Source organism: Chiloscyllium plagiosum, unplaced genomic scaffold, assembly GCF_037043375.1.
Source record: "Chiloscyllium plagiosum isolate Xiang-an unplaced genomic scaffold, Cpla_swu_hap1 HiC_scaffold_19, whole genome shotgun sequence".
In the NCBI taxonomy this organism is placed as follows: Eukaryota; Metazoa; Chordata; class Chondrichthyes; order Orectolobiformes; family Hemiscylliidae; genus Chiloscyllium; species Chiloscyllium plagiosum.
The window spans coordinates 36269642-36546084 of record NW_028270157.1 but is presented as its reverse complement, the minus strand read 5'-3'; the positions used below and the strand labels follow the sequence as shown (position 1 = coordinate 36546084).

Below are 276443 nucleotides of genomic sequence, written 5' to 3'. Positions count from 1 at the left end.
GCTCGAATTGAATAACTGTACTAAGTGCCTGTGCAGGCACCTCACCCAAAGGGAGGGATTGATTTCAGGTGGAACTTAAATATCCCATGGAAGGAGATTAAATTAAGCTATAGGACTGGGAGGAACAATCATATTCCCTATGGACATGAGGGAGCATGTCTAGAATCAGAGACTAGTACACATAGAACAGAGACATTTGGCCTGTTTTGAAGATAAATCACTTCCCATAACTCTGCAATTTCTGCTCCTTTAAGCATTTATCCAATTCCACTTTGAAAACTAATATTAAATTTACATCCTCCATCAGGCAGTACGTTCCCAAGCTTAATCATTTACCTTAACAAGCCTACCTTCCAACAATTGGTTCTTCACATCTCCAACCTTTCAACAGATACAGCCTACTTCTTTGGGCCAAAAAGATGCAATAGATTTTAATCTGCAAAATTTCCCAAAATTTGTAGATTTAGATCAAATTTCTATGCCTTTTAATAGTTATCCACCCATTCAATCACTCTGTCCTCTTTATATCAAGTTCTCTTGGTATGGTAATATAGCAAATCCATTAACTGTGCTTTAAATTCAGACTTTGCAGACAGTATGGTTTTAGTGGTGTTGTTGTAGGAATAACTATTGGACCCAGGGGTAAACGCAATATTCTTCTTCAAATATTACATGAAGGCTTTTACTATCCACCCGAGAGGACAGACTCAATTTGATTAATATACTTTGTACTCTATTTACGCTCTTACAGGTTAATATTTAACAGCATTGTTTCTAAAATCTGTGTTTAATTCTTTAGTTTATTGCCTGAGATTATGAATGAGTATAAAAAGGGATTGGAACCTACAATTTACAATACCAAAGACAGAAACACATATTGCCAATTACATCATTTTACTTCAGTCCTTTGCTTGATGTATTTCTAGACTAACAATGTTACAACTAAGAAACATTCTTAAATGTACTCCAGTCTAGACTCAACAATTAAGTATAAGGTATGGAATAAAAATGCACTTCTGAGTTCTGCTGTATTGTAGAGAAAAGAAGCCTTTGTGTTGCAAGATTCAAGATAGCTGTCCAGCTGAACCAGAAAATGGAGAATAGTTATTTGCATAATACAAAACATTTAACATATCTTGTACTCGTGTCAGCATCAGAGCTGAAGCTGAATGGCTGTTATGATCATAATGTTTGTGTAATGACATGTCTAAATGTTATATTCCCAGTGAAAGTCAATGTAAAATCAATTTGGATTATTGGGCTTGTATCTAATTGTATAGCAGATAGTGAAAAATTATTGTTATCTAAGACTACAAAGGGATCTTGATCAATTGGGCAATGGACAGAGGAGTGGCAGATTGAGATTAATTTAGATAAATGTGAGGTGTAGCATTTTGTTAAGACAAACAAGGGCAGGACTTACACAGAGAGACCGCAGGGTTCAGATACATACTTTCTTGAAAGTTGCTTCCCATAAAGACAGGGTGATAAAGAAGGCGTTTGACACTCTTGCCTTCATTACTCAGATCATTGAATATAAGAGCTGGGATGTCACGTTGTGGTTATACAGGATGTTGGAGAGGCCACTTTGGAGTACTGTGTACAGGTTTGGTTGCCCTGCACTAGGAAGAATATTATTAAATTGGAGAGGGTGCAGAAAAGATGTACAAGGATGTTACTGGGACAGGAGGGTTTGAGTTATAAGGAGAGGCTGGATAGGCTAAGACTTCCTTCACTGGAGCATAGGAGGTTGAGGGGTGACTTTATTGAGGTCTATTAAATCATAGGAGGCATAGATAAGGTGAATAGCAAAGGTCTTTTCCCTAGGGTAGGGGAGTTCAGAACTAGAGGGCATAATTTTACAGTGACGGGAGAAAGATGTAAAAGGGACAAGGGGGCAACTTTTTCACACAGTGGGTGGTTCATATATGGAATGAACTGCCAGAGGAATTGGTAGATGCACGTACAGTTACAACATTTAAAAGAGATTTTGGCAGATACATGAATAGGAAAGGTTCAGAGGGCTATGGGCCAAATGCAGGCAAATATGACTAGTTTAAAAAAAGCTTGGCCAGCATGGACGAGTTGGACTGAAGGGTCTGTTTCCATGCTGTATGACTCTATGACTCGATAACAAACTGGAGTGTTATTCTTTAATCAGACACTGTTTATTCATAATCTACTGTCTGATCCTGAATAATTTTGTTCCTCCACTTTCTGTAGGTTTTAATGTAATATATTTTAGTATTGCTGAACAAAAAGCACAAATGCTTGGTAAGCAGCAAAACATTGTTGCATTGTTTTCGCCTTAATTCTGGAAGATGGTGTTCAAGTAAAACAAGCCTAATTTTATTTAGAATTAAGAAGTCAGAAAAAAATAGCTGAAGAAAATGTTGACCCTTCCAAACCATGACCCATACAATACTAATGACACTAAACTGTGCATGGTTTTCTTACCTAGGCTATATAATCCACTGAGGAAAATAAAACTCCAAGGAAGCAGAGCTCTATGAAATTTCTCCATAGTACATGAATGTAATCAATGTTCCAAGCTACAGTACTAAAATAATCAGTCTGAGAGCTCACATTTAAAACTTTGACCAATTATGATGTGCAAATGGCTTGGATGGCAGTAACAGTACATTAACCATTGTGCCTGAAGTACATTTATGGGTAATTTTGACCGTGACTGTGTAAAAATGTATTAGCAGTCTATTTTACAGCTCTGTTGATTTATATGTTCATGAAGTAAAATTTCAATTTTCATATCCATTGAAGTCAATGGAAATATAAATTAAGAGAGAGATGTAAAATGGACTAGTAATTTATTTATCATCCACTTTATATGATTACTTAAAGTTAAATACACATCCTATATCTTTTTCTAGTGGATTCTGAATCTTTCTGACCGAAATATTTTACCTTTTTGAAGGAATTAATTGGCTCACTGTTATTTACTTTTGCTCGAATTACATACCCCCAATGTCCTTTAGCAAAGGAAATCTGCTGTCCTTACTGGTGAGGCCTACATTTGACTTCAGACTTACAGCAGTATAGTTAATTCTTTATTACTCTCTGAAATGGTCAAGCAATCCACTCAATTGTATCAAATCACTACAAAGGCTAAAGGAAGGAACACAATTGAATGACATCAGATATGTCCATGCAAAATCCAGTCCTGCAAAGTCCTCCTTACATGCATTTGGGAACAAGTGCCAAAATTGAGAAAGCTATTCCACAGACTAGTTAAGCACTGGCCTGAGTTAGTTACATTGAAAAAATCATTGCTTCCAGTGTCGCAGATATCAACATCACCATCCCTGGGCATGTCCTGCCCCACCAGCAGAATAAACCCATCAGAGAAGGCAGCACAGTAGTATATGGTCAGGAAGCACTTGTCCTGGGAGTCTTCATTGTTGATCCTGAACTCCATGAAGTCTTGCAGCATCGGATGTCATGATAGTAGTAAAATGTGGACTATCAACTTCCATCACCTGATTTTAATACCTGCAACATGATGGTTTAAAATGTTGTTAAAAGAGAAGAAACAGGGAGATAAAACAATCATCTGACCACGGATTGAGGCAAATTCAGGAAATCAATGTGGAATCAATTAAGTATCTGAATTGAGTTACCATTTTTTCTAAAACCACGGACATTAGCCAACTGAGCAAAACATCCAGAAGGTAACACTGAATTTTCTCAAGACCAAATGAGTTTCTCCAGCAATTTCTGATTTTGTTTAATCAGCTAAAACAGCCATGGTCTCAGGTTCAACTATAACAACTCAAGGTCTCTAAGAACCTTTCAAACTGCATATCCTTTATAAAAGCAAATTACTGCGGATGCTGGAATCTGAAACCAAAAGAGAAAATGCTGGAAAATCTCAGCAGGTCTGGCAGCATCTGTAATGAGAGAAAAGATCTGACGTTTCGAATCTAACTGACCCTTTGTCAAAGCTAGCTTAGTTAGACTCAAAACGTTAGCTCTTTTCTCTCCTTACAGATGCTGCCAGACCTGCTGAGATTCTCTTTTGGTTGCATATCCTTTAACTTTGTATTGTACTAGACACTTACCCTTTTTAAACTTTATACCGATGTTTGTGCACGTGTTTGATATCTTATTTTATTTTTTGAAGCTGACTTTGCTGTAATTTCTTCCAGTGTTTTAATAATATTGTTTAGTGCTATCAAGAGGCCATATATTTGAATCAACACAAAGAGACTCCGCTTCAGTAATCAGGCCATTCAAGTCATTTCTACGCCAAAGATACGCCAAAGGTACTGTTACTACTTGCTGAATGGCTTCAGACAGTTTTTGATAACACAGTCCATTAGTTAGCCTATTACACATTATTTTGCTCTCATTGAAATTATAGTTACTCCAATTACAATACTTGTGGTACCAGACATGTGCTTTTCCATCTCATGGAATGAGAACCTGAAGGACAGTCATGGTGATTATTTTTGTACTAACATCACAGTTTCAACTCTTGAGGCGCAATGTTTTGAAGAAAACAGATTGCGTTTTCAGCGCACAATATCTCCCAATCCAGCATGAGTTAAATTTTGTCCATATGGAAACAATATACTGTAAGAAACAATAATGACTTCTACAGTTATATATATTTAAATTATATATTTTCAGATCCAAGACAGCAGCAGAGTAGGACTCCTCAGCTGGAGTTCATACACTCCATCTGTTTCTTTTCTTTCTTTCCCCTTTTAGTTTTTCTTCTTCCTTTCTTCTTGGCGATGTCATGAACCCCCAACCAAAGCATGGAACTCAGACTCTTGGCCTCACTGCGGACTTGGCATAGCAATCTCTTGGTCTGGCGTGATTGCGTCTCAGTGGCCCAGTGTGGTAGGCTCTCAATGGCCTGGTGTGGTGGTCTCTCGTCAGCCCAGTGTGGTAGCGTATCAGTGGCCTGGCATGGTGGTCTCCCAGTGGCCTGGCGTGGTGGTCTTTCAGTGGCCCAGTGTGGTGGTCTCTTGACTCAGTGCAGTCTCTCGGCGGCTCAGTGTGGCAGCCTCTCTGCGGCCCGGTGTGTTGGTCTCTCAGCCAGTCAGAGTGACAGTCTCTCAGCTTGGCATGGCCTTCCAGCTTTGAGATGATTCCACAGCAGTTTCCTGGTATGGTCTGGAATCAAAGCTTGGGTGGACTAGAGGCAAGGTGCAAGTGTGGACTGGGTTGGAAAGACTATTATTCTGAACATGTTACTTCTTTATTTTCTAAGTTATTCCTGTGATCTGTAATGCTGTATCTTTTATTTCTTTATTTTTCTGCCTTTTTCCCCTTAGAATTTGTATTTAAGTATCTGCAACAATAATAGAATTTTCTGGAAAAGGTTAACGGGTCTGATGTTGCCAGACCTGCTGAGCTATTCCATCTTTATACCTATGGTGGCATCATAAGTGTCAATTTATAAACTTTTAGATTAGATTAGATTACATTACATTACAGTGTGGAAACAGGCCCTTCGGCCCAACAAGTCCACACCGACCCGCCGAAGCGAAACCCACCCATACCCCTACATTTACCCCTTACCTAATACTACTGGCAATTTAGCATGGCCAATTCACCTGACCCTGCACATCTTTTGGACTGTGGGAGGAAACCGGAGCACCCGGAGGAAACCCACGCAGACACGGGGAGAATGTGCAAACTCCACACAGTCAGTCGCCTGAGGCGGGAATTGAACCCGGGTCTCAGGCGCTGTGAGGCAGCAGTGCTAACTGTGCCACCGTGCCGCCCACAAATTCACTGTACTCTTTTCAGATATGTAACAGTAAAGCTAATTCTAATTCATATTGCATTATAAAAGAAAGGCACATATTCAAATTATGATTTAAACTTTAAATATTAGAACTACAATGTAGGTATGATACATGCTTTTAAAAAAAAGAGTTAAATTCATTTGAATCAGCTCCTCATATAAAAATATCAGCAAAGCAAATCCATAAGAAATGAAGTGATCATTACTCATTCACTTGTGTGCAGTATGCAGCCCAGTATGCAGAAAAGTAAAAAATGACTCCATTGGGTATAAGTATAATGCAATTTATGTTAAATAGTTTTCTTTTTAAACCTTTAATACTTCATTTTGATAAATGGCATGTGTTCTTAATTGGCAGGAAGCTACATAGTATGCTAAAACCTATGACTTAACCACATAAGCAAAAACAAAGCATTCTGCATAATTGTGTTTGACTAAGCATTGACTGTTAATGGAGCCATTAGTGTTGAATCATACAACTCGATTAGGTGTAAAAGGAGCAGAGCAAGTGAAGCACATCTCTCAGAGAACAGAATGTTGATTAGATTGATAAATAATATGGGGAACCATGAGGTACATGAAAGTCTAGGCAGGTCTTTCTTGAGTTTATGTTCACGAAATATATTTCACAAAGCCATTGAATTTTTTGACATGTAGTGCTTGGAGCAGAATATTTGTTGTCATAGGCATGTTTGCACAAGGAAACCATACAGAAAACTGGAATTAGCTATATTTGAATTCTATCCCATCAATGCCTCCCAGTTCCCCTGCTGTCCTACCATATAACTGACCAGCAAGAACATGCTCATGGTTCCTGGCAGTCGTCTTCTGCCACTGAAGCCCTGACTGCTATTCACTGACCAGATGGGTGTTTGTCTGAAAGAAAATTAGTGGCCCTCTGCTGATTCTGGGGCTCACTTGCACCATAACCTCTGTAAAGATAGGGGTTAATAAATGCCTAATAAATAAGCTGTGATTTAACTGTGACCTCAGTAGTCATGCAATCGGACCTCAAGTACAGGTTGGTAATGAACGTTGTTTCAAAGTAACTTAGAAGTTGGCCTGAGTTTGACTGTAGAACTGAAGAACACATAGTAAACACACTTTTAATATGGGGAGGAACACTTAGTATAAATACAATTCTTGCATTCCAACTGCATACACACAATATGGAAAATTCTGCTATGAACTCTATGCTTGCCCTGCAAAATATGCAGATAGACCCATTGTATTTTTTTTTTTACTATAGTCCATGAGTGCTCAAGTAAACTATCAGTCATAAAAGCTGCTAGTTATTGCATTGATATAAAAATATCATTCAAACGCATGTGTTTTCTTTGTCTACAATTTAAAATCTGTTCATCTATTTCCAGTAAATAGGTTTTCCATCTCAAAGAACAATGTCTGAGCTTCTGTTTTATATTTTCAGTTTGCTTACTGCCCTGTGTAAAAATGATTTAATCAAAGCTGCCATTGTGCATTAGAATTACTCAGAGCACACAACTGATGCCCTACTTTTCACAGGCTTAGTGGTTATTTTAAATGCACACAGCATCAAACAACAAGATTACTTACAAAAGTTAATAAATTGTTTGATTTGGTAAAAATGGATTGCTAAACAGCTGTGCAACAAATGCATTTAAGTATAATGGGCAAACAATGTAAAACAGCATTCACACTGCACATGTTTAAATCTCTATAGAGTCTCATCAATTCTCACTGTTTGGAATTATGCTTACTGATTGATCTCTATTTTAATCTGAGTCTTAGTAACTAGCTGGATAAACCAAGTCAGGGCCATGTGTTTCCTCTTATTAATGCCTCACATGTCACCCCTCTTTAAGATAGTGTTAAATTGATGCTTCGAATCACAATTCTACAGCCACACATTCGATGATGCAGTAAACTGCAGCACTGTATAACATCCTGAACTGCAGGAATAACCAACAGTGAATGGCAAGGTCAAAGCACAACTGAGTCACCATTGTCAAGTTTAATCTATCTTCACCTTCAAAGAAGTTTGATTTACATGCTGTCTCTTCACAATTCAGCAGTTTCAGATTAGGGTGTGAGGAGAGTTGGGCAAGTAAAACATCAGGAAGGAAAAGGGTGCCAAAAATAAAATGATTAACTTCCATTTATAGGGAATCATTCACTCCTCAGGACAGAATGTCTTGGAATAAAGCAATTCACTGTGAATGAATGATGTCATATTGATCACTGGGTACCAACCACTGTCTGCTTGGTGCTGTGGTTGGCTCTCTGTCACCAATTCTCCTTTGTATGCAGACTCTAAGGGCCTGTTTATTTATCAGTGGCAGAAGACAAACCACTCAAAAGTCCTAACAAGAAGGGATACTTGACATACGTCACAAGGTATAGTTTTATTTCATGACAGCGGTATTTACAATTAGCATTAATTAAGCATAATTACAAGTATCAGGAATCAGAGTGCCAGTTTTCATTGGGGCATTGTATTAGATTGTTCGATTCATCATGTATCCACTGTGACATTAGTAGTTTGGGTGGAGCTTAATGGGAACTTCAATGTTACTCAGTCAGAATCATTAGAATCATTATTATGCAACAGGTTATTGCTGAAATGTAGTCAAATCTATCGGCAGTCCCTGGCTTCTGCTCTGGAGTCCATTTACAAGTTGATTTATATGCAAGTCGGAACACAATGCAGGACAAGATAAAGCAGCACTTGTAAGTACAGGAAATGTTCATGTATCGGGTCTTTAAAACTGCACCCTTTTATGGGATCGTGTTCATGAGCACAAGCGTCCATAAGTCATGTTCATAAATCAGGGACTCCTGTACAGTCAGTTCTACTATAACACAACAGTTCTGTTCTTGTGCATCTCTGCGTTGTAGAAGAATCATGCTTTAGAAACAGCACCTGAAGTGTTGGCACTGTAATCGCGTTACAGCCAACACGCGTTTTAAAAGTTCGTGATTTAGAAAAAACATTCCCAATTCATTAATTGCATTACAATGAATTTGTGTTGATGCAAAGTGCGTTATAACAGAACAATCTGTACTAATGTTCAGAAAGCAATATCCTACAAACTGCAATGAAATGAATAAGCAGTTAATCTGATTTAGTTGTTTTGGTTGATGGATAATTGATTGTCAGCATGTTGAGAGAATTTTTGAGTTCTCTTAAAAATAATGCCAAGGGATCTTTTACTTCTACTTAAACAGGTGGACAGGACCTTACTTTAACATTTCATCCATGGGTGGCCCCTGTGAATGTGCAACACTCCAACAGTAGCCCCAGTGAAGGTCCTGCCAAGGTTACGTGTTCCACTCCTGTTCCTAGGACTTGAACCTACAACTCTGACTCAGAGCAAAGAATGCAACCAATGAACCAAGCTGACAAGAATAGAATCTAGGCATGTAGTGGACAGAAGAAGAGTATGTGCAATGAATTATGGGATGGGATGGAAAGTGTCATTTTGTATTAAGCAATGTGTTCCACATTAAACCTGGTGAAAGGAAGGAAAGTGAGGAGCATCCTAATATGAAACATAGAAACATGGAATATAAGAGCAGTATTCAGTCCTTTGTGCTTGTTCTGCTGCTTAATATGATCATGACTGCTCATGCTACTCAATATCTTGTTCCTGCTTTGTCACCATATCCTTTGATTGCTTTAATACTAGGAACTACATCTACAGCTTTCTTGAAATTTTTCAATGTCTTAACTTCAACAGTTTCCTTGGAGAGAGAATTCCTTCAGTTCACCATTCTCCAGAAGAAGAAATTCCTCCTCATCTCTGTCCTCAAAGGCTTATTCCTGTAAGGAAAAGAATTGTACACGTTGTTCTTTCTGCAAAAATCACAAGGCTCAGTGTGGGCTATCGGGGGAGGTGGGTGTTGGTTGAGTAAGATATGCCTGTACAAACAGTTACAAGCATCTGTTTCCCGGTTCTGCAAAAACAAACAAAAAGGACCACCATTAAAAGGTCATAAAGCTCGGTGTGAAAGAAACGATAGAAGGAAAGGTTGTTTTGGTAAGCATGGAAACAGATGGCAGTGAAGAAGGATAAATAACAATAAGACCACAGAGGGAGGTGGTGAAGCGGCCTTGTGAGGCCAGAGATAAACATTTTGTCACGGACAGGGCCGGATGTGTTCAAAGATGAACAGCCAGGTTTAGATTAGAAACAGATGTAAACAGGGGAGGACCAATTGGAGGAGGAAAGAGGAACGAAATACATAAATATTGTGTACTCGTTGAATTCAGTGTGTGTGTGTGCCTGCCTGCCTAGTGGACAGTAGACATAATACCTCTCTTGCAAGAGCATTATAAAAGATACTACTGATTCAGATCTTGTCTCGGACTGAAATTATTGAAGTGAGTGAACTTCGTTTCTCACAACTGGGGGGCTCGTCCGGGATATTCTTCCATTGCTGGGGGGAGTGGCTGGCCGTGGATACTGGGAAGACGCATCCCGTTCTCGACTGAAGAGCAGTCCCGTGTCCCGGATTGGTCCGCTCCCTTGGGAAACTGGTATGAATCCTACAAGAGAGACATTTGAATCAGACAGTTAAAAGAGGTCGGTAGAAAATACGGAAAAAGGGGCCAGGTAACTCTGTGCACAGACCAAGGTAAGAACATTGACTTTTAAGTACTACCTTGGTGGCCAGGATTGGTGTGTAGGAAGCTCACCATGGGAGGCTCAAACAGTAAAGGTGGATGTAACGTGGATAAGGGGAAAATTGAGGAATCCCCTGGGGACATCCCTCCAGAAAGACCGTTGGGAAGGATGTTGACAAGGTGGAAACATAATCCAGGTACTAAGGGAAAGGATAAAAAGAAAATGATCAAGTATTGCTGTTTTGTATGGGCTAAGGAGACAATCCTGCGTCCCTCCATCTTCTGGCCAAAGTACGGATCGGCCGAGGATTGGATCTGTCAATATTTAAATTTATATGTGAACAGGAGGAGTCTAATTATGCATCATGTGGGAGGGTAGTTCCGCAATGATGGCAGTGAAAACACCAGTACCGGAGACTCCTTTGGCCCCACCTCGGCCTTGGGATCCTCTCCAGAACCGCTCTCCCCCTTACCAACAAATAAAGGGAAATGAGGAAGAGGATCAACCTCCCCTGGCAGACCAGGCACAACCAGAATGAGTAGTTGAAGATGCGGGAGAAAGCAGGGGATCAGCGGGGTGGGGTTGGCGGGGGGGGGGAGGAGTGGCGGTATCTGAACAATGGGAGTCCACTGATAAACGAACAGAAAAGGAACCCAAGGGAACACAAGGGGGGGTCTAAGGTTACAACAAGGGGGGAAAGAAAGAAACAGACAGAAGTTGAGCAATACCCATTAAGAGAGGTTCAATAGGAGACAAAGAAATAGGGTTTGTTAGTGCCCCCTTAACCTCGGGGGAGGTGTGCACTTTCAAAAAAGAAATGAAAGTTTTGATTGAGGACCCCGTGGGACTCTCTGAACAGGTAGACCAGTTTTTAGGGCCAAGCCTGTATACATGGATGAAGTTGATGTCCATCCTTAATATCCTATTCAAGGGGGAAGAAAGAGGACTCATAAGGGGTATTGCAATAAAAATTTGGGACAGGGAGCATCCGGCTGGACATCCAGGAGCAGGTAGAGGAGAGGCGAAGTTTCCTTTGAGGGACCCTCGTTGGGATAATCAGAATGCAGATCATAGGGAGGAGAGGAAAGACTTAAAGGATATGATTATGAAAGGTATTCGAGAAGCAGCCTCCAAATCACAGAATTTGGCGAAAACATTTGAAATAAGACAGGAGAAGAATTAGACGCCCTCGGCTTTTTTGCAAAGGTTAAGGAACTCTATGTGTAAATATTCGGGTATGAATCCTGAGGACCCTGTAGCACAGGGATTCTTGAAAGTACATTTTGTAACGAAAGCTTGGCCAGACATACAGAAAAAGATACAAAAGATCGAAGGGTGGAGTGAAAAACCATTAGGTGAATTATTGAGGGAAGCCCAGAAAGTGTTTGTGAAAAGAGAGGACGAGAGACAGAAGCAGAAGGCAAAAATGATGGTAGCCACGGTTGATGACGTCATGAAGAAAAGGGTACAACCTATAGTAAACAACTGGAGGGGGGGATGGCAGCATGTAGGGCAGAGAGGTAGAGGAAGAGGGCAAAGTGGGATGCGCTTAAGAGGTCAAGGAAGACAAGAAACACAAAAATGGAGGACTCCCCAGGCAGGATGTTATTATTGTGGAAAAACGGAGCATTTTAAGAGGGAATGCCCAGATCTGAAAAGGGAAGAGCGGGCAATTCCACTCATGAATTTTGACAAAGAATAGGGGTGTCAGGGGTTCCTGCCCTCGGGGACCCACCAGGAACCCTTGATAAATTTAAAGGTGGGACCCTGTAGAGAAGAGGTAGTCTTTTTGGTAGATACGGGGGCATCAAGGTCATTGCTAAATTTTAAACCCAAGAAGGTGACTACATCAGGGAAGGCTGTTACGGTTTCTGGAGTAAAAGGGGAAAGATTTACAGTTCTAGTATTTGAATCCTGATGATAGAGGGACCTAAGGAAACAGTTACTGGGGAGGCTGCTATATATTCCGGATATAGGGAGCAATTTATTAGGAAGGGATCTGATTATTCTGCTCAGATTGGAGATAGGAGTGCAGGAAGAAGAGATAAAGGTACAGATGGCCCTTTTGATGGAAGAGGCAGAAAAGGAAATAAACCTAATGGTATGGGCAAGGGAGGGGAATCGAGGAGGACTACAGATTCCTCCCCTTGAAATAAGCTTGAAAAAGAAAGGAGAGGTGGTATGTGAGCGACAGTACCCCATATCCGTAGAAGGGAAGCGGGGACTACAACCGGTAATCAAGGGACTGATATGGAATAGGCTGTTAGAACCCTGAATGTCCCCGTACAACACTCCGATCCTGCCAGTAAGAAAATCAGATGGAACGTATAGGTTGGTACAGGACTTACGGATGTTGAACAGGATAGTACAAGTTAGACATCTGGTGGTCCCCAATCCCTATACATTGTTAAGTAAAATCCCAAACGATCATAAATGGTTTAGTGTAATTGATTTAAAGGCTTGCCCCCTGGCGGAAGAGAGTAGGAATTTATTTGCCTTTGAATGGGAAGATCCCAGGACGGGGCGGAAACAGCAATACCGCTGGACAGTACAACCTCAGCGATTCACGGAATCCCCCAATCTGTTTGGACAGATGTTGGAAAGAATATTAGAAGACTTTAATAGCCCCAAGGGGACCACCCTCTTACAATATGTAGATTATTTACTAGTAATGGGGAAAAAGAAAGAAAAGACTACTGAAGCGACGAATAAATTACTGAACTTCCTGGGGAGGCAGGGACTAAGGGTATCTAAAAGCAAACTCCAGTACGTAGAGAGGGAAGTAAAATATTTGGGGCACATAGTCAGTGAAGGAAAAAGAAAAATAAGTCTTGAAAGGATCAAAGGGATAGTAGGCATGCCCCTGCCCGGTACCAAGAGGGAGTTGAGGAAGTTCCTGGGCCTAACAGGATACTGCACGTTGTGGATAGATTCTTATGCACAGAAGACAAAAAAATTGTATCTTAAGTTACTAGAGGGGGAACCAAAGAACTTAGTATGGATTGATGAGGAAAAGGAATTAATAAAGGAACTTAAGAAAAACTTAATACATGCTCCTGTCCTGGCTCTCCCGTCCTTAGACAAGCCCTTCCATTTGTTTGCAACAGTAGATAAGGGTGCGACTTTGGGAGTACTGACCCAGAAGTGGGGAGGAATGAAACAATCTGCGGCATATCTTTTCAAACTATTGGACCCTGTGTCGAGAGGATGGCTGGAATGTGTGCAGGCAGTAGCAGCTATGGCAATACTGGTAAAAGAAAGTAGGAAACTCACATTCGGGGGAGCTCTGATAGTGAGCACCCCACATCAGGTCAGGATGATACTCAATCAGAAAGTGGGGAGATGGTTAACTGACTCCAGGATATCGAAGTACGAGGCCATATTGACAGAGAAAGATGATTTAGTCTTGGTCACTGACAGTTGCCTGACCCTGCCACTTTTTTGTGGAAGGCAGAAGGAGAACCTCCCCAAAATCCAGAACATGACTGTTTAGATATTATAGAACACCAGACCAAAGTCTGGATGGACTTGAGAGATATTCCCCTTCGTGAAGGAGCCCGACTTTTTATTGATGGATCATCCCGAGTGATTGAGGGCAGGAGGCATAATGAATATGCGGTAATTGAAGGGATGGAAGGAATCATACTAGAGGCCGGGAGGCTGCCTAACGGATGGTCAGCGCCGACGTGTGAGCTATATGCACTAGAAAGGGCTTTAAGGGTATTAGAGGATAAAGAAGGGACAGTGTATACAGGCTCTAAGTATGCATTTGGAGTTGTACATACCTTTGGAAAGATATGGCAAGAGAGAGGGCTGATAAACAGCAGGGGAAAGGAGTTAGCCCATGATGAATTGATAAAGCGAGTTTTGGAGCCTTTGTTATTACCTCGAGAGATAGGGGTTGTCCATGTGAATGGGCATCAGAAGGGGAATGGGCTAGAAGAAAAAGGAAATAGATTGGCTGATGAAGTGGCTAAGGAAGCAGCTTTGGGGCCTGAAAAGGCTGAGATATTTTCATTAATTCCTGTCTTGTCAAAACCCCGAGAAATCCCAATATTTACCGAGAAAGAAAAAAAGAGAGCTGAAAGAGTTAGGGGCTACGGAGACAGCAGAGGGACATTGGATGTTGCTGGATGGTAGAGAAATGTTAAACAAAATGGTGATGCAAGAAATTATGGCAGTATTACACCAGAGTAGCCACTGGGGAATACAAGCGATGTGTGATCTGGTCTTAAGGATATACAGATGTAAGGGGATTTATATGGTAGCCAAACAGATTTGTGAGAGATGTATAATCTACAGGAAAGTGAACAAGAAGGTGACTAGGAAACAGACTCCAGGAGGAAGGGAGCCAGGGTTAAGATCTTTCCAAAGCATACAGGTAGATTATACTGAACTACCCCGGGTGGGAAGATTGAAGTATATGCTAGTGATAGTGGACCATCTCTCGGATGGGTCGAGGCATATCCTTTAGCTACGGCCACTGCAGGTGGTGTATCTAAGATGATATTGGAATATATCATACCCCAGTATGGATTGGTGGACCGTATTGATTCGGACCAGGGAACCCATTCTACCTCCAAGATCCTATAGGAAATAATGAAGGGATTAGGGATATCTTGGGAGTTTCATACCCCATGGTACCCTCCGTCATCAGGAAGGGTGGAAAGGATGAATCAGACACTGAAGAAACAATTATCTAAGTCAATTGTTGAAACCAGGCTCCCTTGGACCAAATGCTTGCCAATCGCTCTTCTACGAGTACGAACAGCTCCCCGCAAAGATTTGGGGCTGTCCCCTTATGAGATATTATTCGGACTACCATATTTGGGGACAAACGGAGTGTTCTGGTACCAGAAACTAATGATTTGTTCTTAAAGAAGTATATACTGGGCTTGTCCTCCTCTGTCTTTCCTCAGGAAACAGGGTTTATTGGCTCAGACTCTGCCCTTTGAATTCGCTGTTCATTCGATAGTAAAATCACGGACAGAGACTAAATTGCAACCGAGCTGGGAAGGGCCGTACCAGGCTCTCTTGACCACTGAAACAGCGATAGGAACGACAGAAAAAGGTTGGACTCACTACACCAGGAATAAGGGACCGGTAGAATCCCCGGTTGATAAAGAAAAGTCTGGACAGTCGAATCAACAGAAAAAACATCGAAACTTAAACTCAAAAGACTTTAAGTAATTGATTTTTATGCAGACGCGGGATAAATCTTTTATTTTGATATATATGGTATTGCAAGTTAAATCTGTCGGTCTTTCAATGTTATTGTAGAATGTTGGGGATGCTTAGGGTTATGGTACTAGTTCTCTTAGTATTGGGGTTTTGTCAAATATTGTCTTCATATGTGTTATTAACGATTCCTGAGTCTGATAATCCGCAGGTAATAGATGTCGATACATGCAGCTTAGTAAATTGTGGGGATGTAGATAATCAGAGACAGTACAGCAGCTCAGAGATACATCTTAAGTCCTACAGGGATGGCCTTGGGGATGGTACTTGGTATAATCGTCTCATCACAGTACACCGGGCCCCCTTTCAACCAGCTCTCGATTGTCCCGATAAAAAGTGTAACCCGATATACCTAACGATAAAGAAAACCACATGGCACGAAGCAACTCGGGGGAGGGCATCTATGAGCTACAATTAAATGAAACATTTGGGATAGAAATGAAAGCAAACGGGAAGGATTTCTTGGGCTGTTGTTTTCGAATTAACGTAGGAAAGAGAAAACAGACAGAACTACTGGATAATAAGATACAACCTTTCACCCCTCCCGATGATCCTAAAGTAATAAAAGTTATAGAGGTAAAGGACTTGAAACAGACCATCGAAATAGAAACTGTGCACGGGGATGCAAATACCTGGGTTGAATGGGTAAAGTATACTGTAAAAAGTCTGAACAAAAGCAATTGCGATGCATGCGCCTCCGGTAGGCCAGTGGCCCAGGTGGTTCCCTTTCCGCTCGTTTGGAAGCGAGACAGGAAGGGTATGAAATGTATGATAGCCCTGTACCAGGATGAGACTGCATGGAATGATAGGAACTGTACCTCCCTATCTCTAATGCTCCCCCCCTTGGAGAAGAAAGATTCAAAAGCCCCCCCCTACGTTTTCAGCCGCAGTTGGAAATCACACATCGTGTGCGCGTAGACGAGGTACAAATCGGTCCAGAGACTTGGGGGAGCTGAAATTATGTACAGAAATTAAAAATGTCACCGACACAGACAAGGGAGGGAACTACTCAGCACTAAATATTCCCCGAGCAGATCTATGGTGGTACTGTGGAGGCAAAATATTGAGACCCACCCTCCCTCCAGATTGGAGAGGGCAAAGTGCAATTGGCAATTCTATTTGACCTGGCATTTGAGAAAAAAAAGATAGTAGAGAAAAAGGGAAGAAGTAAAAGATCATTATTAGACACCTCTTTTGATGACAGGATTTATCTAGACTCTATAGGAATTCCAAGAGGGGTACCGGATGAGTTCAAGGCTCGCAACCAGATTGCAGCAGGCTTTGAGTCAGCTCTCTTCTGGTGGGTAACGATTAAATAAAATGTAGATTGGATAAATTACATTTTCTATAATCAACAGCGCTTTATAAATTATACAAGAGATGCAGTTAAAGGAATAGTAGAACAGCTTGATGCGACAAGTAGGATGGCATGGGAAAACAGAATGGCCCTCAATATGATTTTAGTGGAAAAAGGGTGTGTGTGTTGTTAGGAGGAAGCTGTTGTACCTTTATTCCTAATAACACTGCACCTGATGGTTCAATTACTCGGGCCTTAAGGGGATTGACTACCTTAGCAGAGGAACTGGCTGAAAATTCAGAAGCAGACACATCTCTCACGTGATGGCTTGAATCACAGTTTGGAAAATGGAAGGGGATGGTGGTTTCCATCCTTACTTCCCTGATAGTAGTAGCCGGGGTATTGGTAGCCATTGCCTGTTGCATCATACCCTGTATACAAGGGCTCACCCAGCGACTGATTGAGACAGCCTTAATGAAAGAGATGCCCCTGAAAGGGAATCAGGCAGAGGAACTTTATCTATTAAATAATGAGGGGATGAGTGAGACCAAGATGGATGAAGTCTTAGGAATGATGCTTGCGAAGTTTGGGGGTGATACTTAAAGGAAAAATTGCAGAAACAACAAGAGAAAGTATAAACAAAAAGGGGGAATTATAAGGAAAAGAATTGTACACGGTGTTCTTTCTGCAAAAATCACAAGGCTCAGTGTGGGCTATCGGGGGAGGTGGGTGTCGGTTGAGTAAGATATGCCTGTACAAACAGTTACAAGCATCTGTGTCCCGGTTCTGCAAAAACAAACAAAAAGGACCACCATTAAAAGGTCATAAAGCTCGGTGTGAAAGAAACGATAGAAGGAAAGGTTGTTTTGGTAAGCATGGAAACAGATGGCAGTGAAGAAGGATAAATAACAATAAGACCACAGAGGGAGGTGGTTAAACGGCCTTGTGAGGCCAGAGATAAACATTTTGTCACGGACAGGGCCGGATGTGTTCAAAGATGAACAGTCGGGTTTAGATTAGAAACAGATGTAAACAGGGAAGGACCAATGGGAGGAGGGAAGAAGAACGAAATACATAAATATTGTGTACTCGTTGAATTTAGTGTGTGTGTGTGTGCCTGCCTGCCTAGTGGACAGTGGACATAACACCCCTCTTGCAAGAGCATAATAAAAGATGCTACTAATTCAGATCTTGTCTCGGACTGAAATTACAGAAGTGAGTGAGCTTCGTTTCTCATATTCCTTATTCTACAACTGTGAATCCAGGCTCTGGACTTCCTGGTCATCGAGAAAATCCTTCCTGGATTTACCCTGCCTAATCCTATTAAAATTTGATGGTATCTATGAGATCCCCCTTATTCTTCTAAACACCCATGATTATATCTCTAAGTGATCCAAACTCTCTCCATATATCAGTCTTGCCATCCCAGGAATCAGTCTGGAAAACCATCTTTGTACTTCCTCAATTGCCAGAGCAGCCTCTCTCAGATAAGGAGATCAAAATTGCACACAATACTTCAGGAGTGGTCTTATCAATACCCTGTACACTTGTAGCAAGTGCTACTTGCTACTGTATTTGAATCCTCCTACTACAAAGGCCAACGTACCATTTGCTTTCTTCATTGTCTGCTTCACCCACATGCTTACTGTCAGCATCCAGTATACGAGGACACCCAGATCTGGTTGCAACTCCCCCTTTCCCAAACAATCATCATTCAAGTTATAATCTGTCTGCCTGGTTTCGCTACCAAAGTGGATAGTCTCACATCTATCCATATTACACTGTATCTGCCATGTATTTGCCCATTTACTTAACTTAACTTGGAAAAGCACAGCTGGTCGGGCAACATCTAGGAGCAGGGGAGTCGACGTTCGATCATAAGCTCTTCATCAGGAATGTTTACTTACATTTACTTAACTTGCCCAGATTACATTGAAGCTTCTCTGTATCCTCCTCACAGCTCACCCTGTTCCGGCTTTGTGTCATTAGCAAACTTGGAAATATGATACTTAGTTCTCCTTTTATAAATCATTAATATCTTTATATATATATATATATATTGTGAATAGCGAGGGTGGCAGAACAAAAAGAACTAGGCCAATGAGAAGAAAAGCAAAGCTAACATCAACTGTTGAGAGGGAGGCTGAAGAATAGTGCTAAGGTAAATGAGAGGAGATTAACAGAGGAGAGATGCCATTGGTCAAACCATGTAGTTTTAAACAAAACAGAATTTATTTACAAGATTACCGGATGAAACACAAACAAAAGAGAACAGAATACAGAATGACTTAACCTATCCAAAAACCCAACAGATTATCTCAACTTAATGATGTCATTCTCAATACTTGCAACAATTCCCATAAACACCCCTTGGCACAAAAGGTCAAATCAAACACAGGGTCTTACAGGAGAGATATCAGAGAGAAAGAGTATCAGCCTCGAACTGTTTCTTTGGGATTCAACAGCTTTTCCAACACTACTGCAAAAAACCAAACCAAACCAGAGAAAGGCTGAGCTGTGAGAACTGGCCACTCCCTTTTCATTGCACAAGTGTTTTTTTCCAGAAGCTTGAAAGCCTGCTGCCTGAGGCAGTATCTGTTTTCTATTATCAAACTGGCCCTCAAACCCTTCAACTTAGACTTTTTGGAGCCTGTGTCTTTTATCAACCTCTCTGAAAAATAAACCAAGCACACCATAACCTTGTCACACTTCGTCAAGCTTCGTCACACTCCTGACATCTGCCAATCTGTGAATGGCTTGATTAATATCCTCCTTCCTTATGGTAAATGAAGATGATGAACAGGAATCTTTTTTTCTAACTCACTAAGAACTTATATTTAAGAAAATGGACCTAGGAGCTTTATCAGAGAGTACAAGGAAACAGACAGAAAGCCCAGCGAATAGAAATGAAGGGGTCATAATGAAAAGTCTGGGCAAGGAAACGTATTTAATGAACAAAAGGAGACGTGGTGAGATTTGGTGAGGAGGTTTGGAAGGAGGACTGATATATCTGAAGGAAACTAAAGCCAACATGAGGTGAAGAGAATGAGGGATTCGCCTTATGTTGCAGTGAGAAGAATGAAGTGCTTGGGACCGTTAGGGAAAAAAATCAACTAGGAGAAAGTGAGGACTGCAGATGCTGGAGATCAGAACTGAAAAATGTGTTGGTGAAAAAGTGCAGCAGGTTAGGCAGCATCAAAGGAGCAGGAGAATTGACGTTTCGGGCATTTTGGGATTCCTGAAGAAGGGCTCATGCCCGAAACATCGATTATCCTGCTCCTTTGATGCTGCCTGACCTGCTGCACTTTTCCAGCATCACATTTTTCAGCACTGTTAGGGAAACACAGTCTGGCCAAGGCAATGAGAGATTTAAAGAACAGTTTCAAAAAGTTTGATTAGACCTATTAACAGATACAAGGTTCAAGATCCATGATTACTCCACAGCCGGTCAAGATGAGCAGGCACCAAGCAAACTTTGAGGTTGCTGCTCATTGGAGATTGTGGCATACAGTCCAGCATGAAGCATGCCTCTGACTGACAACACACTCAGCAGACAACTCTGGACGTACATGGCTAACATATACGCAGTCAACATTTCTTAAAGGCACTCTGCAGTATTTAAAGTAGATGTGCACCTAAGCTACAGCAGCTGGAACTATGTCTGCAAGTCTCTGATGGAAGGAAGGAGACTGCAGATGGAGCAAACAAGGATTTTGCTTGGCTGCTGGAAAAAGATCAATAAACCCACATCTTTAAATAATAACTTCTACTCATCATATTATCACCTCTCATATTGCTCAATGCACCACACGTCCATTAGCAACCAGGGCTCAAGCCTAATATTAGATTAGATTCCCTACAGTGTGGAAACAGGCCCTTCAGCCCAACAAGTCCACACCAACCTTCTGAAGAGTCCCTCTGACTAATGTACCTAACACTATGGTCAATTTAGTATGGCTAATTCACCTGACCTGCACATCTTTGGACTGTGGGAGGAAAGCCATGCAGACACGGGGAGAATGTGCAAACACAACACAGACAGTTCCCTGAGGCTGGAATCGAACCTGGGACCCTGGTGCTGTGAGACAGCAGTGCTAACCAGTGAGCCACCGTGCCCCTCCACCTCACTGTCTCACGTTGCACAATGCCCCGAGCCTCATATCCAGCTCTCACAGCTTTCACACATCTTCGGCTATGCCGCTGTAGCTGAACCATCACCAAAACTCATTGTAACACACTCATGGCTGTTTGTTCTGCTCTTTTTCAGTGCAAGGTTGGATAGAATACAGAGAGCAGCAGAGAGCAGCAGAGAGCTGTTGGGGGGATAAGCATAAATGCACCTTCTGAGCCCTTTAGATGAAAAGCACCATGATTCAGCAGTCGCTGAGATTGTTACATCCAGCGACATTGTGAATTATAGTACGTTCCTGCCCCATGTACGTTTTCAACTCCCACCTCACCCTTATGCAGCTACCTAGTAAGAAGTACCAACTACAGATGGTGTGTCATGGATCACTCACATCCTTGCCTACTTCCTTAACACCAATTCTCCCTTCTGTGATTTTGCTTTCAGATATCTAAAACCTGTCATCTAGGTAACTACTGCAGATATAGCATGAAGGCTATGGCACACCCCAGCTACTCCTGCTAGTCAAAGGGTTGATTGCACTTGACAACCACCCAGCTTTCATTTCATGCAGACAATATAAAACTTTACCTGTCTCAAAACCAGCTGCAGCCAAAAGTGAACTTACCTCAGATGTTTCAATAGGAATTTAGATGTGTTGTAGTTTGCTTTATTTGCTTTAATTTTCCATGCAATGACATCAGAGTAGAGATAAGAGGTTGATGCTAATAGATTTGATGCATAAAATATACAAGTTTAGATGCTTCACTTCATTAAAAATGGTGTTGAACATCACCGAGCTAATCATTCAGCCATCGTCCAATACGGATCAATCAATATTTGATGCAGTTCCGTAAAAGTGACTTGAGAGAAATTGGCAGTGGCATTACATTGATTCTGAATCTTCTGAAGAATAATGTCATTGTGAAGACACATCTATATTGCAGGGCTTGTTTTGTGGAGCAAACGTTCCAGGAAATTAGAACGTAACAGACTGCAGCGACAGTCTGCTTTCAGAGCACTCAAAATATTCTAAATTTGGATCCAGTGCAAGGAGTTCACGACTCTCAAATGTTTGACAAAATGTGAAGATAAAAATATGTAAATGGAATCCATAGTTTGTGCCAGAATCACAAGCTATATCAAACATTAAAAACCCACCTCACTGTAATCAGCTTAATTCAGCAGGCATTGTGGTTATTAGCATTCAATTAATGACATTTCAATTAGATTGGATTCACTACAGTATGGAAACAGGCCATTTGGTCCAACAGGTCCACACTGACACTCCAAGAGTAATGCACCCAAACCCATTATGCTACCCTATATTTAACTAACACACTGTGGGCAATTTAGCATGGTTAATTCATCTAACCTGCACATCTTTAGACTGTGGGAAGAAACCCATGCAGGCACGGGGAGAATATGCAAACTCCACACAGACAGTCGCCCAAGATGGGAATCGAGTCCATGTCCCTGGCACTGTGAGCCGCCATGCTGCCCTATTTAGACAGTCATAGAGTCAAAGAGTCACAGAGCATGGACTCAGACCCTTTGGTCCAACTTGTCCATTCCCAAACTAAAACTTGTCTCATTTGCCTGCATTTGGCTCATATCCCTCAAAACATTTCCTATTTATTACCTGTCCAAGTGTCTTTTAAATGTTGGAACTATAGCTGTCTCTACCACTTCCTCTAGCAGTTCATTCCATATAAGAACCATCCTATGTGTGAAAAAGTTCTCCCTCAGGCCCCTTTTAAAAACTTCCACTCTCACCTTAAACTCAAGCATTTATTTCTCCACCCCAGAGGCTCTTAGCCTTATTCCTGATGAATGGTTCCTGCCCGAAACATCAACTTTCCTGCTCCTCAGATGCTGCCTGACCTGCTGTGCTTTTGTAGCCTCACTCTAATCTTGACACTTAAACCCATGCCCTTCTAGATTTGAACTTCCCAACTCTTGGGAAAAGACCTTTGTCATTCATATTGTCTATGCCCCTCATGATTTTATAAACCTCTGTGAGGTCACTCCTCAACCTTTTACGTTGCAGGGAAAAGGAAGTCATAGAGTCATAGTCATAGAGTCATAGTCTTCGAGTTATAGAGTCCTAGAGATGTACGGCATGGAAATGGACCATTCGGTCCATGCTGACCAGATATCCTAACCTGATCTAGTCCCATTTGCCAGCACTTGGCCTATATCCCTCTAAACCCTTCGTATTCCTATATCCATCCAGATGCCTTTTAAATGTCATAATTGTACCGGCCTCCACCACTTCCTCTGGTAGCTCATTTCATACATGCAATGCCCCCTATGTGAAAGAGTTGCCTCTTAGATTCCTTTTATATCTTTTCCCTCTCACCCTAAACCTATGCCCTCTAGTTGTGGACTCCCCCACCCCAGGGAAAAAGTCCTTATCTATTTATTTTATCCATGCTCCTCATGATTTTACACATCTATATAAGATCACCCCCTCAGCCTCCGCGCTCCAGGGAAAACAGCCCCACTCTATTCAGTCTCTCCCTTTAGCTCAAATACTCCAATCCTGGCAACATCCTTATAAATCTCTTCTGAACCCTTTCAAGTTTCACAACACCCTGAAAGGAAGAATTGCACCCAATATTCCAAAAGTGGCCTAAGCAATGGGTAAAAGCAAATTACTGCAAATGCTGGAATCTGAAACCAAAAGAGAAAATGCTGGAAAATCTCAGCAGGTCTGGCAGCATCTGTAAGGAGAGAAAAGAGCTGACATTTTGAGTCTAACTGACCCTTTGTCAAAGCTTTGACAAAGGGTCAGTTAGACTCGAAACGTCAGCTCTTTTCTCTCCTTACAGATGCTGCCAGACCTGCTGAGATTTTCCAGCATTTTCTCTTTTGGTGGCCTAAGCAATGTCCTGTACAGCCACAAATTGACCTCCCAACTCTTATACTCATTGCCCTGACTAATAAAAGGAAAGTATACCAAACGCCTCTTTCTTCACTATCCTATCAACCTGTGACTATAATGTTAAGGAACTATGAACCTGTGCTCCAAGGTCTCTTTGTTCAGCAACACTCCCCAGGACCTTACCGTTAATTGTATGAGTCCTGCTCTGATTTGCTTTTACAAAATACAGCATTTCACATTTATCTAAATTAAACTCCATCTGTCATTCCTCAACCCATTGGCTCATCTGATCAAGATCTCATTGTAATCTGGGGTAACCTTCTTCGCTGTCCACTACATCTCCAATTTTGGTGTCATCGACAAACTTACTAACTATACCTCCTATGTTCACATCCAAATCATTTATATAAATGACAAAAAGCATTGGACCCAGTACTAATCCTTGTGGCACACCACTGGTCACAGGCCTTTCGTCTGAAAAGCAACCATCCACCACTACCCCCTGTTTTCTACCTTTGAGTCAATTCTGTATTCAAATGGCTAGTTCTATATTCCTTGAGATCAAACCTTGCTAACCAATCTCACATGAGGAACCTTGTTGAATGTCTTACTGAAGTCCATATAGATCACATCTACCGCTCTGCCCTTTTCAATCCTCTTTGTTGCTTCTTCAAAAAACTCAATCAAGTTTGTGAGACATGATTTCCCACACACAAAGCCATGTTGACTATCCCTAATCAGTCCTTCCTTTTGAAATACATGTAAATCCTTCCCTCAGGATTCCCTCCAACAACTTGCCCACCACCGATGTCAAGTTCACTGGTCTATAGTCCCTGGCTTTTCCTGACCAGTGACTCCATGTTAGCCAATCTCCAGTCTTTTGGCACTTCACGTGTGACTATCAATGATACAAATATCTCAGCAAGGGGCCCAGCAATCACTTCCCTAACTTCCCACAGAGTTCTCAGCTACACATGATCAGGTCCTGGGGATTTATCCACTTTTATGCATTTCAAGACATCCAGCACCCCCACCTCTGTAATATGGACATTTTTCAGGATGTCAACATCTATTTCCCCACATTCTATATCTTCCATGTCCTTTTCTACAATAAGCACTGGTGCAAAATACTCATTTTGTATCATGCCCGTCTCCTGCAGCTCCACACGATGGCTGCCTTGCTGATCTTTGAGGGGCTCTATTCTCTCCCTAGTTACCCTTTTGTCCTTAATGTAATCCCTTTGGATTCTCCTTAACCCTATTTGTCAAAGCTATCTCATGTCCCTGACATATGCTTCCATCTTTTTCTCAACCAAAACCTCAATTTTCTAGTCATCCAGCTTTCCCTACACCTACCAGCCTCTCCTCTCACCCTAACAGGAATATTCTTTCTCAGGACTCTGATTATCTCATTATTGGAGGCTTCCCATTTTCCAGCTGTCCCTTTACCTGTGAACATCTGCACCCAATCAGCTTTTCAAAGTTCTTGACGAATACCATCAAAATTAGCCTTCCTCCAATTTAGAACTTAAACTTTTAGATCTGGTCTATCCTTTTCCATCACTATTTTAAATCTAATAGAATTATGGTCGCTGGCCCCAAAGTGCTCCTCCACTGAAACCTCAATCACCTTCTCTGCCTCATTACTCAAGAGTAGGTCAGCTTTTGCACCTCCTCTAGTAGGTACACCTACATATCAAATCAGAATTTTTTCTGGTACACTGTTAACAAAGTTCTCTCCATCTAAACCCTTCACACTATGGCAGACCCAGTCTATGTTTGGAAAGTTAAAATCCTCTATCATAACCACCCTACTATTCTTACAGATAACTGAAATCTCCTTACAAATGTGTTTCTCACTTTCCCATTGACTATTGGAGTTCTATAATGCAGTCCCAATAAGGCAATCATCCCTTTCTTATTTCTCAGTTCCACCCAAATAACTTCCCTGGATGTATTTCCAGGAATATCCTTGCTAAGTACAGCAATAATGCAATCCCTTATCAAAAATGCCATCCCCCCTCCTTTCTATGGCATTTGTATTTTGGAACATTAAGCTGCGAGTCCTGTCCATCCCTGAGCCATGTTTCTGTAATTGCTATGATATCCCAGTCCCATGTTCCTAACCATGTCCTGAGTTCATCTGCTTTTCCTGTTAGGCCTCTTGAATTGAAATAAATTCTGTTTAATTTATCAATCTTACCTTGTTCTCTGCTTTGTTCTTGTCTGCCCTGACTGTTTGACTCGTTCCTTTTCCCAACAGTACCAGTCTCAGATTGATCTATTTCCTCATGATTTCCCTGGGTCCCACCTCCCACCTTACTTATTTAAATCCTCCCAAGCAGCTCTAGCAAATCTTCCTTCCAGTACATTAGTCTCCTTCCAATTCATTTGCAATCCGTCCTTCTTGTACAGGTCATTTCCACCCCATAAGAGATTCCAATGATCCAAAAATGTGAATCCTTCTCCCCTGCACCACCTCCTCAGCCATGCATTTGACTGCTCTATCCTCCTATTCCTACCCCCACTAGTAATCCAGACATGATTACCTTTGAGGACCTCCTTTTTAAATTCCTGCCTAACTTTCTATATTCTCCCTTCAGAATCTCAAGCTTTTCCCTTTCTATGTTGTTAGTTCCAATGTGTACAATGACCCTCTCCCTATTGAGAAAATTCTGCACCTTTTCCAAGATATCCTTGATCCTGGCACCAGGGAGGCAACACACCATTCTGGTTTTTTGCTGCTGGCTGCAGAAACATCTGGCTGTGCCTCTGACTAGAGAGACCCCTGTCACAATCGATCGCTTGGAACCTGATGTACCCCTCATTACATTTGAGCCAGTCTCAATACCAGAAACTTGGTTGTCCGTGCAATATTCCCAAAAGCTCATCACCCCCTGCATTTTCCAAAACAGCATACTTATTAGAAATGGGCTTAGCCAGAGAAGACTCCTGTGCTACTTGTCTCCCCTCCTACCTTTCCTGGAGCTAACCTATCCACCTGACTGTATCTGCAAGTTTTCTCACTTCCTATACCTGCCATCCATCACATTCCCTAGCTCTTGTAAATTCCTTATTGCCTCTAACTGCTGCTCCAATCGTTCCATGCAATTGATAGGATTCACAACCAAAGACACTAGCTGCAGAAGTAATCAACAGTAACATAGAAACTCTCCCTAAACTCCCACACCCGAAAGGAAGAGCACATCACTCTACTAAAGGCCATCTTTTCTCCTTCACAATCTACAGACCCAGAAAATATCACCACCCTTTTGTTTTAAAACACAGTGCCCCAAGCTAACTTCGTACTTATGGTTTATATTTAAAAAATTTAATCAAGAGGCAGATCTCAATAAAACATAATCAAGCAAGAACCTACTCTACTCACTACTGCAGACTTACAGCAAGGTTACACTTAAAAACTATGCATTTATCTGTTCCTGTGCTGTGTGCTCTCCCACACAGGTTCCTCCAAGGTCAGCTGTGAATTTCGCACTTTGTTAAGGTTTTCTAGATGTAATCCGATGTCCAGAGATGCATGAATTCAAATAGCAAAGGCAGTAACTGCACAGGTTCACTGCTGTGCCAGTTAGTAGTGTAAGTTTCTTTATCTCTCTCTCCCTCACTGACCACGTTGTCACTGCTTACTGTCTGTCTTCCTCCTTTTAAAGTGCCATTATTTTGATCTTGTTTCCCCAAAGTTCCAAAACAATGAATAGCATATAAAACAGTAATTACTGCTCCTGGAATTCAAGGAAATCAGCTCCAACATCTAAAATATCTCAAAAAAGGAGCAGCTCTTACAGCCAGAAATTTTATCCATCCTCCATCTTGGACATCCAAGTCTATCTAACCTCTTCTTATAACTCAAATGATCTAGTTCTAGTAACATCCTTAGAAATCTTTTCTGAACCCTTTCAAAACTCAGATATTTGCATAAACAGGTCTAAGAGGCTCTAGTGTGTGCAGTGGTGATGTCCTTACCTCTGGACCAGGAGATCTGGGTTTGAGACCCACCTTCTCCAGAAATGTGTAGTAACACTTCTGTATAAGTTCATTATCAATCTCAGAAACTAGGCCTGGATGTGGGAAGCTATTCTGTAGTGTTAAATTGATCAAGTTGAGAAATTGCTACTAGATCCAATTAAAATCAGGATTGATTAATCGGATTCAATCTGGGCAATCACAAGGAAAGGTCAACTGTGACATTAGATATACCAGACACGACACTAATAGTTGCGAGAGTGTGATGCTGGAAAAGCACAGCAGGTCAGGCAACGTCCGAAGAGCAGGAGAACCAACATTTCGGGCATAAGCCCTTCATCAGGAATGAGGCTTGTGGGTCGGGGCTGAGAGATAAATGGGAGGGGATGGGGTTTGGGGGAGGTAGCTGAGAAAGTGATAGGTGGATGAAGGTGAGGGAGAAGGTGATAGGTCGGGGCAAGAGTGATGGACAGGTCCAGACAGCAGTGCCCAGTTGGAGGCTTGGGAGTGAGATAATGTGGGGGAAGGGGAAATGAGGAAGCTGTTGAAATCCACATTTATCCCATGTGGTTCAGAGTCCCAAGGCGGAATATGAGGCGTTCCTCCTCCAGGCGTCGGGTGGTAACGGTTTGGCAGTGGAGGAGGCCCAGGACGTTCATGTCCTTGACGGAGTGGGAGGGGTCATTATCCCAGACCCATGCGTCCAACTTGGCACTGCCCTCTGGACCTGTCCATCACTCTCCCGCGACCTATCACCTTCTCCCTCACCTTCATCCACCTATCACTTTCTCAGCTACCTTCCCCCAAACCTCAAACACCTCCCATTTATCTGTCAGCCCCGACCCACAAGCATTATTCCTGATGAAGGGCTTGTGCCCAAAGCGTTGATTCTCCTGCTCCTCAGATGCTGCCTGACCTGCAGTGCTTTTCCAGCATTACACTCTCGACTCTGAACTCCAGCATCTGTAGTCCTCACTTTCTCCTCTACACTGAATAGCTCAAGGATGAGGACTAGCTGAAGTTATTTGCGCAAACTGTCAGTGACACTGAAGGATTAGCCAGGAAGAGAACTCACATTGCCAGTGATCCCAATCATCATTCAATTGTGGACAAATTGGAGTATCTAACTCATGACTCATGAGACAGCGCAGATGTACAATAATGAACTAAATAAAAGAGCTCCTGGCTAATGGCTCAACAGGTTTTAGAGGCTGTGTGGAGTCCAAAAGTTCAATTTTGCTCGCGAGATCAGGTCAGCAGGTGGGGTTGCAGCTTATGCCTACCCTCAGAAATAAAGTTAAAAATCACACAGCTCCAGGTTATAGTCTAACAGGTTTAATTGAAAGCACACTAGCTTTCGGAGCGACGCTCCAATCACCTGATGAAGGAGCGTCGCTCCGAAAGCTAATGTGCTTCCAATTAAACCTGTTGGACTATAACCTGGTGTCATGTGATTTTTAACTTTGCACACCCCAGTCCAACACCAGCATCTCCAAATCATGACTACTATCAGAAATAAAAGCCTAATTTGAGCCAGTGTAGAATGCAGATGGGGGATTACTGTTTTAGAAGGTGATGTCTGATACCACCTTGGCATCCAAGACTGACACCACTAAGACTGAAATGAGTTAAGGAATGCAGTAACCAACTGATATTCCTGGTAGCTTTAAATAACACATGAACTCAGGAACTAACTTGCCTGTATGTTGGGAAGATCTGGAAACAATGATGCTTTCAACATGTGAAGAAGTGCTCCCTACCAGTGTTGTATATGAGCAATTGAAAAGCATGGATGTTGAGGGAGATATTTAAGATAGCCTTTTATAGTTTGTAAGCCTTTTGTATTCAGTGTTAAGTGGCACATGAGGTCAAAGGAAATACAGGAGAAAACTGTTCAGATACACTGCCACCCTGCACCCCACCCCTTTGAGGTCGTGAGTACAAGTGATGGAACCAATAAGGTCCTCAAACTGGCAAAAACACCAGCTCGTGTAAAATCTAGTCTATGGTCTGAAATATCATTGTGAATTTCAAGAATGTTAAGAGCAGACAATGTCTGACAAGAAATGGTTTCTCTAGCAATTCTGTCCCTGACTCTCTGATACTTTTCACTTTGAACGATATGGGTTACTTTGTCAACACAGCCTGGAAGTCATTGACTCCTGAATGAATTGAAATTGGTATGTATAGTAGTGTACATACATTTTTGAAAATACTGTTGGATTTTAAAAAAGAATGTAAGTTGTAAGAGAATTTTAAATATGTTATACTTGAAAAACTGTAATAATTTACAAGCTTAAACAAAATTCACTTCTTTATTTTGCTGCAGCACAGGATCATCTACCTGCACTTCAGCTTGAACGTGGTCTCGCTTTTTTGGACCTCACCATCTGCATTTTAACAGATTTGTACTCTATGTCATAACTTACAGCATGGCATTTTTTTTTTACTTCTGTCTCAATTTCCTTTCCCGTGTTAATAAAAACAAAACTATTGTATTAAAATCAATTGCAATGGCATATTTGTATGATTTCTGTCACTTGGACTGTAGCAGTAAAGAAAAGTGGGGGACAGGCCATTCAGCCCAACAAGTCCACACCAACCCTCCAAAGAGCATCCCCACCCAGACCCATCATCCTACCCTATTCCTGTAACCCTGCATTTCCTGTGGCTAATGCAGCTAACCTACACATCCTTGTACACTATGGACAATTTAGCATTCAGCCCATCCACCTAACTTACACACCTTTAGATTGTGGAAGGAAACTGGTGTACCCAGCAATGGCCACAGACATGAAAAGTGCAGTTACAAATAAATTGGAAGGTATTTTTTACCAGGGATGTATAAGGAAGAAAATAGGTTTGGGATGTGTGTGGAGTCAGTGTGGAGGGGAGTTAGTGTGGTGAGGGTGAGTGGAAAGCATTATGAAAGTGATCTGAATTGGATTAATCTATGAATGAAATTATGAAGTTGAACAAAATGTCACTTAAATTGATATTATAAGATATGAGAACCAACTAATGTAAACCACTCTGCATGTGTAAGGTCAAGCTTATTCACCATTTCCAAACTGGGATGAGTAGGCAGAGAGCAGAGAGATACAGATGCTTATGAAATGGACGATAGACTTAGACAGTGGATTTGCATTGGCTCAGGCTTGGAGGGCCAAAGGGCTTGTTTCTGGGCTGTAAATTTTCTTTGTTCTTTTTTGATAAGAAGAAAGGAAAGAAATAAATTGTAAACATTCTTTTATGGACGATGTATTACATAATAAAATGGACAAAGCTTTAATTGTATATTGAAATCATAAATTTATGGATGCAAACAAGTAGCAAAGAAAACAAAACAAAAGGAGCATTTTTGAATGTGTTAAAAACCAGTAAATTAGGATTAAAAATAAATACTTCAATCCTCAGCCAAACAAATGTTCAAAATTACTTATACAGAACAAAAAAGCTTTTCAAATAGATAAGATTTTTAAAAGTTTGCCGGGTTTTTGAAATCTGTAAATAAACTGAATAGCTTTAAAGAAGAACTTATTATTTATTCCCTTTTGCAGTGGAATATTTTATTAAAGAAAAAATTGCCAAAATAATTCCTAACTTTTTGAAAATGTCAACCTTTAGCACGATTTATAAAGTCATAGAAATATACAGCACAAAAACAGACCCTTCGGTCCAACTTGTCCATGCCAACCAGATATCTGATATAAATCTAGTCCCATTTGCCAGCATTTGGCACATATCCCTTTAAACTCTTCTTATTCATATATCCATCATCCTAAGCCCTATTCTATGACTGACAAAATTATTTTTGTTTACTTATGTTGAATAATCAAGCTAACGAAAAATTTGCACAGGCTTTAAGTACACCAGTTTCCTTTTATTTATTCATAAGGACAGTGTTATTGCCCATAACCCAAGTGCCCAGAGGGTAGTTACAATTCAATCACATTGCTGTGGGTCTGAAGTCACACGTAGGCCAGACCAGATAAGGATGCCAGTTTCTTTCCCTGAAGGATGTTATGAACCAGACAGGCTTTCCAGACAATTGACAATGATTTCATGATCATCATTAGGCTATTAATTCAAAGGTTTTATTGAATTCAACTTTACCATCTGCTATGGCAGGACTCAAACCCAGATCCTCAGAACATTACATGGATCTCTGGATTAATAGTCTAGCAATAACATACAAAGCCATCACCTCCTCAAATTAATTGGTTGATTTGTTTCAATACTACATTTTAGTTTTGTTGAAAAAGATATAATTTTTTCACTTGTGCATTGTCCTTTCCAAAAAAATAATCAAGTTCCAAGACTAAAATGAGGATGTATCCTTAGAATCAGCAGAGGGAGCCACTTCACTGTGGCACATCAGCACATTTCACTGAAATCAAATACAGTAGAACAAGTTGCTGTTAGACCTGCCGAGTTTCTCCAACACTTCATACTTTTAGTGAGTTTTGGGAAGATTTGTAGCTCAGGTTGAGGTTCTGGATGTAAGTTTGTTCACATTGCTGGAAGTTTCATTTTCAGATGTTTCGTCACCATACTAGGTCACATTATCAGTGAGACCCCAATGAAGCATTGGTGGTATGGCCCGCTTTCTATTTATGTGTTTAGGTTTCCTTGGGCTGGTGATGTCATTTCCTGTGGTGACATCATTTCCGGCGGTGTTGTCATTTCCTGTTCTTTTTCACATGGTGTATTAAATGGGATCCAAGTCAATGTGTTTGCTGATAGAGTTCCAGTTAGAATGCCATGCTTCTATGAATTCTTGTGCATGTCTCTGTTTGGCTTGTCCTAGGATGGATGTGTTGTCCCAGTCGAAGTGGTGTTGTTCCTCATAGAATATATAAATAGAAAAGTACAGAACAGACAGGCCCTTTGGCCCACAATGTTGTGCCAAGGATTAATGCTAATGTAAAACAAAATAACTTAACCTACGCATCCTTCAACTCACTGCTATCAACGTGCATGTCCAGCAGTCGCTTAAATGTCCCTAATGACTCTGCTTCCAGCACCACTGCTGGCAACGCATTCCATACATTCACAACTTTCTGTGTAAAGAACCTTCCTCTGATGTCCCCTCTATGCCTTTCTCCTAATATCTTAAAACTATGACCCCTCGTCCCAGTCAATCCTGCCCTGGGGAAAAGTCTCTGGCTAGTGACTCGATCCATGCCTCTCACTACCTTGTGTACCTCGATCAGTTCACCTCTCTTCCTCCTTCTCTCCAGTAAGAAAGGTCTGAGCTTAGTCAGCCTCTCTTCATAAGACAAGCCCTCCAGTCCAGACAGCATCCTGGCAAACCTTCTTTGCACCCTCTCCAAAGCCTCTGTACCTTTCCTATAGTAGGGCAATGAGAACTGGACACAATATTCCAAGTGTGGTCTCACCGGGGACTTGTAGAGCTGTAGCAAAACCTCGCGGCTCTTAAACTCGACCCTCCTGTTAATGAAAGCCAAAACACCATATGCTTTCTTAACAACCCTATCCACTTGGGTGGCAACTTTGAGGGATCTATGTACTTGAACACCAAGATCCCTCTGTTCTCCACGCTGCCAAGAATCCTGTCTTTAATTCTATATTCAGCATTCAAGTTTGACCTTCCAAAATGCATCACATCGCATTTATCCAGGATGAACTCCATCTGCCATTTCTCAGCCCAGCTCTGCATCCTGTCTATATTGTGCTGCAGCCTGCAATAGCCCTCGATACTATCAACAGCACCTCCAACCTTCGTGTCATCTTCAAATTTACTAACCCACCCTTCAACCTTCTCATCCAAGTCATTTATAAAAACTGAAAAGAGCAGAGGCCCAAGAACAGAGTCCTGCAGGACACCACTCAACACCGACCTCCAGGCAGAATACTTTCCATCTACAACCACTCTCTGCCTTCTGTCAGCCAACTAATTCTGAATCCAGATAGCCAAATCTCCCTGTATCCCATACCTCCTGACTTTATGAATGAGCCTACCATGGGGAATCTTATCAAATACCTTGCTGAAGTCCATATACACTACATCCACCTTTGTCAACCTGTCTTGTCACCTCCTCAAAGAACTCAATAAAATTTGGGAGGCATGACCTGCCCCTCACAAAGCCATGATGACTGCCTTTAATCACGTTATGCTTTTCCAAATAGTCATAAATCCTATCCCTCAGACTTCTTTCCAAAACCTTGCTGACCACAGACGTAAGACTGACTGGTCTGTAATTGCCAGGGATTTCCCTATTCCCCTTCTTGAAAAGAGGAACAACATTCGCCTCCTTCCAATCCTCTGGTACGATTCCTGTGGAGAGTGAGGAAGCAAATATCTAGGCCAGCGGCTTAGCAACCTTCTTTCTCACTTCCCGGAGCAGCCTAGGATAAATCTGGTCTGACGCTGGGGACTTATCAATCTTAATGCTTGCCAAATTTTCCAGCACATCAACTTCATCAATCTTGATCTGTTCAAGCCTTTATCCCAGCTCCACAAAGTTCTCATTCACAACAAGGTCCCTTTCCACAGTGAAAACCGAAGCAAAAAACCCATTTCGGGCTTCCCCTATCTGCTCAGACTCCACGCACAAGTTCCCTACACGATGCCTGATCAGCCCTACCTTCTTCCCGATCATTCTCTTATTCCTCACATATGAGTAAAATGCTTTTGGGTTCTCCCTAATCCTTCCTGCCAAGCCCTATTCATGCCCCCTCCTGGTTCTCATCAGGCCAGTTCTGAGCTCCTTTATAGCAAGTCTGTAATCCTCTAAAGCTGTGCTAGATCCTTGCTTCCTCCACCTGTATGTAAGGATACTTGTGAGAGTGGGTCATGTCTTTTTGTGGCTAGTTGATGTTCATATATCCTGGTGGCTAGTTTTCTGCCTGTTTGTCCAATGTAGTGTTTGTTACTGTTCTTGCAAGGGATTTTGTAAATGACATTAGTTTTGCTTGTTGTCTGTATAGGGTCTTTCAAGTTCATTAGCTGCTGTTTTAGTGTGTTGGTGAGTTTGGGGGCTACTATGATACCAAGGGGTCTGAGTAGTTTGGCACTCATTTCTGAGATGTCTTTGATATAGAGGAGAGTGGCTACGATTTCTGAACATGTTTTGTCTGCTTGTTTGGGTTTTTGGTGAGAAATCAGTGGATTGTATTCTTTGGTACCCTTTTTTTAACACACTGTATAGAGACACACATGAGAATTCCTTGAAGCATGGCATTCCAACCAGAACTCTATGAAAAAACACATTGACTTGGATCCCATTTACCACCCCTGAAGAAAAAGAACAGGAAATGACATCACCACAGGAAATAATGTCATCAATCCAAGGCAACCTAAACACATAAATGGAAAGCAGGCCATACCGCCAGTGCTTCATTTGGAGGCTCACTGATGATGTTATCTAGTATGGTGACGAAACATCTGAAAAAAACCTTCCAGCTCAGTAAGTAAACCTACATCCAGAACTTCATGTATTTGTTGCAGGATAACAAGGTGCACTTATTCAACCATCCACAAAGTTAAAACACCATAAGTTAATGTTTTCATCTTTACTATTAGGATGTAGTCCTTAAGTCTTTTATCTGACAACCTAAGTCCAATCTCTCTAAATTTGGATAAGGAGAAAGGAGGGCCCATGATTAGAAATTATGCAGACAACCAATTCATTTTTGTTAAAAAAAATCACAAGATTGTGCAAGTATTTCACTTTCTAACATCAGAATGAGTGCTTCACCAGTGAATATAATGTTGCATTATTGTGATGTCATATGGAAAACCCAGTATGCTGAGTTTTTGATTTGAGGATAGGCAGCAGGAGCAGGGACTTGCTGCGTGAGAAAGCTTCTCCTCAGGTCACCATTAATTCTTTTGAACCTATCCCTGGTAGAGGAACAGTCACTGGTTGGAATTGTGACTGGGGCACTCCAGTAATTAACACCAAGAGAGATTCTCTGTCCAATTAAGACTGGCAGGTGGATTCTCAAAAATGGAAGTCAAAAAGTGTGGTGCTGGAAAAGTGCAGAAGAGATCAGGCAGCATCCAAGGAGCAGGAGAATCGACATTTCAGAGCTTATGTCTGACTTTTTGACTTTGATCTCCAGCATCTGCAGTCCTCAATTTCTCCTTCTCGAAACTGAAAAGTCAATCACCGGCTTTCAGGCTGCAATGAGTAGTTAGAGACCAAGAAGATGTTTCAACAGGAATATGCCATTAGAACAACTGCTGGGGAGTCTATGCCCTGGTAGCTGAACTATTCTCCATCAAACTGGGAAATTCGAGCTTGACTGGCAAATCCTGGTCAGCCTCCATATCCTCCCCTTTTTGTTCTAACTGGCAGCATTTCTCCTTGGAGCAGGCATTCCTGCCAGCCCTGGACCCAAAATGGTCAGTGCTGACAATAGGTTTTGGAACAAATGCTAATCTCTTCAAGCTCCATTTGTCACATTTCAGGCAGAAAGAACACACTTGAAATCACAGGAATCAGAATGTAGGTTAACTGCCAGACCATGCTTTGCAAATACTTCAACAAATACAAACATTTATTTCTCTACAGTTGTAGACTTTATTATCACATACTCAAAATAATGAATTTATAGTTAATCACTAGTATGGACTCTCTTCATGGAAGTGAGCCTAGTGACTACATCATCCCATGAGGCAACTGTTTTCTGGTTGTAGTGAAATGGGTGTACTAAAAAATTGACTTCTATGACATGTTCTAACAAAATGCTCCACTGAGAACACACTTGCCAATTTTGCATAGTTTATCTGATACCATAATGTGTACCATGAATGTATAATTCTCTCAATTTCTAGTTTTAGTTCTCTGTCTGCAGTCATCTATTTTTGGATGGTTGTCTGAATCTATTTCAATTTACTAATTGCCAATGCTCTTGGTGTAACAAGTATTCAATAAGGCAGTTGGCCTGAAAGGATTATTACTGAACTCTCAGCTGACTGATAGGATCTAGTCAATTGCAGGTCTAATAGCTTTCAGACCACAGTCACTTCTGCAATCATGAATGGGTTTAGACCTCATCTTGCATCTTTAAGGCAATAATAACGACTCGATGTAGATAACCAATTTTAAGCTAATGTAAACTGTTTTCTTACTATTAAATGATAAATGACTTCATTTCTGCGAAAGATCTATTAGTGGTTAATTCTAAACCATAATATCAGAGAGACCTATGGATTAATATTTCAGGATGGGTTGATGGCAGATAATCTACCCAAAGAGGAGCCTAGCAGAACCATGTGTTGGTTGTGAACATCCTTACAACATGATATAAACAGTGCGGACTGCTTTCTATAGTGAAGAAAACACCAGTAGTGCAAAGAATCCACAGCATTTGAAAGCGAGGAAAGAAGAACAAAAAAAGGTGAATTGAGTTCCTCTTTAAGAATCCAACAGCTTTTCTAGTCACCTCTTGAAGCAATAGCAGCTAATACCCGCAGTCAGCAGGTCAGAGCTGGAGAAGCTTTAACCAGGACCAAGAAAAATCACAAGAACCAGAAAGTCTCACTAAAGTTGCAAGGAGAAAAAACTGAGTCGCAATACAGGGAAACAAAACATTGATATTGGGCTCCAGAAATGGGTTCAGCCTATTAGAGGAAGGGTGAAAATGCTTATTTTTATGGTTATATTCTGGGCTAGGAAACTGAAAGAAGGCTTAAATCATTATATTTATTAAACAAGCATTCGTTACTATAAATTAGAGAAAATAAACTTCAAAAACAAGGTCAATCTTGAAAACATTCTTTCAGCCAGAGATATAATTCATTTATTGCAAAGTAAAACCTCAAGATAGTAGAAAGTTTTGTTAAAAAATTGTTTTAGTACAGAAATTAATTTTTGTTATACAACGAAAAATATGTGAAGGCAAGAAAATGAAGCGATGTTTTTCGGTTAGCAAGGATGCAAATAACATGTGGAAGATATAGAACTCTGTGAATGATCCATGTTGTTAAAAAGGGTGTTAGATTCACAAAGACGAGGGGTAATACAGTGTCAAACCTCCTACTTAATGTTTTATATTGAATTATTAAATTGATGATAAGATTGTGATTTAATGAGGTTCTTTTACAGTTTTCAACTGATCCACAATTAATTTTAAAAGTCTATTAAAAATCTCTCCACTGCACTGACTAGAAAAATACCATTTAAAACACTAACAAAACAATCAAGAGTAGATAATTGAAAAAAAGAAGCTTTATTATACACATAACAACAAACAATTAAAATTTGAAGCTCATTAGAATATATTATTCAAATTCAACATTCATCACAAATCAATTACAATTTTGAAAACATTTCTTAAAGCTGGAAATTCTCCAACAAGCTTTATAGCAATTGAACTGAAACCACAATTCAAATGTAAAAGAGAAAAGCTGAAGTTATAGCAGAATCAAATAATGTTAAAACAAACATTTAAAAAGCTTTCAAAATTTAAATTAAGCAATTTGATTTGAACAAAGAAATGGGGAAGATTATTATACCTCCAGGCACATTTAAGGTTACAGATATATCAGACAAAATTAAATAGCTAAACAATGAAGAAATTGTGGGACACAGAATTGCTTCAAATCTAAACATCAAATCACAAGCAGAACAAGTTCAAACACTGCATTATTCTGTGGGATCATTAGCAGACCATGTTATTATCAGACAAAAAGTTAAAGAATAAACTAATGATTTTGATGATGTCTCAAACACAGTTGACAACTATTTTGCCTTATGAACTAACTGTATTAAGGAAAGATTAAGATTCAATAAAAGTATACAGTTTTCAGGAAAACATGTTGACAACAAGTCATAGAGACATAGAGATGTACAGCATAGAAACAGACCCTTCGGTCCAACTCGTCCATGCTGACCAGATATCCCAACCCAAACTAGTTGCACCTGCCAGTACTTGGCCCATATCCCTCCAAACCCTTCTTATTCATATACCCATCCAGATGCCTTTTAATTGTTGTAATTGTACCAGCCTCCACCACTTCCTCTAGCAAATCATTCCGTACACATACCACCCTCTGAGTGAAAAGGTTGCCCCTTAGGTCTTTTTTATATCTTTCCCCTCACACCCTAAACCTATGCCGTCTAGTTCTGGACTCCCCCACCGCAGGGTAAAGATATTGTCTATTTACCTTATCCATGCCCCTCATGATTTTATAAATCTCTATGAGGTCACTCCTCAGCCTCTGACGCTCCAGGGAAAACAGCCCTAGCCTATTCAATATTTACCTATAGCTCAAATCATTCAACCCTGGCAATATCCTGGTAAATCTTTTCTGAATCCTTTCAAGTTTCACAACATCTTTCCGTTAGTAAGGATACCAGAATTGCACAGAACATTCCAAACGTGGCCTAACCAATGTCTTATACAGCTGCAACATGACCTCCTAACTCCTGTACCAATAAAGGAAAGCATACCAATTGCTTTCTTCACTATCCTGTCTACCTGTGAATCTACTTTCCAGGAGCTATAAACCTGAACTCCAAGGTCTCTTTGTTCAGCAACACTCCCCAGGACCTTACCATTAAGTGTGTAAATCCTGCTAAGATTTGCTTTCCCAAAATGCAGCATCTCGTGTTTATCTAAATTAAACTCTATCTGCCACTCCTCAGCCCATTGGCCCATCTGATCAAGATCCCATTGTAATTCAAGGTAACCTTCTTCGCTTTCCACTACACCTCTAATTTTGGTATCATCTGCAAACTTACTAACTATACCTCTATGTTCACATCCCAATCATTTAGATAAATGACGAAAAGATGTGGACCCAACACCAATCCTTGTGGCACACCATTGGTGACAGGCCTCCAGTCTGAAAAGCAACCCTCCACCACCGCCCTCTGTCTTCTACCTTTGAGCCAGTTCTGTATCCAAATAGCTAGTTCTTCCTGTATTCCATGAGATCTAACCTTGCTAACCAGTCTCCCATGAGGAACCTTGTCGAATGCCTTCCTGAAGTCCAGGTAGACCACGATTACCACCCTGCCTCATCAATCCACTTTGTTATTTCTTCAAAAAAACTCAATCAAGTTTGTGAGACATGATTTCCCATGCACAAAGCTATGTTGACTATCCCTAATCAGTCCTTGCCTTTCCAAAAACATATAAATCCTGTCCCTCAGGATTCCCTCCAACAACTTGCCCACCACTGATGTCAGGCTCACCGGTCTATAGTTCCCTGGCTTGTCCTTACCACCTTTCTTAAATAGTGGCACCATGTTAGCCAACCTTCAGCCTTTTTTCATCTCCCTGTGACTATGGATGATACAAATATCTCAGTAAGAGGCCCAGCAATCACTTCCCTCGCTTCCCACAGAGTTTGAGGGTACACCTGCTCAGTTCCTGGGGTTTTAGCCACTTTTATGTGTTTCAAGACATCCAGCACCACCTCCTGTGTAATATGGACATTTTTCAAGATGGCACCATCTATTTCCCTACATTCTAAATCTTCCGTGTCCTTTTCCATAGTAAACACTAATGCAAAATATCCATTTAGTATCTCCCCAGCTCTGGCATCTCCATACAAAGGCTGCCTTGCTGATCTTTGAGGGGTTGAAACTTTATTGCTGGAACAGCACAGCAGGTCAGGCAGCATCCAGGGAACAGGAGATTCGACGTTTCGGGCACAGGCCCTTCTTCAGGAATGAGCAGAGAGTGTTCAGCAGGAGAAGATAAAAGGTAGGGAGGAGGGACTTGGAGGAGGGGCGTTGGAAATGTGATAGGTGGAAAGAGGTCAAGGTGAAGGTGATAGGTCGGAGTAGGATGGAGGTGGAGAGGTCAAGAAGAAGACTGCAGGTCAGGAAGGCGGTGCCGGGCTGGAGGGATTCGGCTGAGACAAGGTGGGGGGAGGGGGGATGAAGAAACTGGTGAAGTCCAAGTTCATCCTCTGTGGTTGGAGGGTTCCCAGTCGGAAGATAAGACGCTCCTCCTCCGACCGTCGCGTTGTTGTGGTTTGGCGGTGGATGAGTCCAATGACCTGCATATCCTCGGTCGAGTGGGAGGGGGAGTTGAAATGCTGTGCTACAGGGTGGTTGGGTTGGTTCGTCCGGGTGGCCCAGAGGTGCTCTCTGAATCGCTCCGCAAGTAGGCGGCCTGTCTCCCCAATATAGAGGAGGCCACACCGGCTGCAGCGGATGCAGTAGATGATGTGGGTGGAGGTGCAGGTGAATCTGTGGCGGATATGGAAGTTTCCTTTGGGGCCTTGGAGAGAAGTGAGGGGGGAGGTGTGGGCGCAAGTGTTGCACCTCCTGCGGTTGCAAGGGAAGGTGCCGGGAGTGGAGGTTGGGTCGGTGGGGGGTGTGGATCTGACAAGGGTGTCGCGGAGGGAGTGGTCTCTACGGAAAGCTGATAGGGGAGGGGAGGGAAATATATCCTTGGTGCTGGGGTCTGTTTGGAGGTGGCGGAAGTGACGGCGGATGATGCGCTGTACATGGAGATTGGTGGGGTGGTAGGTGAGGACCAGTGGGGTTCTGTCCTGGTGGCGGTTGGAGGGGCGGGGCTCAAGGGCGGAGGAGCGGGAAGTGGAGGAGATGCGGTGGAGGGCACCGTCGACCACGTCGGGGGGGAAATTGCGGTCCTTGAAGAAGGAGGCCATCTGTGTTGTACGTATTTTGAACTGGTCCTCCTGGGAGCAGATGCGGCGGAGATGAAGGAATTGGGAGAATGGGATGGCATTTTTACAGGGGGCAGGATGGGAGGAGGTGTAGTTCAGGTAGCTGTGGGAGTCGGTTGGTTTGTAGTAGATGTCCGTGTTGATTCGGTCGCCTGAGATAGAAACAGAAAGGTCTAGGAAGGGGAGGGAGGAGTCCGAGACTGTCCAGGTGAATTTGAGGTCGGGGTGGAAGGTGTTAGTGTAGTGGATGAACTGTTCAACCTCCTCGTGGGAGCACGAGGTAGCGCCGATACAGTCATCAATGTAGCGAAGGAAAAGATGGGGGGTGGGGCCAGTGTAGTTGCGGAAGATGGATTGTTCCACATACCCTACGAAGAGGCAGGCATAGCTGGGGCCCATGCGGGTGCCCATGGCTACTCCTTTTGTTTGGGGAAAGTGGGAGGATTGGAAAGAAAAGTTGTTCAGGGTGAGGACCAGTTCGGTCAGTCGAAGGAGGGTGTCGGTGGAAGGGTACTGGGTGGTACGGCGGGAAAGGAAGAAGCGGAGTGCTTTGAGTCCTTCGTGATGGGGGATGGAGGTGTACAGGGACTGGATGTCCATGGTGAAGATGAGGCGTTGGGGACCGGGGAAGCGGAAATCCTGGAGGAGGTGGAGGGCGTGGGTGGTGTCACGAACGTAGGTGGGGAGTTCTTGGACTAATGGGGACAGGACCGTGTCGAGGTATGCCGAGATGAGTTCGGTTGGGCAGGAGCAGGCTGAGACGATGGGTCGTCCGGGACAGTCAGGTTTGTGGATTTTGGGCAGGAGGTAGAAACGGGCGGTGCGGGGTTGTGGGACTATGAGGTTGGAGGCGGTGGATGGGAGGTCCCCTGAGGTGATGAGGTTATGGATGGTCTGGGAGATGATGGTTTGGTGGTGGGGGGTGGGGTCATGGTCAAGGGGACGGTAGGAGGAGGTATCTGCGAGCTGGCGTTTGGCCTCAGCGGTGTAAAGGTCAGTGCGCCAAACTACTACTGCGCCTCCCTTGTCAGCTGGTTTGATGGTGAGGTTGGGGTTGGAACGGAGGGAGTGGAGGGCTGCGCGTTCCGAGGGTGAGAGGTTGGAGTGGGTGGGAGGGGTGTGGGAGTTCAGGTAGCGGTTAATATCGCGGCGGCAGTTTGCTATGAAGAGGTCGAGGGCAGGTAGGAGGCCAGCACGGGGTGTCCAGGTGGACGGGGTGTGTTGGAGGTGGGAGAAGGGGTCGTCAGAGGGTGGGCGAGAGTCTTGATTGAAGAAGAAGGCACGGAGGCGAATGCGGCGGAAGAATTGTTCGATGTCACTCCGTGTATTGAATTCATTGACCCGAGAACGTGTGGGAACGAAGGTGAGACCTCTGCTGAGGACTGATCTTTCATCCTCAGAGAGGGGCAAGTCTGGAGGGATGGTGAACACACGGCAGGGCGGGGAGCTAGGACCTGGTGTGGGACTGGAGCTGGATGTGGGGGCGGGGTTAGGCCTGGGGGCGGGGACAGAGGTTGGCGTGGGGGCGGAGTTGGACATGGTGATGGAGACCGGCGGGGGGGCGGGGTTAGGCGCGGTGACGGAACTCGGCCTGGGGGCGGAGTTAGGCGTGGTGGCGGAACGCGGCGGGGGGGCGGGGTTAGGCGTGGTGACGGAACGCGGCGGGGGGGCGGAGACACATGCGGCGATGTGGTCCAAATGTAGGTTGCTGACGTCACTGGGGGCGGAAGTAGCTGCGGCGACCACGGAGACAGAGTTCTTCCCCATAGCCGCGGAGGTCGCCAATCTGTTGGCGATTGTCTTCATGACGATCGCAGAGCAGGTTGTCTGTGCGGCGATCCCAGAGGCGGTTGTTTGGGCCGCGATCATGAAGGTTGCGAGGTCGGTGGGGGCGGAAGTGACGTCATCGTCTGCGGCGTCTGCAGCTATTGCCGCGGGCGCTGTAGCGGCCGCGTGTGTAATGGCGCCGGACTGGTTTCGGAGACCGATGGAAGTTTCTGGAACGGTTGAGGAATCCGGAGGCCGATGGAAGTTTCTGGAACGGTTGAGGAATCCGGAGGCCGATGGAAGTTTCTGGAACGGTTGAGGAATCCGGAGGCCGATGGAAGTTTCTGGAACGGTTGAGGAATCCGGAGGCCGATGGAAGTTTCTGGAACAGATGATCTTTGAGGGGCCCTATTCTCTCCCTAGTTACCATTTTGACCTTAATGTATTTGTAAAAACAAATTACAAATTACAAGGATTCTCCTTAACTCTATTTGTCAAAGCTAGCTCATGTCCCTTTTTGGCCTTCTGATTTCCCTCTTAAGTATATTCCTTCATCAATGATCTCTCTACATTGTCTGAATCTAGTGAATGTGAACATTTCAAGCAGTACTAATTAAAGACAGAATTGTCATTAAAATTTATGATTTATTTTTTTCAGATCTTTTACAATCAAAGGAAGACCTCACATGAGAAAAGTCTACGTAAACCGATTGCTTTAGAATCTAAGATTCATAAAACATCAGAAAATTCTGAGCAACAAGTGATAAGGCTGAAGGGAGGGAAGGAGAGAGAGAGAGAGAGAGATGGATGTTTCCCCTTCACAGATTTTTCTGCAAGTAGTCCACACTCAAAGCTGTATCCATTTGTACAGGAACCAGTCAAGTGGCTGTTGCTACACTGATTCCCTCCTGGGCCCACAACAACTGGTATCATTTGAAAGACTGTCTCTAAGATAATCACTCTGAACACAAATAGATCGTGCTATTCAATTTAGAATTTTCCTTCACAGCTTGAATAAGGCAGCATTGTAACTACAACCCCTAATATGTTCCAGTAAAATTTTTAAAACTGAAAACATTTTCTTTCGCAGTTCTCTTTACCTAAAGCAATATCTTCTCCCATTTTTAGTCAACAAATTAAAAAATAAAAATGGTCTTTCCAGTCTGATGTTGCCATTTGGTTTGAATATGACCATAACAGGTCTGACCTATTCACTCTATAATATCTTGGTCAATCAGTTCCTTAATCTTCACTTCAAGTTTCCCTTTCAAATAGAATTGTCATCAGAATTCATGATATCTTTTTCAGATCTTTTACAATCAAAGGAAGACTTCATACTGGAAAGGCTATGTATGCAGGTTGTGTTAGAATCTAAGATTCATCAAAATAAACAGAAAAATCTGGGGAACAAATGATAAAATTTCTCTATAAAACCATCAGACCCTATCACCCTCAAAAGGTACAAGCAATCTCAACAATCGTGTGACAGACCAACATAAAAAGTGTCCGAATCTTTTGATGTCAGGAGTCACTGCCTAAGATATGGACTGAATAAAACACATAAAGAAAAGCAATGACATCATTATAATGGACAAAACCCAGAAATAATCCTTAAATGATAGCAAACTGCTTGTTATATCAACAAATAAATATTTTATGCTCACCACAATTAGAAAAATATCCTGACTACTAAGATATACTTCCATTAGATATAATTATCCTTAGATAATGACATTGCTTCCTTTGAAGAAATACCAACAGCCCTTCCTGAGGGAAATAGGTGACAAATCTGAATCACATAAGACAGAGAACATCTATGTCAATGGACAGCCAATTGATTTGAGTCAATACGGGAGGAAGCATCATTGTTATATTTGACAAAACTTATTGGTTGAAAAAGATAACGTTACAACCAAGTATTTTGCTGCTGTTTTATTTCTGCCGCCTCCAGCAAGATGCTACCACCAAACATATCTTCCCCTCCCTTCCACTGTTAGCATTCCACAGGCATTGTTCCCTCTGTGACATCCTGGTCCATTCCTCCATCACTCCAAACCCTTCTTAATTTCCTCATGTAACACTTCTACATTCACCTCCTCCTTCCTCACTGGTATTCTCTTCCCAAACATATCTTCCAGGTGATGCAAAGTTTTTACTTGCATTTTTCTCAATCTGGTCTACTGTATTTACTGTTCACAATGTGGTCTCCTCCCCATTGGGAAGACTAGATGCAGACTGGGTGACTAGTTTGGGGATCACCTCCATTCTATTCGGACGAGTAGCCCTGACATTCCAGTGTCTTGCCATTTTAATAAAATACCTCACTCTTGTGTTAATATTTCTGTTCTAAGGTTGCTGCAAAACTTGAATAAAACATAATGCAAACTTAAGGAACAACATCTCATTTTCTGCTGAAACGCTTTACAGCCTTTAGGACTCAGTATTAAATTGCACTCTTCAGAACTTGACTGCATGTTCCTTTTTCCTGACATCCCCACCCCCACTCATCCCACACCTTGCCTTGTTTATGTCTTATTCACTTTGCTCTAAGTAGAGAGACCTATCATCTCTCTTTCAAACCAAATTTACATCCATTTCAAATCTCTTTTTCTCTTTCACCACCATTAACAACTGCCTTGGTTTTACTCGGGCCCGCTACATCATCTGCTCCCTTAATCCCTCCTCCAACTCTGTCCAAAGTATAAAAATAATTCCAACCCTTTTCAGTTCTGAAGATGAGTCATACTGAACTTGAAAACATTAGCATTGTTTCTTCCTCCACAGAGCTGCCAGATGTGTTAAGTTTCTCCAGCATTCTCTGTATTTATTTTCAGGTTTCCAGCAGCAAAAGAATTTTGCTTTTATTTGAATATTCAGAGTTTGCTAATTCCATGCAACCAATGCCACTGACAATGCCACCAAAACAAAGTATGACAATCCTAAGAGAATAATGGTCATCACAGAAGATTTTTTCTTGAATCTACCATATGATAAAAGTCAAAAGAAGATCATTCATCACCTCCATTGCGTGCTTTGAGGAAATTAAAGATTCTGTAGACAGGATGACAGCCCAGGAGCAAATTAACTCCAATACAAGTTTTCAGTGGAAGAACATTCAATGAATAAAAGACCTGCCAATGGCACAGAATGACAATGAGCAACCACTGATCATCCCTAAGCAAGTGAATACCTTAAAATGAAGAAGAATTTGTAAAATTAGGAATTTGGGGAGTGGGGTGTTAAGAAAGAAAATTGGTGGATTTGATGCTGTGACGAAGGTCATAATTTGCTCATTTTAATTAAGAACTTGGGTTCTAAAGTGGAGGAGAAATTAATTTTAGTTTTCAGTTCTATAAATGGCTGATTTTTTAAAGTAGAAAAAAATTAATTTAGAAAAGTTCAAAACAGTAAGTAGACTACTATAAATAGAGATATGATTTTAGTTAAATGAATATCGAGCCACATAGGGAGATAAAGGCTAAGTTTGATGATTTGAGTTTTTGAGCTATGAGCAAATGAGAAGATGCCAAAAACAGTTACATCCATGGGAAGAGGCCTTTTTGGAGAGGGGTTGTATTGGCAGTTTCTAAGTAATCAGGACCCCAGCACCCATCACCCAGCTCCCATCCTCCAGCTCCCAGATCCCAGCTCCCAGCTCCCAGCCCCCAGCCCCCAGCCTCCAACCCCCAGCTCCAAGCCCCCAGCAACCATTCCCCAGCTCCCAGCTCCCAGCCCCCAGCCCCCAGCTCCCAGCTCCCAGCTCTCAACCCCCAGCTCCCAGTTCCCAGCTCCCAGCCCCCAGCCCCCATTCCCCAGCTCCCAGCTCCCAACCCCCAGCTCCAAGCTCCCAATCCCCACTCTGACACTATCCACTTCCTTCCCCAACCTTGGCAAGGCCTGAAATTGTCCTTCCCTGTGTCACATGGAAACCTACATGTGAGTTAACTGATAGTAAGTCACACAGATCAATTCTATGATACTGACACATGATAGAAAGGTTCAGGGCAGCCCACAACAGTTTTGGTGAATCAGCTACATTATTTGAATATTCAAGTAGGTAGTATTTAATTTATTTAACTTTGAATAGGCATTAATCATTCAAGATTGCAACATTAAACAGGAATATGTATATTGACATAAGAAAGTGATTTTGTCACCCACAGAAAGTTAAAGATATTCACCACCTGAAACTAGTGCAGATAGGAAATGTTTGTTATTAGATAAATGTTATGGAAGGCAGTTTTCAAAAATAAGACAAAACAACAATTTGTTCCTTAATATATCAAATAATGTGTATTTATTTATTACATCAATAATGCTTTGATCCAGTGTTTCAAATTGTTGCACAAAAGAGAAACTTCCATTTTAAAAAGTAGTGTCATGTTTTTGTTTTGCCTCCCTTTCAAAGCAAGGATAGCATCCTTTATCTTGTGCTATGCATTCACAATAAGGGAAGGGGACTCCAAAAGCCATAGACCACAATTAGCTTTAGTCTAATATGTGAGAGATGCTGCAACAGGCTGAATATTATGAAAGTCCATCCTGATAGCATTTGCCTAGGTCCCACAGTTGTTATGATCCAAAAACATTTAACATGAAAGATTCTCTGTTAGGCTTTCAACTTTTAACCTATTACTTAGCAACAACGTTGTAACATACAGTATATAGTAAAATGCAGATTATGGCATGTCAGTATGTGAGAGGTGAATACTTTCATTCTAATATCTAGAATAGTGTAAACTGTCACCATAATAGATTGATAACATCACACAAAGCAGCACAAGCAGCATCAGTATGATCGTATAGTAAGGGTTTCAGAATTGTAGTTTTTATCTCAGTCAGCATATGCTATCTTTAATGCTGAGGTTTGGACCCTGCTTAACAAAAGGTTTCACAAATAGTTGTTGGTAAGACATAACTTGAGTATTGCTGAAAAACAAATATTTTGTAGAAGCTTTGCGCTTGCACTCATCAGGACAATTCACAAGTAAGCTAATGTAAAGGGAAAACAACATTTATATTGTATGAGAATATAGTACTGATTGGTTGACAGGTGGACTCTGATTGGGAGAGGTGTTGCCATGGAGAATATATAATTATGACTGATAATTAACAAGCCAAACTTCATATCAATTTTAAACCAAGCATTTTGACTCTGATTGATCAAGGAATTGCCCTGAGAAACAGAACACAACAGAGTTGTTTCTTATTTTGATGAGTTGAAATTGGAGAATTGTGTTTCCATTTCTACCTGCCAACTTGTTGGCATTCACCTCTCATACACTATGAATATTGTCTCTCCCTTTCATTGTTACTTTTGGTAATTGTCCCAGTGAGTTCAAAACTCAAGGGCATAGGCTTAAGGTGATAGGGCAAAGATTTAAAAGAGACCTAAGGGGCAACCTTTTCATGCAGAGAGTGCTGTGTATATGCAACAAGCTGCCAGAGGAGGTGGTGGAAGTGGGTACAATTACTATCACAATGAGTATATAAATAGAAAGGTTTAAGAGTGATATAGATGAAATGCTAGAAAATGGGACTAGATCAGTTTAGGATATCTAGTTGGTGCAGACAAATTGGACTGAAGGGCCTGTTTCTGCGCTGCATAACTCTATGACTCTATGAATGTAACATAGAAATTTTAAATATAGTGGGGTTTTTTTCAGCAATACAGAAGTTTGTTTTTTCAGGAAGTGGAATTCCTGATGGTATAAGCTTAGTAAGAATATAATCAAAAGAACATAGTAATTAGGAGCAAGCATAGGCCAGTTAGCCCCCAAAGCCTGCTCCACTATTCACAAAGATCGTGGTTGTTCTGACTGTGAACTTAACCATATTTTCCTGGCTTTTACTCCTTTATTAATCAAGAAACAAAAGGATCATTTTTCAACACACATAATCTTACAATCTGTTTGTGGATTGGCTAACTCTGAATTAGGGTAATACTTTTATTTATAGTCCTTTCAAATTGCTCCTTTTGCAGAGTGACACATTTCTTTCCGACAATTGCTTGTAATTCTTAGACAGCACATGAATGCTTCAGTGTGGTTGCCTGATTATCGTGTTTGCTGACCTCATCTGGAGATACCATGGACTTGGCTTCAGATTGAGGGAAAATAGGAAATTCATACCATAGAAATCACTAGACTTTTGAGGATCATTATGAGCAGTGTTACTTTGCACTGAGTACAAAGTCCAATCTGGTGTTTCTTTCTCTACTTTGGATGAATCAATTGGAGCTTTATCTCTCTAAATGATTAAGATTTGCCTCCAACAAAGACATATGGGAAATCAAAATAATCAACATTGAGATTTTTTATTAAATTGAAACTAATTTTTACAGAAGTTCATAATTAACATAAAGGATAGCCTCTCCTATGTTAAACAGAGTGGGAGCCTAGGTTGATTTCCTATCTTTGTCTTTACCTCAGTGTAATTCAGGGCAATTGAAAATAATACTATCAGGCTAATTTCAGTTAACTCAACATTTTCAGTGGTTAGCACTACTACCTCACATTTTCCAACTCATTCGCAGAACAATTGTAAGATCTCTTCTGGGTATCAAAAAGAAAAAGAAAAATAAGCAGAAACTAAATTTGCTTGTTCATGATTTATTTCTAAAGAAATCACAACGAAATCTTGCAAATGAGATAATTCTATTTTTCCATCAGTTATCAAGGTAAATTGTTCCAAAATAGTGAGTCTTATTATCCAGATAAGCAGACTACCTGCAATACATTAAAATGTTGAATTTAGGGCGGCATGGCAGCTCAGTGGTTAGCACTACTACTTCACAGCATCAGGAACCTGGGTTTGATTCCCATGTTGGGGACTGTCTGTGTGGAGTTTGCACATTCTTCCCAAGTCTGCATGGGTTTCCTCCACAATCCAAAGATGTGCAGGTCACCTGAATTAGCCATGCCAAATTGTCCATAATGTTAGGTGGTAAATGCAGGGGAATGTGTCTGGGTGGGTTACTCTTCGGAGAGTTGGTGTGGACTTGTTGGGCCAAAGGGCCTGTTTCCATACTGTAGGGAATCTAATCAAGGATGTTTGTATCTTTTCTGCTCATCAGGGAAAACATGAGATCACATTTACTGCAAGAAAACCTCCTTAAACACTACGGAGTGATAGAACAAGGTGACTCCAAACTGTCAGGTAATTAGTTAATTTGGTATAGTTCAGCAATCCTAAAAGGCTTTACTGATCGTAACAAGTATTCCCAATGCCAAAGATGCTCCTGTATCTGTGCATGTGCAGATGACCCTGTTGTGTTAGCTGCAACAATATACCAGTTGCCAGTGTAGATGAAAGTAGCACCCATACTACTCTGATAGGCCAACTTTGACTTACATGTACACATGCAAATGAACACCCAGTGCATAAGCACAATAATGTCATCCGAAATTTACCATCTGTCTTTATTTCCAACTACAAGAAGCATTTATTCCCATCAAACGGTACAGAACTGATCTTATAAATACTCAAGTCCAGTTTTGAAGGATACAAACATTATTTTAACTGAAACATTGATAAGACTTACTAACTCTTACCTAGAGACAGAAAGTCATAGAGGTATACAGCACAGAAACAGACCATTCAGCCCAACTTGTTCATGCTGACCAGATATCCTCAATTAATCTAGTCCCGTTTGCCAGCATTTGGCACATATCCCTCTAAAGCCTTCCTATTCATAGACTCATAGAGGTGTACAGCACAGAAACAGACCCTTTGGTCAAACTCATCCATGCCGACCAGATTTCCCAACCTAATCTAGTCCCATTTGCAAGTGCTTGGCCTACATCCCTCTAAAACCTTCTTATTCATATAGCCATTCAGATGCCTTTTAAATGTTGCAATTGTGCCAGCCTCCACCACTTCCTCTGGCAGCTTATTCCATACACGCACCACCCTCTGCATGAAAAAGTTGCCCCTCAGATCTCTTTTGCCCCTCTCACCCTAAACCTGTGCCCTCTAGTTCTGGACTCCCCCACCCCAGGGAAAAGACCTTGTCAATTTATCCTATCCATGCCTCTCATGATTTTAAAAACCTCTTTGAGATCACCCCTCAGCCTCCGACGCTCCAGGGAAAACAGCACCAGCCTGTTCAGCCTCTCCCTTTAGCTCAAATCCTCCAACCTTGGCCACATCCTTTTAAATCTTTTCTGAATCCTTTCAAGTTTCACAACATCCTTCCGATAGGAAGGAGACCAGAATTGCATGCAATGTTCCAAAAGTGGCCGAACCAATGTCCTGTACAGCCACAACATGACTTTCCAACTTCTTTACTCAATGCTCTGACCAAATAAAGGAAAGCATACCAAACACCTTCTTCACTATCCTATCTATCTGTGACTCTACTTTCAAGGAGCTATGAACCTGCAGTCCAAGGTCTCTTTGTTCAGCAACACTCCCTAGGACCTTACCCTTAAGTGTATAAGCCCTGCTGTGACTTGCTTTTCCAAAATACAGCACCTCGCATTTATCTAAATTAAACTCCATCTGCCACTCCTCAGCCTATTGGCCCATCTGATCAAGATCCCATTGTAATCTGAGGTAACCTTCTTTGCTGTCCACTACACCTTCAGTTTTGGTGTCATCTGCAAACTTACTAACTATACCTCCTATGTTCACATCCAAATCATTTAAATAAATGATGAAAAGTAGTGGACCAAGCACCAATCCTTGTGGCACTCCACTGGTCACAGACCTCCAGTCCGAAAAGCAACCCTCTACTACCACCCTCCATCTTCTACCTTTGAGCCAATTCTGTATCCAAATGGCTAGTTCTCCCAATATTCCATGAGATCTAACCTTGCTAGCCAGTCTCCCACGAGGAACCTTGTTGAACGCCTTATTGAAGTCCATATAGATCACATCTACCACTCTGCCCTCATCAATCCATTTTGTCAATTCTTCAAAAGACTCAATCAAGTTTGTGAGACATGATTTCCCACGTACAAAGCCATGCTGACTATCCCTAATCGGTCCTTGCCTTTCTAAATACATGCACATCCTGTCCCTCAGGATTCTCTCCAACAACTTGTCTACCACTGATATCAGGCTCACTGATCTATAATTCCCTGGCTTTTCCTTACCATCTTTCTTAAATAGTGGCTCCACTATAGCCAACTTCCAGTCTTCTGGCACCTCACCTGTGACTATCGATGATACAAATATCTCATTAAGGGGTCTAGTAATCACTTCCCTAGCTTCCCACAGAGTTCTACAATACACCTGATCAGGAATTTATCCACTTTTATGCGTTTCAAAGCATCCACCTCCTCTGTACTATGGACATTTTTCAAGATGTCAATATCTATTTCCCTACAGTCTATATCTTCCATGTCCTTCTCCAAAGTAAACACTGATGCAAAATATTCATTTAATATCTTTCCCATCTCTGGCAGCTCCACACAAAGGCTGCCTTGCTGATCTTTGAGGGGCTCTATTCTCTCCCTAGTTACCCTTTTGTCTTTAATGTATTTGTAAAATCCCTTTGCATTCTCCTTAACCCGATTTGCCAAATCTATCTCATGCCTCCTTTTTGCCCTTCTGATTTCCCTCTTAAGTGTACTGCTACCGCCTTTATGCTCTTCTAAGGATTCACTCGATCTCTCTTGTCTACACTTGACATATGCTTCTTTCTTTTTCTTAATCAAACTTTCAACTTCTCTAGTCATCCAACATTCGCCACACCTACCAGCCTCTCTTCCTACTCTAACAGGGATATATTGTCTCTGAACTCTCGTTATCTCATTTCTAAAGGCTTCCCATTTTCCAACCATCCATTTACCTGCGAACATCTGCACCCAATTAGCTTTTGAAAGTTCTTGACGAATACCATCAAAATTAGCCTCCCTCCAATTTAGAACTTAAACTTTTAGATCTGGTCTATCCTTTTCCATCACTATTTTAAATCTAATAGAATTATGGTCGCTGGCCCCAAAGTGCTCCTCCACTGAAACCTCAATCACCTTCTCTGCCTCATTACCCAAGAGTAGGTCAGCTTTTGCACCTCCTTTAGTAGGTACACCTACATATCAAATCAGAATTTTTTTCTGGTACACTCTTAACAAATTTCTCTCCATCTAAACCCTTAACACTATGGCAGTCCCAGTCTGTGTTTGGAAAGTTAAAATCCCCTACCATAACCACCCTATTATTCTTACAGATAGCTGAGATCTCCTTACAAACCTGGTTCTCAATTTCCCTCTGACTATTAGGGGATCTATAATACAATCCCAATAAGGTGATCATCCCTTTCTTATTTCTCAGTTCCACCCAAATAACTTTTGTGGATGTATTTCAGGAATATCCTTTCCAAGTACAGCTATAACGCTATCCCTTATCAAAAACGCCACTCCCTTTCCTCTCTTGCCTCCCTTTCTATCCTTTCTAGAGCATTTGTATCCTGGAACATTCAGCTGCGAGTCCTGTCCATCCCTGAGCCACGTTTCTGTAATTGCTATGATATCCCAGCCCAATGCTCCTAACCATGCCCTGAGGTTGTCTGCCTTCCCTGTTAGGCCTCTTGCATTGAAATAAATGCAGATTAATTTATCAGTCTTACCTTGTTCTCTGCTTTGTTCTTGCCTGCCCTGAATGTTTGACTTCCTCCTTTTCCCAACTGTACCAGTCTCAGATTGATTTCTTTCCTCAGTATCCCCTGGATCCCACCACTGACAACCCCACCCTCCACCTTACTAGTTTAAATCCTCCTGAGCAGCTCTAGCAAATCTCCTTGCCAGCTTTTTGTCCCCTTCCAATTCACGTGCAAAGCATCCTTCTTGTACAGATCACTTTTACTCTAGAAGAGATTCCAATGATCCAAAAATGTGAATCCTTCCCCCTGCACCACCTCTTCAGCCATGCATTCATCTGCTCTATCCTCTTATTCCTACCCTCACTAGCTCATAGCATCAGGAGTTATCCAGATATTACTACCCTTGAGGACCTCCTTTTTAAATTCCTGTCTAACTTTCTATATTTTCCCTTCAGAATCTCATCCTTTTACCTTCCTATGTCATTGGTACCAATGTGTACAATGACCTCCTGCTGGTCCGTCTCCGCTTTCAGAACATTTTACACCCTCTCTGAGACACCCTGGATCCTGGCACCAGGGAGGCAACACACCATGTACCCATCCAAATGCCTTTTAAATGTTGCAATTGTACCAACCTCCACTACTTTCTCTGGCAGCTTATTGCATACCCGCACCACCCAATGTGTGAAAAAGTTGTCCCTTAGGTCCCTTTTAAATCTTTCCCCCTCACCCTAAACCTATGCCTTTGAGTTTTGGTCTTCCCCACCCCAGGGAGGAAATCTTGCTTATTGACTCTATCCGTGTCCCTCATGATTTTATAAACCTCAATAAGGTCACCCCTCAGCCTCTGATGCTCCAGGGAAAACAGCCCCAACCTATTCAGCCTCTCCCTATAGTTCAAACCCTCCAACCCTGGCAATATCCTCATAATTTTTTTCTGAATCCTTTCAACTTTCACAATATCCTTCCTATAGGAAGGAGACCAGAATTGTACGCAATATTCCTAAAATGGCATAACCAACGTCCTGTACAACTGCAACATGACCTCGCAACTCATATACTCAATACTCTGACCAATAAAAGAAAGCATACCAAACACCTTCTGCACTATCTTGTCTACAATCGACTCCACTTTCAAGGAACTATGAAACTGTACTCCAAGGTCTCTTCATTCAGCAACACTTCTGAGGACCTTACTATTACGTGTATGAGTCCTGCCCTGATTTGCATTTCCAAAATGCAGCACCTCACACTTATCTAAATTAATCTCGATCTGCCTTTCCTGTGCTTACTGGCCTATCTGATCAAGATCTTTTCATACTCTGAGGTTACCTTCTTTGCTGTCCACTACATCTCTAGTTTTAGAGTCATCTGCAAACTTACTAACTATACCTCCTATGTTCACATCCAAATCATTTATATAAATAATAAAAAGCATTGGATACAGCACCAGTCTTTGCGACACACCACTGGTCACAGTTTGAAAAACAACCCTATTGTCTGAAAAGTAACCTTCCCACCACCCTGTTTCTTCTATCTTCAAGCCAGTTCTGTGTCCAAATGGCTACTGCTCCCTGTATTCTATGTGATCTAACCTTGCTAACCAGTCTACCGTGAGGAACCTTGTTGACCACCTTACTGACGCCTCTATAGAACACATCCATCAATCTACCTGGTGAAATTTATGGGAGACAATGCGAGATTGAAAACAATAGCAATTCTTCTCAATGCATTTGAAAGAAAAACATTTAATTTTATCAGGCATCAAAAATAACCAATTTCTTTATTTTCATTGCACATTACTCTACAGCTACATTCTTGGCATTGGGTAGATCTCTGGCTTTAATCTCTGCCTTCTAACAAGGAGCTGAAGCTCATGTATTTCTCTCTGTTGTATTCTGTGAACACATGGATAGCTCCATCTTCCTGACAAGAAACTAGCATTTCATTCCTTTGCAATCATCCAGCATTGGGAGAAAGTGAGGACTGCAGATGCTGGAGGTCAGAGCTGAAAATGTGTTGCTGGAAAAGCGCAGCAGGTCAGGCAGCATCCTAGGAGCACGAGAATCGACGATTCGGGCATTCCTGAAGAAGGGCTCATACCTGAAACATCGATTCTCCTGCTCCTTGGATGCTGCCTGACCTGCTGCGCTTTTCCAGCAACACATTTTCAGCAGCAATCATCCAGTATTGCAACCCTGTATCTCTGTGTGTATACAGTCATTGCAGTGGTGATGTTACCAATAATGAATAATTAGCTGAATTTGCTAATTCAGCTCCTGAGATAATAAGAGTTGACAAATGTCTTGGTATTTATAAATATTGACACAGACAAGGACGTCCACAAATATTCCCATCTGCAACGATGGTGGAGCCCTGCATGTGAGGAAAAGAAATGCTGATGTGTTTGAAACTATCTTTTTTAGCCAGAATATTTAATGGATGAATCATCATGGCTTCATTGAGTTCTCCAATGTCACAATTACCAGTCTTCAGACAGTTTCTCCGATTCACTCCATCTATTGTCAAGTGAATGTACTAGACACAAGGACAGCTTATGTCCCATCCCCAGGATATCATGGCAAGCATTCCTTACAGCAGTGTCTTCAGCCCAACTGTCTTCAGTCGCTTCATCCTAACCTCTCTAGATCCCAAGATCAGAAAATACAATGTTCACTGACAATTGCACAGTGTTCAATTCCATTTGCAATGCTTCAGATAATAAGCAATCCGTGTCTACATGTATTAAGACCTGGACAGTTTTCCAGGTTGGTCTGAGAAATGTCACATTCCCTGTAGAGACATCCTGAGGATGAGGCTATTGATCTCCAACAACCAACAAACATTTTCCTTTGTGCTGAAATGACCGCACCTTGTCAGGTAGATGCCAGTGTTGTAATTATGCTGGAACAGCTTCAACAGAACACAGTTAATTTTAGGGCACAAGTCATGAATAGTAAAGGCAAAATGTTATTGAGAGCCATAGTCTTCGCTGTCCCAATCCCCCTCCAAAACCGCCACCACAATAACCACCATTCCCCAGCCAACATTTATCATGGCATCCATCAATGAATCCCCAGTCATCAGCTCCCTGGGGATCTTCATCAAACAGAAACATTTCTGGACTATCCATTATGCACAGGTCAGGAGTGTGATAAACATGCTTGGATGAATGCAACTCAAACAACATTCAATAAGCTCAACATCATCCAGGATAACGCAACCCACTTGATTGATCATCAATAACACACATCTGCCAGATGTACTGCAGCAACTTGGCAAGACTGCACCATCCAAACTTGTGATCTCAACAGTCAAAAGCAGCTGGCATAGGGAAGCTCCACCACCTGCCAGATTCACCTCCGGGTCACACACATATTAATAATATCAGTGTTCAGTCATGATTGCAGGGTCAAAATCCCGGAAGTAACTCTCTAACAGTACTACTGAGAGTATACACACCGCATGAACATTAACAGTCCAAGAAAGATGACCATTCCCACATTTACATAGTTAATGGTTGCTGAACGTGCCAGCGGCACTCCAATAACGTGAAATGAAGTTTTTTAAGGGGTTATATAAATCCAAGTTGTTGGCATGTTAGCAATGGAAGATCTAGTTCAAGGACAATGTTGACAATCCTTTTGTAAATTTGCTCATAATTTTGTTATTCCTTATTTTTGGAAGCTATCAGCAATAAGTCAAAAACAATCAGTAGCCAATAACTTTTCTCCAACTTCTGAAAATCAGAATTAACTTTTCCTGGAATCCTTTTCTTCAATAGTAGTTGAAATCTTCATCTTGAGAATGATAACAAGTGTAACTAGAATGGTTTTCTATTTGATTAAAGTTGATTCATAGTATACTTGTTCACTAATTTCAATCACTGGTTATTGCAGAATTTTGAATGAATTAACTTTAGTGAATGAAACGCTTGCAAATCAAGCTCTCTCACATATTTTTGAAGACATTTCATCCATTTCTTTGTCTAAGGGCCTACATCAGCAATACCAAGTGCAGGAAAATCTATACCAACTACATACAGTGCTGTGGAATCAATAACAGGACTACACTTCTGAGCTGAATCAATATCATATCAGCAATGCACATTGCACCAGAAGCAAAAGCAGAGATTTATATTAGCTAAAGTAAAAATTACACAGGACATGTGGTATTTACCTAGATAAATCAAGTTGAGCCCAAGCCATTTTTGCAGTTGGCTTAATTTGAACTAAACCGCTGAATTTCCACTCCATTAAGAAAGTTTGCTGACTGACAAAGTAGAAAGTTTGGCAGGGCAACTGTTACTTTTTTTTTACAGGATGTGGGCACCAATAGTTGGACCAGCATATATTGCTCATTTGTAGCTGCCCTTGAGAAAGTGATGGTGAGCTGCCTTCTTGAACCATTGCAGTCCAAATGCAGTAGGTAGACCCACAATGTCATTTGGGAGGGAATTTCAGAATGTTGACCAAGCTACATTGAAGCAATGATGATATAGTTCCAAGTCAAGAATGTAAGTGCCTTGGACGGAACTATGCAGGTGGTGGTGTTCCTATGTATCTGCTGCCCTTCTTCTTCTAGATAGTAATGGTTGTGGGTTTGGATGGTCCTAGTTACTTGGTAAATTTCTGTATTGCATCTTGTAGGTCGTACACACTTCGACTACAGAATGTTTGTGGATGTGTAGTAATCAAGTGGGCTGCTTAATCCTGGATGGTGCCAAGCTTTTTGCGTGTTGGTGGAGCCTCATCTATCCAGGAAAGTCGGGAGTATCCTATCACACCTGACAGGCCTCGTGGACAAGCTTTGGGAAGTCAGAAGGTGAGTTACTTAATGCATGATTCCTAGCCTCTGACCTGTTCTTGTAGCCGCAGAATTTTTTCGGTAATCCAGTTCAGAATCTAGTCAATGGTAACGTCAAGGATGTTGATTGTAATAGATTCAGTTATGGTGATACCATTAGTGTCAAGGTTATGTTGTCTCTTTTCGGAGATGCAATTGCCCAGCATTTGTATGATCAAGAACACCACCTTGAGGAATGTCTGCAGAGATGATCTGAAGCTGAGATGACTGACCTCCAACTACTGGAATCATCATGTCGGTGTCAGGCATGAATCCATCAGCAGACTTTGCCCTGGCTTCGCATTGATTCCAGCTTTGCTGAAGTTCCTTGAGGCAATGCTCAGTCAAATACAGTTTTGAGATGAAGGCCAGTCACTCTGCCTTCACTTCTGCATCACCAGACCTGAAATATTAACACTGTGTTTTCACTCCACAGATGCTGTCAGACCTGCTGAGTTGCTGCAGTAATTTCTATTTCTGTTTAATTCTGTTGTGCTGTCTGCGCTGTGGGGAATGATAACACTCACGGCACATTGTTGGAATTGCAAGATTAATGCTGGTTGTCAGAACTGAGAGGATTATTAATGCTGCACAATGTTTGAGCTGTGGTTAGTGTTAGTATTGTGCATTGTCTGAACCTTGGAGATTATTAGCCCTGTGTGTTGTTTGAGATGAAGGGAATGCTAGTATTGTGCACTGTTAATTATCCCCACAGTTCAGACATTGCACATTGTCCAAACAGTTAGGAGTGTGTTTGGTGGAAGTTGAATGCTGTACTTTCTCTGAGCTTTAGCCTGAATGTTCAGTGACTGGAACATACTTCACATTCCAGGTACCATGCTGGGTGCAGGGACCAAACTACACTTTCCAATTCTCTACTGTCTACATACTTGGACATCTTCCACATGCTCAAGGTTCTAGGGTAGTAGATAATCCAGTGTTTTTGTTTTATTTCCTAACAGAAATAATTACTGAAGAAATCCAGAAGGCCCCTGAAAAAGGTGGTCATCCTCCTTACTGTAATACTCTTAACTTCAATTTGTATCGAATTAGTAGTTAAAATTTGATATTCAAATTCACTGCAGTAACACTATTGAGAATATTCCACAATAATCATCTTCTTATATAGTTATGAAAGCAAATTCAAGCAAGTGTAAGGACTGTTTCTTTTTAATTTGCTTTTTCTTAACAGTGACCTGAAATGAGAAAAGACTGCTTTAAAGCCAATGGTGAAAGGGTCGCTGTATGTTTTGAAAGCAAGAAAGCTGACACTTATGTCAAACATCATGGAAACTACTGCTTGAATTAGCAACAATTGAAGTTTGAGTTGAAGATAATTTGGAACTGAGAGGGTATGTCAATTGTTAGTAACAAGAAATTGATTTCCAGCACTTGGTCCATAAGCTTGAATGCTATGACATTTCAGTTGCTCATCCATGTACATTTTAAAGGTTGTGAGATCCACCACCTCTCCCATCCTCCCAGGCGGTGCATTCCCGATTCCCACCACCCTCGGTGAAAACACTTTCTGCAAATCCTCTCTGGACCTGGTAGCTGCAGTGCATATGGATTTCTAGAAGGCATTTAATAAAGTGCCACATAAAATATTTTCAAACAAGAGAAGAGCTCACAGAACTGACATAATTATCAGCATGTATTGAGGATTGTTTAATATATAGTAGGCAGTATACATAGGAGAAAGTGAGGTCTGCAGATGCTGGAGATCAAAGTTGAAACTTTATTGCTGGAACAGCACAGCAGGTCAGGCAGCATCCAGGGAACAGGAGATTCGACGTTTCGGGCACAGGCCCTTCTTCAGGAATGAGCAGAGAGTGTTCAGCAGGAGAAGATAAAAGGTAGGGAGGAGGGACTTGGAGGAGGGGCGTTGGAAATGTGATAGGTGGAAAGAGGTCAAGGTGAGGGTGATAGGTCGGAGTAGGATGGAGGCGGAGAGGTCAAGAAGAAGACTGCAGGTCAGGAAGGTGGTGCCGGGCTGGAGGGATTCGGCTGAGACAAGGTGGGGGGAGGGGGGATGAAGACCAATGGAGTGACGCGCTGAATCTGATGGGTTCAATTATTAACATTAATGAATCACAGGAGGAGGCAGAGTGTAAGGTTACTGAATTTGTTGATGATTCAAAAATAGAAGGGAAGATGTGACAAGTACATAAGAAATCTGCAGGAGGATATGGATAGATTGAAGTGAGTGGGCAAAGAGAAAATGGTAGATGGAGTTTATTTCAGGAAAAATGCAAAGTGCACAACAAAAGGTGCTCTTGTGCATGAAACAGAAAAAAATAGCAGGCAGTTGAAGTAATTAAGGAAGCAATTGGAAATTCATCCTTAGAAGGTAAGAACTAGGAGCATGAGGAAGCAATTCAGCCCCTTGAACCTGCTCCACCATTCAATACGATCATTGCTGATCATATGGTGGTCTTAGCTCCACTTTCCTGTCTGCTCCCCAAAATCTTCAATGCATTAATAATTAAAAATCTGGCTGTCTCCTCCCTAAATTTACTTAATGTCCCAGTATCCATCACACTTTGGGGAAGCGAATTTCACAGACACTCAACCCTTTGAGAGAAGTAATTTCTCCTCAGCTGCTTTAAATCGACTACCCTAACCCTCAAAGTATAACTTATCATTCTAGATTGACACACGAGGAAACATCCTCTCTACGTCTACTTTGTCAATCCTCTTTAGTATCTTATATACCTTAATTAGATCTTCTAAACTCAAGGGAATACAGGTCTAAACTATTCAATCTCCCTTCATAAGCAAACCTCTCATGTCTGCAATCAACACTGTCATTGCGAGGGGTTGACATAACCCTCTATTTTTAAACAGGGCATCATTGAAGCTGTACCTAGAATAGTATATAATATTTGTCCCCATATTTAAGAAAGGATATATTAGCACTGGAGGCAGTTCAAAAATGACTCACAAAGGAATAGAGTTGCACTCTCATCTACATCTCCACAAAAATAATGATATCCCCATGTTATAATCAATACTCTCAACTGCTTTACTAGCAAAACTCCTTGCATTAAAATAAATGGCATCCAGCCTTGCCAAGCTCCTTGAGCCCTGACTATATAGGGCCTGCCTTTCAGAGTGACTTGATTTTTCCTTTTATGTTTGTGCATCACCTACTTTACCTCTACTCAGGAACATATCCCCCTCCCAAATTAGTTTAAACACCCACCCCCCACAAGGATGTGGTCCCATTCCAATTTGATTGCAACCCACCAGACTAACAAGGCAGGGCAAGTAACTGAGGTGTCAGTGGGGGAGCACTTTGGGGCCAGTGACCATAATTCTATTAGCTTTAAAATAGTGATGGAAAAGGATAGACCGGATGTAAAAGTTTATGTTCTAAATTGGAGGAAGGCCATTTTGACGGTATTAGGCAAGAAGTTTCAAAAGCTGATTGGGGGCAGATTTTCGCTGGTACAGGGACGGCTGGAAAATGGCAAGCCTTCAAAAATGAGATAACAAGAGCCATTATATTCCTATTAGAGTGAAAGGAAAGGCTGGTAGGGGTAGGGAATGCTAGATGACTAGAAAATTTGAGATTTTGGTTAAGAAAAAGAAGGAAGCATATGTCAGGTAGAGACAACAGAGATCGAGTGAATCCTTATAAGAATATAAAGGCAAGAGAGAAATCAGGAAGGCAGAAAGGACATGAGATATCTTTGGCAAATAGGGTAAAGGAGAATCCAAAGGAATTTTATAAATACGTTAAGGACAAAAGGGTAATTAGGGACAGAACAGTGCCTCTCATAGATCAATAAGGCCGCCTATGTATGGAACCACAGGAGATGAGGGAGATACCAAATATGTATTTTGCATCAGTGTTTACTGTGGCGAATGCCTTGGAAGATCTATAATATATGGGGAAATAAATGATGACATCTTGAAAAATGTCCATATTACACAGGTGGTGGTCCTGGATGTCTTGAAACGCAGAAAAGTGGATAAATCCCCAGGACCTGATCATGTGTAACCTAGAACTCTGTGGGAAGCTAGGGAAGTGATTGCTGGGCCGCTTGCTGAGATATTTGTATCATCGATAATCATAGGTGAGGTGCCAGTAGACTGGAGGCTGGCTAACGTGGAGCCACTATTTAAGAAAGGTGGTAAGGAAAAGCCAGGGAATTATAGACCGATGAGCCATAATCAGTGGTAGACAAGTTGTTGGAGGGAATCTGGAGAGTCAGGATTTACATGTATTTGGAAAGACAAGGACTGATTAGGGATAGCCAACATGATAGAAATCATGTTTCACAAACATGATTGAGTTTTTTTGAAGCAGCAAAAAACAGGGTTGATGAGGGCAGAGCGGTGGTCAATATGAACTTCAGTAAAGCTTTTGACAAGGTTACACATGATACACTGGCTAGCAAGGTTGGATCTCATGGAACATAGGGAGAACTAGCCATTTGGAGACAGAGTTGGCTCAAAAGGTAAAGATAGAGAGTGGTAGTGGTGGAGGGTTGCTTTTCAGACTTGGAGGTCTGTGACCAGTGGTGTGCCACAAGGATTGGTGCTGGGTCCACTACTTTTCATCATTTATATAAATGATTTGGATGTGAACATAGGAGGTACAGTTAGTAAGTTTGCAGATGACACCAAAATTGGAGGTATAGTGGACAGCGAAGCAGCTTACCTCTGATTACAATGGGATCTTGATCAGATGGGCCAATAGGCTGAGGAATGGCAGATGGAGTTTAATTTAGATAGATGCAAAGTGCTGCATTTTGGAAAAGCAAATCACAGCAGGACTTATACACTTAATGGTAAGGTCCTACGGAGTGTTGCTGAACAAAGAGACCTTGGAGTACAGGTTCATAGCTCCTTGAAAGTATAGTTGCAGGTAGATAGGATAGTGAAGGCAGCGTTTGGTATGCTTTCCTTTATTGGTCAGAGTACTGAGTACAGGAGTTGGGAGGTTATGTTGCAGCTGTACAGGACATTGGTTCAGCTACTTTTGGAATATTGTGTGCAATTCTGGTCTCCTTCCTATTGGAAGAATGTTGTGAAACTTGAAAGGGTTCAGAAAAGATTTACAAGGATGTTGCCAGGGTTGGAGGATTTAAGCTGTAGGGAAAGTCTGAATAGGCTGGGGCTGTTTTCCCTGGAGCGGAGGCTGAGGGGTGACCTTTTTGAGGTTTACAAAATTATGAGGGGCATGGATAGGATAAATAGACAAGATATTTTCCCTGGGGTGGAGGAAAGGGACCTAAGGGGCAACTTTTTCACACAGAGGATGATGTGTGTATGGAATGAGCTGCCAGAGGGAGTGATGGAGGTTGGTATAATTACAGCATTTAAAAGGCATCTGGATGGGTATATGAAGAGGAAAGGTTTAGAGGTAATGAGCCAAGTGCTGGTAAATGGGACTAGATTAGGTCAGCATGGACAAGTTGGACTGAAGGGTCTGTTTCCATGCTGTATGACTTCTATTCCCCAGAAATGGATCCTCCCTTCTGCAGCAACTCCTTGGCCACACATTCATATGCTCTATCTGCATACTCCCAGACTCACTAGCACGTGGCATCGACAGCCTTAATTCTGATTCTGGGGAAGCAATACATCATCTTGGAGTCAGATCTTTTGTGGCTGAAGAAATAGCTGCCTGTACCCCTCACTACCGGTAAAGCTGTTCCACTTTCTCCTCTCCCCAACTTGTGCAGTTGGAGTCTCTGTAGAAGTCACTACTCTTACCGTTTTCCAACATCAAAATTGAGAACTGTACACTGGGACAACTTCCGTGCCTCTCTTTTTCTGACTGGGGATTAGCCATTCCTTCTCTGCAGATCCTTAAGCTTAAGCATGACCATGCCGAGAGGTGTGCTATCCATGTAACTTTCAGCCGTGTGGTTGTCCTGCAGTCCCTTCAGCTCCAAAACCTGATGACACTTCCTACAGATGCTGCCTGGACTGTCTAAAACTTTCCACATAAGCAAAACAGACTAAATTCTTCAGCCATATCTTTAGTTAAAATATGTTTATCCTAAATTTAAGCCAAAAAGAAAACTTTTATGTTTGTATTCTTATTTAAAAAATCTATAACTCTTAACTTTCCTTACTGCAGTTTTAAAGCAAAGAGCAACTTGCCTACCAATTTGTGAACTCTCTGACACCACCAACCCAAAGAAACCCAAACATATAAATAGAAAGCAGGAATCATCAGCAGTGCTTCGCCTGAGGCCCACTGAAAATGTTACCTAGTAGGGTGATGAAACATCTGAAAATGAACCTTGCAGCCCAGAACCACAAATCTTCTCAAAATTCTCTTCTTTGCATTGACCACTTTTGTGAGCATTTTCTAATTCTGGCCAGGTTAGCTGCTGCTTTCACTGCCTCACACTGGATTTCATCTGAGCTGTCCTTAAGATGCTCTGCTGCGACGGAGGTGTCTCTCTGCCTGCCTTGGCGTCCTCATTTCATTTGCTCCTCTCCAGCAGCCTAGCATGCCTCCTCTTTCATTTTTCACAACTAGTACAGCCATTCACTACTTTTGGATGCCTTTGATCATAGCCTAACACTATGCAATAAAATGAAAATTAACACAAGTGAAAGACACAGCTCAGAGCTGGGGAGTGGCTAGCCAGAGCTGAAAATTCAGTGCATGTGTTTTAAAACAGGGTCAGGCTGATTGATGTAAATTAAAACAGCACTGAAATTCAAAACGTGGCCTTTGACAAAATTAAGCGAGGCATTTGTATTTACTTAATAAGGTTCTTGGGGAAAAAAAAATGTTTTGGCCTTTGCTACTAATAATTGTTTCTCATTCCTAGGCCTTGTTTCTTGTCTCATCCAACTCTTTAGTAAATATCTCATTTTGAAAATTTCATGAATGGGCTTCTTTTGCTTTCTGCTCCACCTTGGGCAGCTACTTAAACTTTAGCAAAATGTTTGAGCGTTTTGAAATAAAAAACCCAAAGATACTGGAAATATTCAGAGTCCTGATTAAAGGTCATTGACCAAAAAGCTAATTGTTTCACCTATCACAGAAACAGCTTAACCAGCTAAGTACTGTTCTATTAATATTTATGAGCAGTTATTTGTTCAGTCACAATACTCCACACTCTGGAAATCTTTGTCATTTTGTTCTATTGTCTCCTTCTTGTTTTCAAAATCATGATCATGAACAATCACTTTGGCTCCCTAACAATTCTTCCACCTAGTCAGCATTCAGGATGCCCCTTAACTCATATCCAAAAGCAAAGGATTGTGGGTTTATGCTCAATAACATCCAAGTGTTGAGTTATTCATCTCAACAGAACTGCATCAATTAAATATTTCTTTACAGAAAACAATATTTGGAGAAATTGACATATTAACCCAAGTTATCAACACATAGTCAATATACTTGTAGATCATTTCCTTTGATTACACACAATGTCGAAGTATTAACAGAATTTTACCAGAACAAAAAAAATCTACGGGAGAGTAAGGAAATGGTACTGCTTAACTTTATCTCTACAGGTTTTAGAATGGCAGTTGGAGCGTGCACTATAAATTGAATGATCATATATTCTTGCGACCTCTGCAGTTCAAAAGTGTACTGGCAATTATAGCATGAAGTTCAAGAAAGGAAGGATAGGGAAGAAAGATCATTAGCAACGTGCATTTAGAGAGCACATTTACAATATTTGGGATGGCACGATGGCTCACAGTGCCAGGGACCTGGGTTCAATTCCCACCTCAGTCTGTGTGGAGTTTGCACATTCTCCCAGTGTCTGTGGGGGTTTCCTCCGGGTGCTCCAGTTTCCTCCCAAAATCTAAAGATGTGCAGGTCAGGTGTTAGGTGCATTAGTCAGAGATAAAATAGAGGGAAGGGGAATGGGAATGGGTCTGGGTGGGTTACTCTGCAGAGGGTCGGTGCAGACTCATTGGGCCAAATGGCCTGTTTCTATACTGTAGAGAATCTAATATCTTGCCATGCCTCATGTGCATATGATTTGACAAAAAAAAAACAAATTCAATTACCCATGCAGAAGAGAATGAGCATTATTAAAATCTAATAAAAACTGTAGTCATTTAAAATACTATGTAATAAAACATACAACTTCATTGTTCAAATATTATATCCCATTCCTTTCCTCAGGATCTAATCCTTTGATACTGCAAAGTAAGCTCAAAAGTAGCACATTATAGTTTTGCTACAATGTACAGTAGTTTAGGGAGATGTAAACAGATACATAAATAAAATGGATAACTTAAAATTTATTGGATGTTTACAGCAAAAATGGAAGGAAATATGGTGTTTATTGATTGACTTTATATGGAACAAATAAGGTAAAAATATGTTAGCATGTAACAGGACTAGCTAAATAACAAAAATAAATTCTTAAACAGTAAAATAATGTGCATATGATCAAAATGTATATGTCAAAAATATAGCATGAGATAGAATCAAAATTAATTCATCACAAAAGAATAATACATACAATGCAAAGATGCATCCTGTTTTGACTTATTGCATGCAAGTGCAATTAGAAAGATTTTAGAAAATTACTAGAAATAAAATTTATTTTGACACAGTTTGTACAAATGATACAGACAGCAGGTGGCTTGAAAAGAATGCCTCCATTTTCATTTGCAATCCACTGTGATCCACAACATAACGTTTTGATATTGAACTCAGTAACAAACATGTGTCATTGCATATGAATTAAGAATTCTCCACAGTTACAATCGCAGCAGATAAGAAAATTCTGGCAACTAGTGGGATTTTCTTCCGATCCATAGTTAAAAGTCGAAGTATGGCCTAGACTACCTTAAAGTGAACAGTAACAATTTAACTTTACTCTCAATTGCTGACTGAATTTTTTTGTTGGACAGCATAACTTGGCAAAAAAAAATCCACCATAATGTTAATTGAAAGGCTAATACCAAAGGTGAACAGTGTCTAAGTATGAAAGTAGCAAAGTTTTTAAAACATCAATTAACCTTTTCAACAGATGAAGAAAAGGCTGAAGTAATTTTCAATGGGGCAATTAAGGTTGATGATATGTCAAAGTTTGCTTTGGTCTTGCAGAAACACTACTCCAGTCCACAGTTTATCTTAGAAGCAGGCCATTTGAGAGCAAGTAACAATATTAAATTGGACTATCAAATTTAAGGAATATTCTGCAGTCTAGGCTTTTGAACATTTCTTAAAAAAAAAACAATGTAACTTTCATAAAGTATATTTTCTGAAAAAAATTCAATTGTTTAGCATGCTCAACGTTTGGTTGCCACATTTCCTTTTTCTGCTCTGGTGGTAACATTTTAACCAATGTGCATTATTTTTCATTTGTGTCAAAACATTCATTACGCTGGCCAACTTGAATTCTGTGCACTACAGTCAAGGTTAGAGTGGTGCTGGAAAAGCACAGTAGGTCAGGCAGCATCTGAGGAGAAAATTCCTGATGAAGGGCTTCTGCCCGAAACGTCGATTTTCCTGCTCCCCAGATACTGCCTGACCTGCTGTGCATTTCCAGCACCACTCTAATCTTGACTCTAATCTCCAGCATCTGCAGTACCCACTTCTGCTTTCTGTGACCACAGGCAGCTGTAACAGTCACCATCTCATTGCAGTAATTGCAAAATCAAGAAAGAAACATTGTAGTATATAACAACACATATATACATATTTTTAAAAAATGGTATTAAGCCCCGATGAACCCTGAAGTCTATTGAGTTTAAGAAATGCAAGTTTGGGATAAATCAGTAACTTTTCAGCAACTGCAGCCCATTAACCTTCATAAAGACAATTACACCAAACTCTTTGGAAGGATTCCTGTAAGTGCAATACAAAGTCCTAGTTATTTGACATATAAAGACAACGTCATGACTTCACAAGTTTGAACCCTTGTCCTGTATCCAGGATTGTGGGAGGGAACCATCTCATCTTCAACCTTTTGAAACATCTAAAGCAAACATTACACATCCAGAACAGGTTTAGCCTCCCACACCAGTCTGCCAAGTGAATCAGAGGATAAGTGATACGAGGGAAGTAAATCATCCAATGCTTGGCAACATCATTTCCTGTTGGTAAGTGAAGAGTGTAATCACTCCATGATTTAGATATACCATAATCAGCCATTACTGTTCTTCCTTTATCTGACCAGCTAATGTTGTTTTCAAGGTTGCAGTTATATTCTACCCAGTCTTTAGTAAAGTCACCTAGTTGTGGAAGATCTGCTTCTTCAATATTGACTTCTTTGGCCAGTTTTGCACCTTGAACAGCAATGAAAGTTTCACTGAGTCTTCTTACATCTTTAATCCATGGAAGTGCATTCTCAGAGTCTAAAACAATTATCAGGCGGGAGCAGAAGTCAGCATTCTTCTCTTTCCACCACTCGACAATTGTTTCCAATCGCAGGGTTTCTCCTCCTGACAAAAACAATCAAAAATGTAAGTTTCCTGTTGAGAAACATTAGGTTCAATTATTCCTGCTATAGCTTATTTGGATATGATACCTTAATGTTACACAAAACATTTCACATGAAAAGAGAAATCCAAACGGAGGGTGGAATTCCTTGCTAATAGGCTGTAGCTGTTTCATTTACTTTTACAGGTGTCCATGGGACATGCTTCACTTAACAAATATTTTCAATTACTAATGTTTTAACCCTGTGATTTTAAACCTGATGTTGAGTTGTAGTGAGAAAGCCCTAATGTTTGACATAAATAACATCCCTAAAATAATTCCAATTTGGAGTAAAGTTTTCGGATGATAACAGTACAATTCTGTGATAATTTGGTTGACTCCAGGTAAATATTCTGTTTACAGATATCCATAATAGCGTTTTAGATTCAGAGATTTTTCGATTACTGCAAAAAACAAGCAGATCTATCAATGAAGATCTATGTGTGACAAGGTGACTATTGATTTGCAGTAATGCACCAATACTTTACTTATTTTTGAGGAAAAGTCTTGAAATTCAAGCTTTATGACAACATATTCTGTGTAAGTCAGCAGTTCACAACCTGTCCATGAAAAATGCAGTCCAAAAATTGAGACTTCTCTGATATGTGGGGACTAAAGCTCTGTGAAATAGTTTAGCATTTCAAAAAGAGAAATGTATTGATACTTGCAATAAAACACATTCTCCCTCTTTCCCTGAAAAAGAAAGTCCTAGACTTCTTAGAGATCTTTACATTCATCAGTTTAATTGAGGAATTAACATTATAATTAAACATAAACTGCACACGAATCACACAAAACATATGCAATTCCATTCCATAGCTTTTTTGGACATGGCGATTACAACCAAATATTGAATTCCAAACTGTGGCACAAAGGATTTGATAAGGCATAATGCAGTCAGGTATAGTATGTTGCTTTGCCTGATGGCAAACTAGTAACTCATTCTCTACTAGGGTTTCATCCTGAGCCTTTTCTTGACAGTCTTGTTTCAATGGCAGTGTCTCATTGTCAGGAAGGCAGGTCCCAACATAAAAGCCAAGCTGCATTTGTTTCAGATCACAAAAGGTCATTGATATGTTTCATACAACAGACTGTCTCACAAGGCTTATGCCCACAGGTTAAGTGAAAAAGCCAACAGAAAAGATGATGAATGGAAGAGGATAAATTGATAGTCAGTGCAGTCATCTGTGATAAGTTGACTATTGGTTTGCAATAATATTGCTATGTTTTACAAACATTTGTAAATAATTTGCAGTTAAAAACATCATTGTAATAATAACACACTTATCGATATAGCTTGTATACTGTTTTCTTTACAATATTATCATCCAGGATCAGTTTAACTAAATGAAATAAATATCTTTCATCCTTCTCTTCAACAGCATTTCATCTGGTGGATATCAACTCTGTGGTAAACAATGCCTGATATGACTCAGGTGATGCATCTTAACAAAGCAATATCTGCAGCATTTACTGTGCTGAGAAGGTTCAGGATTCACTGGCCTGTGTTTTCTCTGGGACTTGCTCTCAGGAGGCTGTGCTTTCTGTTTGTCGTTGCCTCTTCCAATGACCATCCCAAACAGTCAGCCTCTAGACTCTGGGCTGTTAATGACTCTTCCCAGGTGTCAGTGTCATTGTCATTGTCCACCATCCTCATATCGTCCTTGCAGGAGGATACTCTGTAGTCATGACCAAGGAATTGGTTCACTGTTGAGAAGGTCTTTAGCCTTATCTGGAATTTAATGATTGAGGCTGAACCAAAACAGATTTTGTTACTTTAACAATGTGTGCATATTGATGGTATTGACATGTTCAGAGAGCTGAGCTGTTGAACTTGTCTTGCCAAGGATGTATCTGAGACAGCAGAAGTAGAAACTAGTCAGCTTTTTCTCCTGTGTTATCCAGGTCTCACCACTGTAGTAGAGTGTGCTGAAGATGCAAGGTTGATAGACTCTCACTTTGCTGTTCTTAGTCAAGTTTCTCCTTCTTCACACACACTTACTCAGCTTGGACAGACCAGCTGCAACTTTTGTAATGCATGTGTTGGCTTCAATAATCTTGAGAAATAGTGGTATGGCAACCTTGTGGATCGTGACCTTTATGTTTCTATTCTGAAAGCTGAACACTTGAAGGTTTGTCACTGAAAGTGTCTCTCAATATGGAATGCCTGTGTGGTGTCATAAGCCTGGAACAACTTGATCAGGCTTTGAGGTGTGGGGGTTGGGAGAGATGATGGTGTTACAAGACTGATTTCTTTTCTGCCACTTTTGGAATATATGTCAGCAGTCAGCATGGATGAACTAAAGACTTATAAGAGTAGTATAAGAAAAGGAAATGCCGAAGAATGTTGTGCCAAGTACATCCCTGTTTGACCCCACTGCAGAACTCATCGGTTGGGTGTCCTTCTCTGCTGTAACATCTGTGATCCTGTTTCTGATGCGGCACCATCAGTGCTAACCTTATACACACTTTGCCCTTGAAAGAAGGAATCACATTGGGTAGATTTGTATTATACCAAATTTTCTTTAGCAGTTTAAATGGACTACTTTATTTATTATCTGATATGAGGTTGATGAAAGTAAAATATTGCTAAAAAGAGAAACATGTTTCCAAAGCTTTACTGCTTGCACTCCTCAGGACAAGAATGACAAATTTCAAACAATGACAGCAATTTACCTTACTGGAGAAAGGGTGCTGATTGGTCTGCAAGCTGACTTGGTTGGTTGAGGTGTTAGCAGTGAGATGATACAATGTTTTTAAGAGGTGTATTTTGTCCTGGTATTTCTTTTATGAAGGTTGAGATACTGGTGCGAGCAGTCTGCTCAAAGCCAATAAAGTAAACAGCTTGAGAGGCCTTTGGTTTTTTTTTTATAAGTTGGAACAACAGAAGCATCCTAAATGGGTGGGGGTCAATCTCCAAAAAACAGGATTTTCAGTTATAGCTTTCTGCACTTGCTGAGGTCTTGAAGCTGAATATGGAAGATCTTATTCCTCTCTCTGCTGTCTCTTCCTGCTGCTAGAATTACATGTGAGACAATCTATTTTACTGAACTTGCCTTTGCCAAGGGTGTGTTTATGGGATGTTACCATATTGGAACAGTTAATTAGTAATTTATACATGTGTTTGGTTAAGCATTTCAATAAGTTACAGTTTAGTCAATTCTTTTCTTTCGATTTTGTCTGTATTTTAATTGTAGTGAAAAATAAAACTTGATTTTCTTAAAGTCGATAGTTTGACCAATCAAATTGCACCTGGAACACAATCTCTTACACATATCTTTAAAATTAGAAATAGTTAGGGTCTAGGCTTACTTCTTAATGTACTTTGAGGGGGTTTGGTTTGATCCATAACATATTGAGCAAGGTAACTCTGCTTGTAATACAATAATCCAAAAGAATCTGAACAAACAAGTTCAATGGGCAGAGTACAAGTGATTAGAATTTAAACTGACTAAATGCAGTCATAGGATTAGTTGGAGAAATCATAAACATGGAGTAGTGAAGATTGGCATGCAAGATTAACAATTCCTATAATAGAGAGCTAAATTCAAGTTATCCACAACTGTTAAGAAGTTCTATTGCAAAACAAAATGGTTATATACCATTAGTAAACCTCAGATGCAGACAGATAGAAAATACTGACACTATGTGATTTGCCTTCTTTTAAGGGTGTCACAAATATGAAACCTCTTTCAGTCAGGTGGGAAAGCTGGTCAGCACCCAAAATCTCTCAGTAATTGTAAATCCTTCTCAAGTGCAACTCACAGGAATAAGATTTTGACAGAATTAATTGCAGAACCAGTGATTTTACACTTGAAACAAAAAAAAACTATGAATTCAGCATTTTATTTGTGGATCTATGTTGTTAGCTTGCAACTTCACTTTCTGTGTAAAGAATCTATTACAGTGGCAGATGTAGAGAAGCTGCATTTTACAGGAACTGATCACTACTATTCACATTTCAATATGTCAGTATTATAGATGACAAAATAGAGCAGCCAAGATTAAGAACATCAAGCCTCGCGGAAGCATTGTGTGATAAAAGTGAGTGTTACACAATTGTAAAATATCCTAGCCATGTATACATATGATTAGGAGTTGCGTTTTGCTTCCTTTTTAATTATAATACCTCGTGGATTTGTACCTCAGCTAGAAGAAATGGAATCATTAAATTTGCTCTTTGCCGAGATCTGATTCAACTGATTATGCTGCTTTGCTTCTGAAGAGGAGGATGAAGGTCGCAAGAGATTTGATTTGTGTTTAGGTAAAAACAATGACCAGATTCTGGATTAGTGGTGCTGGAAGAACACAGCAGTTCAGGCAGCATCCGAGGAGCAGTAAAATCGACGTTTCGGGCAAAGCCCTTCATCAGGAATACAGGCAGAGAGCCTGAAGCATGGAGAGATAAGCTAGAGGAAGGTGGGGGTGGGGAGAAAGTAGCATAGAGTACCTGGGAGTTGCAGTGGGAGAGGGACTCCCTGAGATTCTTGTAGAGAGAGGAGGAAAACTTCTTTAAGGCAGGCATCCTTGCAAGAGGATTTGCAGTAGGGTTAGAATTAACTAGGCCTTGAAGAAGTTTTCCTCCTCTCTCTACAAGAATCTCAGGGAGTCCCTCTCCCACTGCAACTCCCAGGTACTCTATGCTACTTTCTCCCCACCCCCACCTTCCTCTAGCTTATCTCTCCATGCTTCAGGCTCTGCCTGTATTCCTGATGAAGGGCTTTGCCCGAAAGGTCGATTTTACAGCTCCTCGGATGCTGCCTGAACTGCTGTGCTCTTCCAGCACCACTAATCCAGAATTTGATTTGTGTTTGTTGACTTGCTTTGTCACCACATTGAGAGATTACACAGGTAATACAGTCTTGGGGAAGGAAGTGGTACAAAAAATTGGAATCTGAAGCTCTAAGTACCCTTATTTCTTGGGTAACAATAACATTTATTGTGAATCAAGAACTGTGTGTGAGATATATAAAACCTACATTGACAATTTGTAGAACTACAATCAAAAGGATTGATAAAAGTTATGTTTCTAACCAGAGATAAATGGGGAAATTACAAATTTTTCCTCTGTACAATCCAAAACTTAAAGTCATCGCTTATGTCTGGGCTTAGTTGAATATAATAGAAGAATTACATTGTAACCATTTTTTTGATTTGTCAGATAGGAAGTGTCCTGTAACATTAACTGAAGCAAGTTACTTCAAGCAGTGGTTAGCTCTGGAAATGAAGTGACATGCTAAAGCTTACGCTACAGAAAGGTTTGTTTGACGTGATTCATACTCCCTGTTAAATCAACTAACATGTTCCCTTACTGTCTGGGGAGAAAAGATATAACACTCAAGCAAAGAAATGTGTCAGTATTAATAGTTACCATTACAGTGTCCTGGCAGTTTGTCAATACTGTCATTTTTCTTTACTCCAAATTAAGGTTCATGCTATTGAATAATACCGAATAGACTATCGTTCACTATTTATCTATAAACATTATGACAAATTTTGAGGATTATAAAATATTATAATCATATATTAAGGTTACTACTGAGGCTATGAGAAACAATAAATGTAATGTTTAAACAAAGTTTCAAGAAGAAACATTTTCCCCAGATACTATAAGCAATAGACTAGCAGTCTTTCAGTCTTGATGACAAATGGATTAAATGGCTATAATAAATTTCAATTCATTTTCCAAAAAAGATTCAAGATGTGAACAAACCTGTTGAGATTTTAAGAAAAATATGGTTACAATTTAGAATCAAGCATAATTTTGTTAAATTCTTATTATTTATGCATGAGTTTGGTCTCATCTTTCATGTGCTGTAGGAATTTAATGTTCTAAGTGCATCTGGGATGCTAATACTATGAACAGAGAAGGCAACTGTTAAATTAAGGCAAACTCCCTACATATTTATTGCATTCAGCTAACAGCTGCAGCTGAGCAACTCATTGTCAAACCCACTTTACTAAAATTGGAATAAAGCCCTAAGGCTATAAAATGGAAGGTACTGCAGAAGCAATTTGTGTGCTATGCACCATCTTTTAGAATTATAGATCTTTGTTTTCCTAAAATGTTCCACCACACATTAACCCCTAGTAGCCACAACAAATAATAAATTATACTATTTAGAGGTATGTCATTCCTTTGGTATCATAAAGCAACTCCACCACGGAATGACATAACAGGAAACCTTACCAACACTCGACATATGACATCAGCTGGGCTATTAACAGAAGGTGCTCAACTGGAAGATGCTACTGTTATGAAGGGAGTAAGAGAGAAATCCAAGGCCAATACATGCCTATTGACAGAGTAACATCTGAGAAATATTAATTCAATAACACTGAGGGCACAGTACACAAATAGATAGTTTTCAGCAAAAGTAAAATAAACCATTGCATATGCCTTTGTTAAAAGGCTTAACAATTATTATCTTGCTTAATTTGGATTTTCTAACTTGGATAACAACACAGGCATAACCACTCCTTTACTGTTTTTTGGGTCAAAACTCGAATTCCCTCTCTCACAGCACTTTAGGTTTAGCTACCTGACCATGGACTGTAGTGGTTTAAAGGCAATTCACCAGCTTCTCATAACAACATTTAAAAGGCATCTGGATAAGTACAGGAATAGGAAAAGTTTAGAGGGATATGGCCAAATGCTGGCAAATTAAACTAGATTAGGTTAGGATATCTGGTTGGCATGGACAGGTTAGACTGAAGCATCTGTTTCCATGCTGTACATCTCTGACTCTATGACTGTATATGCTAGCCTAGTCAGTGATACCAGATCCAAAGAACAAACAAAAAAATGCTTAGTTACACTATCCATGGACAAGAATGGAAAAAGCAAATTACTTTTAAAATTAGGTCATAGCACCATCATTAAGGTTACATGTGGCATAAATGATTTACTTGCACTGTTTTCATTTAGTAAGCAGATTTAGCATGCTTGGTCAATACTGTACTATGTAACCTGTAGCCAAATATATTCACAAGGAAATTTACTTTGGGGAGTGATCTGGCATTTTAAACATATGAAACGTTCCTTACGTCAGATAAGCATGAGTTTTTCATTTATTGCTATTAATTATTCATTTCTATGCACGATTTCTTAGAACTGGTTTTCTTATATCTTTGTGCAACTACAATTCTAGTTAGAGTCATAGAGATGTAGAGCAAAGAAACAGACCCTTTGGTCCAACTTATCCGTGCCGACCAGATAGCCTAACTTAATCTCGTCCCATTTACCAGCACTTGGCCCATACCCCTCAAAAAGTTTCTATTCATATACCCATCCAGACGCCTTTTAAATGCTGTAATTGTACTAGCCTCCACCACTTTCTCTGGCAACTCATTCCATACATGCAACACCCGCTGTGTGAAAAAGTTGCCACTTAGGTTTAAGACGAGAGGGAAAGATGTAAAAGAAACCTATGCCCTCTCGTTCTGGACTCCCTCACCCCAGTAAAAGTCCTTGTCTATTTACCCTATCCATGCCACTCATGATTTTATCAACCTTTGTAAGGTCACCCCTCAGCCTCCAACAGCCCAGAAAAAACAACCCCAGCCTATTCAGCCTGTCCCTCTAGCTCAAATCCTTCAATTCTGGCAACATCCTTGCAAATCTTTTATGAAACTATTCACGTTAACAAGAGTCCAGAGACAGTATGTTCCTGTCAGAGTGAAAGGAAAGGCTGGTAGGTGTAGGGAATGCTGGAGGACTTGAGAAATTGAGGTTTTGGTTAAGAAAAAGGAAGCCTTATAAGATTATAAAGGCAGTGGGAGTATAGGAGGGAAATTAGGAGGGCAAAAAGGTTAAGCAGACTGGGTTCCAGAAGAATTGAACTGTTTTCAAAAAAATAGTAAATTGGCAATCTTGCTCAGAAGCAACCACTGGAAGGGATAAGGAGGAAATCAGAGATGTGCAACAAATTTTAATCTTGACAGTGTTGTTCACATCCCATTTGAAAGATTAGAAAGAGGAAAGGCCTGGGAACCTCACCATCACCATCACAGGTAGGCTGGCACCAGAGAGGGTAAAATTTGACTAATGAAAGTGAATTTCCCTGCCATCAACTCTGTGCCTCAGGCAGGGGATGTGCTAGAGGACTGTTGAGTATAATTCTGTTATAAGTGCCGAGATCACAAACTCAAGAAATTCACACAGCCCAAATTCACACTTCTTCATTGGTTGGATACTGGAAAGTTTTTATTGGCAAGTTTAAACTGCTGTAATTTTATTTATTTTGTGCAACATGTACTCTTTCATCACTGAAATTAGAAACAAATTATCTGACATGGAGAAGGTGACATGATTAAATTTCAATATTTAAGATTTAACTGGTCTGGTTTTTACCAGAATGATGACAAATATATGTCAGAAACATAGTCATAATATTTTAGAGCCACTGTTAGATCTTCATTCGACTCCTCTGTGTGACAGCTCTCCCAATTTTAACTCAAGCTATCCAGATGTCAGGAGAACGTTAGAGTTGATAGGGCGTATACTTGGTACTTTCAGTGCCTAAGCTAATGCCAAGTCTTTTGTTGAATTTTATTCCAAAACAATTTGATACAACTGAGTGTTTTGCTAAGCCTTTTTGAAGACCAGTTAAAAGTTCAGCTCCAGAATCACCAGCAGGTCAATCCGTATAAGGATGTCAGATTTCTTTCCCTCAAAGGTCTTTGGTGAGTCAGATGAATTTTTCCAACAATCTGACAACGCATTCCTAAATTGTTATTCCTCATTTTTTGAATTATTTAAATCATAATGTACAATATAAATAGCAGTACTACATTAGCATGAAAAAATATCCAATAGGGCTTACATTGAAGAAATTAGAAATTTACAAAAATGCCTTGGTTAGTGTGTTTGTAATGGAATGGGTTAAAAGAGGCCATGATCTTTCATGTTGTGATGCAAATTTCAATAGAAAGACTGTTGGCTATTAAGGCTCTTGTGTGAAATGCATCTGGGCACAAGCTAGCTAGTTCTTTGCAAAGAGAGTTACTCTAACTCGGAGAGTGTTTCTGTGAAAAATTGAAAGTGTCAGCAGTTTGTTTGCAAACTGAGGGTGAAGCAGAGACAGAAGTGGGAGAAGGGTGAGGGGGTTTCACTCCTTGATTAACAATGGTGTAATTATCAAGGAGTACTTGGTGCTGATGAGGTGCCAGGAACTAGGAATTAAAATATTCAAATTACATGCTACCTTCATGAAAATAAATCATTATAAGAGGTTAAACAGCACGGAGATTACTACTGATAGAACTTCATGAAACATTTTCTTTGTTTTGGCCACATATTGGAACCTTTCTTTCTACTCTACCACCACAAATTGGGCTCTCCCATGAGGTTGTCGAGCTCTTGAATTTATACATTTTCCTTGATCAGTCAGGAACTGACAAAACATGCTCTGATGAAGAGTCATCTAGATTCAAAACCTTAGCTTGTTCTCTCTCCATGGATGCTGTCTGACCTGCTGTGATCGCTAGCATTCGTTGTTTTCAGTCATGATTGAGAAGGTGTTGACAGTGATGACAGTGGGAAATGAATGGTGAAATCAAAATGATATCATCTGTGCTCCAAAGCATTGGATTCTTTCTTGTAAATATAAAAGGAATTGACATCAAAGCTAAATTGAGTCAATAAGCATGGTGCTGGAAAAGCACAGCTGGTCAGGCAGCACCCGAGGAGCAGGAGAGTCGACATTTTGAGCATAAGCTCTTCATCAGGAACGTGATGTCAAAGCTAAACTGACCTGTTAAGCAACTGTAGCTATTGTAAGTATGTGGATTTAAATTTAATTCATATTTAATGACTTTATATGCCATGCCACCTGTGTCACATATAATCCTGTACATCAATAACTTTAGCACTACACAGTACCAGTGCAATCAGAGGCTGTGTAACAGTACAGCCTATTACTTCTTGGCAGGGCACAATGTGGTCACATGATCCAATCTGAACTCTGCAGGTGAGGCCAATATAAGCCAGCACAAGTCCGGTGTCTGCTCCAGGTATACAAGAGCAGCTTTTCAACATTACCTTCTCCACTATACACACAAACAACTCCCAAGCAGTTTTTATTTGCACACTGCTCATAGCCAAATGATAATAAGGATATTAAAATTGATTTGAGGTCTTACTCACCTGGCCAGTTGCCTGAAGGCCAGGCAGAATTAAAATCTATCCCTAAACATAGTCCCATATAGCTTTGTGGCATGCACTGATCAGGCCCATAAAAGCAAAATGTGAACACCTTTGTTGTAGACCAAAGTTGTCAACTATGGCATGGAATGCATCAAATTAGATCATCCATTACAACAAAGAGAGATGTTCATGCATTATTCATTTCCAAAGGTGTCACATCCTTACTAAAAATAGGGGCATCTAAGCATGATAAAGCCAATTGATCTAATTTACAGTTACAATTGTATGTTCAATGATTGCAGCATCTGCTGTTTCAAAAAAGATGCAAGCAACTCAGAACATAGAAAGGTTGTACAGCATTCACGTAGTTGATCCCAGTGACTGTAATTGTTTCTTATGTCCTATTACTGAACTTTGTATTTTCATTTTATGTGGACATGTTCCCCAACCATTGATGATACAAAGTGTCAAACTGAAAGCATATTGACTGCATAGTTTGCAATATGGGGGTCCCTGATTTACTGACATTCAACTTATGAATGCAATCCCATATAGGGTCATATTAATATCAAAAAATGTGACATAAAAGTGTTTCCTTGTACTTGAGAATAGTCTGACAGTAGAAAGTAGCCGTTGGTTTTGACTTGCATACAAATCAACTTGCGAATGGACTCAAAAATAAAACCTCTTCGCAGCTTGCGGACGGTCTCTACATAAAACATAGATTTCTGTAAGTTTTGAATCAAAGATGTATTGAGGGACTAACAAACATTTGGAGTGAGACCGCTATCATCTGCAAATTTCCCTTCAAGCCACCATCCTGACTTGAAAATAAATGCCTTCCCTGCCTAAGGGTATTGAGAGTCTACCTACAGCCCACAGACTGCAGAGAGTAAAGGCAGCAGCTTACCAACACCTTCAAGGGCAATTAGAGATGGGCAATAAATGCTTGCTCAGCACAATCCCACGAATGAACAAAAAATTCTAAAAAGTTACTTGACTATTTCCTCCAAATGTGCAAGCAAGTTTCTTATCCAGTCGGGATTAAATCAGTAGAATTGTAAACATTACAGCCTTGCTCAAGAAAGGTTGTAAAGATAATCCCAGCAATTACAGACTAATCAGTTTAATTTACGTGGTGGGCAAAGCTCCTAGAAACAACTATTTGATATTAGTAGCCACATGGAAATAGGAGATTGATTAGGAAGAATCAACATGGATTTCTAAAGGGGAATTTGTGTTGAATTAATATTAAGAGTTTTTTTGAAAAGGTAACAGAAGGGGTCAATGGGGATAATGCTGTTGATGTGGCATGCACAGATTTCCTGAAGGCATTTGAGACAGTGCTGTACAAAAGACTTGTGAGCAAAGTTATAGGTCATGGTATAAAAAGGATAGGAGCAACATAGATATAAAATTGATTGAGTGATTGGAAACAGAGCATAATAATCAATGGATATGGCTGAAAGAAGGTTTGTAATTGATTCCTGGGGTCATAAGACATAGGAGCAGAAATTAGCTCATTCAGTCCATCGGGTCTGCTCTGCCTTTCAATCTTGGCTGATTCTCCTGCTTTCTCTCTGTAACCCTTGATCCCCATGACAATCAAGAACCTAACTATCTCCGTCTTAAATTTACTCAAAATGACCTGGCCTCTACAGCCTTCTGTGGTAGTGAATTCCATAGATTCATCACTCTCTGGCTGAAGAAGTTTCCCCTTACCTCTGTTCTAAAAGGTCTTCCCTTTACTCTAAGGTTGTGCGCTCAGGTCCTAGTCTCTCCTACCAATGCAAGATCTTGTAACATCCACTCTGTCCAGGCCAAGGAGTATGCTGTAAGTTTCAATTCGATCCCCCCTCATCCTTCTAACCTCCATCGAGTACAAACCTAGAGTCCTCAAACATTTCTCATATGTTAAGCAGTTCATTCCTGGGATTATTCTCTTCTGAACACAGTCCAAGGCCAGTACATCCTTCCTGAGATATGGGGCCCAAAACTGCGCACAATATTGGGAACCTTGCTGTTTCTGGTATTTATTAATAATCTGGATCTTGGTGTGCAGGGGACAATTCCAAAGTTTGCAGATGATAAGATGATGGAAGAATTGTAAACTGAGAGGAAGACAGTGTGGAACTTAAAGGAATATTGACAAGTTGGTGGAGTGGGCAGATTGGTAGCAGATGAAGATCAATGTAGACAACTGGGGGTGAGCACTTTAGCAGGAAGACAGCATACGAGATCCAATTCTAAAGGGGCTACAGAAGCTGAGAGATTTGGTGCATAAATGCAGAGATCATTGAAGGCAGCAAATGGAGAGCAGTAAATGAGAGCGTACAAGGTTTTATTAAGAGGGGCATAGACTATTTGAGCAAGGAGGTGATGCTGAACTTGAATAAGATAGGTTAGACCTCAGCTGGAATTCTGTGTTCAGTTGTGGGTGCCACATTATAGGAAAACAGTGAATGCACTGGAAAGTGCAAAAGCAATTTACAAGAGCAGTTCCAGGAATGATAAATATCAATATTAGGACTGATCGAAGAAATTGGGACTGTTTTTCTTGGAGAGAGGTAGTTCAGAGGAGCTTTGAGATCATGGGCGGGTTTGATTCTGTAAATACTGAGAAGTTGTTCTTGCTCATAAAAGGAACAAGAACAAGAGGGCATTAAAAGTGATGTCCAAAAGAAGCAAGGGTGCTGTGCGAGAAAACTTTTCGCAAAGTAGTTAAGAGATGGAATGCACTGCATGGAAATGTGATGGAGGCATGTTCAATTGAGGCATTCAAGGGGGCATTGATGATTATTTGGACTGAAATAGTCTTAAAGGATATAGAGAAATAGCAGGAGATTGGCACTATATAATGACGCTCATTTGAACAGCCAGTGCAGACATGATGGGTGCAACGGCTTCCTTCTGTGATTCTGTAAATATTTTAAGTTTAGAACACTTACATTGACAGACATTAAAATCTCAAATCCTTTCATAGCACCAGAGAAAATCATTAAAATCATTATCAGATTATTGTTCAAAAATGTCTTGTTTACTCATTGTGGATAGCTAGTGTATTGTGAGAGTTTCTGTGCTTGAACTTATTGGAATTGAAATAATGTAACTGATAAGATATATAAATTCATATTATACATACACAAACATATATGGTTAAAAGCGTTATACTCTCAAGCACTCAGAGACTAAAGAAACACTTTAGATAGGAGGAGATTATTTTAAAACATTGATAGGAAGATAACTTAAAAGCATCCACAACAATCTACACACCATACCTGCTAATGCCCACTCGCCAGAGCTGTGAGAATGTCCACTATAATACAGTATGTAGGTATCATGTCTGGGTCCATCTGAAGTATGCAAGTCAAGAAATGCCTTTACTTTGGATTGAAGAGTGTCAAAAGAAAAGCCACTGGTGGAATAGTCACAACCATAAGTCTCTATCATGTGATAGGCAAAAAATCGTTGGATGGAACTTAACATGGCTGTAGACCTTAGGTTCAATTCTTGCACATGCTCGGGAGGGAGGAGCGTTGGCTGACCATCAGGACTACAAATAAAAAATCAAACAATTAAAATGAATTCTAAATGACAAAATAAATATTTAGCTGCTGTAATCCATCTTTTACATATTTTTCAAAATTTGATTGTTCTACTGAATTCATTTAAGTCATTTCATAGATGATACTTCGCATGATAGTTAAATTTGAAAATTCTGCTACACATGGTAATATATCACATTAACTGCGTATCTCTTTAGAGCAACTTTGTTGGCTCCACCATATTCGCAGGAAAACAGTCGCATACCACAGAGTTCTCAGGGAGTCAAGATAGCTCAAGGCAAAGGACCAGCAAGCGGTGAGAGCTCTACTGCAAAAGGTGACTGCAAGCAAGACATGAAGTGTTTTTGCATATGAGAGACACTAGCTGTTGATAAAGAAAAACGGGCCGATGCAATCCATCAAAACAATGTCTTTCTCAGATTTGTCTCTTCAACTAATAGTGCAATGGGACAGAGTAGATTATTGCACATTTGGTTAGGATGGAAGAGGGCTACATTTTTCCTTTTCCATCTTCATCAGTCTCCAGAAGACCAGGAGTTGAAAAGTTGCATGAGATGACGGAGTATGGAAAAAGAAAGTGTCATCACAGGAGATATAAATTGAAGATGAGAAATTAATGAATTTACAAGTAACTATTAGAAAACTTTAAGTTATGGCAGGCCATGTGGAATACCCATTCTGTGGCGCATGGAGTTCTATAGACAACTGATGTGACCTAAACGAATATATACGCAATCACTGTGCTGCATCCATGAACTGAGAGGTACTTGGATAGCACATTCACAGTGGAGTGGTCACACACCATAGATCAAGGGCATGTGTGCAGATAGGGAAGGGGAGACAGCCAGACAGTTTAGGAGAATCAGGCAGATAGCACAGGAGCCCTGAGATCCTGCTCACAAATCGTATGGGAGACTGATGAAGGCAACGATTCCTCAGAACAGTGCAATAAGCTGCAGGTCCGTGGCACCACAGGTACACGAGACACATACAAGAGAGGAAGAGTGAAAGAATAGTCGCTACGGAGGATTAATTAATTAGGAACACCTAGAGGTGTTGCTATAGCTGTAGAAGTGACTGTTGGATGGTATGTTGTCTCTCTGGTGCTCAGTTCAAAAACATGACAGGACATTCTGTGGCTGCAGCAGATCCTGCTGCGAGTTGGTGATTTGTCTGAAGTCTTGCTTCATAATGGTAGGAAAGGGACTCCTCCAGTCAGAATTTAGGGAGCGAGGTAGGAAATACCAAGCAGGACCTCAAAATTGATCATTTGCAATGACTCTTGGTACCATATGTTAATGAATATAGAAATAGGAGGATGAAACAAATGGATGAATGACAGGAAAGATGATGCGGATGAAGGGCTTTAAATTTCAGGTCAGGTTGTGGGGGGAAATGGTACCTGTATAATCCAGACAGGTTGCACCTGAACAGAGCTGGAACTGAGTTTCTTGTGAGGTGTTTTGCTAGTGTTAGTTGCTCTAAATTAAATCTACAATGGTGTGGAAACCAGGAGAGAATATTTGAGAACAATGTCTGAACATATTGAGGGAAAGAGACAGCATTTGAACAGAGAATAAAAAGTTAACAAGTAGATTCATAGCGAAATTAAACATGCTAAATCAGTATTACATTGCATGTATATAAACAGGATTGGAAAGTTACAATCGCAGACTGTCATGTAGAATTATGATTTTGCAGTGAAAACAGAAACCTGGCTGAACGAAATGACAACAGGGTGGTGTTCTGAAAGTAGTGACTCATTGAGAGATTCTTTACTGCACAGGATTGTAGAGGCTGGATCATTAAGGATGACATAGACAATTTTTTTAAATCAGTAAGGGAATCTCAGGTTATGGGGAAAAGGCAGGATAGTGGAATTCAGGACTATCATAGCCATGATCTCGTTGAATAGTACAGCAGACCTGATGGAATGGCTCCCTTCTGCTCCTATGCCTTAAGCACATAAGTCGTATTAGATTATGGTCAGTAGAATTTCCGATAGCAATACATGTCGTATCCAACAAGAAAGGAGGACTGACAGATCGGTTCTTGGAAATGAGGTGGATTAGGGGTACATTTAGAGCACAGTGATCGTTGTATAACAAGATTTAGGATGACAGTAATGAAGGACAATTCATACAAAGAGTAATTAACTAACTAATCTCAATGAGGTAAGAACAGAGCTAGGCCAGATAGATTGGAACCAAAGGAAAAGCTGTAGCTGAACAATACAGTATCTTCAAAGTAGTGGTTTGGATACAATCAAGGTACATTCCCTCAAAAGGGAAAGGTGAGGCTAACAAATCTAGAGTTCCATGATAAAAGAGGAGATTGAAATTAAGATAAAGAAGAATGATAGGTATCATGTAGAAAACGCTGGAAATGTGTTGCTGGAAAAGCGCAGCAGGTCAGGCAGCATCCAGGGAACAGGAGAATCGACGTTTCGGGCATAAGCCCTTCTTCCATCATGTAGAAAATACAACTAAAAACCAAAATATATAGAAGGAAGGTGTGAAAGTGAGAGAAGCAAGAAAGATCATGAAAAACACTAGTAGTTGATAAAGGAAAAGCTCAAAGTCTTCTATAGACACATCATTAGCAAATGGGTGATAAGAGAAGGGATGTAACAATTAGTCATGAAGAAGATGATTTACACAAGGAGGAAGGAATATAGCTGAGTTATTCAGCAAATATCTTCACCATGGATGTTATCCAGGCTATCCTGAGAATAAAACAAAGTCACTAGAGAGCGGTTCATTAATAAGGTGGGATACTAGATACGGAGTTGGTATTTAAGAATTGACAAAACCCAGATGAGATGCATCCAAGGATATTGAAGTAAGTGAAAGTGAAAATTGCAGAAGCACTGGCCATAATTTTTCAGTCATCCACGCCTTGGAAGTTGCAAAGATAAGCTAAACAATTACTGGCTAGTTAGTTTAACTTTGGTAGTGGGAAAACTTCTAAAACAATCCTTTGGATTGGAATTAGAAGCCACATGGACTGATGTGGAATACTTATAGACAGCCAGCATGATTCCTAAAAGGAATATCATATTTAACTAACTTGCAGATTTTTGAAGTAACAGAAGGTTGATGATGTTAATGCTGTTGATGAGGTCTACATGGACTTCTAAAAGGCATTCCATACAGTGCCACACACAACAAATCTGAGGGAAAAGTTGCAGGTCATGGAATAAAAGAGACATTAGAAAAATGGATACAAAATTGACTGAGTGACAGTTAATAGAGAATAATGGTGAAGGATATTTTTCATTTTGATATAGTTATGTGTTCCAGTTCTCCTGCGGTCAGTATTGGAACTCTTGCTTTTCCTGATGTTTTTTGATTAATACTCTAGCTCTCAGAGTGCAGGAGAAAATTTCAAATGATGATGCAAATTTAGAAGCATTGTGAACTTTGAGGAGGACAATGAATAACATTGTAGAGTCACAGAGGTCTACCAACAGATGCTGAAACTGTATAACAGCATTGGTTGGTCCATGGCTAGTAAATTGTGTGCAGCTCTGGAATCCTCACTATAGGAGGGATGTGACAGCACTGGAGGTAATGCAGAGATGATTCACTGGAATGTAGCCTGGGCTGGAGAGTTTCTATACTAAGGAGATATCGAACAGATTGTGGTTGTTTCCTTTAGATCAGATCAGATTGAGACACAGGTGATTGTGATGCATAAAATTATGAGGGGCATAGATAATGTAGTCAGGAAGAAACTTTTCTCCTTGGTGGAGGAATCATTGTCCAGGAGCATAGATTTAAGGTAAGGAGAAGGAGACTTAGAGGGGATGTGAGGAAATACTTTTTCACTGAGACAATGGTAGAAATCTGGAACTCACTGCCTGTAAGGGTAATAGAGGCAGAATCCCTCAAAACATTTAAGAAATATTCAGATGTGCACTTGCAATGCCAAAGCATACAAGGTTATGGGTCAAGCCCTGGAAAACAGGATTAGAATAGTTAGGTAGTTGTTTTCGACCAGTATGAATGTGATTAGCTGCAACAGCACACCAAGGTCCCTCTTTAAACTTCACTAACGTCAATACACGTCCTCAAAGGGAAAAGATTTTGTCGGAAAGAACACAGCAAGTCAGTATGAAATAAAATGTACTACGCTAAAGGGTGTGCAGGAGCAGGGAGACTTTGGTGTATTTGTGCATAAGTTGTTAAAAGGTGGCAAGACAGATAGAGAAAACAGTTAATAAAGCCTAAAGTATCCTAGACTTGCCTAACAGGTGAACAGAATACAAAAGCAGTAGAGTTATGTACAGTCTGCTAGATTTCAGCTGGAATATTATGAACATTAATGGGTGTGACATTTTAGGAAGAAGTGAATGCATTAGAGAGGTTTAGGAAAATGGTCCCAGAATGAGACATTTTAATTTAGATTAGATTTCCTACAGTGTGGAAACAGACCATTTGGCCCAACAAGTCCACACCGACCCTCCGAAGAGTAACCCACCCAGATCCATTTCCCTCTGACTAATGCACCTCACACTTTGGGTAATTTAGCATGGCCAATCCACCTGACCTGCACATCTTTGGATCATGGGAGGAAACTGGAGCACCCGGAGGAAACTCACGCAGACACGGGGAGAATGTGCAAACTCCACACAGACAGTCACGTGAGGCTGGAACTGAACTTGGGTCCCTGGTGCTCAGAGGCAGCAGTGCTAACCACTGAGCCACCGTGCATAATTAAGACAGATTGGGGAAGTTGGGAGTATTTCACTTGGAAAGAAGCTAAAGAGGAGATATTACTGAAGATTTCAACATGAGGGCTCTGGACAGAGTGGATATGGAGACATTATTCCTGCTTGTCAAAGGATCTAGAACAACAGGGCACAGATCTAAAGTAATTTGCAGAAGAAGTAACCATGATTTGAGAAAAAACATTTTTCAGACAGAGTGTGGGTCAGATGTGGAATGCACTGCTTGGATGTGTACTGGGCAGTTCTAATCAAGGCATTCAAGAGGGCATTAGATGATATTTAAGTAAAATAATATGCAGGAGCACATAAAAAGGTCGGAAGAATGGCACCAAATAAATAATTTTCATTCAAAGATTCGCTGCAGATTAGGTCTGCTGAATGGCTTTCATTTGCACCACAACAATTCTGTATACAGTAAAAGTATATCATATGAAGATATCAAATCCATTGGGGATAGAGTATGATACACAATATCTTATAGAAATAGAAAAACATTGATGATCACTCATTTCAGCTTAACCAACACCAGATGTCACATTTCAGTTTAGAACACTTTCTTACCCACTTAGTTTACATCATATTGTATTTACATTGTTTTTTAAATATAGTCACAGAATCATACAGCATGGAAACAGACCCTTCAGTCCAACTCGTTCATGCCAATCAAGTTTCCCTAACTAAACTCATTTGTTTGCATCTGACTCATATCCCTCTAAAGATTTCCTATTCATACACCTGTCTAAATGTTCTTTTAAATGTTGGTACTGTACCTGCATCCACCACTTCCTCTGGCTGTTCATTCCACACACGAACCACACTGTGTGACAAAGTTGTCTTGCAGATCCCCATTAAATCTTTCTCCTCTGACCTTAACAATATGTCCACTTGTTTTGAACTCCCCACATCCAGGAAAATGACCTTTGCTAGTCACCTTATCTGTACTGCTCATGATTTTATAAACCACTGAAAGGACACCTCTCAACCTCGGTGCTCCAGTGATAAGAATTCCAGCCTGTTAAGCCTCTCCTTATAACTAAAACCTTCCATTCCCAGCAATATCCTGGTAAATCTTTTCTGAACCATAAGATATAGGAGTGGAAGTAATGCCAATCGACCCATTTAATCATTTCTGATGGGCATTGCAACACAACTTACCTGCACTCTCCCCGTAGCCCTTAATTCCTTGTGAGATCAGAACCTTCTTCAATTTAATAATATCCTTCCTATTGCAGAGTGACCAGAACTGTCCACAGTGCTCCAGAAGAGGCTTCATCAACGTCCTGTACACCCATGCTCTGAGCAATGAAAGCAAGCATGCTAACCACCCTGTCTGCCTGCGACACAACTTTCAAAGAACTGTGTACCTGAACCCCTAGGTCTCTTTGTTCTGTAACACAACCCAGGAACCTTCCATTAATTCTATAAGTCTTGCCTTTGCTCATTTTGTACCAAAAACAATCTCACATTTATCCACCTGCCACTCCTCAGCCCATTAGCCCAACTGATAAAAATCCCTTTGTAATTTTAGATAACCTTCTTCATTGTCCCCTATACCACCAATTCTGGTGTGATCTGTAAATTTACTAACCATACTTCCTAATTTCTCATCCAAATCATTTATATAAATGACAAACAACAGTGGACCCAATCCCTGCTGAACACTGCTGGTGACAGGTATCCAGTCCAAAACACAATCCTTCACCACCATTCTCTGTCTCCTACCATCAAGCTAATTTTGTATCCAATTGGCAAGCACTCCCTAAATTCCATGTGATCTAAGTTTACCAATCAGTCTACCATGCAGAATCTTGACAAAGGCTATACTAAAGTCCATGTAGACAACATCTACCTCAATCGTTTTGGCTACATCTAGTCAGAAGAAAGGACATTTGGAATTTTCTGGAGGGCACAGGTCATAATAACAGACAAAACTCTGACAGTTATGTTAATTAAGGAGAGTGAAGTCTCAAATAAAAACAGAAAATATTGGAAATACTCAGCAGATCAGTTATATGCAGAGAAAGAGTTATCATTTCAGGTCAATTATTTTTCATCAATGTTGCAAAGGTGGAAACAAAATGCTCAATCCATGACATGTCAATTTTGATAAATAGTTAAGAAAGTGATGTGGATGTTTAAATGCTACACACTATAATAAGGTAACAGCTATTTGGAAAAGTAGTGCAGAGAGAGAAGCATTACGATTACAAGGTTACAAACAGTAAATGCATTGATCCTGTTAGAATAAATGTCTGCTGCAATTGCAGTTCTTTATACAGAAAGATACCTGCAGTAATTTGTTGGAATTACAATGGCATAGCCTACGCATGTTCCTCCTAAGCAGCTACCCAATTCATGGAAAAGACCATGAGCTAAGGATTCCAATGGCAAAACAATGAGGAACACACTCATGAACGATCCATTTGTTGGCTGCAGAAAATAAAAAGATAAATATTTCATCTTCGATGCCAGGATATTTGTAATGAGCAAGGTTAAAAGAAAGTTAGCCATTAACATCATAAATCACAAGATATTAAATAATAATCAATTACAATTCACTATAATTCAGTATTTGTTCCCTAATCTTCGCAGCAGCAATACAAATGCCTTTGGAAACCTTAAAATGAGAAACTGATCAGCAATGATTGAATCGCAGGGCAGACTCAATGGGCTGAATGGCCTAATTTTTGCTCCTACGTCTTATGATCTTAATTAGGTTCTTGGGTATGTCCATCACCCTCCCAGAAATTCCCCAGCCCACCACTAAGAAACAGCTCGTGTCTCTGGTATCCCAAGTGATGGTCTATTCATCCATCACTGCAGGATGGCACCTGGCCATTATAGTAATTCTTTTATGACTGCAGGAAGGTAGGCTGCTACAGCAATAAAACTGTGGTGCTAATGGACAATAATATGAAAGCCACAACATTTGTTATCTTAGCTCAATTAGCTGTTTTTTAGAAAACAAATGGAAGCAGAAGAAACACACAACAGTGACAGACTACAGGTTGTGCCACTGATATTGCAAACTTTAAAATTCATTTTTTAAAATTTTTATGCCAAAATGTATTTGCTTTCGAGAAATATGTAAAAAAAAATTATGAAGAGTGATTATCACACAAACTGTTTTATTTAAATTTGGCATTCAACTCAATAAAAGATGCAATTAAAATGTTCATAAAAATATTTTCATAATTTATGACAACAAAATATTCACGAAAACATTTAAACCTTATTTAAAATGCTTTCTTAAATTTAGTATCTTAAGCCAGAAATAAATTCAAGTTTTGCAAATTTAATTAAAATTTTGGTAGGCAAACTTATTTATGTTAAAACAATTCACAAAAACACTTTGTGTTTCAGTTTTCATTTGAACAGAAGGTCAATTTGAATTAATTGGTCAGGAGAAAATTGGATTTTTAAAAATTAATTGCATTCCAAGAATGATGAATAAAAATTACATATATTAGATTAATTTTGATTCTTTCAAATTTCTCAAAATTTATCCTGATACAAAACCACTAAGGTACGGATTTGTACACCTTTATTATAGGACATCTAAAGAGTGGCAGCTCGCAAGTGTCAAATCCTCACCGCCTGCCTTGTTTTCTTGTTCAAACAATTCCTGGTGAAATATTGTTCATCTTATTTTTATCAATTTTCCTGCTTTTCCTCAGGGAGATAGAAACAACATCTTAATTTCCTGCTATCTGGTGTTTCAGCACAAAAGTGCAAACTAATCCACTGTTTTCACTATGTCAGTGATCAGTAAATCATGCAACATTTACAAAGTTGAAGAGTGTGGTGCCCGCTTAAGCCTGAAAAGTCGATTCTCATGCTCCTCAGATGCTGCCTGACCAGCTGTGCTTTTCCAGCACCACACTGTTCGACCTGATCTCCAGCATCTGCAGTCCTCACTTTCCCCAACATTTATAAAGTGAAAAGGTGATTACACATTTGAACAGAGAACTTTGAAATGCACCAGAGGGTGAGTGGATTGGTGAGTAGAGGGCCAGCAGGTAGTGTGCTGAAACCAGGTAAAGCTGATGCAGATATTGCATCTTAAAAAATATGAGGGATTGTTTGACAGTTGTAACTTTAATGGCAACTGATATTTTTATTATTTTTGTAGATGTCATGTTCATCGTCAATTTTTTTTAAAAATAGCTTTCCTGTTTATTTTAATCTTTTGATTTCCTGTCGATATGTGACTTTTTGATCAACTCTTCCTCAGTTTCTACCAATAGCATGTCAGTTGGCTTCTAGGACTTCAAAAATAGTCAACGCACCTGTTGCTTCTCCACCTCAGTGAACAAATAACTCACTTACAGACATTTATGACTTTGTTGAAAATTAATTAATAAAACAAAATTACTTATTTAGGTACAAGAGTGTACCTAAAAGACTTAAACATCCAGCTCCTAAAGAGATCTTATGCAGTGTATTTTTAAAACATAATTAAGGTAAAAGATCTTAATGCACATTCAAGTATGCTTATTGCTACAATAGGATCTCTTAAAAAAATAAAAACTTTTCAGAGCACTCTATGCTCTTTTCAAGCTAACTATAACAGGCTTCTGGTTTTAATCATAACCTTTCTTTAAAAAGCAATTCTAAGTAATTATGAAGCTACGTGACTTTATAGATATATGCACAAGTTCACACAAAAATGCATCTATGGCTCAAACTGTTAAATATTTATGAAAAGTACCCAGTAAACATTTGTAACTTAATAAATCATTGTTCAAGACCAAACAAATGGTAATTTCAAATATTATAACACATACCTGCCAAGAGACTGCACCCAGAATTGCCGTGGAAAATAGGCTGAAAAAGACTAACCGCTCAGAAATCAAGCAAAAATGACGCATTCCTTTGGATGCCATTACACAGTCCAGACTCTTATTATCTATCCTATGAGTATAGTAGATTTTTTGACAGTCATTGAGCTTCGTATGAAAACCCCAGAAAGTTATGAGAAAAATTATATGGCAGATCAACCAGAAGATCCCAAAGATAGAAAATCCTGGTATCAGGAAATACCAACGGTCTAAGTTATTTAACTTTAATGCAGCAAGAATGAAAAATATCAGCTCAATAGCTGCTACAGGAAGAATGGAAATTCGTCTACATAGTGTCCGGCCATACAGGTAAGGTTTCCACCGCTCAGTAACAGATAAGCCACTAAAATAAAGATCCAGTAAGGGGTCACAAATTAGGCGGCTGAAATAACAAGCCAAGGCAAAGGGGTTAGTGCTAATTTTTAAAGATGGAAAAAACAACAGGGATGTAATCACTGCAAAGATTATCAAGTTTGGAACTGCCAGGAAGGATTTCATTCGTAAATCAACAATCAACATTGACAAAGCAAAAACAAGTAAAACAACACTCAAGCAGTTGGGCATCAACATGGCAGTGCTGGCTATAGCAAATCCAACCAGCTCTAGACATTCTGCAGATGTTAAAAGGGCAGGTTGGTGTCGGACACATCCAGACATTCGCTCCACGACTGACCACAAAATCCTAATCAAAATGCTGGTCAATAGTAAATATTTGGTGGCTTCTTCTTTTGCATCAGTTTTAAATTTAGAGTTATCTATAAAACAGAGGAGACCAAGCAAAAATCCAAACCAGAGATGAGACAGACTCAAACTTGCTGCTTCCATGGAGAAGTAATAGTACAATATACTAGCAATGCCCAGCACAAAAAGTCCCAGTATAAATATCACAAGCAATAATATATTTTCTGTTTTCTCCCATCGGACGTATAGGCCCATACAAATTGCCACCAGCAAACTTATATTTGCCAGATAGCCAAGATATCGAATTGAGGAATGCATATTTGCTTCTCTGTTGAGTTCCTCCAGTTTAGTCATTACTGCATAAAGACAGTGGCTCACACAATAACGCAGTGATTTACACATGTAATATGATTGAAAAGGCTTTGATAGCACTTCTGGTGATTCTGCACAGTGCAGATGCTGATGATCTTCTAAGGCGCCATTCGTCACTGTAGAACCAAGCTCACACAAGTGGGAAGTCCTATTAAAAAAAAAAACACAGTTCAATGACTATATGCAGAGAATGGATATGTGTAGGATCAAAATGCTGAAGCAAAACTTGCACCATTAACAGGAAACTCTTAAATAACAACTGAACTCTATGATTACTTTCAAATATCCATCACTAATTTACTCGGAGTGAATTCTTTCAATTTGAAATTGAAATGGTTGTTTGACCTTCTGCATTTTGTGGAATTATACATTTTACATAAAATTTATCCTCAAGTTTATTTTGTCATGCGATAGGATATTTTGGACAGCAGCATCGTTCTTACTTATTCAATTCATATTTCAACTTAACGGATGTAAAGTTAGGAATTGTAACAATGAATTAGTTTGGAGAGAAGAGTGACAATACAAAAACGTACAAAGTTGGAGTCAATGACACAGCAATATCAAGATTTTTAAAAATCTAGCAATTTTCAGAAATTTTTAATTCTCTCAACAAGGATAATTAATAGACAACAGTCACATTTGACTCAAGTGAAATGATGGAGAAAAGTTTATGACTTACATATCAAGATAAAGATCAAATTTCAGACCAAATGTAGAGACGGAGAAGAAATTTAAGGATTTGAGAATACAAATGATGACAGAATACGGTTGAATAAAAAAAAAGGTAATATACTAACAGAAAGGACATTTACAATGATAATTAAGAACTCCTATCCATGATTTTGATTTCACTTATGTCCCACAAAATTTAATAATAGCACAAAAGACAAATATTTGCTATTAAAAACAAATACTATTTTGACTGATGCATTCTAATATCTGTTAACCCAAATAAAGAGTATTTTGCAGATTATTCACCACATACATTCTGAAATGTACTCTTCACACTTCAGATGCCACACTTTTTTTTCAAATTTCAGTATACTTAGACATTATATTTAAAATAAACAGTATCAAATATTTCTGATTTACAAAGAACTTTACCAATGCCAGAACCTCATTTAAGAACTGCACCTAAAAACAATGAACAAAGGACATCCATTGTTTTTAATTTGAGCAAATATTCTCGCAAGTAATTGAATAAAAGGCATACATAAACTTAAGATTATTGATAAAGGATTTAAAGGAGAGAGGGCAATATGCTTTAGTTTAATATCCCATTCACAAGATGGCACTTAAATGATAACGATATCTATAAACAAAGTTTATGCATAATCAAAATGTTTGTTTATTTCAATTATATGGCATTCATCTCAGGTGTATGAAATACAAAAAGGCTAATGCATTGGATTAATCTTTAAATTTTTGCTCAGCAAACACCAGCTGTAATTATATCAACACTCCATTTCTCAATTCCCTTCCTATAAATGACTGAAAATGTAGAGCTCGAGTATGCACAGCATTTGCTTTACAAGGAAACCTCTGCACCATTCTCTGAGCATGCTTGAATCACACATTTGCCTTATACAGAGCATTGTACTATATAGGAAATAAGTGACTGAAGTACTTTCAGAAGATAAACTTTGCAACTCACGGTACTGTTCAAGTTATTTATTTATATATCAAAATAATTAAATGGCTGCAAAGCAACTTGGAATATCGCAAACACTTGGAAGGCATGTCTAAATACAAGGGATCTCCCTTGAGTGATACCATCAGGATCTCCATACTCCTGATAGGGTCAACGATGGTGGCAAGATCAGGGTGATATGCCAAGCAAAATGTGAAGCGAGACTGTGCATCTCACAGCTACAAAAAAATGCAGATATAAGTTGGTCTCAATTGTCATGACTAACACATTACTGAAATCAGATTGCCAATCCATCAAGACTATATGGACAATAACAGCATCCCAAGAATTCCATATTAAACATATTTACACACAGGGTTTGGCCAGGGTATATTTGCTACATATTGAAGAGCTGGAGCCTAATAAAAAAAACCTGCATAGGCAGATGTACAATGGTTGTTGGACTGCTGTGTTGGGATTGAAATGTCCTGTGCTCACTCCAAACAGGGAACAGCCTGTAAAACTTGCCCTAAAAATTGTCAGTCCCACTTTTTCCTGGCTGGGGAACCATAGTCAGCAGATTTTTCTGATCAAAAAGCAAACTCTTTAAATTTTGCAATTTAAACTGTTAGAATACTTATAGATAATCTCAAGAATGATAATTTGGAAAGAAAACCTGTTAATCATATAATGACAACTATTAATACTCCAAACTAACATTGCTGCCCTCATTGAGACCCAGCTTCTTGGAGAAGGGGAGCTGAAGGAAAAAGCAGATGATGCACCTAGTGGAAAAACAAGACTGACATAGACACTTCTAAAATAAACCAATCCAAAATAGATCTTGGATGCACTACCAGACCTCCCTAATTTTACAAGTGAAAGGCCCATGACACAATACCAAGTGCTTAGACATCACCAATTTGTTACAGTCCTCAGCACTTATAGCCACTATTGACTCTCAGAATCATAAAACTACTATGATGCAAAGAAGGTCATTCAGCCTATCAAGCTGAAGATGCTATCTGATGAAAATATTAAGGGAAGATTTTATTATTCTGACCTCTATGCAGTTCTCATTGCCATCCCAAAAGGAAGAAAAGATCGTCCATCTAGGAGACTTGAATGCCAGGGCTGCCCTTGCACTGCTATCTGGAGAAGAATCATGAGAGAAATATTATGGGCAAAATCAGCCCAAAAGATATCCTTTGCTGACAAAAGCGCACTCAACATGGCCTCATTATACAAACAGCATCTTCTGTCAGTATACCAAATGCAAAACCATATGGAGATGTCCTAGATCAAAGTACTGGCACTTCCAGGATAATACCATTGTTCAAGTCAAAAATCTAAGTGGTATCTGTATCATCTGATCCATGTGGGGCATCATCAATTTGTTTGATCAGTAATAACATCAAGTGAATGCCCATGAAGAAAAAGATCAACATCTCAGCCAGAAAGCAGTCTGAACAAAGAGGAATTCCAAAAGTAGCTCATAACTAATATGGAAAGTTTTCACACACCCAAGTCAGTTTCAAAACAATGAAGTTAAATAAAGTCAGCTGAACTGGCATCTCTTTGTATCTACCCTTTCAAGCCCCCTAAGTATCTTATGTTTCAATAAGATCTTCTCTCATTCTTCCAAATTCCATTGAGTATAACATTAATCTATAGACCGTCTCCTCCTAAATTGGCTCAGATTTTGAGGTTCACAGTTTAAAATACAACCTGAAATATAAACAAATTTTCAATACATAAAATATAGTTTTTATTTTAAAAAGCTTATTTTTAGGGAAAGAGACTTGCATCCCTGGCTCTGAAGATTAGTTTTTCGGGATAGAGAAGTTGTGACAGAGAAGTTTACATGTAATTATGAACTAGTACTTCATTAAAAAGTCAGTTATAGTCTTTCAACAGAGGTGCAACCTTTCAATGGCTTTTACAGTGAAAATAGTGCAGAAGCAGGTGAAACACCCATCAAATCATTGAATTATGTGCTGCTTGCATTTGTAAAACTGGCAACAGCTGACCCCATGAAACAGCTGGTTATTTCTGACAGCAATTTCTGGATTTTTGATTTGGACGGCACATGTGCAATGCTACACACAGCTTCAGAGTGATGATGATGAAACCCTCATTTAGAACAAGCTGGCCTGGGTTTTGAGAGATCAACTTAATAATGAAAAATCACTGAAAGTTAATTTAGCAAATATATTTTGATACCAGCGTCTGGATTAAAAACTGCATATTTTAGGTTTTAATACATTTTTATTCTTAAATTTATTAGGCATTTTTGTTAGCTAAAAACAGTGCAACGTAAGTACATAAATTAACAAGTTAAATAGCTTATTGAAGCCTCCACTGTAGATATCTATTCTCTCCTTTCACCTTCTTACACTATTATCACAAATATCAAACTTTTTTACAAAACGTATAACTCAAACTCGGCTCAAATTTACAAATATATCAAAAATAAAAAGTACCTCATTTGGAAAGAAAGTTTTCACTTAATTATGGGCTTTTACCAATCCTCTATTTTACTCTTTATTTCAATCAACTTTTTAAAAAAAGTCTTTTGAGCACTTTTCGGTTTAAAGATTGAGTCATGCATTCAACGAAAACATTGTTTTTTCATATTAAGGATAGCAATGTTTCTGCGGTCCGAAATGATCATGATCACAATATGGTTAGCTGAGAGTTATTTAAATGAGCAATGAATAAAATAATAAGAACACATCAGATTGATACTGACAAGTTTTTTTCCAATGTTAGTATCTGCAAAGGACCCGTAAGAACCATATTTTTCAAGTCATTTTACAAAATGGATGCAAAACGTTATCAGAAATACATGGCTAATGTTAGTCTTATTGCAAAAAGCATCCTGAATTCATTAGTTTCATTTTGAAAAAAATGGTTAAAAACAAACATAACTAATACATTAAATTTGAAAATGATAATATTTACAATGCTTCATTGTCCTGATGAGAAAACAGTTGTCTAACACACGATTTGTTCCAGTGGAGCCAGTCTCAATCAAAACAACAGGAATGCTACAACTGTTTTTTCTGGAAAGTATCAAATTTACAAGTATAGTGTATAGTGAAGTGTGCAACTGCCTGATGGGTGATTGTTGGAATTGAGAGAAACAATTCGATTGAATGAGCTTGGAGTACAGCCAATAAAGGATTTAAATGATTAAGCTTTCTCTAATTGTACTTTTCACATTTCAATCCATTTTGCTGTATGGTCTTATCTGAGATCAACTTTGCACTTCTTGATTTGTCATTTGACTAGTAAATCAATGGATGTAAATGGCTACATCAATGAAACTAGTGGTCAAAAAGTGTATATGTTGTTCAAAAATCTGAAGTGGAACAGCAATGCTAACTCATGCACTATAAAACAATTTAGGGCCTAATCAATAACAATCTTCATACTCTCCATTGCTCAGCTATATGATGACATCAATTACATGATTTTAAAGGGCTCTATGATAGTGCAGTAGCAGTTTTTCATAAAATAATCCCAATTTGAATTAACAATCCCTCAGCAATCGTTTATTCTGCTCACTGCAAGAAAAATACAATTTCTACAGAATTACTGCACATTCTGCCACATTAGTGCAGTAAATAAAACTTTCGTCTGGTATTTAATTTTATCCTTCATTTTATACAATCTTAAACAAATATTTGCTGTTAATAAACACCTACATCTGATGTCTGCAGGATCTCCACGCTTTCCTTCACAACCAGATATCAGGAGATTTCAACAAGCCATCTTTATATTACCACTGGCTGAGAAGAATATTTAGTTAGTATCACAAGCAGATCCACAGAATTAGTAATTTAGAACATGAACAATATAATGCGATAAAACATCCCAAGGTACATCAGAGGAGCATAATTAAACCAAAAGGAAGACACATGTCAAAGGAGGCACTGAACAAGGGATTAAAAACTTAATCACAGCAGTATGTTTCAAGCAGTATCTTAAAGAAGTGTAGGCAGCTGAAATGGTGGATAGGTTTGGGAAGGGAATTCCAGAGCTTGAGATCTCCGATATTGAAAACAGTATCAACAATGATAGGGTGAAGGAGGTGAGAAATGTACAAAAGTCTAAACTTACAAGAAAGTAGAGTTGGTGGGGAATTGCTATTCTGAAGGTTATAAAGATTAGGAGCTGGCAAGACCACAGAGGAATCAGAATTTATCAGGATGGCAGCAGCAAACGGACTGAGGGGGAAAGGCAAGTAATGCCATGGAGGTGAACATCAGTGGGTCTTTATGCCATAGATGAAATGGTTTTGCAAGCTCGACTCCAAGTAATACAGAACATAGTGGGTGCAATCATTCTATTTGAACCTGAGATTATGGCCAGGGAGGACATGAAGCTGTAGACTAGGAAGTTAGGAGTTTCTGGTCTGGGACAAACACAGTGGCAAAGTTCTCAACTTGTCAACAGGAAATAATTGATTCCAGCCATTCATTATACACAGATTTTCCCAAAAAGTGTTTATAGAATTTTATACAGTGTCCTCTACAAGTGATCAAACACCTACTAACTAGTCCAAGCAAAGTGTATAACTTAGCTGTCTGGGTTGAAGAATTGTTCTGAAGAATTTGTACATTGAAAGTAAAATGTCAAATCAGGTAGAGAAAGCAAAATAAAGAGAAGGAAAGAAAAATGGGAATGAGAGAGAGAGAGAGAGAGAGAAAGAGATAGAAAGGAAAAGTTTTAAAAATTACATCTTTTAAAATATCCAATAACAATTAAATATTAACTAAATAGATGCTATACTTACTAAAGATCCTTTTCAGTACCAAAGAGCTATAAGGAAGTAATTAAAGGCTTGTTACATCAACAAGCAATTGACACTGGAGCTAACTGATTCATATACTAATATACATACACTTATTTAGACAGCAAACAACTTTATGGTTATAAAGACAAAATGGTTTTTTAGTAAATCTATTATTTGGTACAAATATCAGCTCCATCTTTCACTTTCCAGAAACTAAGACCTCTGGGAAGAACACAGCACATTTTTTAAAACAAGATGTCCTTTTGCAGGAATGGCTATTACATATTTTTGCTTTGAAATCACCGGTCAAACATGTTATGGCATACCTCTGGAGTAGGGCCTCTGGCCCACTTGCCTAATCACCCTATTCAGAAATTTCATTAAACACATACGGACCAAGAGAGATGTGAATCTCAGCCTCCTGACCTGGAGATAGGAACACTACAACAGTGCTACAAGTGCCCTCAGAACACAGCACTTGCAAATATTTTTAATCAACCTGTTGAGGTATACCTGGACCTCCAGGCTCTGAGGTAGAGACAGTACCATTGCACCCCAAGTACCTCTGAGCAAGGAGGATAAGGTTCAAGTCCCACATGCTCTGAACCGTTTGATTACAAAATATCTAAGAACACAACATGTTTTAGTTCAAATGAATATTTTTCGATATCAAATTACAATTTTGAATCGGAACTTCTGGAAGAACCATTTATTTTTTTCCAGCCTTGTACCTTTCTTCAAAGACTACTTTGGCTTCACACTTCAATGCTGGGTCCTTAAAAACATTTTTCTTCAAAATAGTCTTATTCAGGGGAATATCAGCAGAGTATCTGGTTTAGCGCCAGGTAGTTGGGGTTACACACTTTCACAAAGGACTTGATCTTGGACCTCTTGACCAGTTTCTTGATAATTTTGGAAATTACTTTATGTAGATAACAGTCAATATTAGCTATAACAGCATGACTGTAAGGTCTTCAGGACCATCATCAATTTTCTTTACAATGAGACCTGTGCACCTAGTGTAGTAACCACCCAACACAAGAACCTCTTTCTAGCTTTCATAAATGGTTCCCATTATCTGCTCTCAAGTAACACTGGAGCTATTCTGTTTGATTCTTAAAATGACCCAAGTTTATAACTCTGACGCAAACAGAAGCAGCAACCTGGATATCAAATCCCTGATTTCCACATTTAACCGTACCTGCAGCTGTAAGATTTTTCTGTCCAAATTACACTTTATTAACAGTGAGTAATAATAAGTCTATTAAAAGGAGAAACTGCAGAATGTATGACTTGCCTTAAAAAGAACATTTCACATTCAGCTAAAATCAGTGCTGCTGCTGATACACCTTTACTTAATCTTTTGGGCGTACAGAACTTGAATATTACTGAGAAGAAATATTTTGTTGAAGCTTCCCGTCATGCAGTCATCAGGACAATTTGCAAGAATATTAATTCAATGGGAAAAGCAAAATCTGTACTATACAAGAGGAGAGTGCTCATTAGATTGCCAGTTGTCCACAAATCAGACCCAATTTGCCAACCAATCAGCAGTCTCTTTTCATAAGTATATATATTGTCTTTGCCCTTGAATTATTATTCTTGCAAATTATCCTGATAAGTGCAAAATAAAAGGCTTTGGACAAAGTGTATATTATTTTAGCACATCTTTAATTCATAGTTGACATCCGTGAATGTATAAGATCTTGCTCTCAAAGCTAGATTTCACGATAGGCATACTCCCACAGATAGAGAGGCATAGAGTCATGGAGATGTACAGCATGCAAACAGACCCTTTGGTCCAACTCTTCCATACCAACCAGATATCCTAAATTAATCTAGTCCCATTTGCCACCATTTCGTTCATATCCCTCCAAACCCTTCATATTCATATACCCATCCAGATTCCTTTTTAATGCTGTAATTGTACCAGCCTCCACTACTTCCTCTGGCAGGTCATTCCATACACGCACCACCCTATGCGTGAAAAACTTTCCCTAAGGTCTCTTTTATGTCTTTGCTCTCTCACCCTAAACTTTTGCCCTCTCATTCTAGACTCCTCTACCCCAGGGGAAACACCTTGTCTATTTACCTATACATGCCCCTCATGGTTTTATAAACCTCTATAAGATCACCCCTCAGCCTCTGACTCTCAAGGGAAAACAGCCCCAGCCTATTCAGCTTCTCACTATAGCTCAAACCCTCCAACCCTGGCAACATCTTTGTAAATCTTTTCTAAACCTTTTCAAGTTTCACGACATCCTTCCTGCATATGGGAGACCAGAACATGCACACAACATTCCAAAAGTCGACTAATCAATGTCCCGTACAGTTGCAATATGACTTCCCAACTCCTACACACAGTGCTCTGACCAATAAAGGAAGGCATACCAAACACCTTTTTCACTGTTTTACCTACCTGCGACTCTACTTTCAATACACTATGAACCTGCATTCCAAGGTTGTATAGTTTAGTTTACATTGATTAGTTTACTTTACCCTCTGCCCATTTTAGAGGGACCAGATACATGAAAAATTACAACCTTAATATATTCAGTGCAATAACTGAAAGTTGCACGTGTAAGTTAATAAGTAACAACCTAACTCTTCTTCAGGATGAATAATCTATTAATTAGTGCAGCGAATTACAGAAATAGTAGAAACATTAAGATTACACTTTCACATATCTACATTATTACAAAGTAAACACTGAGAACAACTGTTTTATCATCCACGAGTAAGGACATTAAGCCTCAATTGATCATCCAATGATGCTGTACTCATTTTCAGTAATGCACTAAAGTGTGAGTTTAGATCACGTTCAAATACTACAGTAAGCCTTAAACTTAAAACTATTCTGATTCTGGTGAAAAGGGTTACCACCAAACCACAGTGCTAAGTACACACTTATGAAAATGGTGCCAGATTGTTACATGTATAGTAAAACAGTGGAAACCTCCATAAATTTAAATGGAACCCTGAATTTCAAAGTCATGGCAGATTTACCACTCCGACAGAAAATCTGTACAATTAATCACCCATTAACACACCACAATTCCTACAGTTTAGAAGGGCCCAATACAAGTATAAAATAGCCTTAACATCAGACAACAGAAAATGCTACAAAAACTGAACGGTCAGGAACCATCAGTGGAAAAACAAAGGTAGTTAATAGTTGACAGTCTGAACTTGAAAAAGTTAGAATCATAGAATCCCTACCATGTGGAAACAGGTCATTTGGCCCAACAAGTCCACACCAAAGTCCACCCTCTGAACAGTATCCCACTCAGACCCACTCCCCTACCCTATTACTTTACATTTCCACATACTAATGCACCTAACCTATAAATCCCTGAACACTATGGGCAATTTACATGGCCAATTCACCAAACTTGCACACCTTTGGATTGTGGGAGGAAATGGAGCACTCGGAGGAAACCCACGCAGACATGGGGAGAATGTGCAAACTGCACACAGAAGTCACCCGCGGCTGGAACTGAATCCAGGTCCCTGCTGCTGTGAAGCAGCAGTGATAACCACTGAGCCACTGCTAGAGATAACAAATTTTAAGCAGAGAGACAGGGAAATTGGGGGACAATGGAGAGAAGAAAAAGGTAGATCTGTGATCAGGTTAATTGCAAGAGACATTTAGCAAATAAAGGGATGATGTTTAAAGGAAACAGCTGATGTCCCAAAAATAACTGATGCAAAGGTTATGACTTGAAATTGATAAACTTGCTGCTGAGTTCAGAAAATAGTCAAGTGCATGATTGACATATACTGTTCTATCATGCTTCTCCAGGACACACAGGAGGGAGCAGCTATGACCAGAAAGCTGGAGTTGAATTGGGTTGGAGAGGAAAGGTAGTCAGATGATTCTTGTGGATTACAATTCAGAGTGATTGCCAACTGTCAATCCCAAAACAATTTTTTTTATTTATTTGAAACATTGAAAGTCAAGTTTTAATTGGCTTGTATTATAGGTAACAGTCTACACAGTTGCTCCAGATAATCTTGTTAGTCTCAGTACAATCAGAACGCCTAACGTAAGGCTGCATTGTCACAGCGCCTTTTTCTTTTGCAGACCAAGATTGATTTTAAAAAAGACGTTAAACATCCAACATTCCCCGTGAAATCTACCCAACAGATTCCATGCACAAAGATGAAGCAGAGGAGGGTCGATATTTAATCACAAAACAGACTGCGTGTTACTTGGGGACCTTGTGGCCTTTCATATTTTCCACATTACAACAACAGCGGCTGTGTGCCGACTCAAACTCTCTGAGAAGCACTTCCTGAATGAGAGTTTTATTTTCCTGCTCTGCGTAAAGCCGGCTGAAAGCCATCCTTCAAACCCCGTCTCCAGGTTGAGAGTTTAATCCCGAGGCGGTGAGTAAAGGGGACAAAGGTCTCTCAATATCCGACACAACACACTCTCTGTTGATGTGAGGCCTGGAGCTAGCTCCAGGGGCCCGGCCCAGCAGGGCCCGGCACAGCCGGCTGCTCGGGTAGCTGTTACACCTGGCCTGGCCCGGCCCACCCCGCGAGCGGGCGCTATCCCGACCCCTCCTCTCCGCGGTTACCTGCCTCGGCCCCAGCTTCGCGCCCTCTCTCTGTCAGACACACCGGAGGATGGTATCGTTTACCCCCCGCCCCAAGCACTAACACCGCCGCCGAGACTCAGAGGGAAGGGCCGGGGAGGACCCGCCCCCTGGACGGCTCCCGCCTCAGGACAACAGGCGGAGGCACCGGGCCCCAACCACAACTACGCACCCCCCCCCACCAAACCCACTCCATCGCACAACACCCCCCCACCAAACCCACTCCATCGCACAACACCCCCCCCACCAAACCCACTCCATCGCACAACACCCCCCCACCAAACCCACTCCATCGCACAACACCCCCCCCACCAAACCCACTCCATCGCACAACCCACCCCCACAAAACCCACTCCATCGCACAACACCCCCCCACCAAACCCACTCCATCGCACCACAACCCACCCCCACAAAACCCACTCCATCGCACCAAAACACCCCCCTCACCAAACCCACTCCATCGCACCACAACACCCCCCCACCAAACCCACTCCATCGCACCAAAACACCCCCCTCACCAAACCCACTCCATCGCACCACAACACCCCCCTCACCAAACCCACTCCATCGCACCACAACACCCCCCTCACCAAACCCACTCCATCGCACCACAACACCTCCCCACCAAACCCACTCCATCGCACAACACCCCCCCCACCAAACCCACTCCATCGCACCACAACCCACCCCACTAAACCCACTCCATCGCACCACAACACCCCCCCACAAAACCCACTCCATCGCACCACAACACCCCTCCCACCAAACCCACTCCATCGCATCACAACACCCCCCCACCAAACCCACTCCATCGCACCACAACCCCTCCCACCAAACCCACTCCATCGCACCACATACCACCCCACCAAACCCACTCCATCGCACCACAACCCACCCCACCAAACCCACTCCATCGCACCACAACCCACCCCACCAAACCCACTCCATCGCACCTCAACCCACCCCACCAAACCCACTCCATCGCACAACACCCCTCCCACCAAACCCACTCCATCGCACCACAACACCCCGCCCACAACACCCCTCCCACCAACCCCACTCCATCGCACAACACCCCTCCCACCAATCGCTCCACAACACCCCTCCACCAACCCCACTCCATCGCACAACACCCCTCCCACCAAACCCACTCCATCGCACAACACCCCTCCCACCAAACCCACTCCATCGCACAACACCCCGCCCACCAAACCCACTCCATCGCACCACAACACCCTTCCCACAAACCCACTCCATTGCACCATAACCCACTCCCCCACCCCATCCCACCACAGCCCCAATCAACCACCCCATCCCTATCCCATAACCACACACTCCCCTAAACACCCCCAACCATTCCACAACCACATTTCTCACCCTGACACCAACCACACCTTCAACCCATCCCACCACCCCATCCCAAAACCCACTCCCCCACACCACTTTCCACGACCCTATCCCACAACCACACCTCTCGTTCTGACCCCAACCAAACCACAACCACAGCCCCAACCCATCTCCATCCCACAACCACACCTCTCACCCTGGCCCCAACCCACTCGCCCACTCCATCGCACAACCACACCTCTCACCCTGCCCCCAACCCACTCGTCCACTCTATCACACAAACACAACTCTCACCTAGACCCCAACCAACCCACAGCCACACCCCCAACCCATCTCACCACCCCATCCCAAACCAACTCCCCCATCCATCCCACAACCATACCTCTCACCCCAACCCCAACCAATCCACAACCACAGCCCCAACCCAAACCAACAATTCAGCCCCAACCCATCCCACCACTCCATCCCCAGCCACATCACATTTAGCATACCTCGCTGGTAGCTACATGGAAATTTGGGGAAAAGATCCTAAGGTAAAGTCATGGGAAGAACCTCAACAACACTGAACCTCATTTTGGATCTAAATAGTACATCCTTTCTCTCAGCCTCACTCAACTCCACAGCCATGTAATCTCATTGAAAAGAAAAAAAATACTCCAGGTGATGAGAGAAAGAATGCTCAGGAAGTTAATGAAGTGAACTTTTGAATTGTTGTCACTGTTGTAATGTAGAAAATTCAGCTACCAATATTACATGGCAACCACTATATAAATAATTTCTGCTACACAAATAATTTGAATAATCAGATAAGAAACAAAATGGAGGAAAGTGTTCATGGTCTGAAGTTGTTGCACTCAATGTTGAGCCCAGAGGCAAGAAAGTGTCTAATGGGAAGACAAGATGCTGTATCTCCACCTTGCGTTAAGCTTCACTGGAACGCTGCAGCAGACCTTGTACAGAAATGAGCGCCTCAAGAGCAAGTATTAAATGTTAAGAGATCAGAGGTTGAGGTTGTTGGTCTGGTTTCAGCAGAGCTGACATATATTCAGCTATTAACACCTACTCTGGGCCTAACCTGTTCAGATAAAACTATTGCCATTTTTACTGTGACCAGTGATTTTAAACCTCCTTTACTGTCTAATATTCCATGAACCTCCCTCTGTTCCATTTGCTTCTCCCCCCCCATCTTTTCCCACATATAAAACCAAGCAATTTGCCACCTCTCTCTTCAGTTCTGGATGAGTCACATTAAACTCAAAATATTAACTGTTTTCTCTCCACAGATAATCCCAAAACTGACATTTTCTGTTTTTCTTTCAAATTTCCAATAAAGGCAGTCCTTGCATTCATTTTGGCCCTAGAGGATTTCCCTAGGCCTCTGTATTACTAGGAATATAACCACTATGCCACTGCTTGAGACTAGTAGTTCATACGTTCAAAGTTCCCACCCCCTTGTTAAATCTATACTGCTGCTATAAGGGTGCTGTTTTGAATGCTTTGAAATTTTCTTGCCTCTAAGAGTGATAGAATATCGGGTATAACTCCTGTACTTTCATTACAACTCTTTATCTTCATGTGCCATGAAACATATGGTGTTTTTGAGTTATTACTTTTGCTGGGCTATCTTCTTCTTGAGGTGTTGGCCAGCTTTTATTGAAATGTGCATTGGTTTGTCTTCAATTAATATAATCTCATTTAAAAAGTGTCTGAATACACATCTCAAGTACCATAACCTTTAGGGCTTTGGACAAAATACTGGAAAGAGAAATTAAACTGTATAGCTCTTTCTTGGCTGACATAGGTACAGTGACCATATAGCCCCTTTCTGTGCCATACACCTTTTACGAATCAATTTGGGTGGCATGGTTGCACAGTGATTAGCACTGCTGCCTCACAGGGCCAGAGTTCAATTCCCACCTCAGGTGACTCTCTGTGTGGAGTTTGCACATTCTCCCCGTGTCTGCGTGGTTTTCCTCCGGGTGCTCCGGTTTCCTCCCACAATCCAAAAATGTGCAGGTTAGGTGAATTGGCCAGGCTAAAATTGCCCGTAGTGTTAGGTGAAGGGGTAAATGTAGGGAATGGGTCTGGGTGGGTTGCGCTTCGGCGGGTCGGTGTGGACTTGTTGGGCCGAAGGGCCTGTTTCCACACCGTAAGTAATCTAATCTAATTTAAATGTTGGCTATCAGGACTCCACATTCATCATATTAAGTTTACTGCATGCAAAATAATGATTAGGATTTACATCTAAGGTAACTGACTGAAATTACAATTTTTAAAATATATTTTACTTTAAAAAAGTTTATCAGAATATAGAAATTTAACATTTCACAAATATGAAATTTGTTTTTCAGGTCGAGTGAGGCTGTGTAGTTGTATATGTGTGAATTTATATGCCATTAGTACCACATTCCAGAAATGAAACATTTTCAAATGTTTTTGCCACAGTACTAATAGGATAAAAGGATATGATTTGGTCTGTTTAGTTATATCTATTCAATTCTGTTGTGACTTCTACATCGTACCTTGTGAAGGAACACAGAATTGCAAACAGCAATATCTGCATTTCCATCTTTGATTGCATTCACTGCAGACATTGAGATCAGCTTCAGACAAATAATAATGGTGAACACCAACAGGCTCACTAGAATTACTACTGCAAAATCTAGGATATTCATTCATTTCATGTATCAGAGTAATAAGTCCAGGATTATCACAATTTTGGATTAGTGCTCATCTGTTTCATAAAACAGAGTCAAGGACCAGGTTTGTGTCAGCAAGTTACACCTATGGTCAAAACAAAGCTCACAGACACTTCAATGTCTAACATTCATAAATATATCTTTCTCCCATAAGTTGTTTCAATTGCCAAGACAGTTGCCACCTTTAGCTTGGATTTAAATCATGGTTATTGCTGCTGAATGATCAGGAATATTTGAGGTAGACCAAAACTGAGTATCAAATGAACAAAAAGTTCTGATGAAAGGTTTGAGATGTTGGGCAAGATTGAAGCACTTTAATTAAATAACATTTTTCCATCTGAATGGTATCTTGCACAATGACCTTTGACTCTAATGTCCAGAAAAAAGATTTTGATTATGAACATACTGTTAACTACATTTATAATAAAAGAAAATTTAGTGAAATACAAATGTTAATGGCACATCAGCTCAACAAACGAATCTACCACCTTACCCATAACCCGAGCTAGAAATCTTTTCAAAAACTCTAATATGTTAATCTGTAGTGTTGTGACGACCACTTGGCCAAAGCTGAAGTGGTCTGTGTAAGTACTTTGTTAATCTCTATTAAACCTACATTTAAACTACTTCTATTGTCAAGTATTCAAATTAAGTTATTCAAATCAAGAAAAGGTTTACTGAAAATTAAGGTTATTTTGCTGTTGAACAGAATGGCAACAACCTCATTTATCACATCAGTGACAAAGCCAAGGTTTTATTAAAATATTTCAAACACCATTATTGATATGCAAAATGAATATCTACAGATGCAATGGAATGACTCTTACAATGCTACTGATGCTATGTTATAATCTAATGATGATATAACCAAGGTAAACTATAACAATTTATAGTTGTATGGTGCCTTAAAGAAGTGTTTCACAGATCTTCAGTGTTACAAATTTGGCACTTTACAATAAGCTTGTGTTTTGAAATACAACTTATAATTTAATTTTTCGGCATAGGACTTTTAGCTGTGCCTCTGCATATGCCTCTCACCAAAGCTCATGGACTACAACTACAACTTACCTTGGCATGCATTATATCCACTCTATTTCTCACACATCTCATCCTCACAAATTGCTAACCCTTAAGCTCTTTCTACTCACTGGGGACACATGACAACCTCTCCTGCTTCTGTATTTACCACTAACTGCCCTTCTACCTTCTATCATACTCAATACCTTCTTTTGGGAGGCTGTAATATGGTACCAGCAGCATGAACAATGAAAGGTCGCAACAATGGTGAGCACTTCTGCTTCTTGTGTCATGGCATTCTATAAAACATCAGAGTCTAGGTGCATAATTAATGAGGTGAAGAGTGGGAGATTGTATGACACCATGAATCTCACTCAAAAAAACACTTGCATGGAAAATAGGAAAATTTAACCTGTGGAAATGCTTAAATTTAGAAGAGATTGTGAATTTAAACAGGGTGAAGTGAATGCAGTTATGATGCTGGACAATTTGGATACTTGGCTGATGGAAGCTTCAGTCACAGACAGAACCTGCAGATGTGAAAGTAAGTGGAAATCAAGAAATAAACACCTAACTTGAATCAGAAAGGCTCTGAATTTGTTTTACAAAGTGACAACCCTGGTGGCAATTTAACATCTGGCTTTAAAAAAATAAAACAAATAATTAAATCCAGAGAGTAGCAAGTACCCTACATACTGTCGCGGATCTAATTTACACTAAGGTGTTAGGTCAGAGGTTCTCTCTTTGGATTTCAGTTCATAGCCACAAGCACCCACAATCCGGTTGGCTTGCCAATGATGCTTTTCTCAATGAAATTAACCAGACGAAACGTACCTTTGATGATATCTTTGGGACCTATCACAAACGTTCTTAGGGTCCTGACTCTCGACAATTCAATACGGATTTTAAATAACAACCTGAAATAGCTAAAATGCTGCAACAAGACAAATAAATTTATGTTCATCAATAAGGCTGGATAGGGTGGGACTTTTTCCACTGGAGCATAGGAGGTCGAGAGATGATCTGATATAAAGTTTATAAAATAATGAGAGTTATAGATAGAGTTAATGATAGTTGTTTTTTCCACAGAATGGGGGATTTCAAGACCGGGGGCAGATTTTTAAGATAAGAGGAGAAAGTTTAAAAACAAAATTTTGCACAGAGGGTGGTTTGCGTGTGGAATGAACTTCTTGAGAAAGTGGTGGATGAGGGTACAACATTTAGAAGACATTTGGATAGTTACATAAACAGGAAAGGTTTGGAGGGATACGGGCCAGGAGCAGGCAGTTGGGACTTGTTTAGTTTGGGATTATGCTTGGCATGGATTAGTTGGACTAAAGGGTCTGTTTCCATGCTATATGACTCCATAACTGTGGCAATTGTGTGAACTGTGGAGTTCTCCTCACAAACTGCTAACCCTTAAGCTCTTCCTGTTCACTGAGGGCACTTGATAACCTCTCCTGCTCCTGCATTTACCACTAAATGCTCTTCTACCCACTTCTATCATACTCAATACCTTCCTTTGGGAGTCATGATTTGGAGATGCCGGTATTGGACTGGGGTGTACAAAGTTAAAAATCACACAACACCAGCTTATAGTCCAACAGGTTTAATTGGAAGCACACTAGCTTTTGGAGCGACGCTCCTTCATCAGGTCTATCACCTGACGAAGGACTGTCGCTCCGAAAAATAGTGTGCTTCCAATTAAACCTGTTGGACTATAACCTGGTGTTGTGTGATTTTTAACTTCCTTTGGGAGGTTTCCTCTGGCAAGAATTCATGCCAACTGGATTAAGGTGAATCAACAAATAAGGAACAGAATTAAACAATAGATTTGTAGTAATGTGCAAATTTCCATCATTTTGTTTTTCAATTTACTGAATTGTAAAAAGGTAAAGTTGCCATAGTTTTATGAGACCATAGGGCTGCTCCCTCAGTAGAGATATAACTGGTGGTGGTTCAATCTGAGGGTCACTATGTGTCAGGCAAAGGGAGAGGTTGAGAAGGAAAGTCAGTCATGAAAAGTCCCTCAGCCAGTGCAGGGATCAAACACACATTTGGGTGAAGGTTTGTAGCTCGGGTGCTCGTTGTTGTGGTTCTGTTCGCCGAGCTGGAATTTCTTGTTGCAAACGTTTCGTCCCCTGTCTAGGTGACATCCTCAGTGCTTGGGAGCCTCCTGTGAAGCGCTTCTGTGGTGTTTCCTCCGGCATTTATAGTGGCCTGTCCCTGCCGCTTCCGGTTGTCAGTTTCAGCTGTCTGCTGTAGTGGCTGGTATATTGGGTCCAGGTCGATGTGTTTGTTGATGGAGTTTGTGGATGAGTGCTATGCTTCTAGGAGTTCCCCGGCTGTTCTTTGTTTGGCTTGCCCTATAATGGTAGTGTTGTCCCAGTCGAATTCATGTTGCTTGTCGTCTGCGTGTGTGGCTACTAAGGATAGCTGGTCGTGGGGTTTCGTGGCTAGTTGATGTTCATGGATGCGGATCGTTAGCTGTCTTCCTGTTTGTCCTATATAGTGTTTTGTGCAGTCCTTGCATGGGATTTTGTACACTACATTAGTTTTGCTCATGCTGGGTATCGGGTCCTTCGTTCTGGTGAGTTCTTGTCTGAGTGTGGCTGTTGGTTTGTGTGCTGTTATAAGTCCTAGTGTTCGCAGTAGTCTGGCTGTCAGTTCTGAAATGCTCCTGATGCATGGGAGTGTGGCTAGTCCTTTGGGTTGCAGCATGTCCTCGTTCCGTTGTCTTTCTCTTAGGTATCTGTTGATGAAATTGCGCAGGTATCCGTTTTTGGCGAATACCTTGTACAGGTGTTCCTCTTCCTCTTTTTGCAGTTCTGGTGTGCTGCAGTGTGTTGTGGCCCTTTTGAATAGTGTCTTGATGCAACTTCTGTGTGTGTTGGGGTGGTTGCTTTCATAGTTCAGGACTTGATCTGTGTGTGTAGCTTTCCTGTATACCTTTGTGGTGAATTTTCCGTTCGGTGTTCTCTGTACCATCACGTCTAGGAATGGGAGTTGGTTATCCTTTTCTTCTTCTCTCGTGAATCGGATTCCTGTTAGTGTGGCGTTGATGATCCGGTGTGTTTTCTCTATTTCTGTGTTTTTAATGATTACAAAGGTGTCATCAACATATCTGACCCAGAGTTTGGGTTGAATATGTGGTAAGACTGTTTGTTCTAACCTTTGCATTACTGCTTCTGCTATGAGTCCAGAGATCGGTGAGCCCATGGGTGTTCCGTTGATTTGTTCGTATATCTGGTTGTTGAATGTGAAGTGTGTTGTGAGGCACAAGTCCAGTAGTTTAACTATGCCGTCTTTGTTGATGGGTTCAACGTCCTGTTGTCTGTTCTGTATGTCCAGCAGGTTGGCTATTGTTTCTCTGGCTAGGGTTTTGTCAATAGAGGTGAACAGTGCCATTACGTCGAATGAGACCATAGTTTCTTCCTTGTCTATGTGTATATTTCTGATGATGTCCAAGAATTCCTGTGTTGATTGTATAGTGTGTCTGGATCCGCTGATCAGGTATTTCAGTTTCTGCTGTAGTTCTTTAGCCAGTTTGTGTGATGGTGTCCCTGGTAGTGATACTATGGGTCTGAGTGGGATGTCTGGTTTGTGCACTTTAGGTAGTCCATAGAATCTGGGGGTGTTGTTGCTTTCAGGTTTCATTCTTTGTAGGTCCGACCTGGTTATCTGTCCGTTTTTTTGTAGATTCCTCAGTGTGTTATTTATCCTATTGGTGAGTGTGGGGTGGGGTCAAACTCACTCTTTTGGTAGGTGTTGGTATCTGCAAGTAGTTGTTGTGCCTTTTGGGTGTATTCTGCTTTGTCCAGGATGACCGTCATTCAGCCTTTGTCTGCTGGTAGTATGATTATGTTCTTATTGTTTCTTAGTGATTTTAGTGCTTCCATCTCCTTGGTGTTGAGGTTATGTGTTTGTCTTTTCCTTGTTATCAGAGGTACGATACTTTGCCTCACTGTTTGTTGTGTCTCTTCTGTCAGTCCATTGTTCCTGAGTGTGCATTCTAGTGCTGCTAGGAAGTCTGCTGTCTTGGCGTCCCTGTGGTTGTAGTTGAGTCCCTTGGCCAGTATTTTTCTTTCCATGTCTGTGAGCTGTCTGTGGGAGAGGTTTTTAATCCAGGTGTGTGTTGTGGTGTCCTCTTTGTTGTGTGTTAGTTGGGCCATTTTTTCTTTTAGTGCTGTTTTTTTGCGGTGTGTGGTCCTGTTCTGTCCCTGGTGACAGCCCGTTCTATGGTCTGGGTCCATTCCTGATTAGTGGTTTTTGAAATTAACGACTTTTGGTGCGCAATTTCTTGTCTGTATCTGTGAAGTCTGTTGTGCGCGTCTGTAATCATTACCTGGATCATCCTGAATCCGTTCTGTCTGGCTGTGTGTGTGTGTGTGTATAACAGCACACAAACCAACAGCCACCCTCAGACAACAACTCACCAGAACGAAGGACCCGATACCCAGCATGAGCAAAACTAATGTAGTGTACAAAATCCCATGCAAGGACTGCACAAAACACTATATAGGACAAACAGGAAGACAGCTAACGATCCGCATCCACGAACATCAACTAGCCACGAAACGCAACGACCAGCTATCCTTAGTAGCCACACACGCAGACGACAAGCAACATGAATTCGACTGGGACAACACTACCACTATAGGGCAAGCCAAACAAAGAACAGCCAGGGAATTTCTAGAAGCATGGCACTCATCCACAAACTCCATCAACAAACACATCGACCTGGACCCAATATACCGGCCACTACAGAGGACAGCTGAAACTGACAACCGGAAGCGGCAGGGACAGGCCACTATAAATGCCGGAGGAAACACCACAGAAGCGCTTCACAGGAGGCTCCCAAGCACTGAGGATGTCACCTAGACAGGGGACGAAACGTTTGCAACAAACATTTCCAGCTCGGCGAACAGAACCACAACACAAATACATTAAGGACAAAAAGGGTAACTAGGGAGAGAATAGGGCCCCTCAAAGATCAGCAAGGCAGCCTTTGTGTGGAGCCGCAGAAAATGGGGGAGATACTAAATGAGTATTTTGCATCAGTGTTTACTGTGGAAAAGGATATAGAAGATATAGACTGTAGGGAAATATCTATAGGGAAATATCTGTGTTCTTTTTGGACTTCAGTAAGGCGTTCGACAAGTTCCCCATGGGAGACTGATTAGCAAGGTTAGATCTCGTGGAATACAAGGAGAACTAGCCATTTGGATACAGAACTGGCTCAAAGGTAGAAGACAGAGGTTGGTGGTGGAGGGTTATTTTTTAGACTGGAGGCCTGTGACCAGTGGAGTGCCACAAGGATCAGTGCTGGGCCCTCTACTTTTTGTTATTTATATAAATGATTTGGATGTGAGCATAAGAGGTTCAAGTTAGTAAGTTTGCACATGACACCAAAATTGGAGATGTAGTGGACAGCGAAGAGGGTTACCTCAGATTACAACAGGATCTTGACCAGTTGGGCCAATGGGCTGAGAAGTGGCAGGTGGAGTTTAATTCAGATAAATGCGAGGTGCTGCATTTTTGGAAAGCAAATCTTAGCAGGACTTATACACTTAATGGTAAGGTCCTACGGAGTGTTGCTGAACAAAGAGACCTTGGAGTGCAGGTTCATAGCTCCTTGAAAGTGGAGTTGCAGGTAGATAGGATAGTGAAGGCAGCGTTTGGTATGCTTTCCTTTATTGGTCAGAGTACTGAGTACAGGAGTTGGGAGGTCCTGTTGCGGCTGTACAGGACATTGGTTAAAATCACTGTTGGAATATTGCATGCAATTCTGATCTCCTTCCCATCTGAAAAATGTTGTGAAACTTGAAAGGGTTCAGAAAAGATTTACAAGGATGTTGCCAGGGTTGGAGGATTTGAGCGATAGGGAGAGGCTGAACAGTCTAGGGCTGTTTTCCCTGGAGGCTGAGGGGTGACCTTATAGAGGTTTACAAAATTATGAGGGGCATGGATAGGGTAAATAGGCAATATTTTTTTCCCCTGGGGTCAGGGAGTCCAGAATTAGAGGGCATAGGTTTAGGGTGAGAGGGGTAAAAAGATATAAAAGAGACCTACGGGGGAACTCTTTCACACAGAGGGTGATACGTGTATGGAATGAGCTGCCAGAGGAAGTGGTGGAGGCTGGTACAATTGCAACATTTAAGAGGCATTTGGATGGGTATATGAATAGGAAGGGTTTGGAGGGATATGGGCTGGGTGCAGGCAGGTGGGACTAGATTGGGTTGGGATATCTGGTCGGCATGGACGGCTTGGACCGAAGGGTTTGTTTCCATGCTGTACATCTCTATGACTCTGAGTATTGAACTGGAGTATGGATTTAGGAAGCCCAATAAGGAAAGAAAATCTGATGAATTTACAAAGAGGCTGAGGGCAAAACCTTGGTACAAATTTTTCAACGAGTACATGTGCAACTTTGCTAAATGAAAATGTTTCTTTTGCACAGGGTTAAAAGAATTGGCCATTAGTAAAAGAACTTCTAATTTTCAAGTGATTTCAAGTAATTTTCAAAATTACTCCCACAAGCCAGATTTTAAGTTGCAATTGTCAACACAGGTGGTGATTACAGGGTAAGCTTTATAATGCTGCCAAGACAGATATTTAATCGTGAACTCTAACAGAAGGGAAAAGAACCTGTACTGCATGTAGTAAATTAGTTATTAAAATGCCTACAATTTTAATTGTATTGTTGAAAAATCATTACTATGTTCTGAATGGGGAGTGATGTGGCTGGAGACAGAGCATAAGAAATAGGAGTAGATCAAGTGGCCCATCAAAACTGCTCAGTCATTCATGGCTGATCTTAAGTTTCAACTCCACTTTCCTGTGTATTTCCCATATCTGTAGATTCTCTGATACAAAAAAATCTTGTTGATCCCAGTCTTAATTTTATTTAACCTATGTGCTTCCACAACCCTTTGGAGTGTAGAACTCCAGGATTGACAACCCTCTGAGTGAAATAATTTCTTCTCATCTCATTTCTATATGATCAACTCCTTAACTCGAGAGTATAACTGTGTTTTAGGTCCTCTGACCATTGGAGCTGAAAATGTGTTGCTGGAAAAGCACAGCAGGTAAGGCAGCATCCAAGGAGCAGGAGATCGACGTTTCGGGCATGAGCCCTTCTTCAGGAGCCCATTCCTGAAGAAGGGCTCATGCCTGAAACGTCGATTCTCCTGCTCCTTGGATGCTGCCTGACCTGCTGCGCTTTTCCAGCAACACATTTTCAGCTCTGATCTCCAGCATCTGCAGTTCTCACTTTTTCCTCTCTGACTATTGGAGTCAATCTCTGAGTGTCTAGGCTATGAAACCACTTCAGAATCATGCACCTTTCAGTGTCATTCTCTCTTAGGCTTTTAAACTCAAAAGAACCAGAAGCGCGAGTTACATAACCTCTCATTGCAGGCCCATGTAATTTCTAAATGTAACTTTTGGAGAATCAAATGAGTTTTCACATTTTGCCACAAAATGGAAGCAGCTTTTTTTTCTAAGTAGATACACATACATTGAAATCAATGAGGGGGCAATGGAAATAGCTGCTCCTAAAAAAGGTAGACAAGACTTTTTTTTAAATGATAGCCATCAAACAGGATGATGGTGGAACTGACTGTCTTTTTGAAGAGATGAGACTTGTGGATTTCTGCAGCTTGCTACCAGAAGTCAATGTGGAAATACACAGAAGACTAAGTGAAAATGAAGTTCAAATGACACTGAAAAACTTGCCCAGGTAGCAGGGAAACTCCTGAAAACGAAGATGGTCTTTGAATTGAATCTTCTTGGTTATCTATCTGCTATGATTGTGGCATAAAGTATTTTGGTCGAGTTTATTACTTAATGGGGAAGTATGTTTCCTTTCATTTGGCATATTAGTTGTCTATTAATTAATGTTTAGTATATGTTGACTTTAGTTTGTTTCGGTAAATGTCTCCAAATGTGAAATTGTGGACTGTTGTTTCTTGGTTGCTGGGAAATGAACCTTTTTTTAAAAGTTGTTCTCTATGGGGATCATAGCATTTTAAAATAAATGATCAAAAGTGTGCTCAAAACAATAGATTTTTAAGGACTGTCATAAAGAAGGTAGTAGAATAGTAGAAAAGTATAAGTAGGGCATTCCAGAGCTTTGGGGCCCTCTCCTCCAGGTGTCTGATAACTCCACTTATCCACAGTCCCCACCCCCGCTGAAGCCATTAGTTCTCCTCTAACCTCAACTCTGGGCCACAGCCCATCCTTAGTCTGTAGCCTTCTTTGGATTTCTCCTGTTTGACTGGAAACCATCAGTCTGACTCTTGGGCAGAGGGCTTACTTGTGATGTCACACGGTGGAGCTAAAATTGATTGGTGTGTGGGACAATTGGTGTGTGGGTTTTCTCATGCTTTCACAATCTCCCTACTCCCAGCAAATCAGGCAAGTTAAAATTCAGTCACAGAGGCCAAAGTTACTTTATAACTGTTAAATATTTAAGAATACCCTTACTTTGTGAAAGGTGCTAGAGAAATGTGAGATTGGAGAACCATTTTAGACAAGTAAATTCTAAACATAGGAAAATGCTTTGAGGTGAGCAATAAAGAAATGTTGCAAGTTTCATGGCAAGTTCCATCATACTTTAGTGGAGAACTTTCTATTTGAATAGTGATATCCTTTTTTTCCAAATTTGAACCAATCCTCTCAAACTAAGATTGGCACATTAAAAACCATTTCTGACACAATTCCTCACATCCTTTCAAAGCCTGATTAAATTTTCATATTTCACTTCTGCTGAGTTACAATATCTGCCATGAAACTGATTATTTTGACTCACGGTTTTGAACACATCATCATCAATTCTCAGCTCGTCAGAACTGTCTACATATGTAGTTTGCAATACTAAAAATAAATACTACATAGTCCAATACCACATTTCAGTCAGAAAAATGCACAATAATGTACCTTGAAAATTTCAATTTATTGCCTTAGCAACTACACAGCTGACACTCAGAAAACCGTAGATATGTCACAATGCAGTTTCACCATATTAAGTGACCATTGTCAACAAGTATCATTTTAAGCACTTCCAGTAAGAAAAATGAAATTTACATACAGTAGAAAAAGTCACATTCATTTTAGTAGGATCTGATACTGATGCAATAACTAAAAATGTATTATTTGGCATTACTTGAGTTTTCCATCACTTTGTCCAACCTATATAGATATACAGATGTAGAAATACAGAAATACTTAAAGGAATGATTAACTCAGTAAACAAATTTAAGGTTTTTATATCTGTTAGTATCAACCATACCATTCAGCAAACCAATACTTGGGCAGAATGTTAGTGTCAAATTACAATTTATAGTTACTATTTTTTTTAAATGGTATACATGAAACAATATTAGGTGGCACGAATTGATCTTATATTTAACCACATAATATCAGACTCTCAGTTTGGTTAATTATACAATTTTAGCTTGCCAACTTTTCAGAAATAACAACTTCAGTATTTTCATCATATTTTAAACACTAGTATAAAAAGGTTAAATAAAAAGTAATTGGTAAATTCAGGTGAAGATTTTTATAACTGCTTGTTAACCAAACTAGTTATATTTCGCAAAACAATAGATAAAATGAAAATTCAATAATTCCAATTATAAATTAGCTGTTTCTGCAATGCAAAATCTAAGGAGAACAAAAGTTTAGAAGATTTATGGTTACTTGCAATTACTTCCTGAAGATGTAGATTTTTTTTAAACAATTTCAGATTATTGTTTTCAAAATAAATTAAGGTAATTTTTTTTGTCCAAAAGAAATTAATGGAATTTGACACTTTTCAAATTAAGTTTCTAGCTAACCATAGTATAAAGGACTCCTAAGCAAAATGCCACTTCAGTCTTTGGCATCTATGATGGTGAATATTCACAACATGAACAGTTTAACAATAAAGTAAATCAATAATATAAATCTGAATGGCAAAAAAAAGCTGTTGAAATCTTCACAGGAATGCCAAGTTTTAGTTCTGACACTATAGAAATTAACTGGAACAAAACAAATTTAACCTATTAAAGTCTAAGTCAGAGAAGATCAAGTATCAGTTGAAATGTAAAGCAAAATAGTTGTAACCCAGATCACAAGGTTTAAGTGCAAAACCTCATTATGAGGTAAACTTTTCCCAAAATGCAACATTGAAACACAATTCCACACAGTGGCATTTTCAAAATGCTATTTTACCTGCTAACCTTTGGCTGGTGAACAGGATACTTGTGCATATTGAAATACCGAGCCAAGTAACATCCTTTTAAATTTCAATAATATATTCAAATTTTTGCACATCTATGCTACAAAATTTGTTATGCAGAATTGTGCTGTGAAAGATTTGAATAAAAAAAGCTTTTTTTTAGTTTGTCATATAAAAACATCAAACCTACATTTAACCCACACACTTGTCTTATTAACAATTTGTTTAGTGTTTCTTAAACTTAAAATTATATGTTTACAAGAAATTCATACTTTTAAAAATGAGATAAATCCTTGTTTTCATTGGATCAAAAATATAACTTTGATCTATCAGATTTTACCCATGTAGCTGCAATTAGCAAAGCTCCATATAAAGGCATGAGCCTATTTAAATTTGGGCCATAGGGAATCATGGCATTCTTCTTGGTCTATAACTCTGTCACTGAAATTTTTGTTTGAAAAAGGAAACACATAATTCCATTCAATTTGTTCTCAACTGCTGGATTTGATCATTTATAAAATTCATAAATGATTAATGAATGTAAACAAATTTAAACTGAGTGTGATCTGTTAAAACATATTTCAGTATTCAATTAGTTATTGAATTATCTTTGCATTATTTATGAATGGAAGTATTTTAATTTCTTTACATACCAGTGCATTTGTAAAAGCTTGAAGAAATGGGTTTTGAGACTTGTTCAGTTGACAGGAGAAGCAATATCTTACTCTTTTGAAAAACAAACAGCATGTGAACTGCATCTATTATAGTTAGTGTTATTAATATGCTTCACAGTTGTAGAGATCAGTAGTAGCTTGACACTTAGGAACATGCAAACTGAAAAATATACTACACAATTCAAGGTCAATTTGCAGAGAAAATATGTTAGTGATTGTATTTAATAATTATACACTGTTATAAAAATTGCTGATACTAAATATATGTCAGGTTACAAGTGAACCCTTCAGGGGAAGTTATTTTAACTGCATCAATGGAAAATTTACGTAGATTAGTTCGAAATTAAGCCCCAAATGTCTGGGGCAAAACAGAATAAAATTCCATCTTTTAGGATGCTACATACTGCTTAGCCAGTCAACAGTTCAGGGCTAAGACATTCGATAGAAATGTGAAAAATTACTGTTTGATACAGTTATAAAAAAGGGAGACTATTTTTCTTATTACAAACAGTTTTATGAACATTTATTTTGAATGCCATTTAATTTTTTTTATCTCACACTTAGAATTTCTTAGAATAGTGCCCTAAGAAAACATATTCCTTTTATAGCCTTTGGACAATTATATGTCATTCTAAATCTATTTTAAAAGTACCAGCAGTTTATTGCACCTATTTAAATATGTGGAATACCTACTAAAGGACAAGAATATTGAGCAGGTAATGGTCCTGAGTTGCTGGCAGGACCTAAATGCAGTTGAGGAACTATTAGGATTTTGCTAATGGAAAACTTATCAAAAATTAGTACGGAGGCCACACAAATTTGAATTACTACCAGTGGAACCAAGAGGGAAAATTATAACTTTTTTTTTGCCTTCACTGAGTCATTAGAGCATGGAATGTTTTAGTATAAATGGCTTTTATAAAATATATCAATCTTTTAAAGTAAACTGGTTTGAAATGATAAACATAGGGGAATGGAGGGAAAGTGTTGAAGAATGAGTTTTGAGTAAATTGTTTTGGTTGAAAAGGCTGCATATTCACGGACTCCATGCATCAAATAACTTTTTATGGCACCTCATATAGAAAAGGCAAACCAGCTATTCTGAAGTAGATAACTATAATTTGGGTACTTGTCCACTTAGTCATATATGTGGTATGCACAATAAATGTAGCTGATTCTTTGCATGCTGAAAGGGAAAGAGATATCCACAGCTAAAAACTATAATGTGAATTGAAGTTCCCTTGTGTCGTAATGTCATAAGATCAATCTTCTTGAAGTGACAAAAACTTTTTTTAAAAACAAAATATGGTTAGTTAGAAAGAGGATTGCATAAATAAGTTGTAAATTTGAATGTAATCCATTTCAGCACAATTGCAATGATCATTAAAAAAGCCATTACATTCTATATATTTCACTGCCAATTGTTAGCTTAAATGTTCAATCCATAATCCAATCAGGAAAAATAATCACACTTTTTGCTTCATTTCTTTTGACTGGATAAATGCAACTTTTTTTCAGATGAGTACATCTGCTAATAACAGGATAAGATGCATGCGTTTACCTGTCTGTTCAACATGCTAGAAAAGAACACTAATAAGAAAAATCTACTATGCACAGATTTATACAATACACAAATTTCAGGCAACCATCCTCTTCAGTGGCATATAATTACGCTAAGAGGCTCTTGCTTTGTTCCTCAATTTACTTACCACAGCTTTACCACAGATGCTGACTACTCCCCTCACTACAATGATTTTACTTTCTTGAGAGATCATCATCCAAAGATCATAAGGACAAGATGGCATATACTTTTCAAAAATTCCAATGCCAGTTTGTTCAAAAACTGAACATAGTAAGTTGCTTGTCAAGAAAATTTAACATTATCTTCTGTGAAACTAACTGCAAAGTTACAAACAGAAATAATATGAAATATAGCCTAACTATAGGCAGCCATCAGAAATGTAAATTCTTAAAAGAAATTTGTCTTGCCTTTCTTTCAAATTTGTCAAAGCAACAAAATTAGGGGTAAACAACACCTGTTTCAGAATTGATATCCCGTATAAATCAAGTTCCTGGCTGCAAACAAGTTGACAACACGCAACAATGCACTCATGTAAGTGAAATTTAGAAACATAGACAGATTAAATACAGAAAATGCCCATTATGTTTGAAATCATAAATACATTTTTGCTTTGGCAAAAGTTTTCCTAATTTTTGATTCTATTAATCTAATTGTTTAGTAAACATTTTATTGTTTCCCCTGCAGTAATCAATAGAATGGCATGGTCACTTGTAAAACCTTTAAATTTAAAGTACTAGGGTAATTTCCAATTCACAAAGCTGATCAGATGATACTGCAATATCAGGCATTTAATTTGACATTTAGGTAGTCAGCTTCTTTTTGATTTACACTGATGTTGTTGCTTTTGGAGTACATTACCAGGTGGATGGTTTGTTTAAATACCCCTCAAACACTTTCATCTTCTAACAGATATAGAAAGAGTATTCCACTTTGTAAACTTTTCACATTTTCTATGTGCAAACTGTACTGCATATTTTGTATACAATACAAGTTACATAATGCAGCAGAATTATTTTGGCAACACAGCAGCTCTGGTAGCAAATGACTAGAAGTCCTAGGTTAGCTTAAAAGTAAAACTGGTTCATCTATTTCATGGAATGGAATAGAGCTGGCTTGGCTCTCTCCAGAGTCTGAATCATAGGGGGCATCAGGTAGTTCCAAAAAACTGTAAGCTATCTGGTCATCTTCCAATTCTGATCTATCTTGGTGACTGGCATCTGAGTGTTCCTCTTCATCTATGTTATTGAAATCCTGTGGAATAAATAGCATCTCTGGGTAATTTCTGCTGACTAGGTCACTTGTCGTCTGCAGAGAAATTTTTCGAAAAGCTAGGAGATGCATGTGGGAGAACTTCACATATTTGTACCTTTTGAATCCTAAAGATTCAATGGCAGTTTTCCAGCTCTTAATCATATAAGCATGACGGTTTTGATGAGAAGAATCAGGGGTGATAATTAGGAGCAGACCATGGAGTGCAAGAAGTTCATGGGCTTTTTTACAGCAGATCCAACGTTGGTAAGGGGCAGGAAAGTAAGACAGCAAAAGTGAAAAAACAACAACATGAAACAGCTCTCCCGGAAGAGAGTCAATGGGATTTTTTAGCTGCCTGAGAAAAGCATTTATTGCATCTTGAGCAAGCTGGAGGGGCTGTTGCAGCTGAAGATTGAGGAAGTCACATTTGTATACGCTCTGAAAAACAAAAACAAAGATTATTAATTACAAGATTATTTCTTCACAGCCTAGCTATTGTGCATAAAATCTTGGGAAGGCATGTCACAAAAATATGTAACTGTCAGGTAATGAAATACAGTGTGCAATATATATATTATGTTAACATTTAGTAATAGTCTTACTGAATGGAGAAATTCAGGTCAGATGTTCATTTTGATGGACAATCTCTCTGCTATGATGAAAATGCCAGAAGAAGTTGGAAACCCCAAGCCCCACCACAAATACATCATCTCCCATTTTTGTGGGAATGGTCGGTTGTTCACACGTTCCCAAAGGCATTTAAATGTTCAGCTACCTCCAATGAAATGGGATTTTTGAGTCCCTGGAGTGTGGAACCCTGAGAATCGGGATTAGACTACGTAAAAGCAGGTCTGTTCGCAGTGCATTTCTTTTGGAAAGTTAAGGTACTGGAGCAATTTTGAGGGAGGTAAGCTGCCCTTGAGGGGGGTAAGACATTAACTTGGATTGTGAAAAATAGCATGATTGCATAGAAAGTGTATTTTTAAAATTAATTTATTGGATGTGCTGGTACATAATTCAATATCAGTTCCATCTCTTGTTGGGGATGGTCACTGCCTGGCATTTTTGTGCCGCAAATGTTATTTGCTACATATCCACCTCAGGCAGTGTTGTTGTCCAAGACTTGCTGAGGAGTACTTCATCAGCATACATTCCTACTTAAAAAAAACTGTTGATATGATGTTGGCCTATTTCAAATCCCTAGTTGCCTAAGTCTCCCCAAAAGGTTCAGGTGGGCACACGATTTGCTGAGTTGACATAGAGGCTATAATGAACCGTCGGGTTGACTGGAAGGATAGCAGTATGAAAGATCACGGAGGGAATGTGTATAGATGGGTATGGGTAGGGTTGGCAGCATAATGGCTCAGCACAGCTGCCTCATAATACCGGGTTCGAATCCAGCCTCTGGTGATGGTCTGTGTGGAGCTTGCACATTGTCCACGTCTGTACGGGTTTCCTCTGGGTGCTCCACCCACAATTCAAAGACGTGCAGGTTAGGTGAATTGGCTTGAGTGTTCCAGGATGTGTAGGTTAGATCCATTAGTCAGGGGTAAATATAGAGTAATAGGGTAGGGGAATGGGTCTGGGTGGATTACTCTTTGGAGTGGACCTGATGGGCCAAATGGCCTGTTTCCACACTGTAGGGATTCTATAATTCTATGTACTTTCTAGGTGAAGGTAGGTGGAGGGTATTTGGTGGCATGGTGGGATGAGAGCAGTGAGGGAAGGAGGCAATGGACGAAGGAAGGACATTTTATATTTTAGTCTTTATACTTTGAACAAATTGCAGGCGAACCTTGGAAGGCTTTTTGCCGAACCTGCTTTGGGAATTGGCAGCCTCCTTCGCTCTTCAAGGATCATTTGGTCCAACTCCCAAATCAACCTGCCACCTTGGGCTGAAAATACAAAGTGCAGGCTGTAATTTTTAAAGGTGGGCTTTACCTGCCCCTCTGCTCCCAATCCAGGTGGTCACAAAATCAAGACCATGGTGCCAGATCATGTATGGAAAAAGGCCATAAAGAATTATTAATGTGAATAAATGCTATTTGCAAGAATGAGCTTCTCTTGAATTTTTGTTAATGAATAGGTAATATTGAAGAATCTGAAATATCTTCTTTGGTGTTCCATTTTAATCATTTAATACATGTGCCACTCAAGCCTCAGTCTAGGTTGACAAATGAGAGCGTGGTTGAGGATAGAGACCTGACATATTTTTATGATAAATATATGATTTCTTATCACACTTTCTTATGATCAGTAGTGATTTCAAATGGACGGAATTATTAGATTTCAAGAAAGTAGCAATATTAGTTTTCTCTTTGTCTACCTTCTGTTACGGTCATATCTGTAGGTCAATCCATTTGTATAAAAAATTGCCCTCATCATTTCAATGCAGTCTGTGCGTATAATATGGGAAGAAATCCGTAAAAACAACAGAGCATGAACTTGCTGGATTATATACATGTAAAGCAAAACACATTGTCCAAGATATCAGCCAATTCAGTCACTTCAAGACTCATGGCAGAATCTTCTGATCCTGAGCAGAGATTAGATTAGATTAGATCATCCCCAAATTGAGTGAAAGCCAACAATAATTAAGACTTGATGGCAAACAATTTTAGAACAAAGTTCTTTTTTAATCTTACTTGCCAGTATACGTAAATCTTAGCATATTGCAACTTGTGTATATGCAACTCTTAGATTATGCTTCAGACAGCCATATTTAGGATGTTTAAAATAGTTGTAAAACAGGTTTTGCATTATTACAAATATTTTAAGAATGATGAATTTAGTACCTACAAATATAAAACTTCGATCAAATTTGGAATGTGTTTAAAAGTTTAAAATTAGTCTACATTAATGTTTTTACCTTCTTTCGCACTTATGAACTGTAAGCTATGTAATTCCTCGTGGTTACTTACTGCTCACCTGGATGAGCAGGTGCAGGTTGCTTTGCCAACCGACTTCGATCTACTGCTTCTGATTGCTGTTCAAATTTGTGTGGTCGTCCTCTCTTTAAATGCTTCCTAACTCACTAATACACAGCCCACAATCCCTCCCCATTCTGTGCTGGTGGAACCTATGCAAGGAGGGCAGTTTACTCTTTAGCTGGATTGAGTTTAATATTCTATTTACTAGCACCTTCGTAAGTCAGAGTGATGATCAGGGAATTCTCTGGAATTTTTTTATTTGTTCATGAGATGCAAATGTCACTGGCTAGACCAGCATTTATGGCCACTTCCTAGTTGCCCTAAAGAAGCGAGCTGCTTTTCTGATCTACTGAAATCCTTCCACAATGCTGTACGGAAGGGAGTTTGAGCATTTTGACCCAGCAATAGTGAAAGAATGGCAATACATAAAAAGATAGCTGTTTTGGGAAGTAGAACAGCTGTAAATGAAAGTGCAAAGCAACAGAAATAAAATTCTCAAATGTCAAAATAGTGTTTTAAAAAAATAATGGCACTCTACTTGAATCCACATAGCATTCTCAACAAGATAGTACTAATAAATGTAAAAAGGTATGATTTAATTCCTATTATGGAGGTATGGCTGCAGGATGACTATGACGAGGAAGTGAGTATTAAAGGATATTCAACATTTAGGAGGGACAAGCAAAGAGAAAATGAGGTGGGGTAGTTCTAGTAGTAAAAGATAAAATCCTTGATCAGAAGAACAGGATGTAGAATTCATTTGGGAGGAACTAAAACATTAATGGCAGAAAATATGGTAGGAGTGGTAATATATAGCTGCCATGTATCAGCAAATTACAGTTGCATATAGCAAGGGAAATATAGTGAGGACTGCAGATACTGGAGATCAGAGTCCAAAAGTGAGATGCTGGAAAGCACAGCTGATCAGGCAGCATCCAAGGAGCATGAAGAGTTTATGCTCGAAACATCGATTCCTCTGCTCAAATGCTGTCTGACTGGCTGTGCTTTTCCAGCACCACACTTTTCGACTCTGATATATAGACTGGTTAAATCTGACAGCACCAATACTGAGAAGGCAGAATTTTTGGAATGTGTCTGATACTGTTTTCTACAGCATATGTTGAAGAACTGACTAGTGTGCAAACTATCTTTGATCGATTATGTAATGAGAAAGGGCTAATTAGGAATTTCATGAAAGAATCTTTAGGGAATATTATGGTTGAATTTTTAATTAAGTTGGAAAGAGATGTAACTAAGGTCTTAAATCTAAACAAAGCCAATTATGAAGATATGTGGAGGAAATTGGCTGTGATGAGATTGAAAGAATATATCAATTGGTTTGAGGCCAGCATTTATTGCCCATTCCTAATTGCATTAAGACGGCATTAAGAGTCAACCACATTACTGTGGGTCTGGATTCATATGTAGGCCATATCAGGGCAGGATGGCAGTTTCCTTCCCTCAAAGACATTAGTGAACCAGATGAGTTTTGTCTGACAATTGACAATGGATTCATGGTCATCATGTGACGCCCAAGTGCAGATTATTATTGAATTCAAATTCCACTTGAGTACAGGAGCAAATAAATTTTGCTTCAATTGTATATACAGCGCTGGTCCATTTCTAAAAGAAGACATTCTTGCCATTGAAACAGTGGAGGTTCATAAGACTGAATCCTATTCGGGGGAGACTAATTGAGGAGAATTTTTTGGAATTTATTTGTTCATGGAATGTGGCATGGCTTGCGAGTATTGCTTTAAAAGTGATTTCAGGGATGTGGGCGACACTGGTTGGACCAGCATTTCCTGCCAATACTTAAGATGAGCTGCCTTCTTGAACTGCTGCACTCCATTTGGTATAGATACTACCACAATGTCAACATGTGTCCAGAAATCCCAGAATTTCTTCATATTACCCAATGAACACACACTGAAGTCAATACGGTGAAATTCCATTAATTTGCCTGTGTTTTTCTTGCAGTTTCTGTTCTAATGGCAACAGCACAATGCATTAATAATTTAATACACATTGCAGAGATTACATCCAATATATTATCAGGAAATTATTTTCTTGTGAACAAAGATATCGAGGATCCACACCATCAAGATAAAGCATAGAGATAACGCAGTTGTGAAATGATAAACCAAGAGTGCATTGTACAATTTGTCAAAAGGTGCCAAGTGATATGATACTTTAAATATATACAGTGAAACATCAGATTTTATTTGACATGATATCCCAAACTACTGTGAAATGAAAATGCAAATAAGAAAAATAATGTGCTCAAGTTTAGGACTGAAGAATGTTACTATTCAAAACTTTCCAAACTAAAAACACTTGGAGCTAGCTTTTACCCTTGAGGATGATGTAGCTTCAGCCTGAAAATACCAAAATAAATTGGTAATCATAAATGTAAAGAGTAGACTAAGAGGAGAAAATCCCATAGCATATTTGATAAAAATTCAGTAAAATGGAAATAGCCATTTGAATGGAGTATGTTTACTCCTGTTTGATTATCTGATGGCTCTAGGACACTGAAATTTTTGTTTGTGGACCACAATTCAAAGAAATTAGCTGCTTCAGTATCACTCTTCCCTATTCCCTCCAAGTTCATCTCCTTTACCATCCCAGTTCTAATACTAAATATGACCATGTCAACAAAGACAGGAAACATTTACTTCATTCTTATTTTCTTCAGTATCATGTTGTGAAATATTTTTGACTATTTATCTTGATGCTTCAGTCTCAAATTATGTGTTGGTTATGTCGTAAAGCTCTATTCATGTTTACGTGTTACCCAAAGTCTTCTGCATTACTGTTTACATGCTGCCAGAGAAACAAAACCAGATTCTTAATCTATTTACACGTCAGTTTAAACTTAGTTAACTTTAAAATACCAAATTTGGTAACAGTCAAGGAATGTTTTAGTGGTAAGCTGAAGAAATGTCTCCCTCATTTCCATTTTAAATTGACCCCCACTAATTCTAAGGCTGTGCCCAAGGGTCCTAGTATTCCCACCTGATGGAAACAAATTCCCAGCGTCCACTCTTTCTTAGCTATGCATTATCTTGTAAGTTTCTATTAGATCTCCCCTCAACCTTCTAAACTTTAATGAATACAATCCTAGGATCCTCAGCTGTTCATCGTATGTTAGGCCTACCATTCCAGGGATCATCCATGTGGATCTCCGCTGGACACGTCCAGTGCCAATGTCTTTTCTGGAGGTGTGGGGCCCAAAATTGGACACAATATTCTAAATGGGGCCTAACCAGAGCTTTATAAAGTCTCAGTAGCACATCGCTGTTTTTACATTCCAACCCTCTTGAGATAAATGACAAAATTACATTTGTTTTCTTAATCACGGACTCAACCTGCAAGTCAACCTTTACAGAATCCTGGACTAGCACTCCTAGATCCCTTTGTACTTTGGCTTTAGTGATTTTCTCACCGTTTAGAAAATAGTCTGTCCCCATATTCATTTTTCCAAAGTGCAAGACCTCGCATTTGCTCACATTGAATTTCATCAGCCATTTCTTGGACCATTCTCCTAAACTATAAATCTTTCTGCAATCTCCTCCTCCTCCTCAGAACTACCTGCCTGTCTGCCTAATTTCATATCATCAGCAAACTTCACCAGAATGCTGCCAGTCCCTGCATTCAGATCATTAATATATAGTGAACAGCTGCAGCCCCAACAATGAACCCTGCGGGACACCACTTGTCAGTAGCTGCCATTCCGAAAAAGAACCTTTTATCCCAACTCTCTGCCTTCTGTCAGACAGCCAATCCTCAATCCATGCAGTAGCTCACCTCGAACACCATGGGCCCTCACCTTACTCAGCAGCCTCCCGTGAGGCACCTTATCAAAGGCCTTTTGGAAGTCTAGGATTTCCCTGGTCTAACTTACATGTTACCTCTTCAAAGAATTGTAACAGGTTTGTTAGGTACGACCTCCCCTTACTAAATCCACGCCGACTTGATCTAATTCGACCCTGCACTTCCAAGAGTTTAGAAATCTCATCCTTAGCGATGGATTCTAGAATTTTACCTACAACCGAGGTTAGGCTAATCGGCCTATAATTTTCCATCTTTTGTCTTGATCCTTTCTTGAACAAGGGGGTTTCAATAGTGATTTTCCAATCTGGGCTTTCCCTGACTCCAGTGATTTTTGAAAGATTACAACCAACACCTCCGCTATTTCTTCAGCCACCTCCCTCAGAACTCTAGGATGTTGCCCATCGGAGCCAGGAGATTTATCAATTTTTAGACCTTTTAGCTTTTCTAGCACTTTCCCCTTTGTAATGACTATCATACTCAACTCTGCCCCTTCACTCTTCTTAATTGTTGGGATATTACTCATGTCTTCCACTATGAAGACTGACACAAAGTATTTATTAAGTTCATCAACTATTTCCTTATCTCACATTACTAGCCTTCCTGCATCAGTTTGGAGCGGCTCAGTTTCTACTTTTGCCTCTTATTTGTTTCTTATGTATTGAAAGAAACTTTTACTATCATTTCTAATATTACTGGCCAGCTGACCCTCATATTTGATCTTCTCTTTTCTTAATTCTCTCTTTGTTATCCTCTGTTTGTTTTTGTAGTCTTCCCAATCTTTTGATTTCTTAGTGCTCTTAGCCACTTTATAGGGTCTCTCTTTTTCTATGAAACATTTCCTGATTTCCTTTGTCAGCCATGGCTGTCTAATCTCCAACAACTCCCCATCAACACCATCCCAAGATAATCTTTCTTTTCTTTCGGATGAATCTCTGTACTGTGTCCTCAATTGCACCCAGAAACTTCTTCCATTGTTGCTGTGCTGTCTTCCTCACTAGGCTCTCTGTTTCCAGTCAATTTTCATCGGTTCCTCTCTCAGGCCCCTGTAATTACTATTGTACCAATGTCCCATGAAATGGAATCTCTCTTTGCCTAACCAATCTCTTAGCCACATGTTTACTTCCCTAATTTTCTTATCGCTATGCCAATCAGCATGTGGCTCGGGCAGTAATTCAGAAATTATGACCCTCGACCTGTTCTTCAATTTCCTTTCTAGTGCTCATTACTCCCCAAACAGGTCCTCCTTCCTAGCCTTGCCTTTGTTGTTTGTGTCAACATGGACCACAACAACTGAATCCTCTCCCTCCCACTCCAATATCCTTTCAAGCCAGTCGGAGATGTCCTGCACCTTGGGACTGGGCAGACAACACACCATGCGGGACTCCTGATCCGGCTCACAAAGGGTACTATCTTTCCCCCTAATTATACAATCCCCTATAACAGCTACTTGTGTTATGGCACCTCCTCTTGAATGGCCATCTGCTCCATGGTGCCATGGTCAGTTGGTTCTTCCTGTCCACAGCCCTTTTCCTCATCCATACAGGGAGCAAAAATCTCATACCTATCGGACAAGGTCAAGGATTGAGGCTCCTCCACTCCTGAACTCAAAATCCCCCTACCGGCCTTACTTACAGTCACACCCTGTTGTTCCTGATCACTAACTGAATTTGAATTACTTAATCTACCGGGTGTGACTGCCTCCTGAAACAAAGTGTCCGGGTAATTCTCCCCCTCCCGAATTTGCTGCAGAGTTTGAAGCTCAGATTCCAGATCTTGTTACATCCCTCCAATCAGAGAACACATTGCTTATACCTAAATCCTGTCTCTTACCTCCGAACCAATTACTAGTCTGTGTAATAAAATTACATCTAATTCTGAGAGATGTAGCTTTGTTATTAATATCTTGTGTAAAATCCTATCAAAGGCCCCCTGCAAATTCATACAGGCAATACCCATTGACATCCCACAATCCACCATGCAAGTATCACCTTATAAATTTAACTAGTTTAGGCAACCTTAGCCTATCAAACACAAATCCATGCTGATCCTCTTTGATCATCTCATACTTATCCAAGTGGTCAATCACGGTGAGGATAAAGTGAAACAACCTCTTCAAAATTAAAATTAAACTGACAGGCCTCTTACCCGATTTTTTTTCCCCTTCGTTTTAAACAATTGTAGTGAAATTTGCAAATTTCCAATCCAAAGACAATTTCTGAATCAGGATAAAACTGGAAAATTCCAGTTATACTTGTGCAATTTTCCTACCTGTTTCTTTAAATATTCTGAGTTGCAAATTATCAGATTCTGGAGATTATTTTACAACATCATTGCTCTTCTTATCTTAAATCTATCAAGATCATTGTCTTAATATATGTTTAAGTTTCCTTCTATTGCTGGTATTTTGTTCTGTATCTTCACTACGCAAACAAGGTACTCTTTAATAAGTCTGCCATTTACTTCTATTACTACATATTGCATGCATGAGTCTTTAATGAGTCCAAATTTCCTTTTCTCATTTGTTCTTCATTTTTTAAAAAAAACTTTTTCCTTTAGCTTAGCCTTCCCTTTCAAGCTTTCTCATTCCTTTCTTTTGTCTGGCATTATTTTTTATATATACCTGTAGTTGTTGCTTTCCCCAAGTCTTGCCTTTTATGTTTAACATAGTATTTGTCTCTTGTTATGGTTACTTACCATACCAACATGATTATTTTAATACTTCCAATTAGTTGTTGTGAAGTAAATGCACAAATACAAGAGTAAGCTAGCAGATAACATACAAACTGATTATAAAAGCTTCTATATCTTTGTGAAGAAAAAAACTAGTGAAGATAAACATCGGTCCAAGATGATCAGAAACTGCGAAGTTATATTAGAGAACAACGGGATGGCAGACTAACTAAACCTATATTTTGGTTCTGTCTTCACAGAGGACGACACAAAATACAGAGGAACACATAGTCTAGTGTGAGAGAGATGAATTTAAGGACATCAGTATTAGTAGGAAATGATATTGGGGAAATTGATGGGATTAAAGGCCAATAAATCCCAAGGACTCAATAACGTACATCCCAGAATATTTAAAGAAGTGACTCTAGAAATGGTGGATATGTTGGCGATCATCTTGCAAGACACTGGAACTGTTCCTATGGATTAGAAGATAGCTAATGTAACCCCATTATTTAAAAAGGGAGGTAGAGAGAAAACAGGGAATTATAGATGAGTTAGTTTGACTACTGGGTAATTGGGAAAATGCTAGAGTTCATTATAAAAGATTTAATAGCAAAGCACTTGGAAAATAGTCACAGGATAGGACAGGGTCAGCATGGATATATGAAAGGGAAAACATGCTAGACAAATGTATTGGAACTTTTTGAGGATGTAACTAGTGGAGTTGATAAACGGAAACCAGCAGATGTGGTTTTAGAAGGCATTTGCTAAGATCCCACAAAAGAAATTAGCATATAAAATTAAAATGTGTGGGAGCAGTATAGGTTCATGGATAGAAAACTGATTGACAGAGAGGGAAAGATAGAATAGAAATAGAGGTTATTTTCCGAGTGGCAGCCTGTGACCAATGGGATACCACATGGATCAATGCTTGGACCCTAGATATTCACAATATATATTAATGATTTAGATATGGGAACTAAATGTAATACACTATCTCCAAGTTTGCAGACATTGCAAAGCTGGGTGGGAAAGTGAAATGTGAGGAAGATCCACCGATGCTTTACAAACATTACACCAAATGGAAGATTGCAAAACCAGGATGTCAAACTTCTGTCTTTACCTAAGAGGAGGATCTGACCCAGAAGAAAGCATTTGTAATGGTCAATGCCCAGCTATAAGCACGTTTCAAAGCTATGCTGCTTTCTGACTTTGACTATCGACATGGCTGGATTCAACAAAAAAAAATCTGCAAAAGCATGATCCTGCTAGAATGCACATTTGACATCATCAGCATAAAGGGTTGACGAACTTGAAACTCAAATTATATCCAGCAGAAATTATATATTTTAAAATCTTTTAACCCTACTTTAAAAAAAAAAGACATTGCACTTGTAGACAGCTCTGCTCGCAAAGCTGACTGAATTCCTGGACTGAATTGATTCCCACAATCCTTTCCACAAATTGTACCCATTTAAAGATCTTCATGAAGGCTCTTAGACAGAAACAGCATCTTCTTAATAGTTTTTGATGATAATCAACTACAAAATAGTTACTATCTAAAATTACTTAAAATTAAAATCTTAAACTACTAAATAGGTCACCAAAGTTGAATAAGAATATTTTCAGTTGTTTAAAATGTGGCTCAACATGTGGTGGACAAGATTAAAAATGCAGATTTATTGTATTAATAAAATTGCAAAAGATTGCCACTTTTAAAAATAAAGGAAAAATTTGAAATGCAGAAACTGTTATGTAACACTGCTCTATTATGCTCATTGTGTTTGGTCATAGAGATATGAGTTTGAATGGAAACTTGGGCAAAAAAAAAGCTTGAGAAAATTCACAATTATGAGTGCAATTTGATTACAACCAAAACGATAATTCTTTGGATTATAGACTTTACCTTTGCATCTGAACTTCATTCAAAACCACTGCTCACTGCCCTAGCATGCCATTTGGATTATTGTGCATTGATTAATTAGTATAATTTGCCACTACACTCAATGTGCACTCATCTAATTTGAACCTCTTGGATAATATCCTTTCTTCCCTGTGATTCCTAAAGTTATAAACAAGAATAATTACAACTCTAATCTCTGTGGAACTTCATGGTCAGCACTTCCATTGTGAAAATTATCTTCACACCATCAGTCTTTGCTGTGTACCTTTCAGTTTATAAATTTAACTTAAAGCTTTACCACTATCCTTTGAGCACTCTTATTGTGACTTAGGTTATTTGGGGCACGGTCAAATAGCTTTCTGAAATCCTCTGAACAGTTAATGAGCATGCACTGTCTTATCCTTATCAATCACATTTGCAGTTCCTTCAGAAAACTAGTTGATCAAAATCATAGAGTCATAGTGATATACAGCATGGAAACAGACCCTTATGTCCAACTTGTCCATGCCGACCAGACATCCCAACCTAACCTTGTCCCATTTGCCAGCACTTTACCCATATCCCTCTAAACCCTTTCTATTCAGATACCCAGATGCTTTTTAAATGTTGCAATTGTACCAACTTCCACCACTTCCTCTGGCAGCTCTTTCTATACACGTTCCACCATCTGTGTGAAAAGTTGTCCCTTTTATATTTTTCCCTTCTCACCCTAAACCTATGCCCTCTAGTTCTGGACTCCCTGACCCCAGGGAAAAGACTTGTCTATTTATCCTATCCGTGCCCCTCATGATTTTATAAACCTCTAAGGTCACCCCTTAGCCTCCGACGCTCCAGGGAAAACAGTCTCAGCCTATTCAGCCTCTCCCTATAGCTCAAATCCTCCAAGCCTTGCAACATCCTTGTAAATCAATTCCTATTTTCTAAACATCTATGCTATGCTCCAGTCTTCCAAACAATTGCTTATGTCTAATCTATGTTCATTTCTAAAGTACTATGTATATGTATATTTATATAACGTACCTCCACTGCAGGTACAATGTCAATGCCAACAGCTAGGAATTCATCAAACTTCAAAAATGGATTAAAGCAGCTTCCAACATCCAGTAATCTGATCTTTCCTGAAAAACATACCAAACTGGAAAAGAAAATGGTTACAGTCAAATGATTAAAGCCAATAAGACTGAACATCATAATGTTAGGATACATCAAGTCACATAGACATACTGAATGGGTTGACACAAAGAAAGTACAAAGTTAAGTATAAAATATTTTATAAACAGATTTTAAATAAATTTTCCTTGTCCATCAAAGTAAAATTCACAGTGAATTGGAGCTCTACATTTGCTAAAAAGCCTCAGTTTTCAAAGAAGTACATTATTCTGTGTGCAAAGCTAGACAGTATCAGATGGTTAATTAAAACAAAACAGAAAATGCTGGAATTACTCAGCAGGTCGGGCAGCATCTATGAAGAGACAAACTAAGTTAATAGGTGGAATGTTCCATTTTGGATCTTAATTATGGCACTGAGCATATTAAGTATTGTCACTTGCATGATATCATGGTTTTCAATTTATTATTTATACACGTGAGTGGAGTAGTGAATCTCATGGGACTGGCACACAGAGCATTCTCATTTGCAGTGGGACCTTCTGGATTTGAAGGTCTGAGCACCATACATAAAGGTTTCCTAGACAGCATTTTGCTTGGTGTAAGCCTGCAGTTGATTGCCCTGTGTCCTGGAGATAAAACATAGAACACAGAACTATACAGCACAGAAATGGGCCCTTCAGCTCTCAATTTTGTGCTGAACATGACACCAAATTAAACCAATTCCTTCTGTTTGCCATTGGCCCATATCCCTCCATTGCTTGCATATTGATGTGCTTATCTAAAAGTCTCTTAAATGCCCCTAATGTTTCTGCCTCCACCACCACACCTGGCAGGACATTCCACACTCCTACCACACACAGTGTAAAAACCTTGCCCCTTACATCTCCTTTGAACTTCCCCCCCTCTCACCTTAAATGCATGAAGCCTGGTGTTAGACATTTCAACTTGGGAAAAAAAGATTCTGACTATGAACATAGAATCATAGAATCCCTACAGTGTGAAAGCAGGTCATTCAGCCCATCGAGTCCATCGTGAAGAGCAGCCCACTCCCTGCGCCCCCACGACCCTGCATTTTCCACGGTTAATCCACATAGTTTGCAGGGATGTGCAGGCTATGTGGCAATTTACCATGGCCAATCTACCTAACCTGCACATTTTTTGGACTGTGGGAGGAAACTGAAGCATCCAGAGAAAACCCAAGCAGACATGGGGAGAATGTGCAAACTCCACACAGACAGCAGCCCGAGGCTGAAATTGAACCTTGATCCCTGGTGCAGTTCGGCAGCAGCTTCCTAATCACTTACTGTAGTGTGCTCAGGATGTGTATATATACTCAAAAAGCTCAAGCACTGAACACAAAACAATGTATTTGGAAAGGCAAAGATTGATTTGAGATAAAAATGTATTGCTGGAGAAGCGCAGCAGGTCAGGCAGTATCAAAGGAGAAGGAGAATCGACGTTTCGGGCATAAGCCCTTCTTCAGGAATGAGGAGGGTGTGCCAAGCAGGCTAAGATAAAAGGTAGGGAGGAGGAACTTGGGGGAGGGGTGTTGGGAATGCGATAGATGGAAGGAGGTTAAGGTGAGGGTGATAGGCCGGAGAGGGGGTGGGGGGGGGGAAAGAGGTTGGGAAGAAGATTGCAGGCTGGAGAAGGGGTGGGGGGAGGGGAAAATGAGGAAGCTGGAGAAATCCGCATTCATCCCCTGTGGCTGGAGGGTTCCTAGGCGGAAGATGAGTCGCTCTTCCTCCAGGCGTCGTGTTGCAATGGTCTGGCGATGGAGGAGGCCAAGGACCTGCATGTCCTTGGCGCAGTGGGAGGGGGAGTTGAACTTTTCAGCCACGGGGCGGTTGGGTTGGTTGGTGCGGGTGTCCCAGAGGTGTTCTCTGAAACGTTCCGCAAGTAGGCGGCCTGTCTCCCCAATGTAAAGGAGGCCACATCGGGTGCAGCGGATGCAGTAAATGATGTGTGTGGAGGTGCAGGTGAATTTCTGATGGATATTGAAGGATCCCTTGGGGCCTTGGAGGGAAGTGAGGGGGGAGGTGTGGGCGCAAGTTTTGCATTTTTTGCGGTTGCAGGGGAAGGTGTCGGGAGTGGAGGTTGGGTTGGTGGGGGGTGTGGATCTGACAAGGGAGTCGTGGAGGGAGTGGTCTTTCCGGAACGCTGATAGGGGTGGGGAGGGAAATATATCCTTGGTGGTGGGGTCCGTTTGGAGGTGGTGGAAATGACGAAGGATGATCCGATGTATCTGGAGGTTGGTGGGGTGCAAGTTGAGGACCAGTGGGGTTCTGTCCGTGGCGATTGGAGGGGCAGGGTTCAAGGGCGGAGGAGCGGGAAGTGGAGGAGATGCGGTGGAGAGCATCGTCGACCACGTCTGGGAGGAAATTGCGGTCTTTGAAGGAGGCCATCTGGGTTGTTCGGTATTGGAAGTGGTCCTCCTGGGAGCAGATGCGGCAAAGGCGAAGGAATTGGGAATATGGGATGGCGTTTTTACAGGGGGCAGGGTGGGAAGAGGTGTAATCTAGGTAGCTGTGGGAGTCGGTCAGTTTATAGTAAATGTCCGTGTTGAGTCGGTCGCCCGAGACAGAAATGGAGAGGTCTAGGAAGGGGAGGGAGGAGTCTGAGACGGTCCAGGTAAATTTGAGGTCGGGATGGAAGGTGTTAGTAAAGTGGATGAACTGTTCAACCTCCTCGTGGGAGCATGAGCTAGCTCCAATACAGTCATCAATGTAGCGGAGGAAAAGGTGGGGGGGGTAGTGTCAGTGTAGCTGCTGAAGATGGACTGTTCCACATATCCAACGAAGAGACAGGCATAGCTAGGACCCATGCGGGTGCCCATGGCTACTCCTTTGGTTTGGAGGAAGTGGGAGGATTGGAAGGAGAAGTTGTTAAGAGTGAGGACCAGTTCAGTCAGTCGAAGGAGAGTGTCAGTGGAAGGGCACTGGTTGGTACAGCGGGAAAGGAAGCAGCGGAGGGCTTTGAGGCCTTCGTGATGGGGATGGAGGTGTATAGGGACTGGATGTCCATGGTGAAGATAAGGCGTTGGGGGCCGGGGAAGCGAAAATCAATGAGGAGGTGGAGGCCGTGGGTGGTGTCCCGAACGTAGGTGGGGAGGTCTTGGACTAAGGGGGACAGGACTGAGTCAAGGTATGCAGAAATGAAATCGGTAGGGCAGAAGCAGGCTGAGACAATGGGTCGGCCAGGGCAATCAGGTTTGTGGATTTTGGGCAGGAGGTAGAAACGGGCGGTGCGGGGTTGTGGGACTATGAGGTTGGAGGCGGTGGATGGGAGATCCCCTGAGGTGTTGAGGTTATGGATGGTCTGGGAGATGATGGTTTAGTGGTGGGAGGTGGGGTCATGGTCAAGTGGGCAGTAGGAGGAGGTGTCCGCGAGCTGACGTTTAGCCTCAGCAATATAAAGATTCGAGATAGTCAGCATGGCTTTGTGCATGAGAAATCATGTCTCACAAACTTGATTGAGTTTTTTGAAGAAGTAACAAAGAGGATCAATGAGGGCAGAGTGGTAGATGTGATCCATGTGGACTTCAGTAAGGTTCCCCATTGGAGACTGATTAGCAAGGTTAGATTTCATGGAATACAGGGGGAGCTAGCCATTTGGACACAGAACTGGCTCAAAGGTAGAAGACAGAGGGTTGTGGTGGGCGGTTGTTTTTCAGACTAGAGGCCTGTGACCAATGGAGTGCTCAAGGATTGGTGCTGGGTCCACTACTTTTCATCATTTATATATATGATTTGGATGTGAGCATAAGAGGTATGGTTAGGAAGTTTGCAAATGACATCAAAATTATAGGTGTAGTGGACAGCGACGAAGATTACCTCTGATTACGACGGGACCTTGATCAGATGGGCCAATGGGCTGAGAAGTGGCAGATTTAAATAAATGCAAGGCGCTACAGTTTGGGAAAGCAGATTTTAGCAGGGCTTATACACTTAATGTTAAGGTCCCAGGGAGTGATGCTAAACAAAGAGTTTGGTGTGCTTTCCTTTATTAGTCAGAGTATTGAGTACAGGATTTGGAAGGTCATGTTGCAATTGTGCAGGACATTGGTTAGGCCATTTTTGGAATATCGTGTGCAATTCTGGTCTCCTTCCTATTGGAAGGATGTTGTGAAACTTGAGATTTACAAGGATGTTGCCAGGGTTGGATGATTTTGAGTTATAGGCTGGGGCTGTTTTCCTGGAGCATTGGAGACTGAGGGGTGACCTTATCGAGATTTATAAAATCATGAGGGGCATGGATAGGATAAATAGACCAAGTCTATTCCCTGGGGTCAGGGAATCCAGAACTAGGGGGCATAGGTTTAGGATGAGAGGAGAAAGATATAAGAGAGACCAAAGGGGCAACTTCTTCATGCAGAGGATGATACGTGTATGGAACAAGCTGCCAGAGGAAGTGGTGGAGGCTGGTACAATTGCAACATTTAAAAGGCATTTGGATGGGTATATGAATAGGAAGGGTTTGGAGGGATATGGGCCGGGTGCTGGCAGGTGGGACTAGATTGGGTTGGGATATCTGGTTGGCATGGACGAGTTGGACCAAAGTGTTTGTTTCTATGCTGTACATCTCTATGACTCTGACAACCACGCTGAATTCTCCTCTTCCTCTGTCAGCAGGATAAGATCACCAATGACAGGAGGGAGAGACCCCTGCGCAGAAGATGGCTGCCAGATATATGAATCCTCATTGCCACTGAATACAGAGCACAGAACTGGCAAAGGAGAACCCTGATTTTTCCTGTGCTGATGAAGAGACAGGAAGGATCCAAGAAGCCAGTGTGGAAGGCTGCAGTCTTTTATCCCGATGTGCATGGATTGCCAGACATGAATCTAATTAAGGGAACTGAGCATACGTAACAATTAATCTTTTCCCCTTCACCACAACAGATACAAGTGAGCACAGGACGATGAAGCAGAAAACGTTTGGAATTAAGAATCTACGATGACTGTGAAACCATTGTCAATTGTGAGGAAGACCTATCTGGTTTACTAATGCCATTTAGGGAAGGAAACTGCTGTCATTAGTGGGCATGGTCTGTATGTGACGCCATATCCACAGCAACGACGTTGACTCTTAAGTGTCCTCTGGACAATTGGAGGAGGACAATAAATGCTGGCCTGGCCAGCAACACCCACATCCTGTGAATAATTAGGAAAAAAGCACCCCAACCTTGCTATATTAGTACACTGCTTTGGAGGATGAAGTCTCTGAAACCTCTCAGGCAACAGCTACATGGCTTTTATCTCTCCATTATAACATTTGTTTCTATTTCTAATGCATAGAAGTTTACCACTATTAATCTCTTCCCATGTAAAGCTGCTATAAGCTGCATACAATCAGTTTTAAAACTACTAATTAAAATCAATATATTTTACTCTTTCCACAGTCACAATTGTTGCCATTATCAACAAAGAAGAAAAAAACAAATATGAATTTCTGTACTTGCCTCCACAAAAACTTGGCGAGGGTCTTTAGACATCACCTTCCAAACACACAGCCACTACTGCCCAGAAGGACAAAGCTATTTGATGTATAGGAAAAACACCACCTGCAATTTCCTCTCCAAGTCATTCACCATCCTGATTTGGTAATGTATCGCTGTTCTTTCAGTACTGCTGTTTCAAAATTTTGGAAATACCAGCTGAACAGCAATGTAGGTGTATCTACACCAAATAATGGAAAATATATGTTGTGTCAGCCAGCAACATCCTCATCCCCTGAACGGATTAGACAAATGGTTCCATCAACTCACTATAATATCATTTCCCGTATGAAAGGAAAACTCCTAAAAACTCATGAACTAAAGGAAAACTCCTTTTCAGAGCTATGCACATGACTAACAATTTCTCTGGGTTATTTTCCTTGGAGTGACCTTAAAGAGGCTTACAAAATCATGAGGTGCATGGATAGGGTAAGTAGACAAGATTTTTTCCTGGGGTGGGGGGAGTCCAAAACTAGACGGCATAGATTTGGGTGAGCGGAAAAAGATTTAAAAATGGACTTGATGGGCAACTTTTTCACGCAGAGGGTGGTGCGTATATGGAACGAGCTCCCAGAGGAAGTGCTGGAGGCTGGTACAATGACAACATTTAAAAGGCATCTGGATGGATATATGAATTAGAAGGGTTTAGAGGGATATGGGTCAAAAGCTGGCAAATGGGATTCGATTAATTTAGGATATCTGGTCGGCATGGACAAGTTAGACCAAAGGGTCTGTTTCCATGCTGTACAACTCTATGAATCCCTGTCTCTATGGATATAAACATTCCCAAGATGTGTAAATAAACGTCAACAGTTAAAATTGCTTCATAAATATAATACTAATTAAATTAGTTCTGTATAATTTGACAAACAGCAATAAAAAAATGAAGATGTGAATAAATTAATGTCAGCATTGAAGTGAATTTTCTAAGCAACATGTACAATGAAGAAGTAATATCAATCTATTAAAGAATTGAAAAACTTCACAGTAAAGATAATTGATGATACAACTATACCATTTATAGGTTTTGAAAAAGCGCACACAGTATTTTCAATAATAAAACAATGAATTGCTTTTGTATTAATAAAAACAGAAGTGTTGGAGAAACTTAACAGGTCTGAGAACATCTGTGGAGAATGAAACAGTTAAACTGTTGAGTCCAATATGACTCCTCCCTGGAAAGGTTCTAAAGATGATCTCCAGTGTCTGCTAGGGCCCCTTGATGGCATGCTCAATCAAGTGCAGCCATTTGTCAAGAATGGTCACTCTCACCTCCCCCTGAATTTCAGTCCTTTTGTTCATGTTTGAACCAAAGTTGCAATGAGGTCAGGAACCATGTGTCCCCAGCGAAACCAGAACTAGATGTCACTGAGCAGCTTATTGCTGCTTGATAGCACTGTTGATGACATATTCCATCACTTTAATGATGACAGAGACTATAGTGATGGACTGGTATTTGGCCAGAGTCAAAAATGTGTAGCGCTAGAAAAGCACAGCAGGTCAGGCAGCATCCGAGGAGCAGGAGGCATAAGCCCTTCATCAGGAATGTTGGAGGGAGGGCGGGGGTGCTGTGAGATAAATAGGAGGGTGGGGATGGAGGGGAGGTAGCTATGAAGGCGATAGCTAGATGCAGGTGGGCGGTCATAGTGAAAGGTCAAAGGGGAAGGTGGAATCCTCAATTTCTTCTGATATTTGGCCAGGTTGTATTGACCTGCATTTTGGGGCAAAGCTGAGCAATTTTCCAGAGTGTCCGGTAGAGGCCAGTAGGCAGCTGTACTGGAACAGCTTGGCAAGGAGCACAGCAAGTTGTGAAACACGCGCCTTCAGTAATATTGCAGGAATGTTGTCAGGACACAAGACTTGGCATTATCCAGTTCCTCCAGCTGTTTCTCATTGTCACATGGAATGAATTGAACTGGCTGAAGATTGGTATTTGTGATGGTAGGGTTCAGTGGAGAAGGCCAAGATGAATCATTCACTCAGCACTTTTGTCTGAAGATGTTGAGTGTACTTCAGGCTTAGCTTTTGCGCTGATATTTTAGTTACCACCATTATTAAGGATGGGGTTGTTTGTGGAGCTGTGTCCTCCTCAAGGGAGTTGTTTAATTGTCCACCATCATTTATGACTGGTGTGGCAGGACTGCATGCTTAGGTATGATTCGTTGGTTGTGGATTCACTTAACTTCTATCATTTGCTGTTTATATGCTTCTATACAAATTAGGCTTGTACTCTGTGCATTATAGAAGATTGAGGGATGATATGATTTTGATTTCTGCATTTTGGAAGGAATTGATTTAGGATAAGCTTTTTCACTGCTAGAGGAGTGTAAAACAAGGAGACAATCTTAAAATCAGAGCCAAACCAGGAACAAAAAGGCAATTTCTTCATCCAAAAGTGGTAAAAGCATGGTACTCGAACAAAAGGCAGTATATTTTAAGCTGGGATTGATGGATTTTTATTAGCAATGGTCAGAATATGGATGGAGATAGATTACAGATCAGTCATAATTTCACTGAATGGTGGCATCGAATCAAGAGGTTGTATGGCCTTTTCCTGTTGCTATATTCTTCACTGCAACAAACTGGGGATATACAGATGGTAAAACACTGTGGTGATTAAAACAGTTAGGCAGTTTACTAATTAAAGGTTGGAGCAACTTTAATGTAGAATCATGAATAGAGAAGCAAGAGGAGTAGTACTTACAATCAGTACGCACAGCATGGATTGCAAACTCAATTAGACGTATGGATCAATGTTAACATTTTCAATTTTAAATTGGTGTCGTTTTGTAACTCGAAATGAATAACCCGTTACTACATTATAAGACCATTAAGCCTAACGAGTGAGATTTGGTGGGTTTGTTAACAATCAGAGTTACTGTTGATCAAATGCCATCAAAACAACAGATGAAATAACTGTTAACATTGGTTAATACAGGTGTACATTTCCAATATCATATATCCTTTGTTTACTAACATCTTGCAATTACAACTCTAAAAATCAGAAGCAAACATGATGATTCTCACTTGCCACAGCTACATCAGGAAACAATTCTACCCTCCACCCACTACAAGTTCATTTTTTCCATATAATACATATTTCTGCTGGACAATATTTGAAATCCTATTGGAAGATGTTTTATACATCAGTTTCATTTTGTATTGCCAAAGCAATAACAATCTGCTTCTAAACCAAGCAATTGCACTACAACATTAAAACTGCACGTAGAAGTTAAAGACATTTTTATAAATTCTCAACAAGGTAGTGCATTTTTAACTTTGCTGAAAAGGTTGACAGTAATAGCGTACTGTGCAATAAACGGATGGAGAATCAGTGTGAATTTTAAGCTACTCGCAACATCAATGAGCCGGAAAAAAACAAGATAATTACCTTTCAGTGAAATTTGTTCACAAGGGAGCAAACTGATACAAAAAAAAGGATAATTATAGTCAGCTACAAACTACAGTACGTGACAAAGTTGTGGAAACAGCTGTCTCTGAAGAGAAACATTACTATTAGCACTTTATTTGACATGCTAGATTAATTGAATACTACGTTTCAATCGCTTGTCTTTCAGCAGTAATTGTAACAAACAGGTGCATGTAAAATTTAATATATCATGCATATACAGTATTGTACAATACGCTAGAAAATTGTGTTCAATTTAATTAACAGAAAAGAGGATAGAAAGACAAGCCTTGGGGAACAAAATTAACCTATTGTTCTCATTATATTAATTATGCTTTCCAATGGCAACCCATATTTAGTGAAGTATCCTTTTATTGGTCCACCATCAAGCTACATTCAATAACTTCTGAAGATAATTACAGAATCGTTGACATTGTTAAAAGTGCCTGACAATACCAGAATTAAGACTGATACTTCAGAATATTTGCAACTGAAATTAGAAAACGTTTTTGTTTTCCTTCTTTCAGCAACTACAGTACTTTCATTAATCATGCAATGCAGGTCCTGAAGAAAAATGCAATACTGTGGCGTAAATTAAAATGTTTCGTATATTGCTTGGCAACTGTGCTTCTTTTCAGGCTGTATTAAGTAATTGTAATATATTTTCAGGAACCATTTCGTCAGTTCACAGTCACAGCATGGCTCAGTGTTACTATTTCCAGCTCTGGGTCAGAGGAAATTGTGGGACCGAGTTCCACAGCAGGACATTTGCACATACTTTAGACTAATTCTGCAGTGCAGTGCAAAGATGATGATGAGATGTTAAACTAAGGTATGAGTGAAGCGAAATACCACATTACACTTCAAAACAAATTGCAGCTCATCATTAACTGAAGCAGCTCCAAACCAGATTTGCTGGCGCTTCATTTCATTGCTGTTTGTGCACTTGCAGCAACCGACTTCTTCAAAATAAATTTCATGGTTCTGAAGCATTTTTGTACATCCTGAAATCATTGGGGCCATTATATATGCCTGCACATTTCTTTGTTACAACTACAAGATATCTTTAAAATTAGCAAAGCATCAAATCCTTGTCAATTAGGTATATATTTAAAACTGAACTAACAGCAGTCTGTTGCTTGATGCTGATAATAAGACAAGCTGCAGTGTGGAACTGACCGAGAATGCTGAACTGCAAGGCCACCTGGTCTACAGGGTCAGTGCACTCCTCTTGCAGTGAAACCTGGAGAAAATATGATAGGAGTGAAAAAAAGCTGAACAATCTCCACCTTTGTTCTCTCAGATGTATCCTTCGGATCTCTTGTCAAGACAAGATCACCACCTCAGAAGTCCTGCAGCGCACCAACTCAATAATTGCTTATTGCTAAGCCAATGTTATCTGTGCTACCATTATTACTTACTTATTCACTTCTGGGACATGACCACTGTGATACGAACCATAACCTTACAAGACAGAAGCCTGCCACTGGTGTATTATTCACTTCTGGGACATGAGCTTTGCTGGTTGGCCAATATTTATTGCACATCCCGAGTTGCCCTCGAGGTGGTAGTGGTGAGTTGCTCAACCTTGGTCATCAGATGGATAACAACCATATATCCAAAGACCTTCTTATACTGAACTAGCCGTTTGACCATGACCTCCTTGGCACCTTTCCTTACAAGGGCATCTTCAAATGAGACATGAAGATGATGGACTTTGACACTGAAGTCTGGGAGATAGTCACTGGTAGCCATGATCCCAAGACACGGACTTTCTGGGAAGGCATTACATGAGGCAAGTAGCAAAAGAAACTGAGCTGGCTGTAAAGAGAGTCCAGAAAAACTAGTAGCCAGAAAATTGCACACTTTCCAAATATGACAGAGACTGCCACGTCAGAGTGGGGCACTTGGGGCTCCCCACCTGGCAAAGTTAAACACAAAGTTGACCACTGTGATATGAACCATAACCTTACAAGACAGAAGCCTGCCACTGGTGTATTATTATGATATAATGAACAAAAATTGATGTGCAAAGTTAAATTAAAAAGCAAGACCCCAACAGTAGTAATCACAGGAGTACTCCCAATGCCACATGCTAGTAAGCATAAAAGCAAGAGTAGCAATTAATTGAACACATGACTGGAGAACTCATGTAGGAGGAGAATCAAATTTCTAAGACCTTACAAACTAGACATGATACATTTTAACAGAACTGGATGAATATTTTTGCAAGGCGATTTGCTTGTGCTGTTGGAGTTTTAATTTAGTTTTCAGAGAATAAAAACCTTGAACGGTAAACCAAAGTTGCAGGTCATAATAGGAAACAGAAAAGCTATTACGGACATTAGAAGAGAAACAAAGCCAAGCATCGAGTATGCTTCAAGTGAGGAATGGTATAAAAAAGACAAATGGCACTATACCCGAACATATACAGTATTTGCAACAAGGTAATGATCTAAAGGCACAAATACAGGTAAATTGTTCTTACATAATTGCCATTACAGAAATATGGCTGCATATTAACCATGACCGAGAATTGAATATTCTGAATATTCAAGGATAATTAATATTTAAGGAGGACAATCTAGGGGACAGAATTAATCTACACTCAAAGGCCGGGATTAATCAAGAAGAGGCAGCATGGTTTTATTAAGAACAAAGAACAGTACAGCACTGGAACAGGTCCTTTGGCCCACTTAGACTGTACTGAAACTTGACACCATTCTAAACTAAAAACCTTTTGCCTCTCCTTTCCCTCTATTCTTTGCCAATTCATATATCTGTTAAGATGCCTCTTGAATGTCACAATTGTAGCTGCTTCTACCACCTCCTCTGGCAGCACATTTCAGACACTTACCAACCTCTGTGGAAAATAATTAGCTCTCAAATTTCCTTTAAATGTTGCTCTATTTATCTTAATCCTATGTCCTCAAGTAATTGACATTAGTACCCTGGGCAAAAGACTCCGACTACAATCCATTCTTCTCAATTTTGTAAACAGAGGCGCCCCTCAGCCTCCTGCATTTAAGTGAAAATAAACCAAGTTTGTCCAATTTCACGTCATAACTAAAACCCTCCAAAACAGGCAATATCTTGGTAAATCTTTTTGTACCCTCTCCAAAGTCGCATGTCCACTGGTCCCTTAAGATATCAGGACAGATAGAAAAGTAGTTAAGAAGGTATGTGAGACACATGCCTTTATCAGCTGAGGCATCAGCTTTAAGGGAGGGAGATTTTGCTGGATAAACCGATGGTTAGGTCACAAGTAGAGTACTGTGAGCAGTTCTGCAATCCACATCAAAAGAGGGATGTGATAGCAAGGAAGAGTGGAGAGGAGATTCACCAACATATTTTCTAGTCTGGAATGTTTTACTTATAAAGAGGGATTGGATAGACTGCGGTTGTTTTCCTTGGAGCAGAGGAAACCGGGGGAAGGCATGCTTGAGATGAATAAAGTTCTGAGAGGCGTAAATAGGGTAAACAAGAAGAAACTTTCCCCGTGGAAGTATCAATGACTATAAGGCATAGACTTGAGATATGGGGCAGGATGTTTAGAAGGAATGGGAGGAAAAGTGATTTCACCCAAAAGGTGGTAGGAATCAGGAACTCTGCCTGTAAGGGTGGTGGAGGCAGAAGCCCTCAATGTTTAAAAGGTGTTCATATGCCACATATGCTAGGCTATGGGCCAAGTGCTGGAAAATGGGATTACGGAATAGTTAGCTGCTTGTTTCTGATCAATGCTGACTTGATGGGCCAAATGTCCTTTTATCTGTGTGGTAGTCCTCTTATCTGTGTGGTAGTCCTCTACGAAAAGCAAGAAGGAAAAGGAGGAGAAGTTACATTGATAATGCAATTTGGGGCCAGTGCATATATAGTATATATATATATATATATATATATGCAAAGATCTCAGATCACAAGAACAAGGAGTAGAATCTGTTTGTGTAGAACTAATAACAGCAAGAGACAGCTTTGGATGAATTAATTTATTGGCCACCAAATAGTATTGGTAGTACGGAGCATGGAGATTAGAAGCAGCATCAGGAGAGAAGTTTGTGGCAATACAATCAAGGATGATTTCAATTTCCACACATACTGGTTAAACCAACTGAACATGAAGTCTGAGAAGCAGGTGGTTCTGGAATGTGTTAACAATGGTGTTTTAAAGCAGTATGTTGAACCAATTAGAGGACAGGTTGTTTTAGATCTCGCATTACACCATGAAAATGCCTGGTTAATAATATTGTCATAAAAGAACCATTAGGGATAAGTGACCATAATGTGATCGAAATTTATATTCTGCTTGAAAGTGAAGTAGCTTAATCTAAAGCAAATATGTTCCATTTGAAAAGGGAAATTAAAAAGGCATGAGGCACCAAATTGGCTGAACTAGATTGGGAGAAAGTGAGGACTGCAGATGCTAGAGATCAGAGCTGAAAAATGTGTTCCTGGAAAAGTGCAGCAGGTCAGGCAGCATCCAAGGAACAGGAGAATCGATGTTTCGGGCACAAGCCCTTCCTCAGGAATGAGGAAGTGCTTGGCACACCTTCCTCAGGAATGAGGAAGGGCTTATGCCCGAAACATCGATTCTCCTGCTCCTTGGATGCTGCCTGACCTGCTGCGCTTTTCCAGCAACACATTTTTCAGCTCTGAACTAGATTGCAGGAATACATTAAAAGGCTTGACTGTAGAGAAGCGATAGATGGTCTTTAAAGAACTATCCCTTGGTTTACAACAACTGTGTATTTGTCAAGCAACAAAAACTCAAAAGGTCAGTCAACTGTGGCTAACAAAGAAAATGAAGTGCTGTATAAGATTAAAGAAAAGACTTATAAAATGACAAGAAATAGTAATAAATCTGAGAATTATGAAGATCTTAAGAATTCAGTCAAGAAAGTATTAAAAATATAAGAAATATAATAATGAAAGGAATCTTGCAATGAAATATAAAAATGAACTGTAAAAACTTGTACATAAAAAGGAAACTTTGTATCAGGCAAATATGGTTCCATTATAGGCAGTGTCAGGAGAATTTATGATTGGGAATGGAGGAATGGCAGATAAGCTAAATAATTACATTGCTTATATCTTCCTCAGATAATCTCCCAAAATTAGAGATCCAAATAACTGAGGAGAATTAGGAGTTGAACTAAATGCATACAAGAAAGTAAGTTTGTACTGGAGAAATTAATAGGCCTGAAAGTTGATGAAACCAGGACCTAATCAACATCCCAAAGTGTGGAAGAAGGTAATGATACAGATTGTCACTGCATTGGTGATAATTTTTCAAATTCCATAGATGCTGGAAACATTCCTATGGATTTGAAGCAAGCAATTTTACACACTATTTAAGAAAGGAGCAAGAGAGAAAACAGAAAGTTACAGACCTGTTAACCTTTATCAGTAGTACTGAAAATGCTGGAATCTTTTATAAAGTACGTTATAGATGAACAGTTGGTTAAAAATGATCTGATTGAGCATTAAACAAAAAACTGAAAGAACTGCAAATGCTGGAAACCGGAAAGAAAAACAGAAATGGCTGGAAAAAACTCAGCAGGCCTGTCAGCATCTGAGGAGAGAAGCCAGAGTTAAAGTTTAAAATCCAATGACACTACTTCAAAGGGCCAACATCTCTGTGTCAGGCTTGCTGCAGAACTCCAGTGAACCTCAGCACAAGCTGGAAGCACAGCAGATCATTTTCTGTTTGGGAATGCTGCAGCCTTTTGGACGTAATATCAAGTTCAACAATGTTAGGGTTTGAGACATCTTATCCTGACTCAAACCCCCACACACCACATTTTGTTATCACATGGCTGCTACCATACCCAACTCATTGTCAGCTACTTAATGGTCCCCATGAACAATTATTCATTTCTCCCAGACTGACCTTTAGTCACACCTTTGTCTGTCCACCTGTGTTTCTCTCTCTTTGGGTTCTAGTCCACCTTTTGTTTAGTCTGCCCCCTCCCGCTCTTCTGCATAAATACCAACCTTTTCCTCGCTACCATCAGTTCTGAACAAGGGTCACTGAACTCGAAATCTTAACTCTGATTTCTCTCCAAAGGTACCGCTAGATCTGCTGAGTTTTTCCAGCAAATTCCATTTTTATATCTGATTGGGCATTAACTGCATGAATTTGCAACTGGGAATCTGTGATTGATAAACCTGTTGGGAGTTTTCTGATAATGTTGCCAACAAAATTGATAAAAGGGAGATGGATGCAGTATCCTTGGATTTTCAAAAAAGCTCTTGAAAAGATCCCCACAAGAGGTTTGTTAACAAAATTAATGCACATGGGATAGCAGGTAATGAACTGGCATGGATTAATGATTGACTAACAGACAGAAACAGAATAAGAATGAATGATTCATTCTGGCATCAGCAGGTGTGACAGCAAGACCCAATGCTTGAGCCCCACCTGTTCACAGTACATAATGATTTGGATATGGGTCCAAATGTAATATATCCAAATTTACAAATGATACAAACCTAAGCAGGAAGGTGTGTTGTGAGGAAGATGTTCAATGGCTTCAGAAGGATTTGGACAGGCTTAGAGTGTGCAAAAACATGGTAGATGGACTGTAATGTAGGGTTATTCATTTTGGTTGGAGTAACAGATATGCAAAGCATCTCTGAAAATGGCACTTGGTTGGACAATATGAATGTTCAAAAGGCCCTGGGTGGCCTTGAAGGCAAGGCACCGGAAGCTAACATGCAAGAGGATTTGAGTACAGAAATAGTGAAGTCTTACTGTCATTGTAAAGAAATTTGGTTAAACTGCACCTGCAGTTGGTCAAGATATTATTACCATAGAAGTGGTGCAACCAAGGTTCATCAGACTCGTTCCAAGGATGATGGAACTGCTCTCTTGTAGAGAGATTGGACAAATTCGGCGAAGATTTTTTTTAAATTGGGCCTATTCTCCAGAGTTTCGAAGTACGAGAGGTGATCTCATGGAAAACTGCAAAATATGTAAAGACATGGACATGGTATAAAAAGACAAGATGTTTCCCCTAAGTTGGGGAGTCTAGAATGTTTGTAATTGCTATCCCATAGGGCTGTGAAAGCTCAGTCTTTTGAGTATATTTAAGGCAGAATTTGACAGATTCATGATTACCAATGGCGTAAAGGGTTATGGGATAATGTGGGTAAGAGGCATTGGAGTGTTTGATCAGCAATATTAAATGTGGAACAGGCTGAATGGCCTTCTCACATTCCTAACTTCTGAAGATGAAAATAAGGAGCTGTACATATATAAAAAAACTGTGTGAGCCTGCTTAAGGTGTAACTGAATATATTATGTAGCAATCCTTTATTGGCACCATTGATTAGATACTAATGCTACATCTGATTATGAAAACTGCACAAATACGTTTTGCAAGTACTGATTCAATATTTTAAAGTAAACAAAATGAAGTCAAATTTTGCACCAGTCTGACAAATAAGCAGTATGACAGCATTAAAAGCTCTTTCAGAAATTAAATGGGTGGCACGATGGCTCAGTGGTTAGCACAGTACCAGTGGCTAGAGTTCGATTCCAGCCTCGGGCGACTGTCTGTGTGAAGTCTGCATATTCTCCCAGTGTCTGCGTGGGTTTCCTGCAGGTTAGGTGAATTGGCCATGCTAAATTGCCCATAGTGTTCAGGCATGTCTAATTAGTGGCATTAGCTAGACGCATATGTAGAGTAGTAGGGGAACAGTTCTGGGTGGGTGACTCTTTGGAGGGTTGTTGTGGACTTGCTGGGCGAAATGGTCTGTTTTCCACACTGCAGGGATTCTATGACCTGAGTACAGAGAATTGTGATCACCTCAATGTCTTTTCCATTCAGGGCTATTTATTTTGGTAGGGCGAACAGATGTGCAGATCTTAAACCGTTTTGTTCCTATGTATATTTAAACAATTACTGCTAGATGCCTTAATGTGCACAAGTTTGGTAGCTTTACTGTGCGTAGAATGCTTACTGAGCTCCACAAGATGATGGAGATGAATTAACATACATGGCAGATACTGTATCACTGCAGTCAGCTAAAATATCCATTTACTTTCCCATCAGTACTGAGTTAGTGACATTTTTGAGTAATGCCTCTGATGATAACACCAGCATTCAGACTAAATTGAACAAAAAACTGCAATTGCAACAATTAGATATTGATATTTTCATAAACAATTAAAGCATGTATTTTAAAGCAAAACCTTTCTGTTTAAAGACAATTGCTGGTTTGCCCAAAGCAAGTTAATTTATTTCTGGGGAAACAATGGACTGGTTTATTGCAATGACAGCAAAACTGTCAAAACTTGCCATCTTTACAATATGAAGAGGCAGCATGGTGGCTCAGTGGTTAGTACTGCTGCCTTACAACCACGGGTTCAATTCCACCCCTCAGGCAATTGTCAGTGTAGAGTTTATACATTTTCCATGTGTCTGCATTGATTTCCTCTGGGTGCACCAATTTCCTCCCGCAGCTGATAGATGTGCAGGCTAGGTGGATTGGCCATGCTAAATTGCCCATTGTGTCCAGGGATGAGCAAGATAAGTGGGTTAGCCATGGAAAATGCAGGGTTACAGGGATAGGATGGGGAGTGGGTGCTCTTGAAGGGTCAGTGTGGACTTGATGGGCCAAATGGCCTGCTTCTGCACTGTAGGGATTCCATAAAATGCATGTAAGTTTAAATTCAAAATCCAGATGTTGCTGTTAGTGACTCCCAACTCCTCCCCACTGGATGCATTGATGAAGTCCTCACAAAAGGAATCCTTAGAATACACAACAGAATGAGAAAGTCACTTTTCATACTGTTAGGCTCACTGTAAAACTAAATTGAAAAAAATTACACCTTGTTGAGTGAAATGGAAAAGACTTTTTAATGGTCTATTAAATCATAATTCATGTGAAACAACCTCTCCAATCTTGAAACAAATCTGTAATTGTAGAATGTCAAAATTTCTCCACTATGATAAAATAGTCTGAGGATTTTTAAAATGTTAATGATATTTAAGCCTTTACTTTCATTCTATGTATAATGTTTCTTTAAAGTGTAATCTGTAAAGCAATTATTTTAAAGAAATCTCTGCAAACTGAGATTATCCTAATGTGGTGATACTACTTTTGCTGGACAGTGGATATCTTATGCTGCTGACATCAAAATGAAATGATCAAAAAAGGTCAAATCCATGAGAGAGGTTACTCAATCTTTATGGACATTTTTTGAAGTCAGTAGTTAGCATCATCACATTGCAGGTAACCACAAGACCTGGGCCAGTGAGTGGCCTCAATATTTCTTGGTTAAGAAGACTACATGTAATAAATCTCAAAGTACTTCACAGCAAACTAAATTAGATTTCTGAAACCTAGTTGCAGTTATTAGATTGGAAAGCTTGATAGAACTTTCACTAAATAAAATCCTGTAAGCAGCAATGCAGTTAGTAAAAGAAACTCAGTGACTTTCATTTATACAGAGCATCTATATAAAGCATATTAGGAAAGGAGCATTCCTAAACAGTGCTTATGAAGTTCATGTAATGGTTATGCTTAGACCACTTAGAAGTCAGTAAATTGTTTCTAAATTCAAAGGATCAAGTTAATCATGCACCTACTTTTTTAAATGAAACAATTGCATCTGTAACAAAGTATGATGAATTTCTGATGTGCAAGATTAGATTAGAGTAAATTAGATTAGATTCCCTACAGTGTGGAAACAGGCCCTTCGGCCCAACCAGTCCGCACCGACCCTCCGAAGAGTAACCCAACCAGACCCATTTCCTTCTGACTAATGCACTTAATACTATGGGTAATTTAGCATGGCCAATTCACCTGACCTGCACATCTTTGGACTGTGGGAGGAAACCAGAGCACCCTGAGGAAACCCACACAGACACAGGGAGAGAATGTGCAAACTCCACGCAGACAGTTGCCTGAGGCTGGAATCAAACCTGGGGCCCTGGTGCTGTGAGGCAGCAGTGCTAACCATTGAGCCATCGTGCCGCCCCTGACTTGTGTTTAACAGATCCATCCCAGATGCAAAATTTAGATGATATTTTCTGGTGTTACTCAGGTGAATTGGTGAATATACTTCATCTACAATATAATAAAATCACTAACTGATCATGGTTGAACAGAAACATGAAAACACAGAAAATAGGAGCACATATAGGCCAATTGGCCCTTTGACGCTGTCCTGCCATTCAATATGATCATGGCTGATCATCCAACTCAATTCCCTTTTCTTGCATTCACCCCATGCCCTTTGATCCCTTTAGCCCTAAGAATAGTATCCAAGTCCTTCTCAAAAAGTGTGCGTCTTGGCCTCAACTGCTTTCTGTAGCAAAACATTTCATCGACTCATCATTCACTGGGTGAAGAAATTTCTCTTCATCTCAGTCTTAAATGACCTAGCCTGTATCCTTCAATTGTGATCTCCTGGTTCTGGACTCTGATCATCTGAGATCCTCCACTCAACCATCTAAACAATCCAATACCTCTTCATACTTCAGTACTGACATCCAAGGAATAGGTCTGGTAAACTTAAATAGGTCAAATTATGTTCTAATTACAGGAAATTATACAAATACCAATGGCTCTTTCAAGCTCAAATTTCACAACTTTGTTGGAACTTTATCTGGGATCTGAAAATGACATGCACAACTTTGTCTCTTCCCTTTCTTGCAGAAGTACAGTAAACAAAGGAAGATACCTGGGAAAGTGTTCCAAATACTTGTGAGGGATGTTGCAGGAAATGCATGAAGTGGAAAGTTGATGGAACTGTGAAGAGTAGATTAGATTAGATTCTCTACAGTGTGGAAACAGGCCATTCGGCCCAAGTCCACACCGACCCTCCGAAGAGCAACCCACCCATTCCCCTACATTTACCCATTACCCATGACACTATGGACACCTTAGCATGGCCAATTCACCTGATCTGCACATCTTTGGACTGTGGGAGGAAACCGGAACACCTGGAAGAAACCCACGCAGACACGGGGAGAATGTTCAAACTTCACACAGACAGTTGTCCTAGCCAGGAATTGAACCTGGGTCCCTGGCACTGTGAGGCAGCAGTGCTAACCACTGAGCCACCGTGCCACCCTTCACTCAACCAATGTAACAGTAGTTACATTAGATTCCCTAAAGTGTGGAGACAGGCCTTTCGGCCCAACTAATCCACACCGACCCTTCAAAGAGTAACCCATCTCCCTCTGACTAATGCACCTAACACTATGGGCAATTTAGCATGGCCAATTCACCTGACCTGCACATCTTTGGATTGTGGGAGGAAACCGGAGCACACAGAGGAAAGTTTTGTCTGCTTGTTTGGATTTGTTGCTGAGAAATCGGCAGACTGTGTTCATTGGGTACCCATTCTTTTTGAATACAAGGTATAGATGATTTTCCTCTGCTCTGCATAGTTCCTCTGTGCTGCAGTGTGTGTTGGCTCATTGAAATAATGTTCTGATGCACTTTCATTTGTGGATGTTGGGATGATTGCTTCTGTAGTTCAGTATTTGGTCCGTATTGTTGTTTTCCTGTAGACGCTGGTTGAAGTTCCCCATTGGCTGTTCACTCTACTGCGACATCTAGGAATGGCAGTTTGTTGTTGTTTTCCTTCTCTTTAGTGAATTTTATGCCAGTAAGGGTATTATTGATGGTCTTGAAGGTTTCCTCTAATTTGTTTCGAGAATTCTTAGAAGCATGGCAGTCCAACCGGAACTCTGGAAATGAGCAAACATACATCTAGAACCTCAACTTGAGCTACAAATCTTCTCAAAACTTGCTAATAGATACCAGTCTTCAGCCAATTCAATTCACTCCACATGATATCAAGAAATGGTTTGAGATAATGGACACTGCAAAGGCCATGGGCTCTGACAACATTCTGGCAATAGTAATGAAAACTTGTGCTCCAGAACCTGTGACTGCCCCTAGCCAAGTTGTCTCAGTACAATTACAATACTGGCATCTACTTGACAATGTGAAAAATTGCCCAGAAAGGTCCTGTACATAAAAAGGACAAATCCAACCAGGCCAATTAATGTCCCATTTGTCTACACTTGATTATCAGTAAAGTGATGGAAGGTGTCATCAATAGTGCTTTCAACAGCACCTGCTCAGTGACATCCAGTTTGGTTTCTGCCAGGTCACTCATCTCCTGACCTCATTACAGCCTTGGTTCAAACTTGGACAAAAGAGCTGAATTCCAGAGGTGAGGAGAGAGTGACAGCCCTTGAGATCACTGCTGCATTCAACAGAGTGTGGCATCAAGGATCCTGACCTAGACTGGAATTAATGGATACCGGGGGCAAACTCTCCACTGGTTGAAATCATACCTAGCATATAGGAAGATGGTCATGGTTGTTATAGGTCAGTCATCTCAACTCCAGGACACCTCTGCAGGTGTTCCTCAGGAGAGTGTCCTAGATTAACCATCTTCATCAATGGCCTTCCCTCCATCATAAGGTCAAAAGTGGGGATGTTTCTTGATGATTGCACAATGTTCAGCACCATTCGAAACTCCTCAGTTACTAAAGCAGAACATGTTCAAATGCAACAAGATCTGGATAATATCCAGGCTTGAGCAGACAAGTGGCAAGTAATATTCATGCCACAGAAATGCCATGCTATGAGCATCACAAATAAGAGACAATGTAACCACTGCCCCTTGACATTCAACAGTGATACCATCACTGAATCCCCCACTATCAACTTCCTGGGGGTTATCATTGACCAGAAATTCAATTGGATTTGCCACATAAACACAGTTGCTACAAGAGTGGATCAGAGGCTAGGGGTACTGTGACAAGTAACTCACCCCTGAATGTCCAAAGGCTGTCCATCATTTACAAGGCACAAGTCAGAAGTATGATGGAATACTCTCCACTTGCCTGGATAAGTGCAGCTCCAATAATATACAAGGAGCTTGGCACCATCCAGATCAAAGCAGGTCACTGCTGCTTGTTTGGCATGACATCCACAAGCATCCAGACCCTTCACCATCAATGCTGCTACTGAGCAATGTGTACTATTTACAAGGTGCACTGCAGACATTCACCAAAAATCCTCAGACAGCACCTTCCAGACCCACAACCACTTCCATCCAGAAAGACAAGGGCAGCAAATACATAGGAACCTGCAAGTTCCCCTCCAAGTTACTCACCATCCTGACTTCGAAATGTATCGCTGTTCCTTCACTATCGCTGGGTTAAAATCCTGGAATTCTTTGCCTAATGACATTGTGGGTCAACCCACAGTAGGTGGATTGCAGTGGTTCAAGAGGGCACTTTTTCAAGGGCAACTAAGGATGGGCATTAAATGTTAGCTAGCCAGGGAGAGTGGGAGAATTTGCATGGGGATGCTGGTGTGTTGGAGAATAGAGTAGGGAATAGTCAAATGTTAAAGCGATTGGAGGAGGAATTGTGTTCATTGCAATAGACTCTTGGATTCTATTAAAAGCCCCTGAGACTGAGAAAAGTGGCAGTTTTGTTTTCACCAAGGTGACGGATGTTAGTGCAGGGTAGAGGAACAGTTTTTTTTATACCTAGTGTAATTATTTAATATCCCTAGGTCAGGACTCTGAAATGTTCCAATACTATACTTTAACTCCAACTTCAGAAGGGCAACCCTTCTATGCTTCATTGACATCGACAGCACGTTGTGTTTATGGCCTCTTTCAATAAGATTTCCAGAGTGTTAAATTATAGACCCCTTTGTGCTACCGATGAAAGGTCCTGAAGAAAACCAATTGATGTTGTCCAAACTCAATTTATGTCCAAACTTTCGAGCCTGCAGATGAGAACGTTTTTTACTAAATTCTATTCCATATTCTGCATCTTCTGGCAATCAGCCATAAGGTTATTGACAAGAATCATGCTTCACACCATGCACTTTGCCCTTTTGGTTACAGATACCAAGTGAATGGAAAGTAAGTAGCCCAGCTTAATTGGCTGTGTAAAGTCAACAATATTGCAAGAATTCAAACATTTACAGAAAGTTAAAATTAAGCTTGGAGGAAATTACATACTTTTTATTTAAAACTTTATAAAAAATACACTGTCAACTTAAGCTACACCAGCTCCTGCATAAGCAATATCAGATCCTTTCTCAAAATGTTTTTCAGCAACTTACACATCATTAGAAAGCTCATATGTCATAACAATGATTACGTGGCATTGTAAAGTTTAAACAGTACATTTCCTAATGCAAGGAAACAAGTTCAAATAATTGATTTCTGAATAGAAGTCAGAAGGACAGATATCAATGTAGTTTGAACATCTTGAATAGTCGAGTCATATTCACAGACAGCTCAAAACAATGTAACTACTTGACAACTTATGCTGCACTCTCTCACCCAACCTTATCTTTTTCTCTCCTTGGCTCAGAGTATATTTAGTTTAAAAATGCATATCAATCACAATTTATTTTGGCAATTTAGATCAAAACCAATGAACCTAGACTTCCACACAGCTGTCAGCACAGTACATTAGCTGATTTTGTATCAATTGTGCAAGTCTTGTCCTTCAAAGCTGCAATGAAATAACTAACTCTAGAACTTACCAATAAATGTCCTTGTCCTAACTGAAATTAAATTGGAGATTGCAGTACATCACCAGCTTTTATATCTCCAGTATACACTTTCTTGAATAAGCATCTCAGCAGAAGAATATTTACAAAGAAATAATCTGAACGATGAGTCCAAAAAGCAGGTCAATGTCAAGATGTCATTAGATGTAAAATGTTGTTGATTCATATTCAGGTTTTCATATAGAAAGGAGGGTATTTGTAATACTTATTTTAGCCATTGAAATATAGAATGGAGAATTAATTATATAACAATAAGCACCTTGACTAAGAGGTACCCTGATGAGGGCTCCTAACCTGCTGTGCTTTTTCCAGTGCCACACTTTATCAACTAAGAGATCCCATACACAAGTATCAATCAGATATATAAGCACTGATTGAACTGTGTCTTGAATACTATTTTTAATTTGGGTTACAGAATAGCTTATACAAAACACTTATTTAAAAAAAAAACTACACATAAGCTGGATCAAAATGAAATGCTTGCAATGGTTCACTGCAATAGTTCCATAGTATCAATAACACAACAGGTGACAAAAAAAAATAAAATTTCAAAGGGGCTCAAAGTTTCTAAGTGTGGCATTGTCCCATCTTTGTCTGGACATAGAATGTGAAATTATTTGTAATAACATACTTCATTTCTAGGTAAATGGTTTTGTTTCAAGGCTACAGAAGCTGCCACTGGTAACAAGGCAATATTTTTAGCAGGTTATTAAAGCTAGTCAGCTGATTTAATCAACACATCATTACTAATAAATCATACACATTATATAAAAGACAAGGTTATTCAAAGTTTCTGAGAAGATTTGTAGCTCAGGTGCTCGTTGCTGTGGTTCTGTTCGCCGAGCTGGAAGTTTTTGTTGCAAACATTTCGTCCCCTGTCTAGGTGACATCCTCAAGTGGTTGGGAGCCTCCTGTGAAGCGCTTTTGTGGCTAGTTGATGTTCGTGGCTACTAGCCACGAAACGACACGACCAGCTATCCCTGGTAGCCACATACGCAGATGACAAGCAACATGAATTTGACTGGGACAACACTACCATTATAGGGCAAGCGAAACAAAGAGCAGCCAGGGAATTCCTAGAAGCACGGCACTCATCCACAAACTCCATCAACAAACACATAGACCTGGATCCAATATACCGGCCACTACAGCGGACAGCTGAAACTGACAACCGGAAGCGGCAGGGACAGGCCACTATAAATGCCGGAGGAAACACCACAGAAGCGCTTCACAGGAGGCTCCCAAGCACTGAGGATGTCACCTAGACAGAGGACAAAACGTTTGCAACAAGAAATTCCAGCTCGGCAAACAGAACCACAGCAGACAAGGTTATTCCTCCTTATCGTATTAAACTAGTTTATTGATCATGTTATGAACATTTAGGCATATTCATAGTGTATACTTTTGTGTAAATGAATCTAAAGTTTACCTAAAACTTTGATAATGCTAGTTCAGAGTTCAGAATTTGCTGATTTGTCTTCAAAGTTTAACTCTTTACAGAAAAATTGCATCATATCAGCAGTGTGTTAAAGGGGATTATTTTCTTCTCAAACAATTTTGACGAGAGTTTAGGCCCAGTAGTGATTCCAAGACGGCAGTGGAATAGGAGTCTTCAGCCAGAGCTCATCTACTGCAACTGTTTGACTTCTTTTTAGTTTTTTTCTCCTTCTGTGTTTTCTTTTTGGTGATATTCTGAACTCCCGGCCTCAGCATGGTCTCCGACTCTTGACCTTGGCATGGCATACTCTCAGTCTGCATGGCGACCTCTTGGTCCATCGTGATGGGATCTCAGCCAGTGTGGCTGCCTTCTGGCCTGGCGGTGACTTGGCAGCGTGGTGTGGCTGTCTCTTGGCAGTCTGGTATGGCCCTCCAGCCTTAAGATGATTCCAGAATGGTCCCCCGCCTCAAGGCGAAGCCTGGCACAGACTAGAGGTTAGGTGCCGGCATGGACTGGGTTGCAAAGACTGTTATTCTGAACCATTTATTTCTTTATTTTCTCATTTATTCCTACGATCTGTAATGCTAGACATTTTATTTCTTTATTTTTCTAATTTTTTTTCCTCCAAGAATTTGTACTTAAGAATCTGTAAATAGGTACCCAAGATGATGCTCTAAGTGGTGACTTGCAAAATTTCACTGCGGTCATTTGAGTATGTGACAATAAAAGTAATTTTAAAATTTTCCATGTTGGTTGAATCAGACTATTCATCTGTATTTAGCACTGAATTGAAAATTAAAATCTTGAAGAAATGAGATAGAAATGATAAGAAAAGTAAAATTTTACTTGTCAAGTCATTACTGATGATCCTTTACAACATTTTCAGCTGCAGTCAAATCAAAAAGAAAACATTTTATTCTACTTTAAACTTGCTACAGTGAATTTAAAGGTGTACATATCAAAGTATATAAATAAATAGTAAACTACAGGGTTCTTTTTGTCAGAGAGCAATGCTACCAAATTTATTAATGAGTATATTGCTGTGGAAGAGGAAAAGGAGGAGAGGTAGATGAAACTAAAGGGGATACAAAAGAACAATTCTTTTAGGATGTACTATAAATGGCATCAATACTGCCACAATATCATCAGCTGGCTTTATGTGGGCAGACAACAATATTTCTTCCAGTTCATTCACAGGTTATGGACATTAGTTGCAAGGCCAGCGTATATTGGCCATCTCTAAAGATCCTTGAGAAGGTGACATTGAGATTGCCAGAAGTCTACGAAATGTGATAACAGAACATTTGGAAAACATTAGAAAGAATGGACAAAGCCAGCACAGACTTTTGGAAGGCTTAACAAATCTATTGGAGTTTTTTGACGATGTAAAATAGATGAGGGAGAATATGTGGATGTTGTGTATATGGATTTTCAGAAGACTTTTGATGAAGTCAAAAGACTAGTGGGCAAAGTTGACGCACAGGGGACAGGGTAACATATTAGCATTGATCAAGAATTGGTTGACCAACATGAAACTACAAGTAGGAATAAATGGGTCTTTTTCTGAGCAGCAGGCAGTGACTAGTGAGGCATGGTGGAATCAATTTCAGGGCACCAGCTATTCACGAAAAATATAAATGACACCGATGAGGGAACCAAATGTAACAGTTCCAAGTTTGTGGATTCCACAAAATAGGACAGAATTGAGAGTCATGTGGCAGCAGCAAGAAGGTTTCAATGTGATTAAAACAAGGTAAGTGCGTGGGCAAAAACAGCAGATGCAGCACAACGTGCTTTAATGTAGAGTTATACACTTTTGGTGTTATAAGGAGCAAGAGAGTAACGAGAGAAAGGGTTAGCCCACTCAAGGACAAAGGAAGAAAGTTATGCATGGAGTCAGAGAAAATGGGCGAGATTCTTAATGAGTACTTTGCAAGGAGAGGGACATGATAGATGTTGAAGTTAGGGATAGATGTTTGATTACATTAAGTCAAGTCGACATGAGGAGGGAAGAACTATTGGGTATTCTAAAAGGCATTAAGGTGGACAAGTGCACAGGTCTGGGTGAGATCTATCCCAGGTTAGTGAGGGAAACGAGAGGGGAAATAGCTTGGACCTTATTAGATATCTTGGCAGCATTCTTGAACACAGGCGAGGTCCCGGAGGACTGCAGAATTGCTAATGTTGTCCCCTTGTTTAAGAAGAGTAGCAAGGATAATCCAGGTAACTATAGGCTGGTGAACCTGACATCAATGATAGGCAAGCTGGTGAAGATAATGAGGACAGGACCTATTTACATTTGGAAGAAAATGGGCTTATCAGTGATAGGCAGTATGGTTTTGTGCAGGGAAAGTCATGTCTTACCAACTTAATAGAATTCTTTGAGGAAGTGACAAAGTTGATTGATGAGGGAAGGCCTGTAGATGTCATACAAATAGATTTCAGTAAGGCTTTTGATAAGGCTCCCCATGGTAGGCTGATGGAGAAAGTGAAATTGCTGGAGTCCAGGGCGTACTAGCTAGATGGATAGAGAACTGGGCAACAGGAGACAGCGAGTAGTTGTGGAAGGGAGTTTCTCAAAATGGAGAACTGTGACCACTGTTGTTTGTGATATACATAAATGATATAGGGCATCTGATCATCAAGCTTGCAGATGACACTAAGGTTAGTGGTGTAGCAGGTAATGAAGGAGATTGTCAGAGAATGCAGCAGAATATAAATAGATTGGAGAGTTGGGCAGAGAAATGGCAGATGGAGTTCAATCCAGGCAAACGTGAGGTAATGCAATTTGGAAGATCCAATTCTAGAGCAAACTACATGGCAAATAGAAAAGCACTGGAGAAAATTTATATACAGAGAGATCTGGGTGTTCAGGTACCTTGAATGTGGCAACGCAGGTCAATAGAGTGGTCAAAAAGGCATAAGGCATACTTTCCTTCATCGGATGGGGTATTGAGTACAAGAGTTGACAGGTCAAGTTATAGTTGTATAGGACTTTGGTTTGGCCACATTTGGAAAACTGCTTACAGTTCTGGTCGCCACATTACCAAATGAATGTGGATGCTTTAGAAGCATGCAGAGGAGATTCACCAGGATGTTGCCTGGTTTGGAGGATGCTAGCTATGATGAGAGGTAGATTAGCATTATGTTCATTAGAAAGCTGGAGGTTGATGGGGGGGGTGGGGGAAACCTGATTGAGGTCTACAAAATCATGAGGGGTACTGACAGGGTGAATAGCAAGCAGCTTTTTCCCCAGAGTGGAGGACACAATTACTAGAGGTCACCAGTTCAAGGTGAGAGGGGAAATGTTTAAGGGAAATGTGTGTGGAAAGTTCTTACGCAGAGGGTGGTGGGTACCTGGAACGCGTTGCCAGCAGAGGTGGGAGAGGCAGACACGATAGCATCACTTAAGATATATCTAGACAGATACATGAATGGGCAGGGAGCAGAGGGATACAGATCCGTGGAAGATAGGTGACAGGTTTGGATAAAGGATCTGGATCAGCACAGGCTTAGAGGGATGAAGGGCCTGTTCCTATGCTGTAATTTTTGTTGATCTTTGTTGTAAGTAGAAAGGAAGAACATTATTTAAAAGATGATATTTTGGGGGTAGTGTGATGTATAAAGAGATCTGGCTGTCCTTGTACACCAGTAAATGAAAGTAGACAGGTAGGTGCTGCAAGCAATTGAGATGATAAATATTGTATTGGCCTTCATTCATGAGAGGATTTGACCTGAAATAAGGATATCTTACTGCAGTTATACAGGGCCTTGGTAAGAACACATCTTGAGAATTGCATGCAGTTTTAACTTCCCTACTTAACAAAGGTTATACCTGCCAATAGAAGGGGCACTCCATTAGGCTGATGACGGCAGGGCTGTCCTGTGAGACTTGACGAAGCTCTTATTCACTAGAGTTTAGAAAGATGAAAGGGAACCAAACAGACTAGATGCAGGGTGGATGTTTGCCATGGTTTGTGAACCTAGAACAAGGGAACAGTTTCAGGATACAGAGTTCACAATTTCAGACTAAGATGAGGAAATATTCTTTCACTCAAATCATAGAAGGCAGCACAGTCCAAGTCATACATACATTCAATAAAAAAATTGAGATTTTAACAGCATCAAGGGAGAAAGCAGGAATACGGCATTAAGATAGAGGATCAGCCATGACCCTATTGAATGGTGGAGAAAATTCACAGGGCAGAATGGCCTACTTCTGTTCCCTATGACCATAAGACAGGAGCAGAACTTAGGCCATTCAGCCCATCAATTCTGCTCTGCCATTCAATCATGGCTGATAAGTTTCTCATCCGCATTCTCCCACTTACTTCCCGTAATCCTTGATACTCAAGAACCTACCTATCTCAGTCTTAAATACACTCAATGACCTGGCCTCCACAGCCTTCTGTGGCAATGAATTCCATAGATTCACTACTCTCTGGCTGAAGAAGTGTCCCTTTATCTCTGTTCTAAAGGGTTTTCCCTTTACTCTAAGGCTATGGTCTAGGGTCCTAGTCTCTCCTACCAACGGAAATATCTTCCTGACATCTACTCTGTCCAGGCTATTCAGTATTCTGTATTTTTCAGTTAGATCCCCCTCTTCCTTCTAAACTCGATCAAGTATAAACACAGAGTCCTCAAACGTTCCTCATATGTTAAGCCTTTCATTTCTGGGACCATTCTCATGAACCTCCCCTGAACACGCTCCAGGCCAGTACATCTTTCCTGAGATATGGGGCTGAAAACTGTGCACAATACTCCAAATGTGGTCTGGTCAGAGCCTTATAAAGCCTCAGAAGTATATCCCTGCTTTTATATTCAAGTTCTCTCAAATTAAATGCCATCATTGCATTTGCCTTCCGAACTACTGACTCAACCTGCAGGTTTACCTTGAGAGAATCCTGGACTAGAACTCCGAAGTGTCTTTGCACTTCAGACTTCTGAATTTTCTATCCATTTGGAAAATAGCCCATGCCTCTATTCTTCCCACCAAAGTGCATGACTTCAAACTTTCCCACATTGTACTCCATCTGCCACTTCTTTGCCCACTCTTCTAACCTATCCAAATCCTTCTGCAGCCTCACTGCCTCCTCAATGCTACCTGTCCCTCGATCTATCTTTGTATCATCTGCAAACTTAGCCAGAATTCCCTCTGTTCCTTCACCTAGATTGTTTATGTATAAAGTGTAAAGTTGTAGTCCGAACACAGCCTTGTGGAACTCCACCTGCCATCCTGAAAAGGACCCATTTATCCCCACTCTGTTTTCTGGCTCAATAAAAAATACTCAATTCAACAAATACCTCAGCAATTCTCTCCCCCGGTAGCTTACTGGGCACTTAACTGAAATCACATGACTTCTTGTAAACGCTATTGAAACTCATGCCTAAAGTGACTTTCTGACCTTTTAAAAAAAACTGTCAGACTTCACAGGATTCAAAATTAAAATCCATTTTCCCTCCACTTTAGAATCTAAGTTCCCAAATAATAATACATCATGAAATTTCACAACACTCAACTTGCCCAAAACAAAAGAAAACAGAGGGTCCTGAATGAGAGCTATCCTGCACGAGATTAGATTAGATTAGATTCCCGACAGTGTGGAAACAGGCCCTTCAACTCAACCAGTCTACACTGACCCTCCGAAGAGTAACCCACCCAGACCTATTTCCCTCTGATTAATGCACCTAACTACGGGCAATTTAGAATGGCCAATTCACCTGGCCTGCACATCTTTGGACTGTGGGAGGAAACCGGAGCACCCGGAGAAAACCCAAGCAGACACGGGGAGAATGGGCAAACTCCACACAGACTGTCACCCAAGGCTGGAATTGAATCTGGGACCCTGGTGCTGTATGGCAGCAGTGCTAACCACTGAACCACTGTGCCGATAATGGATTAGAACTCAAGTTTGCTGAACATGCCTTTTAAGAGGCAAAATGTTTTGTTAGATCTTTCAGTTAGGACACCACACTTCTGTACCAGGTCAGGTCATTTCATTATGCTTTGCCTATATAAATTGAGATTATAACCATGATCCATTTATTGACTTGTTCAAACATTGCTATTTATTTTCAAGAGCAGAAGCATGCTGAATCACCCTGAAAAACAGATGACACACCAGAAATCAGGCCTATTTCACCAGTACGATTAACAGCATAGATGAAAATTAGTTTAATTTATAAGGTAATATGTAGGTTATCATTAGGGGATAAAAAATATTCTGATGAAAGCGGTTAAGTTGTTCCAAAAAGCTAATTTTTTCAGATTTAGCTGACATGTGTTTCCGGGCCCACTTTATGAAATTCACAACTGATGTTTTCAGAACAACTGTAGATATTCAATGAATGCTGCCTTGCCAGTGTCAGCTACATCCCAAGAACAAATTTATAGAAAAAATATTCAGTGATGACTCTGCAACAGAGACAGGGATTAAACTACAATGCTTTGAACTTATTTTATTCAAGGCAATAAGCCTGCTGCAACTGTTATACCGTGCAATACTTCACATCCATAAAGCAGTGGGCTATTCTGAACTGCATCTTCAGCATCTATTTCATTCTGCAGACTATTCAGCAATCAGAATCTGGCTCAGTGTGTCAAATTAAATGCAGATGATTAATTCGATACGTGGTCACGTTAAATTCCAATTCTGCTAATTATTTTCATTAATTGTTAATATTGTCTTAGAAACACAGTTCTCTCCTGCAATGCAACTAAACTTTCTATCTCAAACAGATGCTGAATATGGAACATAACAAAATGCATGCAATTGCTGTCAAAAATCCAAAAAATTTTCAAGAACTATTCTTAGTCCCTTATTTTCTTTTTTTTTTTGGCTAAGTTATTTGCTGAAGAGCAACTTTCACTCTGAGGGACTGGATGGTACCAGGTGAGGATTTATCCTAAACTGCAGTTAGTAAATTCTTTATAAAAACCGAAAGAACTGCGGATGCTGTAAATCAGAAACAAAAAATAGAAGTTCTGAGACAGGGTCACTGGATCCAAAACGTTAACTCTCAATTTCTCTTCGCAGATTCTGCCAGACTTTGAGCTTTTCTAGCAATTTCCATTTTAAATTACTTCCTTAAATTTGGCAGGTAGGAGGCATTCTGATAGGAGCCATGTCAGACTTATTGTTACTTACTTGCATAATGAGTCCACCTGCTTAAAAACTCTTCCTTAATGGACAATAAATGGAACCATCCATCATAATCCTTTAAAGTTACTGTGAATAAAAGTATGACCATCTTTACAGCAAAGGTCTAATTTCAATTGCAGAATTAACCTATGGCGTCTGAATTTCCTTGCTGCTTCTCTCCAGTGGAACATTTTCTCCGCCAGATAACTGTTGTTCCAAAGATTTTCTAGTTAACTATGTCAGCAGTGGAAATGTGAAAACACCAAATAAAAGGCTAACTCCTTGATAAAGAAAAAATAGCTACAGCTGTCTCCATAAAGGGTTTAACTTATTCACATGGGTCCCGGAATCAAAGGAATAAAATGAATTGATTTGGAGCAATTTCTGGAACATTCCAGATATGCTACATAAGATATGCAGGGAGATACCTTTGGTTTTAGGTTTATCTGTGAAAGTTCACACACAATCAAGTAGTCAGCTTTGCACTATGCAATTTAGAGCCAGAGAATCTGTTAGATGTTGTTAGAATGAGTGCTATCAAAACAATGGGTATTCTGAGATGGACTCACTAAACAAGTCTGCAGTGAGGCCCATGTTTGAGCTGAGCATGAAGCTCAGTTATGTTTAAGAACAGTTCAAGGATCTTTTAGCTGAATGCTAGTGAAGCGATCCCAAGAAATATCATAATTCATATAATAGCGAGAATACAGATTAGATTCAAAGTGAATTCCTAAAAGCTGTGGCACACTTTGGCTTGGTTTGAGGAGAATTTTGGGTTTGAGTCTTTATTTATGAGATACAACGATAATTTTGTAATACCTGTTTTATTCAACTCTTGCACAGTAACGTATTTGTTTAAAATGTGAAATATTGCAGTATCTTTATTTTAGTTAATTCAAATTTTTTACATTAATAGTCTCACTGAAGAGCAGAATTGAAAATATTAAACTTTTCAAAACTCTTTCTTTTTCTTTCTGATTCCTTTGTCTCTCTGAATCTAATCTTTCTTTGCCTGTCTATATTGTTTTCTGAACTCAATTTGACAATGAAGTCAGTATTTTCGCCTACATTTTCTCATTCAGACTATGCTAGTCACCAATGATTCTTCAAACTAAATGGCTGGGAAGAAATATAAATTGCTTGCCTATTCACGTAGGCTCTAGATACTCAAAAGATAGTGTGCACTTTTCGAGTTTTAAATTTATAGAAAATTCCTATTTAAATCATCCAAAGAAAGCAAGTGCAATTGCAATAAATAGTATCACAGAGAAAATACAAGCCTGTTGTGTTTATAAATAAAGGAGAAGTTTCTCCCTCATTGGCTAAAATCATTGCTCATCGTACAAAGACAGAAATGAGGAAAAATGGCACTGGAATAATTCCTCAGAACCCCAAATATCGAAATAGAAAATTGCCCCAGTGCTTTTCAAGGTGAATTACAACTTATGTGGAATTAACCAAACTGATTAATAAGGGAGAAGTGGATAAATATTGAAGCAGAGTAAGATTCCATGATACACATATAATGAGGAAAATGGGATGAGTTTTGGTTTGCAACAGACATACTGAATGAAAAGGCATGCAAGTTTGCACTGTATGCACCCATGATACTAAACTCAAACAAAGGACTGGAAAATGAAATACTTTGGCTGTGGTCCATGAAACTTTACATTTTGCATTTATCCACATTGCAATACAACCAGTCAGAAACAGTATTTTCCAAAGAAGGGAGCTAACTACAGAGTACAGAAATGTCCAACGAAAAAGGCAATTGAGATCCCTCAGGAGGGGACACCAGAAAAAAAACTATCACAACGCAAACAGAGATAGGATAACACTTCAAATGTATTAGGTAAAAGTAAGTACAAGCAAAAACTGCACATTTTTATAATGGAGAAAGTTGATCAAGGTTTGTGTGAAGATTTGTAAGAGAAGCATGGCACTCATCCACTGATTCAATCAACAAGCACATCGACCTGGACCCAATATACCAGCCACTGCAACGGACAGCTGGAACTGACAACCGGAAGCGGCAGATTCAGACCACTATAAATGCTGGAGGAAAGATCATAGAAGCACTTCACAGGAGGCTCCCAAACACTGAGGATGTCACCTAGACAGGGGACGAAACGTCTGCAACACAAATTCCCAGCTCAGCGAACAGAACCACAACAATGGAGAAAGTTGATATCAAATTGGGAACTATTTTTTCCCCAAGGCCACTAAAATAGTTCATCAGTAATTGTGAACTTGCTTCACTCTTAAAAACCCTGTCATACCACGTTCAACACAGCATGACATACACAAAGACTTTTCTAGGGATACAAAGTTTATAAGAGTAGAAGTTCTAACCTGTTCATAGACTTTTAATTGATTGGAATGTTCAAGATAGGGACTTCAACAGCTCACACTGGAAGTAACTTCTGGATTCAAGCATATTGCTCCAGAGGTTACTGTCAGTTTCAGAGGAATAATGATGGTGAATGCTGACAGTTTCACTGTCATTACTATCAGCAAATTCAGGCCTGTCTTTTCCAATTCTTTTTGGATAATTTACTGGCCAATCAGGTTTATAACGACTGTGGGGTTTACAGAACTGACAACGAAATTTTTGATAAGGAAATAGCATTTTTGTTGCATTATTAGTCCCAAAAGACATTGAGTCGCAGGTAGATAGGATAGTGAAGGTGGTGTTTGGTATGCTTTCCTTTATTGGTCAGAGAAAGTGAGGACTGCAGATGCTGGAGATCAGAGCTGAAAAATGTGTTGCTGGAAAAGCGCAGTAGGTCAGGCAGCATCCAAGGAGCAGGAGATTTGATGTTTTGGGCATAAGCCCTTCTTTCAGGAATGAGGAAGGTGTGCCAAGCAGGCTAAGATAAAAGGTAGGGAGGACAGACTTGGGGGAGGGGCGTTGGAAATGCGATATGTGGAAGGAGGTTAAGAGGGATGGACAGGTTGAGGCGGTTAATGTCGCGGCGGCAGTTGGCTATGAAGAGATCGAGGGTGGGTAAGAGGTCAGCACAGGGTGTCCAGGTGGATGGGGTGTGTTGGAGGCGGGAGAAGGGGTCGTCAGAGGGTGGGCGAGAATCCTGACTAAAATGGTCCTCACTCTGAACAACTTCTCTTTCCAATCCTCCCACTTCCTCCAAACCAAAGGAGTAGCCATGGGCACCCGCATCGGCCCCAGCTATGCCTGCCTCTTCATCGGATGTGTGGAACATTCCGTCTTCCGCAGCTACACTGGCACTACCGCCCACCTTTTCCTCCGCTACATTGATGACTGATTCGACGCTACCTCATGCTCCCACAAAGAGGTTGAACAGTTCATCCACTTTACTAACACCTTCCATCCCGACCTCAAATTTACCTGGACCGTCTCAGACTCCTCCCTCCCCTTCCTAGACCTCTCCATTTCTATCTCGGGCGACCGACTCAACACGGACATTTACTATAAATCGACCGACTCCCACAGCTACCTAGATTACACCTCCTCCCACCCTGTTCCCTGTAAAAACACCATCCCATATTCCCAATTCCTTCGCCTCCACCGCATCTGCTCCCAGGAGGTCCAATTCCAATACCGAACAACCCAGATGGCCCTCTTCTTCAAAAACCGCAATTTCCCCTCAGAAGTGGTCGACGATGCCTTCCACCGCATCTCCTCCACCCCGCTCCTCCGCCCTTGAACCCCGCCCCTCCAATCACCACCAGGACAGAACCCCACTGGTCCTCACCTACCACCCCACCAACCTCCAGATACATCATATCATCCTTCGTCATTACCGCCACCTCCAAACAGACCCCACCACCAAGGATATATTTCCCTCCCCTCCCCTATCAGCGTTCCGGAAAGACCACTCCCTCCGCGACTCCCTCGTCAGGTCCACACCCCCCAACAACCCCACCTCCACTCCCGACACCTTCCCATGCAACCGCAAGAAATGCAAAACTTGCGCCCACACCTCCCCCCTCACTTCCCTCCAAGGCCCCAAGGGATCCTTCCATATCCATCACAAATTCACCTGCACCTCCACACACATCATTTACTGCATCCGCTGCACCTGATGTGGCCTCCTCTGCATTGGAGAGACAGACCGCCTACTCGCGGAACGTTTTAGAGAACACCTCTGGGACACCCGCACCAACCAACCCAACCACCCCGTGGCTGAACACTTTAACTCCCCCTCACTGCGCCAAGGACATGCAGGTCCTTGGCCTCCTCCATCGCCAGACCATGGCAATATGACGCCTGGAGGAAGAGCACCTAATCTTCCGCCTAGGAACTCTCCAACCACAAGGGATGAATGCAGATTTCTCCAGCTTCCCCATTTCCCCTCCCCCCACCTTATCTCAGTCCCAACCCTTGGACTCAGTACCGCCTTCTTGACCTGCAATCTTCTTCCCGACCTCTCCACCCCCACCCTCTCTCCGGTCTATCACCCCCACCTTAACCTCCTTCCACCTATCGCATTCCCAATGCCCCTCCCCCAAGTCCTGCCTCCCTATCTTTTATCTTAGCCTGAAGAAGGGCTTATGCCCAAAACGTCGATTCTCCTGCTCCTTGGATGCTGCCTGACCTGCTGCGCTTTTCCAGCTACACATTTTTCAGCTTTATTGTTCAGAGTATTGAGTACAGGAGTTGGGAGGTATGTTGCGGCTGTACAGGACATTGGTTATGCCACTGTTGGAATATTGCGTGCAATTCTGGTCTCTTTCCTATCGGAAAGATGTTGTGAAACCTGAAAGGGTTCAGAAAAGATTTACAAGGATGTTGCAAGGGTTAGAGGATCTGAGCTACAGGGAGAAGTTGAACAGGCTGGGGCTGTTTTCCCTGGAGCTTCGGAGGCTGAGGGGTGACCTTTTAGAGGTTTACAAAATTATGAGGGGCATGGATAGGATAAATGGGCAAAGTCTTTTCCCTGGGGTCGGGGAGTCCAGAACTAGACAGCATAGGTTTAGGGTGAGAGGGGAAAGATACAAAAGGGACATAAGGGGCAACATTTTCACGCAGAGGGTGGTACGTGTATGGAATGAGCTGCCAGAGGATGTGGTGGAGGCTGGTACAATTGCAACATTTAAGAGGCATTTGGATGGCTATATGAATAGGAAGGGTTTGGAGGGATATGGGGTGTGTGCTGGTAGGTGGGACTAGATTGGGTTGGAATATCTGGTCGGCATGGACGGGTTGGACTGAAGGGTCTGTTTCCATGCTGTACATCTCTATGACTCTACTGCTGCAAGCTATTGCTGTAAACATTATTTTTCCCCATCTTAGATGAGGCCAAGAGCTAAATAATCTCTCATTCAACATTATTGATTTAAAAATATGAAATAATTAAAATGCTTTTCTGATAATAACAGCTCCTGTATTTTCAACACTTTATAGTAAGCCTTTTGGAATAATGTTATGTTTGTGATTTTTGTAGCTCACAAATGTTATGTTGCAACATATAACTTTTTATGTAACAAATGACTCATTTTCTCATACACAACCAAAAAGCTAGAAGATTAAAAAAAAACTGCGAATGCTGGAGATCTAAAACAAAAACAGAAATTGCTGGCGAAACTCAACAGGTCTGAATGCATCTGTGGGGAGAAAAGTCAAAAAGTGTGGCACTGGAAAAGCACAGCTGGTCAGGCAGCACCGGAGGAGCAGGACAGTCGAAATTTCAAGTATAAGTTCTTCATCAGGAAGACCGATTGTGCTTTTCCAGCACCACACGTTTTGACTCTGATCTCCAGCATCTGCAATCCTCACTTTCTTCCCCTATGGGGCGAAGGCAGAAAACAATCAGCAAGGAAAAAGTGGTATTTATGCTGAAGACAAGGTGGTGGGCTATGGTTAGAGATAGGTGGAGACAGAGCCCAGAAAAAGAAAGAGAGAGAGAGATGAATGCGGGGGGGGGGGGGGGGGGGGGGGGGAAAGAGAGAGGGGGTGTGGCACATGAGCAGATTATTGATTGCAGACCACGACAGAAGAAAAGCTGAACAAGTGATCACGAGTGTTATAAGTGTGGTCATAGCTGCACTTTAGTCATACCCAAGCGCCCTTGAAAGTTAGTGATTAAAGTCTCTCAGGTAAATAATTTGTACGTTTGCCAGTGTAAATAGCTGTACATAGTTCATATGAACATACTAGCTCAACAACTTTTTGTAACTGTAGCAACAGCTCTCTATTTCATTGGAAATCAGTCAATGCTAGCCTCAATCAACTTTTTATGCTAAATGATTTTGACTCTCAATTTTAAATCAATATTCATGTACTCAGTGCTAGTCTAGATTATCTTTCTTTCACCCTCTGTTCCAAATATGGCATTGTAAAACTATTCCTTTTCCCTGCACCCTCAAAATTATGGGACTACTTAATTCTGCCATTCTGCTCTTCAGTTTCTTTCCAAAACCACCCTGCAATACTGCTTTATCACACAAGTCAATATAGTAACAAAATTGAATATCTCCTACAAGCCAAACTCCATTACAGGCATTCTGACAGCGTAGCATTATTTATCCTGTGGACAAATGTTTTTTAAAAAATTTCCAGATAGCAGTTGATTTCTACAATAAAAGCAGAAATTACAACTTATATTTTTCCAATTTCAATCTAATTGCCATTAACATACAACTTAAAAATGCAAACATTTTTGTCTTCATTGTGACAAACCCTTCAGATCAGACTATAACAGCAATCTAAATCCAAAAGTTAATATGCACACTGTTTTCTTGGCAAAATGTCAATCATACAGCTGCTGTTAACCAGAAGCCACTTTCTGTATGTGTATAGTACTCAAAATGTTCAATAGCTGAACAATCAGATGGCCTTCTTCTTAAAACTATAAGGAGTCATACTCTTTTTGTTAATACTTTCAAGTTTCAATTATATCATGAAATGATAAAATGTTGTCAAACACCAGATGCTATTTTCCATGAACCCACCAGCGAAGCACAAAGATATGATTGCTCATTTTCTTAGACAAAGGATTGCTCAGGCAACCAATGTCAATGCTTAATCATCAACGGACATGAAGTGCACTTGTAGGACTGAGGCAGATGATGAGTCCTTCCCATCTCTCTTTCCTTAAGATGGAATATTCCAATTTCATAAGACATTCTAGCCAGTGCTATAGCAAATTATTGACACATGCATTATAATCCCTGACAGTCTTCGGATTCTAAATCATTGTAGCCTATTTGTGAAGCTGCCCTTTTTAAAACACACTTTCAGATAAGTACTGCGTCAAAATTGTCACAATTTTGTATGGTAACAAGTGAAGAATACTTTCGAGTGTCTAATCAAGGGTACAGGGGATCTTAGTGACTCATGCAGGATGCAAATATTCACTGAATTAATCCGCTTGAAACCTATCTATCATAAACCAAGTGGTTCTCTACATTAACCCTGCTCATCAACTATACCGAACAATTTTTGAATGACAACATGCAGTAGGCTAAATTGAGTGAAGTGCAGGTAAATTGCTGCTTCACCTGGAAGGTGTGTCTGGGGCCTTAGTGAAGAGAGTGGAGGTAAATAGGACGTGCTGCACCTTCTGCAATTGCATGGGAAAGGACTGCACGTAGAGATGGTGTGGCCTGGGAAGTCTGAGAGGAAATGGCCGTGCAGAATGCTGACAGCGGAGTGGAAGGGAATGTGTCTGGTGAAAACGGTAGCTCATGATCCTTTGCAGGCCATTAGGGAATAAGTGAGGACCAGAGGAATCTGCACTTCTTCAGTCTAGTTTACAGTATTCGCGGCTCACAATGTGGTCTCTTCTCCTCTGTGGGGAGTGAAATACAGACAGAGAGGTTGCTTTGTGGATCACCATGCTCTGTCCGCAAAAAATGACCCGAGCTTCCAATAACCTATCACGTCAACACATCACTATGTTTCAATGCTAACATTTCTGTCTCAGGCCTGCTGCAATGCTCCAGCGAAGTTCAACGTCTCATTTTCTACCTAGATATCTTACAGCCTTCAGGATTTGAGAACTCATTGAGTTTAACAATTTCACATATTTGTTGTCCTCCCCCAACCCCCCCATCCCCACCTGTTTTGAATGGATTGGTCCCAGCACAGCAAACCTTTTTGAACCATTCACATTTCTCAATAGCACCTTACTCAGCATCTATCTCCCTCTCAGCTTATCAGAAATTCCTTGTTCGTCTCTCCTTTTCTTTTATTGCTCGTACCATCTCAATGTATTCTATCCACTTCTATCCCGACCTATCAGCCTAAACCCCATCATCAGCACAAACACAATCTTCTCCCGCTGCTTTAAGTTCTGCCTCAGGGTCACTGATCTCAAAACATTGACTCTGTTTTTCTTCCAGATGCTGCCCAACTTGCTCAGTTTCTTCAACACTTCCAGGATGGGGGTGTTACTATTGACCTGCTAAATAAGTACTGTGGCTACATGAGTACATGAGATAATGTTGATGGGTTTTCTGTGCTGAATAGCTCACCTCCAGACTTTCCAAAGCCAGCATGCCACCGAGAAGGCACAAATCAAGAGTGTGATGGAATTTTCTTCTCTTTCCTGGATACCTCTCAAGGAACTTTGCAACAAATAGGCCAAAGCAATCTTCACAACTGGTACCTAATTCACCACTTTAAACAGTCTTCCACCAGGAAAGCACAGTAGCAGCAATGTGTGTATTCACAAGATGCACTGCAGCAACTCATGTACCCTTAGACAAAACATTCCAAACCAATCCCTCTATCAAAAGGTGCCATAGGAATACCATCACCTGCAAGATCCCTGCCAAGCTACATACCTTGAACTGAAACTATATATACAGCCATTCCTTCACTGTCAACGGGTCAAAATTCTGCAATTTCCTTCCTAGCAGCACTTTAGGCGTATGAAAGCATTCAGACTGCAGCAGCTCAAGGACATACGGGAATGGTAACAAATGTTGGTCTGGCAAATGATTTACACATCCCATGAATTAATAAATGAAATAGCAAATTTTAACATTGTATTGACCATATTCAAATAAAAATTATAAATGTGTACACACATGTGAATAAGAGAAAAATCTAGCACATTCAATATTTGCCTTTGGTGCACCAATTTCAATTGAAATTCAATTTAAGCAATACAAATTAACACCAATCAATCCTCAACCCATTGTGCGGCATTTCCTCTTACACCAAACTCTGTACCTTGTTGCAAGCCTCCTGAGATATAGTTTGGCAAAAAATCTTCTGAAAATTGACACATTATATAATTGCCTTTCAAAACAAATGCGATCAAATTTGACAAACTTTGCAAAACATTAAAAGTCTCTGGTTATTCTTGAATAATTTTGAGTAATGGGTTATAAAGGATGTGATTTTCATATAGGACATCAGATAGGACAGTGACAAAAGGAGGCAAAATTCAATTGCATGGTCAACGACAACATCTTTCCAATTCTCAACAGTGGGCTTAGGAAATTCCAGCCCTACATATTTTCCTGTTGAGAATGATGCCAACTGGCCTCTCATTTGCCTGTCTTTTTTCCACTGCTGCCTTGGACAAAGATTTCTAACATTCAATTGTGCAAGAGAGTTTGCATTTATAAATTTAATGACAGTCTCTGTTAGCTGCTCTAAATTTGTTCAAAATCCTAGACTTCATCGAATTAGAGAGCCCAGCACATAATCACCTGGAAATGTAATATTTTCATAACCAATTTCTCCTCTATGTTATCTTCATCCATTTTTCACTGTCTTCCATTGTTCATTGATTTTTACTTCCACCATTCTTTTATTTAAACAATTAGTAGACAAGGCTTAATTAAAATATCCATTATGCCTTTGTCCCAGTTTTACATCCTTGAAAACTATTGCTTCTAATTGTCATTTAATTTAAATATATCTATGAAAACCCTTATTAATCTCCCCTGTATTGCTGAGCGTTTTCTCCATATCCCTTTTTGGCCTTTATAAAGTTTTCATTTCATTTTGTACATTCCTTATAATTTTCTTTCATATTGTTCATCTAGTTATACAAGTAGCCTCCTTCTCAAGTTTCAGTTTATTTGTAGCCTATTTATCTGGGAAATGGCTAGATTTTTAATTAAATTATCTATAACGTACTCAGAGAGTTGGCAAGCTCTGTCGTTCAGAAAAAGGCCCTATCGAGTTTGTGCAGTCAAAAGCAACCACCTAATTATTCTAATCCCATTTTCCAACACTTCTTCCATAGCCTTGTGTGTCTTGGCATTGCAAGTGTAAACTTAAATACACCTTAAATGTTATGAAACTTTCTACCTCTGACACCCATATTGGCAGCGAATTTCAATTTCTCACCACACTGATTTTCAAAAAATATTTCCTCACATCCTTACTAAACCACCTTCCCTTAGCTTAAATATATTGATCTCTCCACCAGATAGAAAAGTTCCTTCCTGTCTACCGTATCTATGCCCCTCATAATTTTGTATATTTCAATCATATATATATTTCTCCTTCAGTCTTCTCTGCTCCAAGGAAACAAACCATCTCTCTTCATAAATAAAACTCTCCAGTCCAGGCACAACCTGGCAAATCTCCTCTGCACCTTCTCCAATACAACCACATCCTTCTTATAACGTGAATTCCAGAATTGCACAATACTTTCTCTGTGGCCAAACCAACTTTTTCTACCTTTCCAGCATAACCTCCCTGCTCTTATGCTCTGTGCCTCAGTTAATAAAGGGAAGTATCCCATATGCCTTCTTAACCACTTTATCTGCATGCCCCATCAGTTTAAGGGAGATTTGCCACAATTGCTCCATCTGTCTTTTACTATGTTTTTAACTGAGTTAATTTGAACACTTTTTTTTCTTTTTCACTGAATCAGTACAGCTCACATACCTTTAAATCTTAATTGAGTCTATATCACCCTCACTTTTAACAATTCCTTACTACTTTCTCAGTTATTTGCTCCACACAATTTCTCCAAACCATATCAAGAAATGTACCTGTTGTTCATGACTTACTTGAAAATCAATGATTTTTAATTTTGTTTTTATTCTAATTAGACAGGGTGTAGCTAACAAGGATGTTTAAAAAATGAACAATACTGTATAGTAAACGACAACCTAGGATACCTGTGCTATAAACAACATTTATAGAAGTCATTAGATTAGATTAGATTACATACAGTGTGGAAACAGGCCCTTCGGCCCAACAAGTCCACACCGACCCGCCGAAGCGCAACCCATGCATATCCCTACACTTACCCCTTCACCTAACACTACGGGCAATTTAGCGTGGCCAATTCACCTGACCTGCACATCTTTGGACTGTGGGAGGAAACCGGAGCACCCGGAGGAAATCCACGCAGATACGGGGAGAATGTGCAAACTCCACACAGTCAGTCGACTGAGGCGAGAATTGAACCCGGGTCTCTGGCACTGTGAGGCAGCAGTGCTAACCACTGTGCCACCGTGCCGCCCAAGAAATGATATGAAATAGAAAGTAAATACTATTAAATGTCAACTAAATAGTTTTGACACAGTGTGTGGATAACAGCACAGCACTCATGATTTAACAGAACTTTGGAACACTACAGCACAGGAGGTGGTTACTAAGCCAATGTTGTCCTCTTTGGTGTAGAAAACTAATTTATCCCACTAACTTTCTTTTTTTTCCCTGAAAGTAGTTATCTAGTTCCCTTTTAAAAAGTATTATTGAACCTGCTTCCATTGCCCTTTCATGCTTTGCATTCTAAATCATAATATGGTATGTAGACAAGAAATTCTTCATGTGCTCTCGAGTTCTTTTTCAATCATTTCTAGTTGGGCTGACGAAGAGTGCAGTGGTTCAATCTTGTGATCTTTCTGTAGTTCAGCATGTTATTAGAATCTCAACTGACTCCTCTCTGAAACTTAATTATCACTACCGTAGCAAGTTATTCATCATTTTGATTTAGTCTTTTGGATTTTGTATTTGTCAGTGAATTCCACTTCTCAGAAACAAAGTTATATTCCTACAGAGCACTTAATGCACAAAATTAACAGTACATCAGCATAGCGCACCATCATATTTGGGCTGATAAATAGCATTCATATTCTGGCAGCTCCTTTCAGTGTGTCTCATTAAAATGTCTCTTTGCCTGTCAAGTTGAATCACCACTCAAGATTATTCATATCAGTGCTTAAGTGCCAACACAGCAAGCTGCATTGTAGTTAGACTTGTTTTTGATGGACCACATACTGGATAGTGCAGAAAGATGGCATAGAGTCAAAACAACAGTGCTTGGACCGACAATGGAAGCTGGTCATTTAATTAGCTGCATTCTGACTTTTACTGTTTCGCTATTTTAAAAATACTCTATTTATTAATTTATTTTCACAATGTGGGAAAGTGTTATGCACTTTTGTACCAAAATTAGAGGCGTAGATTGTTTTCTAAATGGGGAAAGGCTTCAGAAATCTTGAGTCCTATTTCAGGATGCTCTTAATGTTAACATGCAGGTTCAATTGGCAGTTAGGAAGACAAATGCAATGTTTATATTCATTTCAAGAGGGCTAGAATACAAGAGCAGATATATATACTCCTGATGCTCGAACAGGCTCTGGTCAGAACCACATTTGCAATAATATAGTAGTTTTGGCCCATGTATCTAAGGAAGGATATTCTGACCTTGGAGGGGTTCAGAGGAGGTTCATGAGAATGATCTTGTGGATGGAGGACTTGTCTTATAAGGAGTGGTTGAAGCATCTAGGTCTGCATTTGATAGTGTTTCGAAGGATAAGGGGAAACTGGGTTGAAACTTATAGAATATTGAGAGGCCTGGCTACAATGGATGTGGAGAAGATGTTTCTGCTGGGAGGAAAGAATAGGACCAGAGCGCACAGCCTCAGAGTGAAAGGACGACACTTTAGAACTGAGATAAGGAGGGATTTCTTCAACCAGAAGGCGGTGAAGCTGTGAAACATATTGCCACAGAGGGCTGTGGAGCCCAATTCTTTGAGCATATAGATAGGTTTGAGAAATAGATAGGTTCTTGTTAGAAATGGGATCAAAGGTTATGGGGAGAAGGCAAGATAATGGGGTTAAGAAACATAATCAGCCAAATGGTGGAGCAGACTCAATGGGCCAAATCGGCTAATTCTGCTCCTTTTGATCCTATGGTTAACCCTCTTGTCTTAGATTGACAGTAAATATTTTGAGGCAAAAGAAACAGCAGGCTCAGATTATCCCTAAAAAAGTGATACAACGAATGTCACAATATTTATATCTGTTCAGTGAAACCTCTAAGAGCCACAAGTGTGTAGTCAACCAATTAGAATTATGGACATGAAATTTTGATTAAATTGTCTGTTTAAGTGGCTTGGAACATGCTCCCTCTGGACTAGCGTCTTTTCTCTTCCTGAATGTACAGTCATGTTACATCATCATGATTGAGAGAAATCGCATCACAGCACAACTACCACCAAGTTACACTCTAATTGGTCTGCATCATTCCAGTAGGTCAACTTTTAGATGCTCACATAACGTGATAGTTAGAGCCACCAATACCTCAATCCCTTGAAACATGTTGGTTAATTGCACTAGCACTGATGAATCCATAAAAAGTTTGTTATTCTTTCACTAAATTTTCTCTTTCTGCTTTACCGGAACAGCACGGTGGTTCACTGGTGAGCACTGCTGCTTCACAGCACCAGGGTCCCAGGTTGATTCCAGCCTTGGGTGACTGTCTGTGTGGCATTTGCACATTCTCCCTGTGTCTGCATGGGCTTCCTCCGGGTACTCCGGTTTCCTCCCACAGTCCAAAGATGTGCAGGTCAGGTGAATTGGCCATGCTAAATTGCCCATAGTGTTAGGTGCATTAGTTAGAGGGAAACAGGTCTGGGTGGGTTAGTCTTCGGAGAGTCGGTATAGACTCGTTGGGCCGAAGGGCCTGTTTCCACACTGTCGGGAATCTAAACTAATCTAATGTAATCTCTCGATCTTTATTTCTTCCAATTTTCATTCCCTTTTTGGTATTGTTTTACCTTTGCTATACATGAGTTTTGCATCTCCATTTCTGAATCTCTACTGTGTCCCTTCCATTTTTGCTTACTCATTCATTCTCGTGTCTCTGCTGCCTTACTTTATTTTCATTTTATCCCATTGTCTTTCTGATTGTTGTCTCTTCAGCAGTTTTCTCTTTCTGTGTAGCAGTGAAGCTGCTGCACTGAGTGCAGCATGAAATAGATTAGGATGCAGAGCGTCAAAAAAAAAAATTAGACCCAGAAACTGACTAAGTACAAACATGATGAAAAGTATTACCACTGAAGTCATTCAGCTTAAAATAGATCATAATGGAGTTATAGATCTTGCCCATATAAAACAAAATTAAGAAAATGATTTTCAATTTTAAAGCTGGTTCAATTTAGACATATATTTTATGTATACATATGCATTATCTAAAAAGCCAATCAATATTTATTCTTGTAACTTCTTTCAAATTCTTTCTTTCCAAAGTAAACTCTAAAAATCTGTTGCGATGGTCTTGCGGCAAAAGTAGTATCTCTCTCTCTGGGCCAGAAGCTCCAATTTCAAATCCCACATCTCCCAAGGGTGTGTCATAATATGTCCAAGTAGATGGATTAATATTTTAAAAAATGTTTTAGCTTGCATTTGTGTGGCTACATGGAATGTGTTCACATGCAAAATTATAATCAAGTCAGTCACCTCACTCAGAACTTACAATATAAGCAAACTGAGAATGTTAGATCAATTAAAATCATCTGCTGGCAAAAGATATGCTTTCTCTTGATAAATTACCAAAGCTTACATTTTTCCATCCTCAGAGACATATATTTGAAGCATTTATCACATTTTGACTAAATAAAATATTTCTACAAACAGTTTGTATATGTAGATTAAGTTCATATATGTAGATTGAGTAAGTAAAAAAAAAAGTTAATTGCTTTAATTATGAGACTTCCTTACTATCAAACATAGTTCAAACTAGATATACAGAGCACCCAAACTACACTCTTCTTTGCTGGCATATCTCTATGCACTTTAATCAAAAATAAAATTGACTAGGGTCCAAATATCTGTTATGAATTAGTTTGGCCAAACATGGAGGGTTCAGTGATCTTTGTACTTAAACAAGTGTGCTATTTCTCAAAGCTGTAAAATAGTATTAATCATTGTTATAACATATTTATTAAATGGAATAATCCCATTGTAGGTAATTTCAACACACCACAAAAAGAATAAAGAAAAAGTCGGGATATACATGGACTGTGCGGAAGATGTATATCCCATCTTTTTGTTTTTACTAATGGAAAAGCAGCATCCATTTGATTCAAATTAACCATAACTTTTGATTTAAATTGTATCAGTGTGCATGAATATTTTATCTGACTGTGAGCATTTCCATTCAAATATAATGGAAGCAACCTCCCTCATTGTGGGATCTTACTTCACATCATTTCACTTCTTTTGTTATTTTTTGTAAAATTGCAAATGAGTTGGATTGCATGGGACCCTTGTTTGTTCTCAATTCTACACTGTCATAATTTAGAAACTAAACCTGCTAATTTATTACTGTCCAAAGTCAATAATTACTCTAACATTCACCAACTACATTCTGAAGCATTTCATTTTTACAATAAAAAACCCAAAGTGAAAGATCATATACTTATGACCTTTCACCATCTTTAATACAGATTACATGTGAGTATAGATCCAAGTGATGTTTAATTCATTTTATTTTAGCAGTGTTCCAAAATACAAGAACCTTTTGCAGAATATCATTGCATTTTGAATAAATGAAATCTGCTTATGTCACCTACTTTGAGATGGAAGCATCCAGATTCATTAATATACCATTCGATGCAGAATAATCATCTTTCTTTTCAGATGCTTGTACATTGAAGGTTGGAGTAGCCATGGCAATAGCAAGCCTGGCCCTTTTCTCATCTTTTTCAAGTACCCTCTTCATTCCACCATTCAGAAAATATTCTTGACAAACACTAGAAAAGGAAGAACAACTGGTCAACCTCAAGGAACAAAATAGAAACACTGACACAAAACGTATTTCTCTATGTCTGTAAAAACAAATGCTATGAATGATCAACATTTGTATATGCTCCTGGTAATTCATTTCAATCTCGTGCCTATTTTGACTTCTGGTAATGTAAGTGTAATGTAAGTGTACTACTTTATTCTTCAGGGTAAAAATGTTAATGTTATCCTGGGATTTGAAGTGGGAGTGAAAATTCCCTATCATTCATTGCTAATAGTTATGCTTATATCACTGCTACTTGACATCCTTCACCTTTAATGAGACAAAATGTTGTAAATAGGATACTGAGAAGGAGAAGGTTAAAAATCACAACACCAGGTTATTGTCCAACAGGTTTAATTGGAAGCACACTAGTTTCGGAGCGACATCAGGTGGTAGTCGAGGGCTCAATCCTAACACAGAATTTATAGTAAAAATTTACAGTGTGATGTAACTGAAATTAAACATTGAAAAATTGATTGTTTGTTAAGCTTTTCATCTGTTAGAATACAGTGATAGTTTCACTTCTTTCATGTGTAAATCACAAAACCCTTTATAATTTTTCAGCTCCTGGTACCCTTCATTGTTCAGTATTTCCCAGGAGCTGAAAAATTATGCCATGTTCTTCGTGACCTGCAACACATTATCAATGAGGATGAGCACCTCACCAAGACCTTCCCCACACCTCCACTACTTGCCTTTAAACAACCGCCAAACCTCAAACAGATCGTTATTCGTAGCAAGCAGCCTGGGTCTCGGGACAACTCCATACAACCCTGTCAAGGTAGGCGCTGCAAGTCGTGTCAGAGTGTGGACATAGATACCACCATTACGCGATGGGACACCTCCCACCTTGTACACGGCAGGTACTCACGTGACTCAGCCAACGTTGTCTATCTTATACGTTGCAGGCAAGGATGCCCGGAGGCATGGTACATTGGAGAAACCGAGCAAAGGCTACAACAACGGATGAATGAGCACTGCACAACAATCAACGGTAGGAGTGTTCCCTCCCAGTTGGGGAACATTTCAGTGTCCCAGGACATTCAGCCTCGGACCTTCGGGTGACCATCCTCCAAGGTGGACTTCGGGACAGGCAGCAGAGAAAAGTGGCCGAGCAGAGGCTGATAGCAAAGTTCGGTGCCCATAGGAAGGGCCTCAACTGGGACCTTGGGTTCATGTCACATTACAGGCGACCACTATTGCACTATACACACACACACGGATACTCCTACACACTCACAGGCACTCCTATAAACACATACACAGACACCCCCACACACTCCCACACTCTCACATGCAGCCCCTCACAGACTTAAGACACTCTGCACTCACCACACACACACACACACATACGCTTTCTCACACTCACAACCCCCAACCCAGGCAGACACACACACAGACAGACAAAGACCCACATGCGCACACATATTTTGTGGGGTGAATTTGTACTTGCAGGGTTACATTGTACTTTGCTCAAAAACTGCATGCATTTATGTAGAACTCTGAGCTTAAAACCTGCATGAATTTATGTAAAATTCCGTTATCTCACTTTTTAGATTAGAATCAATCTAAACATCATGGCATAGACAGAGAACACAGGGGGCCAACACCTTCAACATATTGTCTAGCTATCACCATTGTCAACAGCTAACCTGAGAATGCAACTTTATTTAAAAAAGGTTTTGTGATTTACACATGAAAGAAGTGAAACTATCACTGTATTCTAACAGATGAAAGGCTTAACAAACAATCAATTTTTCAATGTATAATTTCAGTTACATCACACTAAATTTTTGCTATAAATTCTGTGTGTTAGGATTGAGCCCTCCACTACCACTTGATGAAGGAGTGTCGCTCCGAAAGCTAGTGTGCTTCCAATTAAACCTGTTGGACTATAGCCTGGTGTTGTCTGATTTTTAACTTTGTACACCCCAGTCCAACACCGGCATCTCCAAATCGAGAAGGAGAAGGAAAGTGAGAGACAGAAAAACTAAAGACAGCACTGAAAGCATACATTTACGCCCCTCCAAACTCTGCCATATTATCCATTTTTTCCAAATGAACAGAACAATTTCCAATTTGCTACCAAATCCTATTCTTAAAATATCACCTCTTTTTGGACAGCTCAATAACGTTCAATAAGTAAAACTCATATTCCTCCAGTACCAACCTGATTTAAGTCAAGACTCAACTCTTATTCTGAACCTGAATGCTATATGCAATTGTTCTAGAACTGTTATTATGAGCTCATAAATGTTGGAACCAGAAGTGAGGGGCATGTCCGTAAAGATCTGAACAATGCCAAGATTATAGTATTGTAATCAGCAAGCACCGTTTTCCACATAAAGGCAATGGGAATGGGCGACTCTTCTCCCCAAAAATGCTGTGGGTGCTGTGTCAAAAGTCCTATTTAATAATTCTTTAATAATGCTTGCATGGTGGCACAGTGGTTAGCACTGCTGCCTCACAGCGCCGAGACCTGGGTTCAATTCCTGCCTCAGGCAACTGACTGAGTGGAGTTTGCATGTTCTCCCCGTGTCTGCATGGGTTTCCTCCGGGTGCTCCGGTTTCCTCCCACAGTCCAAAGATGTGCAGGTCAGGTGAATTGGCCATTCTAAATTGCCCGTAGTGTTAGGTAAGGGGCAAATGTAGGGGTATGGGTGGGTTACGCTTCGGCGGGTCGGTGTGGACTTGTTGGGCCGAAGGGCCTGTATCCACACTGTAATCTAATCTAATCTAATAATCTAATCATAGCTATCTACAAACTACTCAGGTCAATCAGGAGCCCCTCCAGTGAACACAGTTTTCTCATTATCCTTTTTAAAAATGATTTTTAAATACAATAGCTTTGAATCTGTGACAAGGGTGTGTGTGAATTGTGACAATACACATAAGACTCCCATTGTTCATGGTAAATCATGAATATGGTTATGTTAAAACAAAGTGATATCCCTACAATGAACACAATATTAAGATTATTGATTTACATTAGCACTGTAGTTGCAGCTAATAAATAACTCCAAAAAAAAAATTAGAATCTTTACAATCTAGCAACCCAGGTGATATAACTGGTTTCTTAAATCCAAATACAAGTAATGTCATTAGCGATTTCAACTTAAAAGTTTGAAACATAAATTACCTTCAAAGAGCCTCAGAAATTAAGATCTTAGAGAAACTAACAAAAAAATACTTTACAATTACGTCTTTTATTTTCCGATAAGGAATCAATTATAAATTTTTTTAATACTTACAGCTGCCCACTGATTTTTAATGGGTTTCTGCGTGGCAACTAATGTAAACTATAAAGCCATTTTCAGTTAAATAGCTGTAAAAGGGATCTGGGCTTTATGTGAAAAGGGCTAGCAGTAGCAGTTGATTACCACAGACCAAAGGGAATTGCAGAGGGAGTTGCACAGAAAGAGAAATGGGAAAGTTAAGACAAGGACAGGTTAGCATCAGCTATCTCCCCACTTCCCCTCTATGCCAAGTCCCATGATTGCGAAGAGAGTGCACGATAATGAGGTATCCCACAGGAGACCACTGGAAACCCTGTTGGAGCTTGCTGGACAGTCTTTGGGAGGTCCTGAAAAGCCTTATGGCTTCCGTTTGATCCCTGTGCCATCACTGAATTGTGGTGGGCTCAGGGATAAGAGTCAATTGACAGATCAACACTGACAACTGGAAATTCTGCATCAGCTCCCTCTTTCCTCTGATTAGGGTGACTGGGAGTGGATGAGTTGTCTTCTCTGGGTAACTGACACAATTAAGTGAGTCCAGCTGCCTCAATTCTTGATGAGATGGGCTTGTTTAAATTCTGCCCATGGATGTTAAACCAGGACATTTGTATAAAAGCATATAGTGAAAGAGAAGGAAAGAGAAAAATGGGATTGTATAAGAGTGAGACAGACAGACAGAGATTATAGACAAAAGGGACAAAGTTAAATAAAATTAATAACATTTCCAACAATTTACATCTGAAAGAATGCAATTTCAAACTTTAAAAATACATTTTTAGTTCGAGGGGCATGATTTGGTAGGAATTAAACTTACTTCAGTATTTAAAATTAATTTGTACTTGATCATATTTAAAATTTTTTTTTGGAATGCTTAATAGATATTTGGTAAATGTGCACAGTACAATGAAATTTGTGGAGGATAAGGGCCAATCAGCAGCCATTTCCTGACATCTACATTTAACTCTACGTATGGACATTGCAAGTTACTGTCCAATTTACTCCCCAGTAAGTGGTGAGCATAGATACTATAGCTTCACTCATATCTGCCACAAATTCTGAGTTGAGACTAAAGTTGCTTTATTTCACTAATATCCAACATATCTTTCTGCATTTCAACTGCAACAGAAATTCCTAAAGATATTTCGTTGGTTGTCCCAATACTTTGGGGCACTCTTGGTCATGAAATATGCTGAGCTGTCCAGCAGGTGAGTCATCCTAGGCAGGGTTATATTATGGCTCCAATGAAGGAACGGGGAAATTAGATCATTAAGGAAGGAAGCTGAAACGCTTTTTCCTAGTTGTTTCATAAGCATACAAATGCAGCAACGTCAAAGCGACTCAGCATTGAACAGTGTACTGGGAGTTTAGTGATTGGAGAAAAGCGGAAGGAGGTGCTCTTTTGCTTTCACTAAGTTTCTCACTAAGAAACAAAATTAACCTTTTGAGTCCAATATTTCTCTTCTTCAGAACTCTGCATTCTGAAGTGTAACATTGGACTTGAAACATTAACTCTCTTCTCCCAGATGGTAACATATCTGTTGAGTTTCTCCAGCATTTAGTTTTTATTTCAGATTTCTAGCATTTGCAGTATTTTGCTTTTGCGGGATTAGGCAGGTTTGATTAGATTATGCTCAGAGAAAGTATAGGATAGAAGCACTTGAATTTACAAGTTACATGACAAAACACATCATTCTTAAGATATTTCAAATATATTGTGTTGACTACTTAAGTATTTCAGCAGACCTGAACATATAACTACTTTGCCAAAATTAACAGTGATAAATTTTTATCACTTAGGGGGAAAAAGAAATTCTGAGGACTTGTTCAGTACTCATCCCAAGCTGGAACATGAAGTCTTCAATTTCATGTCAAGTGGAAGTAAAACAATTTACACTGCAGCTCAATTTCCAGAATTAAATGCATATTTCTACAAGATTACAATACTCACCAATGCATTGCCACATATTATGACTGCAAATTTTGTAGACATTTAGAAATGTCATGTGTCATGAAGGTTGTGTCATATTTGCTACTCTATGATGAGCTATCACTCAAATATAACAGGATACATATTGTTGGGCTCTTGTGGAAAATGAATGTAGTTTATACAAATTCTTTAAGCAACTCTGCTAAACATATATGGATGCAATATGAAGCATGCCTCAAAGTACAGCCATATAAAATGAAATCCTTGAGCGAAGAATTTTAAATGAGGCTGAAAGTTTCATGGAAGATTTGATTAAAATCATGGTCTGAGTATCTTCGCACTGCTGTTTGTGGGACCCTGATGTTACAAATTGGCTGCTGCAGTTCCTACATTACAACAGTGATCAACATTTCAAACGTACTTTATTGCTTGTAAAACACACTGAGACATTACTGAGGTTGTGAAAAGTGCTACATAAATAAAAGTCCTTCTTTCATATGACTGAGCTAACAACTTAAGCATTCATGGACAAGATGCCAGATTATAACACCAATAAACAAAACAATTTTAGCGGTGATCGTAAATGAAACTATTTGAGTAACAAAGGTAAATATTTCTCTCGGGAGGTTGATGTTAATATCGCCAAAGATGTAGCCATAAAAGAATGAGCCCATCAAGAAGAGGTTAATTTTATCAGTTCACCAAATAATTTATAGAGAAATCACAATTCAAGTAGTACAGGTTAAGTTGTATACTATTTTAAATTTTCATTATAGTTTAGTTGCACATGCTTCAAATGTGGTCAAGTGAAAAGCCTAATTTGTTTAAATTTCTGGAAAACACATCAGCATGAATCAAGAATACTAAATGAGGGCCAACATTAGCCTTCCCTGATTACCTGCTACATTTAGTAGTTGAGTGCATCCCTACATTCCTTTGTGTTGCATCCTTCTGCAGTTTTTCTCCATGTAAATAATATTCTGTTCTTTTGTTCTCCCTTCCAAATGAACTTTACATATTCCCCATATTATACTTCTGCTAATTACGCCCTTTACACACACCCACACCGCAGGCCTCGTCAGGGCATGGGCTGCTTTCAGCACAACCCATCCATTTACACCTACTTATGGTCCCCATTCTAAGCTTTTGTTCTCTCTGGTATACCATTATACATCTCTTTAGTTACCTGTCTTTCTCTCCCTCTGCTGTGTCTGCACTCATCGTCTCCCTCCTTTACCCCTCCCATCCCTCTTCAGCATATATATCACTTTTTCAGAGCTGTTACTGGTTCTGAAGAAGGGTCACTGGACCTGAAACATTGATTCTCCACATATGCTGTTAGACCTGCAAAGATTTTCCAGCCATTTCTCTGCTTTAATTTTACATTTCCACCTAGTTTTTGTAATCAGTAAACTAGGAAATATTGCACTTGGGTCCCCACATCCAATCCACTCATCATAGCCTTTCATCTGGAGAATGGCCCAATTATTAACACACTCTGATAACCAATTCTCAATCCATTTAATTCATATGCCCTATTTTGTTTACTGCCTTCTTGCGTGAATGCTATCAAAAACCTTCTGAAAATGAAAATATGTCACATTCTTTAGTTTTTCCTTAACTACTATGCTCATATCATCCTTAAAACAAACCCAATAGGTTTTAAAGCATAGATTCATAAAGAGGAGACAATGTTGACTCTGACTAATCAGAAAACTATAATCCAAGTGCTCAATTATCATATTCTTTATAACCAAACTGCAGTACTTCCCCATGGTGCACATATCTTTTTGGAAATTCATCTCAAGTCAAATATGATATTAACATTTCAAACTGTTTACTTCAGTTTCTGACAGCTGTTACAACTCTGAATTTTAGAACATTATTCCACTTTTGCGCTGTAGCTTTAGGGTAGGGAATCATGTGACCTGTTCTGAAGTTTGCGTCCAACAAGTAAGCCTGGATGGTTCGATAAAGCGAGATCAAAAAAATGCTTAATTATAACTCTGAGAAGATAATGCAAATTAATAACACTTGAATGGCAGCTGTTTTGTGGTTTATAATGAGTGGATTCTGAATCTCCTAAGGTGTTGAATTTCCTGGGTTGTAAACACCAAGGCTGGAAACTGTCCCTTTACTTCTAAAACGCAAGGAACTAGGATAACAGCTTATTGGCATACTGCCAGAGAAAGATGGTTCAAGAACTTATTTTGATATCAGTTTGCAAACTTCCCTACAAATCAATGAATATCACAGACAGACAGTAGATCTGCTGAAATTTGTGAGCTATCACAAAAAAGTGCAAGAAGGAGATGGTCTCCAGTTAAAAAGGCATTGTACAGCCTTTAACGGATTCAGAGATTTGCTCAGTCATGGCCACAGGAAGAATCATCATTGGAACAGGTCTTAACACTGCAGGAGGTTTTAAAGAACTCTGTAAAATCTATTCCTCTACACTATTACTCTACATTTCCCATGACTAATGCACCTAACCTACACATCCCTCAACACTATGGGCAATTTAGCTTGGCCAATTCACCCAACCTGCACATCTTTGAACTGTGGGAGGAAACCCACGCAGACACGGGGAGAAAGTGCAAACTCCACACAAACAGTTGCCCGAGGCTGGAATCGAGACCAGTGAGGCAGCAGTGCTAACCCCTGAGCCACCATGCCACCCTCATGTAGTTACCAGTGAATGAGATGGATACAGCTAAGTATTAGGATTCATGCTGAAAACTAATGACAATGGCTTTCACCTAAGCAATATTTAGCTGTAAAAAAAAACTGCTACTCATCAAGTTCTAAACGTCCAATGACATTGACAATTTATAGAGTGGAGGAATCAAAAGGGTTAGTTGACAGGGAGGTAGAATTGTGTATCTTTGACATACATGTGGAAACTGATATTGCATTGCCAGATGACATCAATAATATACAGCATTTAGATAAGAAAGGCTACAAGTTCAAGAATAGATCCTGGAGAAAACCAGAGGCAAATATCCAGGAATGGAAAGAGTAGCCATGGTAGATGATTCTCTCGTTATAATTTGCACAATGGCAGACAGCATCAGAGGATTGTATGATTAATTATACCAAAGGCAGCAAAAGGTCCAAAAGGATGAGGATGGAAACGGAGATTGCACGTGCCTGAGATGGACAGCAGCGGTGGTAGAGGAGAACTGATATGTTCAATCTGTTTCTACTTTTCAGATCTTAAATGTGACAGCACAGTGAAACAGGCAGTTGGTGGGTATTTTTAATGTGTTTCTATTGATTAATCAAGTGGCTTAAATCAGGAGATTGACTTATTATTATAGATGAAGAGGAGAGTTAAGAAAGATATTCGTAATTAATTTGTTCAGACGTGCTATGACACACCTCAGGAGCAGATTAAAACAGGAACGCAAGTCTTTTGGCCCACTCTACCACTGCACCACAAAAGCTCACAGTTAAGAAATACACTTCTAAAACATTTAACATACAATTATTTACTTAAATAAAATAGAATGAATGGATGGGTGGCGCTTTCCAACTATTTGGGAATAGCTGGATGCCAGTGACCACACCTGCAGCAACTGCTGGCTGCTCAAGGAACCTCAAATCAGAATTACTGAGCTAGAGATTGAGCAGTGGTCAATGTGACACAACAGGAAGGGGAAAGAGTTACCTGAACACACTATTTTGGAAGACAACCACATCCCTTAGATTAATCACATCAAATTTGGTCCAAAGTCAATAACAGGAGGGTGTGACTGACAGCAAGACAGATATTGGGATCCAAACTTTTGCTCTGACCGAGCCTCAGCTTATGTCTTTGCTCCTGGAATGGCAGAGGGTACAGACTACAGGAACGATGTGTGGTCAGACATGATCCAGAGCAGCATTTAAGTAGGGGCAAAAGAGAATGTCGTAGTAATAGGGTACAACAGTTAGGGCAATAGATACTATTACCTGTAAAGGCAGAGTTCAGAATGCTGTGTTGCCTACCTTGTACCAAGGCTCCCAACATTTCTTCTGGGCTGGAGGGGAATTTGAATGAGACAGTTAGGATCCAGTTGTCATGATCACAAATGACATGGTTTGGCCTTGGAAAGAGGTTCTGCTGGGGGATCATAAGAAGCTCCAGCTAAATTTTAAAAAGCAGAATCACAACGGTATTCATCTCCTAGTTAACCTTTCGGGTCCGGTGACTCTTCCTCAGAACTGTTCTGAGGAAGGGTCACTGGACCAGAAATGTTAACGCTGATTTCCTCTCTCAGATGCTGCCAGACCTGTGCTTTTCCAGCAACTTCTGTTTCTGATTTACAGTATCCAGAGTTCTTTTGGCTTTTATAACCTCCCAGTTACTACTTGAGGGGTATGCAAATTGGCAGAGGTAAAATAAGATTAAACAGATAAAAGTGTGGCTTGAAGAATCCTGTGGGAGAAATATGTTCAGTTTCTATTCCAATGGACGGGTTCAGTTGAACTGTGCTGGGATCAGTTGGGGTAGGGAGTATTCAATCAAAGAAAAGTTTTTAAAAAAAATCAAAAGACACGTGAGTGCAGAGGAGCATGGTAGTGGAGAACCCAACAATAAATATGTGAGAACAAGAAATAGAAAATAGAAGTAGAGAGAAATCAGATCATGTAATAATGGGAAAAAGTCAAATCTTAAGGTTCTTTATCGGAATGGATACAGCATTTGCAACAAATTAGATAAGCTGGTGGCATTATTATGACTTCATAGCTTTAGAGGCATAGTTGCATGTTGACCAAGACTAGGAACCCAATTTTCAAGGGCATTTAACACTCCAAAAGAATAGGCAAAAACAAAAAAGGAGATCAGGTGACTTTGTTATTAAAAGGAAGGTGTCAGTGCAGTGGCGAGTGATGATATAGGTGCAATCGATCAGTTCGGGTGGAAAAAGAAATAGCATGAGAACACAGTCAAGTTGGGAGTTGTCTATAGGCCACCAAGGAGTTGCTTCAATGAAGGACAAAGTATAAGTTAGGAAATAAAATAGGTGGTGTTGTAGACCGTGAAGAAAACTCAGAGCACAATGGGATCTTGATTAGACAGGCCAATAGGCTAAGGAGTCACAGATGGAGTTTTAGATAAATAAGAGGTGTTACATTTCGGTAAGGCAAATCAGAACAGGGCTTATACCGTTAATGGTAGGATTCTGGTGTGTTGCCAAACAAAAATACCGAGGGGTGCACAGTTCCTTGAAAGTAGTCTCAAGTAGACAGTGGTGAAGGCAGCGTTTGGCATCTTTGCCTTCCTTGGTCAGAACAGTGATTATAGAAGTTGGAACATCATCTTGCAGCTGCACAGGACATTGGTGAGGCCACTTTTAGAATACGGCCAGACAATTGTGGTTGCCCTTCTAAAGGGTGGATGTTGGTAAATTGAGAGGATGCAGTAGAGATTTACAAGGATGTTGCCGGCACTGGAGGGTTTGAGTTATAGGAACAGGCTGGGGCTTTTTTTTTCCCCCCCAGAGCATTGGAGATTGAGGGGTGACCTTTCAAGGTTTATCAAATCATGAGGGGCATGGATAGAATGAATAACCAACATCTTTTTCATAGGCTGAGGGAGGCCAAAACTAGACAGAGTCTAGGTTTCAGGTGAGAGGGGAAGATTTAGAAAGGACCCGAGGGGCAACTTCTTCGCACATAGGGTGATGTATGTGTGGAACAAGCTGCCAGAGGAAGTGTTGGAGGAGAGTACAATTACAATATTTAAAAGGCATCTGAATGGGTGTATGAATAGGAATGGTTTAGAGGGACATGGGGCAAATACTGGCAAATGGGACTACTTCAGATTCAGATGTCTGATCAGCATGAATGGTTTGGACCGAAAGGTCTATTTCCAATCTGTAGGACTCTACAATAAGGGAGACATGTGAAAAGGGCATTATAATTAGACTCATAAGTTAATGTTCATAAGATAAAGGTGAAGAACTAGGCCATTTGGTCCATTGAGTCCACTCTGCCATTCGATCATGTCTCTTTCACTCCATTTTCCTGTCTTCTCCCCATAACATTTCAACCCACTATCAATTAAAAATCTAACTCCTCCTTAAAATTTACTCACTGTCCCAGTATCCACCGCACTTTGCTACCTCAAATTCTACAGATTCACAACCCTTTGGGAGAAGTAGTTTCTCAACTCTCTTTTAAATTTGCTACCCCTTATTCTAAGACTATGACCTCTTGTCCTAGAATGCCCCACAAGAGGATGCATTCCCTCCACGTCTAGATTATACATACCTTTTATCACCTTGAATACCTCAATTTGATCTTCCCTCATACTTCTAAATTCTAGAGTATAAGCCTAACTATTCACTCTCTCTTCATATGACAAACCCCCTCGTCTCTTGGTTTGGAGATGCCGGTGTTGGACTGGGGTGTACAAAGTTAAAAATCACACAACACCAGGTTATAGTCCAACAGGTTTAATTGGAAGCACACTAGCTTTCGGAGCGACGCTCCTTCATCAGGTGATAGACCTTTGTACTCCTCATCTCTGAAATCAATCTATCTGAATATATACAGCACTTGCAACAAACTGAACTGCCTCCAATGCCTCTACAGCTTTCCTCAAATAAGGACAGCAAAACTGCATACAATACTCCAGGTGTGGTTTCACCAATTCCTTGTATAAATCCAGATCTACAGCACAGAAAAGGGCTCTTCAGTCCTTTGGAGTCTGAGCCAGACAAAAATAAACACCTAATTACTGTAATTCCATTTTCCAGCACTTGGAAGTGCACTCCAGCACATCCCACAGCATTATTTGCCTTAGCATTACAAGTACACACCTAAATACTTAAGAAATATTGAGTGTTTCTGCCTTTACCACACTTACCAGTTTGAGTTTCAGATTCCCATCATCCTCCGGAATTCAAATGAAGTGATGTACTTAGGGAGAAAAAAAGAAAGTAAGGGAATACAGGATGAATGGGGGATACAGGGAAGCACCAAGGATCAGAGGGATCTTGATGTGTCTGCCCACCAGTTCCTTAAAATCAGATGGATAAAGTGGTTAGGGAGGAATATGGGATACTTGTCTTTATTAACCAAGCATAGAGTTTAAGAGCAGGGAAGACTTGCTGAACTGTATAAAATGTTAGTAACACAACACTAGATTATTGCAAGCAATTCTGGAATCCACATTATAGCTAGGATGTGATTACAGGAGAGTGTGCACAGAGGAGATTTACTAGGATGTTGTCCAAGCTGGATAGTTTTATTTATGAAGATAGATTGAATAGACTGGAGTTGGTTTTCTTTGAGCAAAGGAGATGAAAGGTAACATAACTGAGATGTTTAAAACTATGTGGGACATAGGAAAGGTAAACAGGAGAGAACTTTTCCCTTGTTGGAGGGATGAATGACCAGAATGCATGGATTTAAAAGTAAGGGCAGGAAGTTAAGAGGGGATGTCAAAATATTCCAGAACATTCTGGATTCTAAAATTGCAGTCGATTGGAAACCTTCAAATGGGATGCCCCTGTTCAAGAAGGGAAGGACACCAGAAAAGACAGGAAACTATACGCCGATTAGCTGAACATCTATCACTCAGAAAGTGTAAGAATCCATTATTAAGAAGAAAATAGCAGAAAGTAATCAGAGAAAGGAAAATCACATTTTCAAATTTGTTAGCGTTCAGAGTATAACAAGTAGAATTGATAGAGGGGGAACTGGTGGATATGGCGCATTGAATTTCTAGAAGGCATTCAAGGAGATCACAAAAAATGTTGTACGAGATAGGAGCTCACTGTGTTAGAGCAATGGATTATCATGGATTCACGGTTAGTTGATACAAAGTGTTGGGACTAATGGAATCTTTCTCAGTTGAAAAGAGGTAACTAGAGGGCTCAGGGATCAGTCCTAGTGCACCAGTTATTTAGTATGTACATTAATGGCTTGGAGGACTGGCAGAGTTTAATGAATCAAAATTTGATAACACAAAAATAGGTGGGAGGGCATATTATTATGGTTTCAGAACCCTAAATGAAGCTATACCTGCAAGACACAGAGAGCAACGGAGATTCACTGGGCTGATAGCAAGAATGGCAGAATTGCCGATGAGGAGATTGGATTGAGTGGACCTGTAGTCACTGCAGTTTAGAAGAATGGGGAGGTCTGATGGAAATTTATGAAATTCCCATGGGGCCAGACAGAATAGATGCAGGGAGGATGTGTCTCCAGGCACAGGGTGGGGCCATTTAGGACTGAGATGAGCTAACATTTCTTCACTTGATTGGTGGTGAACTTGTGGTTTTCACTACCACAGAAGGCAATGGAGGCCAGGTCAATGAATGTATTCAGTAAGTAATTGATAATCTTTTAGACATTAAAGGCATCAATTGGTATGAAGAGAAAGCAGGGATATGGCATTGAAATAAAGTATCAACCATGTTCATATTCGTTGATAAACCAGGCTCAAAAAGGTCCAAATGACATACTTCTGCTCCTAGTTTCAATAACAAATCTTAAAGTGGATGTAGAATGGGTAAAAATGTGGTAGGTTGAGCTTAACATAAAAAAGTGAAACCACAGAGCTCGCACGTAGTTGCAGCAAATAATTAAAGTGATTTGACTTTGGCCTTTATTCCTATGTTGGAGTTTGAAAATATGCAAGTCTTGTTTCAACTGACCATGGGCTTACTGAGGCCATTCCTGGAGTACTGAATACAGTTTTGGTCCCCATATTTAAGAAAAGGATATACTGCTAGGAGAAGCAGCTCAAAAGGAATTCACTAGGCTGAGTCCTGAGATGAAGGAATGGACATACAAAGCTTAGACCATTACTACAGTTTTGGAGAATGCGGGATGGAGTCATAATGTCATCGACCCTTTGGTCTAACTCATCCATGCCAACCAGATATTCAAAGTTAATCTTGTCCCATTTGCCAGCACTTGGCCATATCCCTCTAAACTCTTCCTATTCATATACACATCCACATGCCTTTTAAATGTTGTAATTGTACAGCATTCCTTATGCCCGAAACATCAATTCTCCTGCTCCTCGGATGCTGCCTGACTTGCTCTGCTTTTGCAGCTCCACACTCTCAACTGTTATTGTACCAGCCTCCATTACCTCTTCTTGCAGCTCATTCCATACACACACCACCCTCTGCTCTGCATGAAAAAGTCACCCCTTAAGTCCCTTTTCAATCCTTCCCCTTTTACCCTAAACCTGTGCCCTCTCGTTCCGGAGTTCCCCAACCCTGGGAAAATACTTGGTCTATTTACCCTATCTATGCCCCTCATGATTTCATAAACCTCGATAAGGTCACCCCACAGCCTCTGACACACCAGGGAAAACAGCCTCAGCCTATTCAGCCTCTCCCTATAGCTCAAACCCTCCAACTGAGGAGACATCCTTGTAAATCTTCTTTGAACCCTTTCAAGTTTCACAACATCCTTCCTTTAGGAAGATCAGAATTGCACACAATATTCCAAAAGAGGCCTAACCAATGTCCTGTACAGCCACAACATGTTTTCCTAACTCCTATACTCAATGCTCTGACGAATAAAGAAAAGCATACTAAATGCCTTCTGATCTTATTAAAAAATCTAAGTTTTGAGGGAGCTGGACAGAGTAGTTGTTGAGAGGGTATTGCCACTATTAGAGGGAGGTGGAGAAAGAGAGAGAAGAGAATCTCAAATGAGGGGTCACTTTCCCCCTGTTCTATAGCTCTCATTTAAAACAGATGTGAAGAAATTTCTTTACTAGAGGTTAGTGAATGTTTGGAATTCTATTCTCAAGAGTGTGGAGGTTAGATCACATAATATTTAAAAAGAGGAGGTAGACAGCTTTTACTGAAATATCGGAGAGTTGAATGTGACATAGAGCTGGCATAACACAGGAGTTGAGGCTTGGGGCAGATCAACCATGATCTTAATTAATGGCAGTCAGGCTGAAGAGGGTCAAGTGGCTTACTTATACTTTTATTTCTTATGTTTCCCTTCGTCACAATTACATCTAAGTTGCAAGTGATATCAAGGGAGACTGTTTGATAAGAGTCAGATAGAAACTCAATTGAAAAGAAATCAAACATGGAGTCACAGGAAAGAAAAATGGTGGCTAATAGTTTAGTGGGTATCAGATTGGGAGAACAAGAAAGTTAGTCCCGCAAACAGTGAGTTTAAAAAGCAAATGAGGAAAAGCAAAAACAAACTGCTGGAGAAATTCTGCAGGTCTGGCAGTATATGTGGAAAGAAAGCAGAGTTAACGTTTCAGGTCCGGTGACCCTTCTTCAGAACTGGGTAAAGAAACTACTGCTGAAAATGTGTTGCTGGAAAAGCGCAGGTAAGGCAGCATCCAAGGAACAGGAGAATCGACGTTTCGGGCATAAGCCCTTCTTCAGGACTGAAGAAGGGCTTATGCCCGAAACGTCGATTCTCCTGTTCCTTGGATGCTGCCTGACCTGCTGCGCTTTTCCAGCAACATATTTTCAGCTCTGATCTCCAGCATCTGCAGCCCTCACTTTCTCTTAAAGAAACTACTGGAAAAGGTAGTGTAATGGAATGAGCATTTAGCTCTTTTTTTGCAGAGGTGGCATCAATATCAGTACAGGGGTACTCAGCCAATTATAGAGTGTTTGTAGGCAAAGACACAATTGCCAAAAGCCTTTGGACCTCTGAAAGGGGAGGTGGTGTCCTCTTCTCTACAGTGAAAACACCCAAAGCCTGAAGAAAGTGAGTTTACAGTTGCTGTAAACTATTGTTTCAAACCATTAAGTCACAGTCTTCATATGCTGTGAATCAACCAATGTTTCATGTAGGCAAGTCAAATACTTGGAGACAGATTAAAGGAACAGAAAGTCCTACTAAGCCTAAAAAAAATCATCTCAGCACAGCCTGTGAACAGAGACAGTTGAATTGGTGTGTGCGTGCGTGTGTATGTAGGGAGAGTTTTAGAAGGGATTAAAGTTTAACCAGTAATGCCATACATCAATAGTTCATAGTTGTTTACCTGTAACTAAAATATACTTATTTGTGATAAATATAGAAACCTTATTCCATGCTGTTAACCGGAGTCTAAAAAGACAGGGAAATTTGCGAGGGTTGTATACTTTTGGTGACAACTCCATGAATAGCTGAGCTTGATTTCCTGTGCACTGAGGGTGGCACAGTGGCTCAGTGGTTAGCACTGCTGCCTCACTGCACCAGGGGCCCAGGTCAGATTCCAGCCTCAGGCAACTGTCTGTGTGCAGTTTGCACGTTTTCCCTGTGTCTGCATGGGTTTCCTCCAGGTGCTCCGGTTTCCTCCCACAGTCCAAAGATGTGGGGGTCAGGTGAATTGGCCATTCTAAATTGCCCGCAGTGTTAGATGCATTAGTCAGAGGGAAATGAGTGTGGGTGGGTTACTCTTCGGAGGGTCGGTGTGGACTTGTTGGGCCGAAGGACCTGTTTCCACACTGTAGGGAATCTAATCTAATCATCATACCAAAGAACTACTCAAAGAAGAGTTAAGTTCTTGCAATGTCTTGGCCATCACTTTCAATGAACACTATCAAAACAAAAATACCAATAATTTAAGTCATTGTATTTAGGAAATCTTGCTGAGCACAAACGGATTTGCTTTCTTACGTAACAGTAGTGACGACACTTAAAAAGTCAAGGCAACAGCTGTGAAGCACTTTGACACATTCTCAAGTTGTCATGAGCAATAGTTTAAAAAAAGAGAACTTTTTTTTCTACCATATACTTAAAATTCCCAACCATATAAGCATAACTATAGCTAGTGAAAATTAACATCAATACTAAGAATCAAAACAAGGATATGGGACAAATGCACAAAATTGGGATTACATAGTTTTTGTGGTAGTTAAACAAGAATTCAAGTAGAATCAAGTCCCTAAGGAAATCTGGAAAGAGACCACCAGCAAGTGTTTACTCGATTCTGCCCAGAAACCCATCCAGCTTAGGAGGGCAGTCAGTACAACAATTTGCTCATGCAAACAGTTTTAGAATAAATAAAGTTGATCATTTGGAAAGTATACATGCTGCTAAAGCTCTTACTGGCTCTCTTTTATTTATACTTTATTCTTTTATCAATTTTGGTTTAGAGCTGTGAATTGGGAATTGAGAGCTAAAGATGACTGTGGTTTACAGCTTCTGTTAAAAGGAAAATGGTTGAAACAACCTTCTGTTTATTTGTGAAACCAGGCCTGGAAGTTAATTGCACATTGGTTCTGTTCAAAAGATTCTGCTTTGTCACCGTGAAAGAGTATTATGTTTAAATGGATAGCAGAAGTTGTCTAATAATGAGGTCAGTACCTGGGAATTGGCTCTACCAACTCTGGAAAAGACTTTGTAAAAACTATTTAAAATAAAATAACAAAACTGGTCAGATTACTTATTTATCCCTGAAGTGGATTCATTTGCCGGACTTATTTTTGTGTGAATAGGGCTAAAAAGACTTTGGGGATAAACCATAAACCAATGGATTATTGTCGCTTAATTTTACTCTGCTAAAGTTACAATATTATTAATAAATTTAAGCGGTACATGGAATTTAAGATTGGTTATTCAAAAAGTTTGGAACCACTGGGGTCAAGTTAGGGGGTCTTTAAAGGTCTTAATTTTATCGTGTTGCAAGTATAGAGATAGAAAGGCCGACTTAGTTCAGCAACCTGTCTCCATGTCTTAATAATGTGAAATAATGTTGTTCTATCCAGTCACCAAAATTTAGTCCAAACAGAATGTGAAGTGTAAAACTCTTCTCCGCAGCAAGGGAAGGAAATCAGGCAAAACATAGCCACTAGAGAAATGGAAGGGATGGAGAGACTGCAACTCAGTACAGATAGAAGCAAAGAGAAGCAGAGAGAGGAAAGTTTCAAATAGTACTCAAACTTACAAAAAGGCATAAATTAGATTTTTTTTTAAAAAAGATGGGTCAAATGCAAAACGACTTAACTTGACAAAAGCAATATTTTATTTGTTCATGAAATATACAGCATAAGCATAGCTCATCATTAATTGCATATTATAATTAATGTTATATGGTACTAGTCTCATGTTGAGAGTTGGTTTCTTTCAGTCCCTAAAACCAACAAATGAATTACTTGCATGTGATAGCCGGTTTTATTTCCTCATGTATATTATCTTGTGCAATCCAGAGAGGAACACAATTATTAAATTCAATTCAATAGTCATCATTGTGGCTTTCAATAAATTATTTCTGGGTTGCTAACCTGCCAACATAACTATCAGGTTACTCAGATCTCAGCTGTATTGCACCAATGTCTTTCAGCACAATATGGGATATTATTATAGCAATACAAAGAAAGATACACATCTCAGACAAGATAACATGACAAAACAGAGATTGTGGGTCATTGTTCTAGGGGATGATGACAGTCAGAACCCAAATTCAGTCTGCCTTAAAAAACCCATATATTTCTCTGCCCACAAATCAGGAAAACCCTGCTTGTTCAAGAGTCGATCACTTTTTAACAACTAAACGAACATAACTATAAATTGGCAGAGTTAGCATCACTACATTTGTGCCCATTAACTTAAACAGTTAAGAATTTCCATGAATAATTTTCAATTATTAACTCTGACACTATTACACATTTTCAGCCAAACACGGACAGTAATAATAGTGCATTCCTCCTTTTGCTCAACTTCACTGTTAACTAAGCTAGAAAGAAAATTTCAATTCATGATATTCCAGTTGTAATTCAATAGGTGACATGGTGACTCAGTGGTTAGCACTGCTACTTCAACGCTAGTGACTCGGGTTTGATCCCAGCCTCAGATGACTTCCTGTATGGGGTTTGCACATTCCCCCAGTCTCCGGTTTCCTCCCACAGTCCATGGATTTGCAGGTTAGGTGGATTGGCTATGCTAAATTAGCCCATAGTGTCCAGAGATGTAGGCTAGGTGGATTACCCATGGTAAATGTGGAGTTATGCAGACAGAGTGGGGTCTGGGTCTGGGTGGGATTCTCTTTGGTCAATCGGTGCAGAATTGATGGGCCGAATGGCCTCTTTTCACATTGCATGAGTTCGATGATTCTATGTTGATTGGATTAGGATTTAGGATAAATTCTGAGGAAAAATAACATTAAGTAAATTGTAAACCTAACATCTACAGAATTTCTGTTTAGCACGTGTTAAAGAAAAAGGATTTAGACTGAATATTGGAAATTCTGAGTTGATTCCATACATGCTAGACATGCTCGATGATCAACTGATCTCTTCTGTCACAATATCAAATCACATTTAATTTGTTTTCATTGTTCATAATGTACACTTAAAGATTTTCCCATTTGTTTGTTCTTTAAATTGGTAACAAGGTAAAAACATAATTCAGTCATTTGCAGCAATTGTTATTTAAATACACAATTTCACAATAAACAGCTGTATGTCAGGATTCAACAGTATCGGTATGCCTGACATGGCCTAGGTATCTTCATTACCAGACTGAAGACTAGTACTGTGTATGATATTATAAACCACAGATTTGTTTCATTGATATTCTATACCACTGGATTATGAGCATAGTATATTAAAAACAGACTGGATTCATTTTAGATTTCAATTAGAAGTTATACCAAGAAAAACCAAAAGGAATTGTTGACAAAGCTAAGCAGGTTGCAAAGCATGTTTTTGTTTTCCAAAAGCCTTTCTCAACCGTAGTCTTTTATTTATTTGTTACAATATTGTTTATTTCACATCTAATACTCTCTAACATATTGCTGGTTTGCATGTTTTAAAGTTTGATGTGAACTACTGGTAAATTTCCATATACAAGATGGAATTTCATTTGACTTTCTGTTAAACTGTCATTTTCTTGCTACACTTTTTCTTCCTTTCAAAAAAAAAAGCAGAAGGAGCTCTGGACTATTAACCAAAGTGTTTGTCACAAGCTCTCAAACTCCAGTTCTGAAGGACCTTTAAACTCACTTGTCCTCACCGAGAGCTTCACCAGATTTTATCCAGTTCACCACATGAAGTGTTGTGTAGCAGTAAGGTCCGTCGGAGGGCGAAAGGGAAAACTAGCAGCACCAGTACCACCCAGCAGAAGTGCATCTCCTGTCGGCTAATCAAAAAGCAGCAACTGACAGCAGCAACAGAGGCATCCAGGCTCTAGACCGTCGCTCACTCCCAGTTAGAGGAGGTCATGTGGCAGGTGATAGTAATGGGGGAACCTAAACAGGAAAGGGGCAAAAGTCGTAATTCTATTTTTAAAAAAGTGTTTTCTGAGCTTAAACAGACGTTTAAGTAGCTGCCAACATAGGAAGTCCCATTTTATTATTAAGGGCAGAATAAATATATATGAATCAACCACCAACTAAAAAGCCTCTCAACTTATATAAAAGAAAATGCAGTCAACCATCACTTTCCAACAAAGTTGGAAAGGATTCCCCAGTAATTGCAAACAAGACTAACAGCCATAATCATCAAATTGGGGGGAAATTTTGTAATGTAGCTAACAAAAAAAAAAAGAGTTAGCATGTTAAATTGCAAATTCTGGAATTTCAAATGACAGAAATAGAAGTGATTATGACGATTATATTTATCTTCCCATTCTCTTCATGTGGATTAGCTCAAGTGGAAATACAATGGAGATTTACTGGTACAAGCTATTGATCAAGTCTAAAAGATTATTGTTATTACCATGCATTTGCACAGTTGAAGCAAATAAAAACCAGGAAAAAGAAAATATACCAGCTCATTTGAGAAGATGGTGGATCAACTCTTAAAAAGGTTTGAATGAAGAGAGAGCAAGTATTGTGCACTAAGGGGTGAAAGCAAGTCTAGGCCTAGCCTAAGACTCACCTAACTTGTCTCCCATAAAAGATATTGTACTGAGAACTAAACTGTTCACTTTCCAACATCTCGTGATATTTTAATCATTTAACATTGTGTGACAAGTTTGATTCATTATAAATCCAGGGTGTCAGCATTCTAAGAGTTTTTTTTTTAAATATTTCATGAATGTTACATCTGTGCTTTTCAAATATCAATAAAAATTGAGCACTGTACACAAACATGAAAATATTTTATTTTTCCTGAACTTTTGTGGTACAGAATAGAAGATCAATGGCTAACTGTACTTGCCAAATGCATTAAATATTCAGTATTAGCTCTCCCACCTACAGGAGAAAAATCTCTCAAAATCATCAAAAACAGATCTTCAGTTAACATTAGACAAGTTTCTTCAAATGTTACCTCAATGTGCGGCACAGAATGGACTCCACAGATTAGAGCTACTCAATCTAAAATGCATTAAAATTGGTCAGAATTGTTGGCAAACCCAAAACAGGCAGGAAATGTAGCATATTTTAAGAAACCACCCTGTGGGAAGAGGCATCAAATTCACTACCTAAATTACCTTCCTTTCTCAAAGAAGTTAGGCGGTTGTTGCATTTTAAATTAGAACAGAGAGAAAAAAAAAAAGTGACTACTTGGAAATCAGAACTGATGAGAGGGGTCATAAAACAAGATGTTCAGCCTCTTGTCAAATTAGTTTTTACCCCAAGGCGACATTCTAGAATAAAATCCAAAGATTTTTTAAAAATAGATATCAATGTGACGGAGCAAATGTAGAAAAACACAGGAACAAAACATAGAATGCAATGAGGCCATTGAGATCACCTCTTCCAATTTACCAGGTAGAATCAATCAATCAAGTCTTGTCACAGAAGTTAATCAATTCATTAGTATTACACTGTTAAAGAATAACATCAGATAACACTCCAAGTAAAAGGAAGGCTCAAACTCTTCCCAAAAATATATATCTAAAAACTTCAAGGCCATTCATCCTACATTATTCAATCTTAAACTGAGTCATCATAGGAAGCATTGCATGAAGGTAAAACTGTAGTCACGATGTCCCAGTCAATCATCCATATTTGTGAATATAAAAAGGAATGAAGATTACAGAGATAAATAGTTATGTGCAAAGCTACTTTATAATTTGCTTAACCTTAGCATTTGTTTTAATTGTAGGTTCATTCTACATATATGCTGTTAGGTGAAAAAAAAACTTATTTCTAGTATTACACCAGGCTTGCATTAACGTTAATCCTATGATTGGATAGGATTCGGCTCATCGGCTTAAAACTTTAAATTATCCATTCAGTTCAGCCCTTTTAATTTAAAAAATATACTTGTCCAATTTTGTTATTTAGTGGGAACAAGCCCAAGTTGATAAGAATCTCATCAAATTCCAGAATCATTGACTTTGTTTTGTCAATACAATCGTACTATTTTCATACAGCATAAGGCTGTATATGAAAATGAGGGTATCCAGTGGCTCTGTTTGTATTTTAACTAGATTTCTGAACTAACTTGTGGCTGAGGTACATTCATTCAGTGAATGTCACACTAGAACATTATTGACATCACTAAAATGATTAAGTCATTTGCAAAATCCAACAAATAACTTTGATTATAAATATTGGCTTCGAATGCAAGTCATTTAGGAAAAGTAATACCAGTTACATACTACAGTTCTTAAAAAAGGTAAATACTAACGTGTCATAATCTGTCTTTTCTCCATATAAATGTTGAATTGCCTGTTGCATTTTTGTAACGTTTTCTATTTTCATGTAAATTTTTCCTTCCTACTTTGCATAAAATGACAGCTGTTCTTCAGAATAATAGGCATCCCCACATTATGTAGGAGAAAGTGAGGACTGCAGATGCTGGAGACCAGAGTTGAAAAATGTGGTGCTGGAAAAACATAGCAGGCCAGGCAGCATCCGAGGAGCAGGAGAATCGACGTTTTGGGCATAAGCCCTTCTTCAGGGATGAGGCTGGTGTGCCAAGCGGGCTGAGATAAAAAGGTAGGGGGGAGGGGCGCTGGGAATACGATAGGTGGAAGGTGGTGAGGGTGAGAGGTCGGAGAGGGGGTGGGGGCGGAGAGGTCGGGAAGAAGATTGCAAGTCAAGAGGGCAGTGCTGAATCCGGGGGTTGGGACTGAGATAAGGTGGGGGGGGGGGGGGGGGGGGGGAGAAGAGAGAGGGGAAATGAGGAAGCTGGAGAAATCTGCATTCATCCTGTGTGGTCGGAGGGTTCCTAGGAGGAAAATGAGGCGCTCTTCCTCTAGGCATCGTGTGGCCAGGGTCTGGCGATGGAGGCGGCCAAGGATCTGCATGTCCTTGGCTGAGTGGGAGGGGGAGTTGAAGTGTTCAGCCACAGGGCGGTTGGGTTGGTTGGTGCAGGTGTCCCAGAGGTGTATGTAATTTAGAGAAGAAAACAATAACTGCACAATGATGAAAAGATGGGACACTATCAAAATGTAAACCAAAACCAATGTTCACCAACTCGTTGTATACTCAATATATGAGAAGAAAATATAAATAAAGAATAAAAATTAAGCAAAATAATCAGCATAACCACTACCACCACATATCCAAATTCTATCTTTGATTGGCACAACCTGGTTTCATGAACCTACACTAAAACTTCGCTAACATACCTAACTTCACAATTAATATTGAATTATTTATAGCTCACTCTCACTTTCCAGTGTAGTAGGCAAACCAAAGGCACAATACTTAAAGAAAAATTTCAGCAGATCTACAATACCAGGTGCTTTATCCAAATGTTACTAATCAAATTTTTGATAAATAAAATTTGATTAATAGACACCATCATTGAGCATACACATTTTTAACATATGCCAGTTTGTTGGTGAAACAGCAAGACAAAAAAAAATCTTTTTGATTGTGTGCTTCCTTTCTTGGATTACTGTTGTCAAGCTGTTCAAACATTGTGCAACACCCTGTGAAAAGAGAAGGCTTCAACAGCTCGGAAACATCAGCAACATTACATGGAGGTGGAAATTGGAATTGTACACAACCAATTAGAATAACTGCTCAAAGTTAGAAAATAAACAAAAAAAAATCAAGCAAAGTTCAAGCAGCATCCAATGCTCAAATCAAGGTGACGAGATGTACCTGTCATATAAATCAACCATCTCAGCAACTGCTTTGAAGAAATCAAAGTAGCACTCATGACAGTTGGACAAGAACCTAGAAGCTACACTAGATATGTGCCATCTGATAAATTCATATTTACTCCTCGCTCTCAGATCACTGGGTTATAACACTAGATCAATCTTTTATGACTTGTTAACTAATTCCATTAAAGTTCTTTTTTTTTGTTCATTTGTGAGATGTGGGCATCGCTGGCTGGTCAGCATTTATTACTGTCCCGAGTTGCACGAGAAGGTGGTTGTGAGCTACCTTCTGAACCACTGCAATTCGAATGCAGAGTCAGCAGTACGTTTTACTTGTCAGTGGAAGCTTAGTTGCTTTCATATTGGAATTTGATTTAACTCATCACATATTAAGCAAATAACACTGGGAGGGTTTTTAGCACACCTCATATTAAGCAGTTATTTGAATAAATTTAACCACAAAAGTATATTGCATATTGAAATAAGGCAGACAAATCTGAAGGGACTTCAACGTTGCAATTCTAAGAGGATAACGATGAAGTAGATTAGCAATACGCAGTACTAACCAGTGTCTCTAGTATTCATTATAGGGAGTGATCCAGAGGTCCTTTCAATTATAAGTTTAAATTGTACTCTCATTGTGAATTACAAATAAAGTGTTGGAGAAATTCTGTATCTGAAGAAAGAGAAAAAAAGAATAAATGCACCGCTTCCAATGCGACTCTTCTTTGGAACTGAGGGGAGGTTGGGACAAGGTGCTTTTAGCATCAAAAAGCAAGACAGCATTTCACTGGTGCTTTCATTTTTATGTCAGAGTTCCAGCATCTTTGCTTTTATTTCCATCATAAATGGTTGAAATTCAATACAGTATGACATACACGTCCAATGGAATGAAATCAACAGGTCTGGTGAACGTGCCAACACTTCTCACACTCCGTACTGCCATCACCTATAGAGTCATAGTCATAGAGATGTACAGCATAGAAACAGACCTTTTGGCCCAACCCATCTATGCTGGCCAGATATCCTAACCCAATCTAGTCCTATTTGCCAGCACTTGGCCCATATCCCTTCATATTCATATACCCATCCAGATGCCTTTTAAATGTTGCAACTGTACCAGCCTCCACCACTTCCTCTGGCAGCTCATTCCATACATGCACCACCCTCTGAAAAAATTGCCTCTTAGGTCCCTTTTAAATATCCCCCCCTCACCTTAAACCTAGAGTTCTAGATTCCCACACTGTAGGGAAAAGACCTTGTCTATTTATCCTATACATGCCCCTCATGATTTTATAAACCTCTAAAAGGTCACCCCTCAGCCTCTGACGCTCCAGAGAAAACAACCCTAGCCTATTCAACTTCTCCCTATAGCTCAAATCCTCCAAACCTGGCAACATTATAAATCTTTTCTGAACCCTTTCAAGTTTCACAACATCCTTCTGATAGGAGTGAGACCAGAATTACACGCAATATTCCAAACGTGGCTGAACCAATATCTTGTACAGCTGGAACTTGACCATCCAACTCCTACACTCAATGCTCTGACCAATAAAGGAAAGTATACCAAATGCCTTCTTCACTATCCTATCTATCTGCAATTCCACTTTCAAGGAGCTATGAACCTACATTCCAAGGTCTCTTTATTCAGCAACAGTCCCTAGACCTTACCATTGTCTGTATGAGTCCTGCCCTAATTTGCCTTTCCCAAAATGCAGCACCTCATATTTATCTAAATTAAATTCCATCTGCCACTCCTCAGCCCATTGGCCCATCTGATCAAGATCCCATTGTAATCTGAGGTAACCTTCTTCGCTGTACACTACACCTGCAATTTTGGTGTCATCAGCAAACTTACTAACTATACCTCTTAAGCTCACATCCAAATCATTTATATAAATGATGGAAAAAAACAGTGGACCCTTGCACTGAGCCTTGCAGCACACCAACGGGCACAGGACTCCAGTCTAAAAGGTTAAACCATAATGTTTTTAGGGAGGGAATTCCAGAGTTTTGACGCAGTGACAGAGAAAGAATGGTAATATATTTCCAAGTCAGGTTGGTGACTGGCTTGGAGGGGAGCTTGCAGGGGTTGGTGTTTCCATGTATCTGGATTAGTGGTGCTGGAAGAGCACAGCAGTTCAGACAGCCTCCAAGGAGCAGCGAAATCGACGTTTTCGGGCAAAAGCCCTTCATCAGGAATAAAGGCAGAGAGCCTGAAGCATAGAGAGATAAGCTAGAGGAGGGTGGGGGTGGGGAGAAAGTAGCATAGAGTACAATAGGTGAGTGGGGGAGGGGATGAAGGTGATAGGCCTTCGCATAAACCAAATCATCCGCCGACATTTCTGCCACCTCCAAAAAGACCCCACCACCAGGGATATATTTCCCTCCCCACCCTTTTCCGCCTTCCGCAAAGACCGTTCCCTCCGTGACTACCTGGTCAGGTCCACACCCCCCCTACAACCCACCCTCCCATCCTGGCACCTTCCCCTGCCACCGCAGGAACTGCAAAACCTGTGCCCACACCTCCATCCAAGGCCCTAAAGGAGCCTTACACATCCATCAAAGTTTTACCTGCACATCCACCAATATCATTTATTGTATCCGTTGCTCCCGATGCGGTCTCCTCTACATTGGGGAGACTGGGCACTTCCTAGCAGAGCGCTTCAAGGAACATCTCCAGGACACCCGCACCAATCAACCACACCGCCCGTGGCCCAACATTTCAACTCCCCCTCCCACTCTGCCGAGGACGTGGAGGTCCTGGGCCTCCTTCACCTCCTCATCACCAGACGCCTGGAGGAAGAACGCCTCATCTTCCGCCTCGGAACACTTCAACCGCAAGGCATCAATGTGGGCATCAACAGTTTTCTCATTTCCCCTTCCCCCACCTCACCCTAGTTCCAAACTTCCAGCTCAGCACTGTCCCCATGACTTGTCTGGACTTGTCCTACCTGCCTATCTTCTTTTCCACCTATCCACTCCACCCTCTCCTCCCCGACCTATCACCTTCATCCCCTCCCCCACTCACCTTTTGTACTCTATGCTACTTTCTCCTCTAGCTTATCTCTCTATGCTTCAGGCTCTCTGCCTTTATTCCTGATGAAGGGCTTTTGCCCGAAAACGTCGATTTCGCTGCTCCTTGGAGGCCGCCTGAACTGCTGTGCTCTTCCAGCACCACTAATCCAGAATCTGGTTTCCAGCATCTGCAATCATTGTTTTTACCTCGTTTCCATGTATTTGCTGCACTTGTCCTTCTAGATGGAAATGGCCATGGGTTTAGAAACTCCTGTCGGAGGAAACTGGGTACACTTCGGCAATGTAATTTGTAGATAGTACACACTGCTGCTCAGTGGTGAAGGCAGTGGATGCTTGTGGATGTGCCAGCAGACTGCTTTGGCCTGGATGCTGTCAAAACTTCTTCAGTGTTGTTGGTGCTGCAGTCATCCAGTCAAGTAGGGAGTATTCCCTCACATTCCTGACTTGTGCCGAGTCGATGGTGGACAGGCTTTGGGGAGTCAGGAGGTGAATCACTCACCATTGCTTCCCTAGCCATTTACTTAAATTGTTAAGAAGCTGAGGCCCGAGTGAGAAAGTGGATAAGGTACGAGCAGGTAGGGAAAGCGTTAAGCTTTGAGTTTTGTGAAATAAGAGGTTCAGCTGAGCATGACTCAGATCAGATAAGAACTTGCAGTTAACAACTGGGTGCTGGAGGCAAGAGCAATGAGTTAACAAGGTGGAAAAGCATTTATTATGTAGAGCCATTTAACAATATTGGAAGCATTCAGTATGTAAAGTCAGTTAACAAAGTGAAAAACATTCGTTACCTGAAGTCAGTTATTCATTGTATAATACCAGATGGCTTAATCTCTACTATTGACACTCGCTGATTGTAACGGTCATCCAATCAATATGTATGTTGCCTTATCTGGATGCTGCTCCCTGTAAGCGACTATATAATTCATTAAGAAACTGCTGTTCCAGAGAAAGCCATGGACTCATGTCTCTGTGCACATGGGTGAACATTCACTCTCCCTCCAGCGCCCGGAATAAAGATGGAGGAGGTAAAACCATACTGTGTCTCTCAGCGTTTTGCTTCGACTGAGGCGGGAACGGGACAACACGAGCACTGATCCCTGTCGAGCAGCATTCATTGTATCTTGCAATCAGAAAATGACTGGCTTACACCTATCTATCCCCGTCAGCCAACGGATCTTATATCCATGCCAAAATGATGGCCATGATGATTCTTAAAAGGTATCTAACACATCCACTTTACATTCTCCAAGGTACAGAGTTTCATATTGTCACCACTCGGGGTAAAGAGCTGGCGCCTGAATTTCAAATCTGATTTCTTGGTGACTATTTTATATTGACAGTTCATCCCCCTCTGTATTTGCTACTCTGAATTTAAAAGACCACAATTAGGTTCCCAATCAGCCTACTTTTATTTCAGTTTAAAGACAGCCGCAGCCTGTCAATCCTTTCCTGATATATAAATCCAGCTATTTCTGGGATCCGCCTTCCAAATGTCTCCTGTACCTGCTTATAATTTTGACACATTGCTATTAATCATTTATGAAAGTGATTCCTGATATCTCATTTCGAATCTCTCACTTTGAAGTTCTTTTCACTTGGAGATTATCTTTTTCTCCTATCACTCTCATTTCAAGTGTAATTCTCACTTTTAAATTCCTTACTTTCTGGTCACATCTCGACTCATCCACAAGTCCTCCTGACTATGCTGCCAGTGAATGGTGTTATGTACCTGCAACCTTTTCTTTCTCATTCATTAATGGAATGAAGGTATTGCTGACTCAGCCAAACATTTATTGTCTAATTACCCAGAGGGCAGTCAAGAGTCACACTGTTGAGGGTCTAGAGTCACATACAGGCCAGACCAGGTAAGGATGGCACTTTCCACCCCTAAAAGGACATTAAGAAACCAATGACAAAAATCCACAATGGACCCATGGTCACAATTAGTTCTTAATTCCAGATTTTTTTTAAAGTCAGATCCAAATTCTACTACCCAGGATTCAAACCCAGCTCCCCAGATCAAGAACTAGGTCTCTTCATTAAGAGTCCAATAACAATACCACGAGGCCATCACCTTCCCAGCAGTCAAAGATTTTGTCTTAGAAAACACCAAATCACATAGTCAGAGATGTACAGCTCAAACAAGACACAGCGGTCCAACTCATCCGTGCAAACCAGATATCCCAAATAAATCTAGTCCCACCTTCCAGCAATTAGCCCACATCCCTCCAGACCCCTCCTACTCATATACCCATCCAAACACCCCTTCAAATGCTGCAACTGCACCAGCCTCCATCACTTCCCCTGGCAGCCCACTCCAAATCTTTCCCCTCTCACCCAAAACCTATGCCCTCCAGTTCTGGACTCTCCCACCCCAGGGAAAAGACCCTGTCTATTCATAATATCTATGCCCCTTATGATTCTACAAACCTCCACAAGGTCATCCCTCAGCCCCTGACACTCCAGGGAAAACAGCCCCAGCCTATGCAACCTCTCCCTATAGCTCAAATCTTCCAACCCCGGCAATATCCTTGTAAATCTTTTTTGAATCCTTTCAAGTTTCACAATATCTTTCCAATAGGAAGACGACCAGAATTGCACACAATACTCCAGAAGTGGCCCAACCAATGTCATGTACAGCCACAACATGACCTCTCAACTCCCACACTCAATGCTCTGACCAATAAAGGAAAGCATATCAAACGCCCCCTCCATCATCCTGTCTACCTGTGACTCCACTCCCAAGAAACTATGAACCTACACTCCAAGGTCTCCCTGTTCAGCAACACCGCTCCCACAACCTTACCATTAACTACCCAAGTCCTGCCCTGGTTTGCCTCTCCAAAATGCAGCACCACACATTCATCAAATCAAACTCCATCCGCACTCCTCAGCCCATTAGCCCAATCAAGATCCTGTTGTAATCTGAGGTCACCTTCCTCACTGTCCACCATACCCCAAATTCTGGTGTCATCTGCAAACCCATCAACTTTCCCTCCTTAAACAGATGTGAATTCCCAGATACATAATTTTAGATAACAATCACTGGGAATTTGTTTTTGGCATTAGGAAGCTATAGCAGCAACAGATGTTCTGCCTCGGTTATATGATAATATTCTTAAATATGCGCCAGCTGCAATTATTCTGAAAAGAACTTTCACTCAACTTCAGAAGGGACATTTCTGTGCAGAGTGCACAGTATGACAAACACTGTACTCATTAGTCTTCCTTTCAATAAAGCTGTATTGAAAGTCATGAAAAATCTATCTTAAAGCTGTGCAGAAATATTCCCTTCACATATTGCCTATATAATCACCAAGTAACATCAGTCAAGACCACCAATTATTACTACTGTAACACTGTTCTTTATAGACATCAAAGATTGGTTGGAGCAACATCATTTGGAGCCATGGCAGTGCTATTGTCCAGTAATGATCCTGTATACCACTGGCTTTGGATTGTCAACTTGCTACCTTGGAAAAGGGCCAAGCAATCACTTAGATGCCTGCTCATAGTGAAAAAGAGTGATCCCCAAGTTTCCCACATGGACTTCCAAACAGTGAACAAAAACAAAAACTATTAAAATCATCTAAACTATGTTGACATTGACCCTGGGAATACAAAATAAACAAACCTGATTAATTTATTTGAGGCAACTTCTTCTTGAATGCAAGGAAGTTCCAGTTATCGAGTAGAGAACAAGTACATCTTGTTTCTTTCCGAGGATTATCTCAGGCTTCCCCAATAATCACTTCAACAGAAAGGAAGCTGAAGGAGTATGTTGATTATGACATCTGACAGTCCTTTGGTGGTAAGAATATGATAAGGGGCAGTCCTAAACCACTGCTCATTTTAAAAACTTGCTCAATGCTCATCTTTTTAATTTGCCTTTCAGTTACTCTTCCTAATCACTATTTCTAGCTGAGCCTGTGTCACTACTTGGTTTTGGTATCTTATTTTCTCCTGTTTTTAGATGCAAGTGCATGCACAGGTTCTCAAATGTTATAGGAATTTCGTGTACCAAGCTTATGGGTTGACTCGCTCATTCACATTTTTCTTCCATAGGATAACAATTTTGCATTTGCAACTTACGCCGAATGAATTAGGAATAACAGAAAATGTATTTTACTTTGTTAAAATACTGGCATTATCAAATTTGATTGAAATTTTAAAAAATTTAACTGAAGTTTATTTTTTAAAAGCCATACCTTCGACACCACTCAATCCGTCCTTCACCCTCACAGCTTTTGGCCCAATGATTATCTGCCAAATTCTTCATTGCAACTGCATATTCACTTAAAGTCTCTTCATCTTCACAGTGTTCACGCCAGATCTTGTCAAAGTCTCCCACTGTGGAAGGCAACAAAAAAAAATGTTAGCTACTATTTGGAGATGATAAAGGTCTCCTACAGAAGAGTAAGCCATGTTTGATTAATGGATTTTCCAGAAGGTCAGCATGTCTTCAGGTACAAACCGTACAATAGCATTCTGTGCTTATGTCTCACACTTTTCAACTGTTATTGGTACTCAATACCATATCCTCAACTTTGAGAATTAATGTTTAATTACTTTTGTAAGCAGTAAAAAGACAACGATTAAGCTATGCAATAAAACTGCACTTGTGCTGCCCCAGCTCATCTCAGCATAGCACCTCCATTTGGATAAGCCTACACCAAATAATCTATCACCCTTTTGAACGGATACCCAATCTGTATTCCAGTGGCATCAGTTGAGTTACGCACCAATGTCCACTGAAGACTGAGTCAGGTCTGCACAGGACCATTATAAGTTGCTTGCACAGCCAGCAGGTACTGAAGACCCTCTGATGGTCTTTCATTTCAACACAGGCAAACTCTGATCAAAGATGTAGAGATGCAAGGAACTGAAGCGTAGAGATAAAAGAGCAGCAGCTCAAATCCCACACGGTCAACATTCTAAAGAGAGCCCTTTAAAACATTAATGTTTCTTTCTTTTAAAAAAAACAAAAATGGTCTGGACAGCAGGGTAGAGTGGGGTGGGGGGTGAGTGGTGAGTGGCTAAATGAAACAGCAGAAAACAAGAAATCTCTAAATCTAAACACCTGGATCATAATTTCTACCAAGACTTATCAGTGCAATGCAGCAACATAAATACACTGACAATAACTGATCTGCCATCACGAAATAAAGTTTAAATTTATGAAACCACAATTACTGAACATGTCTCTCAGCAAAATACTTGATTTTAATCACCAATAAGTCACAGGTTGGTTGCCGCTTAAGTCCTACACCATCCTTTCTTAAAGAGATAGCTTTGCTATTTTCAGCTGTTTGGGCAAACAAAGTACTAAATAATGAATCATCATTCAAATATTCATAAGCTTAATGACACAGAAATGGATACAAATACCATTTAGAATTTTGGCTAAAATTCTAAAAACAAATTATTTAGAGATAAATAACGAAACACAAAATCATTTTCCCTTTTAAACCAAACTGATGTTTCCCTTTTAAACCAAAATTGAAATCTTTTACAAGAGCATTCCATTTATATTTATTCCATCAGCAGTACACGTTCTTATTTGTTGATTCCTAATATCTCACCAAAAAACAATGCACAAATAAATAATAATATTACATCTATGACTGGTAACTTTTTTCAGATTATACTGGTTTTAAATCTTAATGGTCGAATGCAGCCCACTCACTGATGCTCTTCTGAATATTATGTGAAACTATTTGCAGGCTGAACAATTAACCGCTTCATGTCTTAAGTGCTAGGAATTTTGTTCTACTTATAATTTAGAGCTTAGATGAGCTGTAAAATCAAAGAGTTGCACATTACCCTGATGCTGAAATGTATTTTAAAGCTTTAGAAAAGGATACTTCTCACAACAATACACGAATCAAGCTTTATTTTATCCTTGGCTACCTTGTTATGCTCAACCTTGCTCAGCTTATTCTTTACTGAATCTCACATGGTCTTGGTGTGAGTGGGCCATAAATGCCACCTTTGTCAGCAATACCTACATCCCAAGCATGAATAAAACAAAATGCATTTCTCAAAAACATGAAAGAAGAAAGAAATAGTATCTGTAATTTAACCAATATTTTGCTCATAATGCTGTGGATGGGAAGCCATCAAAAAAGGATGTTGGAATGCCAGGCTTAGAGTCATAGAATCATAAAGATGTACAGCGTGGAAACAGACCCTTTGGATCAACTTATCCATGTCGACCAGATATCCCAACCCAATCTAGTCCCACCTGCCAGCACCTGGCCCATATCCCACCAAACCCGTCCTATTCGTATATCCATCGAGAAGCCTTTTAAATTTTGCAATTGTACCAGTCTCCACCACTTCCTCTGGCAGCTCATTCCATACACGTACCACCCTCTGCGTGGTAAAGTTGTCCTTTTAGTCTCTTTTATATCTTTCCCCTCTCACCCTAAACCTATGCCCTCTAGTTCTGGATTCCCTGACCCCAGGGAAAAGACTTTGTCTATTTATCCTATCCATGCCCCTCAATTTTATAAACCTCTATTAGGTCATCCCTCAGCCTCTGACACTCCAGGGAAAACAGCTTTAGCCTATTCAAACTCTCCCTGTAGCTCAAATCCTCCAAACCTGGAAACATCCTTGGAATTTTTTTCTAAACCCTTTCATGTTTCACAACATCTTTCCAATTGGAAGGAGACCAGAACTGCACGCAATATTCCAACAGTGGCCTAACCAGTGTCCTATACAGCCGCAATATGACCTCTCAATTCCTGTACTCAATGCTCTGACCAATAAAGGAAAGCATACCAAACGCCTTCTTCACCAACCGATCTACCTGCGACTCCACTTTCAAGAAGCTATGAATCTGCACTCCGAGGTCTCTTAGTTCAGCAACACTCCCTAGGACCTTACCATTAAGTGTATAAGTCCTGCTAAGATTTGCTTTCCTAAAATTCAACACCTCACCTTTATCTGAATTAAACTCCATCTGCCAATCCTCAGCCATTGGCTCATCCGATCAAGATCCCGTTGTAATCTGGGGTAACCTTCTTCGCTGTCCACTACACCTCCAATTTTGGTGTCATCAGCAAACTTACTAACTATAAGTCTCATGCTCGCATCCAAATCATTTATATAAATGATGAGAGGTAGTGGACCCAGCACCGATCCTTGTGGCACTTCACTGGTCACAGGCCTCCAGTCTGAAAAACAACCTCCACCACCACCCTTCTACCTTTGAGCCAATTCTGTATCCAAATGGCTAGTTCTCCCTGTATTCCATAAGATCTAACCCTGCTAACCAATCTCCCATGGGGAACCTTGTCGAACGCCTTACTGAAGCCTATAAAGATCACACTACCGCTCTGCCCTCATCAATCTGCTTTGAGGAATTTTTGTGCGTGTCTCTTTTTGGCTTGTCCTACGAAGAATGTGTTGTTCTAGTCGAAGTGGTGTCCCTCCTCATGTGTAGGTCAGGATACTGAGAGAGTGGGTCATGTCGTTTTGTGACGAGTTGATGTTCACGTATCCTGGTGGCTAGTTTTCTGCCTGTTTAGCCAAAGTAGTGTTTGTTACAGTTCTTGCACAGTATTTTGTAAATGACATTAGTCTTACTTGTTGTCTGTATAAGAGTCTTGAACAAGCCAAAGAGAGATATGCGCGAGAATTCCGAGAAGCAACACATTCCAACTGGAACTCCATCTGCACACCATTGACCATCTTTTGAGCAAAAGAATCGGAAAGGACATGACCATAGAACATACAACAATACAGTGCAGAACAGGCCGTTTGGCCCTCGATGTTGTCCTAACCTGTGAGCTAATCTAAGCCCCTACACTATCCCATCATCATCCATACACTTATCCAAGGACTGTAAATGTCCCTGATGTGGCTACATTGGTTAGCAGGGCATTCCATGCCCTTACCACTTTGAGTAAAGAACCTTCCTCTGACATCTGTCTTAAATCTATCACCCCACAATTTGCAGCTACGCCCCCTCGTAAAAGCCATCATCATCCTAGGAAAAAGATCCTCACTGTCCACCCTAACTAATCCTCTGATCATCTTCTATGTCTCTATTAAATCCCCTCTTAGCCTTCTTCTCTCCAATGAGAACAGACACAAGTCCCTCAGCCTTTCCTCATAAGACTTTCCCTCCAGATCAGGCAACATCCTGGTAAATCTCCTCTGCACCTTTTCCAATGCTTTCACATTCTTCCTGTAATGGGGCGACCAGAACTGTACACAATATTCCAAGTGAGGCCATACTAGCGTTTTGTACAGTTGCAGCATGACATGACAGCTCCAGAACTCAACCCCTCATATGCTTTCTTAACAGCACTAATCAACCTGAGTGGCAACTTTCAGGGATCTATGTAAATAGAACCCCAAAATCCCTCTCCACATCCACATGAGACAGAATCTATTCACTGACCCAATATTCTGCCTTCATGTTATTCTTACCAAAGTGAATCATCTCACATTTATCTGCATTTAACTCCATTTGCCACCTCTCAGCCCAATTCTGCAGTTTATCCAAGTCCACCTGTAACATTCTTCCACACTGTCCACCACTCCACTGACTTTAGTGTCATCTGCAAACTTACTAACCTATCCGCCTATGCCTACTTCCAAGTCATTTATAAAAATGACAAACAGCAGCAGTCCCAAAACAGATCCTTGTGGCACACCACTAGTAACCAGACTCCAGGCGAATATTTCCCATCAACCACCACTCGCTGCCTTCTTACAGAAAGCCAGTTTCTAATCCAAACTGCTAAGTCACCCTCAATCCCATGCCTCTGCATTTTCTCCAAACGCCTACCATGTGGAGCTTTATCAAAGGCTTTACTGAAGTCCATGTACACCACGTCAACTGCCCTACGCTCATCTACACGCTTGGTCACCTTCTCAAAAAGCTCAATGAGGTTTGTGAGACACGACCTGCCCTTGACAAAACCATGTTGACTATCTCCATTCAAATAGTAGCTTGCTAAATGATTATAAATCCTATCTCTTATATCCTTTCCAAAACTTTTTCTACAACAGACACATGGCTCATTTGGTTTATAATTATCTGGGTCATCTCTACTGCCCTTCTTGAACAAGGGCACAACATTTGCAATCCTCCAGTCCTCTGGTACTATACCTGTAGACAATGACGGGTCAAAGATCAAGGCCAAAGGCTCCACCATCTCCTCAGTTTCCCAGAGAATCTTCAGATAAATCCCATCTGGCCCAGGGGACCTATCTACTTTCACATATTCTAGAATTGATAACACTTCCTCCTTACTAACCTCAATCTTTTCTAATCAAACAGCCCGTATCTCAGTCTTCTCCTCTACAATACTGTATTCTCCTTTTCCCAAGTGATAACAGATGAGAAATATTCATTTAGCACCTCTCCAATCTCTACTGGGTCCACACACAACTTCCCACTTCTGTCTCTGACTGGCTCTATCCTACCCTAGTCATCCTTTTATTCCTCTCATATCTTTGGAAGGTTTAGGGTTCTCCTTTATTCTACCTGCTAAAGACTGCTCACGTCCCCTCCTTGCTCTTCTTAACTCACTCTTTAAATCACTCTTTAAATCCTTCTGAGCTAATCTGTAACTTTCTAAGGCCTCATCTGAACCAACTCGTCTCGACGTCACATAAGTCTCCCTCTTCCGCTTAACAAGAGATATAATTTATTTCGTAAATCACAGTTCCCTTACCTTATCACTTCCTCCCTGTCTGACAGGGACATACCTATCAAGGACACACAACATCTGTTCCTTAAAATCAGTTCCACATTTTGACTGCCCCCATCCCCTGCAGTTTGCTACCCATTCTATCCATCTTAAGTCTCGCCTAATCGATTGTAATTGCCCTTCCCCCATTTTTAGCTCTTGCTCTGTCCCTTTCCATCGCTAAACTAAACATAACTGAATTATGGTCACTCTCTCCAATGTGTTCACCAACCAATAAATCAAACACCTGGCCTGGTTCATTACCAAGTACCAGATCCAGTGTGGCTTCTCCTCCTGTCGGCCCTTCAACATACAGTGTCATGAAACCCTCCTGTACACATTGGACAAAAACTGATCCATCCGACATACTAGAGTTATAACATTTCCAGTCACTGTTGGGGAAGTTAAAGTCCCCCATATGACCACCCTGTTCTTTTCACTCCTACCCAGAATTGTTTTGCCACTCCTCTCCTCCACATTCCTGGAACTTTGCGGAGGCCAATAAAAAACTCCAGCAGTGTGACCTCTCTTCTCCTGTTTCTACCCTCACCTATACTACCTAGTAGATGAGTTCTCGTCAAAAGTTCTTTCAGCCACCATGATACTGTCCTTAACTATCAAAGCCACACCTCCCCTTCTTTTACCACCTTCCCTATCGTAATGAAAGATCTAAACCCTGGAATCTGCAACAACCATTCCTGACTCTGCTCTATCCATGTCTCCAAAACTGCCACAACATTGAAGTCCCAGGTACCTATCCATGCTGCAAGCTTACTTAGCTTATTCTGGATACTCCTGAGTGAAAGTAAACACACTTCAAACCAGCTTGCTGTCTGCCAGCACACTCCTGTCACCGTGAAATCCTGTCCGTATCCTCCCTACTCTCATTCTCCTGCGCACTGGAACTACACCTTAGCATCCCATCCTTCTGCTGAGCAAGTTTAAACCCACCCAAATAGCAGAAGCAAATTTCCCACCCAGGATATTAGTACCACTCTGGTTCAAGTGAAGACCATCCTGTTGGTTGAGGTCCCATCTTTCTCAGAATGAGCCCCAATTATCCATATACCTGAAACCCTCCCTTCGGCACCACCCCTGCAGCCATCTGTTTAGCTGATGTCTTTCCCTGTTCTTTGCCTTGCTATCACATGGCATGGGTAACAGACCAGAGATAACAACTGTTCGTTCTAGCTCTCAGCTTCCATCCTACCTCCCTGAAATCTTGCCTTACATCCCCATCCTGCTTTCTATGTCGTCGGTACCTATGTGGACCATGACTTGGGGCTGGTCACCCTCTCCCTGCAGGGCCCCAAAGACATGATCTGAGATCTCAGAGATCCTGGCACCTGGGAGGCAACACACCAACTGCAAGTCTTTGTTCCAACAAACCTTCTATCTAACCCTCTAACTACTGAGCCCTTAATGAGTAACACTCTCCTCCATTCCCCACTTCCCTTTTGTGCAATAGGGACAGACTCTGTGCCAGAGACCCTCCCCACTGGAAATGACATCGACAACCCAAGGAAACCAAACCATAAATAAAAAGTGGGCCATACCACCAGTGCTTCACCAGAGGCTCACTGATGATGTGACCTAGTATGGTGACGAAACATCTGAAAATGAACTTTCCAGATCCGGGAGTAAACCTACATTCAGAACCTCAACCAAAGCACAAATCTTCTCAAAATCTGCTAATAGACAAAGTCTTTTCTCTGGGGTGGAGGAATCCAGAACTAGAGGGCATAGGTTTAGGGTGAGAGGGAAAAGACATAAAAGAGACCTAAGTGGCAACCTTTTCACGCAGAGGGTGGTACATATATGGAATGAACTGCCAGAGAAAGTGGTGAAGGCTAGTACAATTGCAACATTTAAAAGAAATCTGGATGAGTATGAGAATAGGAAGGGTTTGGAGAGATATGGGCCGGGTGTTGGCAAGTGGGACTAGATTAGGTTGGGACATCTGGTCAGCATGAACGAGTTGGACTGAAGAGTCTGTTTCCATGCTGTACATCTATGACTCTCTGACTCTAAATAAACATCACAGAGTTTTGTCACCTCACCTGTAGGCTCTGATATGGTATATTACTCAATTCAGTACTGTTTCATTTTGTAGCATTAAATGGTGATTTAACCTAAAAATTGTTTTCTGTTGGCATAGAAATTTAATATTCAAACCCTTTATAGACATCACCAGGTGAAGGCAAGGAAAAATAATCAAACAAACCCATTTACTTAGTTGGCCACATTCATCAATTCCCAGTTAAGAGAATATGACAGCAGAGAGTCCGATCAGAACAAAAATAAAGAAAGTCACATACTTGACTTATCACTTGCTCAGGAGAAAGTGAGGGCTGCAGATGCTGGAGATCAGAGCTGAAAATGTGTTGCTGGAAAAGAGCAGAGGGTCAGGCAGCATCCAAGGAACAGGAGAATTGACGTTTTGGGCATAAGCCCTTCTTTAGGAATGAGGAAAGTGTGTCCAGCAGGCTAAGATAAAAGGTAGGGAGGAGGGACTTGGGGGGAGGGGCTTTGGAAATGTGATAGGTGGAGGGAGGTCAAGGTGAGGGTGATAGGCCGGAGTGGGGTGGGGGCGGAGAGGTCAGGAAGAAGATTGCAGGTTAGGAAGGCGGAGCTGAGTTCGAGGGATTTGACTGAGACAAGGTGGGGGGAGGGGAAATGAGGAAACTGGAGAAATCTGAGTTCATCCCTTGTGGTTGGAGAGTTCCTAGGCGGAAGATGAGGCGCTCATCCTCCAACCGTCGTGTTGCCATGGTCTGGCGATGGAGGAGTCCAAGGACCTGCATGTCCTTGGTGGAGTGGGAGGGGGAGTTAAAGTGTTGGGCTATGGGGTGGTTGGTCCGGGTGTCCCAGAGGTGTTCTCTGAAACGTTCCGCAAGTAGGCGGCCTGTCTCCCCAATATAGAGGAGGCCACATCTGGTGCAGCGGATGCAATAGATGATGTGTGTGGAGGTGCAGGCGAATTTGTGGCGGATATGGAAGTGTCCTTGGGGCCTTGGAGGGAAGTAAGAGGGGAGGTGTGTATGGAAGTGTCCCTTGGGGCTTTGGAGGGAAGTAAGGGGAGGCGGGGGGAGGTGTGTATGGAAGTGTCCTTTGGGGCCTTGGAGGGAAGTGTGTATGGAAGTGTCCCTTGGGGCCGCCACAAATTCACCTGCACCTCCACACACACCATCTACTGCATCCGCTGCACCCGATGTGGCCTCCTCTATATTGGGGAGACAGGCCGCCTACTTGCAGAACGTTTCAGAGAACACCTCTGGGATACCCGGACCAACCAACCCAACCACCCCGGAGCTCAACACTTCAACTCCCCCTCCCACTCCACAAAGGACATGCAGGTCCTTGGACTCCTCCATCGCTAGACCATGGCAACACGACGGTTGGAGGAAGAGTGCCTCATCTTCTGCCTGGGAACCCTCCAACCACAAGGGATGAACTCCGATTCCTCCAGTTTCCTCATTTCCCCTCCCCCCACCTTGTCTCAGTCAAATCCCTCGAACTCAGCACCGCCTTCCTAACCTGCAATCTTCTTCCTGACCTCTCCGCCCCCACCCCACTCCGGCCTATCACCCACACCTTGACCTCCCTCCACCTATCGCATTTCCAAAGCCCCTCCCCCAAGTCCCTCCTCCCTACCTTTTATCTTAGCCTGCTGGACACACTTTCCTCATTCCTGAAGAAGGGTTTATGCCCGAAACGTCGATTCTCCTGTTCCTTGGATGCTGCCTGACCTGCTGCGCTTTTCCAGCAACACATTTTCAGCTCATCACTTGCTCAACCATGCAAAGCAATATTAGCAAAAGTCAACAACTTCAATCACTGGAGAGATCATTTCCACCACCTGAAAGTGATTTGAAAGCAAAAGGTTTCCAAGGATCTTGGGAAACTTCGAAAAGTCTGATGCACTGGCATGAGTGAGTCCAAGGGAAGGCATACAATGACTCCATTTAACAAAAAGTGACTCCAGGATTTTCACATCAAAAGAGCTTTGTTCAGGTGTTTGCTGCAGCTACATAAATATTTTTTACATACGGTGAGTGCAGATGCTGCAAAGGTGGCTGTGAGTATAGGAAAGTATAAAGAGGTGAGAGAATACAAAGTATGGGAACACTGTAGCTTCCCATTGTTGTGGAAGAACTCTGAACAAAATAACAAATTTCCCCCAAGCTTTAAAATTGTTTTAAGAAAAGGCGTAACAGTTTTTAATGATTGGCTACTTAAAAAGCCAAATGGTGCAAAGAGAATATTTGCTTCAATAAAATCACTTAAACGAAACAATGGATTTGAAGGGATATGTGGACAATTGATTTAGCCATTCATTCACCACCAGTTCTGGCTGATCAAGAAAAACACTCAGGTCCTGTTCTCATCTATTAAAACCACGCACTCTTCCATGATCATCCTGAATGCAAAGATAACACTTGGCTGCAATTCTCTATTATAAAGCCAGGTCCTATTTTCTTCAGATGCTTGTGTTTGCTAATTCTACGAGCTGAAGTAAAGATGATTAATACCCAACGGAAATAATGAAAATAGCCCACCAGCAGTGCAATACACAACCACAAAAGCCAAATTCAAACCAGTCCAAATCACCTGCATTGAAACAGGAGATGAGAACTTTTACAGTGTTTCAAGGGGAAGCCGGAAGCCAACAAAGATAAATCAATAAAATTGATAAACACAGGTTTCAAATCTGGAATTAACAGATGTTGAAGTGATTGTAGGTTTGACTAACAATGTTATGGCTTGTTCAGAATAACAAACATCAAATCTCTCTTATTAAGAGATCAACAATTATGTCATGCTAAGAAAAATGCCAAAAAAGACTTCATGCTGAAAGGCCTTCCTCTTTCACGTGATTGAAATCAGAGGTTTTGCTTAAGTATGCAATTCTGGAATTCTAAATCAATTGCAGTTTGATCTCCAGAGAAGAGCAGGGCCCAGGCCAAGTTGTCAATCTGCCTCAGATCCTCAACCACTGTCACCTCATTGTTGGCTGGAAAGTATACACCACCTGCAAAATGGAAAACACTGAACCCAACTCAGAGGAAACAAATTATTAGACAGCTAACTCAAGGACATTGTATGAACAGATTTTTAGTATCTCTGGATTACCAAATGTGTACTTTATAATCTATCACCTCTCCAATTCTGCTCAATTTTCTGAGTGCTTGTATGTGCGATTAAGGAGCAAAGTAATTTCATGTGCTTCATCTATGTTCTTAATAAGCCCCATCTTTGATTTCATCTTACAGGATTTTACTGTGAGTTTATTTTTTAAAAATTGGAATGCAAAAGCTAGGTTCAAGCAACAACCATTGACCTACCTCAGTAAGAGTCATTCGCAAAATGAGAAAGGAGGAAGTCAAACAATACCTCTGTCTAACTACACCCTCATTTTCCCTTTATCAGTGACAGGAATCAACATATACTGCAAACTTCAGTCTCAATCTTAACTGCCAATAAGTAAAATAGTCAAATAAATTTGTAGTCTAAATACAAAAACAAATAGGTTAAGAATTTTTAAGATTCACTCTCATTGCAAGTCAGATCGGACTTGGGGCTGGATTTTGCAGCAAGAATGACAATCAGCTTTGTCGTTATTTCTCCACTGAAGTGGATGGCAACTTCTACAGTTTGCTCAAATTCAGAATCCAGAAATTTCTAAACAAACAAAACAGAAATTGCTGGGATATCTCAGGAGATCTGGCAGCATCTGTGGAGAGAAATCAGACTTAATATTTCACCACCAGTGATCCTTCTTCAGAACTCCAATCCTGGCAACGATGATACCACTACCAGGCAATGAGGATACTGAGCTAGTACATCTCATACTGTCTTATTCAGATTTAATTAATTTAATTAGCTCATTCAAAATGCACTACATCGCACTGGTGTTGCTTAACTGCTTCAGCAATCGTTTATAATCGGTTTAATGAAGTTTGGTTTTTATTTCCCCCCCCCAATTTTCTTTGTCGAGCTTGGCATCTTTGTAAACTTGGATATGCTCACCTAAATTCTTAAAGTTTGATATTTTCCTGTGAAAACACCTAACCTTCTCCCCCAACTCCAAGACTAATCCCTAAGAATATCATTTATCACTGCCCAATCCAAGAATGACCCTTGTAACTTAGTTAAAAATCACACAACACCAGGTGAAAGTCCAACTGGTATATTTGGAAGCACTAGCTTTCGGAGCGACGCTCCTTTATCAGGTGGTTGTGGAGAATAAGATCACGATCACAGAATTTATAGCCAAAGGAATCCTGTGTCATGGATATGTGACATAGTAAACAATTTTAGATTAAATCTTTCATCTTTTAGAATGGGATATGCTAGTTCTTTGTCCACCCCAGTCCAACACCGGCATCTCCAAGTCATGTCTCATAACTTAGTTCTTTCATCCTCACACTTTCCTTCCCATGTCACTAACCTCTCAATTCCAGGTACATCAGATTTAGGTAGATCTCTTGTGTACACCCTAATAAATTTCTCAGAATCCATAAACTAATTTTGCTCTGTTCACCTCCTCTTGACTTATGGGATTCTATTAGGTTTTACCTGACTCTTCAATCACAAGGACAGTCTGTACATCTGCTGTCCACTTATTTTGATCCTTGTGAATGCTAGCAGCTTCCCAATCACCGACTTTAACCTCTTTGATGTTTACAATTCTTGTTGAGTCCTTGCATTCCTTTTGAATAAAAATGCAGCATTTACTATCTTCAAATTCTATTCATAATCCTTGAATCTAGCAAGATTTGGAAATGGTCACCTAAGAGATCCACAATATCTGGACATTTTTCTTACTACTTTTAATGCTGTTAACATCACCCAGATAGATTAACTAATTACTTGTATTCGGTTTGTCAGAGCTCATTCTATCCACATATTATATAGACATGTGTTAGCCTACATTAAAAAGTAAAAAAGTTATTGTTCGCAAGTTATTGGGGTGGCACGGTGGCTCAATGGTTAGCACTGCTACCTCACAGCACCAGGCACCCGAGCAATTCCTGCCCTCAGGCAACTGTCTGTGTGGAGTTTGCACATTCTCCCCAAGTCTGCGTGCTCCGGTTTCCTCCCACAGTCCAAAAATGAGCAGATTATGTGAATTGGCCATGCTAAATTGCCCGCAGTGTTAGGTGCATTACTCAGGGGTGAATATAGATGAAGGGGTCTGGGTGGGTTGCTCTTCAGAGGGTCAGCGTGGACTTGTTGGGCTGAAGGGGCCTGTTTCCACACTGTAGGGAATCTAATCTAATCAAAACACTTTGAATGCGCTGAGGCCAAAGGTATTATGCAAGTGAAATCTTTCCCTTTCTTTGTATTTGTAACAGCATTATGTATAGATTGTCACTTAATGCTGTTATGTTCCGCTATGCTTGACAGTTTTTGTTGTTACTATTGTTTAAAGACAAGGAGTGTTATATGAAATAACTGTGTGTTTATACAACTTGAGACTATATCCATTGAAAAAGGCATGTTTGCACTATTGTGTTTTATACAATAATTTTTCTTTATGAATATAGTGCAATGCAAAGTCATTTTTGTGTTCCGCATGAAATATTGCTTGGTATGTATGTGCTGTGAATTGCCAACAAAGTAACTTTTGAATTAATATAAATCAAGGAAATACCATCCCTAGGGCCTTGGTCAGAGAGATTTCCCATCTGAACGAAATTATGACACTGTTCCAGCATAGTTTACGTGTAACACTTCAACCATGATTTATGGTTGACTTAAATGAACACACAGAGTCCCTGACTGACAAACATCCAACTTCCAAAGCTCATACTTAAAATGCAATTTCATACACGGTTGTAATTGTATTCGAGCATTTCCTGTACTTACGCTGTTTTACATCATCCTACATTGTGTTTCAACTTGTATACATATCAACTTGTGAACTGACTCCAGAACAGAACCCATTCACAACCCAGAAAGTGACCATATACTCTGCAACTCATTTCTCTGGCACGGTCACCTTGCCAGAGTTAAATGTGCTCATGCTAGTGCTCCTTTCTACTTCAAATACATTCAAACTATTGTGAACCATGTTCTTTTTTTAAAATCAAAGGTGATTTGTAAATAAAATATGAAGAAACAGAGTCAGAGATGTACAGTATGGAAACAGACCCTTCGGTCCAACCCGTCCATGCCGACCAGATATCCCAACCCAATCTGGTCCCACCTGCCAGCACCCAGCCCATATTCCTCCAAACCCTTCTTATTCATATACCCATCCAAATGCCTCTTAAATGTTGTAATTGTACCAGCCTCCACCATTTCCTCTGGCAGCTCATTCCATACACGTACCACCCTCTGCGTGAAAATGTTGCCCCTTAGGTCTCTTTTATATCTTTCCCCTCTCACCCTAAACCTATGCCCTCTAGCTCTGGACTCCCCCACCCCAAGGAAAAGACTATGTCTATTTATCCTATCCATGCCCCTCATAATTTTGTAAATCTCTATAAGGTCACCTCTCAGCCTTCGACACTCCAAGGAAAACTGTCCCAGCCTGTTCAGCCTCTCCCTATAGCTCAAGTCCTCCGACCCTGGCAACATCCTTGTAAATCTTTTCTGAACCCTTTCAAGTTTCACAACATCTTTCCGATAGGAAGGAGACCAGAATTGCACACAATATTCCAACAGTGGCCTAACCAACGTCCTGTGCATGACCTCCCAACTCCTGTACTCAATACTCTGAACAATAAAGGAAAGCATAACAAACGCCTTCTTCACTATCCTTGACTCCACTTTCAAGGAGCTAGGAACCTGCACTCCAAGGTCTCTTTGTAAAATTCCAATGTACTCACACTTTCTTTGCAAGATATTTTTAACTACAAAGACCTTGAACATCAATATTAGTTTCTACATTATTCTAAAAAAAAATCAATACTTAGTTACAATCACCAGCAGAAGCAAAACAGCTCTGATCAGTCATCACCATCATGCTCTGCCAATGTTGAACTGCCCACTTTTGCTTGACTTCTGCAAATGCGGCAGGTGACCAACCCCCCACCATTGCTTTGAACCCATGATCAATTTCAGTCACACCCACTCATTTAATTGCACTCCTAGCTTTCCAATCATGACCATTTGGCTATAATGTTTACAAACTTTAAATTCAGGAATCCCCAAGGATCCCCTTCTTATTTAAAATAGGGGATCTATTTTTTTAGATTTCTTATGGTTTTCAATTATGATGATGCCTTCCTCTCTATTAATTCGTGTATAGAATGTGGACATCACTGGTTGGGCCAACATTTATTATCCAGTCCTAGTTGCCCTTGAAAAGGGCAGCAATGCTAAGCAGTCTTTGTGCAGAAAACCAGCATTCTGCAAAATAAAAAGGAAACATTGTATCATTAAATGTTAGAGCGTTCCAACAGTGGTTAAGTGGCAACATTTAATTCTGTGCTGCAATAGGGCTGCAGTTAAGTGCAAAGTTTTCAACAGCTCGCTCAATACAGTTCCAGAGTCACAGATAATTGAAGAGCGAGCCAAAGACAGGGCATAACTTCAATATTTTTAGCTGTTCAACAGGGAAGGAGTCAAGTGCAGCTGAACAGCTGAAACGCAGGTAAAAGTACAAGATTAAGCTTGCTGTAGCTAGTTTGTGAGGCATTCTGAGGAAGCCTGCAAGCATTAATTCCTAAATACAACTGAGTCGAAGTTGAAAGTCACATGCAACAGTTGCTTGGTACAAATTCAGCCAGGGCAATTGTTAGCTTAGTGGAGTCAGCAAATAAATGCTGGTGAGCAACTTTCAGAGTCCAGCGAGCAAGAACCCAGGAAAGCAAGAACCCAGGATCAAGTAGTACAGGAGCATCCACTGAGACAGGCCATGATGGAATAACTCATGAGAGAGAATTAAGGTCAGATCAACAAAAAGTGAAGAACTACAAATCCTTGTTAAGTTTATTAAAATTTGGGTCATCGTGTCAATAAGGTCTGAGTTACTAACAAATCTGTGAGGTCTGTCATGATCACGTTTGTTAGGTGATGTGCGTTATGCAGTGTTAAATCACAATATATGTACTACCCATGTTAGTTATATGTTAATTTTGCATACTAGAAGTCTTACAATATTGTAGATTGTGTTATTATTCTAGCTATAAACTACTGCTATTTGCTCAAAACAATGGAAACTTATGGCTTTATTCCCTTAAGTTCCCCAGAACCTACGTTTTGTCTATTTTAAAACTAAGGTTACTGGTTCCCCAAACACGTTAATAGCAATAATTTGCTAATCTCATCCGGGATCACAACTAAGTTGGTGACTTGGTCTTGGATCATAATGACGCTCTCTCCCTACCTCTCCTAATTCATGCTGTATAATTGTTTGATATCCAGCATTGGATCAGCTGCTTTTTCTTTACTTCTAGCTTTATGTTGGAGAGATCTGAGCTGTTAGCTTCTGTGTCTTTGCCATATCCCTCTCTAGTTACTATCTCTGGCTAAAATCAGATCTTTCACAATCTCAAATCTGTTCAACACCAAACTAAGCCTCTATTCCTAGAAGCAGACTACAAGTATCTATGTGCAAGATGTCACTCATATTCCCTTATATATCAGTCCCTTTGCCACTTAAATCTTCACGTGTGTTTGGCATTTTTGGTGTTAGGTGGTGTCAATTGTTATGGACCAAACCACAACCCCTTCAAATATATCAAAGAGGTAGACTAGATCCTAATTTTTATCTTATTGAAAAGTGTAAGATCCTGTGCTCCAGATGTAATAAAATTGGTCATGCTACTCAACTTTAAGCAAAAGACAGTTTATCTGTACTCCCAGTTAAAATACAAACAAAAAGAAAGAATAATTGGTATAACTTTAGCTCTATTGGAAAACTTAACAGAATAATGCTCAGGCCATTCAGTATTCTGCAAGTTTCAATTAGATTCCCAGTCATCCTAACTACATCGAGTATAAACCCAGTGTCCTCAAACATTCCTCACATGTAAACCTTTCATTCCTGGGATCATTCTTGTGAATCTCCTTTGGACCCGTTCTAGGGCCATTACCTCCTTCCTAAGGTATGGGGCCCAAAAATGTTCATAATACTCTAAATGTGGTCTGACCAGAGCTTTAAAATAAACCTCAGAAGTACATCCCTGCTATTATATTCCAGTCCTCTTGAGATGAATGACAAAATTGTATTTGCCTTCCTAACTACCAACTCAACCTGCAAGTTTACCTTCCAAGAAACCTGGTCTAGGACCCCCAAGTCCTGTTGCACTTCAGATTTAAGAATTTTTCACCCCATTTATAAAATAGTCCATGCCTCTATTCTTCCTACCAAAGTGCATAACCACTTTCTTATGCTGTATTTAATCTGCCATTCCTTTGTTCACTCTCCTTACCTGTCCAAATCCTTGTGAAACTTCCCTGCAAGTTTTAAGATTTGTAGCTCAGGTTGAGGTTTTGGATGTAGGTTTGCTCGCTGAGCTGAAAGGTTCATTTCCAGATGTTTCGTCACCTTACTAGGTAACATCATGCAAAGCAATGCTGAAAATTCCTGCTTTCTATTTCTATGTTTGGGTTGGTGATGTCATCTCCTGTGGTGAAGTCACTTCCTGTTCCTTTTCTCAGGGGGTGGTAGATGGGGTCTAACTTGATGTGTTTGTTGGTAGAGTTCCGGTTGAAATGCCATGCTTCTAGGTGCTCCCTAGAAGCATGGCATTCCAACCGGAACTATACCAACAAACACATCAAGTTAGACCCCATCTACCACCCCCTGAGAAAAGGAACAGGAAGTGACTTCACCACAGGAGATGACATCACCAACCCAAAGAAACCCATACATAGAAATAGAAAGCAGGAATTTTCAGCATTGCTTTGCATGAGGTCCACTGATGATGTTACCTAGTAAGGTAACGAAACATCTGGAAATGAACCTTTCAGCTCAGCGAGCAAACCTACATCCAAAACTTCCTTGCCTCCTCAAAACTACCTGCCCTTCCACTTATCCTTGTATCATCTGCAAACCAAGCCAGAATGCCCTCAGTTCCTTCATCCAGATTGTTAATGTATAGTGAAATTTTGTGGTCCCAGCACCGAACTTGTGGAATACGACTAGACACCGGCTTCCATCCTGAGAAGGACCGTTTTATTCCCACTTCCTGCTTTTAGCCAATCTTCTATCCATGCTAGTAGCTTACCTCTAATACCTTGGGCCCTCATCTTACTCAGTAGCCTCCTGAGCAGCACCTTATCAAAGGCCTTCTGGAAGTCCAGATAGATAACATCCGTGGACTCTTCATAGTCTAACCTGCCCATTATCTCCCCAAAGAATTTTAACAGATTTGTCAGGCATGACCTGCCCTGAATGAAACCACGCTGACTTTTCCCTATTTTACCATGCATTTCCAAATATTCAGAGATCTCATCCTTCACAAAGGACTCCAAAAGTTTGGCAACAACTGAGATCAGCCTAATCAGCCTATAATTTCCTGACATTTTCCTTACTCCCTTCTTAAACAGCGGTTACATTTGCAATTTTCCAGGCCTCTGGGATCCTCTCTGACTCCAAGGATTCAGGTCACAATAAAGCTTCTACTATCCCTTCAGCGCTCTCCTTCAGCTATCTGGAGTGTAGCTCGTCTGGTCCAGGTTATTTATTTATTTTCAGACCATTCAGCTTTTCTAACACCTTCTCCTTGGTGATGGCCACCATACTCATTTATGCCCCCTCACTCTTGAAGTTTTGGGATATTATTTGCATCGTGAAAACTGGCGCAAAATATTTGTTCAGTTCCTCAGCCATTTTTTTGTTCCCCATTACTGCTTCTCTGCATCATTTTCAAGCGGCCCAATGTCCACTTTTGCCTTTATATGTCTACAGAAACTCTTCCAATCTTCTAATATTACCGGTACGTTACCCTCATATTTAATCTTCGCCCACCTTATTTCTTTCTTCATTGTCCTCTGTTGGTCTTTGTAGGCATCCAATTCTCTGGCTTCCCACTGCCCTTCACCACATTATACGCTTTCTCTTTTGCTTTTATGCTGTCCCTGACTTTCCTGATCAGCCATGGTTGCCTCAGCCTCCCTTTAAGTATACTTCTTTTTCCTCCGGATGAATTTTTGCTGTCTCCCCCAGGATACTCCCAGAAACTCCTGCCATTGCTGTTCCACTGCCTTTCTTACTAGGCTCCTCTCAGTCAATTCTGATCAGCTCCTCCCCCATGCCTCTGAAGGGCTAAAGTCCGAAACATTGATTCTCCTGCTCCTCGGATGCTGCCTGACCGGCTGTGCTTTGCCAGCACCACACTCTCGACTTTTTCAACTGTAGTACTGTTACATCTGATTTCACCTTCTCCTTTGGGACTGAGGCTGTACTGGATTTTGGAAATTTCTAGATTACAAGCCAGGTGTTGCAGGCCATTGATAGATCAAGCCAGAATGGGTTGATGGGATCAAGGGTCACTTAAGGTGGGACAGAGTACTGATCAAAATGGTAATGTGAGTAACTAGTCTGAGTAACCATATTCTGGATTAGTGGTGCTGGAAGAGCACAGCAGTTCAGGCAGCATCCAAGGAGCTTCGAAATCGACATTTCAGGCAAAAGCCCTTCATCAGGAATAAAGGCAGTGAGCCTGAAGCGTAGAGAGATAAGCTAGAGGAGGGTGGGGGTGGGGAGAAAGTAGCATAGAGTACAATGGGTGAGTGGGGGAGGGGATGAAAGTGATAGGTCAGGGAGGAGAGGGTGGAGTGGATAGGTGGAAAAGGAGATAGGCAGGTAGGACAAGTCCAGACAAGTTATGGGGACAGTGCTGAGCTGGAAGTTTAGAACTAGGGTGAAGTGGGGGGGGGGAAGGGGAAATGAGGAAACTGTTGAAGTCCACATTGATGCCCTGGGGTTGAAGTGTTCCGAGGCAGAAGATGAGGCGTTCTTCCTCCAGGCGTCTGGTGGTGAGGGAGCGGCGGTGAAGGAGGCCCAGGACCTCCATGTCCTCGGCAGAGTGGGAGGGGGAGTTGAAATGTTGGGCCACGGGGCGGTGTGGTTGATTGGTGTGGGTGTCCCGGAGATGTTCCCTAAAGCGCTCTGCTAGGAGGCGCCCAGTCTCCCCAATGTAGAGGAGACCGCATCGGGAGCAATGGATACAATAAATGATATTAGTGGATATGCAAGTAAAACTTTGATGGATGTGGAAGGCTCCTTTAGGGCCTTGGAGTAACCATACCAATGCAGGGCCTAGCCAAATTGACCAGGTAAGAAATTTTTAACAATGTAATTTAAAATTGACGCATAAGTGTCCAGTTCTCAGGCAGCTGGATTTGAGGTAGTCAATACAGCTATAACACGTTTCTTCAATTCGCACTGACTTTAACGCAATTGTAAGAATTAGACCTTTATTTGTAGGACGTGAGCTTTCCTTACCTATACTGGCTATAACGCAATTCTGATGCCATTCGCTTCAATGGTGCAGCTATTGTGCAATTTTCTCGTAATGCGAGATGGCATGTGAGCAGGACAATCGTGTTTTATCAGAACCAACTGTACTCTAACTGCTTATCGAAATCTCCAATTCAGTCCGTGGAACTTCAGCCGCACCAATAACCCAAGTTTTAAATTCAGGAACCCTTTCAAATTAAACGATCACCTTCTAGCTGTTTGACTACTTTGCAGCAATATGAGCCATAAAGTAACATGTGAAAATCCAGAAGGGTAACAATCATGTAAGATATACCTGAAACATCAAATGCCCACTGGTTACTGTAACTCAAATACTTAGTGTATAATGCAACGTGAAAATAATTTTCTTATTTACCTAGTTCTAAAATAGTCTCTGTACACTGTACTGAAAATTTAAACTATTGCTAAGAGATGCTTTGCCTATGGTACAGGCCATGGGATCTTTGATCAGCAATTAGTCAAGATGAAAAAAATTCTGTGAAGGGACTGACAGTTTTAAAAATGCTAATACAGTTGACTGCAGAAAGTGTTCTGCAAACAAACAATATTTCAATAACTAGTCAAGTAACATGTAGTACATGGCACCTAAGTGAATATTTACCTAATTACTTAATTTACAATTATGAATGGACACATTTCCTCTATGAACAAAAAACCCACGAAAAGAAAACTAGTACAGCTATGGCTAAGAGTGTCACCCAGAATTGAAAAGACATCATTTTCTTTGGAAAAAATCAGCAAAGGGTGATAAAGAAAGTGATAAAGGAGTGAAAATGAGAGTAAATAAGAAAAAAAAACACAAAAACAGACAATAACAGTTTTAACAAGCACATAGAAGGGAGAAATTAGCAAAAGTAGAGGCAGAGACTGGAGAAATTATAATGATGAATGAGGAAACAGTAGAGATATTAAAGAAAATGTGTCATGAAGAACATGCTAAAAGTTATGTGGAAACAAGGATCTGATGAGACTGAGAAAATTTTAAATAACTAATATTAAAGTTCTTTAGAAATTATAGGGATTAAAATCACACTAACCAGAGAACCTCATGGCCGATACTTCAGGGTTTCAAAAGAGCACATGCATGTATTTTGATCTTCCAGAATTTCCCATATTAGATTAATTAGATTACTTTACTTACAGTGTGGAAACAGGCCCTTTGGCCCAACAAGTCCACACCGAACTGCCAAAGTGCAACCCACCCAGACCCAGACCCATTCCCCTACATTTACCCCTTCTCCTAACACTATGGGCAATTTAGCAAGGCCAATTCACCTGACCTGCACATCTTTGGGCTGTGGGAGGAAACCGGAGCACCCGGAGGAAACCCACGCAGACACGGGGAGAATGTGCAAACTACACACAGTCAGTCAACTAAGGCTAACCACTGTGCCACCGTGCCGCCATATTCTATGATGGTACCAGTAGATTGGAAGGCATTAAATGATGGTTAAGAAAGGAAAGTAGTGTGGAAAAAAAATGAAACCATAAACCAGTTAAGCTGGTATTAGTGGGTCAAATGCTAAATACTACTGACAAAGATGCATCCATCAAGAAATTTGCAATGGACCATACTTTGCAGTTAGTGGTAAAACATGTGTATGCATCACTAATCTTGGTGGGGAGAAAAAACATCAGTCCACACGGTCCTACATGGTGGTTTAAATCTGACAGTAAATCAAAGAGATCTTTTAGGGTAAGGCAGCAGTAGAGAATGTGGAGGCTAAATCACTGAAAACGTTTAAAAGAGAAGGTAGATAGATTTTTGAAATAATTGGAGAGTTGAGGACTATGAGGAGGTTATTGAATGGTCAGGCAAGCTTTATGTGCAGAGTGGTCTACTCTTGCTTCTATTTCTTATGTTGTTATCCCGAGGGACTGCCTAAAAAGATTTTGTTGTAATGTCAAAATCATGGCAACTAATTGCACTACAGAAGTATCCAACAAAACAGCAATGCAATAATAATCAAATAATCTATATTAATGCTACTGGTTGAGCAATAAACATTTTTAAGACACTGGGGAAACCCCTTTAATCAGCTTCAAAATAATGTCATGGATCTTTCACATTTATCTCAGACATAAAACATGCTTAGGCTTCACACTTTATCTAAAAGATTGCACTTCTTAACCAGTGCACTGGAGTATCCACCTAGATTTTACACAAAGGCTCTGGGGCAGGACTTGAACCTACAATCTACTGATTAAGGGAAGCATGCTCCCCCATACAATGAGTGGCACTTTGTTTTTTCCAAAGACCTTCTCCTTTGAAAAAAATCAACATACTAATAATATCATCCATGGCTTTTTTTGCAATCTTTCATTCTAGTTCCAAGTATACAGCGCCTTGAAGCTATATAGACTGGACAACTAATTATTCATCAAAACAGTAGCTGACTAAAGAGACTTCAGCTGTCTACTTCAAAACCACTTGCAAAACACTACTACAGTGTAATTAATGTAATCATCACTGTTGGAATTTTCCATTTTTGACTGACTTCAATTTTACATTCAAGTATCTATCAATTCCCTCAATACAATGACGGTCATAATAACATTGTTCACTTATAACAAGTCAAAATTCAACAGCTAAAAATGCAGGTAAATTAATTGCTTGTTCTAATCCTAATAAGGTATTTCCATCAGTCAGTGCTACAAAACATGCTGCTGGATTATTGTTGAGCCAGCCCTTCAAATTTGGACAATGTTAAGACTACAGGGTTGCACATTTGTTGCTCAAAGTGATCTCAAAATGGGATTATCAAACATGTGAAAGACTTAAAACAGCAAATGGAAGACTTCAATGCTCTACTTTATCAAGCATCAACAAAGAATATCACGCTGACCTACACAGTGTGTTTATTAGTTAATTAAGACCTTGTGCTGAATATGCAGTGTCTCTTTAGAATGCTGAAGTTACCCAATAACGTGTACAAGCTCAAAACTGTTCAGAATTGAGCAATGAAATTTATCGTCCGAAATGTGCAAAGATACATTGACACAGTCAAACAACTGAATGTGTTCCCTTGATGAAAGGCAGAAGCATTATTTCTCAATATCCTGAACAGACTCTAGAATTCCACCTGTCAATGTCACCAACTCTTGCTACAACTACACAAAAGTAAACATGCAATGGAGCTAAGGATAAAGAGAACATCCCACAAATAGGACACTGAACAAATAGACCATAAGAAGTCCAATTCATCACTTTATAAAACTCAAACATAATTATGCAACTGAGAACTTGAATGTATGATCTATGAACTTTAACACAAATGTGCAGTGCAGTTAAATCTCATTTATCTTTAACTGTTATGAATTATGATTACTTTATTTATTTCCAGTGTTAATTCAACACCGGTCAACATGACTTTTCTAAAAATCACGTATGTCTCTATCAACATGGGACAATTTGAGAAGTTACTGATGTACACCAAAGATAGAACAAGCAGGTTGCATAAAGGGGAACTAGCAGTTATGGTGTATTAGACTTCCAAAAGGCATCAAAAATGGGGCCGCATAAAAGGTTACCACATTAGTTAAGTGTTTACAGAATGGGACAAGGATCAATGCTGAGACCTCGAGTATTTACAAACTTGCTATGGACTTGGATGAAAGAACCATGTATATAGCACAATGGGTGCTTTTCCACATCAATAGGAAAAGAATATTATCTAAATCGAGAAAGAATAGTCTGTCACAGGGTGATCTGGGTATCCTTGTACATGAAACGTAAAACATTGGTATTCAGGTATAGCAAGAATTAGGAAGGCATTTGGAATAGTGCATGCTTTGCAAAGGGAGTGAAGTATGAAAGTTGGGAAGTTTTATTACAGTTGTACAGGGCTATGGTGAGATCACAACTAGAATATGCCATGAAAATGAGAAGGTTTAATGCACTGATCCCTAGGATGAACAAATTATTTTATGAGGAAAGGCAGAGCAGGTCTGACCTCAATACTTATTGGAGTTTAGAAGATTCGAAAGGTAATCTTATTGAAGCAAAGTTGTGAGCAAGCTTAACAAGGCAGATAGTGAGAGAGAAGTTTCCCGCTGAGGGGCAATCTACAACCAAGGGGCATTTTTCTGAAATAAGGAGTCTCTTTTTCAGAATGAGTAGGGTTTTTTTGTTTGAGTGTTGTTAATCTTTGGAATTTACTATCCTAGGCAGCAGTGGAGGCTGTTTTGTTTTGAAAAAGGGTCAGGCAGGAAAGCGATTAAGGTTTACAATTAGATCAGCTATATTCTTATTAAATGACAAGGAGCCGAAGAGCCTGTTTATGCAAGAAACACTTTTTTGCATAAAATAATTGTCCAAGTTCTCTCACAAATACAAAGCATTTCAAAAGAACAATTATTTATTTAGGTTAGATTTACAACTGCTATTCTCAAAACAGTGAATTCAACATACACTAGTACTCAGCAATGCTTCATGTTTATAAATACAAAATATAATGAGCATGCTTTGTTTCAAAATTTTTATCTGATGATTTTGTTTGTTTCATATTTGGTCTGCACAACTGTTTTTCTTTTACAAATAGCCAGTATACAAATAACCATCTCCAAGATCCAGATACATGCAAACTCCATAATTTTGCAAGCCTGCGTCATAAGCTCTATAGAAATTAGCACATCATCCAGACAGGGATCCTGGAAGCCAGAAGTGCCTTCTATTTGAAAGCTTTCACAACATTCCTTATATCAACTTGTACTCCACCCCAGCAATAAGAGGCTAATGCTATTTCTGGACTAATACATGTTTTCGTATTAGCCCTGAGAACATGTATTGTGTAGTATACCACCATCAAATGCATTTCACAATTGAAGTATATTTATGATGTTTCCCTATCAGATAATAACAGGATTTTTCTGGATCTCTCTAGCATAAACAACAACGCAACCAACTTATATTACCATCAGGTAGACAGCAGATTAAAAGTTCAGGCAGTTTTCAAAATTAATCACTAGCCCCGACGGTGCAGCCCTCTCGGTGAGCCTGACACCGAGGTAGCCGTCAGCCTCCTCCATACTGGCGCCTGATCGGCTTAGTGTTCTGCAATCTCAATATAGTGAATCAGAAATTCTCACAGCATTCTGACACTGATTCAGCTAACGGGTACAAGCATTAAAATAATTCAAACTTCTAGACCACAGCCCCTATTCCTCTATAAAATGTGATAAACGGAGAAGGCAAAATATAATGAAAACTTGACAGTGCCCATAACTCACTTTTTGAAAAATATTTATTGGGCAAGGAAACTAACGGAATCAGTAATTGCTTCAGGATCACAAAATCAATTAAAAGATGGCCTAACAAAAAAAAATGTAAGAGAAAAATACTATGGACGCTAGAATGTGAAATAAAAAGGATTGAAGAAACTTAGCAGGCCTCGCAGCCTCTGCAGGGAGGAAAAACAAAGGTCGTGTCCAGTATAACACTCCTTGAAAAGACGAGTACTTGTTTTTGTCTGTATGACACAAATAGGAGGATTAATACATGGACTGAAAGATAACTGAATGACAGCAAACCGAATGAGAAATCAGTGATCTGTCGAGTTGAGGTTGTAACCTCCAGTGAAGTAGCACCGTGAGCGAGAGGGTAGTGGGGGACCGACCCACTCCCCAGCCCAGCCCACCACCCGAAGACTCTTCAGCGGGGGGTGGAGGGGGAGGGGAGGGGAGGAAAGCGGGCTCACTGCCTTCATCCAAACCACCCCACCCCACCCCCCCGGCCCTTCGCTTCATTATCACCTTCTCGATATTTCTTGCGCAGTTTCCTGTGGACATTCTTCACTACACCAGAGAGTTTCTCCTGCTCCCTCTTCCTGTCGCCTTCCGAAGCGGCCACCGCCTGTTTGCTGACGAGCCCCGACGGTGCAGCCCTCTCGGTGAGCCTGACACCGAGGTAGCCGTCAACCTCCTCCATGCTGGCGCCTGATCGGCTCCGCTCGGCAATGTTCGGCGGTGCTCGGCTCAAGCCCCGCCCTACACATACTCCATTGGCTGAGGCGCGCTGACTGACAGTGGACCCTGTCTGGTGACGTCAACGGAGTTGAAAAGTGCACGGGTCAGGTTTGTGGGGGTGGAGGAATGGGGCTATGGGGCAATGGGGAATTAGGGGGTAGGGAGGATGAAGCGATGGGGCAATTGGGATTGGGGAAGAGCTCTGCCTTAAGGTAGCTTATGGGGTTCCTGCTCATACTGATGCTTCATCCTCAGGCTGTTCTCCGGGCAAGGTCTGGCTGGCTGTTGTCTTCTAAGCCTCACGGGCAAGAGTAAGGATGGAGGTCCCAAACCTAACCTCAGCTAAAAAAGGAATTGATTCTCACTGTTTACATTAATCAGACCACCAATTACAGTTTTACAATACAGGAGGCTACAGTTTGGTTTCAAGATTAGAGTGGTGCTGGAAAAGCACAGCAGGTCAGGCAGCATCCGAGAAGCAGGAAAATTGACGTTTTGGGCAAAAGCCTTTATTCAGGAATGAGGCAGGGAGCTTCCAGGGTGGAGAGATAGATGGGAGGGAGGTGCAGTAGGTGAATGGAAGTGGGGATGAAGGTGATAGGTCAGAGAGGAGGATGGAGCCTACCTTGAGTCTTGACTCTGATCCCCATCATCTGCAGTCCTCACTTTTGCTCTACAGTTTGGTTTCAGTTCAACATCATTGACCCAAACTGAACCAGCTGTATGTGCTGTGACAATGAAAGCTATCAGAGGTTGGGTATTTAGCTATAAGTGGCTTACCCCTTAATTCCTGAAAACCTCTTCAGTATCCAAATTGAGCAAGTTGGGAGTGTAATGGTTATAAGAACTAGGAGCAGGGTTAGGCTGTCTGGCCCTTAGAGCCTGCTCTGCCACCCAAGATCATGGCTGATCTTTTTGTGTGCTTAGCTCCACCTACCACTCTCACCATATCCCTTATTTCCTTTATTGTTCAAAAAGAATCTACTCTAGCTTTATCTAATCCACAGATTTACAACCCTCTGGGTGAAGAAGTTCCTTCTCAATTCAGTCCAAACGCTGCTCCCTCTAATCTTGAAGCTATGTCTTCTTGTCCTAGTTTCACCTACCAGTGTAAACATCCTATCTACTTCTATCTTATCTTCCCTTCATACTTTTATATGTTTCTATAAAATCCACCCTCATTCTTCTGAGTTCCAATGAATATAATCCCAGTCTACTCAGTCTCTCCTCATAAGCCAACCCCCCTCAACTTCGGAATCAACCTAGTGAATCTCCACTGCACACCCTCTCGTGCCAGTACAAGGAGACTGGTGTGACCTCGCCAGTACCCTATACAGCTGCAACATAACCTCCCTGCTTTTAAACTCAATCCCTTTGGCACTGAAGGACAAAATTTCATTTACTTTCCTAATTTCTTTGTTTTACCTGCAGACCAACCTTCTATGATTCGTGCACAAGGACACCCAGATCCCTCTGCATAGCAGCATGCTGCAACTTTTTCCCATTTAAGTAATAATCCCTTTTACATTACTCCTCCCAAAATGGAGGACTTCACTTTTATTAACATTGTATTCCATCTGCCATGCATTTAAAACATCAGTGATCCCCTGCAAAGTTTCACAGTCCTCTGCACACTTTGTTTTGCCACCCATTTTAGTGTCATCTGCAAACTTTGACACACTACACTCCAAATCATCTGTATAAATTGTGCATAATTACAGTACCAACACCGATCCCCTGGGGCACACCACTTGTCACTGATTGCTCGCCAGAATAGCACTCATTTGCCCCCATTGTTTGCTTCCTGTTAGTCAATCATTCCTCTATCCATGCTAATACTTTACCCATAATGCCATTCATCCTTATCTTATGCAGCAGCCTCTTGTGTGGCACCTTGTCAAAGGCCTTTTGGAAATCTAGATGCACCACATCCATTGGGTCCCCATTGTCCACCTTGCTCATAATGTCTTCATAGAATTCCAAAAGATTTGTTAATCTTCATGAACCTTGCTGCATCTGCCCAATAGGACAATTTCTATCGAGGTGTCTTGCTATTTCTTCCTTGATGATGGACTCAAGTATCTTCCCCACTACAGAGGTTAAGCTAACCGGTCTATAATTTCCCATCTTTTGTCTACCTCCCTTTTTAAACAGTGGTGTCACATTTGCTATTTTCCAATCTGCTGGGACTGCTCAGAGTCCAGTGAATTTTGGAAAATTACCACCAGTGCACTTGCTATTTCTCCCGCCATCTCTTTTATTACCCTGGGATGCATTCTATTAGGGCCAGGAGATTTGTCTATTCTTAACTTCATTAGCTTGCCCAACACTACCTCTTCTGTAATAATGATTGTTTCCAGGCCCTCACCAACTTCATCTCTTTGTCAATTATTGGCATGTTGGTAGTGTCCTCCACTCTGAAAACCGATGCAAAATACCTGTTCAATGCCTCGGCCATTTCATCATATCCTATAACTAAATGCCCCTTCTTATCTTTTAAAGGACCAATGTTTACTTTATCTATTCTTGCTCATTTTATATATTTATAGAAACTTTTGCTATCTTACTTTATATTCTGTGCGAGTTTTTGTTTCTCATGTTCTACCTTACTTTTCTTTATTGCTTGTTTTTTGGCTTTCTGTTGACGTTTAAAGTATTCTCAATCTTCTAATTTCCTGCTGTTTTTGGCCACTTCCTTCTCTTTCAATTTGATAGCCTCCTTTATTTCCTTAGACACCCATGGCAGATTGCCCCTTTTCTTACAGTCCTTCCTTTTCACTGGAATATACTTTTGCTGAGCACTTGGAAAAATTGCTTTGAATGTCTTCCACTGCTTGTCAACTGTCTCAAAATATTTGTTTCCAGTCTACTTTAACCAATTCTTCCCTCATTCTATTGTATTCTCCCTTGTTTAAGTACAGGACCCTGGTATTGGATTTTATCTTCACACTCTCCATCTGTATTCTAAATTCCACCATACTCTGATCTCTCCTTCCAAGAGGATCCCTCATGATGAGGTCATTAATTATTACTGACTCATTACATAGGACCAGATCTAGGATAGCTTGCTCCCTTGTCAGTTCCACTAAATACCGTTCAAAAAAACTATCACTGATACGCTTAACAAATTCCTCCTCAAGGAAGAGCTTTTGCCTGAAACCTTGACTCTCCTCTGCTCGGATGCTGCCTGACCTGCTGTGCTTTTCTCGACTCCTCTTCAAGGCTACCCTGACTGAACTGGTTCGACCAATCGGCATGTAAATTAAAATCCTCCATAATAACGGTTGTACCATTTTTACAGGTATTAGCTATTTCTTTGTTTATTACCTGCCCCAATGTGATGTTATTATTTGATGGCCTATAGACTATGCCTAACAGAGACATTTTGTTCTTAGAATTTCTGATTTCACCCAAACGGATTCAACCTTATTCTCCATAGAACCTATATCATCTCAGTACCACCCTGATGTCATCCTTCAATATCAAAGCTACACTGCCTCCCTTACTTTCCAGTCTGTCCTTCAAAATAGTCTGGTACCCCTGGATATTTAACTCCCAGTCCTGACCATCCTGTAACTATGTCTCTGTAATGGCTACTAAATCATACTCATTCGTGATGATTTATGATGTTAACCCATCAACCTTGCTACAATTGCTACAAGCATTCAGGTAAAGTGCCTTTATGCAAGCTTTATTACCCTCATGATTTCCAACATCTCTAATAATACCTCCCTAGTTATCATTCCTTTTTACTTCTTTCATATTTTGCTTTGAACTTAAGCCCTCCAGGACATGTGCTAAACTGCTGCTTACCTTTTTAGTTACCGTTGTACTTCTTGTCATTTTCCCTTTCCCTTCCCCCCAACTCACTAGTTTAAAGCCCTAGTGACCACCCTATTTATCCTTTTCGCTAGAACACTGGTTTCATATCGGTTCAGGTGGAGACCGTTCCATCGGTACAGACCCATCCCCCCAATTCCAAAACTGATGCCAATAACCCATGAAATGGAATCCCTCTTTCATTTTTCTTAAGGACAATAGTGAAGTTCAGTTTTTACAAAAACTCAATAAGTTTTTGTGTAAATCTATCTGATGCCAGCCACAAAGTACTTTTAAAATTTTATTTTATTTGATGATAGCTATCATAGCCTGTTTTATCAATAAATATATCCTGGATATCACTGTACACTTATGACATAATTCACTGTGAAGGATCAAGTAGTATGGAGAGGGAAGGCTGCTTGTGACTTGTAAAGTGATACTGGGAATAAAATGACATTGGCCCAGATTTTCACCACAATAGAAATCCTCTCTGCCATTGCAAAGGCAGTGAATCCAATGAGAAGGGCTATCCTGGACCGGAAATTAGAACTTGTTGAATTTCTTAAATGTACAATTCTGGGATTCCAGATTAGTTGTTATGTGACCTCCAGAGGGACAGTGGGATTCCAGGCTGAGTTGGCAGCATGTCTTAGACCCTTCATCTTTGTCTCCAAGTTGCTGGATTAAAGATGCCTACAACTTTGCCTGTAGGAAGGAATACTACAGGCCCCAGCTCACCAAGAAAACTGGAACAGAGCACTAAACTATGGGAAGTTGTAAACTACATGAACTGTTTTTTTTAAACATCACTGGATTTACCAAAGCTTGTCACTTAGAGCCATAGAGGTGTACAGCATGGAAGTAGACCTTTTACTCCAAATCGTCCATGCTAAGCAGATATCCTAAGTTAATCTTATCCCATTTGCCAGCACTTGGCCCATATCCCTCTAAACCCTTCCTATTTATAAACCTATCCAGATGCCTTTTAAGTGTTGTAATTGTACCAACCTCCACCACTTCCTCTGGCAGCTGATTTAATACAAGCACCATCCTTTGATTGAAAAATTTGCCCCTTAGGTCTCTTCTAAATCTTTACCCTGTCACCATAAACCTATGCCCTCTAATTCTAACATGTCTTGTTATAACCTATCCCCTTTCCTGTCATGTCTTCCTTAATTTCCTGAACACGTGTATGTATGCGTGGTGGAGTGAAGCATTTCCCTTGGTAATTTAATTATTCATAAATCTTATTTTTGATTTTATTTTAAATGATTCTATTGTAGGGCTTATATCGAAAAATAAAAATCTGAAAACTAGTGTTTTAGGAGCACTCTATGATCTATCTCAGCAAGGGATGGGTGTTAAATGGGAAAAACAAAATTTAAATTCACTACCTTGTCCATAACACTAATAAAAGTTTCACTTAATGTCTTGATAGAACATCACAGCAGTATATGTCATGTGATCAGGAGAATTTGACATTTAAAGTCAGTAGTTAGTGGTAAACTGTGTGTACTATCTTGAGTATCAATACCCAAAAAATTTCAGCAAAAAAAATTTCAAGCCAGTTCTGTGATTGAAATAATCTTGGACATTTTTACTAATATGCTGCATCATACAAGCAAAAGAACACACAACCCTTTGATACTTATCACATGCTAAACAAAATGCAGTTGACGGGTGATTTTATCTTGAAGTACAGAAAAATCTAATTGAATCATATTAGTGAACCTAATTTACATTTATTAATCTGTTTTCCTGGGAACACACACTCTCCCTTTGGTGTCATGAGTTGAAAGCCTTTCCTCTGAAGTCTGTCTTTAGTTTTCAAGGTGACCTTCAACTTTTAATTTTACAATGTCCCCTCAATACTCTTAGCTCCTCCTACCAGCCTGGCTCTTCTTTCCTGTTTCCCCTGGCAATCCTGATTTTTCTGCAACATTGATGTTACTGAGGAGCCAAAGATGGAGGGTGGTGAGTAGAGGTGAAGATATTTGTGAGGGGAAGAAGAGATAGAACTTCCAGGGGTAGAGGGTGAGCAGTACCAACATTGCAGAACCAGGGCTGGTGTTGTTGTGAACAGGTGCATCTGCAAAGTTGGAGGAAGATGGGGCTTGGCAAGCCCTAGTGCAGGCAGGTGCAGTGAGAACTGGGGTGTGTTTTGATACTCATCCTAATGTAAAAAGCTGTGCTTCTAGCAAACCTTATGCTTTTAACAACCAACTCTAACTAAAACAGTGCAATTAACAGGGTAAGTGTAGAACAACACACTGATAGTAATAGATCATGAATGTGGGTCCCACACAGCTATTTTTGACAAACCGGGCGTTCTGTGTCCCCGATAAAGCTGACTTCCCAGAACTCATTGTGCTTTTGTGGTTTTCAATAGCAACAAATAGCATCTCAGCATTTTCAGTATTGGTGTGGTGTTAAATGTTAATTATACCCTTAAGGAAATCTGCTGAGGATGTACAATAGGAGTTAAGTCATAACGAAACAGAACAAGTGATATCAGGGTGTGTGTGTGATGTGTCTGAGACAGGCTCAATCTTTTGACTATAGTTACGTTCAATGAAACCTGTTAACTTGCACTCTCACCTGAGTTTACTGTATGGTAGCAGCAGCATAAAGACCTAGGGACACCAGGTTGTTGTCAGAAAACAATAAAAATAAAAGAATTCTCAAAGAAAGGCCTGCAGCAAACTCGGAAAGAAGCTCTGATTGAAAGAGAAGAAACAGCAACAATAACAAATTCACAGCAGAATTGGAGAGAACAATCTGGAGATAGTCAGTCCATGAAGGAATTCTGTGATGAATGACCCACAACAGGTAGAGAACTGTCAAAATCAATCACTCCACAAACTCATCTCTAAACTCCAAAACCTTGGTCTCGGCTCCCCCTCTGTAACAGAACCCTCAACTTCCTGACCCATAGACCGCAATCGGTACGAATAGATGGCACACCTCCTCCACAACAATCCTCAACATCAGTGCCCCGCAAAGCTATATACTCAGCCCCCTACCATACACCTTATACACTCCCAACTGTGTGGCCAAATTCCGCTCCAACTCCATTTACAAGTTTGTGGGCATCACCACCATTATAGGTTCGATCTCAAAACAACAACAAGACAGAATTCAGGAAAGAGATTGAATTCTTAGTGGCATGGTGTAAAGACAGCAATCTCTCCATCAACATCAGCAGAATGAAGGAGCTGGTCATTGACTTCGGGAAGTGGAGTGGAAGACCTGCCCCTGTCTGCATCAATGGTGCTGGGGTGGAGATAGTCGAAAGCATCAAGTTCCTGGGAGTGATGATCACCAACAATCTGCTGTGTTCCACCCGTGTCGACATGATGATCAAGAAAGCACAACATCATCTCTACTTCCTCAGGAGGCTAAGGAAATTTGGCAAGTCCACAAAGACTCTTACCAAGTTTTATAGATGCACCATAGAAAGCATTATATCCAGATGCATCACAGTGTGTTATGGCAACTGGACTTCCCAAGACCGTGAGAAACTGCAGTAAGTCATGAACACCGCCCAGTCCATCACACAAACGGGCATTCAATCCATTGGCTAAATCTATACTTTCCTCTGCCTTGGGAAAGCAATCAACATAATCAAAGGCTCCTGTTACCTGGTTATACTCTCTTCCACCCTCTTCTTTTACATCTTCTGTAGGCAGAAGATGTAAAAGTTTGAATACACGTAAAAATAGATTCAAGAGCAGCTTCTTTCCTGCTGTTATCAGACTTATGAATGGACCTGTCAAATGTTAATTTTGATCTCTCTGCACTTTCTCTGCGGCTGTAACATTGTATCTGCACTCTGTTCTGCTACCCTGATGCACTATGTATGACATGATCTGCCTATATTGCACAGAAATCAACACTTTTCACTGTATCTCGGTACATGTGACAACAATAAATCAAACTCAAAGTCAAACTCAAACTTAGGCATGTGTGGGGAAAGCATTCCATGCTGCAAAGCGCCAAGACCTGTCAGTCAAAGAAAGGAAGAATTGTAAAAGTCATTGCCAATTGTAAAACTCATAAGTTTCGGACAAAGTCCAGAGCACACGCATGGCATGAAAAGAGGGAAAATAAAAGCCCGAAGCAGGGAATGCAGCAAGCTGTATAATCACTTGGCTGAGTGTAAGCATGAGGTGGACTGCAAAGTTGTACTACACACATTCAAAGTGAGTCTGGAGAATTAAAAGCGGAAATCAAGAAGATCGTAGATTAATTGTACAAGTATTTTGCATGGGTTTTCTTCATATATATATATATATATATATATATACAAGTAATATCCCAGCCAAAGATTGAATTTTTTGATTTACAGCTAGAGAAATGCTAATCAGCAAATTGTTGGAACTGTGGGTTGGCACATCCTCAGGTCCCAATGGACTTCTTCCAAGTAGCCTTAAAAAAGTGGTTAGTGAGATAGTTGGTGTGTTGGTTTTAATTTTCCAAAATTCCCTCGAATTACGAGGAAAATTCCATTAGATTAGAAAATAATAAATGCAACTCCCTTATTAAGGGAGGCAGTGGCATGATGATATTGTCAGTGGACTAGAAATCCAGAGATTCTGGCTCATGCTCTGTTTCAAATCCCGCCATGGCAGATGGTGAAACTTGAATCAATGAAATTTTCCTAATCACAAATATAAAACTATTGTTATAAAAAACCCATCTGGTTCACTAATGCCCTTGAGGAAAGAAAATCTGTTATCCCTATCTAGTCTGGCCTCCATGTGATTCCAGACCCACAGCAATATGGTAGACTTTTAACTGCCATCTGAAATGGCCCTAGCCAGTCAGTTCAGTTTGGGTTTCGCCAGTACTGCTCAGCTCCTCATGTCATTCCAGCCTTGGTTTAGATTTGGCCCAACAAGTCCTCACCGACCCTCTGAATAGTAACCCACCCAGACCCATTCCCCTACATTTACCCTGAACACTATGGACAATTTAGCACAGCCAATTCACCTGACCTACACATCTTTGGATTGTGGGAGGAAACTGGAGCACCCAGAGGAAACCCACGCCAAAACAGACAAATATGCAAACTCCACACAGACAGTCACCCGAGGTGGGAATCGAACCCGAGTCCCTGGTGTTGTGAGGCAGCAGTGCTAACCACTGAGCCACCATGCTGCCCCATGCTTGGTTCAAGCATGGACAACAGCGCTGCATTCCCGAAGTGAGATGAGAGTGACTGCTCTTGATATCAAGGATATGACTGTTGCAGTTCCAGGACAGCTCTACAGGAGTTCCTCAGGGTAGTGTCCTAGATCCAACCATCTTCATTGCTTCATGAATGACTTTCCCTCCAAGTTAAGCCAGAAATGGGGATGTTCACCAATGACTGCACAATGTTAGGCACCATTCCCAATTCCTCAGATACTGAAGCAGTCTGTGTTCAATGCAACACATTTGGGTTAACAAGTGCCACAAAATACCAGGCAATAACCATCTCCAATAAGAGATCATCTGACCACCACCCCTTGCCATTTGATGTTATTACATTCACTAAATCTCCCACAATCAACCTCCTGAGGTTTACCATTGACCAGAAACTCAACTAGATTCACCATATAAATACAGCGGCTGCAAGAGGAGGTCAGAAACTAGGAATCTAGGCAAGTAAGTCATTTCCTGACTTCCCAAACCTTTCCACCATCTACAAGGTCCAAGTCAAGAGTGTGATGGAATACTCCTCACATGCCTGGATGAACATAGAACATAGAAAAATACAGCGCAGTACAGGCCCTTTGGCCCTCGATGTTGCGCCGATCCAAGCCCACCTAACCTACACTTGCCCACTCTCCTCCATATGCCTATCCAATACCCGTTTAAATGCCCATAAAGAGGGAGAGTCCACCACTGCTACTGGCAGGGCATTCCATCAACTCACGACTCGCTGAGTAAAGAATCTACCCCTAACATCTGTCCTATACCTACCACCCCTTAATTTAAAGCTATGCCCCCTCATAATAGCTGACTCCATACGTGGAAAAAGGTTCTCATGGTCAACCCTATCTAAACCCCTAATCATCTTGTACACCTCTATCAAGTCACCCCTAAACCTTCTTTTCTCCAATGAAAACAGCCCCAAGTGCCTCAGCCTTTCCTCATACGATCTTCCTACCATACCAGACAACATCCTGGTAAACCTCCTCTGCACCCGTTCCAGTGCCTCCACATCCTTCCTATAGTATGGCGACCAAAACTGCACACAATACTCCAGCTGCGGCCACACCAGAGTCTTATACAACTGCAACATGACCTCAGGGCTCCGGAACTCAATTCCTCTACCAATAAAAGCCAGTACGCCATATGCCTTCTTCACCGCACTATTTACCTGGGTGGCAACTTTCAGAGATCTGTGTACATGGACACCAAGATCCCTCTGCTCATCCACACTACCAAGTGTCTGACCATTAGCCCAGTACCCCATCTTTTTGTTACTCTTACCAAAGTGAATCACCTCACACTTACCTACATTGAACTCCATTTGCCACCTTTCTGCCCAGCTCTGCATCTTTTCTATATCCCGCTGTAACCTGACACATCCTTCCTCATTGTCAACAACTCCACTGACTTTCGTATCATCCGCAAACTTGCTCACCCAACCTTCTAGCCCCTCCTCCAGGTCATTTATAAAAATGACAAACAGCAATGGTCCCAAAACAGATCCTTGCAGAACACCGCTAGTAACTGCACTCCAAGATGAACCTTTACCATCCAAACCTCCAACCCACCCTCAATGCCATATTTCCGTATTTTTTGCAGTAGCCTACCATGGGGAACCTTATCAAATGCCTTACTAAAATCCATATACACCACATCTACCGCTTTACCCTCGTCTACCTCCTTAGTCACCTTCTCAAAGAATTCAATAAGGTTTGTGAGGCACCTCCTGCCCTTCACAAAACCATGCTGACTATCCTTGATCACATTATTCCCATCCAGATGTTCATAAATCCTATCCCTTACAATTCTCTCTAAGACTTTGCCCACAACAGAAGTGAGACTCACCGGCCTATAGTTACTAGGGTTATCCCTACTCCCCTTCTTGAACAAGGGAACCACATTTGCTATCCTCCAGTCTACTGGCACTATTGTAGACAACAAGGACATAAAAATCAAGGCCAATGGCTCTGCAATCTCCTCCCTTGCTTCCCAGAGAATCCTAGGATAAATGCCATCAGGCCCAGGGAACTTATCTATTTTCATCCTTTCCAGAATTTCCAACACTTCTTCCCTACATACCTCAAAGCCGTCCATTCTAATTAATTGTGACTCAATATTCACATCGGCAACAATGTCCTGTTAGTGAATACTGACGAAAAGTATTCATTCAGTGTCTCCGCAATCTCTTCAGCCTCCACACGCAACTTCCCACTACTATCCTTGACTGGACCTATTCCTACCCTAGTCATTCTTTTATTCCTGACATATTTATAGAAAGCCTTTGGGTTTTCCCTAATCCTACCAACTAAGGACTTTTCATGTACCCTCCTTGCTGCTCTTAGCTCTCTCTTCAGATCCTTCCTGGCTACCTTATAACTCTCAATCGCTCCAATTGAACCTTCATGCCTCATCTTTACATAGGCCACCCTCTTCCATTTAACAAGGGATTCCAATTCCTTATTAAACCACGGCTCCCTCACACGACCTTTTCCTCCCTGCCTGACAGGTACATACTTATCAAGGACACTCAATAGTTGCTCCTTGAACAAGCTCCACATATCAATTGTGCCCATGCCTTGAAGCCTACTTTTCCAAGCCACGCATCCTAGGTCATGCCTCACCGCATCATAATTTCCCTGCCCCCAGCTATAACTCTTGCCCTGCAGTGCACACTTATCCCTCTCCATCACTAGAGTAAAAGTCACCGAATTGTGGTCACTGTCCCCAAAGTGCTCACCTACCTCCAATTCTAACACCTGGCCTGGTTCGTTACCCAGAACCAAATCCAGTATGGCCTCACCTCTTGTTGGCCTGCCTACATATTGTGTCAGGAAACCCTCCTGCACACATTGGACAAACACCGACCCATCTAACGAACTCGAGCTATGACTTTCACAGTCAATATCTGGAAAGTTAAAGTCCCCCATAACAACCACCCTATTACTTTCACTCTTCTCCTGAATCATCTCGCAATCCTTTCTTCTACATCTCTAGGACTATTAGGAGGCCTGTAGAAAACTCCTAACAGGTTGACCTCACCTTTCCTATTCCTAACCTCAGCCCAAACTACCTCAGATGGTGAGTCTTCATCCATCATCCTTTCCACCGCTGTAATTCTATCTTTGACAAGCAATGCCACACCTCCCCCTCTTTTACCCCCACCTCTGACCCTACTAAAACATTTAAACCCTGGAACCTGCAACAGCCAATCCTGTCCCTGTTCTACCCATGTCTCCGTAATAGCCACAACATCGAAATCCCAGGTACCAACCCACGCTGCAAGTTCACCTACCTTATTTCGTATACTTCTTGCATTGAAGTATACACACTTCAAGCCACTTTCCTGTATACAGGCACCCTCCTTTGAGATTGATGCCATGTTCCTAACCTCCCTACACTCCAGGTCCTGCACCCTAAAGCTACAGTCAAGGTTCCCATGCCCCTGCAGAGCTAGTTTAAACCCCCCTCCCAAGAGCACTAGCAAACCTCCCCCCCCAGGATACTGGTGCCCCTAAGGTCAGGTGTAGACCATCCTGTTTATAGAGGTCCCACCTTCCCCAGAAATAACCCCAGTTATCCAGATACCGGAATCCCTCCCTCCTGCACCTTCCCTGTAGCCACGCATTTAACTGTTCTCTCTCCCTATTCCTTGACTCTCTATCACGTGGCACCGGTAACAAACCAGAGACAACAACTCTGTTTGTTCTAACTCTGAGCTTCCAACCTAGCTCCCTGAAAGCCTGCCTAACATCCTCAGCCCTCCTCCTACCTATGTCGTTGGTGCCAATGTGGACCACGACTTCGGGCTGCTCCCCCTCCCCCTTAAGGACCCGGAAAACACGATCAGAGACGTCACGTACCCTTGCACCTGGGAGGCAACATACCAAACGTGAGTCTCTCTCGCCCCCACAGAACCGCCTATCTGTGCCCCGAACTATCGAGTCCCCAATAACTATTGCTCTGCTCTTCTCCACCCTTCCCTTCTGAGCAACGGGGACAGGCTCCGTGCCAGAGGCCTGAACCCCATTGCTTATCCCTGGTAAGTCGTCCCCTCCACAAGTATCCAAAACGGTATACTTGTTCTTGAGGGGAACGGCCGCAGGGGGTCACTGCACTGGCTGCTTCCTCCCAGTCCCCCTCACTGTCACCCATCTGTCTGCAATCTTTGGAGTTACTACTTCCCTAAAGCTCCGATCTATGACCCCCTCTGCCTCCCGAATGATCCTATGTTCATCCAACTCCAGCTCCAGTTCCCTAACACTGTCTTGGAGGAGCTGGAGATGCGTGCACTTCCTGCAAGTGTAATCAGCAGGGATGGCCTTGGCATCCCTCACCTCAAACATGTTGCAAGAGGAACATTGCACTGCCTTCACTGTTATTCCTCTAAAAGTAACCTTTTAAAAAAAAGGTCTAAAGAATAGAACAAGCAAAATGCAGCACTTACCTACTTACTACAACGGGTCTTATTATTAGGTTAGAGGAGGAGGGAGGCTGGGAGGCACTACCTCTGTAGTGCTCGGGTTCCTCTCCTGCGCGCTTTTATAGGAAAAAAAACCTACCCAGGTAAGCTTGCGCTACACCAGCTTCCAGCTGCCCCTCTGGTCATCGTCACTTCCCCCTGCTGCTCCCGCTCTTTCTGTGAAGAGAAAAAAAAACACCGCTGCCCGCTACCGGTAAGTACTTTTAAAACAAACTGTCTCACCTTAGCTGTAGCCTTCCGGGTTCGTTTAAACTCAGCTGCTGCTCGCACTCAAAATGGGGTGCAGCCCCAACAATACTCGAAGCTTGGCACCATCCAGGGCAAAGCAGCTTACTTGATTGGCATCACATCCACAAGCATCCACTTCCTCCACCATCAATGCTCAGTCATAGCAGTGTGTATTATCTGCAAGGACAAAGGCAGCAGATACATAGGAACACCACCACCTGCAAGTTTCCCTCCAAACAACTCACTATTCTGACTTGGAAATATATCACTAGTTAAGATGTTGTGAAACTTGAAAGGGTTCAGAAAAAATTTGCAAGATGTTGCCAGGGTTGGAGGATCTGAGCTACAGGGAGAGGCTGAACAGGCTGGGACTGTTTTCCCTGGAGTGTCGGAGACTGAGGGGTGACCTTATAGAGGTTTACAAAATTATGAGGGGATAGGGTAAATAGACAAAGTCTTTTCCCTGGGGTCGGGGATTCCAGAACTAGAAGGCATAGGTTTAGGGTGAGAGGGGAAAGATATAAAAGAGACCTAAGGGGCAACTTTTTCACGCAGAGGGTAGTACGTGTATGGAATGAGCTGCCAGAGGATGTGGTGGAGGCTGGTACAATTGCAACATTTAAGAGGCATTTGGATGGGTATATGAATAGGAAGGGTTTGGAGGGATATGGGCCGGGTGCTGGCAAGTGGGACTAGATTGGGTTGGGATATCTGGTCGGCATGGATGGGTTGGACCGAAGGGTCTGTTTCCATGCTGTACATCTCTATGACTCATTCTCTGTCAAAATTCTGAATTCCCTTCCTGAGGGCATTGTGGATCTACAAACAGAACATGGATTGCAGTGGTTCAAGAAGACAGCTGAGCACTACCTTCTCAAGGGCAATTAGGGATGCACAATAAATGTTGGCCCACTAGTGATGTTCACATCGCACAAGTGAACAAAAAAAATTCAAATGGCAATTAGAGATAAGCAATAGATTTTAGCCCAGACAATGATGCTCACATCCCATGAATGAACAAGATGAGGCAGAAAGAAAGCTGGAAGCTACAGACCAGTTAGCCAACTGGCATAGAAATATTGTGGAAGCTATTATTTAAGATGTTATTGCAAGACACATAGAAAAGTTCAAGGTAAACAACATGGTTTTATGAAAGGGTAACAAATTTATTGGAATTCTTTGAGGAAGTAACCTGTGCTGTTTTTAAAGGGGAACCTTAGATTTTCAAAGTGTATTTGATAAGGTGCATCAATGTTATTACAGAAAAAAAAATTGTTGGTGTGGAGGGTGTGATATATTGCCATGATAGAAGATTGGCTAGCTAATAATAGACAGATGTAACAAATGATGTGTCACAGGAATCACTGCTAGGGCCTCAAGTGTTTATAACTTTTATAAAATATCTTGCAAGAAGGGACTGAATGTATGATCGCTAAATTTGCAGATGACACAAAGATAGATAGTAACTTAGGTTGTGAAGTGGGCATAAGGAAGTTACAAATAGATATAAATAGGTTAAGTGAGTGGGAAATGGTGTGACAAAGGGAGTATAACATTAGAAAATGTGAAATTATCCATTTTGGCACAAAAATTGAAAATAAAATCTGAAAAACATTCTCTAAACTTTTAGAGATTGTAGAGTTCTGAGATGTGGAGGGATGTTTGTGTCCAAATGAATGAATTGCAATAGGACGCAGTACAGCAAAGCAAATAATTAGGAAAGCTAATAGAACATTACCTTTGAGTGCAATGTAAAAGTAAGGAAGTTATGGTTCAGATATACAGTGCCGTGATTTGACCACAACAGGAGTATTGTTTAAGGATCTTTATGGAAGGATGATTTTACACACACGATGCTTTACTCTCAGATTTGCTACTGAGCATGTGTGAAAGGAGTTATGCCATGATGAAATCAGGCCAAGATGAAACTGGACCTGAGTATGTAAGGTCTCAGACTATTACTGTTATTATTACCGGCCACTATTCTTTGTACAGAATTATGTTCAATAAGACCTGTCAATGTTCTCTATCCTGAGTGCAGACATTAGCTTACTACAATGTCCTTGGTAACAACTGCAAGCAGCGTTCCGAAAGCTTGTACTTCCAAATAAACTTGTTGGACTATAACCTGATGTTGTGTGATTTTTAACACTGCATTTACATAAGCAATTTTAAACAGGTTTCACATAATCCCAAGGTTTTGCATAACTTTTGCAAACAAAATTTGACAGTAACCACATAAAGAGATATCAGGACAGGGCCAAACGCTTTATCATAGGCGTTGATTATGATCCCTATAATAAAGGAAGAAAGTGAAGGTTTAGGAAGGGACTTGCTAGAATTTGTTCTGGCAGGTATCAAGCAGTGTCAGCTGTTAAATATGCCCATTTACCTATATTAGTGTTTTGTTTGTCAAGTTACTGAAAGAGTGAGCTGATAACCTGACTCTGAGATCAAACCAGGTTTTGGGATCAAATGAAGCAGGGCAAGCCACTGTATACTGTACTTCCTTAACCATACAGATTGTAAGAATGAAACTAACAGCACAAAGAGCAAGGATAAAGTATTAGTTAGTATGTGAATTCAATATTAAATACAGTACCAAAAAATAAAGAAAGTGAGAAAGAAAGGTCAGAACCGAGAAAGGAATTTTTTAAAAAAGTTAATAAAACTAGATTTTACATGTTAAAATCTCAATAACAATTGAAACCTGACTCTGTGCTGTTAATAATTAATTTTTGGTGGAGGAGAGACTAATAGTAATTAACAGTTTTCAGTTTGTTCAAACTGTACTTAGGCTGACATTAGGGCTTAACTTTCAGTGATGAGTTTTATTCATATCTGACAGGAATTTTATATGATTCAATTAATTTCAATATTAGAGAAATAACAGAATTCTATGTGCACAAAACTCAGTGAGTGGAATAACTTGGATAGGAACTTAGTATATCTGTGTTTAACCACACATCTGATCAACATCTGATATTGTACCATTTGTACATAAATAATGGTGAGTGCCATACTATTATTTTGAAAACATATTATAGCTTAAAATGGTGTATTGTGTCACAGCAACTTTAAGTGCAATACAATACCATTGCAATAATTTTAATGGGTTTACATGTATACAGTTCTGCAGCTGGCCCATTTCTGTCAGTCACTTCATTTGATTTCAAGTACAGGTAGTTATGCAGTACAATGATAAAACATTAAATCTAAAGAGTAATTTATTTATTGTGCATATAAATATACAAAATGTCAGTCATATACTAGATTCATATTCATTGAAAGCATGTATTCTGCTACATTAATTATGTAACATTACTGTAACATGCAGTGTTAGTACCTTTGAATTTGTCTAGAAGGTTGCCATAGTAATATGCATAGTGCTGCCGTTCCAAGCATGTGGAGTTTACTGATTTTATGTATTTACAGTAGTATGATGCTTTCATGTCTCTAGGTACCATTCTTATTGTGTTTTACATCATCACTACTGAAAAAAAGAGCAGTATTAATGATAATAAAAGGAAAATACTGCACATACCGGTGATCCAAATTAAAAAAGAAAATGGAAGAAAAAGTTAGTAGATCAGGCAGCAGAAGTGGAAAATGAAATAGAAGTAATATTTCAGAATTGGAAAACGAGAATTCAGGAAATTTAGAGTTAGGAAAAAAGGTCTAAGTGGGAAGGATGGGAGAGAGTGGATGGAGTGAGAGAAAGGAAAGAACGTAAGGGATAGGTCTGTAATATGTTGGAAATTAGAATAATTAAATGAAAATGCATTATAATATTAGGCAGTAATGGGTCCTGTATTGAAAGAAAAGATGGACCCAAAGTAGCTATAAATGTTTAAGAAGCGTAAGTAGTAGTGGAGGAGAGATGTGAAACATCTGACAAACAGCATGGAGACTATCGTGTCCAGGGAATATTTTTGAAGAAAGGCGGATGGAACCCATGGGTGAGAGCCACTCATAACTCACAACAGGGGATCCCATCCCAAAGCCTAGCTCACTCCTCCTCCACATCATATGACAGTCAGCCTTCATTAGCAGCATGCCACTATTCATAACCATATAAACCATGGTTCAATACCTGCAAACTGACTCAATTAAACATTTACTGCAGTGAATTTTCCTGTTCATGTGACCATGGGTCCAAAATTGGACATTCTAAATTGACCCATAGCCAGAGAAATCAGGCCTGACGGAACATTGGCCAAACTAAATTAAATAGCAGCCAGCAACTATCAATTACAGAGGACAGTGGAAACCAAGGCCAAAGAGCTCACAGTTGTTCTGAAGGAATCTGTTTTAATCAGCTTGGTGTTTGTGTATTGGAATATCCATCAGACTTTCTAGCACCTTGATATTCAGCCAGTACCTGAGGACATAGATTAGATTAGATTAGATACAGTGTGGAAACAGGCCCTTCGGCCCAACAAGTCCACACCGACCCACCGAAGCACAACCCACCCACATCTAACCTGCAATTTTTGGACTGGGGGAGGAAACCGGAGCACCCGGAGGAAACCCACGCAGACATGGGGGGAATATGCAAACTCCACACAGTCAGTCGCCTGAGGCGGGAATTACTTTACACCATCCTGAAATTGCAACAGGGAAGGGTGTTGGTGCGATGCCATTGGATGCTTTGAACCCCATTAATGCCCTATTGGCCAAAGGCCACAAAACATTTGGGAAGGTCCAGGCTGAGGGGGTTGAAAACACACACCTTGAAGCCACCTGGACAGCAAAGACTCACAGTGAGACTTGTGGCAAAAGACCCCGCAGCAACCCAAGAAGACCGAGGAGGGGATCTGCTGTGATCTGCGAGACCCACCGTCATGGAATAGAGTGAACCCTATATCAGTGAGGAAGGACATTCCAAAGGCCCAGCTCAAACATGTAGATCCTTGCAGGTAATATTCTTTCTCAGATGGATAGAGCTAGATAGAGAGTGAACATTGTGAGAGTTTGGGAAATGCTCACATGGTGTTTTTAATAAGGAATATTCTATTAATAAAATCAAGTTAAACTATACACTGAATTCAGTGGCCCTTTGTCCACCTCACTGAGAAGAGCGTTTGGGAAGAGTGTTTTGAATATATAAACTGGTCAAAGTGTCCAAAGCATGGACAACAACTTAGGGCGGAAGACATTAGTCTCTGCTGCAAAGACTTTGGAACCTTTCACTTAAATACTCCAGGTAGTACAATGAATTGTCAGAACAGTAATTGGTTGCTGTAATCCAGAATATTGGTCCATGCTAGAGAGGCACATGTTCAAATCTAGCCCTGATAAATCAGGAACTGAAATTCGATTAAAGGAACAAATCTATAATTGAAGATTAGTACAGGCGGTCAATGGGCTGCGAACGGGTTCAGTTCTTGATTCTGTTTGCAAGTCGATTCTTACGCAAGTCGGAACAATGTAGGAAAATACAAATAGCCATTCATAAGTATAGGAAATATTCACATGTCAGATCCTTAAAATAATACGCCTCTGTGGAATCAAATTTCTCAGTACAAGGAGTCCTAAGTCGGATGTTTCTAAATCAAGGACCCCCTGTACGAGGTATTCTGCTTAACTATTTCTAAATCCTCTGGATTCTTTTCTTTATCGACATGTCAAGAGACACCTCTTGTGGTGCAATGATAGTGTCCCTACCTCTGAGAAAGGAGGCTTGGTTTCAAGTGCCACCAACTCCAGAGGTGCATAATGCATCTCCAAACAGGTTGATTAGAACATATCGATACTTGTCAAAGCACCATCTCCATTTGCCTTGCATTATCATGCTTTTGTCATCTGCACTGTTGTAAAAACTTATCTGGATAACAGGAAGGAACTGTGCCTTCTTTTCTCAGTTTTTCGTATATTTAATTACCAACCTGCATAAATGGTATGGCAAGTCATTCACATGTGGAGATTTACTACGACAAAATATAACAAGAGTAAAATTGGACAAGGAATCCGATATTGATCCAAGCATTAGATCTGGACATTGAAAAGGCACACTCAGCCCAGTCAATGCCACAACTAACTAAATTCTAAAGCCTTTAGAAATGTTTGCCCATAGTCAAGCAGCACTCTGATAGAATCATACTTACAGAATCATAACTTTCAGACAACATTTCCAATTCTTTCATAACTAACCAATTTAAGAGAACAAAATAAAGGTGTTGGCACAATGATTAACTGTGAGGGTGTGACCAAGGGAATGTTCAACATTGACTCTGAAGCCCATAAAGTCTTAATGCATCAAGTAATATAAAGGACAAGGTAACCTCCAATACCAAGCTCCATCTACTCATTCCCACTGCTCCACTCAGCTGATGAATTCCTCTCCTTAACAACTATGGAGTTCCAAGAAAGGACAACAGCAGACCCCTTGACAAAGAAACAAATGCATATACCTGGCTGATCAAATCACCACTTGTTCTGAACGATCTCTACATCCTCTGTGACCAAACTACAGCTCAAATCAAGATATATAGGCTCACGAGCTGAACTCACTCCTCTGCAAGAACATTGGTAATAACAACTGTTAACTCATTCTGGCATGCCTCCTATCTACTGGTAATGCGATCTGGAAACATACACTTTCTTTGCAGGGTGTTCAAGCAACTTGCCTTGTAAGGCTGCAGCAGGGACACTTTGTGCACAGGCAAAGCCTGGACTAATCTGCAATGCATGATGGTCACTTGCTCTATGAGTTCCCAATCACATTGTGCCTTCCTGCTTTCTCCTTGTATCCCTATTTTGGCTTGAATTACCATGTGATGCCAATTAGCACACTCAAACAACTAGGCAGCCTTTCTTGCTGCTAAGCAGTCCTCAGTCTAGGGGCCAGACATCTTGCTGTAGGACAATGCACCATGTCAGTCTGATACCTGCTCCATGTACCAGCAGCTTAAACAACAAATCTATGCCATGTACAGCAAGCAAGCAACTCTAAGTTGAAAAGTCCTTCATGAAGTCCATGGAGGGGTTGCTGGCACAGTAAGTCATAGAACATAGAAAGGTACAGCACAGAACAGGCCCTTTGGCCCACAATGTTGTGCCAAGGATTAATCCTAATGTAAAATCAAATAACTTAACCTACACACCCCTCAATTCACTGCTAACCATGTGAATGTCCAGCAGTTGCTCAAATGTCCTGAATGACTCTGCTTCCACAACCACTGCTGACAACGCATTCCATGCATTCACAACTCTCTGCGTAAAGAACCTTCCTCTGACATCCCCTCTATACCTTTCTCCTAAAATCTTAAAACTATGACCCCACGTGCTAGTCAATCCTGTCCTGGCTAAAAAATCCCTGGCTATTGACTCTATCCATGCCTCTCATTATCTTGCATAAGTCAAGGGCAACTTTCCATTAAAATCCAGAGGAATTCCTCAACCACGTATCCACTTTGTGGGGTCTTAGTCATGATGTCTATGCCTCTGTAATTCAGGGAATGTGTCACATTAAGTTCATCGGCATTGTAGTGGCCAGTCCAGGGAGTAAGGCTGATGCAGTCAGGGAGATATTTCGGCAGCAGTCAGAGGTCTGGGCATATCAGTCACCAGGCTGGGCAAGCAGGTCTAACCTCAGAAAGTGAAGCAGAAGGGGAAAGTGGGTTGCAGTTGGGGGCGAAATTGTAGCTACAGCCTTTGCATTTTAGGCTTTGGGATTTGAGGCTGCAGCTCAGGGTAAAAGTGCAATGCAATTCTGAAGGGGAGAGGCAGGATTTCAAAGTGGCCCATTCTGTAAAATGTGGTTGGGGAAGGTATAATGAAAGAAAAGGTTCTTGCTCACGATCAGAAGTATCTTGGCTTCAATGGTGGGATGTGAATGACAACAGGTATTGTCATCCTCGTATGCCTGGGTCTGAGTGGAAAGGGTAGATCAGGAGATGGACAGGTCTGATAGGGAAGTGTGAATCCTATGGGTTAGTTGGGATAGGCTACCAGCAAGGGATTGTGAATATTTGGGGCCTCACCAACACGAGGTTTTGAGTGGTCGGTGGATGCCCATTCACTGTCACCTTTCATCATGCTGGAATTTGGAAGTACGCATTGTGAAAAAGCTTGATGCGATGACATTCAGAATGGGCAGGTAAATGATTCAACCTGTAAAAGTGAAGCCTGCAACATACACTGTTCAAAGGGCTTTTAAAAAGCAACAACACAGGTTATGTGTTTGAAAAGTCTTGTAGAAAAGCCTGCAAGTTTCATAACCCCTGGTCACACTGCACGATTGACCCACTCTGAAGATGTTCCTCCCTGGTACAGCCACTGCTGGATAACTCTTTAGCACCTACACCTTTGTGCACAGTGGAATCCAAAATATGGATTGTCATCTAGGAGACCCACGGTTACCAGCAGCTCTGGGTGCACATTGTTCTTCCATTGTAGCTGATGTCATCGGCTCTGCACAAAATTAAATCTGTGAAGCCTCTTGTATGGCCATGTGCTGTTGCTGGATGGTGTGACAATGCCATTGACGTCGAGGGTGCTGGCCAAGGACCTCTCGATAGGGCGACCCTAAGTGTGCTTGTACCCAGATGGGCCCAACATGTTAGCCTATGCCAGCTTTAATTGGAATATGTAAGTGTCCACATAAGCATCGTTTATTGTCTAGTCTCAGTTTTCATGCCGATGGAAGGATCTCAGGTGTGAGGGGAACTAGAATGTGACTCAGGCAGAAAGGGGAGGGATGCCTTTAGCAATGGCCCCTTTTCAACCTCAGGCAGTGCTCTAAATGTCTTCCCCCTAGAGGTGCCTCCATCCTCAAGAATTGTCACACATCACCACTTCACTTGTCACCATCCTGCTGGGGCCTCATATCCCCTCCCACCCTGAGACCCCAACACTTACCTAATTCTGGACTCCCAGTATTCAGTCCATGGGGACCCAGCTTTGCTTATCACAACAACTGACATTTCTGCAACTAGAGAGTTGACAGTCACCTGCTGGTAGCCCTCTGAGGTGAGGGGTGGAAGTCCATCTCCAGTCAATGATGCTCCTCGAAGTGTTAAGTGGCTTGGATGGTCAGTATCGGTGATGTTTTCCCTGTTGCTTTATCAGGAAGCAGCGTAGGAAACTGCCATTCTAAAAAGCCCAGGCCATTGTACCAAATGTTATGCTAGCTTCTCCACCAATCTTACTGATGGAGATTTACACTGATTTATCTTTGACACTGGAATCCATTGTACCATAAGTTCTGCATTAAATGGAATGGAGAATATTTGGGGATCTGTGTCTGCGTGGGTTTCCTCTGGGTGCTCCGGTTTCCTCCCACAATCCAAAGATGTGCAGGTTAGGTGAATTGGCAATGCCAAATTGCCCATTGTGCTCAGGGATGTGTAGGTTAGGTACATTAATCAGGGGTAAATGTAGAATAATAGGGTTGGGGAATGTGTTTGGGTGGGTTACTGTTCAGAGGGTTAGTGTGACTTGTTGGGTTGAAGGGCCTGTTTCCACACTGTAGGGATTCTATGATTGCATTAATTTAAATTAATTGTTCAATGGTTTAATTAAGCTTCTGTTACAATCTTGTTTAAGGACCCTTCACGCTGGATTTGTTTGGTGAAAATGCCCTCTGTCATCTGCCCTAAAATAATTTATTCAGCCTTTCACTGATGTCAGCATACTGGTCACCAGGGACAATGAAAAGCCTTAACATTGTCTGTTCACCTGACATCACGAAAGGACATGTGTAACAGAGAAAGTTCTGTTCCAGCCTGCTGACAGGATTTTGACAGGAAATGTATTTTACATACTGTTTTCCAACTTCTCATTTGCATTATTCTTCTATTCAATCTGCAATGCGCACACCATAAATTGCAGTGCATAGGCCAGCCTAGTGTATAAGATTACTCCAATTTTTCACCCTCAGAAATCATGCTTTCGCATATACTCAGCAGATAAGTTGATCCTACTTTTCAGTTACAAAACTGTGCTATACTTAAATTAGTAGTCAGCCTCAATTTATTGCCTAGCAAACACATTCTGTATCCTAGTAACTTGTAACCAGGCATAAAGGATCAAGCAGGTAATGTGGGCTATGTGCAAAGATGCCTGGGGGTTTAAACCAAGGCCCCTCCTTGGATTGGATACCTTGGATTGAATAACAGTGGTGTTCACAGACACCAGTGCTGGCTGCTGACTTCTATACTCCGCACATAAGTTGACCTATTTTTCGATGGACTTTTTCAAGGCTTCAACGGTTGACTTATATGCTGATATCTGTAAGAATCACAGCAGAATTGTGGTGTGACATTTATGTATCTTTTTAAAAGATTGGCTATGATTGAATTGTTTAAAACCATCAATTTATGTCCATATCTGAAAATAATCCCAGAAAATGACTTCTTTTAAAATGAAACAAAATGAAATAATTTTCATTTGCATCAGAATTTGTCCAAGCAAGTTTACTACTTTCTTTAAAAACTCAAGAATTCTTTAAGTTGGTTGTATTTGAATGGCTTTGATAATTACAGCATTTCAAGTCTCTACAGATGAAAATAAATCAGAATGGCATGATTAATGGAAAAAGCTTCAAGAGGCATCTGCTCAAAATTTGCTATTCTTTTCCAAGCCTATTGTTGGTGTAACCTGATGTTTAAATTAAATACTAACTTGAACTGACTCCAAACTTAAAGTGTGAAAATGATTTACAGGATTGCAGAAGTCCTTTAATTTGAATGCAAGAATAAAATGCTCATAGGGTGCCTACTAAAAGAGGATTTAATTTGCAAAGGGATCCATTTGGGAATTCTTTGACACACATGCAAATAACTGTCATTTGTTCTGAGCAAAAGGTTTTGCAAATATGACCATATCTGAAAATTGATATGTAAAAACAGCGTCTAGAGTGTCATCCAGAGCAGTCATTGCTTGGATTTCAGATGAGGTCCATTTTCATCGATTGGTGGCTTGCAATATACAAGAATGTATAAAATCAATGACCAGGATTTTCCATTTTGAAGATTAAAGTACAATGCCAGGCATCAGGTTTTACGATCCACAAGGTGAGTTAACTCACACAATTGATTGCATGCTTCTCTACTCACTTTCTTTGCAAGTGAGATGTTGCATGAGTTAGATCATGAATCACACATATGGTGAGTGAGCTGAACATTCTTACCACTGGCAGGATCTTCTGGGGTTGAACGTTTTTGTGCCATATTTAAGGGCCAGCAGGACTTTATTTCGCTCTTTATAAGCCAGGAAATGTGGTGGTTTCCCCAGAAACCCGTAAGTGTTTGCCAAGAAGTCAAAGTTGTTTCCAAGGTTTACTGATGCTGTCTTGCAGATGCTTCTGCACAGCATCACTGAGAAATGGTCCATACTGTTTCTAGGGGAGGATACCAAGAAGACATTTTATTTGTGCCTCCTAACCTTGGAGGAAATAGCAGCATGTATCAGTCTCACTCTCACATACAATGCCACAAGAAAATAAAGTATCTTCTGTGGTCTTTGAGGGTATGTGACACCATCTCTCTGCGACCTCACACTGTCAGGGCTATCACACAGTCTACCTCTGCCACTGCATAACCATGAGACAAATACAAAGTTGTAGGTAGACAGGGGATGGAAGAAAGCATTTGTTACACTTACCTTTTATTGGTCAGTGCATTGAGTTTGGAATTGTGAGGTCATATTGTGGCTGTACAGGACATTGGTTAGCCACTTTTGGAATATTGCATGCCATTCTGAACTCCTTGCAAGGGGAAACATGTTGTGAAACTTGAAAGGGTTCAGAAACAATTTATGAGCATGTTGCCAGGGTTGGAGGTTTGAGCTATGGAGAGAGGCTGAATAGGCGGGGGTAGCTTTCCCAGGAGCTTTGAAGGCTGAGGGATGACCTTATAGAGGTTTATAAAATTATGAGGGGCATGGATAGGCTGGACAAACAAAGTCTTTTCCCTGGGATCAGGGAGTCCCAAACTAGAGGGCATAGATTTAAGGTTAGAGGGGAAAGATTTAAAAGCAGAGGGTAGTGCATGTATGGAATGAGCTGCCAGAGGAGGTAGTGGAGGCTGGTACAATTACAGCATTTAAAAGGCATTTGGATGGGTAAATTAACAGGAAGGGTTTAGAGGGATATGAGCCAAGTGCTGGCAAATAGGACCGTGTCCTGCTCTTCTCAGGTGAAGGCAGTTGCTTTGGCGTCTTCTTTTCTACAGCTTCTGGAAACCCCCAGCACCAAGTTGCAGTGCAAAATGCCACAGCCAGACCTTGTCTACATTAGCACAACCTCTGAGGATGTGCCTGTGCACCCTCAGCGGATACACTGGAAAGACTTTCACCTGCAAACCACCAGTAGCTCACTCAGTGAATACTTTAGCTGGATTAAACTTGAGTGCACAGTTTGGTAAAAATAATCAACATCTGGTCATTACCAAAGTGGGGAGAAACGCCCCAAAGAACTGCCAGATACCAGGTACCTGCTGAGTCTCATGCAGCAGACATCCCTCTTTACTCAGCTCTAAGTCACATGGTAAACATCTGAGAGAGCAGAGGAACATTATGCATTTGTGCCAGAGGTACTTGGTCGGCTGAAATGAAGTATGGAAGACCTCAGAGGGGGAGATTTCTGGTTTCAGTTTTACTTTGCATTTTGAGCTGTTCAATGAAGTCCTTGAAATAGGATGACTGTGTAGACTAGGAGAAAGTGAGGACTGCAAAGGCTGGAGATCAGAGCTGAAAAATGTGTTGCTGGAAAAGCGCAGCAGATCAGGCAGCATCCAAGGAGCGGAGAATCGACGTTTCGGACATAAGCCCTTCTTCAGGAATGAGACTTCTGACTGTATAGACCAATACTTCTGAAAAGAGAAGGATATGTAATGAACTAAGTTACCTCAGAATGAAGAGTTAGTATTAATAACCAGACCAGAAGTGTTGGGATAAATCCTGAAGAGGTTGCGATGAGTACATTTACACTCAGATGTATTAAAGCTCCAGGAAAAAAATGATCTGTAGTTCCAGTCTAAAAGTTGAAGTTACAAATAACATAAACCTACAAAGATGTTACATACATGGAATCTGATATGAGTATTCTATGAGTATATGTTTGAGTACTGTACCAGGGGTACATTTTAGGCACTCTGTCTTTTGTTATGAAGTACTGTTTTAGGTTTAACGACATTACACTTTTACTGTGCACCTAAATATGAGTATATGGGTTCATTCTTTTCTATTTTATCATTATTTCCTTTTAAATAAACTTTTGTTTCATTGTTAAAGTGACATTTTCAGTGTAGTGTGCTTATGTTTTAGTGAGACTCCATTTTGTTAAAGCCAAAACAAATCAAAATCTAATCCACTAAGCCAGGTTTCTGCCTTCTTACTTGATGGTAATAACATCAGCTAGGATCATAACATTCTGCAGCCATTCTTGTATGGGCCAAGGGTTGTTGAAGGTTGCTGGTAGCCATGAGTAGTCCAGGATGCATGTGGATGTGGAAAGGATGTTTTGTCTTGTGGACAGTCCAAAACCAGGGGACACTGTTTTAAAATTAAGGATGGACCTTTTAGAACAGAAATGAGAAGAAATTATTTTCTCTCAGAGGGTTATGTGACTTTGGAATTCTCTCTCTTAGAAAGTAGTGGAAGTGGGATCATGAAACATTTTAAAGCAGAAGTAAATAGATTTTTGTTAGGCAAAGAAATTAAAGATTATTGGGAGTAAATGGAAATGTGAATTAAAGTACAAACTGATTCAATGACATTATTGAATGGTGGAGCAGGATCGAGGGGCACCATGGTCTACTCTGCTCCTCATTCATATGTTTGTATGTCGCTTTGACAATATCATGGCCTGACCCTAAAACCCATGCATCTTGTATGATGCACACCCCATAACTGACCACAGCCCATCCCCTAGATTGAAAGTGCACAAAAACCCCAAATAACTGACCAGCTAAGCCCTGTTTGGTCTTGCTTGTCTCGATTAGCTCACTGAAAGGATGCTAAACATGAAGATTTGCATTGGACAACCTGGTGGACGAGAAATGTCATAGTTCCTGGAGTGACTGTGGCAGTAACCCCTGATTGGAGTCCACCCTCAACCCATTGAGCATGCCTCTCATTTGCCTTTCACACATCATCATATCCTTCATGCGCATGTAATGTGTTTGCTGCAAAAGCTGCTGGCACATGCACCATCTCTGATGCTGATGTAGTACCACACTGTGCAGCAACATGTAAAGCCCCATCACCTTTAACACTGGTACTTCAGTGTTTCCAGCAGGTACATGCTCCTCCATTGTCATCTGCACTAAAGTGTCCCTTTCAGTCATAAGCTGCCTGCTTGCCTTTTATCATTCTGAGACAAGAGCTGCTGCCTGACCTTGTCTGCTAAAGTGCCAACTATGGTGCTAAAACTGGTGTGTTGCTGTTCCCTAGTTGGGTGGAGCAAGGGGCCAGGGACACATCATGCCTTAATGCTCATGGATATGCTTGCTGCAATTGCAGAGATTACAGTGAAAGTGAAGACAAGGATGATTGAGGACATTATGGTAGCGACAGCTAAAGCTGTTTACCTGGAACAGAGACTGAAAAATAAAAGACAAGTACATACTTGGTTTATGCAATTGAGTTTCTGAAGCATCAAGCACCTCGATCAGGCAGAACTTAATTGAGAAGGAGAAGTTATTTCGAGACAGTAAGATAATTAATGAAATGCAAATGCATGTATTTAGGCTTCTCATCACCAGATGGTGAGAAAATCATCTTATTGTCGAAGAAGGGAGGACTAAAATGTGAACGTTTGTCTTGATGGTGATGACCGGATTTTGGACTCTTGCCCATTTAACTCATCATGCTTACCACTATGGTCACCACCTCTGGGAGAGGGAAATTACACCCACTGTATTGTAAGCTATTTATTATAGTAGCCCTTGGGTGGACATACTTTTGGTATGGACTAAGCCAGACCACTCAAAACATTCTTAAGCAGGCAGCCCTAAACCATAACTTTGCAATTTGTTTCGGTAAGTGTACAGTGAAAATTACCCGGATTAAGTTAGCTAGGTTGTCTACTAGATTTTAAAACAGACAAGAATTTATTCACAAAGTTACACAATGAAACACAAAGAACAAAATAAAGAACCCCCTACTGAACTCAACTTATCCATCTTGACTTAATTATGCTGTTCCAAAATATACACAACTGTCCTAATAAGCAAACTCTGATTAAAAACCAGTATAAATGGTACACATACTTCGAAGTTGAAGGGCAAAAAAAGAGACAGTTTTCACACATCTCCCTGTTGAACTTCCCAATTCAAGACTGAACTAAAACTGCTCAGCTCAGCTCAGCTAGAGAACTGACCACTCCCTTTCATTATACAGATCATTCTAAAAAAATGACCACTTTGGCCTGAAGTCTCATCTGTTTACATATAAACAAAAGGCGTCTCAAAATCCTTTTAATCTCTGTACTAAACCAAACTGATTGGACCCCTGCCCTGTTTATTGCCCCTCTGAAAAAAAATCAAGGATAGAGTCTCCTTGAGCCAAGGAACAGCTTTTAGGAAAAAAAGGGACGAGCTTTGTGAGACCCGACCACTTACAATGGCCAAAGAACTGTTGATGCTATACTGAGACATTGTATCTTGGTCTGAAGCTAATTTTTGACCCTTCTGATGGTCTCTTTCAGAAGTTACAAAAGGGGTGTAAAGTTTTAATCATGAGATTTTTAGGTTTGGATGTATAAATTTTATAAAACAGTTACTTAGAATCAATGAGTTTAAATATGAGGTTAAATCAGAAGGATTAGGTGTTTAGCAGCAACATTTAAAAAGCTAGACACCAGCTTGCAGGCAAGGTACTTTTGACTAAGTTCTGTAAAAGCTATGAAAATATTGCGATAGTGCCTTGGATAGCTGATCCTTAAAGTCAGGGAGGGCACAAGATTTGATGACTGTAGAAAGGGAGTTATTATGGCAGTACCTCTTGGTCTGCAAGATAACTAGCAGATGGAGTAGTGGACACAGCAAAGAGAAATTGCAGAGAGAGAAAGATGAGAGGTGCTCCCAGAAAGCCCTCCCTACCTTAGGTGGCAATTTTCCTGTCTACACTTTCCCAAACAAGTGCCTGAGGTGACTCAGTTGCAACAAGGAAATGGTCACTGAATTCCAATACTTTCTACAATCCAACCTGAAGCTTCACACCAGGCAAGGACAATGCAGGTAATAAATCTCAAGATCATTGTAGAATTGAGCATTTAAATCCAGGAGAGCAATGATGGCATCTTCAACATATCTATCAAGAGGCCATTGAGGTCATCCGCTGTAGTACAGGGGAATCTGTCATCATTCCCCTCCACAAGAATAAGCAGATTGAGTGGGCAGATTGGTTTGCTAGAATAATAGGAGCCCATGTCTACGTCTTCTAGATGCTGAGACAATAAGCGGGCCTTGGATTCACATGACAGGGTAATGGGATTTCAGTGGTAATCTTCCTGGAGATAGCTTCTTAACTGACCACCTCCAGGCCCGCCATCCAATTGAGAATGGGCACTCCATGTTATTTGGCTAGCACCTCAGAAGCCTCATTGAATAAGGTGGACACTGCTGAAGGAGCAAGGATAATGAAAATACACCACATGTGAGGCACGTTTGCAGGAAAAGAGGACAATTAATTTTTCTGCTGGTGCCAAGTCAGTAGAACCCATGTTCAGATAGGGACCTCCTTTATTCATGGAGTCAGGAAAGGCAGGCCAACTATTACATCTAGTGGGACCTCCCTTGAGCTTTAGAGCCCCCTAGAGGCCACAAGTAAGCCATGCCCATTCAGCTTTGGTCTCTGCTGGCAGTACATGCCCAGGCCCAAGACTGTGACATGTGACAAAGATGTTTTGATTGAATTGGCCACCTGCCAATTGACTGAGCTGCTGCCACTTACACCACTGTAAACCATGTCAATGGCAGGACTGATTTGGGGAGCTGTCCTACCAGAGCACTTAGCATTTACCAGCACACCACCCTCTTAATCTGAATCCAGAGACTCTTAAAATCATGCCCCCCCAGAGGTGCAAGGAGCTCTGGCCATGTGGTCTCAATTTCTGATTACACTATTTTAAATAAACAACAGCATACTGGGCTGAATAGATGAGAGGAAACAGCAACGGCTCTGGCAGAATGGCAGTGGTGAGACCACAAACACTGTCATCCCATAAGGAGGCAGCAGACATGTGCTCCATAGTGCTATTGCCACTCCCATGGGATGGCCACTCACCAATCCTAGTAATCTATTGGAATAGCAGACTGCTGAAATGCTGTGAGAGCAGATACATGCCCCCTTTGAGATGCCCAGTCATAATGGCAGGAGCCTGAGCCTACCTGTGAGCAAGCAGGAACCTCATGCATCTGAAACCTAGTAATATTCAGCTTGAAATGTTGACCATGATTCCCTCTCCAGGGAAGGTGCTCGAGCTGATGGCGTTGTTCAGCACTTTGTTTTTATTTTGGAATTTATGATCTCAGTCTGAACTTCTGCAGCATTCACACTTTGGGTCATGTCTGCAAGTGCTTCTACAATGGTCTGCTCATTGTCATGGAGCTGACCATCACTTCTATGCTGTTGAGGATAGGCTCTAATCTCTGCGATAATAGAACCAGATACTTCTATGTTCCTGCCAGAGATAACAGACTATTGGGCAGGCCTGCCAATACAACAAGCAGGTTTGTGTGCATTCTCATCTGTGTCCTCCGATACACAACAGCTTCACCTGAGTCCCAGCAGGAGAACACTCACTTCCAGGAACCTGGCACTTGTGTTACCCTTTCTGCAAGTACGATTACAGTCCACTCATGTTTGGTGATGCAGATTTGCAGACCCCAACTTTGTACTACTGTTTAAGGTACAGGCAATAGCAATATCTGAGCTGTAGGTGGCTCCAGATGTCAGGTCAAATGGGGGTGTGGGGCTGCTGTATTTGCCTTTCTGTCTTCCATATGGGCAGTCTAAGATTGGGAAGATGGTATTTTTGCGTATCAAAATCATATAAACAATACAAGAGGATTGGAATGAGGCAGATGGGATGGTGAAGGGGAGGAAAATAAGATCCATGTTCACACCATCCACAGCTGTCACTTTGTGACAAATAGGAGGATGGTGGTAAGGTTGTAGTTGAGAAGGAGACAAGGCAATAACCTATCTTCATTCTGAACTGTCTCTGTGACTCCTGATGTACTGGCCTCTGCTGAAGTTGAAAAGTGTGGTGCTGGAAAAGCACAGCCGGTCAGACAACATCCGAGGAGCAGGAGAGTCGACGTTTCAAGCATAAGCTCATCAGGAGTCCTCACGTTCTCCTGGGCTCTGTTGAAGTGCATCTCATGTGTGAAGTCTATGTCCTCCCTTCAGCTAAGTCAATGAAGTAATGTCTGTTCCCCTCATTGTTTACTTATTTTTTGATGGCCTTGCCCTGCAAGACAGAGGGAACAATACCAATGATCATGTTTTAATCCATATTGGCTGATGTTCCTGCTATAGCTGAATAAGTGGAGGTACATGGAAGCAGAAGAGATGAGCTGATGTTGACATAATTGCAAGGTGTTTGTATGTGACTGCAAGGCATGTATTCTGATTGTTATGAATTCTTGCTCTTTGAATGACGCATGGTGCATTGAGCTGAATATTGTGAGAGGCTATTGCTTGGTTACTATGAGATGTCACGAGAAAATGCAGTCAATGATCTTGACAACCCACATGAGGTAATTCAACTTCTTTTGGCACTGTTGGCAAGTCCTTGAGGCTAGACTCAGACTATTGACATCCTTTGCTACCTGTTTCTACTTCCACTGGAGGGATCTCCAGGAAGACTTCCTGCCTCCCCTCCCTTCCCCCCATCCCCACCCCAACGACATAACTGCCACTTTCCTTTCAACAATGCCCATTACTGTGACCTCTTGATGAACTTGGGAGCCCTCTGTCTGCCCTGATTATTAATTTCCCTTGTTTAAAATTGCAGTAACAGGAATAAGCTGCCTTGATTCAGTACAGCTTCCCTTTAAAAGAGGCAGACCTGTCTTCAAAAGTGGGAGAGCAGCTGGTAGCCTCATGTTATTAAACCCCTTTTTGAGTGTGCAGCGACTCAGTGAATCATGCTGAAATCATTCAAAAGTGGAGGCAGCATGAAATTTGCATGTTGCCCGCCTCTATGTTAACTAGTACAGCAAACTGAAAAATGCTAACACCTCTTCAAAAGCTAATTGCAAACCAATTTCTAGCCTACATGTTTTGGAATTCAAAAGTTTGGCCAACAAAGTGTACTGACATCAGAACTGCGACATATTGAATTTCCCAACTAAAATGCTTCTGATTTTGTCTTAATTATTACTGTTACATGTATGATTAATTGTTCTCAATGAGAGTTATTATTGTATGAACAATCAACCTACAAATGTCTGATGTGAAATGGTATGAACCTCATTATTTTGAGAAATAACTCGTAAGTAAGAGACCCATCCTCAAACATTACCAATTTAAAAAAATGGTAATTTCTTCACTACAACAGATTCCTGCAGCTATCTTTTCAAATGGCTTTCAAGGAGAAGTACAAGAAGTAAATCTCATTTATTGCAACACGACCCTATTTGCTACTCAAGTTCAGTGAGATTTATGTGCAATAAACAAACCTTGAAAATGTTTACTTCCAATTTTTAACTTCAATTTTTAAAAATTCACTGAACAGTGAGAATAGATATACAAGTAATTTCTGTGATGAGCTGTCCAGGTGTCAGTTTGCTTTGTTTGCTCATTTTCCATTTTTTTTAAAGCTGATGTAACAATATATCACTTTAATGCTTGAATGCTGAGTTAGCCATATGAAGGGTACATGTGAGAAATATTTGCATAATTTTCCCATTTTACCATTACACCCCCATTGTGAACACCTGGTTTGAACCACAGCAATGAAAACGAAAGTATAATGAAAAGTAAAAATGATTGCTTTCAAAATGCTGCTGACCCACAAGGCATCATAAAAAGCTATTTCATATTTGATCTACTTAAACCCTTGCTTCAGTTTGCTTTCAGATGATGTAATCAAGATGGTGGTGAGGAAAGCTCTGTGGGTGCATTAGCTTTTGCAAAATAGAGATAAATGTTACATCTCTCCAATTGGCTTGGTGAGAAGAAGCAGAGTAATGATTGATAGGACACCTTTTTGACTTGAAAGCTCTTTTCAGTGGGTTCTGGAGGGCTCAGTGCAAGCTCCTTTGCTGCTCTTGGTGGATGAAAATACTTCAGATTTAAATACGGGAAGCATGATTAGGTTTGCGGATGATGTGAAAATTAACCACTTGCTTGCTAGTGAGGAAGAACTTGTAGACTTCAAGAAAGTAATTTTGGACATAGAACATAGAACAGCACAGTACTGGCACTTCAGCCCACGATGTTGCAGTGACCTGTGAAACCAATCTGAAGCCCATCTAACCTACACTATTCCATTTTCGTCCATGTGTCTATCCACAATAGCCTACTGTGGGGACCTTATCAAACACCTTACTGGAATCCATATACATCACATCAACCGCTTTACCCTCATCCACCTGTTTGGTTACCTTCTCAAAGAGCTCAATAAGGTTTGTGAAGCATGACCTACCCTTCACAAAACTGTGTTGACTATCCCTAATCAAACTATTCCTTTCTAGATGATTATAAATCCTGTTATAACATTTTCCAACACTTTACCCACAACTGACGTAAGGCTTACTAATCTATATTACCAGAGTTGTCTCTACTCCCCTTCTTGAACAAGTGAACAACATTTGCTATCCTCCAGTCTTCTGGCACTATTCCTGTCGACAATGATGACATAAAGATAAAAGCCAAAGGTTCTGCAACCTCCTCCCTGGCTTCCCAGAGAATCCTAGGATAAATCCCATCTGACCCAGGGGACTTATCTACTTTTACACTTTCCAAAATTGCTAACACCTCCTCCTTGTGAACCTCAATCCCATCTAGTTGAGCAGCCTGTATTTCAGTATTCTCCTCAATAACATTGACTTTTTCTAGTGTGAATACTGACAAAAAATATTCATTTAGTGCTTCCCCTATCTCCTCTGACTCCACACACAACTTTCCATGACTACTTGTTTGGCCCTAATCTTAATCTAGTCATTCTTTTATTCCTGATGTACCTATAGAAAGCCTTAGGGTTTTCCTTGAACCTGTCAGCCAATGACTTCTCATGTGCCCTCCTGGCTCTTATTAACTCTTTCTTCAGGTCTTTCCTGGCTAACCTATAAGTCTCAAGGGCACTAACTGAGCCTTCACATCTCATCCTAACAGAAGCCGCCTTCTTCCTCTTGACAAGAGTTTCAACTTCCTTAGTAAACCACGGCTCCCTACTTGACTATTTTCTCCCTGCCTGACAGGTACATACTTATCAAGGGCACGTAGTACCTGTTCCTTGAATAAGCTCCATATTTCAATTGTGCCCATCCCCTGCAGTTTCCTTCCCCATCCTGTGCATCCTAAATCTTACCTAATCACATTGTAATTGCCTTTCACCAGCAATAATTAGAGGGCAGCACGGTGGCACAGTGGTTAGCACTGCTGCCTCACAGCGCCAGAGACCCGGGTTCAATTCCCGACTCAGGCGACTGACTGTGTGGAGTTTGTACATTCTCCCCGTGTCTGCGTGGGTTTCCTCCGGGTGCTCCGGTTTCCTCCCACAGTCCAAAGATGTGCAGGTAAGG

General features: G+C 40.6%; 2 protein-coding genes and 1 long non-coding RNA gene across 9 annotated transcripts; 1 reads left to right on the top strand and 2 right to left on the bottom strand.

The window, feature by feature from the left end:
* Positions 1 to 8095: 8095 nt before the first annotated feature.
* LOC148146756 (uncharacterized) lies at positions 8096 to 9580 on the top strand. Its single transcript, XR_015760342.1, has 3 exons — positions 8096 to 8152; positions 8367 to 8485; positions 9496 to 9580. It is a non-coding gene; the product is annotated as an uncharacterized LOC148146756 (long non-coding RNA).
* Positions 9581 to 66909: 57329 nt separating this feature from the next.
* On the bottom strand, positions 66910 to 104578 carry tmem168b (transmembrane protein 168b). 7 transcript variants are annotated; one of them, XM_087997219.1, is made up of 7 exons: positions 104477 to 104505; positions 99894 to 99919; positions 98803 to 98886; positions 92353 to 93607; positions 89853 to 89995; positions 82546 to 82820; positions 66910 to 69083 (listed from the first exon to the last, which is right to left on the bottom strand). In XM_087997219.1, coding segments are annotated over exons 3-7 (2223 nt in total). In that variant the 5' UTR covers positions 98805 to 98886; positions 99894 to 99919; positions 104477 to 104505; the 3' UTR covers positions 66910 to 68535. The 7 variants fall into 7 exon arrangements, with proteins under 7 accessions (XP_087853345.1, XP_087853348.1, XP_087853346.1 ...); XM_087997222.1 differs by lacking the exon at positions 104477 to 104505 and adding an exon at positions 96156 to 96244; XM_087997220.1 differs by lacking the exon at positions 99894 to 99919 and having other exon boundaries at positions 104477 to 104512.
* A 13916-nt stretch (positions 104579 to 118494) lies between these two features.
* On the bottom strand, positions 118495 to 240977 carry samtor (S-adenosylmethionine sensor upstream of mTORC1). Its single transcript, XM_087997223.1, has 5 exons — positions 240801 to 240977; positions 215105 to 215246; positions 183556 to 183735; positions 135647 to 135761; positions 118495 to 123724 (listed from the first exon to the last, which is right to left on the bottom strand). Exons 1-5 carry the CDS (start codon positions 240973 to 240975, stop codon positions 123095 to 123097), a joined length of 1242 nt encoding a protein of 413 aa, XP_087853349.1. The 5' UTR covers positions 240976 to 240977; the 3' UTR covers positions 118495 to 123094.
* Between the last annotated feature and the right edge of the window lie 35466 nt (positions 240978 to 276443).

Excerpts from the sequence above, each read along its gene's own strand:
- tmem168b (XM_087997220.1), bottom strand. Across the intron at positions 89,996-92,352 it reads TGGGTGCAGTCTCTTGGCAG|CCAACAAATGGATCGTTCAT; the intron begins GTATGTGTTATA and ends TATTTTCTGCAG. Across the intron at positions 82,821-89,852 it reads ATTCCAACAAATTACTGCAG|TCCTGATGGTCAGCCAACGC; the intron begins GTATCTTTCTGT and ends TTTTATTTGTAG.
- samtor (XM_087997223.1), bottom strand. The coding sequence starts at position 240,975 with ATGGAGGAGGTTGACGGCTACCTCGGTGTCAGGCTCACCGAGAGGGCT. Across the intron at positions 215,247-240,800 it reads GCGCAAGAAATATCGAGAAG|TGGGAGACTTTGACAAGATC; the intron begins GTGATAATGAAG and ends TGCCTTCCACAG. Across the intron at positions 123,725-135,646 it reads ACATTGTACCTGCAGTGGAG|AGCGTATACAAATGTGACTT; the intron begins GTACGTTATATA and ends TTTGTTTTTCAG.